Raw genomic sequence first — 260,397 nt, 5'->3', positions numbered from 1 at the left:
ACTCTGTGGTGGTTGAACTCAAATTGAACTGTAAGGTACAAGATCAAGATACTTTCATCGAGGGGCAGAAAGACAAAATGTCTTACAAGAATGATTCTTGTAAGAAGGAAGCTGTGGACACAAGACCATTATAGCGTCCAGACCGCCACAGAAAGTGGCTTCTCAGGCTGGTTAAGGACCAAAATAATGATTTTGCTGCACAGTTAGTCCGAGTCAGCTCCACAGTTGGGTGTCTGTGCAGGTTGAAGGCAGCAGCCAAAATGAGGAGTGTGTCTGTAATGTATGGAACAGAGGAGAGTGCAAGGAGGACAACAAGATCTTATGAAATATCTCCTGAGGTGCTGACAGCTTCTGAGCCATCTGTAACTTGGCAACAGGTGTCGAGGCTAAGAAGGATCAGAGTAAAGGTCAGAGATGTGAAAAGTCAGTGGAAACCTTGATTAGTGACAGTTCGAGCACGGTGGCAGCTGCATTCAAAGCTAAAGAGATTCACTTTGACGCATCTATTTGTCCTTTACTGTTAATATCATTATGTGTCTCAATACAAAATGAAGGTGTGTCATGACAGAAGTAGTTTTGAAGCATGACAGAAGAAAGCAGTTGCAGGTCTGTGATTTAGACCCACAAGACAAGAAGTTTGACGAGATACACGCCTCGAGGCATTAGAGGGAAATCACAGCTTTTTATTTGCTCTGTTGTTATTTCTGAGACTTCATGCCGACTGAATCGCTGTGACAGTTTTGGTGGCTGACTGCATGATTTGAGTGAACCTCTCAAAAACCTTGAGAAGTGGATCGCTTCACTTGTGAGGACTCGGAGTTAACTGTGGTTGTAATTCTTCATCGTTGCATTGAATGACTTGTTTTTGGGCCAGTAGGATTTTAAATTCAGAATCCAAATTTTCTTGTCCAGGGAGGACTCCTCTGTCAGCCTCACAGTGTTCACTTCTGAGAGCGCGTGAGTGAAGAGCTTTCTGACTCCCTCCACTGCCTGGTGGCTTTCTTGCTATGTGCACACACTTTACTGCCACACTTTTGTGTCCGAGGCTTTGGCTCCCACAACACTACTTTTATCTGACTCTTTGTCTTGTTTAATTATCTACAACCCCGATTCCAAAAAAGTAGGGACGCTGCACCTTTCCAGGATGTCCCTTTCATGCCCAATCATGGTACTATCACCTGTTAGCAATGAGCCTGATTACCTGTGGAATGGAACAGGTGTTTTTGGGAGCATTGCCAGTCTTTTGTTGCTCCTTGTTTGAAGCATGTTACTGCCATCAAATTCAGACTAAACAGACATTTACAAAAATCAATGAAGCTGATGAGGACAAACATTAAATATATTGTCTTTGTTTCAATTGGGTATATGTCAAAAGCGATTAGCAACTTATCACATTATGTTTTATTAATCCCAGCTTTTTTGGGATTGGGGTTGTAGTCATCTCCATGTTTGTCTGCATGTTCTCCCCATGCTCACCTGGGGTATCCTCCATAAAAAAAACCCACTGAAAACATGCAAGAAGATCACCACCTGACCAATGGTGACAAAGAGGAACTGGGTCCCCGGGCGCCGCTGTCGGCTGGCAGCCCACCGCTCCTGGTCTGCTGCGGAGGAAGGACTTTCCAGGATGGGTCAAATGTGGAGAAAAATAATTTGACTAAGCATGGCGTGTGGGCGGTCTCCCTCCTGTAGCATGTGTGTGCAGTGATTAATGAAGTATATCTTCTTCTTCTTCTGTTTTATTTGGGTTACTTTTCTGGAAAAAGTAAAAGTTATATGCACTTCTGTGAGGTCAGTACTGTTCACATGTCAGACATGCACAGTGAGGACTGCATGCATTTATTGATATATTTGGTGTGAAATCATTTTGCACTTTGAAGTTGAAACTTTACTCTTGTTTGCTTTACAGAACAGCAGAATTTATTATTGAACTGGCTACAATTGTTTTGTTTTTTTTTCATTAACAGTTTACCAAATGTGACAGTGTGAAAGGAGTCTCTCACGGAGACGAACCTTCAGAGAATCATCACACAAATCTGCTGCTTCCTTCAGCTTTATGGAGCTTTACAGCGAGTTTCAGCTCATTGTTTAGCCGTCCGGTCAGCAGCTTTACTCTCACCATCCTCATAGTGTTGTTTTCAGCCACAGCAGGCGGCCATCAGTGAAAAAAGCAAACAGCAGACAGACACAGTTAGCAACCAGCTGGTGAACATAGTGAAGCATTTAACAGCTAAAGAGCCAGATAATTCCCTCAGGAGTTGGTAGAGACCAAAAACAGAGCGTAAAAGACAGTGAATATTGAAAACATAAGTTTGAATGAATGATAACTGCTGGATGTGGAGATAAGTTATGTTTCCTAACAACATCAAAAAAGTCCTGGCTGACGTCACCCCCCCTCTCCCAAGAGACACCTGAAACAAATTCCAGTTAAACATAAGTGCTTTACCATCAAATTGTCCTGTTTTTGCCATTTACAGAGACCCATGATCTCAGGACAAGGAGCCTATAAAGTTGTGTCTCAATATTTTGCATGTGTGGATCATAGATGGGTTAAATAATCCTTACAAATAATTCACTGTGTGCTTTTAACTTCTGGTGGTAGCAGATTGGTGTAGTTTGACAAAACAAGCTACTGGGCAGCACAAGGTCAATTCAGGACATATGTCATTAATTGACATGTCTGGATATATTAAAGGTCCACTGTGTATGATTTGGGGGGATGTATTAGTGTATAATCACTTGAAAATAAGAATCATTGTGTTTTAGTTACTTTAGAATGAGCTCTGCAGAGTGCCTTTAGTGTTGTTGATGGCCACTGTAGGTTCTCTTACATGCTTGGAAAGGGATGCTTGTGGCATGGGATATCACTTGATTGCAATCTGCATTCTCACTGCTAGATGTCACTAAATCCTACACACTGGTCCTTTAAATGGAATCAACATATTAATTATGTTACTTCCGCTATTAAATCACAAAGTCTGAGCTGACAGGCCAAAGCAGGAGCAGGAGCAGCAGGTGCTCTCGCTCTCTGACAAGCAAACACTGGCCATGCGCTGACTAATCTTTGAACCCTGAGCAAACTGACAGCAGCAGTGTATAACCGAGCCATCCACGCTGTGTGTGTATGTATGTGTGTGTGTGTGTGTGTGTGTGTGTGTGTGTGTGTGTGTGTGTGTGTGTGTGTGTGTGTGTAAAAGCAGACTGGAGCAACCCACCCAGCAAATATTTACCTCAGGTCCAAGTCAGTGCAGAGGGCATCTGGCAAGGAGGGAACAAGTGTGTTTCTCAGTCTCATTCCACTAGACATGATGTACTGCAGGTCTGTGAATGGAAACATACTGTCAGCATGTTAAAGACAGCTAAAGCATTTAACGGTGGCATCACGAAACATCGACAATCATTTCACAAAGAACGTTTTCTGTCTTATCTCTATGCAAATAACTGCTAGCAGATATTCTCTGCTATTTGTGTGTATTTGTGGACCTCAGTGATTGCGTTAGGGGAAGCTGATGGGGATCCAATGAACAAGACAGGAATAAGATCTGAAATGTGGAGAAAAACATCAATAAACATGTATACATAGAGGTCAGGTATGCATACAGGTCATGAGGGGTCAATGGATGGTTTGAGGGGCATGAAAATGAATCCTGTGCCGGAGATGTGATGAAATCTCCTCTTCCATCCTCTTTGATGTAAAACAGGTCTTCACAGTCACCTGATCTCAAACTGGGCTGACAGCGCCCTCAACACCATCATCAAAACACCAAATGAAGAAATATCTTTTGATGTTGAATGATGCTCATCCCTCCAGTACAGTTCAGAGACTTGCAGAGTCTATGTCCAAACATGTGAGTCGTGTTTCCAGATTTAATTAGTCTTTATTGTCCTAGTTAGGAGGAAATAAGAGACACAGACAGTGTGGCGGTAGTATCACACCCATAAACATTTGGATGGAGACGCCCACCTGTACCTTTAATAGCTAACACCTTTGGATGACGCTAGAGATCAAATCTTTATAAATATCTTCCTACATGTTGAACAGGTCTTCAGCTACAGATGAGGTTATATTGAGACCTACTTGCTGCATTTTTGACACCTGTCCCACCGGTGCCGTCACACAGAATGACACAGTGAGTCAAGCTCTCCTGCTGGAGTCGGTCTTGTGGTGCATGAAGGGAGTTTTGAGCTGTAAGCGTAAACTGGATTTGTGTCACATCATGGCACACTTCAGAATGAGCTCAGTCAATAGTCTATCATGCTGGCAGCTGCAGGGACGCACACAGAGAAAATGAGGACAACGGGGAAGGAGACAGAAAAATCCTGACAGCCTGCCAGAACAGAAAGAGGAGAAGTATCATAATCATTCACAGAGCATAAAGGTGACCTGGAAATTGAGTGCCAAAACCAACGTATATGACCGCAGTGGCGACATGCCCTAAATTTCTCTCTCCCTCCTGCTTTAAGTACAAATGATTATTAATGCATTATTCACAAAACAGAGCCTTCGCCCCCAATTTTCTCTACTCATGTGCGTCCTCTCCCTTTGATGATATAACCAAAGTAAGAGGGGAGAAAAGCGAGGGAGTGCAGAAACAGAGGAGTTCAGAGGATGGCTTTCCTCATGGGACACAGAGCCCTCATCCCAAAAGGGATCCTGCACTCTTCTGAAACAGTCTTGCTGTAGATCAGGCTCCAAACAGCAGTATTAACATATCAGTCATAGATCAGAGATCAACCAGACACACCAGTACCAAGATACACACTTGGCCTGCTTGCTCTGGCTGGCTTTTCATCAACCAGGTAAATGTAGGGTATTCCTTCCATGTAGCCTCCTTCTTTATCAATAATATTTTAACTCAAGATTTACATGAAGGCACAAATCTGAAAAATGTTAAAGGCAATCTGAAAAACGACCGGGGAGAATAACCTCAGAATCACCCGGCGACGGCTTTGAACTCAGGGATCCAGATATGGCAGCAGCAACAATTGGATGAGCGAGCTACGGGGAAGATGAAAGACAGTCAAGCTTGTAGTCGTAATAAGTGGGCTGACGCCTTTCATGATTCATACTGAGGCTTCAACTTACCGTTCAGCCAAGCTAGTGATCCCAAATGTTCAATAGGCATATATATATATATATCTAGACTCTTTGTAAAGCTTAGCAGGAGATGATAGACAGACAATTAACTTCCTCCCACTCTTCTGAGAAGGCACATTAGAGTAATTTTTAAAAGGAAAATGATTAAATTATAGGAGTAAGTCAATTTAAACTCTCATTTATGGCAAATTTGTGTTTTACAAATGTTTATTGTTTAAGGGGTAGATTGACAATTTGCTATATTCACTGTCTTGCTGGAATATCTGTGCTTTAAACATGAAGCTACAGCCAGCAGACGTTAGCTTAGCTCGTCATACAGACTGGAAACAGAGGGTCACAGCTGGCCTGGTTCTGTTACTGCGCCCAGCTTAGAAACAGTCCTTGTCGTTTTTACAGTTTTGTCCGAATTAAACAAATGAGATATAATGCGTTCATGAGCTTTTGAGGTATAGGTCAGCGGATTTTGTTAGCTTTGGATAAAGCCAGCCTAGCTGTTCCCCTAGCTAGGTTGAGGTGTTCCCCCTGTTTACTGCTTTTGTACTAAACTAAGCTAAGCTTGGTTATTTCCAAATGTACAAATAAGACAAAATGTAAATATGTTAAGTTGCGGTTTTACAACGGTTATGTGTTGCCTGTTTTTGTGTGCATGAAAAACAAACAGAGATATAATGTGTTAATTACTGAACTTAAGCTAACCTTGGCTAGGTTAGCTTTACCATGGAGACATGAGAGGTAACAATCTAACTCTTGGCAAGGAAGCAAACGAGGTTGTAAAAATGTCAAAGTATAACTTTAATTAAAGGGATATAAAAAAAACTAAGATGAGCACATACACCAATCATGGACCATATTGTGTTTTTTCCCCTATTTCTTTTCTCTTCTCTCTCCAAATCAGATCCATCTTAAGCTACGTGATGGCCTTGCTGCTGTGACGGCTCATGTTTCTCTGGAGTGTGCATATGCCCAGTGACAGGGATGTCAGCAATAAATAGATTAAAGTGTGTAATGGCCCAATAACCACCCCTGTCCTGCTCCACCCTGCACGGGTGATTCACTTTTAAAAAAACAAGAAGGCTGCAGCTGTTGGGGCTGACTTATGTTCAGATTTTTGGTCTAGTAAGAAACTGGAGGTGAGTGTGAGTGTGCACGTGCACATATGTGTGTGTTTGTATACAGTGTATGACTATGGACAGACAAAGAGAGGCAAAGACAGACGGGACAAATAAAAATGCCTGCTCAAATGTAGGCATGACTGTGTGAGTGTGCACGAGTACAAACCTGCGTGCACTATCTGTGTGTGTGTGTTCCAAGGTGTGCATGTGTACCAAGTGTGCATGTGTCTTAATAGGAAGCAGTCACAGGGCTGCTGACGGCTCCATAAAGGAGCCTTTGAATGGCTTGGCTCTGGTAAATTCATAGCAGATGTGAGCGAAAGAATATCCACCCAGGTTGAGTGGCCCTTCACTGCGAAGGCGACAGGAGTCCAATCCAGGGGAGGCAGACGGACGGCAGACAGGAGCCAGGAGAGACACACACACATGCACATACACACATGTTGGGTGAACTCCAATCAGCCAGGAGGGAACTCTGCACGCCACTAAACAGGAGACAGGAGTTTTTCTTTGAGCCACTCTGACTTTTAAGTAGAAAATAATTCTCCCTTTTATTCCTGAAAGAACAACTTTGAGTTCCCGGTGTTGCTCTCTGGGCAGGTTTTCCATTCAAGTGTACAAGTTCAGGCCAGGTGTGTGCTACAGGGATGGCCTCCACACACTGGATCATGCATTCTGGTTCCCTCTGGACCCACGGAGTCTAGAGTGCTCCAAGGCCAGGCTCTATGCCACCTTTCCTGGCTCTGACTGACGCCAGAGGAGGGGTGGGGAGAGACTGGCGCCTCACCGCCAATTAACATCCTCTCACACTGAGGGCACGGCCAGGTAACACATGATAGGCCAGACTCCTTCTCGCAGACAGTCAAGTGGGGTGAGACTCATTAACTTATCCATGCGCTGGACATCTGTCGGTGATACTACCCGAGGCAAGTGTTTTTTTCAGACGGTGACAGCCTGTGGTGGTGTTAGCTTAGCTTAGCCCTGAAACGGGGGGAAAACGGGCAGTCTGGCTCCATCTAAATGTAACAAAATCTGCCCACCAGCATGACTAAAGCTCAGTGACTCAACACATTATATCTCTATAAGTGACAATGACGACAGGAATCCAGGAAGTTGCTGCACCCAGGCATGAAATAACCCAGCACAGACCCCTCTGTGAAACCACCACTTTTCCTTTTTCTCTTTGAGTTTATTATTTACAGACCAAGCCAGGCTGCTTCCCCATGTTTCCAGTCTGTATGCTAAGCTAACTGCTTGCAATATCTTCTTATCTACCATACAAGTATGACAATGGTATCAGCCTTCTCATCTAAATGTCAAGAGAGTAAGGGAGTAAGAGTATTTCCCAAATGTCAAACCACTCCTTTAAGCATCCTGTGTCTTTGGAAAGTGTGGTGACTAATAATTATAATATCTAGAAACTGTGCCAATAAAGTTTAATCTGGACCACACAGAGATCTACATTTGTATTCTTTAACTTGACAAATATGTAAATGTTCCCTCCTCTGTGTCAGCAAAAGCAGCCCCAACTTTAATTAAAAGTAGTCTGGAACATTTATCACGTGGGGGGCCCTGAAGCTCATTCACACACTCTCTGCCTGCTAAAGGCAATTACAACTGATAGATGGAGGGTTTAGCTTTATTACCCATGTTGCCATAAACAAGGTGCATGTACAATGAGCTTTTTTTAGTTTAAAGTGATGAGGGAATCCATGTGCCAGCTCATAAATGAGGCCCCAGCACTTAGTATCCGGAGGCGATTGGTAAACACAACATGAGCTCAGTCTCACTCGTAAACTGCTGCTCCGACTGTGACCACAATGCAAAAGCTGCAGCAGTGTCAGGATTTACTCTGACGAAAAAATCTCTCAACGAAAGTCTGACAATACTCAAAATCGTGGAAACCACACGACAGGATGGATGGATGTTAGGAATTGCCCTCTAGGTTTCCTGGATCTGGGTTGTAAGGGTCCTTAATGTGCTCTAAGCCAGTTGAGGTGATCTTGCATGCAAGGGTGCTTCTGGAAAACCAGACTCTGGAGGGTAAGCAGATTTTTTTCTGTAAGCAATACGCCCTCTTCTCTGTGTGTGGGGGCAACGGGCACTTTGTCTGTAACTGAGGCTGTTCCATCTGACTGCAACTGAAAGCAAACAGTGAGGGAAATTTCACACCCTGAGCACCTCCTGAGCAGATAAATTACTCGATATCTCCTGTGTGAGTCTCTTGTCCGACATGTCTCTGCATTTGTTTGTCCATTATGTTTTTTCTTCTGCCATCTGTCTGTCTCTTCTTCTCTAGTTTTGCTTTTCTGTCTTCATTCCACACTCAGCTGAAACTCAGTGGATAGACACAGCTTGGGGGGGGCGGGGGGGTTAGCCGGCGGGCATCACTTTCACTTTTAATTAAAACTTCACACCCAAATAAATGTAGCTGAGAATCACACCCACTCATATCGCCCTATGAAAAGAGCCCGCCGGGGCCAGATGTTTGCCTAAGCGAGGATAAATATCTAAGTGGCAGCTTTCTCTGTAAGGGAATCTGCTCCCTGTGTCGTTTCGTCGGATTAGCTGGGGTAAGGAAAACATGGGGATCATGTTCCGTGCGTTTCCCACTCTCTGGCTGTTCAGCATAAACACCGTGAGTTCTTGGCCTTCCTCATATCCGTCTCTCCAGCTCCTCGGACACTCTCCTCGGCCCCTGGGGTTCCAAGCGCAGGGTTTGTTTTAGTAGCATAGCCCCAGAAGAGTGTTTGGTTGTGTTGTGTGTCACACTGGGTGAGTGTTTGATTATGTTGAGTGTTACACGGTGCGGGTGAGCATGAGCAGAAAGGCGGGGGACGCTAATCCCTCTCTGCTTTGTCCTCTGCTGCACAGCTTTAGTCTTTGCAGGACACTTCACACTGGAACTGTGGAGGAATTCATGCTGAGAGAGGGGCCTGTGGGATGTGAGGGTCTCATAGTTATGCACACATAAAAAAAAAAAATGAACAAGGAAGGGCTGCTCCCACAACCAGACAGAAAGGATGAACATAGGGCACCTCAGTGTGCTCAGTGTTCAGTCATATTTCTGGCTTGGTTTGCATTTAGTGGCCGTGCTCACGCTATGCAGTGAACCTCCTCTTTGGAGGGATGGGCATTGTGATATAAGTATAGTCTTCCTCTGTCAGTGACCTGACGACCTCACCCTCATGTAATTTTGTCTCCAAATGCTCTTGTATAGTTTCTGTCTTGTATTATTTTCTCATTTTATTTTTATATACCTCAATTATTTATTTGTCTTACTTTCAGCACTTAATTGTACATATTTCTGGTAATCAGTGGAGGTTTATCTCATCTAACAAATGCACTATATACTCCTCTCTGGGCACTGTTTTAGGAATTTAAAAGCATCCTTTTAAAATGAAAGATCTTCTCCTAACAAATGTGTTTTACTTATGTTTATGTGCCATAAAATGTCTATACTGACTTGTACCTGTTCAAAGATTGTCACTGGAGAGGTGTTTCACATTCCTCAACTGATGGGGGAGATTGTCTTTGTTATGTCACAAATTTGAAAGCCAGTTGCTTGTCTAATATGCAAATGCTCCGACTGCCAATGAGCCAGTTCCCAGGCAAACTTGGTCGGCTATCAAGATACACAGATTTTATACGTAATATAAAAATTTTGATGAGACCACTGAGCAGATATTATCGTATGTTTCACAACCACTGACTCAGCCACTGCCAGACAACAAACAACATAAACAAATTAAAAATGCGAATTACACTCATCACTCTGAAACCTCTGCTAGTCACTGATGTTTCCTCTAATGTTACAGCCATCTTGATGCACGTCACTCTTTCACCGGTCAGCCTGCTGCAAACAGCGGTGGTGGGCGTGGAACGAGGCCTGTGATTCATAGATGCAGAATTTCTCAATGAGGGAGAAAGAGCAGATGTGCTTCCCGCCCCTTTTCAGAGCTTTTATTTATTTTTGTATTTTTTTATGTGTGAAAACCACGTGAAAGGAAATATCAATCATTATCAATCATAATGAAGTATTTTATACAGCTTTGTATTATTGGTACATACATTTATAGTATATAAACAACAGACTTGGGACTGAGTATCACAGGCAGGGTAGAGAAGTTGGAAAGTATTGATTGAGATCGACTGACTTTTCATGGGATTTACAGATCATCACAAAAATGTAGAAAATATCCATCCTTAAAATCCAATGTCCAATCTGACAAATCCTCATGGATGATAACATGTGGTGTTTGAGAGTTTGGCGAGACTTAACGATGCACGCTTTTCTAATGAGTAAGCTCGGTTTAACCCTGTTTGGCTGTGTTGTGGAAACCAAGCTGCAGCATGGAGCACCTGGCCCAGTTGGGTTCTGGTTTGGGGCTACACACCGGCCTCACTAATAGGCACTTGAGCACCCCCCACATCCGCAGAGTACCATGTTCCACTTAATGAGGCTCTACACTGGGCTGTAAACAAGCCCAGATGCAACCCCAAAACACACACAGGAAATGTCTCATGACCATAACAACACAAGGATCCTGCCAGCTCATGCATGATGGGGTGTGAACAGGAAGGCTGATCCTTGCAGGTTTTCTCCCTCTCTGCTCCACAAGCAGTTATTATCCTGAGGGAAAGGGCTGCATGTGGTACTGCTGCTCCAGCTCTTGCTCTGCATGCCAAATCCTCACTGGCCGCCAAGATCATCACAGACCGCTGCCTTGCTCCTTTTCCACAGCCTACAGTTACAGTATGTACACAAACCACAGTTTATTCAGCACTGTGTTGGACCTGGCATGTCAGCTTTGACACTCCACAATAGGAACAATGTCTGCTTCTACACAAAGAGTATTTCACATGCAACAAGGTTTTTATTTAACTTGCAGGGGGGCTGAGACCTTGACAAAAGGTCCAGTGTTAGAGTGAGTGTGGCTCCAGCTGGTTCCCTTTACTACACAGACTGGCTAATGTACAGTGATCAGCCTGAGTCAACAGCGCTGGCCGGAAAAAGAGCTTAATTGATGATAGGAAACTTTCTGGCCAAACGTGTTTGAACTGCCCCAAAATGTCCCATTGAATTTTCTGTCATTTTGTGCACAAAATACGAACAGCCCTGGATAATGTCAGCACATACACACTGCAAAGAGAACAAATGTGAGTTAATTAACATGTTCATTCTGAGAAACCACAAACAGAAACCTAGAGTAGTTCCCACTGGTGATACCATGAGGACAACCCCAAACTCCACTCACATACACATACACATACACACACACATACACACTCTCACCAACACCAAACACACACAGCCTCTCCTTAATTAGCCAATTACATCCTTCCATACAAACCTTTGAGCTGGTTCACAAAGGACTTTTATACCTTTAGACAGTCTGGTCGAGGGAAATCACTCCTGTTAGAAACTGCATGAGTCCCGCTCACTCAGTCACTGGTCTACTGTAACAACATAAGAACAAATGTTCATTTTAAAGGAATAATCAGGCATTTTGGGAAGTTTATTTGCTTCTTTTCTGGGAGGTAGATGAAAGATAAAAGTGGAAGCTGTTTCCCCCTTTCTCCAGTTGCTATGCTAGGCTAAGCTAACCAGCTCCTGGCTGTAGCTTCATATTTACTGTACAAACATCAGACTGCTATCAGTCTTTTAACTCTTGACAAGAAAGCAAATAAGCATATTTGCCAAAATGTCCAACTGCATCTTTGAGACTCATCTCATGTGATTATTGGCTTCCTCTGTCTTTGTAAAGAGTGAGTAATTCAATGCAGGTATAGCAGAGGTGATTAAAGGCAGCGTCAGAAGCAGCAGTGCCAAGTTTGCAGAGTGTGCATCATCTGGAAACTTCATGAATCAAGGCACACAGTGTGAAACACAACCAAGTCAAAAACGAGGGGAAAAAAGGCAGACGAGAACAAACTTCAAAACTCCAAATCAAAGAGTGTGAAATGCAACGGAGAATAGCAGATCCTTACCGAGCCTGAGGCCGGGGTGGGAGGGAGGGGATCAGTGCGTGTGCGGGAGGAGGTGGTGGTGGGGGGGGTGTGCCTCCTCTCTCAGAACACAGAGCCGAGGGCTGAGCCTTTGATGGCGGAGCGTGACATGAGCACATTTAGGATGGGGGTGCAGCGGCAGTGTGACAGCAGACACACTTGCCAGACGACCCAGCCCCAAATCTGAGCAGTTCTGATCCAAACCTGTTGACAAACAATGTGTGCCCGAACCCTGACGCACTTCGACTGTTCTGCTTTCACGGAGCCACTCGAGCAACACCACTTCTTTTTACAAGATAAACTCAAGAGTTGAAAGATGTTAAGTTTAAAATATCGTTTTCCAGCATTTGCAAACGTGCACAGATTTGGCTGCTGTGTCTACCCTGCTGCTGTGATTGGTTGATCATCCTTTAGTTGTTCAGTCAATGGCACCAACAAAACCACAGGGGTTTAAAGATGTTCAGGAGGGCCAGAGTGGGTTTCAGGGCCGAGCTTAGGCTCCCACATCCTGTCCTTTTCCACTCCCTCCCTTTGGAGTGTTTCTAAAAGCAGTCCTTGCATGGGTTTGTGTTCTTTGTTGATGCTGTTTTCACATTTTTTTTCGTCCTTTGTAACTCCTGCTCCCTCTCTTTTTCTCTGGGGAGAGACTCTTTGGTACAAGAGATTAGAGCGGGTGCTGCCTAGCAACTGCATAAAAATGGCAGCTACAAAAGGGGCGCTCTCACTCTCCAACGTCTGACCTACATAATCCCAAGCCTCTGATCGTGCAACATAACAACATGATGAAAGGCCTGCTGTGATTTAACCCTCAAACAAATACTTGCCATCAGTGACCCCTTGGCTCAAAGAGCAATCTCGCCTGCTGCAGAGCACCAACGGGTGGCTTCTGAAATCTTGACGGTGCCTAATTAGAAAGGAAGAAGAGGCTGCGAACACTATTGGAAATGAGATGAATGTATTTGAGGAGATGGCAGCAGAGTGGCAAAGGAGATTAACAGTGATCACAGCAATGCTGTTGGCTTCAGAGAGCGAGAGCGAGCGGCGGAACCTCCCTCTGTTCACTGATTCATCTCTCCTTCAGCCAAAGGCAGACGGAGCACAGGAATGAGTACAGAGGGATGAGAAAGCTTTACTTCTCTGTCTTCTGCTTATTGATCAAAGGACATGAAAAAACACTCTGGAAAAAAAGAAGATACAGCAAAAAGCTGGAAACTTTTTCTTGAAACTTTCTCCTCCTGCACTGTGTTCTTAATATAATCTGCCTGGCCTTTACTCTTCCTTGTAGCACAGCTTTCATTTGCATCCATTTTCAACCTGTCTGCACCTTTGACAGATGCTTTTGTCCAAAGTAACTTACAATAAAAGCATACAATCACTGCAGGAGCTAGATGTAGACGTCATCAAAGATCGGAAGTGCACCTTTTTCAAGTAAACAGCTGATAGTACAAGGTGTCGAGATGAAGTTTGAAGGTTTTCAGCCTGTGGGGGAGGATCATGCAATGAAAGATGAAAAAAATGTCGACTTTTTCTTTTGGTTAGCATTTTCTTGAACTTTCTGCTCTTTGTAAAAATCTCTTTTGCAAAATAGCTCTTCATTATCTTTGAACAATTCTGTATGGAGCAACTCACAGTCTTCACAAACTTTTCATTTAATCCACCGTCTTTTAGAGTTGGGTGTTATGGCCCGGGCTGCACGGTGGCACAGCAGGTAGTGTGCGTGCCTCACAGCAAGAAGGTCGCCGGTTGGATTCCCGGGTCGGGCCTTTCTTCCCGTGCAGGCGTGGGTTCTCCCCGGGTACTCCAGCTTCCTCCCACAGACCAAAAACATGCTCATTAGGTTAATTGGTGACTGTAAAATTGCCCCTAGGTGTGAGTGTGAATGGTTGTTTGTGTATATATGTTGCCCTGCGATCGACTGGCGACCGGCCCAGGGTGTACCCCGCCTCCCGCCTGTTGACAGCCGAGATAGGCTCCGGCCCCCCCGCAACCCCGAAAGGAATAAGCGGCATAGAAAATGGATGGATGGATGTATGGCCCTAAAATCAGGGGTGAGGAACCCTTTTCCTATCAAGGCCATTTAAATCTTTTTGACATCCTTCAAGGTCTATATTAAATTGTTGGACACATTTATCACTCAAATGTCTAACGGACTGGAGCTGATTCTCTTTGGCGAGGTGTCTGGTGTCAGATGATAGTGATGATGATGATGATGCTACTCACAGCTGGTTTTCCAGGTGTGGATCAGTCAGTCTTGAGCAGAGCTGCTCACAATAGTTGGTTGTTGCTTTGCAGCTCAATGATTTCAGGTTGTACAGTAGGTTGTCACATCAGCTGGTTCCACATTAAAAATATGTTCAGTTAATTTGCATACTTTCATGACCTGAAACCTCTCACCAAACGCCTGAAGGTGTTTTCACACTCAGCAGCATATTCAGATGTTCTTGCAGAGAAGGAAAATGCAATGTTTCCTCTTTCCAGTTCCTCTCACAGCAGCTTTATTTTTGCTTTAAAAATTTCTCATTTGGAAGCAGAGAGCTGAGAAGCTGGCTGGAGCTTGAGGTTCAGTTCTAAGAGATTCTTGGTAATGTCCACCACAAAGGCCGAATACACTCGCTATCACTGTTTCCACACCAGGTTTTCTCTTTATCTCTGTGAATTATTTCAGACAAACTGCACAAATTCTCCTTCTGAATGAGCTTTTAGCTTCTTATCTATTAGCTCACTCACCGCAGAACTAGCCTGCATAGCACTGTCTCTGTCCGAATGCAGTCTTATGAAAGCTGCTCGTTTGGCATCCAAACTTCGAGTTAACTTTATCCAAGCACATTTGTCCCTGTGGTGTAATGTTGATTGAGATGGGCCTTTTACATCACTGCAAGCGCAGCTACAGACACTAACTTAGACACAATGGCTTTCCTTTTACTTAAAAAAATAATAATTGTCCATTTCTTTGAAAGCGTGACACTCCACGTCCTCTTTTTGGTACTAACTCCTCCACCGAGGAGCCTATAGCAATGTTACTTTTGTTTTCAGCCATGCTTGTTGTTGCAGTGTGTAATATTTCCACTATCATAATATGAACATTTTTTCATCATATTTCAAACTTATACCAATGTTATTGGGAGTGATATGATATGTCACAGTGCTACTTTTTTTTTTTAACCACATGAAATAGTTTATTTCTTTTCTTAGAGTTTGTCCTTATCAAGCATTTCCAGGGTTGAGGGTCTGTAGTTATAAGGAGTGATTTGTGAAAGGGAAACTGCTGTGTTGCAACAGCAATTCACACACAAAACACACATAACCTACACTAAGCTGACCTGAGGTAGGTAAGAAAAACACTATTTGCTATGAAACAACTGTACTAGATAAAAAGTGAAATAGACTAAACCAAATAGATTAGATAAAACTGACTTGATTGGCTCATTTTGTTGGATCTTTTTTTGGGTCCTTCTTTGTGAATGTTTAATTAAGAATTCATTTTTGACTTAAATTGAAAATGACTTTCCTTCCACTGGTATTCACATCCTCACTCTCCTTTAAACCAAGATGAAAAGATGAAGTCTGGAAACTGAAACAGGAAAGTTAGGTCCTTCAGGTCAGATCAAGCACAGTCTCAACTTGGATTTTATCCACACTGCAGAAAATCTCCATGTTAACTGATCAGTCTGTGAATTATTCAGTCTTAATGTCTCAGTCTTTAAGAGAACATTAGCAAAATCTGCTGCTGGGTTGACTTTTTTTTTGCACATACTTCCAAGAAACTATCTTAAATCAAGGGTTATTTTCTCGATACTTGTGCAACAATTTGCCAGTCTTATTTCGAGACAGCAAAACTCATATTTAGAAAATTACAGTTGGCATTATCTCAACCCACAAAGAAAAATAAATCCTGAAAGAATGATCTCAAATGTAAAGAGGGAATATAAGAATGAGCTTCGATTCATCTAAATGTACTTTGAATAGAATAAAAGAAGAAATAAAGGTGTTCGTTCTTCTGCAGTGATTCTGAAATTCCAAGACACTGAACAACACAGCCGATCGTCTGTACTCCAAAACACACTTTTAAACCCTCAGCCTGCGTGCTTTCATTTCATGGACGTGATAGATGCTGCAGAAATATTTCAGCTGCTCTATCTCTTCAGCCACTTCACACGCTTGACACTGAAGCCTCACTTGGGCAAAAAAGTCACCGGAGAGCCAAATTCTCGACCTCGCCTGTGCAAGTTTTTACCTCCCCATGTAAATGTTTATGTCTGCATAACGATATGAGTCAGCATGCGCCTGTGCAATTGTGTGATTTCATGTGTGTTTGTGTCTTGCTCTAACAGGCCAGACGGCAGTGGCATACTGGGTGTCTGATTGGAGTCCGGTTGCGAGGAGTGGTGAGCTGTGTGAACTCTGGTGCTCTCTGACTGCCGCATTTTCATGGAAAGCATCTCTTTGGGGGCCTGCAGGTTTTCAATACGCTCATTTACACATCAAAACAGCACAGGAAAGGGATAGTGCTCAAGGGGGGTGAGGGACTGTAGGAGGAGGGAGGGCAGGGTAATGAAGGATGCTTTATTTTCTCTTTTTTTCTCCCCCTCAGGGCTGGGCAGGGGTTTAAGTCTATGAGGGAGGCGCATTGATGCCATAATGCTCGCCTTTAATCAGACCCATGACCAGATGGAGGGATTTCTCCTCAGCAGACAAAAACATGGTGTCAGCAGCTAAAGCGGGAAGGTGTTTTTACGTCTTTTTATATAAAACAAATTGTACAAATCCTGTGTAAACAGACCTGTTCTGTGTTGCTCTAGAATCAATAAATACGCCGCTGGCCTCAGAGTGGACACAATGAAATATTCCTGAGAAACATATAAGGAAAAGTGCTGCCTTTTCTGGGAGTAGTCTGACTTTTGGCCCAGACAGACTTGCTGCTCAGCGCGACTGACACTATTTAACCTCCTGAGCCAGAAGAGAAGAAAAACAGCGTGGAGACTCAGCCAAACTAAATCTTTCGAGCAAGACCGAGCTTACTTACTCCTGAAATTGGACATTTGTAGAAGATGGGGTGGGGTCTTCTTCAGATTGAACTTGGTGTTGATTGGCTGTTGTTGCTCTAGCACTGCAGACCTCAGGTGTGTGTGTGTTGTGTGTGTGTGTGTGTGTGTGTGTGTTGTGTGTGAAGGGAAGGTGTTCCCGGCAGCCACATCTCTGGCGCCAAAGGAACCACAGCTCAAACAAACTCTGTTTTTGGAATGAACCTTTCTTTCTTGCCTCTATCTGAAGCACAGTGTGCTGTGTGATTCCTTTCCTCTGTGAAAGAGACGAGCTAAAAATAGCTGTCAGTGACCTGGAAATGTAGCGATAGGATTCATATTTGCGGAAAAAGAAACAGAGCAAAGACATCTTGTTGCTGCTGTAACATTTCTGTTGACCTTTGCAATGCTTTCAAACCCGTCTTAGTCATATTCAGCAATACATGGACAATTAAAAAAAAAAAGAAATGCAGAAAGGGCAAGAAAATGAAAAAAGAAATGCTGAGAAGGGGAAAAAAAAGTTTCAACAAAGCACGGCTGCAGAAGACAAACTTGCCCTCTGTACTACCCCCATGTCCTTAACCCTCTGCAGCTACCTCCTCTCTATCTAATCAGTGCAGCTCAGCGCAGGTGGGACAAGCCGGTTTGTGTCTCACACAGCAAGTGTTCGGCCTCTCTGGGTCATGTCACTGGAGTGTAAACTGGGGAGGAAGCACGCGCCCCCCGTTCAGGCGCCCATGAACTGGAACATGTGGCTGAACCACCACCAGCCGAGTCTCTGGCTGCGAGCACGCTCCAAGCAAAACAGCCCTTTTTAATAGTTAAATGTGATCCACACGGTGTCAGAGTCCAGGACTCGCAGCGCTCGCCTGCCAAGCCATGGACAACGTCTACAATGACTGAGTAATGAAAACAAAAAAAAAAAGAGGGGGGTGTTGGTAGTTAACCCACATCTTGTTCTGCAGGAGGAACGAATAAGTAATTGAAGTTAACTCAGGCGTTGCACAGATCCACACAACACTGCGCCGAGTGGAAATGTGGTTAATTTACTACAGGGACATAATGCAGCTTTGATTTAGACTGGTGTGTGTTTAGTAAATGAACACTAACATGTGCATGGAACAAGCTGTAGCACACAAATCTTATTATAACTCTGCTGGAAATGCAAATGGTGGAAAAATGAAAACAAAACAACTTTTAACCTCTGGAGATGTCAGCGAGCACACGCCTGCTTCACACTGCGGAGGTTCCAGTAATGTAATGAAAACAAGCTCCTGGTCATCACATTTTTTCCATGCTATCACTCCCATGTGCTGCTGCTGCTACAGCTACAGCACACAATTACACACACACACACACACACACACACACACACACACACACACACACACACACACACACACACACACACACAGACATAATAATCAATTCCACTGCTGTCAAACACTGTAATTTCCACTGTGTTTTGCTCTGAAATGACTTGCTGTGTGTGGCTGCAGTTTACGTTGGCACTTAAATTGTTAAAAGTCCTGTAATGTAAAAGCTATTTATTTTCACTTTTTTATAGACCATCTGAGAACATGGTGGCTCTTGTGCATAATAAACTGGACTTTATTACTGAAATGTTAGTTGCAAGATCCCAAATTAAGAGTATTTATTTAATAAGAAATAATATTCTGCAGACTTTTTCTCTGCATCAGTGATTATTTCGACCTGATGATGGTTCCTCAAGAATTAATGGCGCATTGTTTCTCCAGCCCGCTGCCTTGCAGTGAATCAAATTCAAACATTTAAACATGGAAATTTGCATCTTTTGCATTGTGGAGTTCCCTCAACGTTAGATATACAGCTTCAAGGAGCCACAAACCACATATAAAGTTAAATTAAAGTTAATAATCATCTACTCAACTGCAATTTTGAGCGCCCGTGCTTAACTTAAATTTGTCAGTGAAACCATGCAGTAATCCACTTCAGATTTGTCCTCTCAGATCAAAGTGCTGAGTGTTTGCACAGGGATCAAATGGAGCAGCAAGAGGGCAACAACAGTGATTCTCTGCAAGGATTAAAAGTGCCATTAATTAAATATATTCCTCTGCGAACTGCTGCTGCATTTTTAAGGCGATGATGCAAACGTGAAGTCTTGCCATGGATTGTCACTCTATTCATCAGCAATTCTCTTTGAAGATTATTGTCTGGGACGCCTCTGGGATGTGTAGCATGCACTTGGAAGACAACATATTTGGCGTGGAGTCCCCTGCTGCTGCAAAAAAAGAAGTGTGAATCCCAGGAGGAGAATGGCGGGAAAATCAGGAAAACAGGACTGAAACGAGCAGTCATTTGTGACTATTAAATCTGAGACTCTTTAAGACTGTTAAAATGATTAAATGTTCATTATGAGCTGCTGTGAGATAGTTACTAAATGACAATAATAATACCAAGAAGCAAAGACGCTGAAGATGAATTCCACAAATTTATTATCCTCCAAAAGGCCAGAACCAGAGTTCTTATAAAAGGCACTTAATTTCCCTTTACCTTTAATAAATGCATCTAAACGACAAATCTGATAAGAGCAAACTTTAAATTAAATATATTTACAATAAATAAAACATTTATACAGATTTACACAGTTAATCATGCCACTTTCAGGAAGGAGAACTGACCAATATTTCCCAAGATGCCTCCCATAACAGTCTTCTTTTTTGTTTTTGCTTTGAAACACTGGGCATGTCTACTGCACAGAACACGATGAAACAGAAAAATATGGGTAACAATACTTAACGTTTCCCTTTATGCATTGAATACTGTTTATAGATTGTTTGTCAGAGTGACACCTGTACCTGTGTGTCCCTTGGCAGCAGCAGAGCAGTTACTGACAGATCAATTCAACCACTCATCTTCTTACAAAGTCTTTAGCAGCTCCTTACTCAGGGCATAGTATGTGTGTGGGTGTATGTGGTTGCATTTGGCAGAGTGTGTGTGTGTGTGTGTGTGTGTATATGTGTGTGTGTCATGCTCCCTCTCAGACATGTGTGGGGTTGTCTGAGTGAAGGTCAGTCTTAGCCATGTGCAGAACCACAGCAGGAGATTTGTAGTGGCAGTGTGTGCTGCCGCAGCTGACACCGCTGCAGGGTTTCCTACTTCTAGTCCTGTCTGTCAGCTTCCTGCTGCAAAGGCCCTGCCAGGTCTGCAGGGTCTTGGAGCTCCACACCCACACCCCGCTGGTGATGCCGACCACCAGCGACATGAAGATCTTCAGCATGAACACAGCCACGGTGGGCACGGACGTCTGCAGCGAGCAGTCGCTGCTGAGCCCGTTGAACGATCCGCATTTCATCTGCAGCCCCCGCAGCTTCCAGTAGTCCATGTTTAGCCTCTCGTAGAAGTAGCAGACTATGACACAGGTGGCCGGCACCGTGTAGAGGATGGAGTAGATGCCGATTTTCACCATGAGCTTCTCCAGCTTCTCTGTGTTGGTGCCTTCCGTCTTCATCACCTTGCGGATGTGGAAGAGAGCCACGAAGCCGGTGAGGATGAAGGAGGTGCCGATGATCAGGTAGCAGGACAGAGGGATGAGGACGAAGCCGGTGAGTGCCCCGGAGTCCATGCTTCCCACGTAGCACAGCCCCGTCAGCTCATCTCCAGCCACCTTCCTCATTGTGAGGATGATGATGGTCTTCAGAGCAGGGATGCCCCAAGCAGCCATGTGGAAGTAGTTGCTGTGGGCCTCAATAGCCTCGTGGCCCCACTTCTTCCCCGCAGCCAGGAACCAGGTGAGGGTGAGGATGACCCACCAGATAGAGGAGGCCATGCCAAAGTAGTAGAGGATGAGGAAGACGATAGTGCAACCCGTGGACTCCAGCCCTTCCTGGATGATGTACAGCTCACCGTTCTCCCGGTCGCAGGCGATGTTCTCAGCCCCCGCCACAGAGCGGATGATGAAGGCCACAGAGTAGACGTTGTAACACATCGAGAGGAAGATGATGGGGCGCTCGGGGTACTGGAAGCGGTGAGGTTCCAGGAGGAAGGTGAGGACGGTGAAGGCGGTTGAGACGAAGCAAAGGATGGACCACACCGTCATCCAAATGAAGGCAAAGTCTTTGTCCTGCCTGGACCAGAACACGTCCACAGCGGAGGAGCAGCGCGGCGCGCACGACTGGCTCTTCTCCACAAACTGGAACTTGTCTGGGTTCTCACAGGAGCCCATGCTGCCCGGAGAGCGGCCGCTGCTGGTGCCCGGCTGCCTGGGGCGAGGGGGCACCGGAAGCATGCCCTCACCTTTCTTGCCCTCCGTCCTGGTTTCGTTCTCGGGAGCCTCCATGCACAGAGCGTTGGGGTCGTTTCTGGTGGGCAGCCTGGAGCAGTCGAGCGAGTCCGGCCAAGTGTAGCTGAACTTCTTCATGATGGGGGCACACCTCTCCCTGGCCTGCTCGCACATGGGTCTGCAGGCGGGGATGGAGGTCGACACTTTGTCCGTGCACATGGGGGCGTAGAGGGAGCAGAGGAAGAAGCGGAGGTGCACATCACAGCCGTAAGCCACCAGAGGGGCAAACTCATTCAGCTTGATGGCAGCCTCCTTCTGGTCGTCGTGGTCCATGAAGTTGGGCATGCGGGTCAGGTTGTAGCCGATCCCCTCGCACATGGGGATCACGATGGGCTCGCACTTGGCTGGTCTGCCTCGCTCCAAGTCGTAGGAGCCTATCTCAAAGCTGGACCCCGAAATCACCAGCAGACACCACAAAAAAATCACCACCTTCAGCGGACAACCATCCATGCTCATTGTTTTAGTCAAAAGCTGAGCCGTGTCTCTTAAAAATGCTCATGAAAAAGTCACAAACACGGGGGTCGGTAGCAGAGAGATCCCCGCTATTTCCCCATGGCGAAGGCTGCTCCAAATGTTGCCTTCACCGTTATCGCTCCGTCCGGGGACAAAACCCCCCAAAAAACAGCCCAACACAGAGAGAAGCAGAGCGCTGACTTATTCAGGCTTGAATTAAAACGATTAATCCCACAGACAGTCGAGGTAAAGGTCCGTAACTAAGACGTGACAGTCGGAAACTTCGACAAACAATGGAGGAAAATCATCAAAATCAAAGACGGAGAGCTGAGTGTAAATCCTCAAAACGACCGTCGGCCGCCGCGGATACAAAGCGGAGATGAAAGCGGACGTTTGCGCTGTTTGTCGCCGGTCCAAAAAGGCTGTTCAACGGCGCGTCCTGTCCGTCTGTCGGCTCTTGCTCTTCGTCCTCCGCGTTCAGGCTCGACACTGAAGTTTGAGAGCCGCTCAGTGGGACTCCAGTGAGGGCAGAGACGGAGAGGAGGAGGAGGGTGGGCGCTCCGTGACGCTCACATTTCAAGCGGCGGCACCACACAAGGAAAATTATCAGACAGATGCTGCAGGATGGTCTAATACCTCTGATATTTCTGCTCTCTGTCCCACTCAGACCCTTTGCTTCAGCAAACTAGCAAAGGCACAATGCAAAATACTCATTTACAGGTCAAAGTAGGCCTCCAGCATTCAGCTTAGATGAAGTAAAAGTACAGGAGTATTATCAGCAAAACGTACCTGAAGTACTCTTTTTCAGTGGTAGGATGTAGCATACGTTCACTGAAGTACTGGAAGTACACGTTTGAGCTCATATTTGATGCTTTTGGTACGTTCTGCTAAGAAATGTATACAAATGAAGGACTTGAGCCTGTGATGGAGTATCTTTAGTGTGGTAATTCCGCTTTTACTCAAGAGAAGGATCTGAATACCTCCTCCGCTGCTGCTCTTTTTGCAGAATGACCCTTGACTTTATTGGATTATTATTACTCGTGCACAGTAGTGGAAGAGGTATTGACATACTTTGCTTCAGTAAAAGTAGAAAAATACCACATTACAGGTCTTGGACTCCAAATTATGCTCCGCTATAAGCAGGGCCGGATTAAGCTTCCAGGGGCCCCGGGGCAAAAAAGAGCTGTGGGCCCCAAGACAACTGCCTCAACTTGGGTTCAACAAATTGATTAAATGCAAAATTATTTTAAGAATCCACCATGTAAACATAATATCAGCTGAAAAACTAATAACTAGTAAAAACCAAAACTTTTCACAAAGTGCAAAGTAAATTTTGCTGGTAACTCGGAAGAAGTGTTTGTGTTAGTGACCACACGGATCCTCTATCATGTACTTTTATCTATGAAAATTAATGCTCTACAAACAGGTCCTCGACAAAACCCTCAATATTAGGTCAAAATACAGGAGCCACTCATTTTAATGTATATTCAATAAAACATAATGAATCTGAAGCCTTTGGGGTCCTGATAGGTCTGTGGGCCACTGGAGCAATATACCTCAAGGATTAATTAGAAATTCCCATGTGCAGCATAATGACCCCCCTTGTCATTGTATTTTCACGATATCGGTGGATTATTATTACTGATGCATAAATGTTGTAGCGGGTCTAGAGGGAACTAATGTGAATGACTTTATAATGTGTTGAGCAGTTTTATGCAAAGAAATACATTATACTTTTAAGCTTATGTTATATACATGTTAAATTTGCAAACTGCAGTTGCTGGATACATGTAGTGGAATAAAAAGTACAGAGTAGCATAAAATTGAAATACTCAAGTAAAATAAAAACACCTTATAATTAACATAGTAGTAGTAGTAATAGTATGTATTATGAGTATGTAGTATGAGTACTGCATATGGTCATTGTAGGGTTTTAAATCTTAATCTGAATTAACTGCAGCTGGGAAATAAAGTGATGAAGTAAAACTATATATTTTGTTGTAAAATGCAGTGGAATAATGTAAAATGTGATATAAAATGGATATACTCAGCACATGAGTAAATGTATTTATTCAGAGCTTACTTTGTATCACTGGTGAGTGAGGCAATTACTAACAATGAGTCAAATTATCAACCACTGAATGGAGTTAAAATTATAATTATCCTTTATTAAGAAAAAAAAGAATGAAAAAATGAAAAAGTTTCTCCTCTGGATCCATAATAAGAAACCTGCTGCTCAGAGTTAAACACTGAGTAGTTGATTTTTCTCCAGTATACTGGTAGAAAAAAGTCCACCTCTCTTGTAAAATGATAGTCCCAGTGGCATTTTACAGTTGCTGACTCATAATTGCTCTGTCACCATTTTCTGCTAATGTTTTCAGTGCAGTATAATGTGAAACTTTATTGAGCCCTGCAGGTCAGTTCTCCTCTGTAAAACAAAGGGTTTCACTGCCTTACTTAAGGACACCTCATCAGTGGTGCTTCAAAGGTGGACCAGTTGAAGAAGGGTCTCTCTAAAAACACAAACAAACATGCACCATTAAGCCATAAATGATCTGAAATGGAAGAGGGAAAAAGACAAAACAGTTCACAGAATCAGGCATAACATGCAACAAATGAATGCAACAGTGATTGTGCAGAGCAGGACTATTGTTTCCATCTAGTGGCTGAATGGGGTGAGCCTGCAGCTCAACAGCTGTTGTGCTGAGCATTTGATCTTTTCTCAAACAGGGGAGGAACTCAAGGATTTTGGCCTCTCGCCCTGCAAGACTGAATTGGTTGTCAACTGCATACTGTCTCTATTAGCCCCTGTGTTAAAACTCTGCTGAAGGCAACTTTGCACTTGTTTGCAGTGAGAATGACTTGTTGTCTGGAGCATTTAGATCAATGCTGGCTCAGAATATAAGCATGACGCTGCGTCCTCTTGCATGCAAACTAAACTGCAGAAAAGCTAAATTTTTTAATGAATAGTTCAATTTGGGAAAAACCCTTATTTGCTTTTTTGTTGGAAGTGAGATGGGAAGTTCTATACCATGTCTCATGTCTGTATGCTAAATTTAAGGGTAAATCCAATAGCTATTGTCATAACTTTGCATAAATAACTGGCTTTCTCTACAGGTGACAAAATCTGCCTAACAACACCTCGTAAACTCACAATTTACATGTTGTTTGTTTAATATTTGAAAAAAAAAAAAAAAAATGCAGCACAAAGTCGTCAATTTACTGTTTACTCGTGCGCTGTTTGTGGGAGCATTTCTTGTCAGTAAACCACAAATTGTAGTTTTTAGTCTTCACTTGTCATACAGATTCAACAAACAAGATATCATTTGTAAATTAGTGACCTTCAAAAGTGCACAGTGGAGGGGCCAGGCAAGACTTTCCCCTCTGTTGCCTGTTTTTCTGCTAACCTAAGCTAAGATAATCAGCTACTGACTCTAGCTTCATATTTAGTGTACAGATGTGAGAGTGGTATGAACTTTTTCATAACTCTATTTCCCACAATATTTTGAACTTGCCTAATGACGTGTGAAAATACTGCTTAAATACTGAACTTTATATTATCAGGCTATAAATTTACTGCTGCCTTATCAAAGGAAATCTACTCTTCTTGCGTTTTCGAGAAGACAAATTGAGCTAGATGAAGGCAGTGTGTGTTGCTTTATCAGATCTGGCGTTAGGTAAAAAAAAAAAAAAGCCTCCAACTTCAAATTAAGTCTGATCGAGCGGGGGAGGAAATACATTCCAGACTATGAGATGATATCTTATTGTACGTCAGCACGGAGGCTTTTGGTGAATCAAATAGAAATGCTTCGACTGAAGTTCCATTACTACTCAGCGGCCTCTCCACTTAAATGTTTTCAGGTTCACACTTCAAAGACGAGGGGTCATTGGAGAGGGCCAGGAGAGGCCTGAGTGTGCCCTTAGAAGGCTTCAGATTATTATCAGACTGATATCTTTCTCCAAGCTAAGCAGCACATATCAGGACGAATTAGTATCCAAGTCATAAAGCCACTTAAGGTGGAAACGTTGGTGGATCAAGGTTTGACCCTCAAAGCAGTTTGGACTGTTGTTAACTGACCCCCACTCTTTATCAGTGAGGGTTGAATTAAGGACAGTGACTCTCATAAGCAATCTGATTTATGGTTTTATTTGCTCAAAACTAGTTTTTGTGTAATTTGAAGGAATATTTTTACATATAGGGCGATGCAATTATTTGCTTTCATTGCTGACAGTCAAACCACTTTCATATCTGCAGGGTATCTTTCAAGATACCACCAGCAGACAGTTAGCTTAGCAACACAACTAAAGTGCTAGTCTGGCTTCAGCTAGCACTTTAGTTGTTTTGTTCATACACTTGGTTGTAACATTACAGATTAAACAAACAAGATATATAATGTGTTAAAAAAGTGAGCTTTAAAAGAGCCATCAGATAGGCTACTGCAGCCAAGCTAGCTGTTTCCACCTTTTTCTGGCTAAGCTAAGCTAACTAGCTGCTGGCTCTAGCCTTACGGTCAAATACAGTACAAGAAATGCATCGCCTCATCTCATTCTTGGCAAGACAGCAAATATGAAATATGGGTATTTCCCAAAACGCAACACTATTTCTCTAAAAAAAATTGGAAACAGATACAGCTAGCCTCTGTGTAACCTTCTAAAGGTAACAAAATATGGCTAGCAGCACCTTTAAAGCTCACTATCAGTATATTATATTTCTATTACTGTGGCAGATCAAGAAAACGTCTGCCACATAACCCCTGTAAATTTAGTAATTTTCATTACTTTTGGACAGAGCTAAGCTAGCTGTTTTCCCCTGTTTCCAGTTGGTAAGGTAAGCTTACTTCTGTTGGCTGTTGCTTCATATTTACTGTACACACGAGAGTGGTATCGATCTTTTCATCTTAACGATTGCAAGAAAAAAAATGGAATAAGCATAGTTTCTAAAACGTCAAACTGTTCCTTTAATCACTGTGACACCATTTACAGACTTGATTTACATTTAAGTAAATCTGTTGAGTACATTGAGTTTTGGGTGGCTGTCGATTCTCTGCTGATCAGCTCAGGAGACACAAGGTCTGACCGCACCACTGCTCTATGTCCTGGGCCCTACAATGGGATACCATTGTGCTTTCTTTGTGTGTTTTTACTTCACCTAATTGTGTTATTTCTTCTTGACCTGAACGGAGAATGGGGAAAGAGTAGGAATAAGTGCAACTGAGTATTTTGATTTGGACAATTGCTGGCTTGCAGCTGATTTGTTTTAAGAAGGTCAATGCTATTTACTTTAGCATTTGGTGGAGGAAATGGATATATGCTATTTATTTCTCCCCCTGCTAACGTTTTCCCGCTCATAATACTGCCGTATGTCAAGTCTGTGTATGTCTTTGTAATAACTAGCCTCCACAAAGAACCCCCCATCTTTTATTTCACACATTCATCAGACGATCCGGTGGAGTGTGGGCCTTGTAATTACTACCTCTTACTTATTGGTTATCATATATCAGGCACAAAGCTATAAACATCCCGTGGAGAACAATGGGAGAGCCTTGCCACAGCCCGGCATGACATTACTATCCTGTCTGAAATTGTTATGGGTGTAATAAGAGACACCTCACACTTAAAGCAATACATCTGGACCAGTGTGCTGCCTTTGACAGGGAGTATAATGGCAAATTGTTGAGGCTTGGATCATGTAATTATCTCTTTGTTCATATTGTGTAGTAATTTATGTAGTGCTAAAGGAATGAGCAGATTCTGGAGACGAGTGAAAGCTAGCAGCAGTTCGTAGTTTTCTTGTTTTCTAATCAAGGCCAGAGAGTTATGATGTCTCTTTAAGTGACATTGTTCACTTCTTTCCAAATCCGCAATTTGAAATTGTTATTTGCTGTAATGAGAGGACAGTGTGCACAAAATGTCTCAGTTTCAGTGTTATGCAATTTTATGTAGTGCTATTAAGTGACTGAGTGAATGGGCCTGATTCATCACCTCAGCCCATCTGTGTTCCTCATCCTCCAGTGTTTTGAAATGAGATAATGTCCTTTACAGCCTGTGGCAGGTAGCAAGAATGACGCTGCTGTCATATCCTTAAAATGTCAGTGTTACTGGAGTTAAACAAGCGGATCACTGAACCATTTCACCATCCCAAAGTTTCCAGATGATCCAAGTTCTCTTGAGATGTGTTGGCATACAGATAACTGATTTCAACCATGAATGTAAACATGTCCAATCCAACTGAGCTACTAAACATTCATTTTTTGGAGGTGTGTCAGTAAGTACACTTAAAAATGTCAGCATGAATGCTATAATCACTTGATTTATGATCGTGCTGTTGATGGTCCCACAGTGCAACATGCAGCAGAAACGAAGGCGCTAGTAACAGCTGGAAAAAAGTGAAATGACTGCGAATGGTGGCGCAATGGCTACAAAAGTTCAAAACACAGAAATGAAAGCAATAAATCAATGCAAAACATTTTTGACAGGTAAGTTTTTTCAATTTTAAATTGGTGGTGGTGTTCCATACAAACATGCCAAATGGTGCATATCTTTTCTTGATCGTAAAACATCAGTTTAGTGAAATAATTCCTATGCTTGTACTGCCAAACAGTGCTGTGTCAACCTACAGTGTATACTTTGTACTGTAAACATGTGTTATAGAATTAGTGCACCTGTTTTGAACCTAACATCCACCCTGCACTGTTCCATTTGTACAGCCAGTGCATATAGTGCATATAAACCAAGCATTGATAGTGGAAACTAGGCTACAGGTCGAATTTAGAAGTTGTCTGTCTTTGCTACCAGCTGGCTACAGGCAACACTTTAACAATGCCAGCTCTCTTTCAAGGACAGTGGCTGCTTACTTGTTGCTAAAAAGGTTTCTACAAGTTGCCAGATGATTGTTCATATAGATATATTTTCTCCAGTCCCCTGTTCAGAGTGAGGGGGGTTGAGCAGTACTCATGAGCACTAAAGCACAGCAGAAGCAGTATGACCATTGAGTATAGGTGTGAAATTAATTGATTGTGTATTGCGATCTAAGATAGAACTTTCCCATCCAGCTGTGGTCCAATCTTAATTATTTTTGCATCTTATTCTGTCATTTGCCATATCTTCCTGCACCTCCACACTCTGTCACTCATTGCACATCAGCAGGTATTTTGGCTTGTCATCGCAAGAGAAGCATAGGTGTTACTAATAACATTAACGACAGCTTCAGTCTATGCAAGTATCCCAGTAAGCCATCACAGTGTGACAGTGAGCCTACAAGCACAATGCCATGAAATACTGTGAAACTAAAGCAGCCAAGTGGAATTCAGCCATCCTTTTTCCTTTCTTTTTTTTTACACCTGTGCTTTTCTGACTGTAAAAATGTTGTGTCATCAGCCTTTCTTGCTGTTCCCATCACATGATCGTCACCTTCCTGCACACCTGTCCTCATTCATCTAATCAGCTACCTACTGGTCCACCTGCAGTTCTGAATTGCCAGATTGTTGTGCTAATTGACCCTCGCAGCCTTGGTTTTGTCTTTCCTTTACATTTGCTTGCTTATGTGCTCCTTTGTTTGTCCTCTTATTTTTTCCTCATGCCAACTTTTTTTTTTATTTATTTATTTTTTTTTATCAATGCCAACTGAACAGTGCTTTTGTGCTTTACCTGATCTGCCTTTTGCATCCTGAGTTTGAGTGCGCAACAACACTCCAGGTTTTATGAAATCAATGAAAACACACATTAGAGAAAACTGGAAATCTCACATGTGAAAAACTGCTACCACTGGTCGTTGCCAAGTTGACGACATTGGATTCTGGTAACAACGTGCCACGTATAACATAAAAAATGAGCCTTGACTGGATGTGCAACAATCTCTGCACCTTCGATATCTCCCTGTGTAACTGGGTTCTGCAGCTGTTTATCTGATTTCCTCATTAATTGTTTACACACAGTACACTTAAAAAGGGATAGTTAATAAATTACTAATAATTTTGACAAGAATTCATCACTATAGATAAATTAGTCTGTTGTAAGAGAATAACAATATTTTGTCTAGAAACGATAGTTAAACAGTTGGTACACAACAGCTGGCCGTACTCTGAACTGTCCCACCCTGACTGTGACATAAGTTCAAAATGGCTCCTGTGGGAAAGTGGTCTATAGGGTTTCAGTCCTGCAGCTGAATCATCAGCTTCAAAAAAACAAACAGGGAAACACAAAAATAGAGGAGCAGATGTTCACAATGCAAGCTTTTATGATGAAGTTTTCTCACAGTGTATGTAAAGTGACCATATTTAATATTCATCAGTACTAATCATAAAAGTATGTCAACTTCAGGATGTTTATCCATACTTTTGAGAGATCATGAAGTCTGAATGTCAACACTCTCTCTGGTCCTGCTGGACTCAGTGTCCACACACACAGTTTGTGTAAATATGTCCTGAATGTGAGGTGCCAACAAGAGCAAAACATTTCTAAAGGGCTTTCTAAAATAAATGGGATCTCTAACTTCCTGTAAGAAGGATTTATGAAATTATCAACAGTGTCTTAAATGTTTGTATAAGTGAAAGAGGTCAAAAGGAGCAGTTTAGTAAATAAGGATTATAATCTTCATTCCTTTAACCATGTTGAAAACAGTGGAATAGACTTATGGTGTACAGTATGTGTGTTTATGTATGTCATGCATGCAACATGTGGGTGTTTGGACTGGAAGACTAACACTGAATGGCTCAATTTGCAACAGTGAAATGTCCCTGCTTTGTTTTTAAAGGCTGAAGTTTCTGGGCACACTCAGGTCCACTCTCAGATGTCCTTGGGGAGCAATGCAGTTGAAAGCAATACTACTGCACGGTCATACAGCCGTAGTGGGGAGGGGCGGGGGTGTTTTGAATGGCTGAGGCTTTGCGCGGAGGGAAAGTGGGCTCAGAGGACTTAGAAATATTTAAAGATAAAATTTTTAGGGGAGAGAAGCCTAAACAATGATATTTTGTCGTTTAAATTGTTTGAATTTCTGTGGGATGATATGAGAAGACACAATGCCTGATTGCCAAGGTTGTATAACTGGAGAAGATGTTATATTCCTCTTTCCCAGAATATGAATTCTCCACAGGCATACTGCACTGCTAAGTGCTGGGATTGATTGTATTTCACTATGCGTCGCAGTGCAGCTAGTGAACGACTTTAGACACTCGGCCAGGCTGGCCTGGAAGGACTAAAAATGGACTGAGGGGGGTGGTGGAGGGAGCAAGGTTAAAGGAACAAGTAGCATATCTGACTTGAAATAACACTTGCAGTTGCCATTTATTTTGTCAAGGCCTGTCAATCAGCTTAGAAACTGCACTTACAGAATGGAAAAACATATAAAGGTTGACTCGAATTTCAAATATGCTCAGTATGTCCTCTGTTTTGAAATCACACTGAGAGAAGGGGGTGTAGTGTTTGCACGTTTGAAATAAGTTTAAATGAAAAATTCAATATTTTTGCTGAGAATTAAATGACAAGTTTCACTCTCATGACTGTATGAGAGTGAACCTCATACAGTATGGAAAATATGAATATGTATGGCAAACATGAAGCTGGAAGCAGCAGCTGGTTAGCTTAGCAACTGAAAAGGTGCTGGAAGGTGTATTTTCATACTTTTGGATTAGAGACTAACTTGTACCAGTTTGACATTTTGGGAGATACCCATATTTTCTATTTGCTTGCTTACTGAGAATGAGATGAGAAAGATTCATACCACTCTCATATTGTCTTTGTTAGGCTAGAGCTAGCAGCTGGTTAGCTTAGCTTAGCTTAGCTTAGCATATCGACTGGAAATGGGGGAACAGCTAGCCTGGCTCCATCCAAAGGTAACTAAATCTGCCTGTCAGCACCCCTACAGCTCACTCTATAACACTTTAGCCGTTTTGAGTTTGTATTATCCACACAAAAATCAAAGCATAAAACCAAAAGGTTCTGGTAGGCATTTTTTGGTTTTGTTTTTATTAGTTTTGGACAGAACCCGGTTAGCTGTTTCCCCATGTTTCCAGTGTTCATGCTAAGCTACATTAACCCTCTCTTGGCTCAAACTTCACATTTTGTATGTAGATAATAGTCAAAACTCTCTGCAAGGAAGTTAATAAGCATAGACCTATTTCCTTAAATTATATCCTGAGTAAGAGTGAGATGAAAAATTGATAGCACTGGTTAGCTAGCATCGCAGAAATAAAGGGAAAAGGGGAAACAGCTAACTTGGCTTTATCCAAAGGTGCAAAGAGTCCATAAGGTTATAAAGGTTACTAAGGTTTAGCTCAGGTGGCTTTTGGCTGTAGTCTCATATTCACTGTAGAAACATGACAGTGGTATCTTCTCATCTAATTCATGAAAGTGAATAAATTTCTACCTATTTCCTAAAATGTCCTTTAATGTTTTAAATCTTTGTACACAAACAGAGAGAGTATGAAAATGTTGTTTAAATAAAATCTGATCACAAATAAATAAATAAATAAATAAATAAATAAATAAATAAATAAATAAATAAATAAATAAATAAATAAAAGAATCACAGGGGAAAATCCAGTCCAATAATCAATAGCTGGTTTGAGAATCTTTCCATTGTAAACAGGGTAAAAAGGTGAATGTTTGATAGCTGCTGGTCTAACTGGTGCACTGGTCTGAAAATCCCTCCATGGTCCACAGGTTAAACTCCTACCCCCCTGCCTGGCCCTCACATCTCTCCCTCCTCTTTTTGCCTTCTCCTCTCCTTCATCTCTGTACTGTCAGAAAACTAATAAAATCCTGAAGGAGGGCAGATTGCTCACTCTTCTTTGAAAAAAAATGAAGGGAGAGGATTAATCCTCACAGCTGTTCAGTCCTGAATCCATATCTAAGGAGCCGCCAGCAGAGAGGTCAGCCCTGTCGCAGTCTCACACTTGCCTTTAAATCAATCACATGTCAAGGCTGTGAATAGCAGGCCAATAAGCTCAATTAACACCAAAATACTCTGAATCCGTGCCCTTCTGCCGCCCGTCACCACCTCCAGGGAGAGGCCTCTCAGATCTCAGGACATGAGAAGACACCGACAGGCCGACCCACCATAGCCGCCCGCCCAGCCGTGGCCTCACAGCCACGTACAGCCCCTATCAAGCTATAGTCACATAACTTAAGCCTGCACTCACACACAAACAGCTTGGTGCCTATTTATACATCACATCCTGGCAACGCACATGGGAAAACAAGAACCCTGCACTATCAGTGTATCCAGTGTTGTCTGCCTCTCACTGTTCTGTCCCCTGTCTCTTGTCGGAGGGGACAGAGACATAAGATAGCTGCTTAGGATAGCTGAAAGATGGCTGCTTTAGATAGCTGGAGATACCAAAACAACTTGATTATGCATTTGGCAGCGGGGAGCAGTTGTTGATATTCCAGACGTTGCATTCCCTGTCGACATTCCTGTGCGTGTAATTGTCTGTAGTCTTGTGTTATCAAATCATTATCAGCATGAGTTAGCTGCAATAAAACAGCAGGACAGTATGATTAAACTGTGCCAGCAGTGCTTTGTGCTGCACTGTGAAACAAAAAGGCACAAATGACTCTGTAACCACTGTGCTTTATTTGGATCTTGATACAACTGATACCTCGATCAGAAAAGACTTCACATCGCAAATAGACAGCACAACGTGATAAACATGTGGTGGGCAAAACAACAGGGCCGCCTCACAGTATATTGCACTCCAATATGCAGTAATGTTTGCAATAAATGTGACCTATGTGAAATTTAAAGCAATAAAAAAATAAACAAATAAAAGCACAAAATCCTGTCAAAAAGACAGATCAGACCTCTGCTGTGATGCCTTTCCTCAACTACCAGGCACCAGCAGCTTTAGACCTTCAGTGAAGGCTGAAAACCTCTTAAGACACCATTAAAATCCTGGGGTGGTGTTGTGTTTCAAAAGGACATCTGTGTAATTTCTTTCTCATGTTTCATTTTCTCATTATTGCCAAATTATTATTCTGTGACAGAAAAAAATGTAATCATTCTACACAATTTTACCTGCTTGAGGTTTAAGATGTTGACCATGTGATTGTGGTTTGAGTCTTTTGTTGTTGTTGTTACAGGTCCGCTCTGTCTCCTAGTTAACAAAGCAAAAGAGGAAATGTTTATTTTATTGTTTTGTTAGCATGTCCTTTACGACTGTACACATCTGTATGGTTGATATGATGCTGGAGCCAGGAGACAGTTAGCTTAGCTTACCATAAAGACTGTAAACAGGGGAAACAGTTAGCCTGGCTTCACCTATAAGTACCTCTAATGCATGTTTCCCCAAAATGTGCAACTTTTACTTTAACTTAAGACCACAGCTTTTTTCCCCCCACACAAGTAAAGACTTTGCTTAAAATTATGACATATAGCGGCACGGTGGCGCAGCAGGTAGTGCGTGTGCCTCACAGCAAGAAGGTCGCCGGTTCGATCCCCGGGTCGGGCCTTTCTGTGTGAAGTTTACATGTTCTTCCCGTGCACCCGTGGGTTCTCTCCGGGTACTCCGGCTTCCTCCCACAGACCAAAAACATGCTCATTAGGTTAATTGGTGACTTTAAATTGCCCCTAGGTGTGAGTGTGAATGGTTATTTGTCTCTATATGTTGCCCTGCGATCAACTGGCGACCGGTCCAGGGTGTACCCCGCCTCTCGCCCGTCGACAGCTGGGATAGGCTCCAGCCCCCCCGCAACCCCGAAAGGGATAGGCGGTATAGAAAATGGATAGATGGATGAAAGTAGTGAAAATGAAGGATTCAAGATTGGCTAAAATACTGTTTCTTAAAGGTGTTGATACTGATAAATCTGTAACTCCTCTGTATATATTCTATATCTCATGTCTAATAAGGTTTGTGGATGATCTGAGTGACACCAAGTGAACCAAACAAACACATTTTATCAGTGTGTTGTGTTCATTGTCAGGACTGACAGCTGGTGATCAGACCCAGGTCCCAGCAGCCCAGCATGATTTCTCCTCCAGTCTTATCTTGATAACAGTTTTTATCTGTGTTGTCTTACCAGAAGAAGCCTCCAGCACGGCACCAGGAAGTTTACTTTAGTGCACTTCAGAGGTGGATCAGCAGAGATCACACAATGTGAGCCAAAAACTATATGCTCACACTTAAGATGGGGTTTAAAATCAATTTGTTGCTCTCCACTCACTTAGACTCTCTATTTAAGAGCTGATTTTCTTTGATCTTGTTAATCTGGATATCCCGTTTCCAGGAACTCTCATTTGGGAAATACCACATGTGCAGGCCAAAGAATGATAATTCATATATTAACACATGTTGACTCATTCTGTGCTGCAGCCAAGTGTGTAGTATGTTCTGGGGGGAGGACGGAGGCTTTGGGGTCCATTATAATTCTAATGATGAAGCAGAAATATCTCCCTGCCATTTGCCATGTGTCTGAGCAGTTCGATTACAAGCTGTCAGCCGAGCTCCAGCTGAAGGGAGAGAGTCTGTAATGATGATGATGAAGCACAAATACCTCTTACCATTTGTCATGTTTTCATGTGTTTGACCATTTCAATTACATGCTGTCAGCTGGAGAGAGAGAGGAAGGGAGAGAGTGCATGAGAGATACAGTGCATGCCAGAGAGAGTGCGAGTGACACATGTTACACAGAGTGAGTGAGGGGAGACACATGGTGGGCAGAGATTGAGACTAAAAGGAAGATAGCGAGGGCAGAGTTGCATGTGAGAGAAAGCTGGCAGCAGAGGGGAAAGCGGGGGGTTGTATAGAGAGCGAGAGCGGTTAGAGGACAAGCACAGGGATATCAACTATCTTTGACCCTCCATCGCCTTCTAAAACACCCCACCCTGCCCCCCACGGCCCACCCTGTAAGCCTCAGCACTGGTACGTCAAATGAGTTCTATTTATAACCTGTGGATGGATGAGGGAATCAGGTGGACTCTTCTCTGGAAACAGTCCACATCTGAAGGGTGCGTGTATGTGTTAATGTGGAAATGCGTGTGTGTGGAGGGGTGGGATGTTAGCATGTGTGCATTTGTGCCCATGAATGTGCGCAGGAATGTGTCCCGAGACTGAAAATGAGACTGTAAATGTGAGAGTAGAGTCTTTTAACTTCGCAATTATTCATTCTTCTTTCTGTTTTGTTTGTTGCAGGAGGGTCCCTCCTGTTTCCCCTCGTGAGGTTTAATTTTAGTGTTTGATAGATGTTTTTTCATCTACCAATTTCTGTCGTCAGTGCCAAGATGTTTTGAGCTGGGATTCAATTATTGTTGGTGCTAGATGCAAAAAGTAAGCAAGTCAACCTCGAGACTAGTAGAGAGCAGATCTCCATCAGGTGTGTCTGGGGGCAAACTGAGGAAGTTATTGGTCACTTGCCACCCTTGGTAAGAGGAGTGAGGAGTCAATAAAATATTTTTTTGTAAAATTGTGAATCACCACAACCATGAGAAGTTCTCGGTGTCCACGGAAAATATTCGGCTGCTGGGTCCAGAGGTCAGTGAGATTAGTTGCCAACAGATTCAGACACGATTCCCTCCAAATACACACAGAACTCCAATCTACATACCTCGGATGATACAAGACAATGCAAATTTAGGGTGCGTTCACACCAGATTTTGCTCCTCACTCACTACGGACCAAGATGGATTCACTTTTATTTGCAAAATGATTGAAATTTAACCTGTGAAGTCGATTGGTGCCAACCAGTCAGAGGCTGGGAGTGGGCACTGACCTCTCATTCAGGATATATGTTGTTTGCCATCCTGTTTATCTAACAGCACGGTGAAATAAAACAATCAGCAGAGTATGCAGAGACTATGATAGAGGTTAATCACAATAAAGTGTTTGATAAGCTACGTAATTTACTGGGAACTCTGTCTGCTTTTTGCCGCAGCACACAAGCAAATTTTGCTCTGTGAAATCTGACCTCACTGCTCTATTCGGGTATAATATCTGCAGATTAGCACAAAGTATTGAAACTATGCCGAAGTTTTACATTGATGTTAATGTTTAAGCAGAAACCAAACTACATTAAAACATAGAGCTTCACTGATAGAGAGACATAGTACAAATATAAAGCTAAACTCAAAGAAACAAAAATGCCACGCTCCACAGAGAGTGACCTGAATAAACATCAGGTGTCAGAGCTTCATATTATAGAACAACAGCTGATACAGGAAAAGTGATCTTTGCATACTTACACTATTAAGAGAAGTCTATATGAGAATAAACAAATGTGTTTTGGTGGACAGACCTTTGTCAGGCATTTCACTTCATTGCACACATACTCAGAAAGCACAACTAATCTTAAGTGTAGACAATGTGCAGGAGCTAATCGGTGCTACCTCTGTTGATTTAAACATTTCTCAAACTCCATCTCATCATCTTATCCTCAGCAGTTCCTCTCTCCTCCCTTTAGTTGCCACAATCAGCGCGTGTGTGTCCCGAGGTCGAGGTGTAAGGCTAAACCTGGACAGCTAATAGGCTCATCCATCATGGAGGAAATGAGACAGCCCCCCCCCGCTCGCTCTCTCCTCTCTCTGCTCAAGCCAAGCCAACTCCTGAGCCCAGACGTACTCACACACTTACAGGCAAAATTACTGCAAAGTTCTCCACCAGGGCATCCTTTCTTTATTATTTTAACTGAACAAGGGGGCCCTTCATAGTCAACGTAATTTACCCAGTGTCTCATTTCGGATAAAAAAGCTAAAAAATGAAGCTAAAGGAGCGAGAAGGTCGTTGTGGTTAGAAACCTCCAAACCTCAGGCCTTCCTGAGCAGCCTGAACATGGAACTGAGGCCAGAGGGTCGTGAGGAGGCCCATTCAGTCCTGGTTCTGTTTTGACACAGACAAAAACACAGATCCATCAGTGGAACCATTTACAAACCCTTGCATTCCTACACTTTGTTCCCTTCTTAATAATTTTCTTTCTGGCCCCTCCTTTCAGAATATTTCATGGCTTTAAGAGGCTACTGCACTATAAACATCTTGATCCTATTTTCTGAACGCAGCATTAAATGAGAGGATGTTTTGAGGATGGCGTCGAATGCTTCGTTGCAACTGATACTAAAATGTTTACTGGGCATCCAGAACTTGTGGTGCGTGAGGAAACAGGGTCTAATAAAACAAAATGTTTACAGGTGAGCCTCATGTAGTACAAATTTAAAAAAAAAAACAGTTTGGGCTGTTAAGCCAAATACAATCAAATGTGTTGATTTAAAGTTTAAATGAAAACTATTTGGGCAAAATTAGAAGAAAGAAGAAATTTCAGTTAGCAGGCAAGTTACGTATTTTGGGACATCACATAGACTTACACTAATTTCCTGGAGACTTACCCTAACCCTAACCTTACCCCAACCCTAATGCGTACCCTAACCTTAACACAAGTCTCCACCCTAAAATGTAATGATTTACATTATGAGGACAAGGAAGGCGAGTCCCTACAGATTTATGCCCCCACAACATGAGTAATACACATCAGCACACACAAACATTTGTTTCCATCACCTGCGGGGACATTACATTGACTTACATTAATTTCTTGGAGACTTATCCCAACCGTAACCTTAACGCAAGTCATCACTCTGAAATTAATGATTTTTGTTATGGGCCCCTGCATTTTGTTCCCCATGAAGTTGTCGGACCCCCTGTGTGTGGACCTCCGCTTGTTGAACCCCACAAATAGAGAAGAACAACACACACACACACACACACACACACACACACACACACACACACACACACACACACACACACACACACACACACACACACACACCTTTTGATGGTAAAAGACGTCTTTGATTTGGTCCCAAGTGCTATACCCAGAAGTCTGTATGTTTTCCCAAAAGCAGGAAAATCATAAAAAGTGCAGGTTCCTAAATTACTGTCACTCAAAGAGTTCCTTTCTCCTTCTCTCTCTCTCCCCGTCTCCATTCACCTCTCCTCCCGCCAGCCCCACAGTCTCCGACCCTTTCCTGCTTCCACCAGCAGCAATGGGGGCTTTCTCTTGTTTCCTGGTGCTGGCGCTGCTGGATAAACACACAACCTCCCCTTCATATAAAGGCTCAATTCTTCTCCATCATGTTTAAATATGGATACAAAGAGAAACTTGTATGATAATTTTTGGCATATGGTGGTGGGGGTCAGCGGGTGGGGTGTGTGTGTATAAGGGTGGGGGGTGGGTGGTGGGTACAGGCTAGACAGAGTTCTGCCTTGTTCTGATACTTGTCTAAGATTTCGAGGTTTTTTGTTTTATGCAAGACCAGACCAATGCCATCTGACAGAGAGTGACTGAGCAGCCGTTTGTGTTTCAGCGTGCCCGAAAATGTGAGGTTTAACAAATGCTTGGCTCCTTCCAGTCGTATGTGCTGATATGATAAGTGCTGGCAGGGTATGCTGCAGCATAAAGCAGCACTGGTATGGAATTTGGGTGGCATGTGGAAACACACTGAGAAGCCAGAGATTAAACAAAGACTTAATTGCAAAGCTCAAATGAAGGAGATCACTTCTCCTCTCTGACGGTGGGCTGTGTGGTCCCCGAGCACGCAGCTATCTTTCATCTTTGATTTTGCGATGGAGTAATGGAAATGGAGACAGAATCTGGCTCCTGGGTTGGAACATGCCAGAGATGACACAGATACCCTGGATGATACTGATGGTCTGCTGATAGCCTGTAGATCACCTTACTGCTCCTGTGCCAACTGCAGTGCAGCGAGTCAAGTACAGGCCCCTGAGGAGAGTGATGTTACCCTCCATGGATGCTTCAGAGGCTACAGCAGCTTCCAGTAATACAGCAAAGTAGCTGCAGTCTTTAAAAATATACAAGAGTTGCTGGTTGTGAACCTTTTATCTCCGAAGGTATAAATGGCATCACTTTCTAATGATGACGACTCTATAAATGGTACATAAGATAAAAGTACTGGCTGCTTTATTTCTAAATATTGATAGATCAGCCATTAAAGCCATTAAATAACAGCTTTTGATTGCCAGGTAGTGAAAACTATATATACCTTTAGCATACTTAGCTGGTTTTTGCTACTAGTTTAAGTAATCTAGATGGCTCACTAACATTTGTAACTTATTGGAAAGTCAGTAAGTTAATTAAGTGTTGTTGTCACTTAGTAGCCATAGATGAAATCAGAGCAGCTTCTGAGCTCACACATCAGCAGATCCATGTCCATTACAACTGAGCAAACTGTGCTTGTGGTTAATTATTTGTCCGTACAATCCAAAATGACCCAATCTGTTTTTCTGGGTGGGTATGAGGTGGATATATTATTTGATGCTTATCAGCAGTGGAAATGAAAGTGAGAGGGAAGGCAGCGACCAAAACCATCAGATAGGAGCCGGCTCCAGGATTCTTTCTGGGACGATTTCTAGTGATAAAACGGGATCAGCCGGGATTTGTGTTGGATTGGAAGTGTGACACTGGGAGTAGGTGGAGTGTGGAGATGGTTGAAAAAGATGGAGGATATGGATTTTCCATGAGAGATAAAATGACTGAGGTGCATGGCAAGAAGGTGGAGGTTACAAAATCCTCTGTGTGTTTAGGAACTTTATTATTCATTGCAGGAATGCTGTATGCACTGCAGAGCATTGCATCAGGACGACAATGAATATATGTGCACACGGAGCTAAATATCTCAGTAAATTCAGGTTGCTTTTGCACGAGCGTGAGGGACACCTATAATGATTGGCAGGCGTGTGCAGAGTTAATAAAGCAGTTCATTCTTCTGTCTGTCAGAACATAGAGCACACATTCACCAGCCGCCAACGGACACAGCCTACTCCAGTTTGCTGAGGAGGACATATAAAAATCCTGTTTCTTTTGTATTCATCCCAAAAGCCTATTTGATATTTTAATCCAATCTCACCTTACCCCCGTCTCTCAAAAATGAAAACTCCAAAGATCCGGAAAAACAACACGTTCAGTTTACATTTGGCGAAACCCCTTTCCATTTTGACTTCTTCCAATGAAATGAATGAATGTTTGTGCTTTTGTGGAATGAGTAAAAAGTCCACATCAAATGGCATATAATTACTTATGCCCATTTCCAGGGAAACTACTGACAATCACAGCTACAGTTGGATCCTGAACTAGATTTCCAACCAGATAAAACTCCAGCAAGTCTTCATTCAACAGAGCAGGCGTTTCCGGGCATTTACTGAGTCAGCACTGTTGATTTTTACATTAAGTATTAGGACTCACTAACTGCCTGTGACCTTGCTTCATTAATCTTTCACAAGACTCAACCCCAAACCCTCCCGCGTTTACCAGAGAAGAAGAAGCCACACTGACAAACAGTAGCAGAAATACCACAGGTGTCTTTATCAGGAGTGAGCAGGTTGTAGCATTTTGAATTCATTCACATTTAATCTGGTTGTAATTATATCAGTGCTACACAGAGAAAGGAGGTTTTCAACTCGTGTGTGTGTGTGTGTGTGTGTGTGTGTGTGTGTGTGTGTGTGTGTGTTGAGTCACCTCATGCCCTCATCTAACACTGCGGCGCGGGGGGAGAGCAGGAGAGGCACTGTAGGGTGGATGATGTGAGATAAAGCGCCCCTATGCCAAACTGTACACCAGAAATCTGATCTCTGAGACAATAAAGATCTAAAACACTGATGTTCAGGTTTCGACTTGGTAACTCTGACTCATAACAACCACCTCAGTGCAGCCGGCATGAAAGAAAAACCTTGACTGATTTTGACATGCGGAGGAGTGAGAGATATGGTCAGTGGAAAAGGCAGGAAGAAAACAGACAAGGCTTTTAGTGTTTCCACTGAGACTGGTCAGGAATTTTATGTTGTCTGTTTTAATGTTGTACACAAATATATACATGACTGTAATCACTGAAGACTATGACAGCTCAAAAAAATCAACATGCTAAATTGCTGCACTCTTTAAACTACAAGTCAGATATTTCTTTGTGTCACTTCTGAGGTTAACAACTAGAACACTGTCACCTGATCGTTGATTTCTGTCATTATTTCTCAGAAGTTACACAGGGATGTAAATGGCAGAGCACCTTCAGAAGTTAGATAAGACATAGATAGTAAACATTGTTTTCTGTGACCTCTGGAACGACATATACGGGCATTTCCTGATCTGATATCATTTGTCTCTACCTTTCAGAGCAGTTACAAATCTGTTTTATGATGTGGTTCAGGCTTGGTGTGGTTTAGGCACAAAACTGCCTTGGTTAGGCTCATTTTACCAGGCTGCTTCAGTCTACAAGTCTGTTGCACAGGTGCATGCTGGGAGGTTCAACCCCATGGGACACTACAGCTCTCCTCCTCTTCTAACAGCTTCGGTTAAACTCACGATTTATCTCCTCGATTTTCTGGCTTTTGATTTTAGGACAAAGTTATTAATTTTCACTAAAACTGGGTTACCTCAGGCCAGAGCAATGAAATATGTGCACTGAGATCTCTCTTAAGCATATGGGTAAATATATTCTGCCGCTCTCTGAACATATGTTGTGTCAGCATGTCAGTACAGTGATATGATTTCAGGAAAGCTGCTGCTGTGTAGGGCATTAATCAGCTGAAGCTTAGCCTGTCAACATTCAATAAAGTACTTTACTGTGTTCTTGATGCTATAAAGCTGCAGCCAGCATTGGAAACTCTCAGCCTCGACAGAGGAATGGAGGATGAGATAAAATATTGATTGCTCTCGCTTCTCTACATAAATCCTGTTAACAAGAATCCTTCATCTATCACAGCTGTTGGATGGAGAGCCTTGTGTCTCCAGGATTGAGAAAAACACTAATATTGGATGTGAATTTCTGACAGACAGACATTTCTACTGAAAGCAACATTTTTCACCGGTCATAACAGACTGAACTAGTGCATATAAGGTATAATGTAACTTTTCAGTTTGGCTCAAGTGTTGCATGCTCAGTCCTCTTCAGATTAAACTCTGTTTCAGTCCAGGTTAAGCAGATGTGAGTTATGATGCGTGTTCGCTGGCAGGAGAGTTTATCTTCCTTGGGTGTCATTGTTCTGGCCTGTTGATTTACAGCACGTGTCTGAACTGTTTGGCCTGCTGATTTACAGCACGTGTCTGAACCGTTCCCCCCGTCCTGAGAGAGCCCCGGCCCATGGCTGGGGGGCTGTAGGCCAATCAGGAGCCGGAGCGTTCTGGTTCACGCAGGGCGACGTGGTTCCACATACTGAAGTCTAATAAAGCTTCAGCGTGTCTGAGAGCAGAGAGGCCCCAGTCCATGGGGGGGACTCAATCTGTCATGGCCCATCAGTGAAGCCCTGAAGCACAGCAATGGCTGTACTCCTAACAGCTCACTGAGGCAGTGTTTGTTACAGAGCAGGTCTGAGCTGCTGCTATCTCCACTGCTGTCTCCCCTCAACAATCCACCCCACAAACACAACATGCAGTAATGACCAATACACCTGTTCTGTAAGGGCTGACATGGCTTAGCCCTAAACTATATGAGACAACTGATGTTGACGGACAAACACTACACTACAGGCGACAACAGAAAGGAGCGCACACAAAAGACCCACTCAACCAGAATAAACTTCAAAAGTAATCTCAGATGGATTTAAATAAAAGTCACATAATGGATGAGGTTGGCAATATTCTGTGTTTTTGTCTCTGTCAACAAATCTCATTAAAAGACTATAAGCAATGTGGCACTCAGCCCCAAGCCCACTGAGTATGGCACTAATCAATACCATACTGTCACTGGACGTGCGGAAGTCAGACGTCTTCAAGTCCCTCCCAGGGTGGCTTTAATCTCAGGGTCCTGAAATAGACTTAATTAATACTCACTGACTAAAACCAACAGCTTTACACACAGCTCGTGGCAGACACACAGTATAACGTGAAGCATCAAAAACATCTTTTGAGGTTAGTCAGGCCTCAAACTCCTCAAAGATTAAGCAGCTTTGTGGCACCTTGACCTTCACATAATTTGCTGTGAACACCAAATTCACAGGCGCTTTAAGCAGCACCTTCAAGGAAGCCCAGCGATGTGTTTCAGTAGTCAGGACCCCTACTGTGGCTACACCTACAAGAGTTTGATGTTCTCAGAGTCCTGCGGCCTTGAGACATGCTTTATTTAAAGGAACACTTGACAGATTTTGGACCTTATTTCCATGTATTAGTCATAGTGGGGGCAGGTCCATATCTTCTACAATACTTGCCAGTGCTCTCTGCAGCCAGCTGAAGCAGCTGAGTTTCTTCTGTCATCTCCTAATGTGTTCTGACATCAATGGATGGTGGAAGAACTACAGAGAGAGCTCAGCTTGGATATGAATTTGCTTTCTCTGCCAGGGCTCTGGGGTCGTCACTACAGCTCAGAGTTGAAAAAGGCATTCTGGTCAGCTAAAGTGACATGGGACATTATGGATTACTTCACATTTTGCTGCACAGTTTCGGGGCATACGTGTGTGGACTGCAGCCAAGCACTAAATCCAGAAGACAGACTCAGGCTGCCACTGCTTTTTCCGGGAGACAGCACCACAGCAGGACGATACGAGCCTCCAGGAGCTGACAGGTAGTGTTTGTGCTCCAGCTGCTCAACAGTGCCAATTCAAACCAAGCCACTCTGCTGCAGCTTCAGAGCGGCCAACAGAAACAAGAGGGCAGTTCAGTGAGTAAGTGTTTCTGTTGACTGACGCTGGATTTCTATATCTGATGCATTTATCTTTAGTTTTGTTTTAATTAACCAAATATGTTTCTAATTTCTCTGTAAAGATTTGTTGTTTCTAAATGTGCTCTACAAATAATTCAGCTTGATTCAATATGTAATTTGGTCTTTTTATGAATGCTAAATGTAGCTACATGGATACATATTTACTGTTTTACCTTCCCCTTCCCAGTCACAGTAAAGGCATTGTTCAGCTATGTGCACATTGTACATGCAATGCCTGTTGTGTTTGAACACCGGTCAGGTGAGCGGAAACACTTTATCGGCAGGTGTGATAAGCGACTTATGCTAACAGTTGGAGAAACAACACATCAAGTTGGACTCATCTGTGAGTTTGCTGCTCCCAGCTTCATACACAGTGACTATTGGTACCTGCAGATGCTGTTTTACAACACTTAATGTTGACTGTTTATTATATATTTATCTAATATTGTCATTTTGTCTCATATTGTTGTTCTACCTCCAAATCAAGGGTCTAATGATCGAGGGTACAGATAATAAAACCCTGTGAGGCAAGTTTGTGATTCTGGGCTGTATGAATAGAATTCACTTGACATCAGTTAATTTATAGTTTTAAAGGACTACGTTACATTACATGTCTGTTTGGACTATATGGAAGACTAGTACAGACTGGATGTTCACATAATCAGCTCAGTGTACTTACATGTGCGTGTCATATACATGCACACATATATTCAGAGACAATTCTCTCCAGCTGCTTTCAGTTTATACCGTTGAACCGACACTAATTTATTTTCAGGACTTCCACCGCAACTGACACTTCCAGGTCAAATTTCACACTTTGACTCACATTTCAACTGCTTTCAGCGCTTAAAGGTCAGCTTCTCTCAGGCCCAGACCTAAACACACACATTTACTTCTTTCACTCCTCTGTTTCAACTTCCACTTCAACTTCTTTCAGTATTTTAGCAATTTCAAATGCTTTAAGCACGTATTTTCTGCAATAAGTGCACGTTCTTTCCTATGCTGTTAAAGTCTGGAAATATCACTTTACATTTGGCCAGTTATTACACACCGGAATTGTAAAAATAAAAAGTTAAAAAATACAAGGTTTGCTCCGAATAGTTTTTGCTTTCAGCTGTGCTTTAAGGTAGACTTTCTCTCCTTTGACGCCAACGGAAAAGGACTGAAACCAAGGAGACTCTCAAGAAAGCTATTTTCATTTTTAAGTGTAGCTGATACTGAGCTGATGGTCACGCCTTTCCTCTCTGCACCTCACCCAACCCCCCCAATACTGTCCACTATGATTTCAATGTACGGAGGAACGCCAGCTCGACTTACCCAGATCTCACAGAGGTCTTCCCCCCGGTCATAAAGGCCACTTTATACAGCTGTACATCTGTGACCCAGCCTGTGGAAATGTCACACCCGGGCTGTTTGCGGCCTCTGTGCTCTTCTTGGCGTGAGGGACACACTCTGTTAAACCCTCTCACCCACAAATGCCAGCCAAGGATGACCGGGCCTCACTAATGCATGCTAATACATTCAAAGTGGAACATGTGCTGCGGACCACAAATTTCTCCGGAGCTTGATTCAAACTGTATGTCGATGCTGATGTTTAAAACATTTGACCTCCCCAATAGTCTTGATATCAGTGCAAAGCTAAATTAGTTAAATCTGGCCTCAGCCGTTGTGTTTGGTCCAGTGATGAAACCTCTGCAGCACATGTGCGCAGCGCCATCACGAAGCGTATTTGCAAGGGATTACCTCGATGATCTGTGATAAAGTGCTCAACTGTTTTCCACACACTGCTCTCGTGGCCCCAAGGGCATTACAGGCGGATAGAAAGGAAGGGAGCGAGAGAAAGAGGGAGGGGGACAGAAATAGTAGGCGAGCAAGATGGACACATAGAGTGGCGAGGGAGACACTGAGAGGTAGAAACAGAGGAAGACAGACGGCCAGGCAGGGGGAGAAATGAGCAGTGGCAGAAGCGACAGACTGTGAGCATGAGATGGCAGAGCGGGAGAGTGAGAGAAAGAGGGAAACAAAGAGCATATTGTCGGTGCTGGGCGCTAATCGTCCCCTCTTAGGCTGCCAGAGACAACAGGTGAGAGCAGTTTGACTCCTGCAGGCTCCATGAGGCTTTCAGAGCTGTGTGTGTGTGTGTGTGTGTGTGTGTGTGTGTGTGTGTGTGTGTGTGTGTGTGTGTGTGTGTGTACAGGGGCCAGGGGACCTCAGGAGAACTCTGCTGATGCCAACTCAAACGGCAAATGAGGAGTGAGGGCTGCACCATCAAAGGATTCTTTTCAGACATGCCAGGGCCTTGGCTGTATATATACTGTATGTGTGTGTGTGTGTGTGTGTGTGTGTGTGTGTGTGTGTGTGTGTGTGTGTGTGTGTGTGTGTGTGTCAGTGTGCGTGCATATGTGTATTGTGCATGTGTGCCCATTTGCATGTGTATTCTGTGAGCAAGGTATACGCACCTTCCACGAAATTCTCCTTCTCTTCACACCAGCAGTAATAATGGGGTGTGTGTTCAAAGCAACAACAGGGGGGACATTGCGTCGACGTCGAAAAGAAAAAGACAGTCTTTGATGTTTACAAGAGTGCGTGGGCTTATTATGCGTTAACAATGTGACAGAGCATGTGACCCAGTGCAGCTGTTTGCAGAACTCTCACCTATAGGCAGCAAGGAAACGGCTGCAGAATTTCAAGCAGGAGAGATTAAGAAAGAAACACGAGGAGCCCCGTAGTTATTGGTGTGATTTTAACAGCAAAAGGAATACCTGAAGAGGTGCAGAAGGAATCTTTGTTTCTCTTCATTATTAATTTAATGCCACGCCAGCTTGACACTGGTGGTGGTGAATATCTGGAGATGATCTGATGAAAACAAAAAAAAAGCTATAATAAGGATTATTATTATCTCCATCGCTCATGCTATCGCTTCTGTTATGATTCAAACAAACAAACAAAGCAGACAATTATGCAGGCGGACAGTTTTGCTGGATTGGCTTCCACTTTGTTTGGAGGACAAACTGAAAGTGAGCCCACCCATACTGTCCAGTAACACTGGAAAACCATGAGTGTGTGCAATTACAGCAGGCATACAGGGTTGTAATTATGCTAATTTTCTCAGCAGTTGTAATCAAGTACAATTTCACCATCATCAGTAGGACCGATGGCTTCAGCTCTGGAAATATAGCCCAGGTTGTACTTTTCCTTTAAGATCTGATGGCAAACCAATGATTGGCTAAAGCCCTTGCACACCTAGTCCACCCCCACAGGTGTTTTCACTTAAGCTGCCTGATAACACTCCTCTCCAGACTTTGTGAGTATGTACAAATTTGGCTTAATTGGCAGCTCCCACCATCTCCTGTTTGCTTTGTTGCACCTTTCAGGGTGAGACAAGTTGTCATTCTTACAACACAGAGTTTTATGGCATCAGGTAAGTCTCAGGAGAGCAGCATCCAAATTCAACCTGACTGGAGTTCAAAGTAGTATTTGAAAGCAAGGTTAGATTTATTGAAGTAAATAGTGAGAACTGAAAGGCGAGTTAACAGAGCAAGAAACATGAAATATGAAGAGAAAAAAATGTAACTTTCACAAAGCTGCATTGGGAGAATAATAAATATCCCCATTCACAGCAGCACGACTGGATGCTCATTTCAGCTGGGACACCTGCTGTGGCATGTCTGAAAATGCAGTCATGAAAATATGTGTTGCTTTGCTGGTGCTTCATGCCAATGTGCAGATGTGTGACAAGCGCAGTGGCATCCTTTGGCAAAGCGTTGGTATTTGTGATTTCAGTCCACCAACTGAAAGAATTATCATTTCTATTTAAACTAGAAAGGAAAAGTCAGTGGTCTCTACCATTTTAGCTGTATAGCTGAATATTTGCGTTGTGTTTCTGTGGTGGTTCAGAAGTGAGTGGAAAAGAGTTCCAGTGGAAAAGTGCAGAGCTCTGTTGTGCAGAGCATGTAGAGTTAACTGTGCATGCAGGGATAAACAAATGCATTGGAGTCACAACAGACCATATCAAGAAACATCTGGGGGCAGCGAGTGTGTGTATTTGTGCTGGCACATATGCATTTGCGTGTGGAAGACCACATCCCCATGACCGTCGCAAGATAAAACCCATTAATCCATCACGGGAGTATAAAACGTCATTCACCAAAGATAAAAATAAGAGCGATAAGGTTACAGTGTGGAGTTTTTAGATTTGAGGCGTGTTACCACTGAAAGTATTCTTAACAGAAGTTGTGTCCGTCGTTACTGGACTGGCAACTTGAGCTCAGCTGGATTTGCTGAGAGACGGCCTGCGCCTGAAGTGGAGCTCTGAGGACGCAGTGTGTTGAAAACTGCACTTTCCATCTTTCCACATTCCACATCAAAACTTATCTATCTGTTTTAAGTTTATTAGGGTAAAATATATTTAGCCCTAGTTCTGGCTCGCATGTCATTGGACTACAGTACTTCATGTTTAATCGACACTGTAAAGCTATGGCGACATCGTCATATGAGCCTGAAAATACATTAACCAGCCATTCCTATATCCACTATGAGAGCAACCACATTGTCATCTTGTTTGTTGGCGTCAATGTGATTCTGACATGTACTTTTATGTACCTGCCGCTTGAAAATACTGGACTCAAGAGTGCCAGCACTTTCACAATTGTTTGACTTATGGTGGCATTTCGTCTGAAGCGCGTGTCATGTCTTTCACAGTGTATTCTGACCCTCAGCTGCGACACCCTGCAGTTGCAGCAGTGGTGGCCAAATCACAGCTAATCTACCCCTGACTCTCCTCTCTGCTCCATTTGCTGAGATACATCCGTTTTTCCCAGAGCAGGCGGGAATGGCAAAGCTGATGCTGCAGGGAAGCCTCTGCAACTGACCTAAACAGGGAAGAGTCACACTTTCCTTTTTGCAGCATTCACATTCAAAACCTGAGGGGAGGTTTGCTCTGTAGCTGCATTTGATGTCTCTTTAGGGACATTACATAGATGGACATTCATTTCCTGGAGACTTAGCCTAACCATAACCACTTCTTGCCTAGCCCCAACCCTAACCTTAACCCAAGTCTTCACCACAAGAAAGAGTCCCCACAATGTGACTCTCAAGGTGAAAATGACACCATCCATGCTTTTGTGAAGAATCCATAGCTGATGTACATTTTGGGCAACAGTTTGCCTACTACCTACTGAGTTTGCAAGTCATTCACTACGTTTACATGCAGTCAATGTTCGGGTTATGGTCAATATTCCGGTTTCTGAAACATTTGGAGTGACCTGTTTACATGCGTGAGCAAACAGGGGTAATCAATTGGGATATCCCGATCAAAACAGCGACGCACAGACAACGTGTCGACGCACGGAGAACATCATCATCAAACCTTTTCAAAAGGGTTATTGGTGTTTACATGGCCGTGCGCAACTGGGTTATTGCTGACATTCCGGTTATGAAAGGGTTACTTGACTGCATGTAAACATAGTGATTGATTTGATTGACTGATTTATTCAAGTGTCCTTTGCCAAATGGTACCCAGCTGTGAGTTCCACAAATTCCAAAGGATTATATTTCATAAGAGAAGTGTCCCGTCTCTGCTGAGTGTTCTCTGTCTTAGCTGCCAAAACCAAAACTCAACATTATCACCAATTATACTTGGTTTTAACCTAAAGGAAACAACGATTTTGCCATCCTTTGTCTCTGTAAACCAACACTAGAAGTTGATACTCTGAGGCTTTTCTCCCCCCTTAGCTCTGCTTACCCATGGCACTGTGAGTTCTACCAGAATTATCTTCTTATCTTCTGCAGACTGCAGCATAGTGTAACAAACTGTGGTGGACAGCGTGAAGGAATTGAAATTTCCTTTGTGGCTCAACTGCTGTTTTAAATGGTGAACCTAACTTTTGGTAAATTTCACCTGCTTCTCACCTTAACAACCCTAACATGGTGTACCTAAACTCCTCCACTTCGTGCAGCTGCTTCTCCCTCACCTGAGCCAATTTATGAAGCCATAAACATGACATCATGTGAAATCAGCAGAGATGCCAGGCTGCTGTCTGTCACCAAAGTGGACACTCTCCAGTCCTCGGCTACAGGCTGACATCCTGCCCATCAGGAATGAAAATGAGGACAAGCTGTATCCTTTTAGGAGTCCAAACCAAAGAATCTGAATACATCTCTTCCTGCTGAGTCGTGGCATGAGGAGAACCTGCAAGGCCATACCACATAGTTTTGGTCTCATTTCAGTGTTATAAAAAAAAACCCCAACCTTTGTCTTTCAGCAAAAAACAACTAGCTCACACACATCCTACACTTCTCTTTATTAAAGAAACAGCTTTGCAGAATTTTGTCCATTCGCAGCTGTGTATCAACACACCCCAGATGTCCAGGGATGGTGTGATATGAGTGAATTTAGTGACACACACACACACACACACACACACACACACACACACACACACAGTGTGATATTGAGAATTTGAGACTACCAGAACTATAAGAGGCAGGTTACAGAGTGGGGGAAGACACACACCAACAGCAGAGACTCGGACTTGGATTCAGTCCAGACCGCCTGCCGCGCCAACTGTCAGTCATATTACACCGCTAACAAAGAATGCAATAAGTACCAGCTAATTAAATCAAACTGGATACACTCTTAGAAACTAATACCAGATCACAGCTTATATTTCTGTTTTTGTGTCACCATCATCCAGCACTGTGGAATCGATTGCCTTTATACCTGCTTGTGATGGGCAGGCAGGGACGTCCACACAAACACAGATGCCAAAACCCGCTTGGCCGCTGACCCAAGAGGCACCGTGGTCTACAGTAATTAAAGTACATTAACACATGCACCACAACTGTTTCTTTCCTTCACAGCTCAGGATGAGGAGTTGTAAAGTGTTTCCCTGATGTTCTGTATCATTATATCCCTCTCCCCTCGTTTGATGTGCTGATCTTCAATCACCCCGCAGTGGAAGGGTGAGGGACATCAGAAAGCTTTGCACTGCGGCAACTCGGGTTTCAGGATGCTGTAACTTTTTGAACTTTAAGCCATTTCCTCAGGATTTTCTACTTGTGGGAGAGAACTTTATTTCTAGTGTCAGGTGACCGGAGAGATGTGGCGGAGGGAGTGCTGATCGCAGAAGTTGGTGAACTTTTAAAGTTAGGAAGTAGAAGGGCAGTTTAAAGAGTCTGACATAGTCGCAGCCTCATAATCAGATCGAAGTGCAACAATTCAGAGGCGACCAGACGAGTTTAGGTCCATCATCTGTACGCTGCAGCTGCCAGGGGGTATGTGGACAGATTGTGGAGTGACTCAGCTGACAAAAAAAGAGAAAGAGTGAAATTATGACTACCCACATATTAAGTATTAACTATGTGTTGAAATGTAGTTAGCAAGTGAGCAGAGAAGAGTAAAAAGATAAAAGCGATAGATAAATGGTTGAAATAGACAAAAACAACTGGTGCTCCTTTGCCGGAATGATATTATAGGAATATGCAGCATGTAAGCACCATATGAAGTGAGATAATTTAAGTGCTAAAACTAGATTTTGACACAGGTTCTCTCTAAAAGACACAAGATGAAGAAATGAAGGAACCGTCTTAGCCGATATTGTTCTTAAATGGTGCAAATTCCTCAGCAAATCTGAAATTAATCAAGTTACGCACAACCAACTGATATGGAGTAAATCTGGGGCCTCTGGGACTCCTGGAGTTTGGAGCCCCTGGGTTGCTGGGTTTATCCCTTGCTGGGTTGGTAATCTAGCCTTGTAGGGGAATTATTTATTCATGTGGTTGATAAAAATGTAATTTTTTCAACAACTTGTAATTTTCTCAGGATGACATGTAAAATCTCCTGCAAAAAAATCCCACTTAGGTGAAGAATTCTGTGCAAAAGGTCAATATTTTTGATTGGTATGCATTGTAGTTACAGTTTTCTAGACAATCCCCAAAATGTGGGGGTATACAGGGAACTGGAGGCACTATTTTGCATGACAGGAAGCTTTTTTTTTTTTTTTTGAAAGAAAAATAAATCTGAACATAAGATTAAAGGACATAGACATGATTTTTGCAATAAAGGGACCAAACATGGTGCAGAGATAGGACAAGGCTCAGGGTGTGTGACTGTTTACATGCGTGCATGTGTTTGTGTGATTAGACTCCATCCATGATGTTGTCCAGCCCCTGGCAGTAGAGGGGTCTGAGGTCTGGGCGCCATGGAAACTGCCCATTGGGCCTCAGTGGGGAAGAACATCATGCACACACACGCTCTGTTTCTGTTGGATCGGCCTGCAGGAATTCACTTATTTGTGGAAATGTTAAGAATTTGAGCAATGACGTTTCGAAAAATTGAACCAAAAACTAAACACTTCCTGAGCGGTCGTGTGATTGCCTTGAGCAGTTCAGTCCAGTGACGCACTGAGTGCTGATCTGGTTCTTGATTCCTTTTATTTTTGTGAAATGAAAAACAGATAAAGCCAAAAAATAAAGACCTTGCGCTAACTGTGAGTACGAGACAGTGAGCAACAGCCCTCTTCCTCCTTCAATCTCTCTCCCACATGGTTGGCTCTCACTTTTCCTCAGCAGACAATGGCCTCTCTGTCTCGACTGTTTAACCACTTTCTCACCTATCCTTAACACTCATGCACACACTGGCAGACACACCCTTGTGCATGTATAGACACAAATCAGTGAAATTTACATCCATGGAAACGCACGCAGACACACACACATATGCATGTACGCACAGACGCACACACACAAGAACATCCAAAGAAGGGAAATAGCAGCAATATCACTGGTGTGATACCATCCTCAGGATGCCAGGGCAGAGCTGAAGTGTGGCACATGCCTTTGATGTGAATCCAGAGCATGGGCATGTAACAAACGCAGATACCAAATTACACCCTGTCCTGCTTTGATCTTGCAAACCCCATGCCTGCTTCTACAGAGGTAATAAGATTGTGTGTGTGTGTGTGTGTGTGTGTGTGTGTGTGTGTGTGTGTGTGTGTGTGTGTGTGTGTGTGTGTGTGTGTGTGTGTACGTGAGTGTGTGTGTCAGAGTGTACATCACAGTGTTTGTTTAGATATGAGTGGGGTTTGTGTACATCTTAGCCTGCATGATCAGTGTTAACACAAGCTTGTGAATATGCATAAGCGTGCATGCATGTATGTGTATCTTCGTGCATGAGTGTAAATACGCAATGATACGTGCAGTGTGTGTGCGTGCGTGTGTGTGTGTGTGTTGCAGAGTGGCCCATGCAGTTTGTGTATTGGAGGGCAGCAGTTACAGCGTCGGCCGTGGGGAACTAAAGACCCTGGCAGAGGCTTGTAGGCGCCTGGTAAAAACATGTTCCTGGAGACCTTCTGCCGAGTTTGTCTTGTCGTCACGTCGTCCACAGTGGACTCCCCACTCTGCCTTCGCAGCCTATGATGATCAGGTTGCATCTTGGATTTCCGTCTGAACCACCCTCTAATCTCATGACAGTTGAGCGTGAATGGAGCCGCTTCTCAGGCCTGTAAGGTCACCCCCTTGCAGGCATTAGCACAACACATGTTTATGTGTTCCTCATTACCTAAATGTGTCTGAGGTTTTGGAGTGATGCACTGAGTGATGGATGATGGACTCTGAATCAAACACTGCAGTGATATAATGTTAGATTTATGAATGTACTATGGTTACTCTAGTGTTTTCAAGAGACAAGCACCTTCCTTCTTCAGACTGACCCCATCTGTTGAGATATATGATGATTGATGATATCTGTGCCTTGAGATGAGCAACAAGAGGATAATCAAAGCAACTTTTACCTCTGACTTTGAACATCATCACAGCGAGGAGTCATTTGTTAACAGAAATCAATGCAGCAGTGCAGCACAGCTTTATTTCACTCAAGCTTATTTTTTCGTCAAATCTCATAAAAATGTTGTCATCAGATTCGAATGTTTAATAAAAAAAAAAGAGCACAAAACGTTGTTGTAAAAAAACAGATGCATGAGGCAGGACAGATATGAGATGTCACATAAAGCTGAGTTGTCATTTTAAAATCGCATCAAAGCCAAGACACTGCAGGTGAACATTTTTAACCAATAGATGTCACCATGAAACTTCCCCAGGTGATTACTTACATTTAGACAATCATTTTTTTGTATTCCAAGTTTTCTGAAATGTTATGTTTAATCATGCAAATGAATCATTATCTGTTTAAATCTGCGCTCACCTGCATACACTTCCAGAACAGAAATCTGAACTAACATAATCACACATCTAAATGTGTATTTCAGTCCATTTTCTTTCCTCTTGTCATGTTACAGAAGCAAAATAGACCAGTGCATGAAAGAAACAATGTTTTTGCCTGCAGTGTTTGGTCTTAAATATTACAAAATATTATTGGCATTGTGATGTGCTGACAAAGCAGCTCTTTATGAAAGATAAAAGTAAAACTAAGACACATGACACAGTTTGTCTTCATTGAAGACTTGAGGACTGGAACAAAGTGAAACAAGTAAAAATTCAAGAAGTCAGAAATAAGACATGTGGGACGTCCTGGTGGCCCAAAGATAAGACTCTAAATATGTAATTACAGTCCGTGGTTTGAGTTCAACCAGGGCCCTTTGTCACATGTTACCCCTCCTCTCTCTTTCCTCATTTCTTCTCTATGCTTGCTAACAAAGGCCAAAAATACCTAAAAGAAAAGTCAGTAAACATTAAAGTAGTGACTGTAATAACGGTCCTCCACCTCCAATTAATCAATACTTATTACCAATAATAAGATGGATGAACATGGACCTTCTACAACCAGAAACTCCACATATGGAAACAGAGCAACCGTGAGTGAAAGCTAAATAGATATTTGTTGTTGCTACGCTGTGAGTAGTTAACCTCTCTCTCTTTCATAGGGTGATTTGGGGGGTAATAAAAGGGGGTTGGTATTGCAGTGTTAAGCCAAAAAATTCAACATTAATGTCTTTTTTTAGTGGAAAAACTATGTGTACGTACGACAATTTGTCTCCCTGCATCCCCTTGTTAAAGCCGAACAAGTCATGCAATGCTTGTAAATACCAGAGCAGCACAGCCAGGATAATGGGGGTGATGATGAGTGCTGCGGGAGGTCGAAGGCGCTTAACGGGTGTCTGGCGGCACTTAGTGGTGAACATGTGCTACTGAGAGACTTCACATCAGTCTGCAGCACTGAGGTCGCATGAAAGACTGACATGAGCAGAAAAAAAAGGCATTCATGGCATTTAGGTGAGACTTCAGTCTGTGTAACAAATGTGGCACATTACTGCAAATACAGACGATAATCCTGCTGCTGCTCAATGACATTCAAGCATTATGTAGCTTGTTTACAAACACGTGTAAACACTTAGGCCTGCCAAAATGGCTGAGTGATGTAATGGAAACTATGAATGCTTTGGGATCTGCTGTCTCACCAGGAATAGAGGACAAAGTATGAAGCAACAGTTGCAGCACATTGTCAGTGTGTGAGTCCATCCGGGCACAATGGTGCGATGAAAACTGTGGTTTCACTTTAACACTGAGACAAATGGCCCATCTGTTTGGGAATAGCATACTAATTGTTAATTATTCTGATGGTCATTTAAGTCATTTTTCAATACCTTAATATTTTTCAGGTTTCGACTGTTGGTTGGACAAAATGAGCATCGTGAAGGTGTCGCTACTGTGATGGCATTTCTCACTATTTCAGAATTTTTACAAACCAAACAACCACTCAATTAATGGAGACGATAATCAGCAGATTAGTCTCATTCAAAATAATTTAAAAAATAAGCTCCACCTCAACCAACTACTACAGTTTTTCTGCATTTAGTACTTTTAGTTTTCGTTCTTTAAGTACATTTTTCTGATTATACTTAGATACTTTTACTTACCTATGATTTTCATTGCAGAGCTTTTACTTCTAAGGAAGTATTTTTATAGTGTGCTATTAGTGCTCTTACTTAAGTAAAGGGTCTGAATACTTCCTCCACCACTGTTAGTAAGAAAATACATTTAGACTAAGCATAAAAATAGGTAGCTGTTTTTTTTTTTAAAAAAGGTACCTGAGGCACTTCATTTATTATCATACCAGGCACTGCAGTAGTGTAAGAGATATTACAGGAAAGGACTTCTGTGTAATTTCAAGTATTCAACAGGAATAATGTGTTGCCCAGTTGCACACACTGAGCAGATAAAATGCTTACAGAATGATGCACATCCTGGATGTCCACACAGTCTCAGCACCGTTCACATTGGGGTTGTTCAGTTCATCAAACACTCCGCTGTCGATCATCTCCGTCTGCCACTTCAAGGAGACGGCGCCTGTGCTGAACTCCTTGAAGAACGCCTCATCCTTGGCATCAAACTTAACGTCCTCATCCTCAGAGGTGTCCCTGAACTTGTCCATGTTCTTGGCATAGACCACATTGGATTTTGGCACCCAGGGGGGCTCCACCAGCCCGGCCTCCAGACGATGGCAATTGATGCTCTTGAAAAACATGTGATTTCGTGGGTCCTCACCACTAGTGTTGGAAAGACACAACTGATGTTCAATCATTGAATGGAGATTAAAAAAAAAAAAAACTTACAAAGGCAGGAGAAATTAATAGCTTCATTATACAGCACTTTTCTTAACAGAGTTGCAGTAAAAAAAGGAACAAAACATCCACTGAAATAAGAGATAAAACAGCAAACAAAATCAACAGATATGCAATATCAATGCAGAATAAAAGTATACAGTATGCATATATTTATATATTATTTGTCTAACTACTCCCTTGTTAGTGTAGTTAGTTCATTTAGGGACCACGTATGTCGTTATTGTCCTTATTAGGTCACTGGTGACCTCATATGACAAACCTCAGCACTGGCTCCGTCTAACTTCAGCAGTAGAAGAAGAAGTAGAGGTCTAAGCAGCCATAGTAAATAAAAACAGACCTGTTTAATTGTGCATGGCTTTGAAAATGTGGAAGTAGATAATATAGTATGTCTATAGTATGGTCTTAAAGGTGCACTGGCCTCAAAAGTTACAAAAAACACAAAGACACTCTCTGGACCCAGTGTTTGGTTTGTCCATCCTGGGTTACTGTAGAAACATGGCAGTCCAACATGGTGGACTCTGTGGAAGAGCTCCCTCTGCAGGTTTAACGTGCTCATTCTGAGGTAACAAAAACAAATCTTATTTTCAGGTGATTATACACTAATGAAAACATAATTATGAATGTTACCTTTATGTCATATTCTGCCCATAGATCACACATCGGTCCTTTAATTCACAGAGTTAAATGTCGTTTTTCTTGTTCTTTTAATCATCTTATGACCCCTTTGACGTGTCCAGACCTCAGAGTTGGGAACCACTTGACTGATTTGGTGCTTTGTTCAATGACACCTACCTACTTTTTTACTTACCGGCTCCCAAGGCGATGCTGCACCTTCTTCCTGAGAAAGCGGCTGATGATATCTTTGGTGGGAGCATCAAAGCGCTTGTGTTCAAACTTGCACTCGTCCTCCAGAGTGCGACGAGTCACCTCCTCATTCTGCACCTTTTCTCTGAAGTCTTTAAAAGGCAAACGTGCAGCCACCATCTCATAGATGCTGCAGCCCAGAGCCCACCAGTCCACAGACATGCTGTAGTTCTCCTGCCTCAGAATCTCAGGAGCCATGTAACCAGTCGTGCCAGCCTGGCAAGAGGAGAGACATGAGTGAAATGAGCCTTAAAAAAGACATGAACTGTATAATAATGATACAGCGCCACCCATTGGTGTGTGGACTGCCATTTTGAAGCTTGAGTTTGGCATTATGGCCGTCACCATCTTGGCTGTTTGGAGCCATAAATGACCATATTTAGATGAGAGGGTGGAGCTGGGGATAATATGCATTGCCACGCCTCTTTGTTGACCGGATCTGACTGAGAATCAAAGGACAAACTGTGATAGTGACCTGTCAATCACAACGTAGCCACACCATAAAGCTTACCCTGGTTTATCATCTATTTTTCTCTAAATGGGATCAAAATTTACAAAATGAACATCATGTTGAAAATAGTAATTGGGACCATAAATTCTTCTTCTCGTGTCTGTGGTGGAACTTTATGCTTCTGCTTCCTGTTTAGCCTGTTGTGACCTGCCAAGGGCTTGCACATGAAAATTGGTAATATGATATAATTGGTAAAATGGTAATATTTCTGTTTAATATTGTACATGGTTGCTTACAAATAAAATAAATATAATAAAAGGCTATATATGTGGTTGCCACTTCAAAAATGGCCTTGACTCTCTTGAAAAAAGATTTTTCAGTTAAATTCAAATGTATGTAGGATTTTTTAAAATGCAAAATAAATATGATGTACCTTTTTCACAAAACAGAATGGATGTTGTCGAAGAGACAGAGATATCTAGTCTGGTACACTTTTAACAGGCAATTTCAGTTATCTCAGACAGACTATCTTGACCAGCTTCCACATGATGGAAAACAAAATCAAATAATGAAACATGGAGACAAAAATAAAGACACAAGAATGTGACAATGAGGAGCAAACAATAAGACACTGTTACAGCAAATAATGCTGCATTAACTGCCCTCCATCAGGCCGGTCAGCTGACAAATGAGACATTATTGTTCACTGTGTGTCCTGTCTGTAGAGTGGAGACCTGCTGTGAATCTCCTGGCTCATCTCCTTGGACAGACATGTGGAGGCCATATCTGGTATCAGTAAAGTAAAGATTAGCCAGCTAATGCTAACAGACTAATTTCTCAACTAGTACAGCATCCAATGGGCATGAGGTCAGGCACCTTTTAATAAGATTAATCTGGGTCACACAGAGTTTTGTTCTCTTGTGGTGTCTGTCCGGGCAGGACTAAGAGCCATCATATCTATTCCTGGTAAGATACTTATGGTGGGTGAACAAATATACTGTGTGATGTTAAAAAGTGAGCAAACATTGACCAATGAGGGTAATAACTAAGCTATTTTCCTCTATGTGAACATACGATTAGGAATACGAAATAAATACAGAGATATTGTGGGGCAGCACAAACCACAGAGTGCATTGTGCTGCAAATGTCTGACAGAGAGCGCTGTAGGTTCATCTAGAGACAGGTCACCAGACTAACCTTCTGGCAGATCATTTTGCCCTTTGGCAGCTCCACAGCCAATCCGAGGTCTGACAGCCGACACTGTCCTTTAGCATCCAGCAGCACGTTCTCAGGCTTCATATCCCGGTACACAATGTCCATAGAGTGCAGGTGGAGTATCCCAGTGGTTATCTGGGCCGTGTAGTAAACAACACGCTCCATACGGATACCCCGCTCCCCAAGCTCATAGATATGGAACCTGAGGTCTCCTCCGTTCATGAGGTCCATCACTAGGCACAGGTGGGTCTTGTTGTCATAAGCGTAAGCCAGGTTTACAATGAAGAGACTGTTGACCTTCTCCAGGATCTGCTTCTCCAGGAGGGCAAACCTCTCACCACCTTTCTTCTTCAAGCGCCTCTTATCCAACTTCTTGCAGGCATACATCTGGCCTGTATATTTCACCTGCACAGCACACACCTGCAAGACGGAGCAACATTACTTTAGGATTTACACCCACTTTATTTATTGCTTGTCATCTTTTTTGCTTTTCCTTGTGTCCTCTTGAACCTGCTGCTACTGTCTGATCCTGAAATATGTTACTTTTAGCTGTTAAAGCAAGACAATGGGGTCGACTGTGTGTTAATACTAGACGTTAAAACATGATGTAACAGAAGTACAAATACAGACTAATTCAATATCAAGCTAAAGTTTGCTAACATTAGCCTCCATAAACTACTGGTTGTTACCAGACCAAGTGAGGTTGTAACATCAAAACCCCTGAGTATACTGAATTGTAACAGTGCTTTCAATTGCTCATGTAATCAGGTAGATAATTGTCAGAGAAAGAAGGTTATTTCTTCATTCAAAATGCACAAAATCTTGCTTGAACTCAAGCATATTATTTGTCAGTCCATCAAGAAATCGGACATTTGCACTTTTATTCAGATGAGGGTATTTCTGGCACCTACCTCGCCAAAGCCACCTTTTCCCAAAGTCCTAAACTCATAAAAGTATTTGTTAGTGATCTTTTGCTTCTCGTACTCCTTCCACTGCAAGAACTTATAAAAAAGGGGGCTCTTCAGATACTCCGAGAAAGGTTTCCCCCTCAGGAAGTCCCTTGTGGCTTCTCTTAACTGGCCCATTGTCGCCTCATCAAAGTTCTTGTCTGATAAATTCCTGCATTTTTCAGCTGCCTCTCCTGTGAGGTAGGAGAGAAAGCTGCTGGACTCAGGTTGACAGAACTTAGCGAGGATGCTCTGTTTGGCCCTCTCTCTGGTTTCATCTTCAGCAAAGCTCCAGTGACTCAGCTCCTCCAGAAACTCAGCAGCAGTCACATACTGTGGGTTAGAGGCCAGGAGAAACTGCTGAAACAACTTCTTCCCAATTGGCTGCCGCTCACACAGTGACTCGTACTTCCTCCCCACTGCCAGCCGGAGAGCAGAGGACTTCTTTGGTTTGGGCAGTGTTAGGGAGACTCTCAGCTTCCTCAGCTCATTGCGGTCTACACGCTGAGCCTTCAGGTAGGCTGTGTTGGCCACCAGGTTCTCCAATCCCACCAGGTCACCCATATCAACTACAGCACTACCGTTCACCCATCTGCGGCTTCCAGGCACGACTGGGCACCTCAGACACCTGCACCCTGAACATCCTCCACCTCTTGTAGCATCAAAAGTACCACAGTCCTCGGGGATTGGTTGTCAGCTAAGTGTCTTTGCATGCTTATTCGCAGACGGTACTCAGGGAAAGCAACTTATGTGGTTTGAACTTAAGAGGCTTTAGGCTTGTCTATTTTTAGACGATGCAAAGTGCTTGTGTGCAGTAATTGGGCTGACAGCATGACATGATGAAGTGGCAGATCCTGACCTTAACAAGTTATGGTTGATTATAGCTTGTTATGAGATAAAGATGGTACTGAAAGAGCAGTGTTCATGTAATATATGAAGTATGCACCAAAGTAAGCACACTTCATTGCTTATTATAGGAGGAAGAATGAAGAATTTACTAAATGAGCCCTAATTAGTTAAATAAGCAGCCTAAGAAATTAATTTGTGGAAAGTGAAGGCTACACACTCAATATTTGAAGATTTCAGCTGCTCAGAACAACAAATCTTACAACCCTGATTCCAAAAGAGTTTAGATGGTGTATAAATCTTAAATAAATCAAAATGTAATAGCTTGCTAATTATTTTTTTTTTACATATATTCAGTTAAAAAAAACTATAAAGACAATATATTTAATGGTTTATCTCACCAGCTTCATTGATTTTTATAAATATCTGCTTATTCTGAATTTGATGCAGCAACATGTTTCAAACACGTTGGGACAGGAACAGCAAAAGACTGGGAAAGATGTCGAATGCTCCAAAAACACCTGTTTGGATCATTCCACAGGTAAACAGGTTCATTGGTAACAGGTGATGGTATCATGGTTGGGTATGAAAGGGGCATCCTCGAAAGGCTCAGTCGTTCACCAGCAAAGATGGAGAGAGGTTCACCACTTTGTGAACACATGATTGTATAAAGGATGTTACTACATGAGCTCGGGAAGACTTTATAAAACCGTTTTCTGTAAACAGTTGATCTGCATCGATTGCATTCTATTTCTATTTTTTTATTTAATTAGTCCAAAGTTTTTTAGAATCAGGGTTGTATATTTGAAAACTACATCTCTGTCTTTATTCACTTAAACACCACCGCTGCTGTTGAACGACCTGAGACAATTACAAAAGATATTCTGTTGACACACATCCACCTAGGAAAGAAGTGGACAAAACAACATGAGCACCTCCATAAATGACCACAGCCCAGCGGTAGATGCTATACTTGCAAAGCTGAAAAGGCTCAATGTCTGCTCAGGTTGTGTCAGAGAAACTATGTTTGAACTCTTCTGTATTTCTTGAGGCCAAATTTTAAAGTGTTGGTGTATAAAAGTACATAACATGTTAATTAATAGGCAACAGTTTTAATGATCAATTGATTGTTTAACTAATTGCTTTTCCTTGTTCTTTAATCATAGCATATTAAATATCTTTGGGTTTTAGGCTGCTGGCAGAACAAAACAAGGTATTTGGTGACATCACTTTAGGCTTTAGGATATGGTGAGGGGTATGTTTAACACCTTTTCATGTTTTACAGACCAAATGATTATAAGATCGTTTTAATCATGACAATAGTTACAATGAAAAGTCACATGAAGTGTCCTGCTAATAAGGCGTGTACTGGATGACACTGATACAGAGAGTGCGTCCTGTTCTCTTCCTCCACATGCGGTCAAGAGGTTTGAAGCAGCGACCTTCCAGTCATTAGCCTCATGTCTAAGTGAATTACCCGATCAGTCCTCGCCACTTACAACATTCCTTGACAAGGAAACTGTGTTCAGCAGTTTTCTTCAGAGCTGTCCTTGAGAGCTGTGGTAAAACATCTTTATCATGTTTATGCATTCTATATATCAAGCCACATTCTCTGTAATTCTTCCACACTTTGCACATTAGTTACACTGGAAACAGTACTCAGATCTTTTACTTCAATAAAAGTAGAAAAACCAAAATAAATAAAAGTCCAACATCTTACCTACTTAAAAACACAAGTATTGGCAGCAAATTGTACTTAAAGGTATCAAAAGTAACAGTGCTTATTGTTCAACATGTCTCAAGTGGTACATTATATACTTATAGTTGTTTTTTTCTTGATTCATTGCTGTCTAAGCAGCATCTGAAGGTTGAGCTAATTTTAACAGCTGTAAACTGTTGGGTAGTTTAATCGGTAACAATGCATATTTCATAAACTGATCATATGTTTAATGCACAAAATCGTCATCTAAAAAATAACCATATTAACTATAGCTGTCAGATAAATATAGTGGAGTAAAAAGTGCAATATTTCCTCCTCAGATGTACTAGAGCAGAAATGTAAAGTAGCATAAAATGGAAATACTTGAGTAAATGTTCTTAGTTACTTTCCACCACTGCTGGTTTGAACAGATTAAGCTTGAGACTGGAAGAAGGCCAAAGGCAGCATACATGTATAACAAGTGCTAGTGGTTAGCATGGCCGCCTTCCAGGTAGATCACTTTGACTGCCAGAGGACTTACGCAGTAAGGTGACTTAAGGATTTTAGACTCCGTTCTTTAACTGGATATTGCACCAGGCCGACTGAAATTACTGGGTAAACAAATGCATGTTTGCAGCTATACAGAATTCTTTATTTTTAAAAAGACAGTCACATATTCAAGATGTGCTGAACACCACCACAGACAATAATGAAAAGCTAACATGTGACCAAACACTGCAACATGGTTTGTCCTTCTCTTAAAGACTCTCAAATCCAGCCACTTCTACCAATTGGTGACCAACGACGTGCTGTCTTAATTTTGTCCACTGTCCTCCCGTGACACCGGGTCTACTGGAACATGCAATCATAAGTAGGAGGGCAGTTGTCGATGTCAAGTGGCTTTGCACAGGAGATTGCAGTGATCACTGTAAAGTCTGTCACCACTTTTGGGTGCATACAGGTGTCGTCTGAGCATCAGACCGCCTGGAGTTGGAGCTTATTTGCCGATTCTCTGAACCACCCAGTCCTGCTGGCAGAGGGGACAGCGGTTGTTCTGCTTCACCCAAAGGGACATGCAGCAGTTATGGAAGGAGTGGTTGCACTCTCCCCATACCACTGAAAGAAGATGAAGACAGGGACACAGGGAAAAAGACAATGAAAGAGTATTAACGGGGTGCAGTTGAGGTTACACAGGATATAAAACTACAACTTTTCTTTTGATGGTGAATAAACCTGATATACCTATAGTTTATCAAAGATTTTTACTAATGGTAAGGTAACATGACATTTAGTGGTTTAGAAGTGCTGACAAATGAAGGTGGATTTGAAATTATAGTGATTATAGTAATTACTCAAAAGAGAAAATCCACATTCAATATATGCATAATAACCTTGAGAGAATCAGTGATTGTGCAGGTATCAAGTTTATCTCCTTTTTATAATATCTCTGTGTGTGTGCTGGGTCATTCACACTGAATATAGAACTTTCACATTAATTTACACTACTTTACTAATGATATGAACTGTTTAACGATTACTTGCTCTGCAGATGGCCGTTAAAAGTTGATAAACCTGTTCGCAGGTCATTTTCATTTACGTTTACATAAGATTATGCTTACTAAGTAATGAGTTGCATCCAAACAACATAATGTCACTAATATTATCCCTGTGTACGAATTCAGGCCATAATAATCCAATTGATTTAGACGAAACGGTTGAGACGAATTAAAAAGTGCTTCCTCTGTGATTAGCTGGCTTGGTCGGTATATTTGACAGCTCTCACTAGCTAGAGCTAATGTTAGCTTGTTGAATTAACTTGCCGAGTGATTTTTTGTGACAACACTGTTAAAACGTGTTTTAGTGCTGACAGTGTCTTACCAACACAGTCCTCTTGTTTGTTTTCCGCCTGGCATCGGAGACAAGCGTCTGTAAATCAAGAAAAATACGTTACAGTGGCATTCTGACAGCGACCTGCTGTATTAGTGGTAATATTAGCCAACTTAGCTACATTAGCCGGTGTCCGAGCTGAGCTAGGTAGCTAGCAGACTAACGCCCTCGGTTCCTCGTACTTACCCATCACTTGTACCCGACAAATGGCACAAGTATCACATTCAACGTCCCAGCTCCACATAGCTACAGCGTTCCACTTCTTTAGGGAAAACATCTTGTCCCCACCCGACTTAGAGCCTGAAGAAGTGTTGTGAGAGAGGACTAAACCCGGCTCGTCACCGTCATCCATCTCTGCTGCACAGTATCTAAGGTAACGTTAGCCAGGCTAGCTAAGCTAAACAAAATGGACGAAACACTTAAGCAATGCTAATGCTAAAGCTAATGCTAATGCTAAAGCTAGCTGCTTTAGCAAGGGTCTTGTCGCCATAGCGACAAAAGAGGGCGCTGTCTTCTAGGATTTGAAGTCTGTCTGTGATGAACATAGCTAAAAAAAAAAACAACACTTGACAAACTATATACAACACCAACACACACAGACAAAATACGATCATACTAAGACAAATAAAATAAAATAAAATAAAATAAAATAAAATGAATAAATAATAATCTACAAAATATTGTATAAAATTGTATTCATTTGGACCATAAATACATGCAAATTCTTTATGTGCCCACTCTACTTAAACTTAATTATTATCCCAGAGGAAATTTGGGTTGCAGTGAAAACTTTTGGATACATAATCGGTTAGCTCATCAACTACTAAAACCTTGAGTCAGCGCCATCATTGATAGAGTAAGTAGTTTTTAGTCAGATTTGTAAATCACTGATAATCTAATATGTCTGCATATATGTCATTAGTCAGCTTTGTAGTAATGTGTAGTATGTCAAGGCTGTCAATCAAAGAATATACATTATATTTCATTCTTTGCGTCATAAAAACGCTATATAGAAGATAAGAAAGTCAATGTCAACAAGAGCCAGTGACCAGTAGAAATATGAAGCAGTGCAGCCTCTAACATGCACTGTATACAACAGACAACAAAGGCAGTGATATGGTCATAAGGTACAGGACTTGTTAACTGGTCAGTATGTAAGCCCTTATCTTACAGTCTTTAAAGGACTATAGGAGCATCTCTGCTGTCTGCCTGGTGTCAGTTCTGCCATCACACAATATTTTCTCTTTAAAAAATTGGTAAGACTGAGCTGAGCAGATGACACTCAACCATAAAAACATCAAAGTCAATTGAGATGGCCATCCACTGTGTCACATTATCTGTGATGCAGTGTGTGCGGATGTTCAATCCTCACTGAATTCACCACCAGAGATCTGGATCGGATCATGCACTGTATGTCAGCATGGTGCAACGAGCTTGACATTCCAGTAAAGTCGTTTGTCTTCCAAAACCAACCTCACAGCAGATAACATGCACATCATTTTCATTACCATACAGATGAAATAAATCCTGTGTGTGTTCATGAGCAGGAGATGCACATGGGTTGTATCTTTCACGAGCATCTGCAGATGTTATTCACCAACTATACAAAACATTTTTTTTTCAATCAGTCAGTGTGCAGCCCTCCGACAGTGACTCTGCATGTCAGACGCAGGATCAGAGTGAGTGCATCAGGGCATGGTTTGCAAGATACTCCTTCAGGGCTTTTTTTTTAAATTAAGTTCTGTATTTTTTGTCTGAATACATATTTTATGTTTCATTGTTGCAGACAATTTTCACAAGGCTGCAAGATGCATATAGTGCCAACAAAGCATCATTTGTACAAAAGAAAGAGACACTAGATTAGAAGAAAAGATGATAATCATATTCAACAGATTGATGCATCAATCCAGACACAAGGAAAGAAGTAATGATGTCAAAGATTTCTCCTCTTTAATGACACTTCCATGAGTTTCGAGCTTGATGTTCGCAGTGCGGGGCCACATCATTACCATAACTGCATCACCGCACACAGTGAGAGTCAGATGTTATCAGACGGACTCAGTTGACTCCTCTTATCGCAGTATGTTAATCTATCAGGCTGCTCCATAAAAATGATTTATAGCACAATAACTCCCCCTGCTTTGAGTTTCTTGTAAGTATGTCCAGCTGGCGCTCAGCATTCGAGTGCCATGCTGATTGGGATTGGGAAGGATGAACTCTTCAAACATCAAAACATATATGCAGGTAGCACATAAAAACAAAAGAACAGTTTAAACAAATTGTACAACAACAACGGTTTGTAGCAATAGTATAACAATAATTGTAACACACACACACACACACACACACACACACACACACACACACACATATACACATATATATATCAACATAGTGATTTTATACGGTTGTCAGATAGTGAGGAAAGTAAGGAAATAAGAAGAGAGATGAAACAAAGGTCGCAAGTGGTTAAGTTATTCGCACAAGAAAAGAAATATCACCCCTCAGGACTTTAGGGACTCCGTAGATTTACACCTAACCGGTCAAATATTTAGAATTTGAATGAACTTGCTATCGTATATCATCTCAGTGTTTTGACAGTGGTAGACTCTCACATTTCCGACTGTCTGTGAATGTAGCAGAGGCTGGAGCGTTCTGCACACAGAGCTGCACTGAAGGAGACCTGCATTCACTCAGTAGATGCCTGTGCTGCTCAGGACGCACTGACAGAAGATTTGTGAGCCTGAACGGGTCCCATTTAAAAAGCTGTCAGAGGGAATTCTCTGTTTAAAAAGTGGATTTATCATGACTGCAAGGATCCAGGGAGCGACGGGCAAGAGCAAACCAGTGCCGAGGAGCGGAGCAACAGGTAATTCATTGAGAGTAAGATGATGATGTGGTTAGGGAGACATGGGATAGTCATGGAGCAGCTGCTTAAATACATGTTTTCATTCATGTATTACTCCTGAATTGATTTCCTTTTCAATCGTCTTTTGGATTTACATTGGCTGGTTCATTGCTCTTTTCACGTGCAGTTGACATTGAAACATATTCACAATATTCATATGTGACAGAACTCTTCTCAACCGGGAACAAAGAATGTCAGGGGTGTAGCTGTCCTTTCAGTGGTAGCGGTGTGTCAGTTCATTGATCCCTCCTTTAAGAATTCTTTGAATGTTTCAACTGACAGAAATGTAATTATGAGACACGTGAATGAGCCTTGATTCATTTTACACACTCTTACTTCATCACAAAATCATCATTTTTATTCATGTCTGCCACTCGGAGTGCTGATTAATTTTGCCATGATGGTGTTAAAACTTAACGGTCACGTTCAGGTCCATGTTCAGGCTTAAAGAAGTTTCTCCTGTCTTCATTTCAATGTGTATTTTTGCTATAGAAATGTAGAAATGTATGCACGTATTAAAGGGTTAAATTGGAGTCGACCCTGTAATATGGCTTATGTATGCCTTTCATTTCAATACTGAGTGAACACTGATGATGCTGCACACTTCACTGCATCTTTTACTGCATCCTTTACAGTATTACTACAATATTTGCAAAATATTCCTTCACCTGCAGCATACTTTATTATTTCCCACTGTAATCATTGCATTTGCACAACAACACTGAAAATAAAGACAGAATTCAAGATATTTTTCTCAGTTTATAATCAAAATCTGTTGAAGTTTTGAGAGTTTCAGCATTGTTAACGCTTTGATGTACATTTTAAATACATGATAAAACAGCTAGAAAATGAAGAGGACTAGGAGAAAATACTGCAGTTCTGACATGTTGTTTGGTTGTTTGCTTGCTTGTTTCCAGATGTATTAAAAATTGGATCGGACAGATTGGATTTTTTTTTTTTTTATCTTACTGCTTCAGCATTCAGAGATAATCATTCATCACATTTGAACTGAACAAGATGGAGACAGTCTGGATTTTTCTTTTTTTTTAAATCAAGTTACATTTAAATTAAATCAGTTTAAACTGGATTAGTTTTGTCGACCTTGATATGAAAGCTGCAGTGAGGGACTTGGTAAACCTCAGTATTTCACAGTTTTTGAATCTGGTGTCAGAGAGGGCTCTCTCTGCAAAGATCATTGACTTTATGTAAAGAAGGATGATATGAAAGCGCCTTAAAAACAAGCCCATCTCGATCGCCCCCTGGTGGCTGGCTGTAGTAGGCCATAAACCCCCCTTGAAAATCAAAGTACACCAAGAAAATGTTTTCCCAGCAATGTATTCTGTCACTTTATGTAGCTCTTATCACGGTGAAGTGTTCATTTTTCTGATAATATGATGATTAATTATTTGATAGCTAAGCTGAACCCATGATTGAGTCAGGCGGTCACTAAAAAGGGATGTCTAACAACCACTCAAAGTACTTTTACGACACAAGTCTGCACTCACACACACAGTTGTACAATGGTGGCCAGGCCACCAGCTCATTACAAGCTTTAATCATTCACACAGCATCGGGAGCAATTTAGGGTTCAGTATCTCGCCCAAGGATACTTCGACACATAGACTGCCGAGGCCAGGGATTGCACCACCAACCTTCTGACACGTAGATGACTGCTCTGCCTCCTGAGCCACAGTCACTACTGCACAGACTCTGGCTCCGTGACATCACTAGCATTAGATGACCGAGGAATTTTTGTACAATGGGAGTCAATGTAGATGTGTGTCCATATTTATTTACACCTAAAGTAACTTTGGTGCTTAAACCTAATTGTTTTAAGAGTGCATCGTCCAGCTGGCGCACTGGCAATGATGCGTTTTAAAACAACTATCGCAGGTTGGTTTGCCAGAGCTGAATCACAGAATTGTAGCACATATAACACGACTGAGGTTTCCTCTCTCCTCTGTGGGTTTGCAGAGATGATTGTGAGATTGAGGAGAGCTCTGTGGCTGGTACTGGGCATGTTCAGTCTGTCCCTGCTGCTGGTGGTGCTGGGAGCCTACACAACCACTCGAACAGAGAGCCTGAACGTGTCTGGCTACACTTCTGGAGTGATTGTAAGTTTTTTATGTGCAAATCCTGCCTATGATTTATTGAGTGAGGTGACAAATTGATGTGACTTTAAAAAGAAAGTGTTGGGTTTGCAGTTATCAGGCAATCTACAGGAATTTCCAAAGCATCCAGACTCTGGCTGCAGTATGTGATATCCATTAAACTGTGATCTTTTAGTGATCTGGTGCTGGCAAGATGTTTTGCTTTACTCATTGTGGTTTTACAATAGTTGGAGACAGACATAATTATAAGTAAGCTGTGAAACTGATGACTGACACTCCTGTGCTTCAGTCAGAGACCCACATTTTGTCAGGCCCTTGGCTAACTTGAAACATATTGTATGCTGTATTAATATTGTACCACATGGGTCGCTTATCATAGCTTTAGGTGCTAATGTCAGCTTTTCCTTGGAATTAAACAAATCATAACAAAGTATGACAGCCCTGAATGAAAATGAATCATATTTCTTTATCTTGGTTAACACTGTGTGTTCAATGAACTGTGTTCTCTGCAGCTGACCCTCGGATCATTCCTGGGACTTTTGGGACTCCGTCTGGAAGAAAACCGCAAACAGCTGGTATATACTCCTGTTCCCCCGCTATTTTTATATCTTACACAGTCACACACATAAATCCTCTGTTGTCCTTCTTCCTCATGTTTCCCCTGTGCACATTCAGCCCCGACGTGTCAAAAGGGAGTGTAATTTAGAGATAGGGCATGTTAGCACAGTGACCAGTTGTGCTGCTCTGCAACACGTAGCAGACAGCCTGTGGTCATCCACTGTGACACCAGAGACTTATAAATTGATCAGTGAGGAAGATGCAATTACAGCTTTTATCCTAGTCTCAGATCTTACTTCACCTCTTTGTCTTCACTTTCAAAATATTTGTGCGAGAGACCACAATGTTAGTCCTGGTTGGCAGTTAAAGGACAGACATACAGCAGGTAAAGTCTCCTCCAAACAGTGATTGTCCAGTTATATCTTAGAAACTCTAACTAGTTAGGTCAGGCCTGTTCAGCTTTGGACTTCTCAACAGCTGTGAAATCACTCCCATGTAGTAAATTTAGATTTACTATTAACTTTCCGGACAGTTGTAGGACCGCATAACAGTAATTTTCACCTCTATAGAATGCAGCTCAGTGCTTTGAGGGGTCGTTCACAGACAGCACTACATAACAGACGCATTCACAGCCACAGAATCCAGACACTGAAATAAATTGTTCGACAGTAAATGTAATGCACTATGTAGTAAATAAGCAGTGAGTTCAAACACAGCCCAAATGTGCTGTACACTTTTAGGAGTGAAGGTGCTAACTAGAACTACATAGGGTTCTTCAGCTTGTAACCACAGGAGAACCATTTGGAACCTGGTACAATCTTTCATATGGGTTTCACCTGGAACCCTTTCACAGAGTGCTATCTAGAACTCAACGTAAAGGGTTATACCAGGAAAATAGGTGAGGAAGGTTATTCTCAGAACCCCCCATGAGAGGTTCCCCCAAGAGCCCCCACTGGTCTGCATCATCGTTTGGCAGGCTGTATAGCTCATTTCTACAAAACACTGGCTGAAATAAGATATTAGCTTTGGTTTACCTCGATTCTGTGACATTTTTGATCTGTCGCTTCAACACAGCCTCTAGCATCAATTCATACACACATTAGACAGGTGGTCATGCAATGTGTGACCAGAGTGAAGGGGTGTGAATAAACTGGAGACATCAAAGTAATCACTGTTGATATGTCACGCTCGTTGTGTTGATCTTAGAAACGCTCTCTGTTGGTGGTCATTGCACGATCTGATGTCGCTGTGTTGGTGTTGTTCCAACAGCATCGTAATTATGGTGCTGCAGGACCTTCATTACAACTGATAAATCACATTGTTATCATCTGCTTCTTAAGATAAATTAAGTGTTTGAAGATCCTCTTGGATTAGCTGGAAAATGAATTGTCACAAAGCTGAAAACAGGCTGTTTTTCTGAGCTCATGAAAAGTTGACTTTTTAGAGATAGGTGGTTCTCACAGGACAGTGACACTACAAACATATGATCTCATAGAACATGGGTGAGGGACCTTTTTCTTATCAAGGGTGATTTAAAATTTTATACCATCATTCAAGGGCCTGATACAATAATTGAACACATATATCACACTAACCTCTGCGATGGGTGGTTTGTCCATTTCTCTTTCATAGTGCAACGCTCTGCATCTACTCTTGTTTTCTTGACAGCCGCCATGATGCAGTGATATGATATAAACCTATAGCCTCCCACTGTCTACCTTTTGTCTATCTCTGTTTGAAATCAGGAAGCTATTGTTTCACACAAAGGAGCCAAAACATGAGAATCTAATATCTGGTTTTCGTTGTAGCCCTACAGTATAGAATATAGTGAGCATTGTGTGTTGTTGCTACGTTTTTTTTTTTTTGTTTTTTTTTAGATATCTGTCCTGTACAATGCTGCTACACTCAATCACTCCAGTAGAAACAAATGGAAAAACATTACCAGATGCTAATCTACTGTCCTTCCGTGCACATGTCTTTCTCTAAGAGACAGCTGTCCATGAGGCAACTTATCCTGGTGTTATTTCAGCCTTCCGGTAATTTGTGAAGCATACTTCTGCCAATCATTCTGCTCAACACTCACAGGAGTGAAAGCACTTCGAAGAGGTAGAAGTACATTAGCAAGAAGTGACTATTGTGTTTGACAGTATGGGAACAGGAAATAGGTCATTTGATCTGTTTTAGAAAGCACCATGTTTGTTGTTGCTGAAGTAAATGTGCACGTCTGAGCATGTTCTTTGGAAACGTGGGCTTGTTTAACTGTCCATTAGCTCTGCCTCCATGTATCAGAGATTGAGATTGAATCAGGTTAGATTTTTCGATTTAATGTGGCTTATTTTGACAATGATCAACAGAAAAAGATTAATGTCAAACTAAAAACAGAATTAATCACAGGTATAAAATACTAAAACGGGGCCTTTCTGTGTGAAGTTTGCATGTTCTTCCCATGCATGCGTGGGTTCTCTCCGGGTACTCCGGCTTCCTCCCACAGACCAAAAACATGCTCATTAGGTTGATTAGTGACTCTAAATTGCCCCTAGGTGTGAGTGTGAGCGTGAATGGTTGTCTATCTTTGCATGTTGCCCAGGTCAGCTGGCGACAGGTTCAGGGTGTACCCCGCCTCTCGCCTGTTGAAGCTGGGATAGGCTCCAGCCCCCCCGCAACCCCAAAAGGGATAGGTGGTATAGAAAATGGATGGATGGATGGTAAATACTAAAAACAGGTTGCATTAGTATTCAAACCCTTTACATCATTCTCATGTGATCGTATCAAACGATGCTGTGAAAACAATCTGGCTTTGTGTCAAAAATGTTAAAAACCGCAGATTGACCTACTCAAGAGGGACATACAAGCACTTGTGGACAGACTTCCACTGCTGGAGTTCTTGAATAGAGCTGGACGTGCCTGGATATGGTATTACTTGTATTACTATTATTTGTCATACTCAATTTATTCCACTGCTGAATTTTTTCCAAGATATGGTAAATTGAGACGGTGATGAATGAAGAGCAGGAAGGAGAGAGAGATGCACCGCACAGTCAGCGGCTATAAGTTACCGAGTGCCAGGCTCACATATTTATCGTGGTTATCGTCTTTGTTCAGCCTCAAGAAGGCAGAAATAATATTATGATTTTGAAGAGTCACGGCTTAAAAACAAATGAGACTATCTTATTTCTGTTCTGAGACCGATATCAGGCTTTCAGAGAAATTCCTTCAGTCTAACCTGCAGCAGACTTTGTCTTCCTTCAGGGCAGATGACAGTTAATCTGCAGTTAGTGGAAAAAGTCTTACACAAATTAAAATATCAGAACAAAGTTATTCATAAAGGTTTGTTTTTTCATATTGTTTTATTTATTTGCACATAAAAATACAACTGTAAAGATATGATATGTACAAAGTGACACTCACATACTGTACAGAGAAAGACATATTTCATTAAAAGTTAACAAAAGCCTCTGCAGGAGCAGGTAAGCAGCTGACACAAAATGAATTATCAGGACAAGACAATTAACAAATATTGTCATTTTTGAAAAACACTTTGATCAAAATTAGAAAAAGCTGCTATTCACATATGTCTTAACAGCACAGGTATCGAACTTAAGATGTGTAAGGTTTAAAACTGTGAAAGAGTTAATAAATGCTTCAGGAAAAGCTCCCTCTTAAAGCTTGTTTTTTGAGCTATCAGACAAATGAATGTGTGGTGTCAAAACAGTCACTGTTCAGAAATGTGATCGGCATGCATCTGTTGGAAAGGAAAAAAACAAAACAAAACACTTTTCTCAGCCGTAATCTGTATTCTGCAAGATTTTATGTGGCAATTCTCTCATCTGCACTTTTTCCTTTGTTCATCCTCCAGCTGACGGCTGCGATTGTATTCCTCAGCTTCGGGATCATCACCTCTTTTCTGTGCCTGATCATTGATGGCGTGTGTATTGTCTTAAACATGGTGAGTTACTGTACCTGCACTTGCATGTGTATAGACATTGTTGTACTGCATGATGAAACCAAATCGGAATAGTAGATCATGAAGCAATAATAAACCGCTGTGGTGGCTGACTTTGATACTCACAGCTCACAGCATGTGCCAACATCACTCCGTTGGCAATATTGACACAATTTTGCCCCTGAAAAGAGTTCCCACAAACTGTAGCTCAGTCTTTACGTTCACCAGCTTGTTGTTTGTGTGTGTCCAGACGTCCAAACCTCCGATGACTTTGGGCTCGTTTGCTGAATGTGATTGTTGTTGCTTTAAAAGCGAGCTGCCTCCTTGAAACTACATTTAACCGGTTAAAAAAAGCACAGCCGGATTTCTGTCGCCAGCCAAGACCAAGATAAAGGCAGATAAGAGAAAGGAAAACATGAGACTGAGTGTGATCAAACCAGTGTGGTGCACACTGCTGATCAGTTCTACTCACTCAGTAATCCCTTTAACCAACATGCACAAGATGCTTTGCTTCTTCTTCGTCTTTTTCATATTTGCAACCTCCATATGCTCATTCTGAATTCAATATCTTCAGCATGTTCCAAAGGGGCATGTTTTGCAATGTATTACATCACCTTTTCTTTTAGCAACACTCTGTATATCATCTTGCCACATATATGACTTGAGCTGTTCAACAGTCCAAGGTCTCTGTGGTTGTATTTTATGCTTCGTAATGCACCACACATTTTCAGTTGAAGACAGGTCTGGATTGCAGGAAGGCCACTCTACAATCTGCACTGTTTTACTGCGAAGCTGCTGAAACATGTGCAGAATGTGGCTTGGTGTTGTCTTGCTGGAAAAAGCGGGGCTGCCTTTAATGGTGCCTTCACAGAGTTAGGCTGTCATGGGCACTAACACAAGCCCCACACCATCACAGATGCTGGCTTTTGAACTTTGTGCTGGTAACAATCTGGATCATCCTTTTCCTCTTTAGCCTGAAGCACATAATTTCCATGATTTCCCAAAACAATGTAAAATGTGGACTTTTCAGACAACAGCACACTTTTCCACTTTGCACGGTGGAGTCTCGACTTGAATTTGTAGATGCGGCCATGAACTGTGTTTACCATCAATGTTTTTCCTTCATTCGATCATGTTGGTTTTATATGCAGGGTTTCCTGAGTGATCAAAGGTCACTGGAATTTAATGTTGGTTTTCGGCCTTGCCCCAGAGATTCCTCTGTGTTCTCTGAATATTTTAATAATGTTACAGATTATATATGGTGAATTCCTGAGATTTCTTACGATTGTGCTTTGAGAAACGTTGATCTCACACAGTTTTTCACAAAGTGGTGAACCTCCTCCATCCTGCTTGTGAACGACTGAGCCTTTGGAGGATGCTCCTTTCATATCCAGTCATGATCCTATCACCTGTTACCACTGAGCCTGTTTACCTGTGGAATGTTCCAAACAGGTGTTTTTGGAGCATTCCACATCTGTCCCAGTCTATAGTTGCTCCTGTCCCATTTAGTTTGAAACATGTTGCTGCATCAAATTCAGAATAAGCAGAGATTAACAAAAATCAATGAAGTTGATGAGGTCAAACATTAAATATACTGTCTTTGTACTGTTTTCAATGAAGGGAGGGGAACCTTATTTTTTTCATTTAAATGAGCTGTAAACAGTATTTTGTTCAAAGTGGACTGAATAAGTTCTGGAAACCGATCACAGACAGACTCTTCATGTGTTCTCATCACTCATCTGGATTACCTTTTGTAATGAATGTCAAGTCATTTTGTTCTTTTTTTTAATTTCTGTTTTATCTTTGATAAATATTGATCAGTGTTACTTTGTGGATGATATTTCTTCATGAATTGACTTTGGCCAGGACATGCGTCCACTGAAAGCAGGGAGGTGCCAGTATTACAGCAGCGGCAACAGCTACATCTATGAGAATTTCTACACATCTGTGAGTAACAAATACAAACTGACATCAATGAGGAAAATATTGACCTGACACTCGTTCAGACTAACGTTCACAATCTGAATTAGAATTAAGGCAAGCTTGGTCAGGTCCAACTAAACTGAGTATCAGCTACAATCCCATTTTCACTTTGAAAGCTTTGAGAGAGTTTTCCATCTCAGCTGCAGCTGTGTTGTGTTGTGTTGTGTTGTGTTGTGTTGTGTTGTGTTGTGTTGTGTTGTGTTGTGTTGTGTTGTGTTGTGTGGGACTTGTCTGTGTTGTATTTGCATGTGACTACATCTTGAACTTGCGTTTCCTTTGTCAGGTGCTGTGCTGGAGTCCACAGGAGACTTGTAACATGACAATACGAAGTGGGACGTGCTACTGCTGCGACCTGTACGACTGCGCCAAGTAAGACAACGCACCACTATCTATATATACTATATGTCATTCATTCATTAATCATCGCTAATAAACAGCTGTTGTTCTGTTCTGCAGTGGAGGCTACCTCAGCAACTACTATGAGTTTCTTGGAGTGCGAAGCTGTGAGGAAGTTTTCACCCTGTACATTTTAATCTGGACGCTCACTGGCCTGAACCTCGTGGCCTTCTTCACAGGCATCCTAACTACAGCAGTGCTGGGCAGCATCAAGGCTGCGGTAAGACACGTGTTCACAGACACAGAATCCAACACGTATTTACAAAGTTGTATATGTTGCCACCAGCAACAGTCATCCACCAGTCAGGAGGTCGGTGGTTCAGTCCCTGGCCTCGGCAGTCCACATGCCGAAGTATCCTTAGGCAAGATACTGAATCCCAAAACTGCCCCTGATGCTGCACCATCGGTGTGTGAATTCATATGTACGTCGCTTTGGATGAAAGCATCTGCCAAATGACTAAGTGTAAATGGACACAATAAATTAGCACTTATACATAAACCCACTTCAAAGAGGCAGCTAACTCCTTTTCCATTGCCCATAGACAAATTTGCCTTTCTGTGTTTTCTCTGTGTGTCACGTTTGATTTTACAAACAGGCCACAGAAAACTGAACAGTCCAGTTAAATTTTAGGTTAGACACATACTGTTAATCTGCAGAGACCCAACCAGTCCCTCATGAGCGATCACTTGGCAACAGTGGTAAGGAAAACTTCCTTTTAACAGACAGGAACCTTGAGCAGAATGATGACAGATAATTTTGTGTTTCTACTTTCGTGCAAACCTCCAGAACATCAAATTACGTCAAAGCACTGTGATGGAAAAGGGGCAAAAACTTTCATATCCACTGGGACTATTTCACTTCCACTATTTTGCAGATAGCTTAGTCCAATTGAACTCTGCACAAGGTGAAGGAAGTGGGATCAAATCACAACCGTTTTTTCAGTTTTTATTAAGAGGAAATTCATTGACATCATTGCCAGCTGGCAGGTCAGATCAGCGTTGGAACAGAGAAGTTTGCCAGAGAAAGATAACCTTAACCTCGTTCTCATTTTTTCAGCATGCACAAGCTGTGCATGGATAAATGGATAAGAAAGCCATGGAATATGAGGTGAGGTATGTGGTAGTAGATAGAGAGTAAAACAGAGGCAAACTGAATGAAATTCAAGCTGTTTCACAGAGATGCTATCGAGTTGGGTGGCATTTTAAAACATATATTTTCTTTCCCTTAATGTGCGGCCTCACATACATTGGTCGTGTCCTGGTTTGTTATCAAATTCAGCATCATGCACATGTGAGACTGATGTCAAGTGTGTAGAGTGTATTAAATGGCTGCAACTGAGTACCAAGGAGTCATAATGTTCAGGTTCAGTTAAATAATTTATGGTGAGAACACAAAGTATTTAATCCACGATGAGGTTTTTAGTTGTAGCTGCATCTAATGTGGTGAAAAATGTGGTGCTCGTTCAGCAGCACGCAAACGTTCAGCCAGATGATCTTGAGACCACATGCTGCATTTGAGGGAAAGAAAATTTGTCTGCTTGATTTAAGCATGGGGGTTTCACATGCTCGCATATTCTCTCAAGTCCACATCTGTCTAAATGCTGTTTTGTTGCAACAAGGCTTTGGTGTACCAGAGCAGGGGTTTGCCTGCATAATAAACTCTCCTGGATCTCTCTTGGTCTCAGCATGAGAAGAAATGGAAACACATAACATTGAAAATATCATTCACAATATTCTGAAGCCTGTATCGCTTTAAATCAACCCATGGCTAATATCCAGTTCAGCACAGACCTTCAATCTTAATCTTTGCAGCAAGATCAAGATAAACTGCTCTAAAAGCTGTCTTCAAAATGCTCACTGAGATCAGTTCATGTGCCTGTCAATGCATGAGCTCAGTTTCTCCCTGCAGAACTCTCTCTCTCTTCTCCACCACCATACACTGATAGGAGGTATCAACAGGACTACATCTGGGTGCCAAGCCCCAGTCCATTAAAGAGGTTTATCAAAAGCATTCCTTCACTCCTCCTCCTGCAGCGGACAGGAGAGTGAAACCATCAAAGACATTGTTCCCCACCAGGAGCCCCCTAAAGACTACAAAATCACTGATATCATATTCTAGTTTTTCAAGTTGAAATATGATTTGCGTGCTCATAATATTACTGTGTCTTTTTCCATCTGAAAGAGATGATAGAGTTGGTTACAGGAGCAAAAACTCCCACTCCCCTAAATATGCGGTGTTTGATGTGAAATAATGGCGCCACGTGTGACCTTTTTGGGGAAAATGATATTTGATAATAGGTATGTCCAAATATAATACTACTACTACTACTACTACTACTACTACTACTACTACTAATAATAATAATAATAATAATTACAAAAAGGATTTGATGATAGAGGTGCATCTCAAGGCTTTGCACTTAGACGAAGGTCACTACATCTAGTCTCCTTCTGATTCAAAATTTGAGGATCAGACTCTCTGAACTTCCCTAAATCTCTCTGTTATCTTTAGATCAGCTGTTAATGTGTGTCTTCGCAAGAATGTGTTCAAACTTAATGTGATTCTTTACTATGAGCGAATTGCAGACTCCTCTGCCTTTGACTTTTTAATGTCCCAGAGCCCCCTGATGTGTCAAATCTGTAGGAGTGGCAAATCATTATCTGGAATCCTCCAGCCCGTATTTGCAGCATACCTATGAGATTATTAATTTCCATGTAAATATGATTACATTAATTATTTTGCAGATGTTTTTCCCCCTTTCTGGCTGCAGTAGATTACACGAAAGACAGGGGAACTAAAATTTATAGGTTTTGCAGCCTGTAATATTTTTTGGATTTAACCTCAAATGTGCTGCAGAGAGACCACCCAAATGGAGAGCAAAACAACACTGAGGCTCAGACTCACCGATGGTCTTTGCAGGAAGGAATGTGTGGTGCATCACTCTAATGACCTGCTGAGAGTGCCCATCACTAACTGTGTGCAAAGTACGCCTGATAGTGCATGCTGCTTCACTCACTCTTCACCATCAGCTGTTTGGCTACCAGCTGACTGATGTCCAGCCATATTCATGCAGGTTTCATACTGTGCTGCCACTATAACCTGACACTTTTTACTATAGCTAGTTTACTGCTATGACTCCTTCCACCACCCCAACCTCCACCTTAAGGGCTAAATATTTGCTGATTTATAGGCTCTGACAGGAGCTTCTTACAATGAGCGACCAAGCCACACATGATTCTGCCACAATTGGAAGAGTTTTTGGTTATCTCACATACATTTGTGTTTTTGTCCTTGTTCTTCTCACTGGTTGGTACTCAGTTTGAAAAAGGTGATGCGACATACTTCTGCCCACCAGTCAGGTTTTACCAACATCTGAACCAAAATGTAACAACAAGAGGTAATTTCAGTTGTGGGCTTTGCTTATGTTGCACCTAAATCTGATCGAATCACACCCACATGGTCCTGATGAAACAGATTGACTGAGTCCTTGTATGCTTTTGGTTCGGTTTGTTTGTCTGACTCTCAGAAGGATTACGGACACGCTGCTGAGCCAGTTTCATGAAATTTGGTCTAACGATGTAGCATGGCCCAAGGTAGAACCCAACATTTTGGAGTGGATGCTAGTAAGGTTCATTGTCAACAAAGCATAGCCAGTTGGAGAAATATGATGACTTCATGTCATAATCCACAGTTACCAGTAATCCTCTGAGTTAGCCGACACATGCAGCTGCTCAAACACCACCCAGAAAGCAGTCGATATGGATCGCTCGGGGCAGTGGTTTTGTTTCATGGGAGAACTGGTGCGAGTGTAACTTCAGCACAATTACAAGGCTTTTTCCTCAAACTAAGATGTGGCCAATGTATGTTAACTATGTGAAACATTTCCAGTTTAGAAGTTGATTAGGCTTCAGCGAGGCACGTCCATATTTTGATGTAATTCTCATAGTTTCATAGTGTTTGTGCTAGATTTACAGTCATAGAGCAGTGGACTTTTGGCCTTGGCTGAGGTCTCTGCTCTCTGGGTGCCTTTCTAGTTGCTGCTTGGATTGCTGTTGGAAGTCCCTCAAACAGCAGAGCCTCTTCTGCCAAAATCTGGAACTGGTTCTGTTTTCAGTCAACCCAACTATAGGATCACATTTAGATTTGGTCGGATTCCAGTCATAAAATAAATTGAGTGCGATGGGCCCCACTGTCCTCATTTGAAATGTCATTAATGTACACTATGCTGACTGTGCTGACTATGATCACAATGCTGTTGAGTTATCCCAGTTGAAAGCATTTCAGACCATCTCAACATCTGTATCACTCATATGTAATGCATATGCATGCGTGCAAATAAAAAAGAGCACATTGCACTTATAATGATATTGTGTGTGTGTGTGTGTGTGTGTGTGTGTGTGTGTGTGTGTGTGTGTATTTGTGTGTGTTTGTGTATGTGTTTCTCTTGGTTTTGTATCAGAAGAGCAGCAGACTTCTGCCCGAGCCCTCTGAGAGCACAGCATCTTCCCCTACAGCTCCTCTGCTGATGGATGCCAACACACACACAGTTCACCAGCTCCACCCAGTCAGTATGCAGTCAACACACACACACACACACACACACACACACACACACACACACACACACACACACACACACACACACACACACACACACACACACACACACACACACCAGCAAAAAATACCATTACAAACATAATGTATGTGTGTAGTCTAGTTCTCGTTTTTTACCTCTCCCTCTTTCTGTCTCTCGCCATCTATCTCCATGAGACTAACCTTTGTACAGTCACGCAAATCCCTCAAACCTCCTCGTCTCCATTCTGCCTCCATCCATTAAACATTCTTTTTGCAAATGCTCACTGTTGATAGATGAAAACCATGCACATCCGGGAAGTAGACCTCTATTCCACCTACATAACAAGTGTGAACATGATAAGAGATACAAGATATCAAGTGGAATTTACCCTTTAAATTACTCCTCACTTGTGTTTGTGGAACCTCTCATGAAAACACAAGGTCTTATCAGTGGTACTTTTGGCATCAGATTTAGCATTTCAGAACCGTTCCTGAAATCAAAGTATTATCTTTTCAGTTTACAGCGTTTAATTCAGCCAGTTCCTTGGTTTATGAGCATGTGGGTGAATAAAGAAACCCATGTGAATATAGTTAAAAGGTTTAGTATGCACCGTCACTACACACTACCTCATTTCTGTGTAGTTTCAGCTTGATTTTACGCATTTTAATGCTAACTGACAGACTTTAAGCAATTTGAATTTTAGATTTAAAGGCAGTTGGAAATATTTGCCTAAACACGAGCAGCTGGATCGGATGTGAACATGACCTACAGTGAATCTCTAACTACTTATCACATTAATTTCTCAAATTAATTTCTCACACTTTTCATAATCACACTCCAAAAAAGAAGGATGTTTTCCTTGTTAACTTGATTTGCATTAAATGAGATACTGATTTATCCAAATCCAAATCGCACTTGTTTGGCCCCAATTCACTGATACCCTCAGCTCTGGTTAGAGGTACCCTGTTGAGTTTTTTAACCCCTGGTTGTGTTGGAGGTTGCAGGACCATGGGCATGACACACATCTATGTCTACTGTCCCTGACCATGTCCCTCAGCTTAACAGTTCATGTGCTATAAAAGGTGCACCATTTAAGAGGAGAGGACAAAGACCACAAGCTGATGTGAGCAATGCTTCAAAACAGTTTTAATAGTTATTATCCTCAATTTTTCTTAAATGAAACCTCATATTTGATACTATTTATGTAATTTTTTCAGCAATAGTCACTCTCCTGAAGCCGTATTATGTATTATTTCTATGAAGCAGCCACAACAAACACAATGTGTCAGTCGGCGGTTAGCGCTGGTCATAATGGTGCATGACTAAAGGTGGTATCTGTAGAAAATTGTCACTTTGTGCAGCATGAATTCAGCACACAGTTGCAATTATTAATGACAGAGTTCTTTATTAAAACGTCATGTTTGCCTGGCTGCGCTGTAAGCAGATACACCGGTTGCTCGTATGTTGTTTTTCTGATAAAGTCGGTGCTCAAGGAAAGCTTCAGCATGTTTGTTGGATCTTAAGGACACAACAGGAAAATGAGTGGAAGGAAAATCTTTTGTTTGTGTTCGTTTAAAGGAAATCTCCATTGGTTGTGATGAATAAAGGAACTCATAAAGAGACGCTGCCCTTATGCTGTCTGCAAAACCAGTCAGAACCAGTTATCCAAGAACACCCCAAGGTCCTCTAATCTTTCTGACTGCACAGTCTGAACCTCTTTTCATACCAAAGATTGCATAAAGTTTGCAGTAAGGTCGGTGGGGAAAGTGAAAGGCAGCACTTGCCCTCCTTCATTACCACCACTGAGGTGCCCAGCAAATGCAGTACATTTCAATTATTTTCTACAACAGGTTGCCTTCAGTTCAGAAAATATCAGCATTTTCCACAACAGAAACAGCGGAAAAAGACTGTAGAAGTCTCCACACTTGACCACCCACATCTGATCAAGTGAGTTCAGTCTTGATCTGTTTAGCACGGGAATGCTGTATTTTCATCAAAGCGGTAAACGAGTTTTTAAAATCCTCTGCAAGGCTCTTTACTGGAATTCTCATCTGGTGAAACGAAACAGCGTTAGAGTGTGAACGTTTATTCTTGATCAAAAACAGCAGTTTGAGAAAAACGTGCAAAGGATACAATATTGGAAACTGTTCAGACATTTGTTATGAGTTCACACAATGATCACAAAATGTTCAGTCCACACAAACGTCATATGACTTGGAGTCTGTGGTCAGCTTCTTGTGGTCAGCTTGGTCTTTGCTTTGTCCTGCTCATCCAGGGAGCCTCCATGTATTTCCCTCCAGCAGACGGGACCGCTGCCTCACAGAGTTTCCCCTTATTGTCGTCTCCTCGCACAGACTTCAAGCCGCTGACCAGCCTGCTGCCTTGCAGAGTTGACGCCCCCTCCGCGTGAGCACCACCAGCAGCCTTTCACCAGAAAATGACTAAAAAACAAAGAACAGAAGGAAAAAACAGATGCATTATTAGTATTATTCTTATTATTATCAATGTTGTTGTGAGAAAGGGAGGAAGGTCAACAGGTACATCTAAAAGAAAGATTTACTTTATGATTTTTGTGACATGGGAAGTTTCATGGAAAGCACTTTCTGCTACTATCAGTTGTATGCAAATATTATATACTGTATTTTGCTTAAAAACATCTTATGTTGTGTTTATAAATCACATGTTTTCTAATATAAATATGGCGTACAGGCTGTAACTCAAAGTTTCACATGAATTAACGTCAACATACATGAAATATGTATCATTCAAAATATCATATAAATAATGGCCTATCTGGAGAAACTTTGATGAATAAAAGATTAACTTGATGAACCTCAGCTGTCTTTAGTTGAATATACATCTTTATTACAACACAAATCTGATATCACACAAACACTGTTCTAAAAAACAATCAGCAGCCTGAAAAAAGGCTATTACCAGTAGGCCAACTGAGACTACAGGACTGAGCCTGCTATGCCTTTGCCATAGCAGGATTTATACATTTGTGACTGGGTATTGTCCAAAACCAGCGACGTCGGTGGAGTGGTCTGTGTTGTGGGAGTGTTGGATCATGTAGCAGTGACCTCCTAAGCACATTCTGACGCCTCTGTTCCTCACTAAAAGAGGACAAAGAGGAATGAAAGAAGAGTAACTGTACATGTATATGTAAAAAGTCCAGTAGCAAGGTTAGCACCAGCACTATTTTGGCCTCATTCATTATTGCACAAAATGCACTTTCCCATGTCAATGCTGCAAAAGCCGTTTCTGAACATCTTCACCTTAAAGAAGCTTTCTAAAAGCTCCACAATCAGTGACCTGATCATATTTGTGTGTTGAGAAAAGGTCCTAATGCACAGAGAAATCTTTAACAATTACAGGGTTTACAGGCATTTCCTCTGTAAACAGTCCTCAGACTGAGGCCCTCCTGATTTCCACTCAAAGATGCTAAGTGATCAAGGATAACTGTCGGATGTATACTGCTGTGCTTGCCAGAAACATACAGAACATCCAAACAACATGATTAACTTTATCCATGTAAGTCTGCAATCAAGATCACCTTAAACTGGATTCAAAAGAGAATACAGATTTGTTTGCATTCTGTTCATTTGCTGCTTTAATGTTTCATCCCTTTAAATTCTGCGTATGAGGATACAGTTCAACGGCAGCATATGGGGTACGGATGCTGAAAGGACATCTGAATGGACAGAAATTGTCATGGACTCTGGTGGAGCCTCTTAGCCCCACCCTCCTGCTCACACCCCTCTGCTTATCCTCCACTCAGCCCTGCCAGCTTTTCCCGCCAGTGCTCAGCCCACACCCTCCTGCACTCCCCCTGCATTGACTGTCAGCCAATCTGTGACCAGCCTGCTCTGCCACCACACACCTGTTTCTCATCTGCTCATTTGCTCCTCAGTCTTTATACCAGTCAGTGTCCCTTTGTTCCCTGCCAGATCGTTGTTTGTGCTCATGCCTGCTTCGTATCCCGCCTGTTTTTCTGTTCTGCCCTTTTGGATTTTCAACCTGTGCCTGTTGCCTGTGTTTTTCCCTGCTGACTGTACCTCTACCTGATCAACCTGCCTTCCGGTTTTGACCCTGGCTGCGAACGGTATTTTGCCCTGCCTAAAGAACCCAGTAAACTTGCTGTTTCTGCCATATATCTGTCTCTGGCTGGTGTCTCTGCGTGTGGATTCTCTCTTACCTCTGACAGAAATAGTTGTTGCTGTCGGCTTTCAGGCTCTGTCTGAGCTGAAACTGAGGAGGCTAGTTTATTAGGAAATGGGATTATGGGGTAGGGAAGATTTTTTTTGTTTTGTTTTAGATTAGTTAGGAGCATTGGGTCTTGTTTTAAAGCCAGTAGCAGGTTGCAAATCAACATTTCGGATACAAACTCTGAAAATTAACAAAAACAAAGAGGAAGGAGAAGAGGGCTTGTTTAAGAGCTCAGAATAATAATAAAGCTGAGACTGATGGTTGATGATGTTTCTCAAATATTTAAATCAACCTAAATTACTTGACAAACCTGGTCCCCATGGCAAGACCCTCACCAATGTTAAAAATACCTGGAATTACTGGATTGAGGCCACAGCGATCAGTACAGGTTAACTGCCGTAGCTGACTATTTATCAAAAATGTACTAAAACTCAAATAAGTAAAGAAAAAGGAGAGGACAAGAAGTTGTTCCATGGCCCAGAAGAAATAACTGCCATTATTATATCTGTGAAAAATAACACAAACTGAAACACACTAAAAGGAATAAAAACTAAGATAAATAAGACTAGAATGCTGTAAAAACCTCTGCTAAAACATCCATCCATCCATTTTCTGCTGCTTATCTGGTGGCTGCAGAATAAACAATTTCCAGCCACTCCTGACGGATCTTGAGGGCTGTACCCTGCTAGAAAAACCAGCATAGACCAGCAAAGCGAGCCACCAGCAAAACCAGCATGTGTTGTGTTTTGATGCTGGTAACCAGCATCTCGTACTGGTTATGCTAGTCCAGCATCCTGTACTGGTTATGCTGGTTCACCAGCATCACTAGCAACAACATGCTGGTTCACCAGCATTATTAGCAACACCATGCTGGTGTACCAACATAGCTATGTTGACTCACCAGCTAAACCAGCATCAATCCAGCATAAACCAGCATAGACCAGCATGGAAATGATGCTGGTCTATGCTGGTTTTTCTAGCAGGGTAATCCATTCAATAATTCAATAATCTGACTATCTGACCCTGCGTTTACACGTAGCAGGGTATTTTGGAAAACAGATATTTTGGCCCCTCATTTTTGAAAAATAACATCGTGCAATGTTGTCTACATGAACCTAGATAAATACGCCGTTAGCGCAGCATAACTATGCCAAACCTATGGGCGCGAGTGTAAACATAGGTCGCTCACATGACGTTTCAAACGCTGTTTAACCCTGTTTACATGGCAACACATAACTGGCATTTTCAGAAATCTCAGAAGTTCTTCAGAAGTTTTCAAAAATGATAATTTTCCATGAAAAAAACTCTGTTTGCGTGTAAATGAGAGGCCAAACTGCATGAAAACATATTTGTTTTCCCTAAGTATAAACGTAGGCTCAGTGTCTCCTACCAGTTGAACATACCTGGAAAATCTCATCCTAATCAGATGAGACAGTCGTTCTCCGTCGCCTCCTTGAACTCCTCCAACAGGTGGATTTTGGGAGTGGGAAGTGGGAAGCTCTAGTCTCTAGTCATGCAGGACCTTTCTGCAGCTTCAGGAGGCCCCTTAGCCAATTAAGCCCAGAGGCCTCCTTCAGTAAAACAATACTAAAATAAACAGAGTACTATGCCAAATTTAGTGCAAGGATGGTAATTTTTTCAAGTAAATGCACTCCTTATGTTCCTCCGTTCACGCTGGCAGTGAGTCATTTCTCTTCAGCCTCTCAACTGACGATGAAAAGGTGAATGACTGCATTTATCTTGAGCTTTTCTAGTCGACCAACCACTCAGAGCACTTTATCGTTATCATAATTATATCGGTGCTGTGCGAGTTACTAAAAATTAGAAGATGTGTAAAACTCAACGATGTTCTCACAGTGGAAAGAAACTTGTTGGATCCGTTTTTCCAAACCCCTGCTACGTGTAAACGTAGCCAGAGTGTAGAGGGTCATATCCAGTGGGTCGGGGGACCAGGCAAGGTGTAGGTGTAGAATCATGGGGACATTTCAGTAGCTGGGAGTTTATTGACATAGTCAAGTAATGGTCTCCAGAGTGAATGAAACTTTTCAGGACGGCCCTTAAGGCTGAATTTGATTTTCTCCAGCTTCAATGGAGATAATAGGTCATGTAGCCAGGATTTGAAGGAAGGTGGCTGGGAGGATTTCCATAAAAGAAGAATTTTTTTACAAGCAATCGTGGACGCAAAAGCTATAACATTGCCCTGCATAGATGTGGTTACAAATTCATCAGGAGGTACCCCAAAAATAGCTAGCTCTGGCAAAGGGCTGACACCTAGGATGTCAGAAATAGATTTAAAACATGATTGCCAATAGTTAGACAATTTAGAGCATGTCCAGAACATGTGCGTCAGATTGCAGGGCGTCTGGGAGCATCTACTACAAGCTTCAGTAGTTCTGTCTGGATAAAGTTTGAAGAGTTTGTCTCTGCTATAGTGCAATCTAAAAAGTACTTCAAATTGAATAACAGAAAGTCTGGCACAGCTAGAGGAACAGCTTCCAACACTTTTTTCCATTGAGCATCAGAGATGTTTATTTGGAGTTCAGTTTCCCAGTTGGCCCTGCTCTTATTTACAACTGAGTCATTTGTTGGTGACAAGAGATTATAGAGATATGAGACATGGCCCTTAGGCAAAGATTTAGTCTGGAGCACCAAGTCTATACCACTGAGGGGTGGAGCCTGGGGGAACTGAAGAGAGTGGGTTCTTGCAAAGTCACGAAGTTGGAAGAAGCGAAAAAAGTCTGTATTGCCTAGTCCGATTGTTCACTATTATTGTCAATAAATTGTTTTCTTTCCAAACTCTTGTCTCCAGTCTGCATTTGGAGTCCAAACCACTATTGTAATTTAAGGCATAGCCAAACAAAACTGAGGAGTCAGGGTACGACAGCAAGGTCACAACATTTCAAATCTTCCACATGTGACATTAAAATTTGGGTTGGCTGCCCACTTCTCGATATAGACCCGACTGGTTGGCTCCAGTACATTCACCTCAGTGCAACTGGCTTCCAGTGAAATATATAAGAGGAAATGACAAAGCTTAGGTCAAATTTCAACAGAGTCCCTCAGATGTTTGGGGAACATTTACTTTGCGGACGGAGTCAGGGGACACTGCCGAGACTCTGCAGACTAACACAGCAGTCCATAAAGAGGTTGACAACTGGTATGAAAGTCAAAATACTGTTTGTCTGTGGTTTTAAGACAGAGATGTTTCCACACCAACAATACTGACAATGCTCAAACATGATTCAGCTGCAGCAGGGGACTCAGGTTCAGATACCTGTCATCTCTGCTTGTATTTGCACATACATAAGGGACCAGATAGAAGAAAAAACATAATTTAAAGGTTTAAAATGAATTAAGATGAGGCACATCTCAAATGGCTGGATGATAGTTTGACCCTATGAGGCACATTACACGGAGGCAATAAACAGGGTTAAATAGGTTTGAAAAGATCCTCCTTTCTTGACAGTCAGCGAGATGTCAGGCAGCATGTGCTGGTGGTGCTGGTGGTATGGAGTAACAAAATGGGATATGAATTCAAGACTCTGAGGACTCTGTGCACTTCACTTCGAGGATGCTCACTTTTTCGACAGGTGGAAATTCCAAATCTTACACGTAGCTTACTAGAAAAGTTTCGCTCAAAATGAAAAGTCTGAGGCCCTGTTGACACGTACATGGATATTTTGAAAAACAGAGATATTTCCCTTCGTTTGTGTGCTTTGTTTACACGCAAACGGAGAATTCGCCTCTGAAAACGATGCATTCTAAAAACTCCGGCCAGAGTGGAGATTTTGGAAAACTTCGGTTGCACGTTTGCATGTAAACTGAGAAAAATGAAGAAAAACTGAGTTTTAGGTAGCGGACGTCACATTACACGCCAGTCTTCAGCTCTCCACATACTGTGGACTGCTGAAGACTGTCACCACATTGTTTCTGCTGCTTAGTGTTATTGTTGGCCAGTTACTAGTGTTGCGAGTGTCAGTGTCTAATCACCTGTGCCTCCAGCACCTCATGCTCTCACCACCTGAGCACTGTGTGCTCCAGCATATCTATGAACTGCTCTCCACCTCAGAACCTCATGCCTCACCTGCTGTTCCCATGACTTCCCAGGTACAAGTTTCCTCGTTGCACATTCAATAAATTCCTATTTTTCCCTGTCTGAGTGTCTGCTATTGAGTCCAAAAGACAAAAAAAGAAAGGACAGTAAAAGAGCTTCCTCCTGTAACTTCAGCGTTATTCTGATTCTAAACTATTGATTTTCAAGCCTTCTGTTATATGTAATGCACCGTACGATGTGTTAGAGTCTCCAAAGTCTGCTAATACATGCCATTCAGTGCTCAGACGTGTTCTGATAAATCTCTGTCTTTCATCTTTGTTATGGTTTATTTATTGCGCAGAGTGACTGCTCTTCCTCCAGCTTTGTAAAAAATCACACTGCTCACCAGATCTCGCAGACATTTAGTGGGATAGATCGACATTTTGGGAGTTTGGCTTGTTCTCTTTCTGGCAGAGCGTTAGGTGAGAAGTTCGATACCACTCTTTCATCTGTGAATATGAAGCGATGGCCAGTTGCTGGTGACTAACATGTTATAGCTTATTTGTTTTAAAATACAAAAACTGAACAGGGGACAGCAGGTCTGGACCTGGAACAAAACTCAGCCCTGGTATCCTCAGCCCAGACCAATGACTTAACCATCCTTGTGGTCCCTTTAAATATTCTGTACTATTCTCCTAAACTGCTCGAAAGCTGAGTCGTAAGCGCTCAGGACAAGCTTACCAGTGCATCACTCACTCTTGACTCCTGACTCCTTGGTGAGGTTTGGAGATCTCCTTGGCTACAAAGACGATGCCAGAGAGGCGATGACGATGCCGGATAGGGTATGCTAGGCTATTTGGCGCTGACTGACTGACTGAGCTCCAGAAGTAGCTGACGGTCTTGCTTTATGATGGCATTACGATTATGTTCTTGTTTACTGAAATAATCATCTTTCATCATGACACTCCCTGCATCGTTCTCCCTGCTTGCTGCCTCAGCTGCACTCTCCTGCTCACTCTGTTCCTCGGCCTCCGTGTCGGACACCTGTTCCTCTGCCTGCCAGTGGCCAGCAACCTTTTCCCTTTTCTAATGGCGGGTACTGACTGTCGCCATAGATACTGAAGCTTTTGGTGGCTTGGCCCCCAGCTTTTCCGCAGCCCCTGCTTTAGTTTTTGCTAATTAATCTTGACAATCGACAAAGACGCCCTCCTTCTTCCACAGATGTTTGGCCCTGAGCCACGGCATCAGAAGACACAGAGGAGACAGAGGAGGAAGGGTGGGGCTGGCCAAGTAACACGTGATTAGGCTATAGACTACCGTCATTGAAAATGAACCAATGCGCCGCTGCCTCTGCTTTATGGACTGGTTGTTACTGTCATCTTGAGATTCAGCTGGGAAACCTTGACAGCTGAACTGGTATCTCTGGCCTCAATGGACTGCTCTCACTCCTCTGCTGCCACTGCCATCAGGCTCACTAGGCTCAGAAAATCATGGCACCATATGAATAATTTGCAACAGCGGCTGCATCACCCTCAGGGGACTTCAGCCTCTTCAGTCTTTGCTTTTCACCTCCTCCTTTACATTTTTCCCCTTTTCGTTTGTCCATCCTGCTCCACTCTACAGAAGCCTGGAACGTCTACACTGCAAGTCATTTTCTTGATGTTGTTATCTTGAAATCTCAAGTTAATTATTTCATTATCTCCAGATAACAAGACTTTTTCTTCTCATGATAATGGGTTAATTTATCTCATTATCCTCAGAAAACAAAAGGCCAATTTCTTAAAGTAACAAGATCATTTATCAGGCCTGTGAATATTCTCATTCATCCAGGTCATTGTAAGCTTCAGGGCATTCAATCGTTCACAACTGGACTTTGTCAGTTTGTCTTGGAAGACGTTTCGCCTCTCATCCGAGCAGGCTTCATCAGTTCATGCGCACCAGACGAGATAGGACAGCTCTAGTCTAATGAAATGCTGTTAGGTTCAAGTATTTATCCTCTGAGTGAGGCCAACCCCCAAAACCAAGGATGGTATCACTCTATTGTGAGGCAAACGATCCCCCATTAAGGCGGGGTAGGGTGCAACCCTTGGGTGTCAACGACAGTCGTCTGCCTCGTTAGTGTCCCTTTCTTGTCATTGGGAAGCTCCTTGAGCCATGTGTGAATGGCTTTGTTGTTTATTTTCAGAGGCTAAATTTTTGAATCTCTCTGGAAGAGATGAAAGGACAGCATTGTATGTGGGAGATAGATGGTGTCTCAGACCTCCCCCTCTGTTCAGAGACGGTTTTTCAACCTTGACATGGATGGCTTCTCTCACTCCTCTTTCAAACCATCTGTCTTCTCTGTCCAGAATATGGACATTTTTATCCTCAAAGGAGTGTGCGTCCTCCTTGAGATGCAAGCAAACAGCTTAGTCTAAACCTGAAGAGTTAGCTCTTCTGTGTTGTGCCATGCGTCTGCTCAGTGGCTGTTTTGTTTCCCCAGTATATAAGTCTGTGCACTGTCACTGCACTGGACTGCATACACTAGATTGTTCTTCTGAGTATGAGCTGTCCGGTCTTTGGGGTGCACCAGCCTTTGTCTGAGAGTGTTCCCAGGTTTGAAATGTACCGGGATGTTGTGTTTGTTAAAGATTCGCCTGAGTTTCTCTGATACACCAGACACATATGGAATGACAATGTTATGCCATCTGTCTCTCTTTTCTTCCTCTGTCACCCTGTCCTTTCTGGAAGTGGCTGAACTTTTCACAAAAGACCAGCTGGGATAACCACAGGTTTTGAGGGCATCCCTCAGGTGTTTGTGTTCCTCGTCTCTGGCCTGTTGGCTGGTTGGAACATTATCAGCTCTGTGTTGGAGAGTTCTGATAACACCCAGTTTGTGTTCCAGTGGGTGATGTGAGTCAAAAAGGAGGTACTGGTCTGTGTGAGTAGGTTTTCTGTAAACCCCAATATGGAGGCTCCTGTTCTCTCCAATGTGGACATCACAGTCCAAAAAAGGCAAACTCATGTCCTTGACATCCTCTTGAGTGAATTTGATGTTCTTGTCCACTGAGTTAATGTGCTCGGTGAAGGCTTGCACTTCTTGGCTTTGGATTTGTTACCCATGTGTCATCCACATATCTGTACCAATGACTTGGTGTTGTTCCTTTGAAAGAGTTCAGAGCCGTTCTTTCCATGTTCTCCATGTGCAGATTAGCCATAATGGGGGATACTGGTGAACCCATTGCACACCCATGTTTTTGCCTGTAAAACCTCTCCCTAAATTGAAAATAGGTGGTTTTTAAGCAGAGTTCCAGTAAATGGCATATTTGCTCCGGGTTAAGGGTAGTTCTGTTCTGCAAAGTGTTGTCTTGTAACAACTGCCGCCTCACTGTTTCCACTGCATCCTGAGTTGGAATGCATGTGAACAACGATGTGACATTGAAGGAAATCATTGTTTCTGATGGGTCTAGTTTTAAGTCCCGGACCTTATATGCATCATTTATCAGAAAACTATTGACCATGACATTTAAATATGTTCTAATCATGTCCGTCCTGTGTAGTCCAGATAGTTTGTCTAACCATAAGCAAAAATGATCTGCTGGGAGAGAGAGGCTGACAGATGTAATACCCAACCACAATGGAGCGACAGTCCACTGGGCCAGTCAGCCAAACGGCACTTTGCTGTCATTTAAGGGGGGGCTAGGGCTGTTTGAAAATATATATACTTTGCATTGCGTTGGTCAAAACTGCCAAACAGCCCACCGGGAAACTCTCAGTGGCGTAATGTTATAACAGTGAACCTCTTTATTCCTACATGGCATTACTCGCTGGTCGCTGTACAGTAGGAGTGTTTTCCTTTGGAGAAGCTGAGTAGAGTGTGGGGTCGACAGTGGGACAGTACCCTGCAGCTTCAAGAGATCCTGCCTGTTGTGCTTATTGACAGGGTGGGTTCTCACCTGGGAGTCTCCCTCAAGGAAGGCAGCTTCATTGTGTTGCACCTAAACAGAGCCACGAAGTTGGAAGAAGCGAAAAAAGTCTGTATTGCCTAGTCCGATTGTTCACTATTATTGTCAATAAATTGTTTTCTTTCCACCTAAACAGAAACATGCATTAAAAGATCAGACTACTAGAGGAGAGTAGACTACAAAATAACCCGAAACAGCATTATGTCAGTATATTGAGGCTACGTTTAAAACGCATATGTTTTCATGCAGTTTGGCCTCTCGTTTACACGTAAACTGAGTTTTTTTTCCCTCAGAAAACGATCATTTTTAAAAACTCCGGCCAAAGTGGAGATTTCTGAAAACGCGGTTATGTGTTGGCGCGTAAACAGGTTTAAACAGCGTTTTAGGCTCCGAAATGTCACAACATGCGACTGAAAATACTTAACCTTATGTGAGCGACCTATGTTTACATTCGCGCCCATAGGTTTGGCATAGTTATGATGGTGCTTGATGGCGTATTTATCCGGGTTCATGTAAACGACAACATTATTGAAAACGATGTTGTGTGCACGATGTTATCTTTGAAAACGGAGGGGCCAAAATATTCGTTTTCCAAAATACCCTGCTACATGTAAATGAAGGCTGAGTGTCTTACCTGCTGCCGACTTTTCCACTCTCACTCCCCCTGCCAGCCACACCCACCTGCCCACTCACCTGATCACACTCCTGAGATTCATTCCCAATCAGCCCAGTTTTTACACTCCTCTCCCACACTCACTCAGGGTCAGGCTGCTCTTTGTTTCCATGCAAGACTCTCCAGCATTTACTATTAGATGCTCTCCTGTTGCTGAGCCTGCCTGTCTTTGACCACGTCTGTTCTGTTCCCTGGTAAATGTCTCAGCCTTTTGTCTCTGACCACGAGTCTTGCTCTCCACTTCCATCTCCATCTTACTTTGAAATGAAATCAAATAAAAACATAGTAAGGGTTGACCCTCTGCACGATGACCTGTCATCTCTGTGGAGTGAGAGGTTTAAATGAACCATCCATCACACTCCATCATAGAGGCCAAACTGCAGGGATCCCACCCTTATGTCAACACTGTGCTGTATTACCTGGGGGTTAGCACCTCTTCTAGCATCAACAAACCTCTAACTGTGTCCTGCTGTAGTGTTAACAGTTACCTTAGGCTATGTTTACACTTAGGGAAAACGCATATGTTTTCATGCGGTTTGGCCTCTCGTTTACACGCAGAGATTTTTTCACAGAAAACGATAATTTTTAAAAACTCCGGCCAAAGTGGAGATTTCTGAAAACAACGGTTATGTGTTAAACAGGGTTAAATGGTGTTTTAGGTTCCGAAACGTCACAACATGCAACTGAAAATACTTAACGTCATGTGAGCGACCTATGTTTACACTCGCGCCCATGGGTTTGGCATAGTTATGATGCCGCTCAACGGCGTATTTATCCGGGTTCATGTAAACGACAACATTTTTGAAAACAATGTTGTGTGCATGATGTTATTTTTGAAAATAGAGGGGCCAAAAAATCCGTCTCCCAAATACCCTGCTACGTGTAAACGTAGGCTTACTCCTTGTCAAAAACCTCTGTCAAGCAGTGAGTACACCTGCTGTGATGCTGCAGACATGCAGCAGCGTTTTAAACTAAATGCTAATACTAGCATGCTAATATGCTCATAATGGTTAATATGCTGCATCTTAGCAAGTATCGTATTATCTTCAGTATTTTGCTCTAATGTGTGTTAACATTTGCTAATTGGCACTAACAAAGTACAGCTGAGACTGCTGGAATGTTCACTGTTGTTCATGAGCCAAAAACACCAAAGTTTTCACTCCATCCTGAGGAGGACATGAACGTGATGACAAATTTCTTGGCAATCCAATCCAAAGTGATGGACTTTGGATGGACTTTGGATGGACTTAGCGTTGCTAAAAAGTGACAAAACTTGCATTTTCAGTTTCTGCTAAGAGAAACCAGACAAATAACACCCCCTCCCCCAGGACCTTCTAATGTATGCTCTCATTGAGTATACACACATTTTCCCTGTTATGTTTAGTTCCTATCCTGTTTTCCATCACAATAGCTCAAAATTCAAGGAATGCTGAAAACCTGCCAGTGTAGGATCAGGCTATATGTATAGTTCCTTGCAAAAGTATTCACGCCCCCTGAGCCAGTACTTTATAGAACCACCTTTTTACAGAAGCCAGGTGATTGACATATATGATATTAGAATTGTTGCCCATTCTTCTTGGCAAAATATCTCAAGCTCCATCAGTGAACAAGAAGTCTCACCACAGATCTTCAATCAGATTGAGGTCTGGGCTTTGACTGGGGCTTTCTAAGACATGAATGCTGCCTTAAATCATTCCAGTGTATCTCTGGCTGTATGCTTAGGGTCACTGTCCTGCTGGAAGGTGAACCTCCACCCCAGTCTCAAGTATCTTGCAGTTTGAAACAGGTTTTCTTCAGGAGTTGCATTGTATGTGGCTCCATTCATCAAAACCTCAGTCCTGAACAGTTTCCTGGTGCCAGCTGATGAAAATCATCTTCACAGCGTGAAGCTGCTGTCTCTGTGTTTCACTGTGGGGATGATGCACCCAGGGTGATAGTGCTGCAGTGCTGGCTGTCTGTCACCATTGGCCTCCTCAGATTAATGCTCTCCTTGTCCAGTCCATCAGTTTGCGTATTCAGATATTCAAAGCCTGGGATATTTTTTTTTATAACCCAGGCTTTGTTTGGTGGGCTTAGTATCTGTGAGTTCATTATCCAAATATATAAGGCTATTTCTTAGCTACCAGGGAAACCTTGCTGATTTGTAGCAAAACATTAGTGCAACTGAACTGCTTTTTGGTACAAGTATAATTAATTCTACACTGAGCTTTAAGGGTTGCAAGATCATGGGCCAATATTTTCATAGCTGGTTATTGAACTTCAATTTCACCTCTATACTGCTGGTATGATTCCTTTATGTTACGTATCACGTGTACATATGCACAGCTTTATGCTTTTAAGTGCAGCACGTTGATTTTAAAGCAGCTCGTGGAAAAGTTAAGAGTCAAAAGGGCTCATTCATTTACACATCATTTTGTCAAACACATTTCCAAACAGGTCGGGGATGCTGTGAATCTATTCATGCTGGGCTGTTTTTGGGTGTGAAGCAGGGAGGAAAGTGGTTTAAGTAAGCAAAAGCACAATGTTATGTCTGGAAGTCACTGTTTCGGAGCAATGACTGAATGCTTTTCTGAACCCCTTTAGTTGTTTCCAAACCACTCGGTTCTTGATAACAAATGCAAACTGTTACAGGGGATAAATGAGCTTTTTTAATTAAAATCACTTGAATCAGCTTTACTCCAACTACTGGCAAAGATAATTCTGACATCCTACTACAGAAGAGAACTAACCAGATTGTGCAGAACAGAAACCATCACACGAAAGCTTTGTGACTTTCTCGAAGCCTCTCACATGACACTTAAAGCTCAAAAAAATGACAAATATTCTGCAGTAACTTCTTGATATTGCATGCAAGCATTGGCAAAGTGTTTATTCTGAACTGTTTCAAATGGACACAGAAAAGATCACGTATGGAAAATAAAATATTTAATGTGTATAAAAAAAAGAACAGACATTGTCCTCAAGCAGTATGGAGACATTCAGAAGTGAGTTACCCTCTGCTGTCTGCTGACTGTGCACTGGACAGGAAGAAGCTTCTAGATTTCAGATAAACATCCTCTGATTCTTTATTGTGCGCCGTGTGCTACGACTCCCACAGAACAGATGGGAGGTCATCAGCAGGATGAAAACATCGTTTGGCAATTTTATGCCTGAAGTTGAAAAGTAATTTATATATTGCTGTCATGCTTTGAGAGTAAACCTGGATTTACAGGCGCTGAAATCAATCTCTGCTCTTGCATGACCCTGGATTTTTTCCTCATTTCTGTAAGTGATAAGAAGTGCTCAGAAACACACATTAGTTATGTGAGCTGGCTATGACCTTGATTGATGTTATGCAGATGTTAGTTCATAGCTCTTCAAGAAGACTGTTGTCTTAATGCACTTAAACAACTACTACCAGGTCCGCGTGCGTCTCATCCACGTCCCGAGGACTGTTTTTATTTTAGTACCGACACATGAAAACAAATGGAGAAAAGTTCCCTTATTAAAAGCAGATAAAAAGCAGAATTCAGTGACCAAGTGAGCGGAAATAAGAAACCCCAAACATGTTCCCCTTCTTATGACAATGAGCACACTACCAGAGGACATCAACTGCATGTTTACTGGCTCTTACCAAAACTATAGCAATGGAGTTGACATGCAAGCTTGTACAGTATATAAAACAATAACTTTAAGCTGTGATTAGTTAAAATTCAGATTCACATGTTGTTGTTGAAACTTGGTCCAGAGTAATTTTTCTCAGCCGAGTCCAACTGAAAACTTTCCACAAGCACAGGCAAAGCTCACCCAACGCTCAGCTTCTTAAAATCATCCGATTCGGCAGTTCATTCACTTCCAGCCTGCATGTGAACGTAGCCAGTGCCAGCTGCAGCTCGTGGGACATCACACACGTTATTCACTTCAGTTAACACTGTGTTAAGCTATCCACAAGTGAAGGTTTGGCAGCAGCTACAACTACACACAGTCAGTAAAGGGAACACTCAGGAACCAAACAAAGGTGGGCAGCCTCAAGGAAGCCTGGCAGATGAAGAACAAGGTACGGTACCGGTATAGCAACACATTTAATCAGTGTTAAAAAAAAAAAAAAAAAAAGTAAAAGAAAAAAAAAAGATAAAAAAAATCATTTTCCTAGAAAAATATATTGTTAAATACACAAGACATGCATGTTAGAAATATATGATGGACCAAAGACAGAACTTCTGCAACAACCACAAGCAAAGAAAAATACACGGTTCACCCTGTATTATCAGCATCAAACGTTCAACTTTTGATGTTAAAATTAAATTCAAGTTTCTTTTGTATCTGTTCAACACTTCATTGTTCAAATGGGCAAATGACGACAAAAAAAAAAGACAAAACCAGGATTGAATCAAAGTCTGATTGTTCATCATTTTCTCCAGCGCAAAGATTATTTTGTTGATTAATCAATAAATCCACTGACAGAAGATTAATCTGTAAAAATGTTAAAAAAAAGTTGCTGGTTAGAGATGAAACCTTTGAGGATTTGGTTGCTTGTATCAGTTTTGTATGACAGCTGACTCTAAAATGAATTTCAAGACATCACGTTGAGCTCTGATGACTTGTGATAAGTCTTTATAAACAGGTTTGAAAGCTTATAGACTACTTCCTATTACTGTATTGATCAGATGCATCTGCAAATATGATTGTTAGGATATGAGTCACACCAAGTGTAATAATATGCATTACCATTATCTTACTTTTTTACTCCCTTATTACACAGACTTTTCTTGACTGTTCAGGCAGTGGAGCGCTGTGACTCACAGCTGAAGTTAAAAACTTAACTTTAAACTTGAAGCCACAGACAAATTCTCTAAAACCTCTAAAGTACAGCAGCTGGAGCTGTGGAGTGCTGATGGGTTGAAAGGGAAAAGCAAAGAAAGAGGACATAATGTGTTTGTGGGTTGATTGTCTGGACTAATCTATGGATGCAATTTGTTTTTCTGATTGATTCCTCTCCATCGTTTATGACATAAGCCACTATAGATATGTTGCAATGCTCTCAACATGACAGCACAGATCTGATGTACACCGTACCGATACGATTCACAATCACAGGGAAATACAACTCTACACCACAATCATGTGCTATCAGGATTCAAAACTGAACGCATGCGGTCTGCTTGCCTTAAGTCGCTAAAACGTAAGGGATATGTTAGCAAAAACATGAACAGAAACCAAATATATATATAGAATTTGTCTCCATTTTTAAAACATTTGTATTCAAAATACATTAATTCCTTTTTTTTTTCAAGTCAAACCTATGAAATTGTCTTTGGTCGAGAAAAATATCTTAAAATCTACTACAGGCTATAAATGTTACTGTACAGGAATGAAACACAAACGTACTCAAGATCATGTAACTGATCAAAATGGGGAAAGCTGATACCAAGTATCCAATCATTTACATTTGGAGTCTTCCAAATAGTTAAAGTGCTTCTGCATTATTCCCTCAGCATTTAATGTGAAAGAAACATCCATCAAAGTAAGGCAGATCGGTTTCATCTACTCAACTGTCCTCTGAAAATATATACACATTTGTTCTGAAGAGCAAGGACACTCGAAGAGTAGAGAAAGAGAAAAGGGGCACAAACAGAGGTCGATCCTCCCGAAAGATGATGATTATCAATCAACTCCAAAGACAGGTGTCAGAGCTAAACCTTAAAAGACTGGGAGAGCATCATCATCACAGCTGTTGATATAAAACTGGGTGAATAAAAAAATTAGCAGCCTATTCACACACCATCTCATGATGCCTTTTCCACACAGCTGTGGATGTAAAAGAGGACATAAATTAAGACAAGGACAACGGTCTCTTTATAAGGGACCCGCAATGCAGAGGAGGAGGGGGGAGGGGTGTGTGAGGCAACGTCCTGCCAAAGAAAACAAGAACACCTAAAGGTCCGTTCATTTCGAGGACCGAGGAGAGATCCTGGGAAAGCTCACAAGCTCGTCCTGGTTCGTGCTCTCAGGCGTCACTGCTGTAGTGGATTCATGACGTCTGGAGATCAGAGTGTATCGTTTGTTCTTCCCCTGGACTCACAGGGGGCGCTCTCACTGGGACCACTCCCCGGGCTCTTTCCAGTTCTCTGTGGTGTACGGATATCTGCTGGTGTGGCAGTTTCAGGCCACACCACGCCGCCCTGGTTAAGAGGTTTTCCCTACTATGGGGTTGTCCCTGAAACAGAGAGGACAACAGATGGGTGCCTGTAACAATACAGTACATATGTCTTATAGTACACGTGTAACATGCAGTAACAGCAGTCCAGACTTACAGGCTCCCATACTGCGCCGTGGTGTCACTCCTGATGTTGTGCTGCCTCTGAAGTTCCTCCATGATGTTTCGGAGCTGTTTGAGTGTCTGAAAGGTCTCTTTGGGTTCCTGAATGGTGAACTTGGAGTACTCCTCCTGGTCCCGCTGAGGGCCCTGGTACACTGCCATACTGGCACATGCATCTACAGAGAGGAAACGCATCATTATACAGTGCAGCTCCAGGGCTGGGTTGTCATGGAGCAGAGCTGCTTTGTGAGACGTGTTGTCTGACCACATTGGAAATCAGAAGAGTCTCTCCGGGAAGGCATTCATCATGTTGTTCATGTGAACAATAATGTGTGTCGAGAATCGTTTTTCATTCCTTACGTGTTTTATGGAGAGCCCCTGTTGTGTAAAGGATGGCGAAAGAGATCTGAGAGAGAGAAGTGAAACCTTGGATCCTTTCTCAAGTGGGTGTGAATGCCAAATTGTCGGTTTCCAAAAGTTACAGAAATGGTTGGACACAGACCGAGCCCTAATCCTTAATCTAACGTGAGAAATTTGTGGGTGGACGGAGTTTCTGAAACTTTTCTACCCTCCTACAGGCACTTCTGACGTATACCGGCTCCTTCTGTGTTAGGATGGTCATACATTTGTGTTGTGTTGCTCCTCTGTATGAGCTGGCACAGGTATGACATTTGTTTTGATTGGCCGAATGCATCAAAATACAAATATTTTCATACACCGTTCCCAGTTTTAGGGGGAAAAATGTGATTGGACATGTTCACATAAGATGGGTCTGTAATGTAACCAACTTCACATCTTGATTGTTTTGCTGACTTTTGCCTTCATGGACTCTGGACATGGAAGCTGTGATAATGCAGCAGCTGATGAGGATCCAAATAAACAAACTTCAGTGAGAGAAACAAGTGCTCAGTTTGATTTAGGACTTTCCTGGTCAAGAAAACTCTATTTTGTGCTAATCTATGTCATGTCTGTTCGTCCTGGGAGACGAGCCCTACTCTGTTGATCTTCTGAGGTTTATTTCCCCATTTATGAAGAATTCATATCAACATCAACAGAGTTGAGGGTCGAAGAACTGAGGCCCCTTAAGGCAAATTTGTGATTTGTGATATCTAGCTATATAAGTAAAATTGACCATATTATTACCCAAAATACACAGATGTGAACACCCTCAAGCAAGCTTACAACTAAAAGTCGGCACTTTTACTGCACACTCATGACTTCATTGGTAATCCATCATGCTGGAGTTCAGTGAAAGCCATAAAACATATGTCACAGATGTGGTAATACATACCCATACTGTGCATAAATCACTATCACAGGTCATGATTTCTGGTGAAGTACTGCTCCAAGAATCAAACAGCGTTCTGGGGCAGTTTTTGTGACATCTGACGACAAGTGGAATTGTCACATGGTGCTTGCGCTAATAAACAGACTCATTACTTCATGAACAAACACTGACCCTCCATGTTTTGGAGCTTGGTATCGTTTGACGAGAGGAGGGAGAAAATTCTCTCAGTTTCCCGGTCACAGTCGATGTCCAGCTGCAGGTTGGCCAGCACGCTGCTGAAATGGGAGACGACAAAAGCGTAAGGAGATCTCATCCAGGTGTGAATAGCAGAGAGAAAGATGTAACATGTTTGTTTGGCTGTTGGATGTTTCTCCCGTGAGCTCCATGTGAACTTGTGAAATGAAAATAATTTCGCAGTCTACAGTTGTTTATCACCTTTTGTGTGCATGTGAGTGAAAAAATCGTATGCACGTATCTGAGTGTGTGACTTTGTAAAATAAAAAATGTAAAAAAAGTTGTACGAATGTGTAATGAAGTTCTGCAGCTGTGTAAATATTTTGTGCACATGTGAAATTATTCCTGCACAAATTTTAATTCCACATCCACAAAATATTTCTACAAAGTCTGAAAGGTGGACACACAAATGTCCTATCTGTTCATGTGACACTGAAGTATACAAGCTACAAGCTACGACTTACAAGCATGAATTCTGACCCTGTTTTAATGCTGATAAGCCAATTAGCATGTTGCTAGGTTGGATGTCTTTAGTAAGAGTTTTACAACAGCTGTTTTAAACACATCTGGGAAAACATCTGTTTGCAGAGATGTATTTAGGATCATAGGACATGATCTGAAACACTGTCAAACACCTGCTTCATAAACATGCTGTAGGAACAGGGTCAACACATGAGGTGGACTTAGTCTTGCAGAGCTCAGTTAATGGTGAATTTTCCCATTATCACATCTGTTACATCTGGCAAGGTTTGTTGAGGTCATCCATGTTGACCTCAGCAATGCTTGCTCTGATTTAGGTTATTTTGTTATTGAATATTTGAATATATTACAGTGAACTGGGGGCCCACTTTTCCTGATATGAATATTCACATCTCCATGAAAGAATTTCTGCATAAACACAGATTAATACCTCAGTGGCGGATACAATGCAATGATGAGCACTGGTAATTCTGCTTTGAATTACCAAGGTCAGTGTAATCAAGTAGAGCTGGAAAAGTAGGTTGAGAAACCCCATCAAAGCCAAACGCTGGTCTCTACAGTAATGAGGGTCTGCTGAGTATTTTCTGATCATTTCATGCTTTAGCACAGAACGGCCATCACACAATAATCCAATAAAGTTTGCTTCCTGCAGAGCTTCCTGGACACGTTCCTACGGTGGAAAAGGGCTATATGTCAAATGTTTAAACCTAAGGAGAAGTTGCTTCAGTGCTGTGCATGTGCATGCATGTTGATGAACACATGAAAAACTGATCAGTTCATGACAACAGACAAAAGTACTTTACAGCTGCTGTAAAACAACCCACATACACGATTTGTATTTTGCCATTTTAGAGAGTTTCAGTCTTTTTCTACACAACACGCCTGTTATCATGACTCACAGCTGTACATGGTTGGTCAGATTTACCGCTAGTGCAGAATTTAAAATCAGCAGTGGGCTATTTAAGTGTTTATTGAGATCTGCAACACATTCCACAAAACAATCATTCCTATAGGATATAATTTGTGTCCTTGTGGTGGTGAGGATGTGGGCAAAGACTCACGTTGTGCAGGGCTTACAGCCCGGTGCATTGTTACTCTGGCTTTTGCAGCACTGCCAGGCTCCACTGGTGTAATTTGATGGATGGAAGGTGGCCAGGCGCCCCTCGTTGCAGCGACTGACCTGGCCCAAGACCTCCATCCACTCACTGGCTTCTACACAGTTTCCTGCTTGCACATACAGAGGCTTCTCAGAGTGGACCACCTGAAACATCTGGCACAGGAGAAACAGAGAGCCAAGGCACAGCAGCATTACAGCTTCTCAATTATCCAGGTCATTTCTACAGTTATAGGTAAAAGACTAACAAACTATGCTTACAATGAGAGCAGCCCTGAGATGTGTGATTCACATAACATTTGACCTGTAACAACTTGGGATTCACTGGGCCTCACGCTGCAACATTTTCTTAGACTTGTCTTATATTTTCCCTTAATTTGCTGTCGGGAGAAAAAATAAGACGAGTGTAAGAAAATAAAATTCTAAGGAAGTGGTTTGACATGAAAACTGAAGCACCCCCCCCCCCCCCCCCAAAAAAAAAAACAAACACATTGTCCAAGCGCTTCATGATGAAAGGACAAGAGGAGGAGGTGGTCTAAAAGCAGTGCTCTCGGCCGGCAATATGAAACAGCTCAGCTGCCATTCGTCTGTCTCGTCCAATAGATCTGTGTAATCTCTAAAAGTGTGTTCCCTGCATAAGCATCAAAGAGCAGCACATGTGCTCTTCAGAGGCTGAATGCATGCAATATCATCCAAAGATTTTTATAGTTTTAATTGGGACCAATAGTATTTAATAAAAAAAAAATAGTCATCTAAAATCAGTAAAATGCATCTTTATTTTCATTATTTTCTGCATTTTTTTTAAACTCGTGTTTTAAAACTCGTGTTGCCTGCGGCTGGACAACCAATTTGTAGACTCTGAGAGTGCTCCCTTAAAATTTTCTCTTACCTAAGAGAAGAGCAAAAATGAGACTATACCTGCTGGCAGGTATTAACAGTTTCAAAGCACTTTGCACAATTCACACTTGGTGGCCCGTGGAGGCAATGCAAGTCGCACCAGCAGGCCAACAGGCGGGATGCAAGTCGCACACTGAGAGCAGCACAGATTGGAAAGACAGACGTTCAGTTTGTACGCGTGGCCCCCAGCCCCCGTGGGCTCGAACTGAAATCATTGGTGAATCCCAGAAATTAATGGGTATGAACGAAATAAAAACAAATCATGGATACGGACAAAAATAAGAGGAAATGTGTTTGTATGTCTGTGTGGTTGTTTATGCGGGAATATGACTTTTTTATTGCCTCTATACAACAATCTGGTTGTTGTATTTCTTTGCATTTCTTTTTCTTTCCTTTGTGCGTGTGTGTTTGTGTGTGTGTATATACATACACACACACGCACACACACATATATATATATATATATTCCTGCATGGGGCCCATTGTGCTTCACATTACAACTTTAGTCCATGCCTGAAAGGCTTCCAGATAATGTGTTTAAGGTTTTCCAGGTGTGACAAACAAGCTCCAAACTGACATCCACACCATAAACACTCATTTAGCAGGGGTTTATCAAATGCTCATGAGATGATCAAATGCAACATGTCTGCATTTGTTAGTTTTAACTCATGGAAATGGCTGGAACAGACGTTTTCATAACAAAGGGGCCAAACAACTGTTGAGTGAGCATCTGTGGGGAATTGACTTACATTTTTGCGGTTAAAGGCACTTTCATCCAGTTTCTCCACCGCCTGGATATTTTTGACATTGATGATGCAGAGGGCCTCTTTCCCTGTAGAGCAGAAGTGTTATGTTAAAAATATGTCAAGAATAATTCACAATGATACTCAGTATACTGATCCCTTATTCAACTTTCGTGGTTGTTGTAGGTCTTGTAGCCGCAGTGACTCACAGGCCTTACAGGTCTGTTTGCAAGTTGAGATATAGTTTGTAATTTCTGCTGCTATGGGTCTCAAACAATAACAAAAGACGGAATTTGATGACATCGTGAAGTAGTGTGGGATCATGGGAGTTTTTGTCTCCATTGTCAAACAACCACCATTGCAGAAGAAAATGAATAATCTTGCTCTATCTGAGTGAGAAATACAAACAATAGTAAACAACAGAGGGGTTAGCTAAATGGTTCGCTAACTTCCTTCCTCATTGTCTGATGTATCATCTGCTGTTTCCTATGTTTTCCCAGAAGTTACAGAAACTAGACGGGGTAAACAGGATATGAGCTCATTGACAGGCGGCAAAATGAAACACAAATCATTAGCTTGAATAAAATTTTGGATTTCTCTGGGTTTTGTTGGAAACATTTGGGATAATGTAAGTACACAGCTCATTGGTCTTGTTGTTTTTAGACATAATAATGCAGAAACGTTACATGTACCAAAGTGTGATGTGTCAGACCCTTTTGCACCACAAAAATGATGTTGACATTGTTGATGTTTATCAAATCTAATCTTGGTTGTGGGTATTTTGTGTATATTGTATATTTAGACTGTATATCTTAAAACAGCATTTCTCTGCATATTTGTATGTATAGTGTACTTCTGTGTTTAACCGACACGTGTATGACCACATGAATTTTCCCCTTGTGGAAAAATACTTTACCTCGACTTTGATGACATGAGTCAATCAGTTGAGATAAGGTAAACACACACTTTATCAACTTGTGACCCCACACTTTCTTGGAATGACACAGTCCATAAATCTATCACGTAGAGAAGAGGTACAAGCTCTGCTCTCATCACAAGTGTTAACTATCTAGATGGTCACTTTGAGGCACGCTGGCTTTCCATTAAATGTTTTTTGATATTTACATACAACATAACATTGTTAACATCTGAACTTTTGGCAAAATGAACCCAACCAAACTGGCACCTCAACTATGAGATGCATCTGGAAAGTCTTGACTTTGGCTCCATCTGGTGGTTATGAAGGATACTGTGATAGAAAGCAGAGCATGTGGCCGTCTCCTGATGAAAACATTGTGTTGTGTGAGTAAGAGATGATAGAAACTGTTCTCACCTTTATGTTTGTGGTAGGAGAGCTCTCTGTTGGTCACTCTGAGCCATCTCTTCTTAAAGTTTCTCTTGCCGAGGCGTCTTCTCCCCTGGCCACGTTTCTGTACCTCCCTATAACACACACAGACAAGACTGAGACTCGATTTTATTTTTAAGTAGCTGAAGCTTTCTTTAGCCTTTGTTTCTGATGTCTGCGACTATCAACTCCCTGAAGCAATAAGGTCCACAGTGCATAAAGATGTCAACATTTTTGTACAGATGAGCGGTAAAAGAAGCAGCAGCCACCCGGTCTGATCCTGGACATGCTCATAATGAACACTCACCCTTCCTTGAGAACCACTGCGTCCTCCAGCCCGCTGGACTCCTTGCTTACATTAGAGGAGATCTCATCAAGAAACTGGAAAGAAGAATTGACAGTGTCACCAGCGCTAACCATTTGAAATGAGAAATAAATGCATAAACGTTGACACTCAATTGGACTTTGGAGTATATTAGAAAAAAAATACCTTTTTAACTTTTTCGATACATTTGTCTTCCTGGAATGATTTGAAGAAGTCATACATGTAGGTTTCTTTGAAACTAGACTGCAAAAGAGAAAAAATAAAGACTTAAATCAACATGAGGCAGATGTTAAAATCCTGCATTTGATAGTGTTTGATGATGGGTAAATGTATTTAACACTATTCTGTATTCTTGATTCAGCCAGAGTATAGTTTCATCAGTCTCATAAATGCCTTCATCAACTGGCTAGACAGACTTTCTCATCTTTACGGTTCATCTTACCAGTTTTTTTGACAAACTACCCCAGCTGCCCAGAGTCTGGATTGTTTTTGAGATCAGTGTGAGTGTGCGGGAAATCTCGGGATCCTAGAATCAAAGACAACATACAATGACAACAGTGTGGGCCACATGTGACTGTGCTCTCCAGAACATTAATTCAATGGTGAGTTGTTGTTCCAGGGCCATGCACTTACAGGATGGTGGGAACGGAGTTGGAAGGAGTGTGGAGAAAGAACAGCGACAGCAAAGAAGCGCAGGAACACGAAACTGCTAACGGCTGAGTATTGAACGTGTGGATCAACTGTAGAGAGAAAGAACAAGCTAACAACTGATTCAAAACAAGCTCATTCAAATAAATTCGGAAGTCTTTTAAAGCAGAAGGAAAAACAACAGGAGATGACATTTAACTATCGCTGTTTCCTGAGCATGAATAAATATAATCCATTCTTTTATGCAGATCTATAGTAAAAGCCTTCCTCAGACCAAGTGACTGAATAAATGCCACGGTAGCCTCTCGTATAGGCTGTAGAATTTACCTGGGAAGCGTTTGCAGGCCAAGTGTCTTAGTGACCTGAAGACGTCGCACATAAGTGGAGGACAGCTGGAACTGGACTGGGTGATGGAGGAAAAGACTTTCTGGACATAACCCTGCAGGTTCTCCTGCAGAGGGAACAAAAAATGACTTTACATCCATTTGATAAAGAGAGAACAACAATATCTTGAGTCCTCCTCCAGCACACCCTACCCCTCACCTCAACCAACAGAGAAATTCCAGTAATTGAAAAACACATCCGATACAAAAAATTTCCTGTTGTGTGAAACGTGTGTGGAAGGACAACTCTGGACAATGTCTGGACATGATTCTCCTCTCATTATCTGGAGTTCATTTGTGAAAATGGCTTAAGATACAATGGAAGAAAATATGGAAGGAAATGTTATTTTATGACATATAATTGTGTATAAATTTACTGTAGCAGCAGAGGATAGCCCCCCCCGTCAGCCTGAGGGAGCCTTCAAAGGAGGTTAGGCTCATGTGTTTATAAGGGTTCATAAGAGATGCGTGTATTTACCTTGTTGACCTCCACGTTGTCACCTTCCTTTAGTTTAATAGGGTCTATCTCACATGTTTTGGTGGATTCACAGATCTATGGAAGATTAAATGGACAGAAAAAAACAAAAAACAATTCGGGTCAGAACTAATGTATGAATAAGGAACTGACAGTGTAAGATAAAGTGTAAGATTTTGTGTTGTGTGTATCATATCATGAATGTGAGCTATTTAGAGGATATTCTTGAAAAAATGGTCGACGCAGAGCCCTTTAAGAACTCCAAACCAACCAATTACATCTGCACATCTGCTTCTTCGCAGCGGAAAGGCAGCTGTTCAAGTTGAGCTTTCCATACTGACCTCAGTGACTCATTGCACGCTCTGCCATCTATTCTGGATGTGTGTGTGTGTGTGTGTGTGTGTGTGTGTGTGTGTGTGTGTGTGCGTGTGTGTGCGTGTGCATGTCTGTCCATGTTACTCATACCTCATCTATTACAGGCTTCAGGGTAACCGCCAGGTAATTCTTTCCCACAATCTTCATCATGTCATCAATGCAGCGTGTTGCCAGTGAGTTGCCACGGAATATAGTGTTAGCCTCCCTGTATGGACAGAGAAATGTTCCACCAACATCAGTCACACATGCTGACCATTTTAACCACGTATTTTGACAAAAAATCATTTCACAGTTATAGTTTTTGTCAATAGTTTGGGATAATTCTTTTGAAAGACCTATTTGTGCTTTGGCAAGAAGGGTTTGACAGCCCAGCCCAGTTTATAAAAGGAAAAAAATCTCTGTTTTTATGATTAAAGTATTATTTTTGTAGTAATGGCGATCATTCCTTCTTCAATTTCAGCATCTGGGTATGACATTTTCTGCATGTTTATGCACCGGCAGACAGCTTTACAAGTTTATCAAAGTGAAAATGAAGGTAACATGTAGATTACCCCGACACCTCCTTCAAATGCAAAAGTGAAATTATATTTCAGAGTTGGTTCCTGTTTCAAATTTAGCTTAAGTTAGATTAAAAAAGGAACTTAAGGCTTTATGGATAGAAGAACTAACAGTATGGGCCATGACATTTATCAGTATGCATGTGTGTACATGTCTACATGTCACTGTGTCCCTGTGCTGTACTGTAGGTATACATGTGTGAGTACTCACTGAGTGTTGTCCAGCTCTAGCGCCGCCACAGCAGAGACAAAAGGCACAAAGCGATTGTGGTGGAGCAGCAGTCGAACCATGGGCAGTACAGCCTCATATCGCTCTCTGTAGATGTCCCCCAAGATGTGTGCTGCTGATGCCGAGATGGGCTGAAGGAGGCAGAGAAAGAGAGAAAAATGTACAATTGTGTAAGCACTTTCAAAGGTTTTCCATCCATCTTACTGTAACCTGAACCTTTGTCTTACCTTCACATCTGGGGACTTGAGCAGCAGGTTGCAGAGTGGTGTGTAGCAGGCAGATGGCAGCACCGTGTCTTCTATGTAGGTCAGCTTCAAACGCAAGGATCCCAAATCATCAGACTTGGACTTGCTGCCGTTCCCTTTGGGCTGGAGGAGATACCTGTGAGACCGCAGGAAGAGAGACACCATCTTTCTGAGCTGTGTGGAAAAACAAATACTCTTCAGTGTTATAATTAACCAGTCTCTTAAGAAATGGAGCATAATATTAAACTAGGTAAAGCAAAGACATACAAAACAGGACACAGTCTAGCTAACATTACACAAGCCGAATAATCAGCCAAATAATTTGAAGTTTACTCCTGCTTAAGAAAACAGAGGCAGATGGCTGGTCCTGCTGTACGCTCAACACCTCAGAAACCAACTGCACCAGTTCTTACAGGCAAAGAAAGACAGCTAAGTGAAAAATGGTGAGTAGTTGTGCATGAGATTTAAGATCCCAAAACCTATTTTGGACCCCCCCAAAAAAGCTATCAGTCAAAATGTTGTTAAATGGAGAACCTTAGTGTGCTTTTACCTCAGCCTTCTGCATTAAATCCTTCCTGTAAACACTTTAAAATCAGACAGCCATCTTTGCTGTTAGCTTCTTATTTTTCCAGCTGCTTTAACAATTCCAGTGAACTGGATAATTTCTGCTTAAAATCAAAGGATATGTCAAATAGCAAACTTTGTTCAAGAGAATGTAGCTCACGGTTCTGGTGCATGCACATCTCTCTAAAAGCCAACAGGTGGAGCAAAACACAAAATGATTAATAGCAGAGTTGAACTGCAATGCTTCAAGAGCTGCAGCTACATACTGAAGGCTTGTCCATAAGCTGCCTGTGTAATCATGGTTCACAGGCAAAGAGACGTTTCTCTGAACAAGTCCACAGATTACCTGTACTGATTTCACAAAGCTGAACAGTTCTTATGTGTGCAACATGGACGACTTCCAGCATAAACACAGGACATGAGGTACTGCCACCATGCAAAAAGCCACCCACGCACTCAACTCACAGCCCTCATGTACTAACAGATTGCTATCTGGCATAATCCCACTTCACCTACACTGACGCAAAGCTAGGAAACACCCACACAATGGAAAAACTGCTGAACAGTGAGAAATCAAGGAAGATTTTTCAAGTCACCGTGTAATGGAAAGGAAAACCTAAGAGCTGAGGTGTCCTGATGAATAAGACGGACGGAGATCCTGAACAGAAAGACTCCAAGAGCAACAAGCTGCCAAGTGTAGAGAACGTATCTGGTAAAGAGGAAGGTGACTCGACCATGACATCAGAGTGACAGTGTCTGTGTCAGTTTAGTTCATTGCCAACAATGTAACACATCTGACACATCTGTCAGGGATAGAAGAAGATTTTTTCTCCATCAGTGCCCCTTTTGTCTCCACAATCCCATAAGATCCACTGAAGAAATAGTATGCTGCAAAGGTCTTCTAGTCTCCCATCTTCCCTGGAAATCTAAAATGGGCCTCTTCATTTTCAGCCATGGCAGTACATGAAAGCCTTGGCCTTGGATATTCAGATTTATACCAGACATAAGCTCAATCTACCCCAGATGCTGTGAGAAAGTGTCCAGAGTGCTTTATTTTTTCTGTTTGTTTTCGACTGTCATTCATACTCCTCATGTTTATGTTACAAGCTAAGATGCTCATAAAATAACAATATTTTAAAACAATGTACAGGACTTAAATAAGATAATAACGAAGCATGATTTGTGCTTTGTAAAGTCTAAATGGAGTCTGAATAAAAGGTGTTTTAACAATTAATGGTCTGGGTGGAAAAGACCAGTGGAAACAGAAATGAAGGTTTGGGAAAATAAAACACTTTCTTTCTGATATCTTAATGGATTTTGTGCCGTTTATCCTCGGTGGACACCAGAGATCCACCACCACAGTAAAGAGTGAGCTCAGCAGATTGTACCACTGTGTGTGTACAATGTCTGTGTTTCGACTTGACTGAGGTATGACTCAGAGAGAAGTGCTCTGACGTTTGTACCAAGTTGTGTAAATCGTGTGTGTGTGTGTGGGGGGGGTGGGGGGGGTGAGAGAAAGCAGAAATATGCTGTTTGTATCAGTTCAGACCATATTATGTGTTCATACCTCAAGAATACATTTGCACTTGTTTACAATTATAGTTGACACTAAATGCCGGTCCTTACCAGGCTTTGTGGATGTGGTTATTTCGCAGGATCTTGAATGGGACCCGCGTCTCCCCAAGAAACACATCCTGAGCCAGATTCTCACTGTTCCACAAATCAACTCTGTAAAGGTAGAGGATGGGAACTGAAACATGTATTTCATCTGTGAATGTAAACCATCAACTACACGTCCATCAAGTGAGACACATTTATTTCTTGCTGTGTGTGTTCGGCACAAACACATGACCACCCAAGTCCAATATGGCAAAAAGAGACTAAATAAATGTCACTACTGAGTGGTGCTTACCTGCTTGGTGCATGAAAGTCAATACAATACCCGTGCAATGACACCACCTCAAATCCAAACCTCAAAACCATGCATGTGTGTTTACCTTTGAATCTGTCTAGTCTTACCCAGTGAGCTATGAGTCCACTGTGATGGAAGCCCCACATATCCTTAACCAGAAACCAAGGCTCTCTATCAGTAGTCAGAACACACCAGATCTAAATTCACTTTTTTTGTCCTCAAGTTGTTGAGAAATTATTTTTCTTCTGTCAAGATGATAGTAGAGGAACGACGCAGAGAGGGAAAGAGGGCGGGAGAGAGAGAGGACTCACAGAAAGTGAAACAAAGGGGCGAGAGAAAAAAACAACAACCTACTTGATCTCAAGTTTTTCAATGTCTTCCTCTTCCACTTGGAAATGAGACTTTTTGGAGTAGCTGCTGGACCGTGTGACCTGAGGATCAACGTGTCAAGGTTGTTATTTACAGGCTTACTTATGCAAGCTGTGGGGTTTTTCTTGGCCATGATGTGGTTAGACAGAAAAACGTGTCAGAATTTACCTCAAAGAAGAAGGTCTCTTCAAAATGAGGGTTGCTGGTTTTCTTCTTTACCTTCGTTTTCTTCTGGTCAGACCTGAGGAGACGCATTACACAAACGCTGATACTTAAAAATTTCTCTACTGATCATCAGCAAAACCACTATTTCCATGACTGTTTATGGCTGCTGTCTCTTTAGATTCTGCCTTTTTTTTTTTAAATTCATATTGAGAAACATTTACAAAATTCTGTCACCTAAAAGCTTGTTACAGCTTTCGTAGGCTTTCCTGAGATTAGATGATTACAGTCATTATAGCACTGTCTTAGCCACAGTTTCCTTCAGTGACTACAGTTTGGTGCAAAGTGGATCAAAGCTATCACGCACTTCTTAGCTGCCCTCCATTTCCTCAGCCTGTTTCAGAACTGATTTCACATTTTATTGTTAAACCTGCAATGACTGTTTTTTGGCCACATGGAGGACATTATTTTGAATTTGATACCAGTCATGTAAACAGCATATTCTGTTTGTATATTCCGAATTAGGCCTTATTAAATGTAGCATTTTTCGACAAAGACGTGGGATATGCCGATATTATTTGGGCTATAGGAGCATTGTTATCACATTCAGAAATGATTTAACTGCTGTTTTCAACACACAGCTTCATGCCTGCTTACAGTCAGCTCTGTGCATTGCCTAGCCAGCAGTATGCAAGGCTGGGGCAGAGATGCATGCACAAAAGAAAAGCCTGCATTTCTAAAGGAGAAACACATCTAGTTTTACACATTGTGAAGACTTGGATGCAAGCCGGTTTTGGATATGCAAAAATCTTGGATCAGAGACCTTTTCAAGAACGTGGTTGACTGAATGAAAGAGGCTGTGTTCGTTAATTAATAACAGCTGTATATTAATGGGAATAATGGTGGAATATTCATTTGCATTAGCCATGTTAACAGCTTAGTGGGAATATTGTCTTTTTTAGAAATTAGAGTACAAACTGGAGTATTTTGTGCATGTAAACATAGTGAATGTCACATTATGTTCACATTGTCATTTCACAAATTTTGCTTACTAAAATATTGATTACAGCCACCCTAATATTCAAGGCACCACACGGTCTGGCCCCTGGTAACATTGCCGAGTTCATCACCCTTTATGTGCCAGGACACCACTTAAGATCCTCAGATGTAGCATTACTAGTAAATAGGTTTAGATTAGTGGCAAAAGGTGAGCAGACATTTACAGCCACAGCTCCAAATACTTGCCATTCACTGAATTATCTGGCAGGAAAAACTGTATGATGTTCATTTGAGGAAATAAAAGGAGTGAACAACAATTCTATGCCTAAAACATGCAAAGAACATCACAACACATTTGTATGTGTGTTTGTTATTAGGACATCCCGGCTCTCTCTGGTGTAAGTGTAGCATTCAGAGTTACCTGGCAGGTCCAACGAGTGACACAGTGGCGTAGGGGTCACAGTTCTGCCCGCTGATCAAAGGCAGTCCCTGGCACTCTATTATTCTAGAGGAGGTTACAACGAAAGAGGAAGGGACACGATTAATACAATCAGTGTACTTTTAGCAGTTGAAGTGCTAATCAGAAATATGTTTTATTTAGTTACAGATCAGCAGCAATCCAGCCATCTAAATGTTACCGTGAAGCTAATCGTCATGAGACAATACTTTCTTTTTCCCGAGCAGTTACAGATAGAGTGACTTAAGAGTCACCCAGACCTTGAGAGGGATTAGCTTTCAACACTGTGTCTTGAGAGCATAAATGGTAAATAATTTCTTGTTGATTCAACAGATGCCTGAGTGGAAATGCAATTGCTATTAACCCTCTATGGTCTGCATTAGTACACAGTATTACAATGTGGAAAAAAAAATGTCTTTCAGATACAACGGATGTTTCCAGACACCTACTTAACAGACGTTTTAGACTTTAAAAAACAAGTTTTGTGTTAATGTGGTGCCTTCAGGTCACATAAATGTATCACTATGGAAAAGGTAACCCATCAGATTGACAGAGGGTGGGCATCAATTTCAACAAGTTTAAAGACAAATTAACTAAAAAAGTCATGCAATAGCTCATTAAAAGATAAGTATATAATTTCATTGCATCATCATTATCGCTTTTCTCTTGCAAAAACATGATTATGCTAGATGTAAACTCTACTTTTATGGTACACAAATTATGAGAGAGCGCAGTACCAAGGCGGCCATCTTGATATAATTAGTACCCTAATCAAAATCAGGCATAACTCATGCATAGATACATAGAAAATAATACTATTAAACACCACTAACGCTGTTGATAAATGTACTTAGTGTATTAAGCTAACATTATACAGTGTAATATATGTGTATTTCGATTTATTGGGTGCTCCCACTGATTTATGGCTTATAGTGTTATATTTTTCTGGTACAAAAAAAAAAAAAAAAAATTGGTCATGATGCCTGGAAGCAACAGAAGGCTGACATATTGCTATGAAATTCTCTACGTTTCATTCTTGTCCAGTTGATCAGTTTTCAGGTTTGCTTAATCTGGCATCAATTGTCGAAATCACTATCTAAAACCGATGCTGCTGCCAAGCCCTCGATTCTCACAGACACCATCATCAGGCTGTCAACAATATAAAACAGCACCATGCACTGATAAACTGCTGCTACAGTCTCCATTTCGAAGTCATGCTTTGCCCTCATGTTTGGCTCGTGTCACAAAGAGACCACTGCTTTTTTCACAGGTGTTTTAGGTGACAACAAACAGACACTGTGGGCACACTAAACAGGATGTGGCTGCTAAGCAGGAGTCACTTGAGAATAAGAATGAATTCAGCCCATTACTAAGTGAAGCCAGAGGGAGAAGCCAAGCAGAGCCAATGTCAGGATGTTTGTGTATCATCTTCCAGGGTGTCATGACATTACTCCCTATAGTCTCCTTTGCATCTCTTACTTAGCCCCATCTCACTCTGCTTGGACCATCTCTGGTAACCAATCATGCTGCAACAGGATACATAGAGGTATGCAAATAACAAGCTTAACATTGTGATTTTAACTTTGCAGCGGAGAAAAAAAAAAAAAAAAAGAGCCTGCAGTGTTCATCATGTATACATATATGGTGAGTGCTGACGGTGAGCAGGTGACAGTTTAAGCAAACAATCCGAGTTGCACAGTGAATGACGGCAGCACAAACCACAGCGGTTGCAGTGTGAGAGGCGCAGGCTTCCTGCTCAGATGCCATCACTTCCACCTGATTACCCTGCTCTCCAAGTATGAATGGGGGATGCAAAACAACATACGTAAACAGCATGAGGCCTAAAATACACACACACACTTGTACGTGCACTTTATGTACTCAACTTGATGCTTCAATGAGCACTTGCTTTTAAGCAGACCCGCCTCACAGGTCATCATTTCTAACAGTTTGTGCTTGCGACAACTTTTTTTTTTGCTAAATATTCTTATTGAACAAACAGTGGGAGAGCACTGACATGTTAAACATATCAACAAATAAGCCTCTTTATCCCATCTCCCCAAGCCCAGCATATACACTGCTGATTGTTGCTGTAGTACAAAACTATATTACATATACATATATTATATATTACAATATTCTCCATGTTCAGTGGTTCAGTGTCCAAACATTGGGCCTCAAGCTTCTGCCTGTGGCTTTGAAGAAATGTCCAAAAGCCGTCACCCTGATGAACAGTGTCACTAACCTTCTGATATCAAAACATCCACTGACTGGACATTTATCATCCATCAATGACATGTACAGTCATCACTCACTGTCACTGTCAACATAAATACCTGCATGTCATCATCATTGTACATATTATTAATTGCTTCCTAGGTTTTGTATATATTGTTTATTATAATTCTTTGCACTACTTTATTTATTGTTCAGTCTATCGCTCTTTCTGTCTTTCTGTCCTCGTTGAGCTGTATGTCCTTTTTTCCTGTGAGAACACTGAATGCAGTGTTTAAACTGGAGTCAGTTCTATGTGTGTGCACACATACTTGGCCAATAAAGCGGATTCTGAAAAGTACTTGCCCAGTAGATAAGACAGATCAGGTCCAAAGCGTCAGTAAAGTCTACTGGAGCACCATGATGTTCCAATGTTTTTAGAGGTTTTATAGACAGTAGTTGAGGATAAACAAGGGTTCAAACAACAGTCCCCGCTCATTTGGTTCAGCGTTTAGAATTCCACCTCAATTCCAGATTCCCTGCCAACATTCTCAGTTCATATGACGACCTCCCGGATCTGACCTCACTTGACTGCCAACATGGGGATCTTGATACTCACCGGACTAGTAAATGTTGACCAACGGAGCTATTCTCTGGGATCACCTCATTCAATCGCATCTCCAAGTGAACCTTACCCTGTTGAACATGAAGAGGAGAGTGTGACCAATGAGAAGTTACAAATTACTCAAGTCACGAGACCTCAGTTTTCCACCAGGGCACAAGTAAAAAGTTTCAAGTTGAAGTTAATATGTGGCTTGTAAAAGAAGACAAATGATAGAGGCTGCAGCATGTGCGTGCATGTTGTGAAAAAATGAACATATCAAATGTGATTACTTCAACCCACCTAGTCACTAACCCTGATTCTATTTATCTAGCTACATACAGTATGTGTAAAAATATTTTCATTGCGTTTTGTATGAAACAAGGTACCCATTTCTCTCACTGTCATTTCTTCAAACAGTGTCTTTTTATTCTCGAGACCTGTGGCCCAGCTCAACCTCATGTTTCATGTCATTTTAGGTTAATGGAGGTAGCATGTGTGACAAGAACCACAGCAGCTGTGAATTTTGTCATCATTCAAAAGGATCTTTACGGGTCGGATGTGGTGAGGGCTTCCGAAGTGTCACAGAGACAGAGAGAGGGAGAGAGTGAGACAGAGACAGAGAGAGAGAGAGGGAGAGAGAGAGAGAGAGAGAGAGATAAACAAAACGCCCACACACTTGCACTCTGTCTCTGCAATTCAGCACTTGGAGATGGTGAGCTGTTTTTTCTGATGCAAGATAGGCCTTTAAGCCAATATAATCCTGACTACTTTGCAAGGTTCCAAATGAGCCAATATCATCTGCAAATTATCACTTGCATTACAACTACCTATCCTCCCTTTTGAGTAATGAATATGGCCGAAAAAATGTGCATTGTTTGTCGTAGCATTGCAATTTTCTTTGTTAGCTGAGCAGGGTCACTGGAATATGAGCTAACAGTGCTCACAGGGTACATACACAACCCTCTGTTTGACTACAAACCAAACCAGAGAGGCAGTGCAATAACACCTCCATCACTCACTGATGTAACTTTGCAGTTGAAAGTGTCTACTTGTGAGTGAATCAGTGTAGCAGCACATACCCAGAATAGTCTGGCGTGGGCTAATGGCAGCTAGAGTCAACATGTTAGCTACAGCAGCACAGAAGTGGTAGTGTGCTGTAGTTTCACCCAACACAACCACACCACAAAAACTGATCTGATCAAATAAATGTACAGTTGAAATGGAACAACCCACAAATGTGACCTAATAGGTGATAGAAACTAGAACTGCATCTTTGAAAAAAAATCAATCAATAAAATACTGAAAGCAAAAAACACATAAGGACCAAAACCGCCTTGTCAGTCAAGACTATAGCTCTAGTACACATCACAGTCATTAGCCAGTGCTATAGCAGCAAGCTAACTAATTTAGCCAGCTGCAAACAATTTTACATTTAAGTCTCTGTCTTCATTTCAACAGCAACAGCTAATTTTCTGTCAAATAATTCATAGAAAACTCATTGGCATGAGATGTCATCAGAATATTTCCTCTTGGTCTTTGGGCAGATTGACATACTGGCTGCATAAAACACTGACTATCTGGATTTAGACAGTATGCAAACCATCTTGAACGCAGTCACGACGACAGACCATTTCCACGTGCATGATAGAAAAGGAGTTGTTGTGTGTGTGAGCTGGTTACAAATACTCACAAATTTTATCCAGACCTTTGAAACACTGTGTCAGAGTGTAGATTCATAGGTCACATTTAAACCTCGCATCGTCACATCAAGTCTGCCAAAAACCCTGCATATGGGATTTCATTCTCCCGCGATCAGACAGCTGTGATACATGCATTCAGCTTTTCGGAGGGGGCTGACTGTGGCAGCCAATTGGTGAACAGAGCTTGTCTCAGGTTTTCAAAATGTAAAAACACACCAGTTTGGACAGAGACTATAAAACCGTACTTTGACACGATAATGATCTTATCTGTATGCAAATTTTAGATTATGTGCAAGTGAGTTTCTTGCTTGTTATGTTGAGGTTCTGCAAGCTGCATGCATTACCTGAAACCTGGAGGGAGCAGTGCAGTGCAGCCTCATTATCAATAAATTCCAAGCATGTGGAATTCAAAGTCAAACCCAAAATCAAACCCTCAGACATGCCCTAAATGAACCAAATTCTAATTATCATATTTGTAAATAATAACCTAAAACACTGAAGGAGAAATTACCTGGACTTCTGAGTTAGGATCAACTGGGTGAAGGCTAAACCAGTGCTCCTTCCCACTGTATTTACACAGGTCATCCTTCCGGATTGACACCTTGCCTGTGAAGACACAAACAAACAAACACACACAAACACACACACACACACACACACACACACACACACACACACACACACACACACACACACACACACACACACACACACACACACACACATATTACACTCCAACTAAGTCACTCAGATGAGAAAATATACTGTGTAAGTGCCTTATTTGATGCATCTTACCAACAGGTAGTTCCCTTTGGAAAACACTCTTGGCATAAACATAGAAGGATAAACACTGAAACGGACGTGGGATCTCAAAGTAGAAGTCCTCTCCATAGAAGGGGCTGTAAATAAAGGCAGGGGTTTAAATTAGCTAACAAGCAAGCTTGCAGCCTTTGGAGAAAAAAAAAAACAGTGTGTGAGAGTGTGTAGTAAGTGGTGATAACCTGTGACCAGATAAGTGGCTATGGCCTGATTTCCTTCTTCAAGCCGTGACACATATACCGGAAGGCTTAATTAATGATTTGTTAAGGTTAACGCCTGATTCTGGACTGTGTGTAATACCAATGTCGCCTGGTTTAAAAGACTACATCTGTAGTTTACAACTCGCCTCTGGAATAAATGCTAGACTGGAAAATAAGAATGAAATCACCATGTTTAGCCTTTTGAGTCCGGAAATCTTATTCACTTAAAACAAGCTGGAGAGAATGGTCAGTTTACGTCACCTGATACCAATACAAATACACTTGTTTCAAGACTTAGGATCAAGTGTTTTTATGTTCACATGAGAATAAGCATCTACACCATGTGCAACAGAATGACCTCAATATCCGAGTTTACCCCTGTGTGTAGTAAACATGCTATACACACAGCTTTAACTTTTTCTTTCCAAGTTGGGCCTTGACTCCTGGCAAAAGGCTACAAGAGCGTGCACTGGGAAAGACCCTCTGAATCACTTGTGGATCCTGGGATGAGATCCTGGACCTTTCATATTCATGTCTGCAGCTCTATGAGTCGATAGTATTTTATCTCTGGATCTAGCTGGTGTATGTGTGCACAAACAACTGGAACAGACCAAGGTAGTGACTTAAAGTAGCTGCTGATTGCAGCTAATAAATGATAAACTAATGTGAGTGATGCAATCAGTATCAAATGGTTGTATATAGTGTTGCAAACAGTTACAGTCTTTATCCATCCATCCATTTTCTATGCCGCTTATCCCTTTCGGGGTCGCGGGGGGGCCGGAGCCTATCTCGGCTGTCAATGGGCGGGAGGTGGGGTACACCCTGGACCGGTCGCCAGCCGATCGCAGGGCACAAGCACACAACCATTCACACTCACACTCACACCTTGGGGCAATTTAGAGTCACCAATCAACCTAATGAGCATGTTTTTGGTCTGTGGGAGGAAGCCGGAGTACCCGGGGAGAACCCACGCCTGCATGGGAAGAACATGCAAACTTCACACAGAAAGGCCCGACCCGGGAATCGAACAGTTACAGTCTTTATATTTTATATATTATATTTGGAATTTCCTTAACTACCTCCACTTGACCTAATTCTTTACTGTGACCTCATGTGAAGACTAAATCAAATTCCTAATGTAATGTCCTGCTGATGTAATCAATCTGATACAAATTTGTGAAAAGTAGACAATAAACTGCTGCAGCAAAAACGTAATAACATTACCGTATTTGAGCATAACAATGACACATGCAGGATTTGTTATTTTACTGGGAAATGAAGCATCTGAGCAGAAGGTGGACAACACAGGGTGCCCTCATGACTCATCAGGGTTGTGGGGAACGTTCTTGCTATGTTGTGTGTCACTCTTGCCATCCACTCGCTCCAAAACTTTTCTTGTCATTCCCTTAATATGCAGTGTAACAGCGCAAAAACCCTGTAACAATTATCTGTGAAGTCTTGGTTGTGTTATATTCCTGGACTCTCACCAGATTAAATGGGAAAATACAAATTATGACAAAAATATGGAAATATCTGGAAAGTAAAAAGAGGGCAGATTCGGGTTTTTAAAGAGCTGAAAAGTGCTGTTCGGGGAACAGGCAGATAATACAGCTAAAAGCCACAGAGGAAACACAATCTACTGAGATAAGTCTTAATTCAAGTGGAAACCTCAAACATTACATTCTCAACCAGGTGAGGAAGATGGATGAAGAGTCCTTCCACTAATAATAATAAACATCCATCCACTATACCATGCTAACAGTGGCATGTATGGACTTCCAGCTGTGTTGTCATTTTACAAATTTCTGTTGTCCAAATGATGATTTGAAGGAAACTATTCATATACATGAACAAAATTAGTTATCAGAACAAGAGTTTTGTCTGATGTAATTCAATGTGGAGCACTGCATGAAACATCAATTTGAATATTGTAGAAATAATTTATGTACAGATTTGCCAATTTAGGATATATATCAGTATTAGAAAATTTTTTTTACCAATACTGTGTTGAGCAATATCATCTAACCCTAGTGAGAGACCGGTGTACCCGGCTGCTGGTCCACTGCACCACTAATACACACAGACAGACAGCAGATTCACACACCCACACCTAGGGGCAAATTTAGAGTTTTCGATCCACCTAACCTGCATGTGTTTTGACTGTGGGAGGAAACCTGAGCTCTGCAAAGAAACCCATTCATTACACAGCATGTGCTTCAATACCGTATAACCTAGCCTAGCATCGACGTGGTTAGGTCTCTCTGTTCAGCACAGGACTGGCTGCCCTATAGGAGCTGGCACAAACACAACGGGGCCAAGCATCTGTGCCACTCGGTCCTGCCAACATAACTACCTCACGACCGAGACAGCGAGCTAGACAGCTTGATCTGACATAGTCAATTGTAGGTTAAGCACTAACTCAATGTATGTGCTGCCTGCAGGTGGACCACCTGTCCCAAGCAGACTCAATTGTACTCAGGCGGTTGTGCTGGATTAACTGTTCATATGTTAAAGTAAAACTGCGATCCCTGCCTTTTACATTTTTCTGACAAGTCATCTTAGGTTGACAAAGTCTGGGGGTCTGTTCACTTGGGGGGATAAATAGAAATGTAGTCAAATAAACAGGCAACTGGCACATAATGGCCAACACATCCGGTGTACATCCACACACCCTGCTCAACATCACATGGAATTATGCACTTGTAGCCCACGTGTTGTGCACACACTCAAACAGACACCCACCCACCCATCCACCCACTACACCACCTATACTACATTCCCCTCTGTTGTCATCCTAGCTCCTAAAATATTGTGAGAATGCTACGTCGAGCCACTTGACCACAACTGTTTGAACATGCCTGCTTTATCCAAGGGATTAGCTGCAATTATAGCTTCCATACAGCCTTTAAACCATTAGAAACAGGAGCCCATACAACAGGCATGAGCCAAGCACCGTCAGATTAAAACAAAAAAACAAGAAAAAAAACCACAGTGGGCCAAATATGAGTGATTATTAAGATGTGCTAAACAGAGGCTAAGGTAGTTGAGAGTGACACAGAGAGAAAGACAGGGGAGAGCGTGGGAGGACACACTTCCTCAGAGACTGTAAAATCCTTTTGAACAGTACCAGAGAGAGAGAGAGAGAGAGCTGTTGTGAAATACTTGGAGCAGGCCAGTATTTACAGTCAGCTGTGCAATGATGTAGATAGAAACCTGAAAGGCTTCTTGGTACCCATCTCCCACACCTTTCTCCGAATCGTTTGTGAACATGTAGCTTTTGGTAAAAGAGCTAATTTCAGTTTGAATAACTGAATGTTTCCCAGTTAAAATGGTAGCCTGTACACAAACAGCTCTGAGTCACATATTAACAGTTTGTAAGATGTAATTAAAATGACTGTTTTTGAAACCGGACAGTTCTCCTGTGATTGTTGGCCTACAGCAAGTATAACTGGTCCACAGTTAAGTAGAACCATGTAGAGATTTTCTCAACAGTGCATCTAGATTTTCTTTCGAGCTTCGATTCGACTTTGATTCTCAAAACAAACTAAATTGTATAAAGAATAACAGCAGCCAACAGTATTGTTCCAAAACTCTCGAGGCAATGCTATCCCCTAGATGTAATGTGAGTACGCTGTGTCTTACATCCAGAAGAATACGCACCCAGTTCACATCCAAAATGTTCAAAAGCTCTCATCAATCTTTGATCTCAGGCATGGATGTACATACTGCATATACATGGCTGTAATTCACCAATCTGTAATATGAAAAGTGGGGCTAATCGATCCCTGTGAGTATAACTTTATCAAAGTTGTTCCTGAAACGGGATGTTGCATATTATCTCTTAAATCATCCTACACTATTCTATATTAATGAGACAAATAATTATTTCCATTATCAATGAATGTATCAATTACTCAGTAAATCGAGCAAAGCAAAGCGCCAACAAAATGACAAATGACCCAGAAAGTTCCAACATATGCCAATGTGTCAAAAACTAAAAAAATCATTCAATGATAGAATATATTTAGAGAATGGCAGCAAACCCTCATATTTGTAAGGCTGTGAAGGTTTGACATTTTTACTTGATGGACTGGATAGTGAGCTATACACTCAATACCTTAAAAAAGGTTCACAAGGCACAAATAAGAGACTAAACCTGAAAACTTCACCTGTGCACAAACAGATAGATGTCTGGATTGCTAGTCTTGCCAGCATTACTTGCTACATATGAGGTGTGCAATGACTAGACATGATAAAACCCAAGACACTGAAATGTCTGTACACAGCTGCAATCATTTCCCCTCAGGAATAAGGTTTCTTCTTCTGAGTCGCTTTAAGTGTCCCACTGTCCCGGAAACTAAACATTGAATACTTTGATACTACTCATAATATTCAAGCGTGTTTTTTTTTGTTTTTGTCTAACTGATGATATGCATCTGTCATTTGTGTGGATTACCATACGCATGTCAACGAACACTTTACACTGTATCACTGGAGGTAAATGCACACTTTCTTCAACCTGTACTATTCTGTATTGCCCAGTGAGATTTAATATTTTGTTTCACTGCTCTACGTTTCTGACAGTACAGTTTGCCAAAATCTATCATCCTAACAAATTTAAGAAAGACTTGAAACGCTCTCTTCAATGACACGTCAATACTTATGTACAATCCAACATGTAAAGAGGCTAAACTAGGAGACAGCTAGTCCGAGCAACATTAAAATAAAAATACAGGTCTGTCCTGAGACTGCAGTCAATTTAGCATTTGGACATTCAACAGCGTTTGAGTCTTAACCATTATGTAGTCCAGTGGCACATCATGTAACTAAAGTATGCATGACTTGTTATTTATGAAATGTAATGAAGTGTAATGTTTGAAATTTGACAGTTCACTGTAATGTCAGCATAACACCTTACTTTACATTAACAGCTGTAAAACTGCAACCCCTAATGGAAATGAGCCAATCAGAAGATGTGGGTTTGGAATGTAATTAATGTGAAAATTTACTCCAGGCATAGAAGAAGTGACTTGCTGCTTACCTGACGCTTTTGTCAAACACCTTGGTGCGGAAAACCTCCTCTTGATCCAGACTTATGGTGCAAAAGGTGCAGAGATCCCTTTGTCGATTTGGACCTGAGACTGGACCTAGGTTCTTAGCTTCACCTGCAGCACCGAGAGAAGAACATCATTACCATCTCGACTGGCATATTAACCTTACACGTGTGCTTGACTGAGAAGTGAATTCAAGTGGCAGTCCTAAAGTTTGACAACTCTGAGAAGTGAGAGCATGCATGTATTTGGATGAGTAAATTCCTTCTGATAATCTTAATGAACATGGAAAATAAAATGTCCTTAAAAGAAATGGTTAATTTCACAGAGGGTGACTCAGGACAAGCTAATCTTAAATCAATATAAGCACATGTGATTGCAATTATACACAGTGCACTTTATAAAATATGCTTTTCTAATCAACATCCTCATGTTCATATGGGGACGCTGGCTCTTGCCAGTTGTCAGGACTAGCTGCAGAGCGGATGTAGCTGAAGATTTGAGGCTCCTATGTGGTTAAAAACATGAAACACTGACTTCCTCAGCATAACCATCGGCCATGGTACAGCGCTGATTCACAAATGACAAACACCTTTGTAACACACACCGCTTGCACATACTTGCATTACATTGCAGGCAGACCCAGATTACATGGCATGGTGTTTTGTGCAACACATGCATAATCAATCACCAAATCAAAGCCAGACAAGTTCAACTTGAATCTCCAAATGTGTAAATGGCAGCTACTCAAACATAGCACGATCAATAACTTTGCAATGAGTCAGATTTAGACCAGTGGATTAGGGGGCAAAGACTGTATTCTAAATTGGGCTTCTAGCTTTGGATAGGTACCCTAAGCCCAGGTGGAGACCTAATTAAGGAAAGCCATTTGTGAGCTCAGCTTTTTAACGGGCTATTAATAATGGTGTATGGCTAATCTTAGGAACAGCCAGTGAAAACAGCCATGTTTTCACTTAGCTTGGACCAGGATAACCTAGTTGGGGTAGCGCACACAAGCACATATGCACACAGACACAAGCACATACTTTGGCCAACCAACCCTACTGCCATCTCTTCAATAACATTTTCACTAAATCAGAACTATGGCACCTTGTGAAAACCATGACCTAAAGGTCAGTGAGAGAGAGAGAGTGAACAATAACTGTGTCAGCTGAACAATGCTTTGTCATTTTAACACCTGGCTTTTGCACAATTTTATTCTGACAAGGAAGCAAACAAGGGCAAATATCAATGCACAGTGGCCATCTAAAAACTGCTAGAGGAATGCATCTTCACAGAATGCCACCTCCATTGATGTAGGCTAAAGGAAAAAGGACAAAGTGTGAACGAGGAAGAATGGAGTTTCGTAAGACTGCAAAGTGAGTTACATGCCATTACAGTTCCTCTATTTTGTTCTGCTTACCGTTTTCTCATTAATTCATAGTAGTGAAACTGTTGTCTTCCTATTGTGTGCCTATGCACACAAGTCTTACATGCTAGTTAGTCTATATTGACCTTACAGTAACTATACTGTATACAGTTAAGACACATTTATAGCTAGTCACAACATGGTGTGCACCCACTTACCATACCATAAATAATGATGTTAATAATGTTTTGTCAAACATATATCTAAAATCTAAAATAATAACAATAATAATCACTAGTATTACTAATGAACAGTACGCTTTAGTGTCAGCATATTATATATAATCTGATTTCTTCCGAAGATTGACCACAGAGAATTCGACTTTCCCCACTGAGCTGAAGCAATGTCACTGGGGCAAATTTAATCCTTACCATAATCAATTACCTCCAACACAAACAGGATGGTGCAGCAATGGCTGTACACTAATGGGTGTGTGTTAAACTGAGAATAATTTAATCGGCTTCATCACAATGTCGGTCATGGAGTAATTCAAGATGTGTACCTAATGATAAAAAAAAACACAACAAAACAAAACAAACAAAAAAAAACCGACATTCAAACAGGTGCACAGCATGTACTGGACCAGCCCAGCCCGAGAGTGAGGATGAGGACTGGCTTGTTTGGCGTTTGACTTTAAAGGCAGTGGTTCCGATTTGGATTCTTCTTGGATGCATGACTATTATAATGTTGTAATAACCACAATGGAGCAATTTGCTTGCAAAATACATTATTCGGCGCTGCAGGCAAGACAACAAATCCATTCCCATGGATGCTTTAATCATTAATGTTGGAGCAACCGATGAGACGTAATAATTGCATTTAAATGTTTCTTGATGAATGCAGGTCAGAGAGCAAAGACTTCAAGATTCAGAGATCAGCTATAGAAAATAGTTTTCAGACAGGACTTGAACCCAAGTCATCAGGTTTGTTACCAATCAATCAACATACTGCTGCGACACAATGTGGATTGATTGGCACTAGTAACACGTTACAGTGTAGCTGCAGATATTTAACGTTAGCTAGGTGTGGGACTGAAACACTTGAGAAGCCAAGATTGAACTGTAATGGGTGAGTGATCATTACTTTACTGCTTGAGACGTTACTTGATATACGCCACGTCTCAGCGTGTGTTGTCGCTGAAATAAATCTTGCTGTAATCAAACATTATCTGAGTTACTGACTGTCAGGAGCGGACAGCGAGTAACGTTATAACTGAACGAGTGAGGGGCGATGGAGTGAATAGGCTGGCAGTAACTTAGCTAGCCTACTTTACCACAAACGTTAACTTAGCTTTCATGGCAGCTCAAGTCCACACAAAACACCCGCACTGACAGCATTTTCATTTCTAACACACATTTCCTTGAGCAGCTTAAGTGACGGTCGTGGAGCCGTACTCGATGAATGAAATCATTCACAACAATCTCGTAGCTGCTCGCTAGCATGCTAGGCTAACTTGACGTGAAGCACCAGCCAACAGACCGACCAGATGAACTGGCTGTGTCTGCCTCCACACTGTCGACTGTTGATAGCACGCCGCGCCCCTCCGGCTTCCCCTCTCACCGCTCGTTTCTATTACCGACCTCATTCCCCCTGTGAGAGACGGAGAACATCGATTCGCCAGTCAAACTTACATATTTTACCCCGCAGGCTCTGTAAAATCCGAACCCTCGCGTCGTCCTCTTCCGCCATGGTCAGAGCTGACTGTTATCACTGCTCCGGTGCATTCAGCGGTGGTTTATCATATCCGTTTATGAATGCAGGCAGAGTGAAAGAAAGCCAGCCCCACTGCCGCGTCACGTCAGGTCCCGTACACACTGATGCCTTAAACGTTTGGAGAAATATCAAGCTCCCTCAAAAGTCGAGCGCCAGTACTTCACTCAGGAGATGGTAGGAGGCTTAAAGAGGCTTGAAGGTCTCCCTGTGGTGTTGCTCATTATACAACAGCGCTGCTCGCGAAGAGCTGATACTTTGACTTATGAAGCTAGCTTAGCAAGCTAATCTTGGCTACCAGTGCTTTAGATTAACCCTGTCTGTGTCCGTGTGTGAGTCAGATGGAAATCTGTCACCGGGTGTGAATGAATTACATCTGCTTTAAAACAAATATCTGAGGCACACAGTTAGTTTTCGATTGGGGGATTGATTGAAACATTTACTTTCACTTTTATCAATCTTGCAAAACAACTAATTCTAACAAAAAAAAAGTACACAAATGGTATTTCGTGTCGAGTGACCTGTTAACACAAATTCACACATCGCAGCTAGCTAGTGCTCTTGAAAAGTTAGCAGGCTAATCTACAGCCAATTCTGATTATAACCAGAATAAGATATTTAACTACCTCTTTAACTTTATATTAAACCCAGCAGTTATCGTGCTACTGGTAAAAGATGTCATTGTCAACTACAGATGTCATTTGGGATATATTTAACAGTAGTTTTCGCCCTTTTCATCAGATGATATAGGACTGTGGTAGTGTTACAGCGCTGGTTAAGGGTGTCAGGGTTACAGCTGTTAGCAGGATAATTCATCAGGAAATTGCTGAACTGATACTCATTATGGCATTTCCTGATCACCTTGAGTGCTTCTTTTTTTGGAATATACTGTACACCTACATAGTAGTTAAAGTAAATAATCAATAAGCAGTTGTGATTTCTAAAAAAAATAATTTATTCCCCTTAATCTGTATTGAAATCGCACTTTGATATAAAACGTGGCTGTTCTCTTCCTCTTACTCTTTCCAGGTGATGTTGCTCTTGGTTGGGTAAAAACATGGATCTGATTCTCATCGCTGATAGTAGCCGAGCCTGAAAGGGCAGTCAGGTACGCTTCCTAACTTTAAACGCCCTTTTCTGTTTCCAATCTCAGTGGGTGTGTTGCACACACTCGTGCACACACCCATGCAATGACCTAATCTACTTCACATAATTTAGATGTTTTATCTCATTGATTTGGCACACACATCAATAATTCAGAGGAAGGTGACCACTTTTAAACTCTACAGTATGTCAAAAGCTGTGTGACATCAGGACTGTTAGCGTAGAATATATTGTGTCTTTGGCCATTTCATGCAAATTTTTATATTTGTGTCTTTCCCTTATTAAAATACACCAAGATGTTGCATCAGTATTTTGTATTTTATTAAAGTACAAAAGTAGCTTTTGTGAAGTATGGTTAGCATGTGCCCTTTTCAGGAGTATGTTGAAGTAATTACAAACATATGTTCCCACTATACTACTAGGATATGAGGATTTTTTAGCATCAGTAGTGTCACCTGAATTGTTGCTGTTATTGTTATTACTGTATAATCACCGTCTATTTAATGACACACTACATCAGGATATGGGAGAAAATGTTGCTGCCATGGCGTCATCAGTGTGTTGAACTACACCTTATACCCCAAATTTGTGATCCATCTGTTACATCCCAAGTCCAGTCTTGGAAAGAAGCAAGAAAACTTTAAAAACATCTGGAAATTGTGTCTAGAGGCCCAGCTCTAAATACAGATGCAGTTTGTGTGGAAGAATGAAGGAATGAACTTCTCAGATGGGCTGCAGGTCCCCGAAGGACCAGAAGGAGCAGATAATGACCATGTGGCTTTATGTTTAGGAAATTGTTTGCTCTGGAACAGGTTTTGTGACTGTTAAAATCTTGCTATTTAAATTTTCCCTCATAAAAATCTCTAAACTTAAACTACACTTTTGGTTTCTGGGTATATTCATTTACCATCTGTATTACATGATCAATAAGTGTGCTTATCAGTCAGTATGGTGTGTTGGTCAGTGGTCATCTCTAAACAGGCTCATGGAGGACAGGATGGAACTGTTTAGAATATCAACAACATTTATTTAAATAGTTTTACATGTTTTATACATAAACACACAAAAGTTGTGACTTTAATCTCAATGATGTCATGTGTTCATTATAAATTAGAATTGTATCAATGGTGCTTAAAATTGAATTATCAAAGTACATAACCAACGGATTAGCATAGTCTAACTATAAAGTGCAACTCACCATGGCCAGTTAACTGAATGGGAGATTCAGAAATGTGACAGAATTCATATTATTTTCCCCACACATATTTTAAAAAGTAAAGATGTGACCAGACTCGACAGCTTTTCAGTCCCTACCCCGTCCCGAAACTGCACACTGTTTGAAGAAAGATAACCAACATTCGTGTACTTTCTTGAGGTTAGTCATGTCACTGAGTCTGCTGTATATGCATAGACAATGGACAAAGTACAGTCTGTGTCATAAGGTCTGATATATTATCCAAAAAATATCTTATACAAAGGTGAAAAATCACTCCGTCATTGAGTTTAGGAAAGAAATTGTTGCCTATATTATATCCTCATATTCAGTGTTGTCCATTCAAGCGATTTTATTAAGCTCAGCTGCAAAGACAACACAACTCTTACATTTCGTAACCAAACTAGTGGTTTGAAGTCAACTTTCAATTTCTCTTTTGCCTATCAGCCACAGTCCTCAAGGATATTTAAAAAAATGGCTCCTCTTTGCATCTCCATTTTTCTGGCTTGTGCACGGAAATGTGGGTACCTTTAGTTTCAGAGTCATTTCTCCTAAACAGTTTACAGGACTTCTCACGGTCATTGTGACTGGTTGTTCTTGGTCCCATCAAAATATCCTTGTTGCTGTCGCTGTCTTTGTCACTTGCTTGCTTTTTTGGGATGAGATGCATAGAATGCTGTGCATTGATCCTTTTCTTTGCCATTTTATGTTTCACCTTCAAGGGTGTCAGGGAAAGCAGTGGGTCAATGCAAGGTGAGAATGGACTTTTAATGTTGGAATATGACACATCTTGGTAGGTAGACATAAAATCAGTTGGATCCTCGGTTTTAGTCTTAATTTTATCGGTGGAAAAATGTCCTCCTTCCAGTCTTTCACTTTTTATGTCAGGACCCCCTTGATTGTCACTGTCTTCTGTTTTGATGGTGTCTTGGTTATTGTCTTCACTCAGGTGTGCTGAGTACTTAGGACATGGTGTCAAGTTGTCATAATTATATCGCTCATCATTTGTCTCCTGGTGTTTTTTCTCATGGCTCCTCTTGGTGGCAAGGTAGAGAAAACGCTGGGGACAGAAAGAGCAGCGATACTTCTTCTCCGGGTTGGGAGTGCGGGGTGTATTATCAAAGCAAGAGCCATTTTCCATACATTTGCTGCAGATGTAATCACCACCGGCAGGTGCCTCACCAGGGGGACCTTGTTTACCACAGGTCCGGCAGAAACATGGGTGGGAACCAATAACATGAGCTCTCAGACCAGTCTCTGTGATAAAAGAACTGTCACAGATGTCACAGTTGTAGGTGGCCCTCGGGCTGGAGTTCTTGCTAAGGCTACGTCTCACCTCTCCACTACCACCTGAGATGCTCCCATCTGTCAACCAACTACTTTTATCGAGATGGGCCTCAGTGGCAGCAGTTCTTTCTACAGATGTTTCAGGATAACGGTGAAACAAAGCTTTTCTGTGCTTTAATCTCAGCTTCTTCCTTTTCTTTTTAGCTTTGTAAGAATAGTAGGGGCGCCAAAGCATATCAGCTGTGTCACAGTCATTGGGATCATCGTACGTCTCTGGCTCTTTGGCGGCAGTGACTTCTTGTCTGAGGCGGAGTCTGGGGCTCTCTGAGTTTTCTCTTGTTGGAGGGCACTGACTCGGGCTCTCATCACTCAGTTTTCTGATTCTCCTTTTCTTTCTGGGGAAGAGCTTCGATCCTTTAATTTGGCGGCGGATGATGGCTTCATTGCCTATTTTGACTGTTATCTGACACAGTGGCATGGATGCACCGCCCGCAGATGGACCCGGGCATGCAGGTTTGGCAATATATGTTTCTGTCTTGGTCCCCACCATTTTATCTTGCACCAGTTTCTCACTGCTTGATTGAAGTATCTCCTTGGTCATATCTTCAACTCTTTTTGCGGAAGCTGATAGCTCACCTAACTTCTTTACAGTGTTCAAAGAGTTAAAGAATGGCACATTATGACTGATGTGCTCTGAGTGACTAAGTACTGGAGGATCATCTTTGTAACCCACTGCAGGAGAATCTGTAGCAGATTGAAAGGAGAAGGTACTGTCATAGTTAATGAAGGGTGAATCTCTGTTCTCACCCTCCTTTCTTGTGTCTCTTTGAATTTCCAAGTCACTGTTCAGACTTTGGTCAATACCTTGGTCGCATGGCTTGTCAAAGCTGATGCGAGGCATGACAGGTGCCACCATCTTTGTTGTTGCCATGAATGTCGGAGGGAATGGACTGGTATCAGGGTGGCTGATCAGACCATTTTCTTCAAATGGAGGGATAAGAGAGTTGCTGTCAACTGGAGCTTGGTCACCTCTTTCAACACTCTCTGAATATGTCTGACTGTATGTCTTGTATTGTCTCTTTCTAAATTTCATTGGCAGAAGCCTATAGAGTTTGATTGGATAAACGCTGGCTTTCAGCCCACCATTCGCAGATTTTTTCTTAACAGCTAGACTGGGATCAATGCCATGAAAAGACTTCTGATGGTTCTTTAAGATATAATATGTCATGAATGTCTCCAGGCAGAAAATACACTGATAGCGGCGTTCACCTGTATGCCAGATTTCATGCTTCGTACGGTACTCTGCCAAGGCAAACACTTTATTACAGTAATGACAGGGATAGGCCCTCTGCCAGGAATGGACATTCTCGTGCCGCTTCAGACTGGAAAGGGTGACATAGACCCGTTTACACACACTGCAGTTGTATCTCCTCTGACTGCCATCTGGCCTCACTGCCCTCTCATCTAGTGGAGGCTCTGATTGGTCCACTTGAAGGGGTTCTGGGGTGTAAAGGGTGGAGAGGTCAGCAGCAGGAAGCTGTGTCACAATGCTCTCAATGTTCGGCATGTCGTCTGAATGGAGATCCACCTCTTTGGTTGATATGTCAGTAACATCTAGTTTAGGCGGGCCTCGAGCAGCTTTGGGGCAGACTTGCTCGTGGTTGCGCAGCCGTTTGAGGTGTATGAACTTTCTGTGACAAAACTTGCAAAACAAGTGACTGACAAAACGCTTTTTGTGTACCTCTGAGTGAATAGTGAGAAGAGCTTTATTTGTGAATATCTCTGGACAGTGCTCACATCCGTAGATTGAAATGCTGTCCTCTGTGTGAGGAGAAAGGGTGGGTGGACCTAACTCCATTTGAACATTGTCAGTGGCTACAGGTAACCCCGTGTCGGTACTTCTTTCTGTTTCTGCCTCTGAAAAAAGTGGAGGTGGTGTCATGACTGCAACAGGTGCTGCAGAAACACCATCGGGTAATGTGGGGTTTATTGCATTTGGTTCATCTGTTTGTGGTTCAGCTGGTGTTGGAAGTATACTTCTACCCAAAGAGACTCTCAGCCTGTGGCGCTTTTTAAGTGGGCCCGCGTTCCTGTAAATGAGCTGCTTTGACTGTGATATTGCTGGCTTACAGACCTTCCTGTTGTCCCACTGACTACTATCTTTGCCTTCAGTAGATTTACTCACTGCATATGAATGCTCTGAGAGGGCTTGGGTCGTCTCATTGTCCCCATTAAGGCATGAGGTTGCGTGGCAACTTGATGGGAGCTGTCCCACATCTGGTGACTGCCTCTCCCCATTGGTTTGAACCAGAGGGGTGAAAAGATTGTTCCCAGGGCACACCTCAGTGATAGAAAAGGCATTGGTAATGCGTGGCCCTTTGGCACTGTCTATCTCTTCAGGCCTGGGAGCTTCCTTCTTTGTTTTTTTAGACAATGGGGCTGTGCTCAAGTCTGTGGATTTAACACATTCGTCCTGCTTCTCCTGTTCTGCAAGCTTCTCTAAGAAAGGAATTCCAAGTCTTTTTCCAGCTGCTACTAGCCCCCCTGTGTCCTCGGAACCAGGCGATGTCACCTTTGAGCAATAGATAAAGTTGAGGATACTGGCGAACACGTCAGACTTCAGATCCATCAGCTCCAGCACTTGGCCAGAGCTCCATGTCTCAGGAGTTGTCAGAGCATTCCTGAAGTACCCGCTGCAGGCTGCCAGGATGTTCTTGTGGGCCCGAAACTTGACATCCTCCACCACAATGGTAACATCACAGAAGAGGCCTTGTGAGCGCTGCTCATTGAGTTTACTCAGCACAGTTTGAGGGTGAGCACTATCCATCAGGTTCTGAGTGCATGGGGACACAACAGTCATCTAACAAAAAAGAAGAGAAAAAAAGATTTAATTAGATTATTACAAAATGGTGATTCTGGCTGTTAAAAAGATCCAGAAGATGTCTGTGAACATTATGTATTTGAAAATATTTTAGCTCTTCAGTATTCTATCACTAGATGGCAGTAATGTCCTGACAGATTACCACACTGTTGGCAATGGAGCTCGGTGCTTCTGGTGAGTCAAGTCAGTGTAATCTCCATCCTGTTTCATTAAAAAAAAAAAAAAATCCCTGCATAAAGTTTAAGCCTTAATGAATGGATCACATACTGATCTTATGACAGACTGGATGCTCATCAAAACACAGTCTATCATTAATTGTGGACGCTTTTAATTGAGCTGATTCAAGATTGTGCCACGACTATCTGAAGTCTCTCCCCTTCTTTTGTTTTCCTTTATCTCATTCTTGTGTAGAAGAGGCCTTTAATCTTGCCTAAAGGCTAACTGAGACATTGTTAAAATCCTCTTTCATTGTAATATGGTAGAGAAGACCTCATTGATGGACTACTGTAATAGACATGCATTTGTTTTTGATGTTTCCATAACAGCGAGCTGATCTGGATCAATGATTGCTTTGAGGAACAGGTTTGTGTTTGAAAAGGGTGTTGTTTCAAATCCCGGCTAACACAAGATATGTGGGAAGGCACGCAGATATAATTGTCAACTACACACTGTGTTAGAAAAACACCCAGGTCAGAGTGTATCACGCAGCTCCTCAGAAATACTGTGGGAATGAATGTTTAGCCAAAGGACAAAGGACACTCAGTGTCCGTCAAACATGTTGCCTCTGGTCAAGAATTGCACTGTGAAGGTTTGAATTCAAAAGGTCTTGAACATAATGACCTGATACATGATCAGAAATACTACCTAACAACAAATTTTTGTCTGCCAAACAATTTATTTTGTTAATTTGCCGATTTTCTCTGCAGATCAGAAATGTTCCTGTCATGTTGGTTATGCACTAATTCGATCACAAGTCATGAGGAGACTCATTTTTCAACAGTAATGCCCTGAATACAAGGGAAGTCTTGGCGTGCACCTGGTAAAATATGCCATTACTGCCACAGACAAACATTTTTTTCTGTTATTAATACTTATTATAATTCAGTATTGGCGGTAATCATTCACCGTGCTCCCACAGCTCTGCACTGGGTCTGGTTCAGTTGTCTTATTCTTCTCAAGGCCTAGGTTAATGTGAAAATGACATGCAGACAGTTACACATGGATGACTCATATGTTCCCTTCTTCGTTCGTCTGTCAATTGGCAGTAGAGAGGCATCCTTTCACTTGCCTCACATACAGATTTTGTCATCTCTAACGACAGGGAACAGTTAATGAATGCCTCATGAGTGAAATGAAGAGAGGGCCGCTGATGTAATGTAGCACAGAAGTAAAATAATCACTGCTTTGAAAAGCAGAAACATTAACATCTGTGACCTATTCGAAGTAGCTGCCATGCTAATGATATTGTAATACTAAATGGTAAATCGACTGCATTTATAAAGCACTTTTCTCATCTAACATCACTCAAAGCGCTTTAAAACACAAGCAGGCATTCTCCCATTCACTCATTCAAAGGAGCTATTCAGGACTCAGTATCTTGCCCAAGGACACTGCTACATGCCGACTGGAGGCGCTGGGGATGGAACCATCGACCTTTTGATTAGTGGACAACCTGCTCTACCTCCTGAGCCATAGGCGTCTTAATTTTAAGGATAAACATCTTAGACTTGGAGTTTTTACACACAGGCACGCACCGCTGCGTTGTTCATGCAGGCAAAACAGATTTCTGGTCAGACAGGGAATGGCAGCTTTTGTGTACTGACAAAGCAGCATTTGTGGATTGTTCTGATTTTAACAGTGAACTACAATGATCTACAGACTACGACTCTGAGAGGAAGTTACAATTTATTCATTCTCACTTTGAAAGAGGAGGTAGCACTCAGCACGGTGTTCTAATTGTGGCCTGCTGGTATCAGAGTCAGCGCGGACTGAGTTTAGACTGAGTCATTTAGCATGTCTCATGTAGCATGATGACTGTGCCTGCTAAGGCACACGCGTGTTCTTTACCTTCTCGTTCTTGTAAGTGATGAATCATCGCACATGCATCATTGTTTTTTAAATATGCAGTTTAAGCTCAGAGAGAAGTTAGCACATCACGTTATTTTTTCACCGTCATTTATGGCTGCAGTGAAAGTCATACAGTCACTGCAGTGAAAGTCATACAGTTACTGTGCGCTTTAGCGTGAGACCATGCTTTTCTTTCCTCTGGACATGCTTTGACTATCTGCTACCCTGGAGGCTACGCATCTATATTTAGTGTCTCCCCGTTGTAAACCTTGTTCTGCATGCTTACTCGGAGGAAAACAGGAGAAGAGGGGTTTAATTTGTCATGTTCCAAATAAGATTTAGTCTGTGAAAATTATACGATAGTCTCAAAATATAGTCGATTAACAGGTAGTTCAATTTGATATCTAACTTTGTTTCGTGTTTTGCTTATTTTTGTCCTGGGCATTACGCATGTTTGAATCTTTGTTTTTTTTATGATATTTTTTGTTTACACAAAAGTGTTCAGGTTGTTTATCAGTGATGTCATTTTATATGTTAGTTTGTTTTTTCCACTCATTTCCGATTATCTGTTGGTGCAACAAATACAATATGGCCGCCGTTCTTTAAAGCCTCTCAGACTCCTGAAAACATAGCCAGCCTCCTGCCTTCTTTCTCAGACAGGCCTCCGTTGTCATAGCAACATGCTATGGCGCAGCACTTATTGGGATTCAGCTGGATGGCATGTGACTGTATTAGCTGTCCGGGTATTCGGTCCCCTCTCTCCCACAAACATCCTGCTTTCTCTGAGAACCTGCAACACACAGCAGTCTACAGAGCAATCAAGGTTTGCCTTTGTCTCCGCTTCAATGTACTTTGTATATCTGTATTAGTCTGTGTGTCTGCAGCAGAAATGCTACCCAAAGGACTTTCTCATCTGATAACAGCAAATGCGGTGCCTCTGCATTTACACTAAAGTCTCAGTTTTGCGCTGTGTACAGAAACATGTTCATCTTTTCTTCTAGGTTGTCATTTTACTTTCATTTTTCACAATTTATACCAATTGTTGCGGTTTATTGCCACCACATGCTGAGCGGAAATTTTGAATTTGTCATCAGGGCTTATGACTTTGCCACACCCAACTTTACCTTCAAAGCTCTTGTGATATCTTTTTGTAAAATAAAAATCCCCACATACTAAACCACAAACCATGAAATGACAGTAGAGCATACAAACAGTCTTGTCATACAAAGAGCGAAATGTCAAAGCAAAAGCCACTTCACGCACGTCTGCAAAGCGTACTTCCGCAAAAAACAGGTCATAAATTGAGGGAAACCATGCAAAACATACCTTAGTAAATCAGAGCAAATGATGCAGGGCGAACAGGAAACAGTGTCATGCAGTATCCCTTTTCTACAGCTCTCAATATACCCAACTATACATGGAAAACAGTTTCGTGAGAGCAAGGCGAAAGTATTTTTTTTTCTATGATGGTCGCTGAACAGTGGTGTTGTCAGAAGCAGAGCTTTTTCTGACGTCTTTCTTCCTCTCCCTCCCTCTCTGTGTGCAGATGACTCCAGCTCCAACGTCCTTCGCCTCTCTCCATGCAGCCCAGGTCCTGGGCTAGATCTGCCCTGCTCTCCTCTGACTGTCCCTCTTCTGTTTTACTACAGCTATAGGAATAACTCACAGCGTGTAGCTAAACCGGAGCATGGTTCTGCCTTTGTGCTAGCTGGGCATCTGAAGCGTTCGTTCTGGAGCCACTGAGCAGGAAACGGCAACTTTTATTAAGCATGGCAGAGGGCTGTAGGGAGAGCGGAGAGATGCTCGGTGCTACATCACACACCAGCTCTGTGCTCGATGCTACAGCCAGAGAAAATGCTCAGCTGCATTGCTGGTGGTAGCGTAGAGCGAGGGGTGCAACAGATGCCGTATTAAATCTCCCACACCAGCCAGATCCTGATGCATCGGTGTTGACCAAAAGGAAAAATGTCTTTTGCTCGAAACAGAATAATCTGTAGCCTTCATAGAAACAACATGCACCTTGAATGCATAACGCTACACCATCTGTTCCATGCTTGTGCACACAGACTCTGTCTGTGCAGCAGTATATTACATCAAAGCCCTTCGTCCGTGCTTACGCAGTCACTGTGGTTAGGTAACGCAGAACCCGAGAGAAGATGGCACTGACTACTGTCCTATTGTGTATCACAGCAATCTCAGGACAGATGTTCATCGATGCTTTTTCTCACAATTGCCATCAGCGTGCACACTGAATGCAACGCTGAGAGGGAAAAGAGAGTCCTGCTATCAGCAGGGACTCTCGGTACACCTATATAGAGGCTGCTGATTGATGCAAAAGCAGCAGATGCGTCAGCACTGCAGACGAGGGGGAGGGGAGGAAGCTGAACCCGACATGGCACTGCGAGCCTCTCGCTAGCCTCTGAGGACGGAAGCAGCTCCTTTATTTACACAACTCAGTGTAGTCATATGACAGTGTAGGTCTTCTCCTCACACTGCCTGAGACCCGCAGTTTAAGCGGCATTTTAAGATTATGCACTGTTGAGTTCAGACAAAGTAGCAGATGCCATAATATTATGCAAGCGCTCACTCATTGCCCTAAAGAAAGGAAATGTGCTATTCAAGGATTGGTCGTGCTTTCGCCTCGACACGCATTTAATGATCATCCTAAAATCTTAGCTGCAATATTATCGTGTCCCCTTTTCTGTATTTGACGTGTCACATTATGTAGGTTTCATGAATACACAATTAACTACAGTTTCAGTCATCTATTTTTGGCACTGACAGCAAGACCTGCTCACTGGAGGACCCCTACAGCAGCCTGAGGGAGCAGCTAGTGTTCAAGCTTGTCAGGTAGTTAAACCTTAAAATGTGTGCCGCGCTGGGCCGTATTGGTATGACACCCAAAATTTAAAAAAAGAGATAACAATTCAAGTGATGAGGCAAATGTGGCTTCAGTCCATACCTTCTGTAATTTGAGCCAGAAAATCTAAATTTGGGAGACTAGAGGGGAGCCTGGCTGGAGTTGAAGTGGGATGAATATGCAGCAAGCACTGGCTGTGATTTCCCCGAGACTTATGTCAGTCAAACAAACTTGAGATTGTAAATTCACAGCAAAGACGCACATTAGAAGAAGTCAAATGAACTAAAGAAACCTTGTGATGGCCCTCTGGCTTTGCCATTGCCCGTCGGGTTGTGTCTTGCCCTTAGCTACTGTTGCTTGTGTTTGTGTCCCCCTTCAGGTCCTGGTAGCAGGGGTTTACATTAGTGCAACTGGGAGCACCTGACCAGTCCATCCAGAATGCATTTACAGATAAGCCATCCCCATTTTTACTCCGTCACTGGCTCTCCCTTATGAACTACATGGTTCCTTTTGTTTGGTTTAGATGTACTTCTCTTTATTTAACACCATACAACACTACACTTTCATAAATCCACTCACTAACACTATCGATTAACCATTTCATGCATTCAGTTTAATGGCGTCTGTTTCCCTTTATGTAAATAAATGTGATTGTTTGTCCTTCCCAGTACAAGTGTCTGCAATTGCAATTATATTTAATAAGAGTTTACTTGGAGTTTTTTTTATTGACTGCACTATATTTGGAGTTTTCTCTGAGCAAGCATCTAAGGCCTTGACCACATGTATACGGATATTTTTTTCCCCCTCCCTTAAAAAAAAATCTGTCCACACGACCTTTCATTCGGAGCATGTGTGGTGAGCTTATTTTTCTTTGGCGGTAATAACCTAAAAACACAGACAATAATAGCTAATTAGTGCAGTGCAAACCAAACATAAACTAACCATTTGTCTGCCGTGCTCTCTTTACATGCACACACAGATACACAGAAACCTATGTTTTGAAAAATAGCACTTTAGAAGGAAAGTCTCTGTTTCAGAGACCTAAAATGCTGTATGGGTGTGAACGAGAGGCCCAAAAGCAGAGGTAAATGTTTTTTTTTTTTTGCAAAATATCCATATGTGTTCAAGGTAAGATCCAAACCAGGCAGTACATCAATGGAATTTAAAGAGAATATATAGTAAACGTTTCATTAGTGTACTCATTTCCACTCTTCTGCACTAACTTCAATGACTTGAAGTGAATGCAGTTTTCGATGGTGGGCAGACTATAAGTTGCTTCTTTGTGCAAACCACTCAAGCTCATAGTCCTGTTTCGGTACTTATAAAATCACTAATTTCTATTTACAGTACATCCTGCATGAGACGCATCCGTGGTAAGCCAATAAAACAAATACTTTTCAATCTTTTTTAACTCCAAAACATTGTCCCGTAGCAGAGCATTGTGACGACTGCACTATTTTTAACTGTCGAGACCATCCTTAATATTTTCCGTTTACAGGGTAGGGAACCGTTATTTATGTTAATTAAAGATCTGGGAAACTGTCTCCCTCAATGTCAGGTTAAATTTGGAATCAAAGCTGCAGATGGAAAATGTACTGCTCGTGCTTAAAGCCTTAGATGTTCCTCTGTATAGTGGATCACGTGAAGTATTTTGTAAGCAGCACCCTGTCACTCATACTTGATATCACAGCCAGAATGTGTTCAGAATCACAGGACAAAGTTTACAGGCCTCTGTGCCTCTGATGCTTCGTAAGCTCAGCTGTGGCCTGTAGAGACGCTGATCAGCAGGGAGGCACAGACTGTAGTAGAAGGCTGAGTAGGCCTCATCCTCATTCCCAAAGCATTCACACTCTTAGCATACAAAGACACTCATCCCTGGTAGCACTTATGTTGCTGCCTGAACAAGCACTCGTACTTTGAGTTGCCTACCAAAATGTGTCTGTGCGGAAGGTCCTGCTGGGCCTGTCTCTGCCGCTCTGGATGTCTCTCTGGTGTTTGTTTAGGAGGAGGAAAGGAGAGTGACTACCCGGCTCCCGTGCTCCCTTTGGCCTAGATTAGGCCTTTACCATCTTTCCTCTTCCCTGCTGTCTGGATGTTGCCCGTGGACTATGGTTCTCTGGCTGAGGTTCCTTGTTCGTGCTGTGTGTAGTTGCCTTCTGGAGGCTGCTGCCACTGCTGCGTCACTCCCGCTGCATCACTGACCCACAAAGAGGAGCTGGGAAGGAGGGGTGGCGTAGTGAATGTGTGGAGGCAAGGGATAAGCAGAAAACAACCGGCACTGCTTTACACTGCTCCGGCAAACAAATGGATGAAGCTTCCGCTCTGCCTCAGTTTGGGGCCTAGTTGCGGCTGTGGTATTCAGGAAGTGGGTCGGGAGACAGATCCTTTATTGTTACGTAATGAATATTTTTCCTCTCAGACCAGACTCAGCTGAGAAGGCGGTATCCAATGTTCAGAGGCTAATAATAGGCCATAGTACCTACCAGTCAGGGCTGTAAGCAGTTATGTCAGATCATTCCAACACCCAGCTATCATTTGAGCAGGGGACTATTTCATATTTGGGGGAAGTTGTCGTTTCTGGAAAATGACCCACATTTTATACTGGCAAACAACACTTTCTTCACACCCTTTAAAACAGGATAATGGAATAACTTCAATTGTGTCGTCCTTTTGTGACAATAGGAACGAGAGCAGTACTTTAGTATGTAGCTGTCTGTTAACATTTATTGTACCATATGTTGTCCCTGATCCACTAAAGTACCTGTGAGAAACAGAAGAAAAACAGTGCATACCTTTGTCTTACGCTACTGTAGCTTGCTTGTGCAGGTTTCAGGTGTGGTTGTACCGGTGTGGCAGATGCCCAGTATTTGTACAAGGTCTCAATCCAAGAATACGCATGTTGTACCCTTTAGGCCTGGATATGGTAACTAGAATTACACTTGTTTTGCACACGTTACCCAAGGGTTTATTTGCTTGATCCTCCTCCCATCATCTGACTCTAGTTTTCATTGCCACGTTGCTCCCTCTGCTGGCTGCACAAATAAACACAGAATAGAGACCATCCACAAACCCAGGTTGACTGAAGGCAGAGACAACATTGTGTGCCAAGGGCAACAGAGGGCGCAAAAGCAGTTTACCTGCAAATGTAAACAGGAAGTAGGTGTTGAAATTGACCATGTACCTTGATATGATGTTAGCAGGACACCAGTTGCTTCATTTTTTTTAAAAAATAAGCCTTTTTGGATCAGGTTTTTCAAATTTATCATTCAAGAAACACAATACAACACTGTATGCTGTATTATACAGCATGGTAATTTAATTTGCCAGAAATATCACAAAATGTAAAGTCATACATACAACGTACATAACTTGCAGGTGATGGCATCTGTCCATTGAATACTAATTATTGCTATTCAGTGTGTAACAAGAAATTAGCAACGCATAAAAATGCTGATTTGTTTTGAAGAATACTTGGCACTTTTAAACCAGTCAAATGTAGACTTTCGAGACAGAGACCGAGAGAAAAATATAAACTACCACACCATTCCTTGGGAGCTGTGTGGGTCTTACTACTTCTCTCTTTTTTTTAGCAAATGTGCGGTCTCTCAAATGATAGATTTCCCTTAAATGCTGAACCCAAGTTAAAAAATTTTTTCAGTGTCACACTATGTGTTCTGCTGCTGTGACATGCAAATGTCCCCCTATGGCCAACTAAACTATCTGTCTAGATGATGAAACCTTACTCTTTAGCACTGTCTGATTCAGGAAGTTGTGATGGGATGTCCTCAGCTCTTTGGGTGCTGCGTCTCTGCCAGGAAATCACAGAGAAATCTTCCATGATCTCCATATTATCTATGCCTTATAAGTTAGATAAAAATAAACAGTGAGGGCAGAGACAAGGTATTATGACTCAGTTTCAGGGAAACACATTGACTATCATGTCAATCCAAAATTTCATTTAGGCTACGTACAATAATATGTGTAGGAACAAATGGCCTGTGGGAACATAATTTTCACCCCCTGCAATATTTATTTTACAAGCCTTTAATTTTTCAGGTCATATAGGTTACTATATAATTTGGCCTTCAATTCACTGTTTACCTTATCCTCAATTCAACATGTTATGTTAAAATCTACAGGATGGGTACAAAAGTCTTTCTTCAACTTGCCAGAAAGTAGCCTACAAGGTATATATTTAAAGCTATTATTTAAAGCTAGCTAGCTAATTTTGTAGGTGAAAATTAAGCTAGCATCAGTTACACCAGTGGTTTTAATCAACACAGCTTTTTACCAAGTCAGAGACTGCTTTATAAGTATAAACATGCAAATACTTGGCCTCATTTTTGGTGATATCAAGTTTAAAAAACTCTAATGAAGGAGGTGGACCCTGACCACTTATTTCGAATAGATGCTCCCCAAACAAGGATGCCATTTTGGACGCAGAACTGTAACCATGACAACTGAAAACACAACTGAAACAATAAAATTAACATGTAATGTTACCTTTTTTTTGGAGGGGGGGGTCACGACCCAGCGGATTGATACTTTGTATCTGTTACAAGCTAATGTTACCAATGACTTAAATGCTACAGTGTTTATCTTTGAAAACCGACAGTTACAGCTCTATATTTTTGTATGAAGACTGCATAGCTAACATATATATTTACAAAGCAATAGATCCAAATCGCAGCAGCCTGTTGACTAAAAACAAGCAGATGCTGAAAGCTAAAATCAGAAGCATCTAGTCCCTGAGCGGATGAATCACGCGGATGTATATTGCAGTTGTAGGCCCCTCAGCTGATGTGAAACTAGCAGGGGTAGAGAGAGAAAAGAGGAGCTGGTGCACTGTCTGTTACAACTACAACACTGGAACAAATAGGTAACAACATTTTACAAAAGGTAGAAATTTTCAGTGACATCTCAGCCAACAGTCTCTTGGACCTTCGAGACTATTTAATGTCGAAATACATCGGAGGAATTATGGTTCAGTGTTGCGAAAATATCTCGAATCCCGCTCCTGCTTTCCTGTTTTTTTGTGTCTAAAAGGTATCAGAGGCCATTTCTTTTTGCTAGCTAGCGTTAACATGCTAGCTGCTAGCTAGACAACATGTAAATTTCAACATAACTTGGTGTAATTGTTGCCAAAAGGCTGAATTCGTGAATTGTTATGAGGCTGTTTATTTGTCTGGTAAATCCCATTACCATCCTGTCGAGCTGGCAAAGCGTTAGCCAGCGACAACAAGGCTAGCTAATATTAATTAGCTAAGGTTAGCCAAGGTTAGCTGGTAATAGCTATAACGCTCTTGTTTGATTTGACAACGCTTAACGTCAGCTACGTACTGCCCCGCAGCAGCTAATTCGGTATTGATAAGGTCAGTGCTTTATTGTCAACCGTACAGCTATCCGAATAGATACCAACTAGTAACAATAGCTCGTCTAGCGAACAGTCAAGTGTTTATTTTTGTCAGCTCACTGTTGGCGAGTGAACGGTCATTGAAGAAACATTCGCTATCTTATTTGGCTAAGCTAGCATTAGCTTGCTAATAATTAGCCCCGATACTTGTCATTCTGGGCAAGATGCTTAGCTAAATAAGATACGTGTAGTTATTTGGTCAGTTTTACCCAGCTTTGAGTAGGAAGCACTTTGTAAACAAGTTGGTCGTTAGTACAGTGGTCAACGTGTTTCTGCCTGGCTAACATTAGCTAAAACGCTAGCCAGTACTCAAGTGAGAGGCAGACATTGGCCTTAAGTCAGCTTGGAAAACATTAGTGATCCTCATAGCTAACGTTAGTTAGCTATACTTGTGTAAGTTGCTCTACATTCGCGTTGACAGTTGCCAAGAGAGTGATACTGAATATACCTGGGTACCTGTCGACTTGACAGTTGTGTTTTTTTATTTGATCATCCCATCAAACCGTATAGTAGGTAAGCTAACTTGCGTGTGAGACATGTATGTTTTCTCTTCAAACTTGATCTTCTGCCAGATACAGACCAGTGTGTCATGGCAGTCAGAATACAAAGTTAGCTTACGTTGGTTTACTGGTAGCCTGCTAGCTATAGTACATTAAACCGCTTTCGAAAGACGGTCTTGCCGATGCTGCCATTTTCGATGTGTAGCTAATCTCAGGTGAACGTAATCATTTTTTGTCACTTAAGAGTTCCGTCTTGGCCATTCTGTAAAAGAAAAAAATCGCCATTGTATATCACAACAAGGTCCAAACAAGGTAGCTGTATGAATTTGGCAGCACGTTTAGTAATGGAGCTAACACTTTAACTGGTTGACACACCGGTACGCCAACTGCGCATTTCCATCGAACCATTGCTACGTTAGCCAACGTAACTTTAACCAGCGAGTCTTTGGTATGTGATTACAAGCCTTTTAGCTTTTTCTCGTCATCATATTCAATATCCAGCGGTTACAAGCTTCGCTTTTGGGATGTGGGAGTTTTTAGTGTGGAGACGGATGCGACTAAGCTACTGTCAAAATGTATGGGTCTTGCTAGGATATGAGTGGCTAAACATGCTAGTCGGTGGTGGTAGAGAACTACGTCAGAAATACAGGCCTCTGTAAATCATGAGTATAAAAATTGAACACTGCCGTGCTTGTTTGGTGGTGTAGTAATAGAAACTTTGTACCGACGAGTTTTTCAAGCTGCTGATCATTTGATGTGCTTAACTAATCACATTATCCGCGAGTGTGGTGCACCGGTTGTCAGAATGGACGAATAAACAAAGACTAGGATGTACTGTCAGTGCAGGCCTAAAATGGCCCTGTGAGCTTGCCAAGTGTGGCGTATTTTTATGATCAATGATATCATGATTTAAACTCTAACTAAATTGGTTAATCAGTAATCTTTCTTTTCTAGATGGATAAAGGGTATTTAGGTTGTGATTCAATAGTCTTTGTGTATCAGTTGATTAAAACCATCCTGCTGTGATGTGTTTAAAATATGTCAATCACTTTTGTTGTCTGTACCCTCATATCATTGACTCATGAGACTTGTATGTAAATTATACTTCCACTTAAAAAAACATTTTCTGTCACATCCTGACTAAAATCATTACTCCCCCAACAACAAGCTCTGTTGGCCAGGTATCTAAATGTTATGGGTTGTTGTGGCCATTTTAAAGATCAAATCAGCAGTAGTTGGTATTCTTTAAAAAAGGTGTGAAACTTTAAAAGTTAATTCTCTTTTTGTGTGGTTTTTTTGACTTACAGTTTGCCCAGTGGTAGGTTCATTCGAGTCATCTATGACCTTGCCTACAATTACTTAAAGGAGTCGGAGGTTGCTAATATTGTTAAATCGTATTCTGTTTATGATTATGGTAATTACCATCATTATTATTATAAATCTTATTCGTGCATTAATTATTGCCAGTTGTCTTTCCTGTCAAATGATAAAAAACCTACAGATGTCCAAAAAATACATATATAAGTCAGGTATACTTGGGATTAGTTGAATACTTGGTGCCAGCGTTATCCTTAGGTCTTCATGATGCAGGATGATAAAATTATTGACCTGCTGTATGAGGTAGTTTCTGTTAAAAAAAAGAGATAGTAAGTAAATATTTAAAAGTCATCTATTGCATTGCTCCCGGTGGTTCATGTAAATGTACATTTTGTTTTGACTTATTGGGAGACTGCAGACAGGAGAAAGTGAGAGAGTGCTGAGAACATCAGCTGAGCTGTGTGGATCTTACTGTTGCTTTTTTCCCAAACAGATGCAAACATTTTACTGACTTCTAGAAAATTTTCAATGAGGAAATGTACTGCAGATACATTTCATTAAATTAAAAAAACAAAACAAAACATGACACAAACAGTTTTTAATAGTATCAAATGTGAGTTGTCTGGTTCCTTGTCCATGATCTTCCTGGCAGCTCATTTTTCCCTCTGAAGAAATAGTAGTGTCAATAATTGGATTGATCTGTTGTTTTTTGGAAGAGTTTGTATCCTGAGGTGTACGGACAAACAATAAGACAGCATGCTAATTTCAAATGGGCTAAAGAGGTGAGCTCAAGCTTTGATGGTACAAAAGCTCAATCAGCTGCCACCTACAGCACAGACATTTATTTTAAACCAAGGATAACCCAGTAGTTTGAGTAGAACATAAATATAAGGCTCATTGTTGCATTCTGTCGGTATTCTTATGTTGTTTCTTTCTCTCTTTTATTGTAGTGAATGGTAGTGTCTAGAAAGGGTATGTCCCTTCAGGAGAGAGGTGCCAATGTCCAACCGGCCTAATTCCAATCCAGGGGGGTCACTGCGCCGTTCACAGAGGAACACTGCTGCGGCCCAGCCACAAGACCATACAGTCGCAGGAAGGTGAGTCTACCTACACAGTTCATGTCACTTCTGTTTGAAATTTCAATAACATCTAAGAGCCAGTAATCATGTTTTATGGAAAAATTAGTTGGAGTTTTCTTGAAGGAAGCAACAAATGAGGGGTGTTTGGTAGAGGGATATTTGTACTTAAGTATTGGTGGTCTTGCTTATTGGTAAATTTAACTCACTGCAGAATGGTTATATTGGCCTCCTTGATCAAAGATGAAGCTTATCTTGTGTTCTTTCATCAGAATCAATGGTGATTAACTCTGTTTAAGCTGTTTTTCTTGCTTCTGCAGAGGTGTTAATGATCACAGGATTTGCAACCGCAGGCAGCCAAAATGATTTGGGGATTGATCAAGTCTCTCTTTTATATGGCTTAATTACAGAAACCCACACTGTCACTTGCTCTTTAATTTTCAACCTTACAGGTTGCAGTCAGAGCAGGTAAAACATAAAGCAAATTCCCCACCTGAAAGTAGAAGACCTAATTCTAAGGCTTCCAAAGCCACAGCCAGCTCAGCCACTGGCCAGTCCAGAGGGCACAGCTCAAGAAGGTACCCCTCCTCTCTACTTGGTGCTTATTTTGTGTGCGTGTGTTTGTGGGTTTGTACTTTATTCAGTAGTGTCAAACTAAGTAAAATTCACAATGAAGAATAACATATAGTATTGTACACCTTTGGGTTTTGTACTAAATCTGAATGAGTACAATGAATGTGGCACTGTAAATGACTTTTTTGAGAAGTTTTCTGAACTGGTATTTTGTTGTCCCTCTTGCTCCCTGGCAGAAGCGGTCTTACTCTGTCCGTGGCTTCATTTGTGTTGCAAGACGAGCCAGAGGCTGCAGGGACATCTGAACAAGAGCGACCAGGCCACCAGTCAAAGAGTGAAGGCACCCGAGGGCTAAAGCGAAGCGAAGCTCCTGACCAAATTAGTACCTTTGGACCGACCCCTGCCAAGAAGTCCAAATCACTCCCACCACCCCGGGACAATACCTCAGAGACCAAGAAAGGCCCAGCTAAGTCCAAGAAGAGATCACTTGCTTCAGAACCACCTGCATCATCAGGTCGAGGCCAAAGCAAGAAGAGCGGGGCCACTGGGGCCTCACCAATCCAGAAACGGAAGAAAGCGGACTCTCTCCCCGGTCTAAGTAGCACCGCTGGGTCCCTCCCCAATCGTACTGAGGGCAGAACTGCAAAACCCACCAAGCTGGCGTCTAAATCGGCCGCCTCAGCCAAAGCTGGGTGTAGCAACGTGACAGACTCCTCCTCCTCCGCCTCCACTTCTTCCTCTTCCTCCACCACAGGCACCAACAGCGCCACCACGCAGGGCGCCCGAGTTAAACAAGGAAAAGATCAGACCAAGGCACGGCGCTCTCGTTCAGCCTCAAGCCCGTCCCCACGCCGTAGTACCCGTGACAAGGAGCAGGCCAAAACTGCCAGCTCTTCGAAATTTGAGTGGGCAGCACGCTTCAACCCCAAAGTCAATCTGCCAAAACCCAAACTGTCCTTGCCCGGATCCTCCAAAACTGAGACCTCCAAACCTGGGCCATCAGGATTACAAGCTAAACTAGCAAGTGAGTCACATTACCTGTGTATGAATCCTCTCAATTCATTCTAGAAACACTTTCTCTTATCCATTGTTGGAGCTGAAACATCCCCCTTTCATGGCTTTTCAGACAGTGTTTCAGTACTCTTAAGCAGTTTTTTAGATACCTTGTGTGTCATACTTGAGTACAAATATCCCTTTTGGTGATAAGAAAGGTTGAGTATGGTGAGGGATGCATCTGCAAGGGTTTGCTTTTTTTGGGGTTTGTAATTGTATGAAATATTGAGACATTTAAACATGTGATGATTGGTTTGTCAACGGTCAGTACAGTATTCTTGTGAGCTTGGATGGAGGTTACACCCCTGAGATTGAGTACAGTCCATTTACACAGGGATAAGATTTCACAGAAACGGTGTCTGAAATCACTCCCTCTAGGGGTTGGTGATATGGCCAAAAACGTCATCAGAAAATTTGAGATGTTATATCACGGTGATGGAATATATCACAATAGAGTAGTTGTTCTGTAAATTCAGTTATGAAGTGGTTTAAAATAACCGTTCTGTGCCATACTTCATCACATTTGATTATTTTCTACTTGTATTTAGAACTTCCATACAAATAAAAATAACTTCCTTACACAAGACAACACTTGATCTTCAAAACAAAAGACTCAAAACAGCTGTTTGTTATATGAACTTAGGACAGTATCTGCACAGTATGGACATCGTCAGACTTACCCTTTCACACGTAGCACTCTGTTTGGTCTACGCTACTTTCTAATAATCAGATAAGTGTAGAGTCCCCCAGTGGCAATGTTCACATCTATAAAATGATGCATTGTTTTGTGTGATTGTCGCCAGAAAGTCGTATACTTGCAACGGACACAACCTTTTCATTCCACTGAGGATTTTTTCGCTCCAAATAAAATGGCGGAGGGTAAAAATAATGCACTATACAGTAAATAGGGAAGAATTTCAGATACAGCCAAAGCCTTTATCAAGACATCTGTGTGACTCATATGACGTATCATGTGTACGTACAGTTGGTGATGCTGATGCATTGCATACAGTGAAAGCGCGTGTCTTGTCTGTGCCATATCTAGTTCACATGTGGTGAGTGCGGGCTTCACTGAGCTGTGGACTGACTCAGATTTCAGACTTGGGCAACAGTAGCCTGATACTGGAGATAGCTAAACATAACATAAATACTGCTGGTTGCTCAATTGTCACTGTGGAGCAAATGTATGACTTCACAGGTATGGTAGACGTGAAGACTTTTTAGCAAAATACCTTTAAAATATCACGTCTTTACGGTAGTATTTGTATATTCCTGTGTCATGCATACCATAAATGCATTGCAATGTTTCTTTTGACTCTGTTATAAAGTGTTGAGGCAGCATTTTGATCAACTCAAGATGTTTTCTGATGTTTTGGGGTTATGGTGGTATCAAGGTTGTTGCATTCAGTTTTGAATGTCTGTGTCAATTTTGCAGCCATTGTTATTAAAGTTTTACACCGATATGTTGGACATAATCTAAAATTGGTCAGATTCTAGTACCAATACCAAAGATACTTTATCAGATATTATAGAATGAAATAAATGCTGTTGGACTAAATAAGTCAAAAGCAAATTTAACACTAATGCATTTGGTAGATTTAATACAAACTGCTGTGCAAGAACTGGAAATAAGCCTAAATAAAGTACAATAGAGGATCAGCTGGACCTTGATTTTAAATAAGCCAACATTTGACCAGAGGAAACAAAAGTAACTTTTGGTACCTGACAGTTAGCAAAATGCTACAGCACCATTTAGTTAGTACTTGAGATGTAATGAGGTTATACTCATCTCTTGTGAGATGAGGTGAAAGACTGCAGGACAGTCGTCTAGACACACAGAGATTGAATGAGAAAAATTAGTTGTGTGTGGTGAAGGGCGTGTAAGCTGTTCAGGTCAGTGTGGGGTCAGGCTGTTCTAGGTAAGTGAAGGGATAGAAACCGAGGTGGGCTCTGTGCCATGGGCCCTAGGCCCAAATGGTGAGACTCCTCCTAAATTGGCTCTGCTTGTTGGCCCACCAGCTGACCAGGGGTATGTTTGAGGGGAGGGAAGGACTCACGAGCTGCTTCTGTCAGAAGAGCAAAGAACTTCATCTCACTCTCAATATCTTCACCTGTTAGCCTCTGATATCTGTTAACAAGCATAGATTTTTCAGCTGAATGGTAAGTAGCATATACAATGCTGTTTGCTTTTGTTTCAGCAATTCTGGCTTGTCATTACACGTTGCCATGTTGAATTGGTAATGTTGAATAAGTTACTACAGCCTAAATAATTGGAAAACATTAGTGCTTGGTGTTGCTTTGAGTGGCTGTAGATAATTCAAGCTTTATTTGAAAACTGAAGTATGTGTGAGAGATTAATATTTGACCTGATATAATTCAAAAGGTCAAATGAAGTACAAAAAGGAAATCATACTTCACATAACATTAAGTCATTTGGTCTAAACTTTTTGAATGTTTATTTTTGTACTACTGAATTATGAGTCACAGATCTAGCATGAAGGTTGTCCTGTCATAGGGCCATGGTTGGGTTACTATTAATACCCATCTAGTCAGTGGTACAGGGCTCTAAACAGGCAACACTAGAGCCTTTACTGTACCGAAACACAACACTCAGCATCAGTCTTTGCTCTAGCAGCAATATTGACCAATATTTTTTTTTACATACTTGTAAGCAATAATCATGATATGGAAGGAAGGATGATTTCTATTGTGATGCCACAGCCAAATGATACATAAAAGTATACTATTGTGTCTTATTAATTCAACCCAAATATTCTCTGAAACTTGTTGTGGAAGCATATGATCACGATAAGACAAATGTTTCATATCTTCTGTCAATCTTCTTCTGTAAATCAACACAAATGTCGCAATGGTTTTGACATACTTTGTATTAAGACTGTATTCCTGTCAAAAGAATTTGATATGATTATTGATGCCTGGTCCACAAATGGGTTACGTGTCATTTATTTTCCCCTTAGGTTTGAGGAAATCTACTAAGAAGCGCAGCGAGTCTCCTCCAGCAGAGCTCCCCAGCTTTCGGCGGAGCACACGCCAGAAGACCACGGGCTCCTGTGCCAGCACCAGGTGAGAATCACATTGACCACTTAGTGTAGACTGTAGCGTAAATAGTCATGCAGTCATTCAGATCTAACCATCACAGTGCCATAAACTTGCTGGCAAGACAACCCCTATGACCCCGACTAATCACAGCACGTCTTATGTCATGCACAAGTTCCCAACTGCCAGTCAAACTGAAAGAAGCGTTATGTGTGATGATGCGATCTTTATTTCCATAGTTATTTATTCTACAAGGAGCAGGCTTGGCTGTGTTGGCCACATCAAATAGGCTAATTTAACGTTAAATCTGATGATGAGCATTGTCAGGCGGTTAGGACCGGGGATAATGGTATAACAGCACAGCCAGCTACTTTCCTGACTGATGACGTGCCTCTGATATTTCTCTCCAACATTTATCTTTTTTGACTCGGTCATGGTACTCCCTCAAGGAAACATCAAATAGGCAGAGGTGCTGTTGCCACAGTTCAACAAATTTTTCATATCTCTCATTGTCCCACCTGACAGCAGCAACCTCCTCCAGGAGTGAGCACCTGATTGGTCAATGCTCAGGAACATGTAGCGGGAGATGTCATGCTAGGCGTGTCAAGACAAAAAAAATTCTCACACACTAGTCTTTGTGTCAGGGTGTTGTGGGGCATCGCAGACACTGCACGACAGGTCATTTAGCATGTAACACTACAGGTCTTGTATAGACACCTGATTGTCCTTCATGATCGGTCACGACGCTGGTAATTCGTCAGCCATGATAAAATTGTCTCAAAATCAGGCTAGATTCATGTAGTCTGATCCAGGCATAGCCAGCTTTTTGTCAGATCCAGACTGCATCCACATTGATTTCAGAAATTCTAGATGGCAAAAGACAACACGAAATGCAATTTTTAAAAATCGGATCCAAGCCACATTCGGAAATGGTTTGAAATTTGATTTCTACAGACGTGTCTCGGTCTGGATGCTCAAATTGGATTTCAAATTGTCTTTTGCATCACTCACAATGCAACACACTATGATGATGTCAAATCCAGAGTGACAGAAGTGCATCAGAGCAGCTGAGCAGAATCAATACTGCTACAAGCAGAATGAAATGGAGGAAAATGCAAAGAACAGTTGTCTGTACCACGGCTTGACAGAGCGATTGTTTGGAGGGCGAGATGGCGGATCTCCATTTCTCATGTTTCCACATCAGAAAGCAGTGTCACCAGCGTATGTCGTTTCTGCTTGGTTACACAAAATCTGATTTGATCACTTGTCTTAAAGATCTGATCTGCCTGCAGTCTAAACAAAGCCTAAATATTAGAAACCCCGACTGGTATAATTTGGTATTCAGCAGCTCCAGCAGCTGTTGTATTATATGACATTAGTTTTAGCTAGGTGTACTTAATGACCTGACATCAGTGTATGTTTTCAAGAGTTTAAACAACATCAAAGTCGTAACTTTAATAAAGCACTTTATATATCACATATAGCATTTTATATTGTCATTACTCCGTTGTCTCTTGTACAGAACATAGTTTTGTATTAACAGAGTTATCCATTGACCCTAATGATGGATATGCCTGGGGATGGCTCAATACTTTTTGAGTCTTTTAAATGGTGACCATCTGTTGATCAGATATTTGAAGAGATACCGAGTATTTGATTGTTGAATAGGGATGTTTTCAATTACTGCTACTTGAAAAGTTGCTGTTAAACTAAGCCACTCTGATAGTACCATGTCAAAATCAAATGAATGTTGAAAGCTGTGTTTCTACCCAAAGTACTCAGAGCTTTAAGTCAAAGGAATTACTTTTAAAAGAACTGAAAGGTTGTTGTCTGTGTTTCCACCATGATCTAATGACCCATGAAGATGAAGCACATTAGGTCACTGACATATGAAAGAGCTTCTGCTGTTTTATGTGTTTTTGTGCTACACAGGACAACAACTGTCAACAACAGTGCATCTGTCCTATGTTTTCTTCTGTAACTCCATGCTGAAGTGTTTAAGCTCAATCAACAAATTATGGGTATAGATTCCAATCCCCAAAGTTCCTGTGCTTTTGTAAATTGTCATTGCCAGAGCAAAGCTTTCTTTTTTTGGGGGGGGGGGACTTTATTTAGACCCTGGCCCCAGCAGTTCCTTAAAGGTTCCTAGTCCCTGCGCAAAGTTCCTGCACTGGAAGCGCACCTTAAACGTGGTAATTTAAGGTGCCCATTGGAGTTTTCCTGTAAACAAACAAAACTTAAGCTAACGTTCAGTGTTACTCACCAAAATGCATTGTTTATCTTGAAGGTTTAAAATCACGTGGGGTGTATGTCTTTCCTTGTAAATTATTTACAAAGGTGTTTTTTCCCCCTTGTCCCCCCCTGCTCTCCATAGCACTACTAGAGGTCAATAACTCCACAGGGAACATTTAAACTTTGCTTAGCCAAACTACATTAGTCTCTTGCTTATGATGACGACAGTGAAAGCCGTGGGACAAAGTGTGCAAAGTTTGCTCTCCATACAAGCAATTTGACCTCAATAACAACAAGTCAGAGCCAGTAAACAGGTTCTGATTGTCACTCACATTTACCTCACCCTTCGTACTCAAAGATCCTGGGGAGAGAAACTTGGGTTGAACCTTGTCTCATGATCATTATGTGTAAAGAACAACCTTGATTCCACTTTTTAAAACGTAAATGAAAACAATGCAGTCATTTGCAACCTGTGTAGACTGTGGTTTACCAACCCTTGCTTGTGAACGACCAGGAGTTTCATGCCCAAATGTGATACTGTCACCTGTTACCAGTGAACCTGTTGACCTGTGGAATGATGTTTTTGGAGCATTCCACAACTTTGTTAAAACAGCAACAAACAGGGTCCCACGGGAGTCTCAACGCCTCTGATGTCACTTATATTGTCAATTTGTTTTTATTCATATCACAGTCGGCGGGGCTCAGGCCTGGGCAAGCGCGGGGCAGCCGACGCTCGCCGACAAGAGAAAATGGCCGACTCTGACAACAACCAGGATGGGGCCAACTCATCAGCCGCTCGCACTGATGAGGCATCACAAGGGGCTTCTGGTACCTATCGTGCCTTGTTTTGTGTCTTAAAAGAATTTTCCTCCAAATTTGTTTAAGAAATAAACCTCTTCAAGGTTTTAGGCTTGAACGACTGATTGCTTTCTTCACTGTTTAACTTTCACTATGAATTTTGATTTGACTGTGAATTTCTGTGTCCAGCTTCAAGCTCAGTTGCTGGAGCAGTGGGTATGACCACCTCTGGAGAGAGTGAGTCTGATGACTCTGAAATGGGGAGGCTTCAAGGTATGTTCTTTCCCTCAGATTCTCACAGATTTTTCAGTCAGTCCCTGCTAAAATTCACCATTTGTAGACTACATTTTAATATTATGGGTCAACAAACTAAATGTACGTACATCCCCTGTTTTTAATGCTTTAGCATCATTAACAACTCTTTCACTTTTACGTTTTTGGTAGTTGCTCTCTAAACCTTGCTGTTTTGATCCCTATAGCGCTACTGGAGGCCAGGGGTCTCCCCCCACATCTTTTTGGGCCCCTGGGACCTCGCATGTCACAGCTGTTTCACAGGACCATTGGCAGTGGAGCCAGTGAGTACAACCTTCTTAACCTTACATTGGTGTTATCATCTTTGCATTTAGAGAGCGGTAAATAACTGAAAGCATTTTCCAGGCTCCAAGGCTCAGCAGCTACTACAGGGCCTGCAGGCCACCGGTGATGAGTCTCAGCAGCTCCAAGCTGCTATTGAGATGTGCCAGCTGCTGGTGATGGGCAATGAGGAGACACTCGGCGGATTCCCTGTCAAGAGTGTGGTGCCTGCTTTGGTTAGTCTTGTTTTGTTTGGCCATTAAACCTCTCCATTATACGTAGCTGTCCTGTATGTTTTGCAGCTGGACCTCACTGCACATTCACCTGCGTTGTCTAATATGAAAGTCTTACAGATGAAACATTGCCTTTGTGACACTTGAGTTACTACTGCTCTTACTCTACATTAATTCTCTCACTTGTCTTCCACAGATTACACTGTTACAAATGGAGCATAACTTTGATATTGTGAGTACGATGAACTTTTGTTGCTGTAAATGTAGTTGTCTTTTGTCTGATTCGTTCATTTTTGTAATGCCACTGCTAATTTTGCATGCCTTCTAATCTTTGCACACAGATGAACCATGCCTCCCGTGCACTCACGTATATGATGGAGGCACTCCCTCGATCCTCTGCTGTGGTGGTCGATGCTATTCCTGTCTTCCTGGAGAAGGTAAGACACTGCTCTCTCTGCATGTCCCTAGTCACTTGTTAGTTTGCAGTGGTGACCTTTTGATGTGCTAATGCCTTTTCCACATTTTTGTGTGCAGCTTCAGGTGATCCAGTTCATTGACGTAGCAGAGCAGGCCCTGACAGCTCTGGAGATGTTGTCAAGGCGACACAGCAAAGCCATTTTGCAGGCTGTAAGTGTTGCCCAGTCTTTTTGTCTTGCTCTTAAATCCCCTTGTCTCTGGTAGCTATAATTATACACCACAATAATATTAGCATCCTTCACAGGGTGGGCTTGCTGACTGCCTCCTCTACCTGGAGTTCTTTAGCATCAATGCTCAGAGGAATGCTTTAGCCATTGCAGCTAACTGTTGCCAGAGCATCACTCCAGATGAGTTCCACTTTGTGGCTGATTCTCTGCCATTGTTGACTCAGAGACTCACACACCAGGTATGTTTTTCCCATGTTAGACAACAGTGAACTATCCATATCATAGTCATACATTTGTGCTTTAAACAGAAACTATTTCAGCAATTTCTTTCAGTGTAGCATATAATAAATCATAATATTCATTTAACTCTCTTTCAGGATAAAAAATCCGTCGAAAGCACTTGTCTCTGTTTCGCCAGACTGGTGGACAACTTTCAACATGAAGAGGTTTGTACCTCAAATACTTCTTAAGACTTCACACCATGTTTGCTGTTTCTGTGTTTGCCCTTTCTCTGTTATTTCCATTTACCATCCAAGTCCCCAGCTAATGTACATGTGTCTGTCAACAGAACCTGCTGCAGGAGGTTGCATCACGGGACCTGTTGACCAACATTCAGCAGCTGCTCGTAGTGACCCCTCCTGTGCTCAGCTCGGGGATGTTTATCATGGTTGTGCGCATGTTTTCCCTTATGTGCTCTAACTGCCCCTGCCTGGCAGTCCAGCTTATGAAACAGAGTGAGTAACCTCACACGCACCCTTGCCAGTCGCTTATTACTTGCACCCTCTGTCATCACTGCTATGCGAATGTATATACAGTCGTACTGCATGTACTCACTACACAGGGTGTTGTTCTGCTGACTAAATGTAATAGTTGATAGTAGATGCAGCTTGATTATTTCATTGGTTTTTTTTATTCTTCAATACTACAATATTCAAAGGATGCCGTTTTTATTCCTTGTCTCAAATCTTGAGTTCAAGTATTTGTCTATTTTTTTGCTACACAGATAGATTCAGGTATCAGGTCTCATACAAAATGTAGCTTGTAGCTGTAGCTGCCTAATAACAGGTATCAGGTCTGTGTATATGTGTTTTAGGTGTACACATGCTATAACTTAGATATGCTATAGCTCATCTCACATTTTCAGTTTGACCAGACATATCTTTGCCTTAAGTGTCACCATCTACACTGAATTCTGTGTCAATCTGCATCAACTGCCATTTCAAAAATGTTCTTTCAGACTTCAAGCAGTAGTGTGGAATTATTGCATGCTGAAGATGCAGCAGGGCATCTAACAAGCAAATTGTCTTTGTTATATTTTCTAAACAGACATAGCAGAAACTCTGCGTTTCCTCTTGTGTGGTGCATCAAATGGCAGCTGCCAGGAGCAGATTGAACTGGTACCTCGGAGCCCCCAGGAGCTCTATGAACTGACCTCCCTCATATGGTAACATCCATTTTTCTGCCTTCTGTTCAGGATCCTATGGGTTAAGATTACACTGGGCAGTACGACAAAAAACAAAACTGGCATTTTGGGAATTTGGGGGTGCTAATCTTGTAAATTATACTGCCATGGGCATACAACAGTGCCACAAATGGTACTCCTGCCTCTCACAGACCTTGAACCACTGATACAATTGTTTGGCCAATGATAGCTGTTATTGGACTGAAACTGTTCACAGAAAAATCATACCAGTTTCTCTGGATGACAGTTCAATGATTTCAGAGTAAACAGAATTTTTTAGTTTTCTAAAAATGCTGTTTCTCTTGCAGTGAGCTGATGCCCTGCCTGCCTAGAGAGGGCATCTTTGCAGTTGATGTAATGCTGAAGAAGGGCAGTGCCCAGACGACAGAGGGAGCAATCTGGCAGTGGAGGGACGACCGGGGACTGTGGCATCCCTATAACCGCATTGACAGCCGCATCATTGAGGTATAAATGCATCAGAGAAGTTACTCCCACATTCTGTGTCTTTGAAACTGACATGCGTGATATGTTGTATCACAGTACAGAATTTATTGTAGCCAGTCATTCTTTACCTGAGCTACATTACAAGATAACCATTTGAAGTATGAATAATGCACTGAATCTCTTAAAATGTGGCTTTGCATTACTTGACAACATTATGTGTGTCAGCATCTCCCAGTGTATTTACACACAAAATTTCGTGGGGCGTATCCATATGTGATACTGATATTGGGAGTGCATTTGATGATTATCTTGCCCTGCAGACGGCTCACCAGAACGGGGAGGATGAGATCAGCTTGTCAACCCTGGGCCGTGTGTACACAATTGACTTCAACTCTATGCAGCAGATCAACGAAGACACAGGAACAGCACGCGGTATCCAGAGGAAACCAAATCCTCTTGCCAACCCCAATACAGGTAATACACATCTCAGTGACGCTGAGACACTGTGTTGTATTTTATATTGAAATAAAAGAGGAGCCATCGCACTGTTGTTGAGTAAATGAACCTGTCTCCAGGGAGTCACCAGGAGGTTCGTCGAGAAGACGCACGAGCCCAGTTGATGAAGGAGGACCCTGAGCTAGCAAAGTGCTTTATCAAAACTCTGTTTGGGGTCTTGTATGAGGTATACAGCTCATCAGCTGGCCCTGCTGTCAGACACAAGTGCCTTAGAGCCATCCTCAGGATCATCTACTTTGCTGATGCAGAGCTGCTGAAGGATGTGCTGAGGAACCATGCTGTGTCCAGGTAACGCTGACATCAAATAGGTTTTGAAGGTTGTCTTAAAGGAGGTTAATAGCTTCTTTGTAATAATAATAATAATAAAAAATGCTTAAATGTCAAAGACTCCAGAGAATTGCTGATGACAGCCCTTGAGTTTAATGTAAATTGACTTTCAGCATTTATTTGTTTATTTCTACAGTCACATTGCCTCCATGCTATCCAGCCAGGACCTGAAGATTGTAGTAGGTTCTCTGCAGATGGCTGAGATCCTCATGCAGAAGCTGCCCGATGTCTTCAGTGTCTATTTCAGAAGAGAAGGTAGCCTATAATCCTATTTTGACAGTAAAATGCGTTGCTGCCAGTGTTTTCCTTTACATTGATCCACAGCCCTCAGCCACATCCAAGTGACTCTTTACTGACTGCCAAGAAGTTGCAGTGTGTTGCTGCTAGATTTTTAAGGCTTAAGACAGTGTGTAATGCCAGCCTTTCTCCTTTCTCTTCCAGGCGTGATGCACCAGGTGAAGAACCTGTCAGAGTCTGAGAGCTTTCTAGTCACTAGTCCCCCGAAGGCTTGCCCGAGTGGTACTGCCAGCTTGTGCACTACTACCATCAGCACTGCATCCACCACATCTGCTAATAATGCAACTCCTGATCTGGGCTCACCCAGCTTCCAACACAGCATGGACGACTCACTGGACCTCAGCCCACAGGGGTGAGTATGTGGCCGTGTGTGGCTTTGGTTTGGCTGTTTAAGTGTTTTAAAAATAAATTTCTTGCACAGGCCCAAATTCAGTGTCGCACTGGAAACTTTAGCTCATAAATGCAAATTGCCCCCTGAAACACCTTAAAACAGCTGGAGCTGATCTTGCTGCCTGCCAACTAAACTCTACAGATTCAGTTTGAAACTGAAAGTCTAAGCCTTAGAGCGTATTTGTGTGTTTACTCAGTAACTCATGTATGTTACTGCTTATCCGTGTGTTTCAATGTATGTATGTTTAGTTATTGCTCATTTTCTCCTCACTAAGGCGATTAAGTGATGTCCTAAAGAGGAAACGGCTACCTAAAAGAGGGCCCAGAAGGCCCAAATACTCTCCCCCAAGAGATGATGATAAAGTAGACAATCAGGGTAAGTTGAAGTGTCAGTATGTGTGATGGTGGAAGAGCCCCAGTTGACACATTGACACATGAATATGCCACTATAGGACCACCTGCTATCCAAAACAAAGGAGTAACATCAGTAAAATATTGCTCTCACTGTTTTCTGTATTTTGTATCACTGAGCGACTGTGTAGATTTCTATTGTCTTGTTGTTACAAGCGGCTAACTCTTGCATGAACAATGAGTGATGAAGCTTTCAATTTTATAACCACGAGATTGGAAGTAATTTGGTAATTTATGGCAGATTGAATTGTTCAGCAGGTTTACTACATTCATTCAGTAATTTCTATAAGCACACCCTAGTGGTCATTGAGGTGAAATGGTATTTTGTCGTCTATATTCTGCATTCCTAATCTCCTTTTTGGGTTCTTTATAGCCAAGAGCCCTACCAGTACTCAGTCACCCAAATCGTCCTTCCTGGCCAGTCTTAATCCCAAGACCTGGGGCAAACTGGGTGCCCAGACCAACAATGCCAACTCAGAGCCCTCACGCACAGCGGGAGTGAGTGGCCTGGCACGGGCACCTCCAAAGGACTCAATTTCAAATAACAGGTACGATGATGACATAAATATGGTTTCCCTGTTTTCCACTCCTGTATTATCCAAATCATCCTCCCTTTCTTGTGATTGACTTAAAGTATTAATGCAGAATGTTCAGTCACTAGCTGCTTGGGTTAGTGGTGTGTGCTGCTGTTGATAATCAATGAATTTAATTTTTAATTTTTTTTTGTATTCTTTTGTAGAGACAAAATAAAGGCATGGATCAAAGAACAGGCAAGTAAGTTTGTGGAGCGATACTTCAACTCCGAAAATGTGGATGGCAGCAACCCTGCATTGAATGTACTCCAGAGACTTTGCACAGCCACCGAGCAGCTTAACCTGCAGGTAAAACATACACTCCCATATTTGCAAGGTTTTTCTTAAAGTTGATAAAGCTGGTAAGTTGCAAACCTTTGTCAGCTCCTGTTAATGCTATATGTACACAGAGTGAAACAGCTAAAATTGACTGGATGAAGTGATCTTTCATGACAGCGCTGAGACATTTGAGTTACATTTGCGTTTCCAGGTGGACGGTGGTTTGGAGTGCCTGGTGGAGATCTCCAGTATTGTATCAGAATCCGATGTGTCGTCTTTCGAGATCCAGCACAGTGGGCTGGTGAAGCAGCTCCTGGTCTACCTGACCTCCAACACCGACAGGGACTTGCTCAGCCGCGATGTGCGGCTCAAGAGGTTCCTCAATGTGTTCGCTGGCTGTCCGGTGAGAGACTAAACATGTTATGTTGTCAAAGAATTTCAGGACTTTGATGAATTGAATTTTAATCTTCTCCTCTCATTTGGTTTACAGGTTCCAGGAATGGAGCCTGTTGGTCGTTTGGACCCATCAGAAAATGGGCCATACCTGGCACTTGTACACAAAATGAACAGCTGCCTGAGCCAAATGGAGCAGTTCCCAGTCAAAGTGCATGATTTCCCCAGCGGCAACGGCAATGGCAGCAGGTGTGTGGGTTTATTATTTATGTTTTAATCAAAATGACTTTATATTTAAACACGTTTACACTGTTTGGTGTACATTTTTAAAAATGTATTTCTAATTTGTCGCTTCAGGGGCTCTCAGGCACTGAAGTTCTTTAACACACATCAGCTCAAGTGTCACCTGCAGAGACATCCAGATTGCACTAATGTCAAACAGTGGAAAGGCGGTCCTGTGAAGATAGACCCCCTGGCCCTGGTGCAAGCCATTGAGAGATATCTTGTTGTTAGAGGTGAGTGACTTCAGCAAGATTTTTGTAGAGGGTTATTTCGGGTTTTTTTCAGTGGGGTTAATAACTTGCAATCTTGTCTGTACAGGGTACGGCCGAATCCGAGAAGAGGATGAAGACAGTGATGATGACGGTTCAGATGATGAAATCGATGAATCACTTGTATGTGATGCTGTTCATGCCAAATGAGGCTCATCTTTTAATCTTTACACACTTAATCCTGTGTTGATGGGTGTTTAGAGCTAGTCCTGCCATCACTTCAGCAGTATGGATGAAACGTATATGTAATACCAGTATGTCATTTATTTGTTACATAGGCGGCACAGTTCCTGAATTCTGGCAGTGTACGTCACAGACTACAGTTCTACATTGGTGACCACCTGCTACCATACAACATGACAGTATACCAGGCCGTGAGGCAGTACAGTCTTCAGGCAGAGGAAGAAAGAGAGTCAACGGACGATGAGGCAAACCCGTTAGGGCGAGCAGGAATCTGGACCAAAACGCACACAATATGGTAAAAACCATTTTTAAAAAAAACATCTGAACTGGTTCTTTATGGATGCAGAAGGTTTTTTTTTTTTTTCTTCACCTTCCTTACAGAAGAGGTCCTCCAAGTAATTTTTGTATTATTTGTGTTTGTGGTGTTATAAATATAAAGAGTTGAAAGGAGGCAGTTTCTGGTGTAACAGCAGATGTGCATACCCAGCAAAGCATCCAGAGACAAACTGTGGAGTCTTGTTTCCTGACAGGTATAAGCCTGTGAGAGAAGACGAGGACGGCAGCAAAGACGCTGTGGGTGGAAAGAGGGGCCGAGCCCAGACTGCTCCCACCAAAACCTCACCTCGCAACGCCAAGAAGCAAGATGAGCTGTGGCATGGTGAGAATCTTAAGTCTCGTGGTCCAGTGCAGATTTGCATGTGTATGTAGATCAGTGTTAAAATCACACAGTCTGAATATGTGTAGTCAACCTTGTGACCACTGTTAATTCCATCACTTGCAGATGGTGTGTGTCCCAGTGTCATCAATCCTTTAGAGACATACCTCACTTCGGAGCCACCAGAGACCATAACCTTTGATGACCCCTCTTTAGAGGTCAACCTGCTGCTGAGGGTCCTGCACTCCATCAGTCGATACTGGTTCTACTTGTATGATGTAAGTCTCTCCTAAAGCATTACAAGAAGAAAGCAGCACCTTGTTTTTGTCCAAGTCACTTTGAAGAATTAGAGATGGAGTATCGTTGTGAAAATTGGACCAGGCTCCTGAGTTACTTGAATAATTAACATGATTTAACGCTTGCATCAGTTTCTAAATGTGTGAAAGTTAGCTATAGTCGTTGAATTATACACAATACAGATGCATTTTGATATTGCTTCAGTAACCAAATGAAATATTGTCCTGATTGGATGGATGAATTTCTCCAAATGTATTTTTCTCAGGCCTACATGCAGTCAGTATTGTTCATAGGTTCATGACATGAAATCTAACAGTTGTTTGGTCGTTTTGCAGAATGCTGTGTGTAAGGAGATCATCCCCACCAGTGAGTTCATAAACAGTAAGCTGACAGCCAAAGCTAACCGTCAGCTACAAGACCCGCTGGTCATCATGACGGGAAACATACCTACTTGGCTCATTGAGCTTGGAAAGACCTGGTAAATGTTTCACACTTTTCACCCAAAGCAGGGGTTGGCATGTTTGGCTGGTAGGATTTGGTTCTCACTTACATTATTCTCTCTCTCTCTGCAGCCCGTTCTTCTTTCCCTTTGACACCCGGCAGATGTTATTCTATGTAACTGCCTTTGATCGTGACAGAGCCATGCAACGCCTACTAGACACAAACCCTGAGATCAACCAATCAGATTCTCAGGACAGCAGAGTTGCACCACGTCTTGACAGAAAGAAGGTACAATATATTAAACTATTAATCCCATGTATCTTTGCATGTGATGCAGTCCACCATCAGTGTCTGTTGTATCTGAATGGAATTTGAATTGTGTTGTGGCTTTTTTGTCTTTTGAAGTATTTTGTTTCTGAATTTTTTTCCACTTCTCAAAGATATCTTTCAGTTTTTTTTCCGACCTGACTTGAACCTCTTGTGTTTTCAGAGGACGATAAACCGCGATGAGCTGCTAAAACAGGCCGAGTCTGTGATGCAGGACCTTGGCAGCTCAAGGGCAATGTTGGAGATTCAGTATGAGAATGAGGTACCTGTAGTATCTGTTTTGTTAATACTGAATCTTCACTTCCAAGTAAAATGTTTTTCATTTAGTTTTTGGACAAGCGAGTCTCATCCCTATGTTCTGTCAGGTTGGCACGGGGCTTGGCCCCACTCTGGAGTTCTACGCTCTGGTGTCTCAGGAGCTCCAGCGGGCTGATCTCGGCCTGTGGAGGGGTGAAGAGGTCACGCTGGCCAATCCTAAAGGTACCATGATTAGATCTCCAACTGTAAACCCTCAGACACATGCAGGATATGATGAAACGCATTTCATGTTGTGATCAGTGTGGGACACATTCGTACATGTTTGAGGATGTTGTGTGCTTATTGGTCAGACATTCATAAAATTACTTTACAGACAAAAATGCATTTTAGGGATGTCGTAACAGATGAGCCCATGATTAGAATGCTCTTTCTGAATACAGTTGAACTGAATGTAGATATAAATGCTTGTGCAGTGGTATATGAAGCACTGTTCTCTGACATACTCTGACAATATGTGTGTCTTTGCCCCAACAGGAAGCCAAGAAGGAACTAAGTACATGTTCAGCACCAGAGGACTGTTTGCTGTTCCCTTCGGCAGGACGACCAAACCAGCACACATAGCCAAAATCAAAATGAAGTTCCGTTTCTTAGGAAAGCTAATGGCCAAAGCCATTATGGACTTCAGACTGGTAACATCTGTTTTCTGTTCGTAGTTAATAGTGTATTTTCAACTGAGCATAGGCATTTAGGACTGCTCTTCTGCCAGTGATAAAATATAATATATAAAATCATATATAAACATGCTGTATGCGGCAGAAAACCCAAAGTATATCATACACTAGTATACCGTAGTGCATGTCAGTCAGGTACATTTACATATGGCAGCCACAGATGCTCTTTTTTTTTTAATGCTGAAACTTTTATCACAGTAATGGTGGTATTGCAAAATCTATGTTGTGGCAGAACACGACACCAATGACAAAACCAGTATACCGCCCACCCTACGTATAATCACATACCTTTTTATGTATGTGTTTTGTTAAATGTTCTTTTATTTGAACTCATCCCTCCCGGTCCTTTCCCCAGCTGGATCTTCCCCTGGGACTGCCATTTTATAAGTGGATGCTGCGGCATGAGATGTCCATAAGCTCCCACGACCTGGTGAACATTGATCCCAGTGTAGCCAAGTCTATCCAGCACTTGGAGGATATTATCCGCCAGAAGAAGAGGCTGGAACAGGACCGATCACAGGTAAAGCACCGCACAGAGGACTGCTGTGGTCTCCGAGTGGTGTCCCAGGTTTCATGAAAGTCTATTTTTAAAAGTCCATCATCAGTCTCCGTTATATTCCTGTAAATTACTCCTCAAAAAACACTGTGACTTCACTGTTCCTCCATCTTGCTCTCTGTTAACCTGTGTTTGTCTGTATTCATGTGCAACAGACGAGGGAGACCCTTCAGCAGGCACTGGAGAGCCTGAACATGAACGGCTGCTCAGTGGAGGACCTGGGCTTGGATTTCACCCTTCCAGGATTCCCAAACATTGAGCTGAAAAAGGGCGGCAAAGACGTCCCAGTTACAATCTACAACCTGGAGGAGTACCTCAGAGTATGGCACACAGTTTTACTTGCAGCTCTCACTCTGTTTCATACTTAATGATAATGTTCCTCTGAAGGTTAATCTGAATCTTTTTTTTTTGCAACTTCTCTCCCCCTGCAGTTGGTGGTGTACTGGACTCTAAATGAAGGAGTGTCCAGACAGTTCGAGTCATTCAGGGAAGGGTTTGAGTCAGTCTTCCCCTTGCATCACCTGCAGTATTTCTATCCAGAGGAGGTAAGCACACTTTCACTCTTCTCAGTCAGTCACGGCAATTAACAGTATGATGCAGTCAGTGAAACATTTCCATGAAATTGACTGATTGGCAGAGGCGGTAACTCCAGTTGTCGACGTTTCTCTTTATTAATGTAATCTATATTATTAGCGTCCCTTCTTTCTCTAAAATTGTTCATTGTCCCTCTTCACCTGGTGCAGCTTGACCAGTTGCTGTGTGGCAGTAAATCAGAGACGTGGGATGTCAAGACACTGATGGAGTGCTGTCGACCGGATCACGGCTACACACATGACAGGTGAAGACCCTCAAACCTATGACACCTCTGAAAAACTGGACAAGAAAGATCTTCCCAAGTCACAACAACAAGCGTTATCCAACCATCAAAAACTAGATTTTATTTGATGCAGTGCTCCGTAAATTATGGGTCCAGGCTACTCTTTTGTAAACCATAAATTGCACACCGTCGGTATAATTTCATTTGTGTGTTTCTTCTGTGTTTTTGCAGTCGTGCCGTACGGTTCCTGTTTGAGGTGCTGAGCAGCTTCGACGCCGAGCAGCAGAGACTTTTCCTGCAGTTTGTCACAGGGAGCCCCAGACTGCCCGTTGGAGGTGAGTCCTATGACACAAACACAAACTCAGCAAATGCTTCAATATGAGTAACAGTGTCTTAACATATTAGCATTAGCCAAAGCGATCTGTTGTTTGAGCTGAAGTGAACATGTAACGTTGTCTCCACTCTGTCCGTGCCTGACGCCTGCTCTTCCTCTTGTGTCTCAGGTTTCCGGAGCCTGAATCCCCCTCTGACGATCGTGAGGAAGACGTTCGAGTCGACAGAGAACCCGGACGACTTCCTCCCCTCGGTCATGACCTGTGTCAACTACCTGAAGCTGCCTGACTACTCCAGCATAGAGACCATGCGAGAGAAACTGTTGATTGCGGCTCGCGAGGGCCAGCAGTCTTTCCACCTTTCCTGATCTCTCCACATCTCACATTCAGATGCCTTCTACAGCGACTGATAAAATCACGACTTCCTCCTTAGTTTTTTTGTAATCACGTACATTAAGGCTACGTGTACAGCCTTCCTGTTAGAGAAAGCAGCTTGCAGAAAAATTAAGACTTTAAATATATATTTGCTGCCCCTGTCTCTCAAAAAAATCTAAAAAATAAAAAAATGGAAAGGTGTTCCATGACTCACAGAACTTAAAATATAAAAAAAGAGAGAGTCAAACTTATATAAGTAGTTGAGTAATGTTAAAAAAAAAAAAAAGATGAAAACATCTGGGTGACATTTTAAATTGCATCGCTATGTGATATTTAAAAAAGGGATGTCTCCTCTCCGGAGTGGTGGACAAACGTCACTGGGTGTCGGGGAGGAAGGGGAGGGGGGGTGGGGGGTTGGGGTCCATCAAGCAAGCTAGGTTTACTTTAGCTCCAAAGATCATTTGTACAGACAAATTTGCAGACTTTGCTCATTCTACACATTTGATAGAATAGCTCTTTGTTCTCATGTCTCTTCCCCTCAGTTTGTCTGTTCGCATTTTGTTCTGTATTATATTGGCCCCAGTTTGTGTGTTGCGTTTTGGTTCGGCTTTCCCCCCCTCCGTGTGTCTTTGCTTCAAGTTGTGGAAATGAGAGTTGCAGTTGGTTGAATGCGGGTAGTGATGAGCGCATATTATCTTCTTCTTTTTTTTTTTTTTTTTCCTTCTCCTTCTACCCAAGTTGAGATTGTTTTCTGGCCTCCTTTATTAGAGAGCTTCAGCTCAAATGAAGAGTTGTAACCAATGTGTTGATCAAATTTGTTTTGCTCTTATTTTGATAGAGTTAGTGTCTTTCTGTTGGGCCCTACCTGATGTGTAGGGTTATCTTGGTAGACCAAGCTCTGAGCAACCCTCAACACAAAATGTAGCTGGGCACAAAATTTTGGCTGGTCGCATTTTATTGTTTCATGGCCAGATAGCATTTCAAGTTCATTTAAGAAATAAAGTTTATATGCAGTTTCACACCCTGTTTGAGGTGGGAATGTCTGCTTTACCTTTTTTTTAATTTTCTATATTGTCTTTATTTCTTGCTGTAGTTGATTATTATTTTTTTTTCTTTGCACTGCTGGCTTGGAACAAACTGTGGTGTGCACCTGCAGTCTGTGGCCAGGGGAGGGCGCCACTGTATGTTCTCCTGGCCCAATCGTTCATGTGCTGGTTTCTAAGATCTGCAATAATTTACTGCATCAGGTTCATGTTTTTACCTGAACATAAATAAAGTAACTGTTTGACTCATCTTGGTTAGTTTTATTTATCCATCCTTCCATTGCTTTGCCATGTTGCTCCAGTGAATCCTTCACAGCAGGTTCATCATTTTACACGTTGACCAGTTTTTTGTGGGGCCTCCTGAAGTTCATTCTTTTGGGACAAATCTTTGCGCACTCTGGTCCTCCGTGAGACATGTTTAGATGAGCTGCCACGGCGGCAAACGTGATGTGACTCACCTGAATGTTGCTCTTCAGATCTCAGCAGGGTTTGACGACACTCTCAGCCTCTAAGCTCTTATCAAACTCTTACTAACGAGAGGAAGGCTTATCCGTGGATTTAACCGTAATAAGATGCTTATAGGTGTTGAAATAACTATCACCACACAATGACTGACCCATTTTCTCTGGAACGATGTTAACTTCACTGAAAACTTCTCTCGGAGTCTGTTCCTTTTCATTGTACACAAGCAAAATTGTTTTCAGCCTCTCCTGCAGAGTCTCGTTGGTCTACATGCTGCGTGTCGCTCATTAGCACAACCAGCAACCGGCTCAGAGTTTGCTGTCTGGTACCTGTGTTCACTGAGCTGACTGCAGCGGTGTGAGGTGACAGATTCATTGCACCACGGGAGGATTCATTATGGAAATGCGTTGAGGCCTGAGTGTAAGGCCGATGTCTCATTAAAAAGCAGCAGAGTTTTGGGTTGAAACTACTGAAACTAAAAGTGAGGATGGAAAGATCGCAGTAAACCTTGAGATTCTGACAGAAGACGAGGTCAAGGACGGCTGAAACCTCTTCACGTTGGAAAGAAGGTATTTTGTGTCCTATCACTTTTGACATGTTTGCTCAGTCTTAGTTCTTCATACAGTCGGGGCTGAAAATGTTGGCACCCTTGCACATTTAATTCTATGTTTTGCTGCTTACAGTATGCAAACATGTTTTTAATTTAGCTTGTATAATTTTTTCCTCATTGCTTGTCATTTGGTAAAGCTTATCAGAGAGCTCAAACCTTAGGGTGCCCAAACTTCTGTATGGTGCTCATTTTTCCCCTTCTATAACCATACAAATCGAAAGTAATGCACTAACCCTGCTTAAAATGTTCAAAAGAATGTTTCATCTTTACCTTTTGGAGATCTTAAAGTCTTTAAACAATATTCATATACACATTGACACAGTTTTCCCCTGGTGTCAGCTTCAATTCCTCCTGCCCATACTGGCCACTAAAAAGCATTAATACAGTATATCCCAAGCTAATAGGAGGCTTTAACAGTTAATTAAATCAAGCCAGTATCTTCCAAACTTAGTGTTTCTAGTACAAATTTCCATCCCTCCACTGCAGCTCAGCAGAGACACAGTGAAACACAGAGAGGGACTTTTGTCCTCCACCTCTAACAGTGGAAGCATGTTAAGAAAAGATCCTTTAATGTCCAGCATGAACAGGAGGGACGATTACAGCTAAAACTGTCTTAATGTTCATATGGGCACCCATTTCTTAAAGACTATTGCGAAACTATCCTTTGAATATAGCCTCAGAATTGCTCTCATAATGCAGCACTATATGACCTATTATAAAACCCTCCATCCCTGCATTGTAAATGCTCAAACTCACTTGAGCACGAGTACCGCTGACTGGTAACATGGTGCCCCTTTTAAAGCTAAGTGTCCTTGAAAAAACATTGATCTACAAAAGGTTATTCAGTCAAATAAAAGACTCTGTGACCACCCACTGCACGACTGCTAACAAAGAAGCGTTGCATCAGATTAGGGACTTAGTGTACTCGAGGGAAAATCCACCCCAAAACAGAATTCATAATGATTCATGTTTGTGAACATAACCGTCTCTTGCAAATGTGCCACAGACCACAGAAACTCGTCCTGGCAGTGACTGACCACACAGGTAATTATAATTGCATGTAACTCTCAGAAAGCTGCAAACCAACAGCCCTAAACAAGTCTCTTTGTCCTTTTGTGCCAATAATAAGTCAGCTAACCTGCTTTTGTGATGCAGGAGACTGGACTGGTCACCTTGGTTATCACATGATAAGCGTCCGGTGATTGTATCTCTCACCTCTTCGACCCTGTTTTCTGAATAATTTCAGACAAAAGTTTTTGTTGACTCCCTCCATCAGCATGAGTCTGCTGTTTCAGGACTGCGCAGAGCATCATCTCCCTTGTGGTAATGCTGCCTCTTATCACTGGAAAGCAGCTAATCTTATGGTGAAGCTGAGGATTTTCTCCACCACCACCACCACCGCCACCGCCACCCCTCCTTCTGCCCCTCTTCTTCCTCCGTCTTCCCCGACTACAGCCTCCTCCCTCTCTCCCTCCTTGAAAGCCGGGCTTCAAGGAGAGGTTATGGATGATGAGACTCTAAATGAGGAGGGTGCAGAGCTTCTCCTGCTACTCCACTCAGTGTGTATGTGAGAGATGCCAGGAGACAGAGAGGGAGTGTGTATGAAGGTGGTGGTGGGGGTGTGTAGGGGCGGTGTGTGTCGTCAGCTATCATCGTCACTGTGACTCAGAGACAAATAAGAACGGAGAGCCCTCCCCTTCTCCTCCCGCATCCCTACCTTCTCTGCGTCCACACCATCAGCCAGTCTGCTCTCAGTCATTCTGCCTGCATACGGCTCAGGCTCAACATCCTAACAGTCTCCTCCTCCTCCTCCTCCTCCTCTCTCTCTCACACACACACACACCTCAGTTACTGCTGAGCTCGGCCGGCACTAACAGCAGCAGCTTGAGCTCTGACAAAAGGGGACAAAGACACACACACAACAACAACAACAACAACCAAAGAAAAGAGAAGAAACCAGAGGAAGAGGATCAGGATGAGGATGAGTGTGTGCAGTGTGCCGGCAGTTCCCTGCTGCCGTCCCACACAGATTGCACGGAGCTTCACGCCCCCCCTGCTTCTCCTCCTCTTGCTCCTGAGCAGCAGCTGCAGCAGCAGCAGCATCGGGGCCGTCCCCTCGTCCTTCCAGCTGGCCCCGGACACCCCGGCCCCCGCCGAGCCCACCCCGACCCAGGCCACACCTCGTCCGGACCCCTGCGAAGGCCGACCCTGCCTCAACGGGGGCTTCTGCCTGGCCCTGCCGTCCGCAGGCAGGCCAGAGGACACCTGGGAGTACACCTGTACGTGCAGCCAAGGCTTCACCGGACGCAACTGTGAGGTATGAGCACGTTTAGTTTTTAGTGCTGTTGACCTGAACACAGGACTGACACTGAGCAGTCTGCGTCTGAGGATCAGATACTGAGTGAGCACGGAGTAGAGGACTAAGAAGTGGTAGATCTGGGGGATGCTTCTTTGTTTTTTAGGCTTCTTTAAACACAACTGCATCATCCAGAGAGCACTTTATACAGCATGTGTTAATTATTTGTCTTTGGATAGGGATTTCTTATTATTTCTTTATTTTCTTTTTGTTTCTGCATCCATTGTCATTTTTTTTTAATCTTGTGTGACATATCAACTACTACGACTCATCATCCCCCTGCTGAAGCCAATCAGGGCTCACCTTGGATGACGAGTGTGATCAGACAGCATCTGTGTGTTTATGCATGTCTCTCCGTACAGTACAGATGATGGTATGTGTGAGTGCGTTATCGCTCCCTGCTGTTGGACTTTTTTTTTTTTTTTTTTTTTGGTCAAGGGAGCATGTGCAGTCAATGAGACATGGAGATGAGTGCTGCGTTGCTGTGGCAACAGGAGGAAAGAGCGGCAGCAGCGAGATGCGAGTAAAGACTGTAGAATTGTGTGTGTGTGTGTGTGTGTGAGTGTGTGTGTGTGTGTGTGTGTGTGAGAGAGAGAGAGTATGTCCGTGTACTGTGCGAGTTGTTGCATATTGTGGACATTGTGGTGCTTATTTGTTCATTTTGTTTTTGCCAAACCAAAAGTAGCGCAAAGTTCCCACAGCTCCTTTAGCAATGTTGAATGCATTTCTGTGCTGTGCTCTAATTTGCATGTGTACTGAGCTCAAGTATGGGTGAAGCTATTAACATCTGGGACACTGATGATCAGGCCAATCTCCACTCGGCATTCATTAGCTGGAACATCTGGACAGCCGTGAATAAGATGAGTGCCGTTCTGTTGCAGATCCCACCACATCTCTTAAAGTTATTTATGTCCATCTGGATGACGCTGGCACCATTGCAATGCTACCTGTCTCTGTGAATACGATTTGCATGATAGGATCACTGGAATATCAGTTTTTACTCCTCCTTATGCATCAGATACTGAACCAAACACAAAATAGATCTGAGCATCCAAGGTCCACTCAGTTGCTTGTTTTGAGCTTTCAGCTGCCTCTCATGACCTTCCTCCCCTCATCATCTTTAGACTTGGTCAGCAGCACAGTTTCTTTTGATTGAAGTTTGCAAAATGTTGTTTCACACCTGTTCTTCAGGTGTGTATTGTGGCAGATCAGGAGACCCAGAGCTTCAGGAAATGATTGACATTGAAATAGGATTGTTTCAGTTGTATAACATTGCTGGATTTCATTTGTATTCCATTAGAAGATGATGAGTTTGGGTTCTAGAAAGGACAAAAAGGATGATGTCTAATAGAGATAAACCATCTCCATGCAGGCATTATTGTACATATCCCTGAAGCTGACCTGTTCATGTACTTTATTGTTTCTCCTCTTACCTGTTCAAGGACATTCAAAGTTCTGAAGCAGCCCTCTTTTATTTCAACAGCACTTTGCTGATCTCCACCTAAACCTGCTCTTCTGCTGCATTGCAAAAAAATCATTTGAGCTCTACAACAAATGTAGTGTGTCTAAGCCTCAGTGGCTCAATAGGCAGCCGGGCCTGTGAGTCAGACTGGGGTGAAAGAACATCCGCCAGCAGCAGAGAGGATAAATGAGTCTGCTGCAGCACCTCGGCGGGGAAATGGCAAGGTGACTGGGTGAGTTTTAGCAGAATCGCCAACAGGTGGCAGCCACATCCCCCCTTGTGTTTACATGTGAGTGTGCAAGCAGTGCGTTGACATATCTGGTGTATGCGTGCCGGTATGCATGACGGTAGAAGGGATGCACAGGTGAGCATGCTGGTGGCGTGCAGTCAGGACTGAAGCCTGTTAGTGGAGCAATCCGCCAGGGACCAGATCGTAGTCTCCTTGGCTGTCCTGGTTTCAAGCCCCAGAATAGAAAGCAGCTGCAGTTTGTTACCTCTGCGGCCTGCTCCACGGCGCTCTGGTGTTGTCACACAGCCTGAGCTGAGGCTGGACAATACATGCAGGGGAGGTGGGGGTGGGGGGGTTCATATCTTTCATGCTAAGAGGGAAAAAAAATGTCCTTTATCATGGTGCCCACAGTTTTCTTCTGCTGTGAAATCCTGAAACAACAACATTCACTCAAGCTTTATCCTTCTTACGCACCAGATCTCAGGTCCAGCACGGGCCCCAAGCCGGGCCCCGAGGGGAAATCATTGATTTTTGCCTGCGTCCTCTCCCGCTGGTTGTTTCTTCTCCATGGAAACTGGAGCAGCAGTCAATTGAGATTTGGTAAATGACCTGATTGGCTGGGCTCTGTGCTGGTTTGCGTCCCCTGTCCTCCACATGCGTCACAACACAGATGGTCCAGTGAGAAAGGAGAGGGAGGAGAGATCGAAGAAAGATAGGGGCAAAGAAGGAGGAGAAATGAGCTGGGAAGGAAGGATTAAAGAGAGAGAAAGGGGGTGAGGGGAAGAAAGCGAGAGGAGAGTGAGGGAAGCTATGGATCTCTTCTTTTTGGAGCTTAGTGAAGAAATAATGTTGTAAATGGCTGTCGTGTACTCACTCTCTTCTCTTTTACTCTCCTTTTTTTAATCTCTATTCTGTGTCAAACCTGGGGTGCTGTCCACAAAGCAGGATTAGAGCAGAAACTAAGCAGAATCTATAAAATTAAACTCCAATAGTAGGTTTAGGATTAACACATGGTCACGCCTGTTGGTTTCAGGATACTTTGCAGCATTTTTTAAATTATCTGGCTAAGTTGCTAATCCTGCTTTGTGACTTAGCCCCCCTCCTCGGCTGTGTTTTACACAGCAGGAATCAAAGCGGCCAAATGCAAGCCACAGCGACAGCCACCAGAGGAAAACAAACCCACTGTACTTGTTAAACTCGCTGAGTTTTAATATCAGCCTGCACCTTCTCTGGATGGCAGCCTGTAAGCTGTCCTGTTGGAAGTCACTGCCACCAGCCTTTCTGAGAGTTATTAGCCTCTCAGTCTTGAGCTTATTCATTATTGAAAGGCCTGTTGTGTTGCCCTGATGGATTTGGTAACTTGCTCTACAACACAATAGGACTGTGGCAGCGCAAAACAGCCGTCTGTCATGAAGCAAGTCCAGGGAGCTCTTGCTGGGTTGCTCAGCGATTCAGCTATATGAAAGCAGTGGATCATAGCAGAATCTGTGGACTGAAGTGAAGTTTACAGCCCCGGCATTATGAACGCAGGGTGTAATTTTTATTTTGAGGTTATTTGGAGAGGGGAAGCGGGACTGAAGGTGGTGAAAGAGGCGATATCTCTGAGGAGCCACTGAAGTAATTTAGCTGTTTCTGCGGCAGATAGTTCTGCCTTAACTCAATAAGCTCGCACAGAGCGTGTCAGAGCGGTGATGGATCGGAGCCTTTCTGATCCTTGCGATGATGAATTTTAGATCTCAGGTGAGACTTTTGCCCATGGCTGTTCCTTCTCTCAACATGTAATGCTGGTTCCTCTCTCACATGGTGCTCTGTTTCACAGTTTTATTAGCATATATTACATCTTCAGGCTTCTCACTGTGATTTTCAGATACCACCAGTGACTCTGACTTTTTTGGAAATACGATTAATCATGTTATTGCCAAGAGTTACATGAGAAGACTGATACTCTCATCTCTGTATGCTTAATATGAATCAGTCAGCGTTTATCTTATCTTAGCATAAAGACTGGAAACATGGGGGAAGAGCTATCCCGGCTCTGTCCAAAGCTAACAAAATCTGCCTACAAGCACCTCTAAAACTCACTAATTAACAAGTTAAATCTTATTTGTTTGATCTGCACAGAAACTGATGTGTAAAATCGACATAATCGCTCGGTTTTTGAGGGGTTATGTGTGGGATTATTTCTTGGCCAGGAGCAGCTATATCCTGAAAATGGTCTCCAGTGGGTGCCTTTCAATCTCACAGTCATGACAAGACTTAAGGAAGTCACTGCCAGTTGTAGTCACTTCCTCAAGTAAAACAATATAGTGATGCTTCTTTTTTTGTATGGATTTCACAACCCAGATAAAACATGTTAATTAGTGAGCTGGAGAGGATTTTGTCACCATTGGACAGAGCCAGGCTCACTTTGTCCCCTGTTTCCAGTCTTAATGCTAAAATGTCAACATATGTCAACGTATGATTTACTGGCCCAGTATCAAAGAGCTCGATGCACTTCAGCCATATTCTTGAAATTAGTTGATTTGCATTGGAAATAAGTTAAATGATCTCGCACTTGGCAGATATCTTGTTTTCACACACACAGATGTTAACTGGATGTTAAGATGGAAATGCAAGCGAGAATCGTGACATTTACACCCCAAATTCTTTCAATTTTAATCCAGCTAAAATCTGTCAAGTAGAAAGTGTCATTCGGTAAAGACATAACACATATTTTCTCTTCCAGTGAGGCTGGATGTGACCTGCACACAAGCTGTTGCATTAAATAAAATCCACTTCCTGACAGTGAACAGTAAACAAAGCCGAGTCCTCAAGCCGTCATTGTAATTGCGAGAAAAGGAGTTTTTGTGTGTTTGTGTGTGGTGGTCAGCTTTTGTCTCCTAGGGCCATTCGCTCGGCTGTTACAGATACAGCCTGAGCTGCATCCAATTAAGCAGAGCTCAGAGCTCATCACCAGCCTTTGGTCTCTTTGATATCCCTGCCTTGTTAGTCCGAGGGGAGATAGCAGCCACGAGGAATTTTATATATACACACACACACATACACACACACACACATATATATATATCAATGGGTTCTATTATCCTCTTTCTTCAGAGGGAATTATTTTTAGCGCTCTATTTACTGAAGCACTTTTGTTAACCTCACCTCAGTGAATGGTGTTGTTCAGATAATCATCCCTATGGCCTGAGCTGGTGTTCCCCCAAAAATTCCAGTTCCTCCCACACTGATTCATCGCATTCAAAGATATTCAATTTAATTCAGTGTAAGACAGAGCAAAGCAGCAAATCCTCACACTTGACACATGGGAACCAGACACAGTTTTGCTTGATAAGCGCTGCCGATCGATCGACAAACTGAGTGCATCGCATCGAATCGAGTGTGATTGGTTTGAAGATGTACAAACAAGCCAGAGCGTTTTCCCCCCAGAATGATAAAGGCTTCAGTCAGCTGAAACGAAGTGTGGAGAAAGACTTACACCATATCATCACTGTGAAAACAGAGCGTCCTCTTATAGAATCTATAATTACTGTAATATAGTAAGTGTAATAATAAATGTCATTCTCCTTTATGTCTCCTTACTACATTTTCTTTTCTTCTCTTCCTCTCATTGCTACATTCAAAGTACCTCAGTATTGTTATCCAAGTCACTGTTAATGATACTGAAATCTACCTAAAGCCACACTAGCACCCCCTAGAGGCATTGCCCAATACATGCCCAATACATGCCCAATACATGCCACGATATAAATTAGAATATGAACATGTACCTTTAGCAGTGCATCTGAAGTGTGATGGAAAACGTGTCTTATAGATTGTGAGGCATCTTGTGAGCATGTACATAAGTTGGAGCAGTTTTCAACTTGGAAAGCAGACAGTAAACAGCATCAAACTGTTGCATCGTTTGCCGAGGAAAAGGTGTGCATCCTCATGTAATCACTTATTGACGGTTTGATGAAAGCACGGATGTTACTTTGGTAACAGGCTGCTTATAACCCTGCCAGTACCTTTGATATGGCAGCTTCCCATCGGCAAAAGAGAGACTCCTTTGAGCTATTATCACTGAGCTATCACTGCTATTCATGTTGATGTCCTCAGATGTTACCAGGCGGACCGCGCTGCCTTTGAACAGGAGGGCTCGTAGCCAATCACCTTGGTCATTTCCATATCACACATCACCTGGTCTTTAGATCTGTGGGATGCAGGTGAGGAGGTGGTCGTGTGATAGATTAGTGAGGTCTGATTCATATGGATGATACAGATGAGCAGCGCAACACTGAGTGCTCATGCTCTACATATCGGTTGCTGCAGTCATCCATGGGTCCATTATGGCAGCTGAAAGTCATGTATTAGATTTAGTTTCACTGCAGCTTTTCCTCTATCGCCACGTCAAGTCAAAAATGTCACTTTGTCCTTTAGTTCATGATCAAATACCTGAAAATAGTTTCAGTTGTACTTCGTGTTCATCAATGTGCTAAGACGCTAACTAAGATGGTGAACATGGTAAACATTTTACCTGGCAGCATGCTAGCATTGTCACTGTGAACATGTCAGCAAGTAAGAATTCAGCTCATGACACTTGGTTACAGCACATAATTCATTCTGTGGGTAACGGGTACACACAACTCTGCCAGCCGCTGTGTAAACATTATAAATCTGACTACAGCCATGAATCATCTCTGCTTCTTCATTCCTGCTTCCTTAACTACAGTCTAATCAGTTGCTGCATTTTTCAGGCACTCCTGACTGCTCGCATATCTGCAGCCCATATTTCTTATTTTATTGCCACCACTCATCATGAAGAGGGCTCTTATCTCCGTGTCATTGGCTCTTTAATTTTCCTCGAGTCTGGCGGTGAAACTTCCCTCTCTGTCCCGGATAGAAAAGAAGTCATTACATTTATCCCTGTGGTTCAGTTTAGGTGCTTTTTTATTGCTTTTTGTCTGCCCTTGTTGCTATTTATATCTTAATGGAGCGGCAAGTTGTGCCACCATCCACAGTGTAATGTCAAAAAGGGCAGAAGAGCTCTTACTCAGCAGCAATTCACCCCCATAATAACCCTCTGCTCTGACACCATCATTGTACTCGCTTCAGATGACTTGTCTTGTTGTTGTTGCTGATGTAATGAATTTATGTGGCAGCATATGTGTGTTTATGTGTGTGTGTGTGTGAGGTAGAATTCATGAATGATTCAGCTAATTTGAGTCACTTCATTCAGCTAAGTGCAAAGATTCATAGTCACTGACTGTGTGTTTCATAACTTTTTCCCTTAGCTAAGCATCACCGTTCATATTCACTTCAGTATGTGCACCGGTCAGCGAACGTGTCACCACTCATATGGCCCGACGGTCAGCACAGATTCGGTTTTAAACTTGTGAACTCCTCTGTTCAGTGTGTGTGTTTTGGTGTACACACGCAGTGAGCGATTTACTGGATAGGGCACAAGCTTTGAACACAATATTGGGTTCTGTCAGTACATCATGACCTCCTTCTCAGACTTGAACATGAATGCTTCATGTTAATGGGAAAAAAAGAAATTCAGGGGAAGAGGAGTCTCAAATCCACCAGACTTCGACACAACACAGACCTGATCCATACGAGTGTGTTTTAGTGTGTGGTGAAGCGGCTGACAACAGAGTTGCTGTGTGTATCAGCCTCTGCTCTGTTGGCCTTCTTCCTACCAAAAGATAGTGACTCAGTAACAGATGCACAAGTGACTCCTGCTGTCTCCCCCTCAGACACACACAACTTAGTTGTCAGTTGAGTTGATCTGACAATATGTTATTTAATGAAGCCAACTGGGAGACAAGCCAGAATGCTGCCCGCGCGCGCGTGTGTGTACTGGTGTGTGTCGTGAACGTCCTCTGTTAGCTGCAGACAATAAATGCCAGCTTAACCCCCCTCTCCCAAAAAAAATCCCTTCAGGACCAGCAGAGCACCTCCGACAGAGAGGAGCGAGGCGCACACCAGCCTCAGGCGTTAGACACAGAGATTAGCTGGTATTAACAGCTGGGCCTGTCTGCCAGTTGATAGGAGCGGCGCTGTGGAAAATTTGTCTGTCTGCTGGGGATTGAGCAGGAAATGTATTCATCAAAAAGTAAATAATGAACAAATTCACCTCAAATTGGATTTTTCTAAAAAAGCAATATTAATTGTAGTTGGATAAAGGCGCCAACAGGAACATGCACGCCAAAGTCAAAATGTTCAAATACAACAAAATATGCTCATGCTGGTCGTCCATTTAACAGACCGAAAACACATCTTTGCTTGTATTAAAGACCACGGTCTGCTTTTTAATAAATCCAATTAAAACAGCTTCAGACCTGCTACAGCTGTTTCTTCCATGTTCAGGTATTTAACTACATTTGAGTTTCAAAACTTTTCATGCACTTCTTTATAATCAGGTTGTGTTTTTATTCAGATCAATATAGCTGGTCCTTTAAAATTTTAGCCTTTCTTTCACAATTTTGTCTCTCACACTGATGAAACATTTGGCCCACTGTTGTCCCAATAATGTTGTAAAAGGAGGCATTTAAGGAATTACATGAGCTCAGCTTCTCTTCAGCTTCTATCCAAACGTGACTTCATAAAAGTTCTCAGCGTTTGTGATGATTTTTAATGTTAATATCCAACGTGAGCTGTGATGTGCGTTAAACTCCAGTTTGAGCTGTGGGGGAGAGTCGATCTCTCAGGCAGGAGGAATCGATCCTGTCTGGAGCTTCGTCTCCTGCTGATTCATCCGCCCCCAACTGCTCCACTCTGATCACATCAGTCCTCATTGATCAGCAGCATCGATCGCTGCTTGTCAGTGGGGGCTATGCACATTTATGAGATGGCCCTCTTTTGGCTCTTCAGACGTTCACAACAGTTCATTAAAACTTTGAAACTTTTCAAAAATAAGCTGTAATTCAAGACTGCTTGTTTATTTTTGACAAATATGGAGCTCAAATAAGTGAAATGACTAATGACAACAGATCTGAAGAAGCATTTTGACTCATTTTAACATGAGTTGTGCCTTGAAGTGTTTTTAACAACATTTTTGTATTATAATAATAAGCAGAGCTTAGGAGTCAGTACTAAAAACACACATTTATCAATAAAAACAAAAGTTTTCTTCTGTTTTCTCTAAATGTCCCACTGCCAAAGGTCCTCCTTTTGGGTTTTTGTTTTCTTTTTTTTGAATTTGGGGGCTGCTATTAAGAGCTCGAAACACTCCATGAACACAGCAACAACAAGGCTGCTCATCATAAAAATGCTTAAAAGCTCTCAATCAAGTAAGTTGAGTAATTCATGAGCTAAATGCAAAAATATCATTAATGATGGATCTGGTCCTTCATTACCATGCAGTTTATTTTGAGTCATCGTACACATACACCATCCCGCTGCTGGAAGTACTGAGAGCAGCAAATGTGTATTAATCTGCAGCTGAAAATAGTCCCCACTCAAATACTCTCAAATGAGTCATTTCTGTTAAAAACTTCAGTGCCCAGCTGATTCAGGAAACTATTTAGCCTTTTCATTATATGAAAATGATATATTTGTAGCCTGTTTCTGAAGATTAAAATCTTCAGAAGAAGCCGGTGGGCATTGGGTCTGAGTGGCGGGCCGTCCTCACCCGAAAAATGGTCATATAGGCCAACTGTGCAAGTAGGTTATTATAACCCATAATTTACTTGATTGTTAGGTGGTAACCTCTCATACTGTGATGAAGAGAGGTCAGGTGATGAAGAAAGTCTACCTTGACCCATTTTAACCTTTAACATGCTGCAGTTACATTATTGCATTTAAGTACTAATTTTGACCCATGATCCTAATTATAATATAGATTTCTTTGTCCCCTTCACTTCCTATAGAAATTCCCCCCGGATCATATTTTGATGTTGTCAGTTTACATCATCCCTCCTGCCATCTCTCTCTCCCCCCTTGCCATCGTTTGAATGTGTTCTGTGGGTGGTGCTGCAGATCACAGTCAGATGGTCTGGAGCTCCTCAGACTGAATGAAACGCTGCGTCTTCGCCATTGTGGCTTCTAAAAGCATTTTCCTCCACTTCGGGGAAAAAGCCGGTGGGAGGACAGCGATGATACATATCCGGTGTAGCCTCCTACTATGAGGCCCAATTTCATTGCTCTGCCCCCATTTTTCTTCCAGGGTCTCCATGGCAACAGAGCAATGACGGGGGAGCTAAAAGATCAACAGGTGGAAAGTGCGTAACACAGAACAGACAATGTCAGAGCTACTTCCTTTGTGCCTTGTTGAGGACTTTGTTTCTGTGCACATGGGGAGAAGAACAAATAACGTGGCCCACATTAAACACACTGAGTAGTCAGTAGGAGGTGTGACATGTTTTCTATATTGCTCCTTTGTACGATCCAGTTATTCCTGTGCATTGTAGTCTTCCTGCTATTACTGACTGCATGAGAGGCAGGTAAAAAATGGTGATAATTCACGTCAGATTTTTTTGGTGACAATGGGAACAGGATGTTCCACTTCCAACGTTCCAGCGACTAATTCCCTGTGGGACCAGCTCCAGACCCATTTTTAGCCTGACATGAGGCAATGAGGGATTTTGGTTATTTTAATATCTGCCACATAACTATTTAAAACAATCAAATGTGACCTGGAAATCATTCTGTTTTTCAAAAACACCGAAGGCCTTGAGACACTCCAAGTCTTTGATTTAGTTCCAGAAACTGTTTTTCTTTCATGCCAGCGGCCGTTTAATCATGTCAGCAGTAGGTGTCACCTTCTTTTCATACAGTGGATATCTTGTTTTGCAAGGAACCTTCTGTGTATGTAGGTCAGAGCGAACAGGGAACACAGAATGACATCCAGCTCCACCAGCTGTGGCCTGAGAGAAACACTTTTATATTGCATTATAATGTTTTTCTCCTGCAGAAAGGCGTTTCTTTATACTGCACAACCCAGATTCCAAAAAAATTGGGACACCGTGTAAATCACAAATGTAACAGTGTGATATATTTGTTATCCCTTTTGACATATACTCAAATGAAATATATAGATATAAAATAGATATTCTAAATTTGATGCAGCAACACATTTCAAACACGTTGGGACAGGAGCAGCTAAAGACTGGGAAAGATGTGGAATGCTCCAAAAACACCTGTTTGGAACATTCCACAGGTAAACAGGTTGATTGGTAACAGGTGATAGTATCATGATTGGATATGAATCATGCTACACGGGCTCGCAAACACCTCATAAAATCATAAAAGCATCCAGACTTTTTTGGTTGTTATTCACCTTTTGGACACACACCACAAGCAGTATCTGTATCTAAACACTGAATTTACTATAACGTATAATAACTAATGTTCCTGCTCGTCTGTAAGTCAGATCACAGTGGGCAGTAACTTTTTATGCAGAACGTAATGATGAAACTGCATGTCATACCGAGAGACAGCTTAAAAGCCAGGAGGAGGGCTTCCATCCAAATCATTAAGTCTTCTGTGCAGCACAGCAGAGTCTGCATCTGATTTAATGGTTTAGAGAAGGCGGCAGAGGGAAAATACAGTAAAACACAGCTGCAGAAGCAGTGGTGCTCGTGCTGTAATGTCCTGAATGTGTAATGAACGAGTGATATATGTTCACTGTCAGACCACAGCTGTGAAAGACAGATGTAATTCTGCCCATTTTTCATATGGCAGTGCAGGTGATAAACCATCACCTTGACCATGACTCTATACTCTCATTATGAATGGATGGTAATTTATGGTCCACCAATCTAATCCTAAAGCTTTTATTTGTCATCATTGCCAACCTTCCCTCCTCCTGTCAATGCAGCTGTGAATCCCTTCGAGGACAGAAGGGACAGTTGGTTGAGTGTGGTGTCAAATATGGAGTTGTGAACAAATGCCAGTATCCTCACTCCAGATGGAGGTGTGGTTGCTGTTGTTTGTGCCCGATGGAGGGACTCGAGTGAGGGGAGGAAACGTGATGTGAAAACTATGAAAAAAAGACCAATACTGTCTTAGTGTAACGGACTGAGGGACACGTTGAACATTAAGGTCATGTCATACTTGTTACTGCTGAGATTTCCAGGCTGGCAGTAAACATGTTGTCAGTTACTCCACTCACCTGTGACAGTGATTTTTGTGAGAGGTTTTGCTGGTTTGGTGCTAGCAGTGCAGTTAACTGTCTTTGTTGTTTTGTCTATGGCTCATCTGGCTGGTTATGTACTAATAAGAAATGATGCAACATGAGCAGCCACAGAGATTAATCATAGGAGCCACTACCCATGAACAGAAAGCCACTGTTACAAACTGGAAACAAGGAATTTAAAGGGGTCAAATGATAGACACTACAGAGTGGCATTATAGGTAGTGTGTGGCATGTCCAGACGTCTTTGGCTGGGGCGGCCCAGGGGCCACATGACGTACATGCATGTATGTGCACACGCTGGAATAGCATTCATTTTCCATTTCTCAGATCTAATTACTAACATTACTGTGTCTTTATTACTGTTACTTACATTCCTGTGCTTATTTTTTTTATACATTCAATTAGCTGACACATCCTACCAATCACCACACCACAGCGTGGCACCATACAAATGTAATATACAGCTTCCATACTTTATTCTTTAAGTCCTTGAAATTAAACTGAACCTACAAACAAACACTTTTTCAAACTAAGGTCCCACCTCTGACTCAGAGAGCCACTAATAATTTAGGATAGCCCAGTGGCACTTACAGTGGCAAATCAGATTTCAGGTGCAGCCAATATTTGCAACCTTGATTCTGCTCAGGACGATTACCATGGCTGTCACATTAGTGTTGGGAGATACTTCTGTTGGTATTTTCACATTGAAATTGAAATTTTACATTGCTGGTGCTTCGGACATGCACTGTGTCCTGCACTCCCTGTTCCCCACCCACATGCCTCCAGACACACCTGGCAGAGATCTGTACTCTACGGAGTGCAAGTTTTTACTTTAACACACAACATACTTAAGAACAGTTGAATTAATAATTGCAGCTATGCATACAAGCACAGTCGATCGCATGACTTAAAGACATTAACATTATCATTTGTTTGATTTAAATTAAGCCATTTTGCCAGAGTAAATATGTTTGTTTGATTTTGTTTGTAGTATGTCATCCTGCTAGCTTTGTATGAAAACCATACATAAAACCATAAAACCATGCATACTTTTTCCGAAGCCGATGCCACAAAACAACTAAAACATATTTACTCAAAATGAATAAGCAGTTAGCAAGAGCAACTATATGTCTTTGTTAAGTGCTGTTCATGACCCAAAATATTTAATTTTGCATACTGCATGTCCAGTACAGCAGAGGAATAGTCTAAATACAGAAATATTTCACTCTGCGCAATAGTGGCTATTATTTCAAGTGGCATAGTTTGTTCTAGTACATCAGTGTCTCAACACAGATGCAGGACTGGTATTAAAGCCACAGCTGATCAAGAATGACTGCTTTGCTGTGAAGTGTCCTCACTAGAGAAATTATCTATCAAGCAGACAGACTTGCTGTCGCTGTAATGTAAGAGAGCTGCGTACGGAAGATGTAATTCCAAACAAAAACACCCTCTATCTGTCAGTGCATCTGCTACAAGAGCAGCTTCTGATACATTCACAAAGAGCCTGAAAGCTCCTAATCCATTTTAGTCCCTGTCTGATAGAATAAGAAGACAGACAACCATGTCCCAGCCCTCAAGAAGAGACGCCTGAGTCCCCTCTACTTGGATAGGTATAAATAGAGCCTTGCAACACCTCCTCTCTTTAATCATTCTCCCCTCACTCCTTACTCCTCCTCCCACTCTTCTTGGTTTCGTTTTCTTGCATCAATCCGCCTCCATCTAATTGTCTATTTTGCCATTTGGCGGAGTTGCGAGGTAATTGTCTTTTGAGGGACGGTGTTGGGCAATCACGGGGGGTTATTTAATGTCATTCGCTTGATGGGGCCCTTGTGGATCAGAGTAAGTGTCCTCCTGCTGCCTATTGGCTTTTGAATGACAGATTGTGTGCAAAAACAATGAAGCACCAATAAAAAGAGAGAAGATGCAGAGATCGAGCACAGCAATGCAAAATATATTATTTGGATATAAAATTATGAGCATGAAGGGCAGTTTCACCTCATTAGCATGTTTTTTCCCTCCATCTTTCCTCTGCTCCTCCATTTACATCTATTTATGCATCAAGGAGAGATTGAAATTTATCAAGGTGCTCGGCCATGTTTGTGTAGGCTTCATAGATCCACGTTTTAAAAGAGGAGTTGCTCTTTGAAGCCACTGGCCCAGGAAGTGATGAGGAAGTTTGCGAGAGAGGGAGGGATGGCAGCCGCTTTGAAGTGCAAAAATAGATAACATTAAAGGCTCACAGACAAAAAGACACTTTCTGGCCACAACACAAGCGTTGTCTTGTGTTACTGGATGGTACAACAACTTGGATGAATGTGAAGCAGATGGCTACAGATTGAGGTGTCTGTGTCCCAAAATGATTTGGGATATGATTTTGGAAAATGTAGGCTTGCAGAGCATAAGAGAACAATACGATTCCAGGAGCCAGTGATTTTTTAGAACAATTATTCATCCTTTTTTCGGAATGACCCCCTGCATGGTTTCACATTTAATAGATGATAGTAAACAAGCATTGAGTCTTTGCATGATTTCTGTCTCTCTTGTTGCTGGAGGGATGGCAACTCATCAATAAGATTTATCACATGACTCGGTCTAATAAAGAAATTCAATGTTATTTCTGCCTCTAGATGAACTTTAAGTCCAGTTTCATCTGGACTTAAAGTTGCTTTGATGGCTGTTTTAGCAGACAGCACATTCAGCAGACACAGAGCAACATGAGCATTCATTTGGAGTCAAAAATGAACCAAAAAGGGGTAAAAGATGATGATTTGACACCTTGAGGAACCCCTTTCACATACAAGTAGTCATTATATCCATTGTGAATATGAGAGATTCAGACTGTAGCAGCTTTAACTTCTGGATGCATTCTCTGAGATCACCATCTCTTCCTGCTTTAGCTCTGTCTCAGACTCGTCAATCACTGTGCAGATATCAGGACTGACAGCTGACACTCTTCGTTCCATTGTTGCTTCAAACACAGAACGGCTTACAAGATAAAATGTGATCAAATGCGCGTTTTAAACAAGTTGGTGAAGCCCGCAGCTTCTTGGAACCGCATACAAGTGAAGATAACTGAGTAAAGACTGACTTCTCTTGGTTATATAAGAAAAGAAAAGTCACAGTTTGCGAAAGAGCACAGCTGGATTTTCACAGGATCTGCTGCTGCTGTTGCTCCTGCTGGGCCAGAATATCTGAGTACTCGTTCTACTGTGCACGAAAAACCAGAAAACATCTTGGCATGTGGATCGTTCCTCTTTTCAATTGCTCTTGTACCATTTTTATTTTGCAATATTGCAAATTGTACAAAAACTTCATTTTCTTTTTCTATTCCCAATTCCCAAATGGGGAAATTAAAGCTTGTACAGATCTTTTTTGAGTGTCTGTAAAAAAAGTCTGTGTTCTTTTACTCAAGTTTCTTTCTTTTTTTGTTGCTTTATTTATTTATGAATCTACTTTGTTGTGTCTAGATGTAGTTTGCATTTTTTTCGTTTTTAATCTGAACAGCCTTGTTGGCACCTCAGCCCTCATATCACTCGACAGCTGTCACTCTCTTCTCAGCTGATGATTTGATCCATGTCTGTCTGTCTGTCTGTCTGCTTTTCACCAAACAGCCAAAGGCCTGAGGAGTGTTTTTTTAACACTGCCGTGGTTCTTAAACTAGTAGCTAAATTGGGTCACAGCATTAATGTATTTTAAGGAATTCTTCTGATACAGATGACGACATCTGTTCAGTTTCTCTTTGTCCAACAAAACTCTCTGAAAGACTGTGATAGAAAAAGGCTGAAAGCACCCTGCACATTTTAAAGGAAGGTAAAGGTGACAAAAGAAGGTGCAAGAAAAGACAGGCACTTCCTATTTAGTCAGTTTTCTAACACAAGTCCATCCCACCAATCACCTGCTCGTCCATTCATGACCATGACGGAAATGAGAAAAAGTCTCCAGCTGAGTATCTAAAACGGCTTCTTCGAGTTGTGTCTGTGCTGACAGCAGATGTGATGAAGCTGGATCATGAGGGGTTTCATGCTGGGTGGTTTCCTGACTGACGGGTTTAATAAATCATAACAACAATAATGTCTGCCTGGGATACTGACGGGATATTGCTTAAATGCTAAAGCAGGAGCTCAAAACGCTGCATTAGCCTGTCTTTGAATATTATTGAGCTGATATGGTCGACGGAGTAAGACAACAGTGCGACAGGTGAATTCCTTTTTATTTAAAAAAAAAAAAAAAAAAAAAGTGTCATGGCTTTCAGCTCTTCCTACAGAAGCCAAGCAATGTCAACCATTTACTTTCTTCATCCACTTTTCCTGCTCAGAGGGCCGTACCAGAGCCTATCGCTGCAAAAATACATCCATGACAGGTTGACAGTCCGTCACCGCAGAGCTAATGTAGACAGACAAACTTATTTAACAGTCACATTCACACCGACAGAATATTTAGAGTCTCTCAGATGACTGTCTTTGCCTTGTGGGAAGAAAACAGCCCATTTTGAGAAAGATAAATAATGAAATGTAATTAATGCAATGCAATTAATGACTTAGTTAATTCCAAAATTAGGTGAATTTTATAACAACGGCCCAGTTTTTATTGCACAGTTTCCAAATACACATGAGCAAATCTTTGGCCATTAGGCAGCAGAAAGCATCCAATCATTCCGTCAGAATAACAGCCACCTCTCTCCTGAGCTCAGCTGTTCTCTCTGATGAGTTGACGAGTTAATGAGTTGACACACAGCAACGTTTGCATGCAGTTGGGATTGTGTTTGCAGCCAAATGGCAAATGTAAGTCCAGTATTCACTCTTCATTTAGCGCTGGTTTGGTCCATTTGGATCTTTAGTTTTAGCAGGACCTTCTTCACAAGCTAATCACTTACTTCGTCTGCTGCCTGGTGCTAAGAGCATTTCTTCGTGTCCTGAAAACTGTAGGCTTCGATGAATGGGATATTGGGACTTCTGATGTTTAACTGCATTTATTGTAAAAATGCAGCTTGGATTGAATAAACCTTACTAGCAGCCATCTTGGAGATGAGATGGTGGTGAACTCCGTTTTCAGGTTTTCAGGCGCAGCGCTATTGCTGCATTTTAAGAGAGTTTGTTTCAAGACACTAAATGTCAAATGTCTTCTGAGCTGAAGTGAAATGAAGCCTTGTAGTACAGGGCAGACAACAATACCCTCCTTTCATTTTAACTACTAAATAGCACACAAAACATGCAGGATTGATCTATATCGAGTATTTCTTTTTCAATAGTAAAAGCTTCAAAACTAAGCCAAGGTGTTATTCAAAGGGTGTGAAATTTAAAACAAAAAAAAAAAATGCTACAAAACATTGTATTCACAGTGGCAGTGACTCATCAAGTCTTTGAGTTTTATTCAACATTTATGGAGTTACACAGCTTGTTTCCCATCAGTCTATTGTATTAGGAAGAGGGGCAGAGATTAGACTCGCTTGCAAAAACATTTATCCTCTGCCTGCGAACAAAGCCGTCACTTTCTTGCGAGGATAGAAATGTTTGACACAGTCTTGCATCATTATGTGAGAATTACATAAAAAGCCTAAGACTGGGCTTATTCCTTTGACAAGCTTGTAGTCACTTTACAGTTGGAGACATTTTGAGTACAGGAGCAAATCCATATAAAACAGCTCCATAATGTCCCTGTTTCTTTCTCTTCTGTATATATTTGAAGGTATTCCTTGTTCGTAGTTTTCACAGAGCTCTGTATGTGTCATAATTTGCTCAAGGTAAACAAAAGTACAGCATCCGTCTTTGGCGCAGACTGTTTGGTATCCAGAAATATATTCACTCGAAAGCTCTTGTGTCCTTATCAACTGCTGTCTGAACCACGTCTCTGCTGTGTTGATGCCTTTCTCTTTGGTTTATTTGCCTTGTTTTATGCTTCATTCGGCCCACTTCTTCCTGCTCGGCTGCATTTCAATCTCTGAGTCACTCTGCTCATAAAGGAGGGATGCATTGTGGGAAAGTGCATCATTTTCCTGGGACTTCATCTCTGGACACAAAGATACGAACTCAAAAAAAGTTGTGGGCTGTGCTTCAACACATTCCTGTGGGTATATAAAAACATATATTTCCACCAAAGAACATTTTTCTCTCGATTAGTAGTTAACAGTAAATTACGTACCAGTGGCGATTTTCACGGTTTTCTGAATGTATTGACTCATTTCTGGATCTTTCTTGGGTTTTCTTTATATAATCAGATCACATCCCGGGGCTCAAACCTCATGAGAGGATACTGCAGGGGGAAAAAGGCTCTATTGAGGGATGATTTTCAAGTATTATTTTGTCACTGTCATGAATTAAATATTTTGTTTTAGCTGGATTGCGGGGGCTCATTACGCACCGCACATTTGAGATAAAAATTACTGCTGGCTATATGAAAGTTTAATTTGGTTCATCCAGCTAATTGCTGTGTGATTGATTATATAATTACAGATTATTTGTTCCCTGGCTGTAGTTCTGCTTGTAATTCCCTAACCACCGTGGTGATGCAGTGTGTTTCACAGCTGTCAGTCTGTGGAGAGTAATGTAGTTATAGCTGTGTGTGTGCTGTAAGGTACACGGCCTGTGTGTTACAAGGTTGTACTTTCTCTCCAGCCTTATATTTCCTGATATTTGTTCTGCGTCTCTGACATAACGCAATGCAGAGGTGCTCCAGTTTCTCTCAGCAGCCTTGAATTCAGCAAACAGCAAATGCTTGACGAGCATACGCTCAGTCTTAAAAAGAAGATGGATCTAGATCAGATGCATCAATTTTTAACTACATCTCTCATTAGTAAAACATGAAAAATAAGACCCTTGTAGACATGTGAAGTTTCTGCTCACAGTGAGACTGCCGTGAGAGCAGCGTACCATCGTAATCTGAAACGCTGTTACTGAAACATTATGATCCTCCTGCTTTTTTTCTTGCCTAATAGATTTTCAGTTGACTCACTACCCTATTTCACAGCCATTGCATTCAAATGTCTGAATGTTTTCTAGTTTTTCGACTTACTAATTCAAAATGACATCAAGTGAAGCATTAAGGTGCTGAGATTTGGATTTTTGTGAAGATTTCCTCGTGCAATCAGACAGCTGTGGCTGAAACGCACCACAAACCACAAGTCAAAGTGCTCAACGGCCTCTGGATTTCACTTGAATTTCAAACAGCATTATTATGTTTCGGATCAGACTGTGTTGGCTTAGCAGCATTGCAACAGCACAACGCAGAAGAAACAAGGACAGAGCTCTAGTTACCGAGCTGCAAGTCAATGTGGCAACGTTGCACACCAGCAGCCAACGGTCAGGCTAGCAGTTTGGACCTCAAAGGGGAAGAAGGGACTAGACTGATAAATTTGCAGAATATATTTATTCACTGCTCTTATGACTATATACTCCAAACTCTAGTAACACTCCCATCAGCCTCAGCTCGACTTCGTATTTAGTGTTAATTACCAGATGTTAGCGTGCCACCATGCTAAACTAAGAAGGTGAACATGCCAAGCTTTATACCTTTATACCTTCTTAACCTCTTCAATACAATCCGTCTCCAAAAATAGAGTATATCTTCACAACTACAAGGGCTGTGAGCGAAGACCTGTGAGGTTACTACAGAAGTGTCAGAATCAAGATATGTGTTACTGTGTCAGAGTAAATTCATCTTGAACATAGCAGAATTTTTTTTATTTTTATCTCTGCCTACAAAGCAGCGTTTTTTTTCAAGCTGGAACATAACTTTTGACCACAAAACAGCAAAGGTAAGACATACTTTATGAAAGTATTTTTCTGCTACTCTTTGCCTGCTAGCTCGCCAACTTTTCGTCGTACAGTGAGGAGGCAGACATCTTCATGATCAGCAGACTCTCTGCTTTCATATAATACCAGGTTACCAGGAAGTGGTGATATCAGCAGACGCTCTATAGTGGATGTTCGCTATTTTCGTCGTTTTTTTACGTGCCCATATAAGTTCTTGGGGTATGAATTATGTTTCGTTTGGGTGGCAATGCTTGGTAGTGGCTTTTAGCTGTTTCTCCCCATCATTCTGGTATGCTACGAGTAGGATTGGTGCTTCCTAGCGTGAGCATTAATCATCTGAATTCTGCACGCATCTCACGCTGCCCCCTGTACAGGGAGCGCTCGTATTTGAAGAGGTTTTAACCATGATAGCACTGCCACTGTGAGCATGTTACCATGCAGAAGTTAGCATTTAGCTTGTAGCACTGCCCTGCCAGTGCAGCATCACAGAGCTGCGAGCATGGCTGTAGACCTTTAGCCTTGTTTGGTAGCTCCTGGATAACTCTGAATTGTGAAATGCACATATAGTTGACAATGATAAGTTAACTGCAAGTTGAAGCATGTAACGATTAGTTCTTGCTGTATCTGTGAATCGACACCCTCACCTCATTTTCTCCTGTCTTACATTGGAAACAGTGACAGCTGATGCATTGACTCGCAGTCTGCAATTATTCAAGTGAAAATGTCTGCATATAAAGTGAAAATTAGAAAGCCAGCCTCATTACACCTCTACACAGAAAACCTCTTCTTGTGTCGATCTTTCTGCCAGTTGACATTAGTAACTGTAAACTATTCCCCATCAGACTCTAAAGTCAGCTTTATAAGAGATAAGATGTTTTTTTACAAGAATGAGATACAATCTGCCCTCATCATTGTCAAGAGATGTGGTCATTTTCTCATAAAGTATGCATGTGTGGTTAGAGAAAGAGGACAAAACACAGAATGCGATGCAAAAAACACACTGTAATAATTCTGTTTACAGTTTGTTTGCTCATTTTCAGCTCAGATACAAACATAAGGAAGAAGGAAGTGGCTGAAGATGTTGTGCAGTTGGGGTTCAAACTTCACCGACAGACACAGCAGATACACTGTGGCGTCAGTGAATTACAGTACATGTACTCGTCCAGATCATGACCCAGGCCATGTCCCCTCATCTCTGGAGGAACTGTTTATGAGACAAATTTGTCCTCTCTGAGCTCCTGCAGAGATATTTTCCTTACTAGTGAGGAAGTGTTTTCATGAGAGAGTGATTAAGCAAATACTGTCTGTATCTATTGTCCCTCCACAGTGGGGGGTGCTATCAGCCTGACTGAGGGAGGCAAAGTGGTGATAAACAGCCCAGATGAGGAAATAAGTGGATTATAAGATGGATGGTCTCTCTGCAGCATGATGGGACTCTTTGGGCAAATATTGATACTGTGTGTGCAGAGAACAGATGCGGTGGGGGAGTGAAAACACACACGCGTGCACACACACACACACACACACACACACACACACACACACACACACACACACACACACACACACACTCTCTCTCTCTCTGTATAGGACTGTGTGCTAATTGCTCTCACGTTACCTAGCTACTGTAGCCATGGCAACACAGCTTGATCGTTACAAAGGAACTGCAGAACAAGTTCAGCAAACTGCTGAGTGTCCACATCAGCCCCTCACAGCGTCACATGCTCACCTTTTCCTGTGATTGTGTGTTGTGTCTTGTGCATACCTCTGGGAGAATGCTCCTCTTCCTCTGTTTTGCGATTGTGTATGTTTTGCATTCAAAATGGTGAAAAGCCTGTTATAAATGATCTGCTAGGCCAGTGCTCCCCAACCACCGAACAGAGAGACTGAACAAAAAATGTTTTATTGATCATCAGAGTCTGAAAGAAGTTTTATTTTGAAAATAAGGTGCATCCATCAGTGCATCTGTACACATGTCAGACACACACACACTAATAGTAATAGCAGTTGCAGGAAGTCAGTGCAGAGCAGCTAAAACTAGACTAATGTCTAGTCACACATTCATTAATGGTAATAATAATAATATCAGCAACCCGGGCCGGATCTTACCCAGAAATTTCCCGGGACATTGCCGGGACCGACCTGGAACTTACCTGGGACTGACAAGGAAATTTCCCAGGTAAGTTCTGGGGCCGATCCGGGAGAGTTCCGGGTCCGTCCCGGCAATGTCCAGCAAAATTACCTGGGACTTACCCAGGATCTGACGTTGGATCCGACCCGGGACTTACCCAGGTCCAACCCGGCACTAGACCCAGGATCCGACCCTGGACACGCACACACTAATAATAATAATAATAACAACCTCGGCCGGGATCTTACCCGGGACACACATACACTAATGATGATAACACTACCACTACTTATACTACTACTACTACTACTACTACAAAGAAAACACTGATAAAGCTGTGGAGGGACTTTTTTTTTATTAAAATGAAATGAAATATAACATTCAGCCCTTCTTCCATCATTTTCCTGCATTCCCTCAGCTTGAAACTATGCTGTTTTCTTCACGTGTATCTTTCAGCTGTATTTTCTTGTGCAGTTGTACACTGTAAGAAAAGATACACCATATCTACTCAGTAAAAATGAGGCAACAGATTACAAGCAATATTATTAATTAAATTTCAATGTGTTTAATATTGCGTAAATATTAATTAAATGAGGACCTTAATAGTTAATCATTTAATATGAGTAGATTTGAATAGAAAACAATAAACAATTAAAACCTAAACAAAAATATTGAGTTGATTTGAAAAAGATAAACTTCTCAATGTGTAAATAGTACTAATAAAAGTTTATTTAATTCTACATATCAGTGATATATAATTGGGTAATAATCATCTACTTTAATCAGTGCATTGAATTTAATCTATACAATGAATTTAATCAAAATATTTTTCTTTCTTAGGAATAACTGGTCTATGACCCGGAAAGTGCAGAATTCACTTTTTTGCTTTCTACACATTGTATAGCATAACATTGTACACTGCAACCACAGTCGCATTTCAACCAGAACTCTGAAAAGGACAGAATGCTGACTTCAAATGTTTTGTAAAAGGTGACACAGGAGACAAAGGTATCACATCAGTCCTTAGCCACTTAGTAAAAGTATTTTTACGCACCTTAAAACCAGTCTGGAGGGGATCTTTGATCAAGTCAATTTGCCAAAATTATTTGGAAGCAATCCCTTAACGGGTTGTCGTTTGGACATTTTCATTTCTTATCTCTTAACAGGAATTTCAAATTACAACTCACTTGAGAGGGGTCAAACAGGGCAGGCCAGCGGTCCTTAATGGCTGAACACTTGGACACTGATTGATGATTTCATGTCATCTGAGGGCAAATGTTTTGCTCATTTTGTCCTTGGTTATCTTTTCGTTGTTCTTCTTCTTTGACTCGGTGACCAGCTCTTCCCTTGCTTTCTCCAAGCTCTGCTCATTTTCATCAGCCAACAATCTCCCAACAATTAAACTAAACAGCGCCAATCAAATATGAAGCAATTTTTTTGTTACTGCATTTCCCATTTCTTGCCTAAAATGTTTCCAGGCAGCTGCCATGCTAGCCTTCCTCCACACTTGCTAACTGCTAACCGCTGCTAGTGGGGGATTAACACACTTAAATTAATAGATTTATGCATGAAAAGAAATAAACGTGCAGCTCTAAAACATAACACTGTTAATACACTGACTTCACATGTGTTTTAGATAAGTTACCTTCACATTGCAAGTCGCAACAAAACAGTGAAACTACAGAAAGGTTACATTACCTGCCCGGCGGGAAGATGAGCTCCAGTCCACACAAAGGAAGTAAGACAAGTAAATGGAAGTGAGGCAGGTGCAGTTCAAAAAGTAAGATGCTCGTTATATGAGCAGCGATAACACCTAATATTTCGCTTTTGGAAAGGTGTCTATCCGTAACATTAAAACCAATGTACTTATTTACGCAATTTCATAAGAACATAGTGAGGAGGATATATCAACAACATGCAAGGGACATAGGAAACATGATAGCGGAAATGCTAAATAAAAGATAGACTGCCACAAAATCAAAGACACAATTATATTGAATATATTTTACGTAGTACATTAATTAAAATCTACATGACCACAGAATCATTTCTTGCAGTGTAGTCATCACTGCCCTTCAAACTAATTTTGTGTGTGTGATTAGCTGAACGATCTGGCTATTAAAGTGAACCCCTGCAGCATTATGGCCCACCGCTCAAATGAGTCACCCATAAACATAAGTGGCTGATAAACTGGTGAAATGGAGCGCTCAGTTAACTGCTGTTATGAAAGAGCCGATGGCTCCAGCTCCATCAGGGTTGTAGGTTCACTGGACCTTGTTGAACTTAGCTGTTGATCTGAGAGAACCCTCTTTAGCAAAATAAAGATCTCTCATTTAAGGAAAAGCAGTGACTGAAACAAAGAGGAGACCCAAACATTATAGCATTCTCTAAGAATTGGGTAGATTTTGTTCAGCAAAGAAATGTCCACACACTGAAATTACAAACTCCTGAATTAGTTAAACCTGCAGTAACTGCTCTTTTGTGTTTGTTTCTAGCCACTCAGGGACACGACACTGACATATCATCACCTTTTAAGTTCATATTGTTAGCAAACAGTTGATTATTAAGACAGTCAGCAGGTATGGAGAAACATTATCATTGAATAGGTTTCATGCTTGTGTCCACCTGGTGAATCTAAGACCAGTGTAAATTCTCTTTTAGCTCCGCTTTTGGTTTTCAGCAGCTCCGGAGGGAAATATCTGGCTTTGTAGCTGCTAAATGCTTCACTATGTTCACCAGCTGGTTGCTTACTGCGTCTGTCTGATGTTGCTGCTGAGCAGGTAGTATGTGGTTGGTTTGTAGAGCACTTTCTCTGAAAACAACAGCTGAAGATCTGTTAAACTGAGGGGAGCAGCAGATTAAGGTGATAATTCTCTGTTGGTTCATCACTACAAGTGACCCCTTTCACATTCTCACACTTCATTTGAAGGTGCCTTCCTCCACTTGTACCCAACTGGACTTGGACATCTACACAATACACCTTCTTTGCAAGATTTACTCCCATCCAGCCACAGTCAGTGTTTCAGTTTATCCCAAAGGTGTTGGATGGGGCTGAGGTCAGAGTTCAGAGCAGGTAAGTTAGTCTTCAATGGCAACAGTTACCTAAAGCATCAATGTATGTTGCCGCATTGTAATATTCCTCAATATTCCCAGGCCAGAAGTACATAAAACATGTTGTGTTCATTGAAATGATGACGATAGGCAAACATTCACCATGCAGCCCGCACCAAATAACTGACCAGCAAAACACAGCGTTGGTGCTGTGTTTGCACATACAGCATTGTAGCATTTTTTTCTGAGCTGATTCAGACCACAGACACTGGAAAACTCTCATGAATCCAGCAGCTGGAGTTCTCTAGTTTTACTTGAAGGATCACATACTGCTCAGTCATATGGCTACAAACAACACTGAGTCCTTAAAAAGTTGTTTGCACATATTTTTATACATGTAGTCCACCCACTCTATTCTGATTTTTGCTTCCCAGACCTCTCATGGCATACCCCTTAACATCTGATAACCCCTTTACATGGGAGGTGAATTGATGAGGGTCTGCTGAAATGTCCTAAAAAATTAGGATGAGTCGATTAGTAACTTATGAATTTAGGACACATGACTCTGACAAGGGTGTGGAGAGACCCACTTAGCTTATTGTATAGCTCTACCGTTAATGTGAGCTTAAAACTTATTAAACAGCTGCGATAAAAGAACCAGCTGGTATTTGCTGTGCGTTTGTTAACTGAAATACATAAAATCAATGAACAACATGTAAACACATAGTAGCAGGGTAATACATACAGCAGCAGGTTGTAGAATCCCTCGCTGCTGGCAAATCATTCTGCTGCTTTGTTTTCCTCACTTTTTCTCATAATGCCCTCTGCTTAACACCACCCGCTGATTTTGTGATGTCAGTTTACCACATTTCTGCGGACTGCAATATAACTCAGCTCACCGCCTGGATAAAGTGATATAATGACGCTAGCGGGCAGTTTTGTAACATTTATAAATCCGTGTGGAGAAATCCTCTTTTTACTCTCTCGGAGGTCAGAGGGCAGCTTCCGATCTGTTGAGCTAGATTCACTGTAATGGCTGGCTCAAGGACACCTCTGCCAATCCTCCTGCTTATTAAGGTTTGTTTCATTTATCAACAACTCTGCAGCCCAGCTCTATGAGGCGTTAAACACCATGATGATTGTAGTGATTGTAGATTAAACATGCTTCATTTTATGGGCTCATGATTTCTTAATCAAATAAATATTTCCAGGAAAAATGGAGATAAATGCTTAATTCAGACCCAAAGAAATATTAATGCGTTAATAATTAACAGTTCACTTGTATTTAGTTGTATTTCCTGCAGGAAACTTCTGAGGACCACTTGCAAAATTAAAATATTGATTCTTGAGGGTGTTTTATATGCCATGAGAAGGCACCAAGGAACAGAATTTCAGCCATAAACCTTAAGATTTCCAGCATTTATGAATATCTTAGCTTGCTGCTGTGCTAAACAAACCTGAAGTCAAACTACATACACTCTCTTGCCTTCCTCATTTCTAAGAGACATGCCACATCAAATCAACTGGATGCATCTGCATCAGCCTATAAAGATTTCCTTTCCTGTCAAGATGCCTCAATCCTCAATAAAAACGTGACACCACATCACCATAACATCTTTGTTAACTGTCAGAGGAGGTCAGGTTGTCAGGTGGGCCGACAAATAGCCTCCTGCAAAAGCATTGTACAGTTTGCTTGCTTGATCTTGCATGCTCAGTATTTTAGGAGCAGCTGAACTCAACGCAATTACTGTATGAAATGAAGGCATTTCACTCGAACCATGTGTAGGTGCGTTCTCACCAGGCTTAGTCAGCCATTTGTCTGTGTCTAACTTCCATTATTAATATGTTACCAGTGTGGGGACTGAGATGCAATATAGTGGTCACATGTTCACTTTGCTCTGCTAAATTAATCTATCCATTTGCTGAGTTTCATGTTTAAGTTATGATGTTCCAACTGGATAAAGCCACAGCCAAGATCCTGTTTCCTTTTACGATTTTATGCTGTTTGTCTGTTTCCCTCCCTTCACCTGCTTAAATCCAGTCCAATTAAAACACAATGTGCAGGAATGAATGTGCTCACATGCATAAATGTATCGTCCTACACAGTTTGTGTGTGTGTGTGTGTGTGTGTGTGTGTGTGTGTGTGTGTGTGTGTGTGTGTGTGTGTGTGTGTGTGTGTGTGTCATCCAGCCTCTCCAACTGGTTAGATTTATGATGTCAACAGCTAAAGCTGCAGTTGGCAGCAATTAAACATACACAATGCAAAAACCCTCCGCTTGTCTGTCTGTCTGTCTGTCTGTCTGTCTGTCTGTCTGTCTGTCTGTCTGTCTGTCTGTCTGTCTGTCTGTCTGTCTGTCTGTCTGTCTGTCTGTCTGTCTGTCTGCCTCAGATCACTCCACTGAGCCCCCTCCCACTGAACCCACAAGTTCAAATGGCAGCAGAAGGAGTTGGTTACCCTCCAAACCTCAGGCCTCACAGGGCCCGCTCTCCACGCCATGAGAGTAGACCACAATCACTCTCGCCACAGCTCATCTCCTCAAAGACGCCCCCCACCGCTGCATGGCTCAGGGCAGAGCGCCCCAGGCCTCAGAGGCAGCTGCGATGCTGTCTAACAACGAGACGAGCAGCTAATACACCGCACAGACGCACACACACACCACTGTCCCCCCTTAAAAGTTATTCCCCACTGTTTGTCATCACGCTTCTTCGCCACTCTTTGATACGAGTGCCATGGCATCAAACATATTGAGCCTGAAGCTCTGTGTGGGACGTGTTCACGCGTGTTTTTGGACTATACACTATCACAGGCGAAGGAGGTATTGGAAATTTATCACAAGCTGCAGGATTTTCTCCTGGATTTTCCACCATTTAATCAGAGTCTCACTTTCATTTTCTCCAGCGCTGGCACAGGGCTAAAATGAAGTGTGGAGACAGGTGGCGTCTGAAGGGATGTGCATCTGCATCTGCGTTTTCAGAACAGCCAATATGAACAGGCTAGATTTTCTAAAGACTGAAAACAGAGCCAAGAAGAGATAGAGAAGTTTGGCTTTCTCCCAGACCGCTTGAATGACAGTATGCTGAAAGGTTATCATGGAATTTTTGGGCAATGGTGCCAACAATGAAGTGCCGACCACAGCTTTAAGTAGCACTTCTGTTTCCCCCCATGCTGCTGTATTGATCCCCCCTCTTCAGGGTGGCCATCCCAAATTAGAAAGTGGATCACATCACCTTCTGAAGCGATTAATTAGGGCTCGGAGGATTTCTTCGTTCTGTTTGTTGGTCCATGTGGGAATATAGATAAAGGGAATAATGTGGGTTATTATCAGCTGCTTAGAAGAAATTGATTCACATGGTTTGCTAGAGCCCAGGGCGTATGAGCTGTTTGGTGCTGGAGAATAACAAGCAACATCTTGCATGAAGATAGACCTTAATGCATGAATACTAATGCCACTGGGTGCAATAGAAAATACCATAAACACCGAATAGTGATGCCACCACATTATAAGTTATGACTGGGCGACAAGGCACATTTTTAAAGGATCAGGGCAAAGTTGATAAAAGTGTAAGTTATCATGCCTTAACAGATGCAGCTAGAGAGTAAGGGAACTGTTAATTAGTTGTCCTGAAAAGAGGCCTAATGAGGAAAATAAGTGTAGCCGCCTGTGTAGGGAGATGATGGGTGTGTAAGGCCTTTGAAATTAGTAACACTGTGAATCTTTTACTGACCTAAATGACACTTTTAATTGCTAAATCATCTAAATTAATATAACTGATTTGAGTGAAGCCACAACAATCACAGACATTGAACCAACCAGTTAGCCCAAAGTCCAGAATCAAGGGCTGCAACAATACATAATTCTCACTAACAGTTAATGTTACGATGTTTCTATTGAATTAATCAGTTAATCCTGCAGTTTATAACATGTCAGAAAACTGTCTTTGAGTTGAGAGGTGACATCTTGAAGTTAATTGCCCAGAACCTTAAATAATTCTCTTCTAATTCTCAGTGATAACACAGAGAAAAACAGCAAAACTTCACAGTTGAAGTGATGGGTTTTTTCATTGATTGATTTTGAGTAATGACTTAAAAAAGCTAAAAAAAACCAAAAAAAAACCAAAAAAACATTGTAAATTAATTGTCGTTTCAGTACGACCAGTCTAATCATCTAATCTATTATAATCTAATATGATCCAGTCCAGCTAACAGCTCAGCCATAAATCATGCTTTTACAAAGATAATAATGTTAAGCTTTGATTTGTCAGAGAGCAATTACTTTAGCAACATTTTTATTATTGAGGTTGTAGTCAGACAGTTGAATTAATACTTCCTAGAAACAAAAACTTTGTGATGTTAGCATGGCAGAGCTGTTGGACTGGATTGCATTAGATTGTCTGGGTGTACCTAATAAAGTGACCCGGGGCTGTAAAAATAGTAATAATTAAAAAATAAATCATCTGCTTTTTTGATTTTTTCCCCCCACAAATGTTAAATGTACTGTTACTGGGATAAATGTGCCAGTGTTTTTGTTGTGCCCAGGATTTTACATCATATTGTTCTGCTCTTGCATTAGTCCTGTGTGTGTGTGTGTGTGTGTGTGTGTGTGTGTGTGTGTGTGTGTGTGTGTGTGTGTGTGTGTGTGTGTGTGTGTGTGTGTGTGTGTGGGCGGGTGCTTTGTTAGAGCACACTCTTCCACTGTTAGAGTGGAAGGGAAACCAGGAGTGACAGGTGAAAAAGGTCATGAGCTGGACTCCAATGCTTCCTCTAACCCAGACAAGCCAACATGGCTGTTCACCAAAGTTGATGAGCTCAATCGCTGGCGCCGTTTGAGCGGAGATATGAGCCGCAGACTGTGTACGGTGGCTTGCTGGGACCGTTGGGACGACTGTGCTTCAGAGCGAGAGAAAGTTTGATAGAGGCATCGCGAGTAAAAACCTGAGAGAGATTAGCATTAATGAGCTGTGACTCGGTCGTGCAGAGAGCGGACTGCTAATGATGCTGTTGTTCTGCCTCTCACTGCTTCTGTCTCGCAGACACACATATATATGTTCATGCGCCTATATGCGGCGAGGGATTTGGTCTGAGCATCATTACCATCCTTGTGTTCACCCTCTCTCCAGCCTGGCTTTTTGTTTTTCTCTGGGTTTTTATTAAAAATCTTATCTGAACATATTTAAATCGGACAGCTGGAGCTGCAGATACCTGAGGTTGTTTCAGTGAATTTGCCAAAAAAATAAGAGCCTGCAGGATTATAGACGATCTTAAGCCTAAGAAGGCTCTGAAAGCCGAGCAAAAGGCAACACGGTGTCAGGCAGTAAGCTTTGAACGCTTGGCTTTGTCCTCTTTCACCTTCAGCATCTATACCGGAATGTTTTCCTCCAAATATGATCAATTATTGATGGAGGAAATCAGCATGAAGGAGGCTGTCAGGGTGCATTTCTTTCATTGCTGCATGACGAGAGACACCTTGTTTGGGCACAAAATACAAGTGTGTATGTGTGTGCAGGTATGCATACATTCATACTGTAGTGGAAAATGCAAGAGCAAGAAAAGGAGCCATGCAGTCCTGCAGCAGTTTATTAAGAGTCAAACTGTAATAAAAGAAAAGAGCAGAAGGTGTCAAGAAGGAAGCTGAGTGTGAGAGCCATAAAAGAAGTAGCCGAGGAGCATAAAAGAGGAAAATGTTCACTGAGGGTTTGAACTACTTGCAGTCTACACTTTCTTGTTCACCACAGTGGTTTAAGGACCCTCTTCTTGAGCCCATTTACAATCAGGCTCTATCCCATGCTGCCATTTTGGGCTTTCATTGTGAAAAAGTGGCAGAAAAGGTGCTCAGACAGGTGCAGAGGACAGCAGTGAGAAACACAGCCAGATAATAATGTTTTTGTTCCTTTTCTCTTTCGAACTCTTCCTGTTTTTATTTATTTTCTCTGTCATTCCAGTTTTTCACAGACCCATGTGCCAGCAGCCCCTGTCTCCATGGAAACTGCAGCCGGAGCGACAGCGGGGAGGAGGGGGAGCCGGCCTACACCTGTGATTGCGCTGAAGGCTACGAGGGGGAGAGGTGTGATCAGATCCTGTTGGATCTGCCTGCTGCCGACTGGGACCCCGCCACCCCCTCCGCTCCTGAGCTGGCTACCCCGGTCGCATCCACCACCACGGCCGCCACTCAGCCGCCACAGCCAACCACCATCCCCTCCACCACAACGCCGGCACCTCCCACCCTGCAGCCATGGCAACCCAAACCTGGGCAGAGGCTGCTGGTGGTGCCGTGGGAGGCTGACAGGGTAAGATAACTTCCACGCTAAATTTGAGCTCCCGTGGGTTTATCTTTTAAATGTATGAAGAACTAACACGTGTGTGTGTGTGTGTGTGTGTGTGTGTGTGTGTGCACGTGTGTGTTTAAGGTGACAGAGGGTCTGCACTGTGTCAGTCCTGAGCTGTGTGAGCTGACATCAGGAACTTTGACTCTCTCTCTGGAGGTGCCTGAAGAGACAGCTGTAAAGTAAGAGTAACATTAAGTACTTTCTTTGACTGACTGTTGTCCCCTTAAAGCAGGGCCACATTAACAAGCCAGAGGACAAACTTCAGCCATCAGCCCCTGTTTATGCCCGCTTCCTCTTGCATTGTACAGTATCTACGCTGTTGCCATTAAAGGTCCAGGGGAATCTATAGGGGGATCTTTGGGGGATCTATTGGGAAAAGGGTAATATAATATTCACAGTTATGCTTTGTGTTTTGGTTACCTCAGAATGAGCTCTTCATATCTACAGAGGGAGTCTGTTGCATGTTTCTACAGTAGCCCAGAATGGACAAACCAAACACTGGCTCTACAGAGGGCCTTTTGCGACCACAGAGAAGGATAAGGCAAGGGGTGATCATTTGTTTGCAATCTGCAACCTCTCTGCCTGATGCCATGAACTCCTACACACTGGACCTTTAACTGCCCGTCAGATGTGGTTTGCACAGCAGACTACAGATGGCAGCTTCATTATATTTTGGCCAGGGACCCTAAAACTAACCAGTGCTACTGATGCTGAATGCTTACTACATATTGGTTACTTTCCTGAGTCAGATTAATTATTCAAAATTAGATGTTTTCAGGAGCCCCTAATTGGACCACATCTCAGGCCGGCATGGTGTTGATGGACATCTCTGTGACTCTTCTACTATTATGTGGAATAACTCCATCCTGAGCGGAGGTGTAATCCGCCAGAATAAGTGAAAATGCCTGTGAGGGTGTGCAGGTCCTTTAAAAGATATTCTTAGCGTTCTTTTAAAAAGCATTATGAACAACAAATGAAAGTCTTATTTGTTGACCTCCAGTGGATTACGTTCTTACCTTTTGATAGATGTTGACGCTTCTGTAGCTCTTTTCGAAAAGTAGGCGATGTCTTAGCTGTCAGAAACTCTGACTCAGAATAGCAGCTGCTTTTGCACCTCGGCTGCTCATAATTATAGTCTGACCCATAAAAGGTGAATACAGCAGCGATGTAAAATGAGCACAGGATGTGTTCACAGGTGACAGGAGTGGTCACAGGCGCAGCAGACATAAAACTCTGAACCAGAAACGATCAGTGACGAAGTAGTTTTCAGCTTGGTGTTAAATAAGGACACAAACTTGCAGAATCTAACCTAAAAACTACATTAATTAATAAAATTCAGCCTGTTTTTTGGATCCCAATCAACAAGAATAACAACAAAGCATGCTGCACAATATACTCTCTGCATAATGACCAGAAAGAAAAGAATCTACTCTGCACAGCAGTTTATCTGAATATTTTCCATGCAGCAACTTTTGCTGGCACCCTTACACAGCTTGTAGCTTTTGTAACTAATAACCTTGCGTTTGAATCTCCTCGTGACCCACCTCTTGTACCTGAGACACTGATTACACCACTCCAGGTGTAATCAGTGTCTCAGAGCATGTTTTCTCATAAACAGTAATACAGTGGCTCAATAAATGAGGGTCGCTGAATAATGCAGAGAAGCATTGGTCAAGATGAACGTTGCGTGTCCTTGATGTTGCCCCTCATTATAGACGGTAGGCACGACTCCGGACCCTGACCACAAGCTGTGAGTTAATCAACTGATGCTGCTTGTATAATTACAAAACAACACCTGAATGCACACTCAGACGCGGGCAGGGAAGGACACTTACATTACCAACACACATGCAGCACATGGAAATGAAGCAGTGATCCAAAAGTGTCATCGATTTGCAGAGGCTGATAATAATGTAATAAAGCTCTTGAGTCTCAAAAGGGCTGGAGACAGAGAGAGGGTGTCGATGCATATATACTCTGTGTGTGTGCAATCATGTATAGATACAAGCATTATATGCAGCAACATCAACGCCCTCAATGCTGAGTGTTACTCGTGAGAATATTAAGTGCTTTAAATGATAGTCTCGTCAATGTAATCTGTATTGACGGGCCTCTAAATCAACTTAAACACTACAAAATTAAATGGAGCCTTTTACCTTTCAAACACATATAAAACACAGAGCTTCCTTTTAAATAACTATCCTTCAGTATATCAAACGCCCAGCGGCTCATTGCAGCCTGAAGAATTTTCCCCAGATATCTGAGCTCCTCATATCGTCCCTTGGGGCTGAGCCCAGACACCCTGCAAAGGAAAACTCATTTTAACTGCTAAGTCGCCTGTACACCATCTTATTATTTCGGCCAGCGCTCGTAGCCTCACCTTCGGGCTCTGCTCCCTCTTCGCTTCATCATTTTGGGACAGCTGTCGTGCCGATCCACCTGCGACGCTCCAACTTGCCCTCGACGTAAAATATATTCTTTTATGTCCTGAGCTGTGCCCTGCAGGCTTTTTCTGAAGGTCTGAAGTTGGCTCATGTGAGGAGCAATGTCAGGTTTTCTCTTTTATGCCTCTAAATTGTCACTTTTTAAAGGCATCTTAAGGGCTGGCTTTTGGTTAAGCTTAATTGATCACTATTTTCTCCTCATCTCTTTTATACAGGTGTACAGGGCAAGTTTGGTATTTCATTTTCCAACAACAATTCAAACAGCTTGTGGCAAACACTCAGGAGTTCCCACACATAATGCACCAGTTTAATCTTTTTCTTGTTTGTTTGAAAAGTACTGTTGAGGCAATAATCATCATTATTGTTCTCGTTAGTTATGCAAGCAGTTGTTGAAATAGATGCACAAAGGCAAAGACTGAGAGGATAACCACTGACTGGTTTTTTGTTTTTGTTAATGTGAGAATGATTGTTTCATGTGTGGGAGTGAGGGTAGAGGGCCACTTCGAAGCATTTAACCTGTGTGCAGCCTCATTGAAACAGTGCTCTTCTACCCAACTGTTTATCTTTCATAAGGACTTGTCTCATTGAGGTTACTCAGCTCGGCTCCAGTGTTTGCCGTCTCCTCAGCAGGATGGCTCAGATGCAGTTATGAACCTCCTCAACATCATCCTTTCATGCCTCCTCAGTTTAACATTAGATTCAACAATCATCTCTTTACTTAGATGTATCCAGTATTAGCCATTTTAGAGGTATTACATCCGAATGTTACGCTAAGGTAAGTTCCCTTTGATACCTGGAGGATTGGTGCTAGCAGAGAGCTCATGTAGTGCCCAGAACAGAAAGGGTTCATCCCACGAGGAGCATGAATGTGATCGGTACATTTCATGGCTCTCTGCCCATTTCAGTTTAATGTCTGATTGCTTCTCCATGGCAGTGTAAGAGCATTGCTTTGCAACAGCATTAAAATGAATATTTTGCAACAGGTACAGTATCAATACAAAATGAGTTACATTGAGTTGTTGTGAACTCTCTTGTTTGTTTCTCTTCGATTTGAATCTGCTTCTTTCTCTCTGGGTTTTCACTGTTTTTTTTTTTGTTTTTTTTTTACAAATTGTCTGAGGTCCTGATGAGAGATAGCCCCCAACTCCACTGGCTGTATTTCACAACTCTGTTCAACATCACCCCCACTGAGTCAGACCACTGGCAGCCATTACTCACACCAGACTGTGTTCGAGTAAGGAACAGGGAGACTGTCCTTAAGTCATCTGTCCTGGGTTCAAACATGGGATAAAGTGTCTGTCAGACCACTATGATTGGAAGGTGGAGGGTGGAGGGTGGTGTTTCATTAAACTTCTTAATTTGACTGAAATAAGAATGAAAGCAAGTACAGAAAATATAGAGGATTCGTCCATTTACCTTTCATGCTGGTTTTGTTGACAGTTTAAAACTGTTTTAAAACTGTTTAAGCTGGATCAAGTGTTTGCTGCATGTACTAAATAATGAGGGTGCTGAATGTGGATTGAGTTTCTAATATTTTGTGAATTCAGTATATCTTTCCTGGCACCATCCATGATTAACACTGTGAATATTGCAAAGCTGCAGTACAAAGCAGCAGAGAGTTGTCACCAATTAAAAAGGGATCATGGCAGCCGGTGGAAACTTGTGGTTTGGGCCCACAATAATCAGATTCTCTTTCTGATTCTCCTCCCTTTGTCTCCTCACCCTCTATCCTTCCCCTCTCTACTCTGCCTCTCCAACTAGGGTGGTGGTCAATGCCAGTGGAGCTCCAGTGCTGTGGCGTGTGAATGAAGAGGGTTTCCTCCGTTCATCCATTTTGAACGGTACTACGATGTGGTTCCTGCAGGCCCCTGATGGACTGGTGGTACCCGACCACTCCCTGCCCCTGGGACAGAACTACTTCCTCAGTAAGAGCATATGGAACCATTTGCACCAACTATATTCACACCGGTCTACTTTATTATATTGAAGTAAAACATTTTTGATGACCAGAATGAACTAAATCTCTGCAAAAGGAAAGTTTTATTTGAGTAAATCTGCCAGTGTTTGGCAGCATCATGCAGCAGTTGAAACTCAATGACCAAACAACAGCTGAGCATGCCTAACACACTGCGCAGGTAATGAAAATTGTGTTAATTAAAGGTGTAAAAAATACCACGGGTAGACATATGGGCCAGTGCACAGATTAAACACTATATACTCACTGTGCAAACACAGAATGATAAATTGTTGATAAATTGAGATGTTTATTCAATCAAGCCTGTTTTAATCCAACCATTAACGTCTTTATCAGATCAAAATCAAATTTACAGAGAAGAGAAAATCTGTAATTTCAAATTCAATTCAATTATTATACTTTAATTATCTCTGTTTTTATCATTTCATTTGGATGATCATCCGTTCAACGACCACAGAGAAGCTAAATAGGAAACATTTTGAAATACCTCCAAATAGCTCATTTACAACTGAGCCAAAAACATCTGAGGATTAATGAATTTAAATAAGTTGTCTTTGCAGCGTTTATTCCAAACATGTCATTGGGGAGAATCGCATAATATTTGCATATATGAGTCTCAATATTGTATTTGCATATTTTTTTAAAAAAAGGACGATATTCCATCTGTATTTTGATGCTTAGCTTCACACACACACACACACACACACACACACACACACACACACACACACACACACACACACACACACACACACACACACACACACACACACACACACACAGAGTAGTCACACATTGTGCCAAAGCATGGTGTGAGCTGCACTGGGTGCTGGAGGGGGGTAATTGCAGTCTCACTCTTTGACTGAAGGGCTGGCTGACCTCTGTGTGTGTTCAACATACCTGATGCTGTTTCGCTACGCTGCCTGTCTGTTGACCTTGATGTGTCTGCTAACTCTGCTTCGCCTGAGAGAGAAAGAGAGAGGGGGGGAGGAGAGACAGAGGGGGAGAGGGAGACGAGGCAGGTGACATTGGGGAGTTAAATCAGAGGGGAGGAAGGATAATGGAGGGTGGGAGAGAGTCAGATAAGGGGGGAGAAAGAAGGGAAGGAAGAGATGGCAAGGGATTAGAGGAAAGGGCAGAGGATGCAGAAGGAGGAAGAGTGAAGGTCAAAATGCAAGAGGAAGAGGAAGATGATGCAGAGCATCAGTAAGGAGGGAGGAGCGATGACATTGCATTTCCCTCTTCACACGTCACTGTTTCTGAATGTTGCCAATGTGCTTTCACATTGTGAAGGAGCGGTGACTCTGCAGGTCCAACATCCAATGTCATTGGGCTGACAGTCATCTGGGGGTGAGGCTCAAGTTGTTTAATCGGCCCTCTCATTGGCTGAGGAGCTTGTGTCGTGGATGTCTCGTCATGGGTGGACTCACAGCTCATTGGCTGAGATCGGGCTCTGAAAAATGGCAGTTAATATTCACTATGAAGCTATTTTTATCCGAGGGCCTGGGTAGCTGTCAGCATTGATTGAAGATATAATAAGAGATGTTCTGAACTTATAGACCCAATGAGACAAGACGGAGAGGCACACACTCTATTTTAGTCACAATGAAAAGCTGCTCGCATCAGTTCCTTTCTGTAGCCTCGCTGGAGTTTATTGGGTTTCTTTGGCAGCAAGGTGTACTTTACAGGCATGACATCATTTAAAATCTGTCCTAACAAACCTGAGAGTCTACAGCAATGCTAGCAGCACTATGCTTACTCTGACATTAGCTAAAGGCCAACATGGTCACAATAACAATGCTAACATGCTGAAGTAAGTATAATGTTTGCCATGTTCGCCATCTTATTTTAGCATGTTAACATTTGCTAATTAGCACTAACCAGTACAGCTAATGGGAACGTCATTAGTTTATCAGGTATGTAGTCATAAGCCAAACCAATGGACAAACTCAGTGATGGCACGTGTGATCACCAAATTTATGAGTCATCATGAGAGGGACATGAACAATCCAGACTTATTGCCACTTCTTTCAATAGTTGTGAAGACATGTCACTCTGGTCCTCTGGGGACCATGAATGTCTCACGGCAATCTTTTCAGTAATTGTTGAGATATTTCTGGAGTTAAGTGATGAACTGACCAACAGACTGTCAAAACAAAGCACATCTTAAAATGCGGTCTGGTGGAAAATCATTCTAATAACCTTCTTTGGCATTAAGTCAAATCTTCTCTGCAAAGTCATGGGGATCATGTATTTAATGACATCTGCAAATGCAGTGCACATTATTGTAATATACTGAATGAATGAACTACATGAATAGTTTATGAGACCCTCAACTCTTCTGCGGTAGGTGTGTTGCGCGTGGGTGCCCCCACAGCCCCGGAGGTCACCCTGCGTCTCAACCTGACAGTGAAGGCCAGCAGTTGTGTCGAGCCCGGCAGCAGCTTCAGTGACCCTCAGTGCTCTGGGAAAGGAAAATGTATCACACAGCCCTCTGAGGTGAGAAATAGGAGATATGGATCATCGAAGCACAGGGTGTACCTTCTTATCCAAACATTTGAGCTTTAGTGTGAATGAAACAAGTGCACTGGAGGAAAATCCTGCAGTATTATTATACACATGAGTAAGAAATCTATCCTGGAGGCCAAGAGACCTCACATAGAAACTTGGTTGTGAGGCAACACATCTGAATGGAAACTGAAGCATCCAGATATTCGCAGTGATATAATATATAAGCTTTGTTTTTGTAAGCATAGTTGCAGCAATTACACACTTCTCATCAACAATAATGCAACTGCAAAATAAGTAAAAGTAAAGTTTCCATATTGTTATAATATATCAGCATTATCAGTGCAGCTGCATCATGGCATCTCGTGCAACGAGTGTCTTTTGATCATTATTCAGAAATGTATTGTGGACAAAAAAGCCTCTCCCTGGGTTTCACTGAGCAGAGAGCACAAGACAAAACAAAGGAACACAAGCCTGAACAGTACAGGACAACGTAATGCAATATCACAAATAATAGCAATACAACGTTATCAAAAGCTATTCTTTATTTTCTGTTAATCCATTATCGGTCGCTGATAGTCAAAATACAAGATAAAGGTATAGCAACACCCTGGAAGACAGAGTTGGAACTCTCTATGTCCATATGTTTAACTAGGGTGTCATGGAGACATTGTCATGTCTTTCCTTTTTAAACTCACTCTCCCATGATCATCCCAGCTGTCGATTTCTGAAAACCAAATGCTTTCACTGCTGCTTGTTATTGCATTATGTCACTAATTTATTTTAAAAGTGGCAGTGTTTCACCTTTGAGGCTCATTGATTTGACGTGTTTTCACAGAGCACCTTCTTTTGCGAGTGTGAGGACAGCTACACCGGCATCTTCTGTGAGGAGTTCGACGCCTGTCACCACAGACCTTGTCGCAACAACGGCACCTGCAGCGACATGAGACAGGGGGGCGAAGGACGCAACTTCACATGCACCTGCCCTCCAGGTGTGTCCATGTGTGCATTCTTTCTGCATGTTCATAGATGGGTTTGTTTCAGGTTGGTTGGTGTTGTACTGTTTTACGTGTGTATAAGGCTTCATGAAGAGCCAGTGGAGTGTGTGCAGTCAGTTTTGCATTAGGACACAGGAACAGGGAGTGTGCTGAACCTTTGATCTTGTCAGATTTATTTTAGGACAGGGATTTGAAGCGGGCTGCACGGTGGAGCAGCAGGTAGTGCGCGTGCCTCACAGCAAGAAGGTCACAGGTTCAATTCCCGGGTCGGGCCTTTCCGTGTGAAGTTTGCATGTTCTTCCCGTGCATGCGTGGGTTCTCTCCGGGTACCCCGGCTTCCTCCCACAGACCAAAAACATGCTCATTAGGTTGATTGGTGACTGTAAAATTGCCCCTAGGTGTGAGTGTGAATGGTGTGTGTATGTGCCCTGTGATCGGCTGGTGACCGGTTCAGGGTGTACCCCGCCTCTCGTCCGTTGACAGCCGAGATAGGCTCCGGCCCCCCCGCGACCCCGAAAGGGATAAGCGGCATAGAAAATGGATGGATGGATGGATTTGAAGCGGGGGACCTCTGGTAGGAAGGTAAATGTCAGAAGTGACCACTGATTGGCTGTCACTTCCCATTATGGGATTGTGCTAACAAGCCCTGTGTGTGCAGCTGATGAGAAGCAGCATTTTCAAATTTAGTTTCAGTACATGTCTCAAATCGCTGCATTTGCTAACACCAATGACTTACTTAAATTTGATTTCTGTATTGCTTTATTATGATCCCTGTTAGCTACTACTATGGCTGCGGCTACTCTCCCTCAGATTCACAAAAATTTAAATTACAGACAAACATTTACACACAAATTGATAAAACAGAATCTTTCATAACTCATAATTTCAAGTAAAGATTTTAAAAGCAACTACTTGAAACTTAAACACATAGATTTTAGTTGCATTTGACCAAGTGTCATGAAGTAAATCACATAGTTTGATTATAAACTGTGTGTTTCTCAGGTTATGAAGGGGAGCGCTGCCAGTTGCTGGTTGACCACTGCGTCTCTCAGCCCTGCAAGAATGGAGCCACTTGTTTCAGCAGCCTGGCGGGGCCCAGGTGCTACTGTCCTGAAGGTAAGAAACCAATCACTGCATGCTGGAACCAATCTGTGTGTGTGAATTTTGATGTGTGTTTGCTGTAAGTGAGTCAGGAGGAATGCGTGAGAGTGCCAGAAATACACAGTTTGTGTGCCTATATTAAGAATGGCTGCACAGTAAATTTCATGTTTATGAAAAAGAAAGCAAAAGAGAGACTTCCGATAAATAGATGTGTGTATTCTTCAGCTGTTTGAATACAGTTGTTAAATACTGTGCGTGTCCGCTGCATGTTTAGAAGTATCTGTGCCACTGAGATGCTTAATTTAAACCGTCCTCCTCTAGTTCCTCTAGTCTAATTAGTCTTCATAGCCTCAGTGACCTGCATCAGCCTCTCTGGGGAAATCTGTAACCGCAAAACTTCTGCCGAAACAGCACTTCTCACCAAGGGCAATCTAGTGTGTGATTAACAAATACCATGTACTGACGACAGTGTATACAGAGAGTGTATGCACACACACACACACACACACACACACACACACACACACACACACACACACACACACACAAAACATTAAGTAACAATGGACTCCACCACATAAATAAAGAAACAGCAGATGGATGTAAGACCTGGCAGAAAGGCTGTTTCACTGTTCCAGGTACAGCTCCCAGCGGTCAGTTCATTCTCGAGCTGGAGGAGGCCTGACTCACACTGCAACACCTGACTGTATTGTTAATCTGCAGCTGCTGAAAAACAAGGTCTCCAATGCGGAAAAGGATTCATAATCCACTGCTTGTGCATTTATTTTCATACAATGAGGGAAACAGCGGTGAGAGCGGCGGAGAGAACCGTGCCAGCACCTCTTAATTAGTGCGAGGAGATTTTGTCGAGGGAGCGCTTTTAAAAAAATTCATGGGCTTATTAGATAATTCTGAGGGAACGCTGAAGCTCAGACAACTTCTCTGTGTGTTTATTTACAGGTAGCAGCAGGTTCAATCCACCTGTAACACTTCATTGGATCCATTTTTCTGTTCAATCAATTGCTGGTTAGTTTATTAGCTAATAGAGCATTTTAAAAAACTTTGCAATATTAAAAATTGTTTAACCATAGGCTTTATTCAGAGAGGGCATTTTGATATGTCACAGGTGTAAATGATAAATTGAATGATGGCTGAATTCCATGTAGCTACGTCAGTTTTAGGGTTCTGGTTCTGTGCATGCTGGCTTCCTGGGACAATTGAAAAGAACATAGCTGCTCCAGCTTTGAATATTTCGCTTGAAATGAACAAAAAAAACCCCCTGAAAACTTCAAAATCCAAAGAAAAGGACATGTTAGGACAGGACATGCTATTGAACAAATGATCAATCAATAACTGAATCAGAATGCGGGACAATCACACACTCCTACAGGGAAACACACACTGCATAAACAGACAGAAACATAAGCCATCTAAATGTCCTCATAAGTGAATTTTGCATGTGTGTGTGTGTGTGTGTGTGTGTGTGTGTGTGTGTGTGTGTGTGTGTGTGTGTGTATGTTAGAGAGGCACATAGAGATGTGCGTCCATGCTGATGAACACATCAGAGGAGGATTATTTAAATGTGTTTGAATACAGAGCCTCTGGGCAAATAATCAAAAGCAAAATAAATGTTCTCATATGCAGAATGACTATTTTTAACATGGAAAATATAAGGAAGATATTTTATAGTAATATGAAGTTTCCAAGTATAAGAGATGTCATCTTGTATCAAAGGGGATTTCGTTAACCCGTCAGAGAATGCTTTACATATCCTGTGTGGAAAACCCTTCAATGTATACAGCTGGGAACAAGAGGAAAGAGAAAGGAGGATAAAAGGTTTGTAAATTGTCTGATCTGGTGATTTTCACTTCCCTCAGGAGCAAGTCCTCGTCTCTTGGTTTGGAGCAGGAGTCACAAGTTCAGTGTTTTTGTTCTTGTTTCTCAAGGACAGGAAAGACTAGAATGCTTCACAGTTCATTAAGTGATATTTAGGACTTCATTTGCTCAGCAGTGACTCCACAGGTAAAGACATTTAAGCACACTCACACCCAAATGAACACACACAGGCACATCCTGCTTAGTGCTTCTCAAGGTTCTGCATCCCACCCCCATAAATCACCCCCAAGTTTTGCAATGCTCCTAAACAGTCACAAGCAAACAAATAAAATGATGGATGACATGACAACTGTAGCAGCTGTCATCAGAGAGGTATCAACCCTGTGATTACCAGGCCAGCCATGAGAGCACATCCTCAGGGAGGCACAGGTATTTGAATAGACTCACCCTGCAGGGATAGAAGGTGGTATTTTCAATCCTTTTTGTCTCCCTGTCAGCAGCATATCTCAAAACATCAGCAGATTTCCAGAGAGAACTTGAGTAACAGCTGAATGGACCAGTGTGGTGTTTGGGATGTCTAAAGAAATCTTCACTTGACTTTACCTTAATAAGAGCTTACTGTTTACATGTTTACTGTTAAGGCTAGCAACTGAAGCCAAGTGCAAGGAGCAGAGCTGCGGCCAAGCCAAGCGGAGAGACCAAGGAGTGGGTAGCAGTGTGGAAACTGGGGAGCTGCTCGGCTGAACTGGGGTCCGAGTCATGAGACAAAGGGCCAGGAGACAAGGGCCAGAGCAGAGCAGACAGACCTGCAGGGAGAGGAGAAATAGGATTAGTCTCAGGCAACAAACAAATGTTAACTAGAAAGAGGCTGGAAATGCAGACTGACAGGAACTATGTGATCTGGCAAGGTGGATGTGGCAGAGCTGAGTGGTTGGGATGCTGCCGGTGGTGCTCTGCTCTGCCTTCAGCACCCATGTCTCCATTCACACACAGATACACAGAGGTAGAAAGAGAGGGGAGAGGGACTGCAGGCTAGGCAGAGGTGGATGGTTTGACAGCTCTCAATTAGCGTAGACATGTAGATTTAAATGATACAAATCCGTTCGTTTTTACTCTCAGTCCAAGGTAAAATGATGAAGAAGACAAATCCATTTGAATGCCATGAGTAATAGGGATTTCAGGGATGTGCTCAAGTAAATTTTGCACAGCGACTCCTCAGAGACTGCCACACTGATATCACTTTATCTTCCTCTCCCTCTCTCTCCCTCTCTCTCACACACACAGTTACACACACTGACAGAAGAGAGAGTGTGAGCGTCAGTACTGCGACTGCCTCCAGTCAGAATTAGCGGGGCGAAGGAGCTAAATTTAAACCGTTAACTGCTTCTAATGTTGGCAGGTTCGAATACCAGCAGCGGGAATGAACAGACTCCTCTATGTCGGCTCGGTCTCACAGTGTGTACGTGTATACAAGAAGAAAGTAGAGAAAGACAAAGAGAAACTGAGCTCAAGATGTAGAAATCATCTGTGTAAGTTTTGTGCGGAGTAGAGCTAAACACAGAGGAAGGGAGTGGAGCTTGTGTAAGAGTGTGCATCTACGAGAGCTTTGGGTGATATTTTTCCCTGACTGCTGCAGATTACTCCTGTCTCTCTGCCGCTGAATGATAAATGTCCTCCTCACACAGTGAAATAAAGTCTTGCAGATCAATGGATGCTCGAGAGGGATCTCTTCATTAGCTCAATGGAGTGTGCGCTCCAGTTCAGTCAGCACAGGCATTTACTGAGGTGTTGGTGTAAATCAGACGACCCACACACTGTGTCACAGGAAGGTATGTGCACGTACACGGTGGAGTCTTTCTCTGCTCTGCAGTACAATGGCAGTTCTCATGGGAGGTGAAGGCAGAGGAGGAGAAAGAGGGAGGAAGTTATTTTTAGATGGGGAGGATAGGTGAAAGTAGCAGAGGCTCACAAGCTAATGAGAGGTGGTGAAGAAGAAACTAGTGGTTTCAACGCACAGCCAGTCACCCACGAAGAGAAATGGAGCGCACGGCTCTGCACAGAACAGACCCCCACATGTAGACGGGCATTGTTGCATACTGAAAGCGTGACAGAAACACAGCCACGCTTCTTCAGAGATACTGCTACGACACAATAGTTACACATTTCCGTCACCAGCAAGAATTCATTCTCTGTTAAGCTGCTTTAATCTGTAACAAGGAGGAGGAAAGGCGAAAAGAAAGAACATTCAAATTGCTCCAGGTGGTGATTTTGGGTGGTAGATGGTGACAGAACCAAACCACATGCTGTCTTTTTCTCGGTATATTGTCTTTGATCAGTGCTATCACTCCCCCCACATCCGCTTCTACAAAACTGGGCAGTCATGAGGCTTAAAGGAATAGTTTGACATATTCACTTTTTCCCCAAGAGTTAGATGAGACGATCTATACCACTCTCATGCCCGTCCGTTCAAAGATCACTCTACGGCCAGCAGGATGTTAGCTTAGCTTAGCTGCGTCTTCTAAACTTTACGCTGTTTAAGCTAAGCTAATTGCCTCCAGGCTCTCAATTCATACTAACCTGACAGACATAAGAGTTGTATCAATATTCTGATCCAACTTTCAGAAAGAATGCACATGAATGTTTTTCCCCAAATGTCAAACTACTCCTTTAATGCCTTGATGGACATTCCTTTTATCGTAAATCTTAAACTGTGCCTGAGGACTGACACCAAGTCAGGCTGTGTGTCAAAGCACACTGACATGCAGAACTTAGAAAGTTGTTCATTGCTTGCATTATGCAAGCTTGTTAATTGCACTTATAATTACTCTGTATACATTACATCCAGAGAAAATAGTTTTTCTGTTGCTTTGAGAAAAACATCTCCTTTCATCCTATGGTTGCTCTCTACATTTTAAATGAGCTGTGCTACATTGAATGTATGTGGAATAAACTACTGCACCGGCTGGACAGCAGGAAATTTTATGTCAGACGTTTATATACGTGTTTGTGGTCCGTGGGTCTGTGTCATAAGATTTATTTAAGGCAACCCCACTGAAAGAAGCACGTGTAATTGTGTAGCAGTCTCTAAATGTACAGCATAGCACTTAAATTAGTGACTACAAATGGAACAAACGTGTTTTCCGCTGCCCTCGGATGGTTGCACAGATTAATACTCTCACAAAGAAGACTCTCAAACATATTACCATTGTGGGCAGAGTCTACCTTAAAGGCATGGAAATCATATTTTGATGTGTTTTAAATGTTTGTGTAAAGCCTTTCTAGATCAAAGTAAAACTCACCATACATTTATGCCTCAGCGGTCTTTGTCTGCACCAACACGACTAAACCCACAAAACGTTCTATGTGAGCTTATTTGCAATAAGAGTTGGTCTTAGTGGGAAGAAGAGTGGGTGCAATTTCATGCCAAAATGGATGTCACATATCGTACCGAACCGCCTGATTTGCATAAACACAACCCCCCCGCTGTGTTGCACTTTCCACCTTGTTGCAAGCAGGTTCATTTGAAGCCTTGAAATGACCAAAGTTAAGACCAAATTGACTTTCGCCTGCAGAATTGGCATTCTGCCTGCACTTGCACCTCCGCTTTCTGCACTAAGCGTTGTTTGATGTTTTCCAGTAGGTAAGCACACTTGTACATAATGAGATTTTGAGAAATAGTTGTAAATAATATTAAGTGTGTTGGCAGCTTTTCTTTCTTTCTGGCATATGAGGACTAGTGGCCACAGAAATGATATCTGTGTTGGTCTTTCATCATTTTCTTCCTCTCTTTCTCTCTCTCTCTCTCTCTCTCTCTCTCTCTCTCTAACCATTTCCCACCCTCGTCTCTGCCTTACTGCTCTTTCAGGATACCAGGGTGCTACATGTGAGCAGAAGGTGGACCCGTGCGCCTCCAGCCCCTGTCACAATAATGGGACATGCTACGCCCAGGGCCCCGGCCCCCTGGGGTTCGGCTGCAGTTGCACAGCAGGCTTCACCGGCCCTACATGTGCCCAGCTGGTGGACTTCTGTGCCCTAAACCCCTGTGCCCACGGGGTCTGCCGCAGCGTGGGCAACAGCTACAGGTGCCTGTGTGTCCCAGGTGAGTGGCGCTGTGGCTGGTGCTCTTAAATATTTTTTAATCTCATCTTCTGTGTTTGTGCTGCAAGTGAAATATTGAAATATTATAGGAATACTACAGGCAGCAGTGTGTCTCTGTGATCCTCTTGCTCTTCTCCAACTGCATGATGCTATTTGTCTCTTTGATCATGAAGGTGGCACTACTCTATATAGGCTACCGTATAGTATATAATTGAGTATTTGTAGTTTATAGTTGAGAGAATATTCTAGGTCCAAGATGAAACTAACAGAAGGGCAGGATGGAGAGCAAACCTCACAAATACCAATATCTGCTAACTTCAGCACCACGGACAGCACCATGGATTCATCAATACAGCACAGTTAGGCTGCCGATACTTCGTGGTCCGAGCCGTAGATTCTAACATGCACAAACCTCAGTCAGATAAAGGATCGATGAGTCAGACAGACTATCTATCATATTAAAGTAAACACCCCCTCTGCCCCTGCACTCCCTCTGCTACTAGGGGATGGGGGGGTGGCAGGTTAACAAGGGGGGGGGGGTGCATTTTGTTCATGCTTGAGATGAGATGCTGTCATAATCTTTCCCAAAGCTTCCTGCCACAGCTGATCCACCCTGACATTCAAATATTAGACAGTACAAAATACTAACCATCAAAGGACCCCTCTGGTGCATTTTTGATTTTTTTCACGCAGAGCTTTTCTGCTCAATTAATTAATACATTTGATTAAGTAAACAAACAATTATAAAAAAATCATACTGGATATTGGATGATAGTAGTATTAAAGGACCAGTCGCCAAAAAAAAAAACAAAAAACCATGATTAACATATCTCAACTTTTGATTCAGCTCTTTCCAACAAGAAATGCTAATATAAATCACTTCAGACAGAAGATATTGCTTTGGGTCTGTGCCCGACACATCAATACAGAAATCCACCAATGGCCAGAAGATATCTTCTGAATCTTCTTCCAAATCTATCACCACTTTAAATCAGGCTTTACAACCAGCACATAACACGTAGTGGTAAGACACAGAGCAGCAATGATGAGTTATTTTTAGACAGATGATCGCAGCGCAGGCACCGACGCCTCTGTGATCAACTCAATTGAGTGGAATGATGACTTATCATTATCCATTGTTTTGCAATTATCGTACTGGGATGGTGAGATAGATGACTTTCCCAGTGACCCATAAACATAAGTTGACACTTTGCTCCTTCTGCTCTGTGTTTATACCATCTGTCAGTCAAATATACAAGCCGTTCATCATCTCGATCTCTTATTTGATGCTCCCATTCATTCTCCTGCATCAGCAGCCTCCAAAGTGCCTTCTTTTGCATTACGGCTGTAACCAGGAAAATCTTCAGAACTGAAATAGTTTTTGATTGCTTGTGTTATCGACATCTCTTGATGGTTTCCTCTCGGCAGGACATGGGTGAATTGCTACTCAGCTGTTCTTTCATTGACTTGATTTGGATTTGGCATGCTGTATTTCCACTGAGCTTTGAGATTGTGCAGCTCTTGTAGCATCTGTAGAGAAAACTGTTTCCTAAATATTTGAACTATAAGAGTTGTAGCTTGAGCTGATAATCCTCCCATGTCAGTTTTTCATGTTTATTGAAATGCTTTCACCCTTGCTGTGTCCTTGCGTGCAGAGCGGGCGTCTGTTGCTTTCAAAGTATTCAGATTCAGAACAGTTTCTTCCCCACAGCCTCACTCTTATTTTTCTCTTCTGCATGTCTTTCATATTTTTTTCTTATGCTTCTCTCTTTGTCTTTCCTCATCGTTATCTTCCTGTCGTTAACCTCACCTCGCTTCCCTCTCATCCTCTGTTGTCTGGTTGCCATGGTGAAACAGTTGCCGCAAAACTGTGTATGTGGCTCTCAATCTATTGTCTGTCTGTGACTATGGTGGTTAAGCAGATGCTGCCAGCCAATCAAATGTCTCTACTCAGACGGCCCTGTCTAATGGGATTGGTGAAATTGGTGATTTGCAATTAGCATCCCAGACATTACAGTGAACACACACGCGCGCGCGCACACACACACACACACACATAATGTTTCGGACCAAAATTGACCTTTTCTCCAACTCATCAGACTGCCAGCTGGTGTCTGAGGTGTGTGTGTGTGTGTGTGTGTGTGTGTGTGTGTGTGTGTGTGTGTGTGTGTGTGTGTGTGTGTGTGTGTGCATGTTCATGTGCGTGTGTGTGTCTGCCTGTGTGTGACTGTGTGCCGGGGTTGAGTAAATGCCTGCTGGCTGTCTGAAAGAAGGCTGCTGGGTAGCTGATATGTAGAAGTATACCTCCTCCAGTTTCCTGTAATCCAGCTCACATGAGAGGCTGCCAGCCCACCAGCCAGCTCACAGAAAGCAGACAGAGTCTTGGAAAGGCACTTGACATTTCACTGGCATTTCACAGAGAGGACCCTGGAGCCTCTAACTGGGCTCCTCATTAATTCCCCCCTCACTCCTTCTGCAAACACACGTTAGCGGTGGCCCAGGGAGGGTTTGTTGAAACTTCTGTCAGTACCGGGACCCAACTGAGAAATTTAGCGAGTCAAAGTAGAGGCGTAGCTAATGGAAACAGATTGCTACATGAGTCATGCAAGGACTCAAGAGACACTGGTCCTCTGGTGATTCGGGGTCTGAATCGTAGATGGCGGAACATTTTCATAAAGTGCAGCAGTTCATTTTGAAATATTATTGGAGAATCAGAGGACGAATTGATGTCTGCAGCTGATGCACTGACCATGTTTTCAGATGTTTCAGGCTTATTCTGCCTCAGTACACAGCTGCCATCCCATGGAAAACACAGTGCACTGCATGTGTTTTGACCTTATGCCCAATCCCATTGAAACTCAGTGGAAAAATATTGGCTTTACAATATATTCACACACTAATTGAATGATATTCGTTAACTGGTGTTGTATTTGCATCAAGGATCAAATGATGTGCTGTTGCATTGTTCGCTGTTGAGTATTGGAAAAGAAGTACATCGGAACTGGATTTAGGAGCTCCATGATGATATCATATGTTTATGTGCTATACAGCAACTATGAGCAGGAGCTATGGATGAAGAGGGCACTGTACTTTCTGCTCTCACCAGCTGTGTTTTCACTTGGAGGCTCCCTGATGTGAAACTGTTAAGTGGTATGAAAGAGGACTGATCAAAGAAATATGTGATAAGCTCTAAACAGCTTTGAGGATAGCCAGCTTGGATGCTTGGAGGGGAAATCCAGATCAGGCGGTGGCTGAAGTGCTTATACAAGGAGCTCCTGTTCAGTTCTAACCACCTTCAACTGCTAACCCAGTATTAATAATAAATCTTGGCGATAGAATGATAAATACACACATATGCACACCTTTCCAGATAAACCACACTACATACACATGCACAGAGAAAGAGAAATTCAGTTTTAACCAATCTCAGTTTTCATGATGTTTCAGTAAAACCCTCTCCTGGACAAATAAAAGTTTCATTTTCATGCATTTCAGTGCATCAGCAAAGCAGCAAAATGACATGCTCAAGTCTTCAATGGCTCTAATATTGATACTGTATATATGTTTGTGTCCCATTCAGGCTACCATGGCTTGTACTGTGAAGAGGAGTACAATGAGTGTCTGTCTGCCCCCTGCCAGAACTACGCCACCTGCAGGGATCTTATCAATGCCTATGAGTGTGTCTGCACACCACAGTTTGAAGGTATGTATGCGTGTATATGATTGACTGTGTGACTCTTTTTAAATGCAGGCACACGTCTGTAAATCGTTCTGTTTGTGTGTGTGCAGGCAGACACTGTGAAATCTACAAGGATCCATGCCTGAAGATGCACTGCCAGAATGGAGGCCACTGTGAGAGCACAGGACTCAACGTCTCCTGCGTCTGCTCACCTGGATACCTGGGTGAGCGCTGGTCCCATGATGGAGCAGTAGACTACCTGCCTATTAGCGTGATTCACAGGATATGATTATAAAGCTGAATGCAAGTACTGTATATGGTTCATGATGCTTTTAATAGACTGCATTAAAAAGACCTCATTCAAGGTTAATAAAGGATAAGATGAGAGTTGCACTTTCTGCTGTCAGCTTTGTTGCTCTAGCTGTTCTTGAATGCAACCTTACATGTCCACATAGGGGAGAAGTGTGAGGTCGACATCAACGAGTGCAAGAGCAACCCTTGTTACCATGGAGGCACCTGCATCGACCAGTCAAATGGCTTTACCTGTCACTGTCAACCTGGGTGGGTTGGGCCCAGCTGTGAGATCCGTAAGTCAGCCTGTCCGAAAACTCCTGTTCAGCTATTAATTTAAAATCTGACATGTGGAACGCTGCATGCTTCTGTGTGTGTGTGTGTGTGTGTGTGTGTGTGTGTGTGTGTGTGTGTGTGTGTGTGTGTGTGTGTGTGTGTGGGCAGGAATGACTCACTTCCATATGGGGACAAAATGCAAGTCCCCATAAAGTAAATCATTAAATTTTAGGGTGTAGACTTGGACTAAGGTTAGGTTAAGTTCAGGTAAAAACGTGACATCCTGTTGGAGGTCACAATGGGCACTGGCTCAGGGGAAACAAAAGGGGGAAAGACATAGTCTTGTTAAAAAGCCGTTTATAATAAAATCAAAAGATAGTTAAAAGAGGGTCCTCCCAGAAAAAGCCTAAAGGAGGTTCATGAACCTTCCGTTGAGTAAAAGAATAAAATAAGTAAGATAAAATAAAATCCAATAAAATAAGGTAAAATAACCGATAAAACATAAGGTAGGACTGCTGTATTTATTCAAGGGGCAGTCCAAGGTGCAGGTGGGTCAGCAGGAATATAGCATGACTGAATTAAAACTCTTTTTCCTTAAGGTCAGGGTCAGGGTCAGTGTTAGGCAAGTGATGGTTATGGGTTGGGTAAATCTCCAGGAAATGATTGGAAGTCAATGTAATGTCCCCAAAATTGATGGAAGCCCAACTATGTGTGTGTCAGACCTGCAGTGGAAGCCAGCACACACTGAGGACACCCTGACCAACATGCCCCGCCACTCCCTCTATATCATCATCGGAGCACTGTGCGTGGCCTTCGTCCTCATGCTCATCATCCTCATCGTGGGCATCTGTCGTATCAGCCGCATCGAGTACCAGGGCTCATCGCGCCACGCCTACCAGGAGTTCTACAACTGCCGCAGCATCGACAGCGAGTTCAGCAATGCCATCGCCTCCATCCGCCACGCCAGGTCAGTGACAGAGATTTGTATGAACTGACTGATTGACAACAAAGCGTTGCACAGGAGGAGTGTTACAGAAGTGTTATGCAGTCTTATTCCTCAGACTCAGACTTATTTAGTGACAGTCACTAAACAGCTTTATGTAAGCATTAATGTGTTTTTGCCGTATTCAATGAGGTGATGTTTTACATTGACGCACCACTGCCTGGGAAGTAGTTTGTCATTTTTAAAGGGGAAAAATTTTCCAGATGAACAGCGATAAACCAGTTGATGGAACAATCTCATCTCGAGGTCCACTTATAGCCTTTTCTGGAGCTTGTAGACCACGTCATACTCCAGAACAAGATAAGATAAGAGAGACTTTAATGTCATCCATCTGTACACAGAGGGATGAAATTGTGTTCCTCCTGGTCTCTGGTGCAGAACAAAAGAATGAATGATGAAGCAGTCAAGCGAGTAAGTCAATTACTGCATTCAAGGTCAAGGATAATCTGTCAAGCTCAACTTAGCTGTGATGCTCTGGAAGGAGCGTTTTATCTTTTATCACCATCCATCTTTTATCACATCTGAGAAAATGTATTTCTTCTTTTTCTGGGAAAGTTCACATTTATAACAGACAGGTTCATTTACAAACTGTGGGTGTTGACTTGAACAGGCAGGATATGCCTGACATAAGACATTATTGCTTTGCATTGTGGGAAGTGTAGGATCCAGCAGTTTTAAAATAAAAGGCAGGATACATCAGGCTCTGCTGCATAAATTATCATATTGTCATTCATTCTTATTCTTACTTAATTGCTTTCTGTCTTTTGTGTGTCCCCTTAACTTAATAGAAGTTCAACACTGAATCACTGAGGTTCCCCTTTTAATAAAAGTTACTGTTTACTTTTGATTTGTCCCCATATCACTAGCCCAGTACTAACAAAGGATGGACTATGTTGCTAAATTTGATGATACAGTATTGATGCACTGTTGGTGTTGACACTCTTTTATTAGATTTGGCAAGAAGTCCAGGCCTGCCATGTATGATGCCACTCCCATCGCCTATGAGGACTACAGCCCCGATGACAAGCCTTTGGTGACCCTCATCAAGACAAAGGATTTGTAAAACACAACCATCCCAGCCCATCACAAGCTGTACACATCACAATTGCACATGTACACATGTGCACTCACATACACACATACAGAAAGTCAGCATAAATCTTAAAGTATTTCTTAAGAAAAAAAAATAACTGCTAAACAAAATTGAATGTAAAGTGGAGGGAAAAAACATCCAGAACATACTCTGTAGTTATAAAAGAACAAATCTGGAATTTGATACATCTATTTTCCTGTCAAAGTCCACGATAAGGCTTTATTGTAGCATAAGAGCATACTTTGCATTACTTAAGTTATTAATAATGGGCAACACTGCCAGGAACCTCTGCTGTACAAGAGTGATGACTTTAGTCTGCACCAGACTGTCTGTCTGTCGGCGTGGGCCAGCAACCCCAGAGCCTAAATTTCTAAATGTAAACTCAGCAAACAGAGCTGACAGCAGTCCGTACAGGTGTTGTAGAAATAGGCGCACTCCTCTTGGTGCATACACTGTATCTTTTTCTATATCTGAAAAAAACAAACAGAAAAAAAACACTGCAGTAGGTTGCCTTACTTCATGCATGGTTAGATTTGATGTTCTCTGCATTGTTTCAAGATCCTTTGTACTCGGTTGTGGTCGTTATTTTTCTCATTGCAGTTGTATTTCTCTCTGTCAAGAGTGTGCCAAATATTTTCTTTGGGGTAATTTGTGGTCACTAGATAAAATACATACATGTATAAAATGCTAGTCACAGAATTTATCTTTTTAAAATACATATTGTCCTGTTCTTTACATGCAAGTTTCTCAATGGTGTATGAGTAGTGAAGAAAGTGGGTTAACTGGAGTTCTGTGACCCTACCATCCTACTGTATGTATTTCAGTGATATTTAGGAGAGTAGGTAGGTATATTTCTCACTGCACAGAAAAAGTGTTGGTTTTACTCAGTGTACCTGTTTACGCCAGTGTACAAATTCACCTCTAGTATTGACAGTGTTGAATAGTTTCTGGATGAGAGTTCCTTTGCTAGAGCGGCCTCTGACTAGCTTTAGGGTGGAGCAGAGGGAGAAGGCGGAGGCTGAGAGGGGTGATATCTACTCCAGAATATATGTGCTTCTGTGTCCTGCCAATCGGAAAACTCTCTGTGTGTGCAGCTGTGTTGTTCCTCTCAAGGTCAAGCGATGTTTTACCGATAGGCTCAGCTAATCCTCCGATTTTTTTCTCTCATTTTAAACACAGCAACCACATGATTACCTATTATCTATGTTGAATGATGTAAACAATAAAGATTCAAGTGAACATAATCTACAGTACTGAGCCGGTGTCTCATGTGAATTCATTTTGTCTGAACACAGGCAGCCATACAAGAAGTTTGCCAAATAAAAATGGTCTGAAAATGGTCTACCCCAGGTTGTAGCTGGCTCCCAGGGCCCTAGACAGGATAGGCTGACATTATTCTTTGACAGTAGCCAGCTAACATTAGATTAATAACGTTAAGTTAGCCACTGTGTGAGGTTATCAGAGCGTTACATTAAAACTCAAATTGCTTGATGCTTTGTTAGGTATAACCCTTTCTCTAAAGGCACTGGTTATACTTAAGGAGGCATCAGCTAATTTGACCCAGTGGTCACTGATGGTCCTTTAAATTTGCACAGGCATATGTATAAAACTGCAGGTCTGGAACTGCTGCACTCAAATCAGCAGGGACTCTCCAGCTCTGCAGCGTAATGTGTCTCAGCTTCCTTGAGAACCGCTCATCCAAACCACTTCACACTTGACACTGCACTTCCTTGGGTCCTCAGCAGCACACCCATCGAGTGTGAAGTCAATTGGATGAACACTTGTCAAGACATGGAAGGACAGAGATTCCTCACATTTTAGTGAGATGGCCATTCGAGGCAGCTACTTTCTGACTCAGAGACAAGACGTTATATCATTTCATGTAAAAATTATGTTTATTTGGAAAGCTGTAGTAGCTTCACACAGGTTGCCCCAATATATGTTTTATTGTTAGAAATATGTCAGATTGAAAGAAACCATCATTTTCCTTAAACTCACAAGCCACAATTATCTGAAACAATAATATGCAGCATTAAGCTTTGGGTGTGATTTAATTGTTCTGAAATCGTGGGTCCTGGTCTTTTAAAAAATGTGTAAACAAAAACCAGGTTAAGAAAAGCCAATTCTTTACAGCGTCTGTTTTTCTGCAGTGTCCCAAGGTCATATCCAGCAGGCTGAACCGTAAGCCGTGGGAAAGACCTTTTATGGAGTGTTGGTAATGTGAACACCCTCAGTGACCTCAGGCTTTATCCAGATGTTCCCCATGTAAACATCTATAAATACAGACTGCGACTGCGGAGTCATGTCGCTCAACACACCTACATATATCATGTGTGTGTGCAAACGCACATACGCACACATTGCAGGAGCACCAGATGTCACCGATGACTCTCACCTTTGCTTATGGTCTGCTTTGGAAGCCTTGTGCTTGGCCTTTGCCCCCTGAAAGCCCTGGAGGGTCAGAGTATTCACTGTTTGGTTTGACACATGTCCCAAAACACATTGTTTATTATAGAGATTCTCAGTCTCTTTCAATGCCTCCACCTCCAACTGGGCAAAAACGCACTTGTGTGGTTTCATTACAAAACTCAGTGGTTAAAATATGTGCTAAAGTTGACAGCAGTAAGATTAATTCAGTATTTTCCACAAGATAATGGATGACGCTTCAGTGGATTCCCTGACTTCACGTTTAGAATAACAAGGTCAGACCAGACCCATCTTAATTCAAACAAACTCTGAGAAGGACAGAATGTTTTTTTGTTTTCAGCTTGTTTTTGAGAAGCTTAAGCAGATCAGAATGTGTGGGCACGACTGCAGCAGCTCACCATAGACTTTGTCCTTAGATGACTTTGGAATTATGAGAATAGAGGACTTTAAACTAACCAAGTTTTTATTGCCACTACCCTCTGAAATAATGCCATGCCATTTATGTTTGGTTTTTATACAATCATTTCCATTTTAACTGCATTCCTGCACACACTGGCCACTCTGGTCTGGATGAGGCTTTGAAGTCCTCCCATAATGATGCTAAATATCACTGCTGCGGGTGCCTTTAATTAGCCAGTTTATGTTGATTTTACATTAAATGAATATGAAAACTGGGTACTTGCAAATGTTTTTATCTGAAATTATCAATAGCAGACTTAGCTAGTGAATCGTTTTAGCAGCTCATTTTCAGCCATTGTAGCCAGAGTTGTCAGGTTCTTAAAAATATGTCAGGATGGATCCTGTAAAAGGAATATGAAAGCAGTAATTAACATCAGCATTCATCTGAACTCTACACTGTGATGGGATGCATGGGATCTGTTTCAGGGCAGAAAGCAAATCCAGTATTCACTCTCACTTCACTGTCCTCTCCAATGACTCCACCAACAAGTTGCTAATGTGTGTTTCATTTGGTGTTGGCCAGTTTGTTTTTACAGAGCATTTTGCCAGAAATAGCTGCCTGCTGCTGAAAACAGTGTTGATGAGAGCAATGAGAGTGAATTATTACAGCTGCAGGCCATAAAACCAAAACAATTGGTTGAAAGATGCTGAATGGACTCTATCACATCATATATAGAAATTTAGCCATTGTTAATGAAAGAAGATTGATTAGTGCAGCTTTAAGATGAGTCATTTCATGATTAAAGTACCAGTGTGTAGGATTTAGTGGCATTGAACGATGAGGCTGCAGATTGTAACCAACTAGATATCAAGGGGGGTATCCCCCTCCAAGCATGAAGCACTTGTGGCGACTGCTAAAATGCAAAAGGCCCTCTTTAGACCCAGTATTTGGTTAGTCCAAGCCCTTGTAGAAACATGGCAAAACAACATGGTGGACTCCATGGAAGAGGACCTGCTCCCTCTGCAGAAATAAAGACCTCATTCTCTCTCATTCAGGTGACTCTAAGTTGAAAATATAATTCTGAACACTATATTACATTTCTGCCAACAGATCCCCTTAAGTCCTTCACATTGGACCTTTAAATAATAACTTGTGTGATATGGTCCAGCTTAAGTCGTCCACCCTGTCATGATGCTGAAACTTTAAATAAAACAGTTTTAGAATTCCCCACAGTATCTAAACAATATCCCATTAGCATAGTTACACAAACAACTTTCTGTCTGGACCTTAAAACCACGTTGTCAGTCTGGGTGAAACATCGATTTCCTAAAGCTCCTGAACGCAGCATGAGAAGCCGAGCAGCCACAGAGCGCAGGTACCTCCACCTGCTGGCCAGTCCGACAACTACAGCCAGGCGGAGCAACACATCCTTCATTACCGAGCAGTCCGGACTGAAGGAGGGCAGAGAGGCAAGCCGTGAAAGCGAACAGATGTGAGCCGGACCACGAAAAGAGAACAAGCTGTAGTAAAGACGGAGAACGGTTCATTCTGCTAATATGTGGCAACCCGCGTCGGAGCGACTGCAGGTAAGATGCGGGTGTGTGTGAGGCGCTTCTCGTCGACAGGGCGGCGGTAAATAAACGCTTGAGCCGTGTGAACGGTCGCTGGAGCCCGCCGTGCTGTGCATGGCTCCAGCCTGGAGCGACTTGCTACGGTTTCTGAGCAGCTACAGATGTTTTGTGAGCACCGTCTTTCTCTCGGATGCTGGCCGTCGTCTTTGAAATGTTACCAGCTAGTTCTGGGCATCCAAACCATCTTTTTTCCAGCTAATGCCTCTGTGTCTAAACGGGTCCCTGTTGGTGATGCGTTTAAACGCACCTATTCACGTTACGCAAGCCGGGAGGACAGAGCAACACACTGTACCTCCGCTGCATTCCTGCGTTCATGCACCGCTGGATATTTTCGTAAAAAGGCAAAGACACGCATGTCCCAGCTGCGCTTAAAATGGCTATTTTGGCCCACAGGCCTCTCTCACCCAACAATGTCTTCACACTAACCTACTGACTGCAACTGCAGGCCTCCCCTCCTGTTGTCACTCTTATTTTCCCTTCATGTTGTCACATCAGGATGCTTTCCCTCTCCATTATTGTGTGAAATCGCTTACACAAATCAGCAGACTCTGGTTCGCAACCTGCCGCCTGTGACCTGTTAAAAAGTGAAAAAAAAAGCCTCCCTGTTAATGACACGTAGTTTGATATCCAGGGGCAAGCCGCGCACCGAGCCTGGCTTCGCGTCTCCTGCAGACGTAATGCTCTCCAGATGTCGGCCTGCAGACTGCCTGCCAAGTGAACTTGCACAATCCCCTCTTCTGCCCAGGCGTCAAGAAGATGGAATCACGAATTATTAAAACCGAGAGTTCCGGTGTTTAGATGTGGGGTTAGGGGCCGTTGTAAAATGATCCAATAAACACGCATCCGCACGACCCCAACACCAACCCCCCCACCCCCACCCCGACCCTTCGCTTCTTTTAAACACCCAAGCTGTGCGTGGTGGTGCCCGCTCACGTGTCGCCTGGCACATGGAGCTGAGTCCGATGGAGGTGAATTGAGTAGTGCCATGTGATTTTTGCATGAACTCAGAGTGTCAGGCTCAACAATTGTCTCAGAGCCACCGCATGTCTCACTTTGAGGACATTTGGATAGCGCGTGTGAGGAAGGACATTAAGGAAAAATGGCCACATGAGCAGCTCTGTAGTGCAAGGTTGTCCTCTCTCCATCACAGCAGTTTCTCAGAGTGAATGGGTTTACTTCACTAGTTTTACTGAATGTGTCTTGAGTTGAAACCTGAATTCTTCAGTCCAGCACTCCCACACCGATGGTGGAGTGAGATCTGGGATGTCATGTTCGCAAATGTCAACTTATCCACCCCTTCACCAGCGCTGTGCTGATTCCTCTGACATCCTCTTTCTGTGAACAAACAGATATGATTTTGCTGCTGTTACAAATGGGAAACATTTGGATTCAAATCAGAAACTTATGCATGTATAAAAGTGGGCAAAGCTCTAAAGGGGCACGCCACTGACTGGACATTTCACGGTCAGGTTGCAACTCACGGGGAGTGCGGCTGTCGTCCCTGAAGGGAGCTTTCTAACCTCTGAGATCAGGGTTGTCTCAGCTTGGCTTTGGAGACTGTCCTACTGGAAGCCTGCTTTACAAACTGGGGCCATGGCGCTCGAAAGACGAGTTAATGTCATGTTGAAGCTATCGTAATTACAAGATTCCGACTTGCAAATAGTGTTCACGTCAACATCCAAGCAGTAATTATGAGGTGGTATACTCAGACTTTTCTGAAAACTCCGATATGTCCAATTAGGAGCTTCTCAGTAAGAAAGTCTTGAGTTGTGATGGAAATGGTCACACGCTGTGAGCCCCTGAAGCGCTCCCGTCCAGACAACATGACATGAACTCAGCATTACCAGGCAGGCTATTGTGCTGCATTGTGGGAGATGTAGGATATGGAAGTGCCACACTTACTGGAAGGAAAAAAGGTAGATTTGAAGGAATCTGATAAGCGTCTCTTGGCTCACAGCAGCTTACCTCCTGGACTCCAGCTGTGGCCCAGAGTTGATAAGGAGTTTTACATGTTTCTGCTGTCCACCTCTAAACTCTGACACGCAACATTTAAGGTGAATGATTGTGGAGGAGAGATTGGATCATCAAAGTCCGCCTGGGTTGCAGAAACCCTTATGAATAACTATCTGGACCGTGGCCACATGGACTGCCAGGATTGTTTGAATCGGTAAATAAAAGGTTATAGTTTGAAGTAACAGTGAGCGGCAGCCATATTTAGACCGGTGACCTTCACCTCCTCTGAGCCGAGCATAATGGGACGCCAGGTATCTTATCTAGAATGTACTCGTGGTTATTATCTTCGTTTTTTTTTTTTGTTGTTTTCATTCACGGTGGCATCCGTCCATGTTATTCTCGCTTGTGCTGTCTTCTGTTGCCATAGCAACACCTGATGTCTTGCTGCATTTTTGTCTCACGCTCGGGCAGGAAGAGGAGGGAGAGAAAGAGATAGACGGAGGTGGAGGAGATGCAGGTCGCCTCACCAGTGGCGAGCTGCTTTTTCTGATGGCAATCAGAAGTGTTTTGGAACCAAAGTGCGTGTGTGTGTGTGTGTGTGTGTGTGTGTGTGTGTGTTGGTGCTGCATTCATGCCTCTCTGTTTTTCTCTCCCTCCGTCTGTCTTTCTCTCTCCGTCCGTTTCCCCATCCCTCCTAGCTCTCGCTGACCACATGCCTCCAACAGTTTCGGGGGCCCTTCCTCCCCCAGGCGAGGGCCATGTTAGTTCAACGACAGCTTGCACAATATGCAGTGGTCTGGGTTCAAATGCACACACACACACACACACACACACACACACACACACACACACACACACACACACACACACACACACACACACACACACGCATATGCAAGTTGGCAGGCAGGTTAAGCACGCATATACACAAGCAATAACATGCTTCCTTTTTGAGTGTCCGTAGGGCGACCAAACATGTTTTTTTCCTCTGTCAGCAGCTCTTTCTTTGGCCATGGTTTCCACTTTTGACACTTTAATGTGTGTGACACTGACAAACAGGGCTGGGCACGTAAAAAGATGTGGACATGAGCGTGCGGAAATAGCTGACTGAGGTCAAACACGGTGAGAACCAGCCACTGCCTGTGCATCTCTTCTTCTTACCATGGCCATCTCTGCCTGCCTTTATTTGTTTCTACGTCTGTCTCCTGGTCTGTCTGTCTGTCTCTTTGTCTGGCTGAGGTTGCCTTGTGGCCACAGCTATGTAGTTGAGACTGTGGTTTCGGTGGCAAAAAGAATCCACGAGCAGACTGGCACAATATTCCCATGGTTCCCTTTTTTTTTTTTCCCTCTTTTTTTGTGCTTCTTGTGAACAAATGGCATTGGGCTGCCTAGTTTGGCGCTTCATATTTGATGAATGGGCATAATCTCCTCCTTGCGGAAGTTATCATTTTTCAAGGATTTGCATGTGACGGAGAGTCTTATCCTTCCCATTGGTTGAAATGGATCCGTCTCGGCTTCGTCGTTTAGGTTTTTGTTCCTAGCTTTCCGTATGGAGACGGGGAGGAGATTGATTCTCAGAGGCATCTTGATTCTCCCTTGAAAGATCGATGCAGAATTGTCAATAATCAGAATTTTCAAACCCTTCTCAACATAATGATCACCTGTAACAGTTTTATGGGACCAGCCTAAAGCTCTTGGATGGTGAAAGATACGGGATGCAAACGTATTTCTAAGCTGGGCCACTTCGTGAGTTTTGGTCAGGCTGGTTGCAAAAGCTCACATCTTTCAAATTTCAAGGAAAGTGTCATTTGGACCTGAACATTAAACAAGCTGATTGATTGATGGTTTATCCAGCTCGTGTTAGATTGCGGGTTTATAAGAAAATCATCATACTCAGAAACCCTGCACATATTTGAACAAATGTGTCTGTTAGACTTGGACAATTTGTGAATACTTTCGAAGAATAATCTGCTCACATTGTCTGAGGTGCAGCATGAATGGACCCACATGCAATTTAAGGTTCTGAATTGGCCGCAGGACTTGCCAAAAGCCGGTTAGTGCTGTCTGAGGTGGCCTGTGACGGATGAAGGCCTGACAGATCATTAAACCCTCAGTGAAATTGTAGGAAATGAAAGTAGGCTCCTTTACCTAATGATGAGTGCAGACTTTGGACATCCTCCTCACTGTCTTGTACCTGGCAGTAGGTGGATAATGGAACACATTTAAGTTCCTCTCGGTGGGTCGTGTGCTTTTTGTCATGAGCAGGTCTTCTCCCTTCACCCCGGCTCTGTTTAGACTGTTTCAGATGTCGCTGTGGGTTCATTGTTTACGTCAAAGAGTTGTTGATGTTTTTACTGTCAGCCAGAGATTGCCACCCCCAGTCTCTGAGGTTTGGGTACTTTAATTCCCACTTCCTCCTGCAGAACTAACCCACCAATCAGAACATCTGATCACTGGCCTTCTCACTCCTACATGCCCCGGTGCTCCAATCATGGTTGAGAAAAACAGGGTTTCCTCTGCCTAAGGACCTCCCACAGTCCACTCTGGGTTGAGCCCATTCAGACATATTTCCTCTCGTAAACTGTCCCAGGATCAGAGGGGGAGGCTGTAAACACATAGAGGAACAGCTTTGGAAATCTGCCTGATCCTTACCATGCAAGGAACTGGAGGGGTGCATCCTACTTGGGCTGGAGGAAGTGACTGCCATGGCATGCTGGGTGCACCTCCTCCTCCTCCTCCTCCTCCTCCTCCTCCTCCTCCACCTGCAGACACCAGCGTATTCCTTCAGCGAGCTGACAGAGGGAAGGATGTGTTCAAGGGCTGCTCTCCATCCCAGACTGATGTAAGGTTTGTCAATCTTCAAAGTGAAGACATTGTTTGGAAAGAGAAGGTTTGCTGGTTGAGCTGGCCATGTTTTGAGGAGCAAACTCACCAGCAGCTCATTTGATGTGTAACTGGAGCCGGCGTGCTGTTTACTCGCTGGCAAATGTCCCGACAGAAGAGCAGAATGATTCTACTTAGCCGTTCACAAACCATCTCTCTGTGGGATGTGGTGACGTCGGTTTGATGTCTGTTGTTTTGGAAGCAAAATGTTCAGCTCCCGCTTTAAAAGCTCGCTGTGGAGTTTTAGGCCACTTGCAGCGCAATTGGACAACGTTCTTATGACCGTGGGCCCGTTTGGTTGCTGTCCAGTGCAGGGACACACGAGCAGATGGGTGACCGGATGCATGTGTCTGCCAGTGTTTTCCGGTTAATCCGCTGATCAACAGGTGGTCGAGAAACGTGGCGATGCGCCAGTAAAAGGCGCTGACTGCTGGAAAGCATCCTTCATTGGCTTTGCAGATGTTTTCTGTACGCATAGTTCACGTTGATGAATAGTACTAAAAGTAAGCCGAACGTTTCCCTCCAGAGACAGTTTGTCCCATCTCAACTTCGAGACAGATCAAGAGATTCTGGCCTCTCTTCAAGCTCTGCTCCACACTAACCGCCACGGCTGCCGTCCTGATCATGCAGACCAACCATGCTGTGGTGGTCGGGGCGGCACTGATTGCAGGTGTCACCAGTTGTATTTACACCCCCCTAACGATGCCGTTCTGACCTAGTCTTCTCTGAATGCTGCTGACTCTTCTTCCTCTGAAGCTGAGAAGACGAGATGCAGAACAGATGACCTGATAACAGACAGCGATGTCGCCCTGTCTCGCTCTCTGCCGCCCAGCCGCCAACAGACCGACAGCATCTGCTACAGAACTCTACACACTCTTTCATCTCGGAGACGGATGCATGTGTGTCAGGGGTTGGTGTATGCAGATGTGTGTGAGGCAGGCTAATGCTGACAAACTGCTGAGGTCTGTGTTAAGCTCTTAACCATATTTTACATGACGAACCATGTTTTGAGGATGATCCAGCAGCGATTTGTGAATCCTAGGTGTATTTATTTGATTTTTTTTCCAGATCATCGTGCCTTTTAGACATCATCTATCCGTTTTGCTTCTGCTGGTTTTTTAAAATTATTTCCAGCTGCTTTCTGCTGTTTTCTCATGATCACAAGCCTATAACCTATATTTGTGCGTGTCAGTAGGGGTGGCAGAGCTCTGTTTTTACCCTGTTAGGCAGCGTCTTAACCATGAGATTGACCTGAGAGCCTCTTTCCTGTCAGAATGCTCCCTGAGGGGGCCAGAAGTTTAAAACTTACCATCTGTGACCTGTTAAGATCATCACTGCAGGAGGCAAACTGCACCAAGACGCTCTCTCCAAAGCCTGTCTGCTTGATTTCTGGTCGACGTGATTGTTCAAGTATTTTCTGACATTTACATATTTTTAAATGTAGAATTCATTATTTAATGGTAGAGGCTCTTGGAAAAATGGCCATATTGATGAAACTTCTAGTAGTAACCAGAGACATACTTGGACAGCACGGGGCCTGTGTGACCTTGATTGTCCACCGTGTTTTAAATATTAGTTCTTCTCTCAGAAAAAAATGTAGGTCTGTATAAAATATTGTGGGATTAAGTTTATGTCCTGATTTTATATATATATTATATGGGCCTTGAGATCCATAAAATATAAATGGCTGAATTGTGGTGAAAATCCCAGGGAGCAGGAGTTCTGCTAATGTTCAGCCAAGTTCCTTTTTATTGTAACTTCTTTGCACTATAAATACATGTTAATCACACGGGTACGGGCGGCAGTGAGTCAGTGTTGATGCTTTTAGCTTCACAGTCATACTGCTAAGTATGTAGACTTTAAATGTTTTGACAGTGAGTGTCATAACTGACTTACAAATGATCAAATAGTCTGATTGGATTTATAGCAAGTCTAAATACACAAGGAGAGGTAGTAATAAAACTTAGGATAGCTTCATCATCATCAGAATGATAGAAAGGTGCTGTTGAAGAAGTCTCATGGTCATATAATCAAAATAATCATTGGATGTAAGAAATGCATGGACTCCTTTTCTCTTTACATGAGCTTAACATGTTTTTTCAGTGTAGCCGAGCCTCTTCATCATGCAGCGTGTCTTGGCTGTGACTGTACAGTAATGTATGAATACTCTGCAGAGCGGAGATGCTCAGCTCCCTTTGCTCAGGGGCCACTTTTGTGTGATGCGTTATAGCCATGATTCATAAACATGGAACCCATGATTTCCAAAAACGATCTGAAGCGCGGACTCGTCGGACCGCAGCACACTTCTCCACTTTGAGTCAGTCCGTCTCAGATGAGCTCAGGTCCTGAGACGTCGGCAGCCTTTCTGGATGTTGTTGATATGCGGCTTTCGCTTTGCACGGTGGAGTCTGAACTTCCATTATTCCATGCAGTAATATCCTTTATGCAATCATGTCAGTGCTGCCTGAGGGATCAAAGGTTGTTGGCATGCATGTTGGTTTTCGGACTTGTCCCTTATGAGCGGAGATTTGTCCGGATTTTCAGAAGCTTTTCATGATATTATGGATTAATGATGGTGAAATCTCCAAATTATGCATTGAGAAACGTTGATCTTGAACTGTTGGGCTATTTGCCCTCACAGTTTTTGGTGAACCTCGCCTCAGTTAACCTGTTTACCTGTGGAATGTTCCAAACAGGTGTTTCTGGAGCATTCCACATCTTTCCCAGTCTTTTGTCGCTCCTGTCCCAGCTTGTTTGAAACATGCTGCTGCATCAAATTCAGCATAAACATATTTACAAAAATCAATGAAGCTGATGAAGTCAAACGTTAAATATATTGTCTGTGTGCTGTTTTCAATTGAGTGTATGTCAAAAAGGATTCACACATTATCACGTTCTGTTTTATTTATGTTTCACTCAGTGTCCTAACTTTGTTGTAAACTGTTCCAGGCACAGAATGAATAGCACATTTGAGCTCTTTTAGTATGAAATACACATTTGTGGGATCAGATTTATCCACACTTCTGGGTCACTCTTCAGTTATAGTTTTTCCCTGCATAGCTCACCGTCTGATCCTGCTGCACAGCCTGAAAGGCCATCAGCGCACAGATCAGCCTTCTCTCCGTTACTAACAGCCTAATTTATCCCATCATACAGAATGATCAGCCAGGACAAATTGGTATAAATAAACCAAAAAATTCCCATTCTGAATCAAGCAGGCCGCCCAGCGCCCTGCGGCAGGCCAGATTTGGCCCGTGGGCCAAAGGATGAGTATCACTGCTGTAGCTGTTCAGCCTCTGTAAGGGAATAATTAGCAGCTGCACTGAGGAAAATTCACCTCAGTGATGTTTTTGAAATGTTCCTCCTGAATCCATCAAAACAGGAGGAGCTTGGTTTGGAGAAGTCACGCGCTTCATGACTCGGGTATAAAAGAAATCGACACTGACAAGGAAATTCTAGGCAGTTACAGTAAATGTGGGTTACCTTCCAGAAACATGCCACAGTGGAGCTATTAAATTCATCCGAGGATGCAGATAGGACGCAGAGAGCACAGGGGTATGGTGTCGAGGACTTGCTATGACACTGAATACTTGAGTTACAGCTACGCTGAAAGCAGAGCATTTTTGTCTGATATCTAAATTCATTCGAGAGGGTGAATCAGATATAAATATTCAAGAGTCTTCACTAAAATATATTGGTTTTAACTAAAATCCAACATTTACATGATATTTCTGGAGATCAGGGCCCTGACGAATTGCCCAAGTGTCAATGTTTAAACAAGGTTGTTTTTCAGAGTCCTGAAAGAGGACCATTATTTGGAGATTTGAGGTTTTCCTCTGACGGCAGCCATTGTTTAGCATTTAGATCTGAAGTGTAGACAAGAGCCTTGTATGAAACCAGCTGAAAACCCACCAAATCCACACTGCCCTGACGGTGGAGACAGAAAACCTGCCCGGGTCCGAGCTAAAGTCAGAAATAGAATCAGCAACAGTCGCTTGATGAGGAGACTGTTGGGACCTGAGAAATAAAAAACAGCAAAATGCAGTGAAAATATTATGAATAGAATTCCAGCATTACTCCACAAGCGGCCCCTTCGCTCAGGCCTTTTGCTCCTGGTGGGGGGTGGAGGAGTCGGGGAGTCCACCGCGGGGCCCCCCCCCCAGCCCCCCTCCCTTCCCCGTCTGTCCGTACCGGGGCCAACCGCAGGAATGCGAGCCGCTGTCAGGAAGCTGTAAAGTGCTGACGCGGAGGTCAGCGAGCGTTTACACACATGTGGCTTTACTTTCACAACTCCACGCTTTTTCTCCTTTTCTCCTTCATCTGCTCTCTCCTTCTTGACTTATCTTCTGTCTCCCTGACAGCCCCCCTCCCCTTCTTTTTTTTTTTATTCTTCTCTCAACATGAAGGTTCACGTGCGGCTCCATCGGTCCTGTTTTTGCTCCAGAGGCGTCATCGTAGTATTAGACCTGTTAGCTGGAGGGCGCTAAGTTCAGCCACACGCTATGTATCATGCCATTTGTGCATCCACAATTTCACAAATCTTATGAACTTTTCACAAACAGAACCTCGAAATCGAATTTAAGCTGTATGTGAGGACAGAGATGATCAGGATACAATTTGAAAACATTATGAGCATAACTCATAGTATTATTGTTAATGGGCAGTGGTGATATAAGAGCCAAGTGACAGATTGATGTAATTGTGTCTCAGGCCCTGACGAGGCAAACCACAAATCACCAGTGCTGGGAAATCCATAATACAGTTATGAAAATGTTAAATTGAATATGTGTGATGCGTTTATGTAACATATTAGATGCAGCGGTGTTGAATTTAGAAACTGGACACCAAACCTCTGTCTAGAAGTTGACTGAGGATTTTGCTTCACCAAAGAGACCAACACTGAAGATTGATGAGAGCCTGTGTTGGCAGGATTGACTGTTTTCATCGCCTGTAAATGTTGACCATCTGTTGCATAAAAAACGGAACATTGTGCAGGTCCAACATGGAAAACGGCTTTGAAGTGCCAAAGAGAGACGGAGAGAGAAATAGTGAATGGAGGCATTTGTAAAAGTAATCCAGCCATAACAGAACAGCAGTCATACAAAGACATATCATGAGACTTACAGCATGTGGTATTACCATTTCTTTATCTGAGTAAAAAATAGTGAGTAATGAGAAATAAAGGGAGTCACATGCACATCCGAACAACAGTCTGCAGCCATGCTAGCAGCTCTGTGAGGCTTTGAGCTAATTGCTAACATCTGCATGCTAACATGCAATGACAATGCTAACATGCTGACTCTCAGCAGGTATAATATTTAGCATGTTCACCACCTTAGGGCTGCACGGTGGCGCAGCAGGTAGTGCGCGTGCCTCACAGCAAGAAGGTTGCAGGTTCGATTCCCGGATTGGGCCTTTCTCTGTGAAGTGTGCATGCGTGGGTTCTCTCCGGGCACTCCGGCTTCCTCTCACAGACCAAAAACATGCTCATTAGGTTTATTGGTGACTCTAAATTGCCCCTAGGTGTGAGTGTGAGTGTGTGTATGTACCCTGCGATCGGCTGGCGACCGGTCCAGGGAGTACCCCGCCTCCTGCCCGTTGACAGCTGAGATAGGCTCCGGCCCCCCCGTGACCCCGAAAGGGATAAGCGGCATAGAAAATGGATGGATGGATGTTCACCACCTTAGTTTAGCTTGTTAATAGCACTAAAAACAAAGCGCAGCAGAGGCTGGTGACAGTTTTGCAGATGTTTCATCCAAAGTATTTGACAGATGAAAATACTGACGACCAGTGATTCATCCTTCGGTGAACATGGACATGTGTAGCAAAGTTCAAGGCAGTCCATCCAATGGTTTTTGAGACATTTCATCACCAAAGCCATCAAGATTCATCCTCTGGGGAGCATGAACATCTGTACAAAAGTTCACACCAGTCCAGATAACTGTGGTTGAGATATTTTAATGTGGCGGATTGACAGACCAATCAACAGGCTGACTGATTGACAGACAGAATCAAAGCAGTTCTCTAAGGCTACGTTCCCACCAAACGCCTCAAATCGCGCCTCAAATGAAATCGCGTCGCGCCAGATGCTCCAGTTTTGACGCTGGTACAAAAACCCCTTGTGGCCTCATCGCGTCGCGCGACAAGCCCGCCCAACAACAACATTTCTTCCGCCATTTCATTCTCTCGTCGACCACGTCCGTACGTCAGCACGTCGATGACGATCTCAATGCTGATAGGCTGTCGCGGCGCGTCTTCACGCGAATCCGCCGCAAAAGTTCAATAGTTTCAACTCGAGCGATGGCGCGATGGGGCGACGCGATGAGAGCGATTTTCGCCGCCAACACATCCATCGCGCCGCGCAATCACGGCCATCGCGTCGCCCGGCAAAATGACGCTTCACATCGCGTCTTTGCATTGACTTTGTATGTAATCTTGCGGCGCGATCTTGTTTCATTTCGTTTGGTGGGAACGTAGCCTAAAACAGCATCATTTCTAGCCTCCTGAGTCACCAGTGACTAGTTAAACATCAGCCACAGACGTACAGAACCTTATACAGAAACAGACGAGCACCACATTGATATTGAAAATATGTGATTGAAAACACCTGCAGATGCAGTATTTTCATCACAAAGGTTCTCGCCCATGTAGAAGAAATGATTTTCACCGGCTGCCAGGGTCATATGATATTTAATGGAGGGCGGCTGCAGACACGCAGCCAAGCAAACATGCCGTTTCACAAGCTGCCCAGTTTTATCTTGATTGTGTCGAGGAAGCCCAGAAATTCCACAGGGCCAGATCCACCATGTGGTTCTGCTCGGCCTCAGGAAGCACTGGCCGTGGACTGTAGTATGAGAGCAGGCGGCTCTCCTCCTTGTTTTGACGGAGGCGGCGAGGGCAGAGCTCCTTCATCTGCTCCTCACATTCCACTTTAAGCAGAATAAACCTCTCACACCATCTCGCTTCCAGTCTTCATATCCAGTTTTCAACACTGAGCTTTGTTTTCTGTGTGTGTGTGTGTGTGTGTGTGTGTGTGTGTGTGTGTGTGTGTGTGTGTGTGTGTGTGTGTGTGTGTGTGTGTGTGTGTGTGTGTGTGTGTGTGTGGAAATCTGGAATAGCGCCTTGAACGTCAAACTGCCATGCTTTGGGCTGGATACCCAATTTCAATACTTTAATGGAACCGGCTGACTTCCGTCGATACCTAAGGAGTAAATCTCATCAGCAGGCCAACAAACATACAGCATGCTTGTACCATCATCAATAATGCTGGTGATTGACTGTTTAACATCAGTATAATTTGTACTGCTTGTTAGCTATCCAGTGCATCTAACCTGTATCTGCTTGTCAATGAGTCCGTTCACCACATTGTCCACCGGCACGTCCTCTCTTGTCACTGCGGAGATGGACGGAGGCGGTGCTGCTTACAGACCAGTGTGTGAAAGGAGAGAAATGTCCTGAAGTTGACTCTGTGGGTGGTTGTCAGACCCAGACTAGCTGCTCTTTAGCACTGAAAACATAAGAGGTCTCACTGCCACTATTTCACAATACCACAAACGTCATGTTGGATCAGGCGGGCGAGATGCTGCAGTGACGTACTGCTCATGAAAGCGTTGCAGAGCACCAAGCACCAATTTCCTTAACCATCACATTTACACAAATATATCTCATATGTTTCTGGACTCGGAAAACAGTCAAAGAACACTGAAAAGCTGATGTTGTGGAGCTTGCACTTTTTCGAGTCTCCAGCGGTGTCAACAAGGGAAGTGCAAATGTTAATCCATAGGCATGTGGTCGCCCGGTGCTGATTGCAAGTTTGCCTAAAGCACAGTGTGTGTTTCTCTCTTTTCTCCATCAGCACTTCCAGACCATGCTGAAAACCAAGCTGAATGTGCTGACGCTGAGGAAGGAGCCTTTGCCCACGGTGATCTTTCACGAGCCCGAGGCCATCGAGCTCTGCTCCACAACACCGCTCACAAAGAGCAGGACCCACGCCGGATACAAGGTAGAGTCACATGAACCTGATAATCCCTAAAGCCACCACTGTTCCTGAGTAATTCTTTAATAGCATTAATAGAACCATAATCCGACTGTTTTTCCTTTTCTCTGCGGACACACTCATTTCATTCATTTCAGGTTTTGTGCTGCAATCACAACCCCGAATAATTCATGTTAAACGTGTGTATGCAGGCACCTGTGTGTGTGTGTGTGTGTGTGTGTGTGTGTGTGTGTGTGTGCGCATGTGCTCTGGAACGTGTGCGTTTGTCTTCCTGCTCTCCCTGTCTCTGCTCAGTGTCAGACGTAGAGTTTCATCCAATGAGCTGTTTGACCTGCAGTCCATTCTCTTTTCTCTGTCCTCTAAGCAGAAAACAAACAGGAGGGCAGCAGATCAAAATAGCAGCCACGCTCTGTTATTACACACAACACTTCCAACCAAGTAACAGAGTGCGTCTGTGAGTACGCGCCTACTCCGTGCCACGCCGTCGCAGGCGTAGCAAATAAAGTGAGGTGACTGCGGGCGCATGTGAGACAACTGCCAAGCGGCTGTTTGGGTGTGAGGATTTTTGTTTTGTACGTTAAATGTTGTTTTTGGTCAGTCGCGCTGTGCCGTGAACGAGCGTATCAGGAACTGAAGAAAAGGAACTGAAGCTTCTCCAACTCGACCTAACTCAAATAAATATTTCATATTGAGGAAAAGTGAGTCCCCCTCGAAATTGTTGCCAAGAAACACACATGTGGAGCACACAGTCCCCATGCTTGTTGTTGATATGTGTGTGTTGGATCGCTGTACAGAAGAGCTAACAGGAACACACACTGTCCTGCACAAGCAGTCACACACACACATGCACGCTGTATATATGCATGTGCATCTTGAAAAACTTTCCCAAGGCAGCTAAGAGGCCAAAAGTGCTGATTCCTCATCAGCACTTCCCAAAAGCTCCCGAAGTTCAAATGTGAACATGAAGTGAAAGTCCGTAAGACGACCGTTACTGGCAGAGCAGAGAAGTTTGATCTGGCTGGCACGCACACACACACACACACACACACACACACACACACACACACACACACACACACACACACACACACACACACAGAGTATTTTGCGTATGAATTTCCCAGATTGCACAACGGAAACCAGCGAGCCTTTAGTTTTAGTGTCCTGACTGGAAATAAAGCCAGTGCTCTTCCTCTTTATCATACTTGTCCATAATATGTGCCAATATGAAAGATGACCGACCAAAATAGAGTTAAAAAAGGCCCTTCTATGCATTTTTCATTTTGCTCTGTCTTTGAGACATCCATACTAAACTCATGCCTAGTCCACATATACACAGGTATCTTTTTAACACAGCTTTTCTGTGAGTTTTGGCTTCCCGTCCACACACAAACTACAGTTTCGGTCTCTGAAAAATCAGACCTGAAAACACATTTTGGAAAACTCCCTCCAGGGTGAACGACAGAGTGTGCGCCGTTATCTCCTATGAGGCGATTTAGTGGCGGACGTAGCCAAAATAGTGCCGGTGCTAACCTTGCTAACAAGGCTTTTTATGAGTTTACACATAAGAGACACACAGAGGTCACCATGAATCCAGCGCTCCCACGTCGCTGTTTTGGCAGAGCCCTGGTCAGTTGCAGGTAGTCTGCTGGGAGTATATTTTTTTCAGGCTTCTGATTGGCCAACATGGCTTCAGGGTTCAGATTATATCCCCACCTGTTTTTTTTTTTTTTTGAGAATGAAGAAGGAAAAAACCCCGCTTTCAAAAACACCAGTGTACGTGTGGACTAGGCCTCCGTGAGGTAACCTTGTGTCACAGGTTGCTGACTCATCAGCGTCCCAGCATTCAGTGCGTCACACCTAACTGTTTTTAATCACCAGTCATGCACTGGCAGCCTTTTGTGACACGACCCCCCAGCTTGGAAAAGGTTTTAATTTTCAGATGGTAATAAGAAGCTTCCAGATCTGACCAGCTGTTTATCAAAACTATGCACAGCTTTTCAGTGGGAGCAGAATCAGGCAGCCTCTCGTCTCATCCCGTGGGCCCTCACTGCCACGATGGAAGATAAATATTGATATCTCGCCTAGGTGCATGCTGCACGGAGCTGGACTCGGTATCCCTCTCCATCCAGTGTGAATCCCAACATCTGCTCGCTGCCCCGCTCCTCTTCTGCACTCGCTGCTCTTTCCAGCGCTCCGGAGAATGCCAAAAACCACGTTGCCATGGAGACCACTACAGCTATTCAGCAGAATACCAGCCGCACAAAAAAATTCATTTCCCTCATCTGTCTGCGACCTCCTTATTTGCAAGTCTGTCTGCCTCGCCGCCTGCATCTGTTGGCTTGTGTAACTTCCTGTCTGAGTCACTACCTGCCTGTCTGCGTATCTGTCTGCCCACCTGCTTCAGCACCTCTGCTTTCAGACCTCAAAGAGACATTATTTTCCTTTCAAGCCAGAAAACACTCCTCTTTCTGCCCGCCTTGCCGGCTTCACTGCTTGGCTTTCACACACTACAATACAACACCATTTATGATCCTCATGGAATGTCCTGTATTCGCTGTCTTTCATTTCTCACCCCTTCCTCCTTCACTCCTTTCTTTCCCAGCCCCCAGTTGTGCTCCCAGCTTACAGGCATGCAGGAAGGCTGGCTGAGGGCTGCTGCCCCCGTGCCAAAGCTAACAGCTAGCAGGGATGAAAGGCCACCACTCATTGCCCCGCCGGCCTGCTGCTGTCAAAGCAGTCCACTTCACATCCATTGAGAAAATGTTTTCAGTGCACTTCACAGCCATGTCAGCTGCACGGTTATACTCCTTGACAATGGTGAAATTACTCTGGAGTCTGCTCAAAACACACAGCTCAGCTCCTTCCTTGTGATCTGCTCTCTGCTTTCCAGGGGTATGAAGTCGACCTCTCTTTGACGAAGGAATACGCAGTTGATTCTGAGTCATATTTTTATGGCCCTGCCCAGCCGAATGATCTTTTAAACATGCGTGCTTTTTCATGCAGCCCTTTGGCTATGCACCTTGTGTAGAGTTAATGAGCACACAAGTGTCTGATTCACAACCGCCTTACACTTGTAGCAGCCCAGCGGTGAGACAGTGTGTAGACTGTAGTGCTGCCATGGATTGTGCGTGGACGCTAAAAACATCATTCCCACAAAGCTGCACGGCCAAAATGTTAATAAGAGATCATACTTGCTACTGCTATTATTACATCCACTGTCACTGTTACTGTGATTGCATGTCTGTCTGTCTCTCTGTCTCTCTCTCTCTCTGACTGCATTTCTGTCTGTCTGTCTGTCTCACTCTCCCTCTCTTGCTCTTCCTCTCTCACCCAACCGGTCGAGGCAGATGGCCGCCCACCCAGAGTCTGGTTCTGCTCGAGGTTTCTGCCTGTTAAAAGGAAGTTTTTCCTCGCCACTGTCGCCAAGTGCTTGCTCATGGGGGAATTGTTGGTTTCTTTGTAGATAAAAGAGCTTGGTCTGTACCAGCTCTATATGGAAAGTGTCCTGAGACAACTTCTGTTGTGATTTGGCGCTATACAAATAAATAAAATTGAATTGAATTGAATATTGGTGTTTACGTTTTTAAGAGTAGAGCTGCCACAATGACTCAATTACCAATATTTTTCATTGTTAATTAAGCTCTAATTAATCTTTGTTGCTTTTCTTTGTCCAGTGTTTTTGCTCTGATGCAATTTTGCGTAACCACTGTCTTGCCGAAAACTAGATGAGAAGATTGAAGCCACTCTCACATCCTGTCTGAGAAATATAAGGCTACAGCCAGCAGCCGGTTAGCTTAGGTTAACACAAAGACCTGAAGCAGGGGGAAACAGCCAGCCCGGCTCTGTCCGAAGCCCGTTTCAGGGTCTGGGTATCGTGCATGCTGATTAAGAGCACTGGGTCTGCTGCCTCTGCCAGGCATAATTTCAGTCTTCACACTACATAGTGAAACCAAACCAGTGACAGTGTGTGATTCTCCCACACTGATGTCATTCACAGGAGCAGTCCAGGGCATGCTGGTCCTACCGGGTCTTTATCTAATCAGTCAGGCAGAGGGGCTTTTTGTCTCTCAGCACTTGGTATTCTGATGTCAGTCAGTGTGCTGAACGTACCATCACTTCTCCTCCAGTGAACAGAGAACAGAACGCACAGTGATGGCATTTAGATGAAGAACAACCTCTGGGGTGAGATGACCGGTGCTCCCAGTTCCCTGCTCAATGTGTGCGTGTCTGTGTTTTTGTCTAATGGAGCCTTTGTATCAGTGTTTTGGCCTGTGTGTGTGTGTGTGTTTATAGATTAGGAAGGTCAGAATGGTTTACATTCTAGATATGGGCATTGGCTTGCTTAGTCGTCTGTGATAATGTACAAGCATCACTGTCTTCCCTGCGTAACGGGGATTTTACTCATCAAAGTCTTCTTCCAGGTCTCGAGCATTATTTGAAACAGTTGAATTAAGCCTTTCGTGGGTCCAGAGGGAGCTGTGCAGTCTGAGAAATGGCCTGAAGTGATGCGTTTGAAGACCACAAGTTTGAAAATGAAAAAAATCAAGGGTTTACGGGGTCAGAAAGAAGCGCTTTCAACACCTCTGCAGCCCGTTCCTCAACACTGCTTGAGACCAGCAGCTTAAGGCTGCATTAGCTGGACAAATGGAGTGCAAGATTAGTTAATAAACTACCTGCATGGTACTGCTCAGTGTGGTTGGGTGCTGTCATCGTATTTGGAGAAATCACTGCAGAACTTGAAACATGCTCTGTTCATGTTGACTATTTTTATGCACTGTAAGCATAATTTAAAGTATTGATACTTGTTTGTTTGTATGGAAACTGGAGGTGAGAGGTGTTGAAAGGCACCAGGTTTCTGGTTTGGGTTAACTCGCGTGTTGTCTCCGCTGGCACTGTTTCTCTAGACTGGGCAGCAGTTCAGGGCTTTCCTCAGATCCACTGATTTACTCAGGCTGCTCCCACATAACAGACAGTAATGTCTGGATAGTGAGTGCTGTCTCAACTTTGGTCTTCATGTCTTGTCTCTGTTTCACTTTCAGTGTTGCACTTGTTATCTGTATGGTGGGAGTCAACAATAGGAGCAGTATATTCATACATCTTGTCTTTCCTGTCTATCACCCAGCGGGTGCAGACGATGAATGATATGAGACTATGATGATATGAGAATATCATGTCACATTTTGGTTCTTTAGATGAACCTCAGTGTTGGTCCTGGTGCCAAAGGGCTGTGTTACAATCAGCTGAGACACATTTGAAACCTTACTTTAAGGTTCTAGCTGAGGGAAAACAGAGCCTCTACCTGTTTGGTTTTTATATTCATAAAACGAATGACTTCCGCAGTCTGTTGTCGTCATCACGATCAATGCCGGTTAGGAACTTGACTTTAATCAAATCAACCTGGCTGCTCTTTATCTCACTGAAAAACTGAAGTTTACTTCAAACAAAGTCTGACACGGCTCCAGCCTGCAACCATTTTTCATGCGTATGCGAGTCAAAATCTGCCTCAGTGCCACTGAAATATTCTCTGTTTACTCTGGTGTGACTCAAACCACGATGGCCTCATAAACATATGATGTCTCTGCTGTGACTGTGCGCTCTGCCTACTATAACATCTTTATGGTGTCGCACAAAACGGTCTGTGTGCAGAAATGTGGACTTGATGAGCCACAAAGTGCTCTGCAGTCTGATCCTGATGGACCCGCTGTGGCACTCATGTTCAGAAGCTACAGTGCCTGTATGTGCCTTGACTGTAAAGCATGTGTTGGTAAGGAAAAAAGGGCCGTTAATACAATTTTTTCATTTGCATTGCAGATTTGTGTTGGTGAGACCATATTTTGTGGCCAAGAATAGAAAAAAGTAACTGGCATCAGTGTGCAGCCCAGCTTAGATGAGTTTTATGACCATCAGTAGAGTATGGAGAGTCCTGCCCTATAGTCGGCTGTATGGATGGACTTGGGAATTTGAAAGCGTCTTTCATATACACTGAGGTGCTCCTGTCTTGACTGACATTACAAACACTCACTCACATACACTCACACACACAAGCAAGCAAATACACACAGCACCTTCTAAAAAAACCTCATCCATCTTTGCATGCCGTGGCAAGCGGGGCCAGCTGCACTGTGCTGATTCATTAAGTTTACAGGAATGTTAACAACCTCCTCAGGAATGCTGCGTTCTCAAGCCGTGGATTTCCAGCCATGTTGGGGGATCCAGGCGCAGGGGCCGACTGAAGGAGGACACCAGGATAACCTCTCTCTGACTGGGGCCAGTTGTTTATAAGCTATAGAGCATGAAGCATCAGTTTTATACTGGATTTTCATTTTCTTACACAGACAACACATAAATCCATAAAACTGCTGAATTCACTGAAAAATGTAGTTTGTGCTAACCCTGTCTGAAATGAAGGGGACCAGCTTCAGTGGAAAAGGAAAGTAGGGATGGGTCATGGTTATTGAATTTTCAAATCAGAATATAAAAGATCAAATAGTTTGTGCAGCTGTAGTCTTGTCTTTGATATTTTTCACTTGTTTAGACCAGCACCTGGTAGTAGTGGAGTTGTATTTTTGCTTGAAATGCTCATCCCTCGCTCATCCCTCGCTCATCCCTCGTGGAAACGTGGTGGTAGACCCCCATAAAATGGTGACTTGTCCTTTTTATGCATTTGTTGTTGTTGCAGATCTGTTGTCAGTTTTCTTACCTTTGGCAAACAGCATCAGCTCACTGCCAGGTACAAATCTGCTAAGTTTCCAAATATTCAGCCAAAAAAGACCCAACCTTTTTCTGCTTTGAATAACATGTGACCATGGGGGGCAAAATGGAAACCAGGCACAGACTGAGATGGTGTGTTTTGTCTGCACCTTGTCCATGGACCAGCGTCTGGGTAAGGATGCACCGCTGACATGACGCTGACTGTACCTTCATATCAGCTCTGTTCCCAGACCCGACCCATGTGGACCAAACTGCTGTCCTCAACAAGTGCGTCCTTGTCCTGCTCACAGCTCCTCTTCCTGTCGTCCCAGCCTCTCTGTGGGGACAGGTATCTCTGCGCTGACTCTGACGTGTCTCTTCCTCCTCCTCCTCCCTTTCCCATACCTCCTCCTCTTCCCGTCTTATCCCCTCCATCCCTTTCTGCTGATAGCCGAAGCAGCTGTGGCTCCAGCGGCAGCAGCTGCCCTCGCTCTACACCTCTCATGCACACATGCATGCCTGTGTGCTTACACACTAATACAGACTCACGCACAGACAGCGCGTGCTGTGTGCGTGTGCAGAAGGACGTTCCTGTCTTCTCTTCCCACCGGCTCGCTCGCTGGGCTGCGGATGTTTTTCCTGTCTCCCTCTGTGCATCCCTCACTTTCTTCCGTCTTTCTTTGCATTCATTTACTTTCTCCCAGCCTCTCTCTCCATCTGTTAACAACAAGTCCCTCTCTCTGTCTGACCCTCCTTGCATGCCTGTCTGTTTCCCCTTTGTCGTTCCATAATTGTGGTTCTTCTGGCATTGCTTGGTTTGCGTCCAGTGATTCGTCACAAAATGTTAAATGTTAAAATCTGTTCGTCCCTTTCATCATTAAACACAGAAGGCATTGTTACTGGCATGTACTTAAAAACAGCAGCAGCAGAGTGACTGTGTTGGCATTCATGTGCTGCATTATACCTTACGGAGTCTTTTGCAGTGTTGTAAACAACTGAACCCCTGGTTTTGTTACCCTTGGATCGAGCCACACTAGCCGTTTTCCTCGTTTCCGCTCTTTGTGTGAACCTAAGTTAGCCAGCTGCTGGCGGTAGCTTCATACTTGGCCGACAGACATCCAAATGGTATCGATCTTCTCATCTAGCTCTTGGCAACAAATCGAAGAAGCATATTTCCTAAAATGTGAACTTTTCTTTTAACTTATCGCCACATAAGTAGACAGCAAAGCAAAGCAGCCCGCCGTCTCTGTTGGTCAGGTGACCTTTGCCTTGCAGGTCCATCAGGAGTCTCCCAGTGTAGGAGAGGGAGAGAACAGTATAGGACAGTATGCTCCATAAGAGTCCGTAATGGCGGCCACATGTCTCACCACACATGCAAATGTTTAACCATCCTCCCCCCTTTTTCTGTGTCACACTTACACACCATTTGCTTGTTTTTGTCTCTCTCAGGTATCCATACTGTACACATTCCGCAGTTTAGCTCTGCTGCAGCCATCCAGTGGATAGTTTACATTTCAGCTTTCTTGCCTCAGCCCGTCTGTCTGTTGTCAGTCAATGTTTGCTCCATTTCTCTTTGTAGCATTCCTTCTTTGCAGCCCCCCAGGCCTTGGTTCCCGTGGCTGACCTTTATTTCTGTCTTGGTATCGCTTCATATGGCATCAATATTTTCAGTTTGACCGTATAGAACTGCTCGCTGCAGAAGGAGTGCAGAACAGAAGAGGGGATGTGAGGATAGAGGAGAGGTGAAGGGGGGAGAAAAATACATGATGGGAGAAAGAAAGAGAGGGGGAGAGAGCGGAGGGAAGAAGAGACAACAGAATTTCGGAGTGGAGGAGAAACACATGGAAAGTTGAAACAAAGGGGAGGACTCTGGAATGATTTAAGCCGCCTGACTTGCCAGCGCTGAGACGACTGGCGAGCAGACTGCCAGAGCAGAGGACAGCAGATGTGCTCTGGTCTGGGATGGATGGACGGATTGATGTATCAATTTTACCCAGAGCTTGATGCGTAGAGAGCTGGAGCTGGAGCGGTTTTCTTCACGTACTGCACAAACACTTACTCATGCAGGCGTCTGCAGTTTGGCTTGGAGATGCTCGCAGCAGCTCGTTCCTGCACTGTCAGTGAGTCCAACCTGAATCCCGTCTCCTCTCCTGCTGCAGGATTTACGATCATTTGAGTTAGTGTGTCTCTTCATTGTTCCGATCACAACCCATGATTTGTAGCTTTGGAAACTGTCCCGACGCGCTCACGCACTTTGACACACACACACACACACACACACTGTAGCTGTCACCCACTAACTTGTCTGAGGTCCACCTCTGCAGCCTCCAGATGCACAGATTGTGCACAGAGCCGCTCGTGCTTCTGTTAGCATTTCAGCGCTGCTGCTTTGAGGCTTCATGCTTAATTCGGCTGGTGGCAGACGTGAGATATAAATTTGTGCTTTTGATTTTAATATGATTATCTGCGTCCCGCCCTGGCTTCTTTCTGCCTGAAAAGTATAATTTTCCATAACATTTGCCCACAGACCAAAACAGGATTCAGGTACTGCACAGCTGAGGCTGTAATCATGTTTTTTTCCAGTGTTATTCTATCAAAGGGTTTAAAGAAAGGAAGGAAGTATCAGAAAAACTTCTCCACTTTAAAACAATTCCTTACTATGTGTTATTTCTCCTGGCCAGTAGTCCTGTCGTTGTCTGCCAGATTATGTGCCTTTTTTATTTGTTCTGGTTTGTGGCTCAGCCTGAGAGGAGTTTGTTCTTTGGAGGTAACAGAGAGGCTTTACTGTTTCCATGTGGATTCCCTGCAAACTCAAAATAGCTGCTTTTAAACAAAGTTGGCAAGTATTTCATGTAATCAAGGTAAAAAAAACAAACAAAATAAAAATCTCTCTGCATTGTTGTACAGACTACAAACCAGGAATCAATTTCAAAGTGATTGAGTCTAATAAACAGAAACTGGATTGTGTCTTTGGTGAATTATTTGGGGACAATCAAATGCATCATGTCTGGAGGGGCAGACCTGACAGTGACACTCACAGCAGTTTAGGAGACAGCGCTGCTTGTTCTTTCGAGTGCATTAAAATGTTCCTGACATGCATCCAGCTCCATCGACTTTGATATTGCAACAAACAGCTTTGGTTAATTACTGCAAAGCTAACCTACGATGCGTAGCACCAGCCAGTCCATCACTGATATTTACTGAGTCCACAGAGGTCCCTGAGGTTAAACTGCATGAAAATATAGTCATTTCCGATGATGTTAGTGGAAGCCAGTTCAGCAGGACGCACCGCCTTTGCAATAAACGGCCGCAAGAACACTTGTGTGTGTTTACAAGGTTTACTGTACTTGTGTGTGGTCTGACTGGCTGTGCGATGTCAGTAGTACTGGGGACAACTTCATTGCAGCGTCAGTCATCCTGTGACGGCCCCGCTGGTCTACTGTCTGTGTGTGTTCCCGAGAAGGAGGCAGCGTCTCAACAGAACAACCAGGAGAGGTGTACAGCGTGCAGATCTTATCATCTGTTATCTAACTTGTAGGCAACATATTAGTGGTTAGAAATGTGTGTATTTCAACTGTACCTGTCAGTTTTTTCCAGCTCTGTCTCTCATCACTGCTGCCTCAACATTAAGTGTCTCGTTGTGTGTCTGTTTTTGTGCCTCCGGTGATGATGATTCTGCCTCATGGCCAAATAGCGTCTCACAGATTTGATTTAAGCTTTGCCTTCAAAATGTTTTGCAGCAAAAACGCCACATTAATGACACAACAGCCACGAGCCCCAGCTGGTATCACATCAGTATCAGAATTTAAACATGACAATCATAAATTTGATGATGGTGATGGTAATAAGCAAAACTCTACCTGTCTGCTCTAACCAAATGATCTAAAAGTTGATTGTGGTTGAAGTCAGTAATTCAAGTACTGCAACCCCCCCCCCAAAAAAAAAAAAAAGTCCAGAATTCATCTTTCTACTCCAGCAATGTAGCAGTTTCCTCTTCGGCTGCAGCTAACTCTACTGTCTGCTCAGTCTGGTGACCTCCTCACCTCACACACACCACCACAAACACACACACACCTGCACGTTTTAAGCTAATTATTTTGCTGTCATGCTTGTCTGCAAAGTGAACACTCAGCCAAGACCATTCAAAATGTCCAAATTTGCCAACTTTTTTTTCTAGGTTACCTCTGATTGCAATGATTCTTGCCCCCTTTTTTTTTTTGCCCCTTCCCACCATCTTTCCCTCTTTTCCTCCTTTCTTGACCTCTCTTCTGTTCCAGCTTCTGCCCCATTTTCTCCTTCCTTAACACATCCTACTGGTGATCAGAGGAAGCTTTTTACCTCTCTGTGATTATTGTAACTGTAGCGGATACGCCAGTCACTCATGATTGGTCTGGGAAAAATCACATCTTTTCCTTGGGCAAAAGAAGGCAACATCAGACTGAATGGTTCATTCCTGTTATTCAGTCTGAATATCCAGCAGCTGCAACTCTTCACCACCACCCCTTTGCTGGCTCTTTATCCCAAGTTGTGAACATTATTTAATCAGCACACTAACCAGATCACTTCCTAGCTTTCTAACATCAGAGACAGTAGAGCAGACATAAGCCGATCAAGAGAAAACATGAGCTGCCTTTCTTATGCTTTTGGCCAACCCCCAGTTGCTGTCAGAGAAGTAAACCTGGCAAAGCAGTCAACCTTCATTCAACAAGGAAGCAAGCAATCAGTAGAAACAATCGCAGTTTAAACAAGTAACTTGATATCAAAACAGGAGGGACAGAGCGAAGAAGTCCACAAAGAGTCTTTATTGCTGTTTGACATACAAACAGCACATTGTGGATGGTTGATGTATCTTGGCACAGTCTTTGGATTTGTTGGCTGGCTGAGTGACTGACCGCCTTTTGGCTGTGAGAGGGTGTCAGTGTGGTTGACTAGCAAACCGCCCTGCCTCCAGGCTGCTCCTGCAGACCTGTGGCACTCAGCTGAATGATGGATCGGGTGCAAAGGCTGCATGTCCCACCCCGCGGTCACCGCTAATGAAAACCAGGCATGAGGAGGCAGCTGCTTTCACTGCCTGGACCTCTTACCGTTGCCTGTAGGAAACTGGGAATCAGTGTCTTGTCGCACCGCAATCAGGGTATTTTAGGGCCTAATCCACCATAGTGGTAGCATGGTTATAGCATGTAGCTACCCCTGAAGCCACAAGTAGTCATTTTTTAAATTTCCATTTGTGTAAGGATTTAACAAACAAGATGTAATGGATTAATAAGTGTTTTAATCTTTGGACAGCCAGGCTTGCTATTCCCTCCATCTTCCAGGCTTTATGCTAAGCTAGGCTAACCACCTCTTACCTCCAGCTGCATACTTAATGCACAGACATGACTTTGAATTGGCGTGTTTTCTAAAATATTGAACTGTTCACTCCCAGTGAGGAAGAATGAAATGCTTGATTGTAATACATTTTCCAAGGAGACGTTTCTGTTGTTTTATGTTTCTCACTAGCTTCCTCTTTCTGTACCCTTCTGCTGGAGCTAAATTTCTCCATCACTTTCATTTCCTACTTTTTGATCTGATTATTTCATCTACGTCTTTGTAATTGAGCAAAATTTTTGTGGGCTCCACAGCTTGTAAAACTACATTTTACTCCTAGATATTTGTGCCAGCATCACTTTTTGCACTTTTGTAGCTTTGTGGTAAATGCTACTGGCTGTCTAACCGAGGGGTTGGTGGACTCGAGGACTGAGTGACTGGCTGACTGTTCTACATGCTTACTCTGAAAGATCCCATTCAGTCAAAATCATAGCAGAAAATGAGGGCAAGTAGACTTGACGGCTGCAGAATAAACAAGACTTGTGAAAGCAGAGGATCAGTCAGATCAAGTGATGAATGAAACAGGACCCCAGCCCCTGCTTTGTGTCCTTCCCTGTTGCACTACAGTGTGTCAGTCTGGCATGGGTATCTGTTGATCAGCTGGACAGACCTCTGGTGTTGCCAGGTAGAAAAACATAAGAAGTGAAAAGACTTAACTAATAGTTTACTTACATTTCTTAAGGGAATGATGTTCCAGAGACTGGCTTGACATTGGGCAGATTGAGCCATGAATGCAGGCCACATCTTTTATATATGAGTGTTATATGATACACAGCTTTCCTTTAGTATTCACATTTATCATTGCACTCATGTGCAGCCATGTGTCAAATGTGTGCTGCATGTAAGCCAGCTGTAATGAACTCTTGAGAGAGAGTAGTATTCCCCTGCCCCAGTATAAACACAGACAGGAGTGAAAACTCCTTGAGAGTTTGACTCATAGCAGGCTCCTCCTCTGTGTATTTTTATAAAGCTATGAAGAACGCCGTGTAGAGAAAGCGCACAAGTCAGCCATTATTCCTGGACCGCTCTCGAATTGGCTGCGTTCCCCATAGAAAACTTCAGCTTTGTTCACTTCTTAACTCTGTCTCTCCCCTCTTATCCCTCTCCATTTCCTCAGTCTATCGCTCTCCTGGTATGCAGTGTCATTACTATGGTATTCTATGGTCCTCGTTGCAGCCACAGCTCAACATAGTGTTATTTTGCTCTTTGGGAAGTGGCACACGCACAGCCTTCAGCGTGTCAGCACAGTTACCACAGAAAATTAGAAAAGCCTCTCATCACCGCTACGGAGAGACTTAAACGACCCAGTTTTTGAGGTTAATTAACCTAAGGATGGACACTGAACGTGGAATTAAAACTTTATTTCTCCATTTGCTGCACATTGATGAGGTCCCAGCACAGTAATATTTTTAATATTGAAAACTGCCTGAGAAGATTGGAAATGGAAATGTGTTCACTCTTGTTTTTCATAGTTTAAGACCTGTTTGGCAGATTTGGAGCATCCTTGACCCTGATAACAGCTGCCACATACCATAGCAGTGACTCAGCATCTTTAGGATCTTGATTTAAAAGCTGAACATGCAGATGGTTGGAAGGATGCTCCTCTACTAAAACTTGGTGGCAGGTCACCACCAATCTTTCACCTGAATATTCTTTTACACTGCTCATTGTGGTGTTCCTCAAGGGTCCAGTCTTGGCACATTATTGTTTTCAGTTTACATGTGTCCGCTCAGTCAGTCGATACAAACCATGATGTCTTCTTTATGTTGCTGTGACAGCTATTTGTTCCACTGCAACCTGAAAATGATAATGACCTAGGAATGAAATTAATTGCTGGATATCCCCAAATTACTGAAGATGTACTGATGATAAATCTGAGCATTTTTTACAAACAAAAAATGTCCAAAAATTATGAAGCAGACTGCCTGAAATGTCAGTTTTATTTTTGCTTGAATTATAATTGGTGCCACGAGATAAATACACTTTACTCCCATCCTGAACAAATTACACTGGCTCCTTTTAGTTTCTGTTTTGATCTTTAAACTTTGACTGCAGACTCTTTTAATGCAGGCATTAAGTGGCCTTGCGCCAAACTGTCTCACTGATTTGCTGACTCCTCACATGCCTCTGAGTCCCCTTAGATTAACTGGGCTCTGCTGGTTATCCCTGAGTCTTGGCTGGTGACACTAAAGTCCCCGGACATAGGAACACTCTGCTCATTGAGATTAGACAAGCTGTGGACACGTCTCTAACATCTTTGAAAGTGTTCTTTTATGAGAAAGCCTGGGTGAATATTTAATGTTTCATCTGGTTTTATCTCTGCACTTTTGCCGTTTTAGATTTTTATCTACTTTTTAACAGTATTTTACTGTCCATGTGTCTTATGGTTGCATTTCTTGCTTTCACCTGCTTGCTTTTATTGCTTTTCTTATCATACTGAGCTGGGTAATGTAGGCGCTACATGCATTTGAGAAGTAGTCATTCGGCTAAAACCTGTCTGTGACACCTTAAAGTTCAACTTTATCTGAGGAGTGGCCTTCTATTTTTCCAGCCACTCAATGTATTTATATGCAAATATATGGCCTTTCCACATTTTAAGGTGTTTTGGATCAAATCCCAGTTATTTTTCTGTTAGCAGCTGTGGTTCTGGACATCTGCTGAAACCTGCAGTTGAAAGCATTGCGGTGTTTGTAGCCACCTGCAGATTTACTTCTGTTATACGCTGCATCAGAAAGACAAGTCTAATAATATCTCTGTGTCTCTCCTTTCCTACAGGTGGCCTACCTGGGTAAGGTGACTATCTCTGGGACCCAGTTCCTGTCGGGCTGCACAGAGTCGGCGGTGGTGGGTCTTGTGGAGCGTCGTGCCCTCGCCCAGCAACAGGGCCTCATCCCCACAGGCAACTCACTGCTGGAGATTCGGCCCTTCCAGGTGCGTCTCCACCACCTGGACGAGCACGGCGAGGCCTCAGTGACCATGGACACCTACCAGGTGGCGCGGATTGCCTACTGCACAGCCGACCACAGCGTCAGACCCAATGTATTTGCCTGGATCTACCGGGAGATCAACGACGACCTGTCCTTCCAGATGGACTGCCACGCCGTGGAGTGCGAGAGCAAGCTGGAGGCCAAGAAGCTGGCGCATTCGATGATGGAGGCTTTCCGCAAGACTTTCCACAGCATGCGCAGCGACGGCCGCATCCACAAGAGTGGCTCATCAGACGACTTTGCTGAGGACTCGTCCACCCCTGAAGACTCGACCCCAGACGACGGTTGAACTCAAACTCACCTAAATTCCTGATCCCCATCCGAACAAAGCGAGGGGTGACTGGAAGGATGAACAGATTACCTGCTCTCTCTCATTCTCCCCTTCTATCACTTTCTCTTATCAATTTGGAACAAAATTAACTGACCCTGTGAACCGACACACCCAGGATAATGAAGTAGCTTTTAAATACCGTCTCGGGAAGGTAGATAAAAAAGGAGTTACAGAAGATCTACATTTACATACAGGGATAGCAAAGTGCTGCCACTTTGAATAAATGGCCCTCAAAGACCCACAGGGGCCTTTCAGGCACCTCTGTAAACGCCCTCAAGAGATTGACTCAGCATTTCCATTTCCATTTTCAACCGCTGTCACTCCTGCACCCAGTAGAGACACTGTTTGTGGTTCTTAAGCTTTTTCATCTTGGAAACAACAAACTTAAGTCCCCGCTCTTTTGACCCCAGCTCATGACAACCTATTGCTACTCTTGCCATGTAGGGATCCAGCAGAATAGGCCTGTGACCTATTTCTGGTCCCAACCCAGAGTTTATGAGACTGTTGGAGCACATAAATTCTTTAAATGTTTAATTATGTGGATCTCTGTTTCTATGCCTTCGACCTTGGTAATAGCAAATGAGGATGTGAAAGAAAAGCTAAGCCTTTAAGCACTATTCATATCATCACAATGGTACCTTAGTCCAGCCCCAAAATTATTCGCCGGTATGGCTGTTGCTCATGTGGACGACGGAGCCTGAGCTTCTCCGTTTAATAGGTACTTCAAGATTCGGAGTATGTGTAACGCGCCTGGGAGAATATAGGTGCTACGTAGATGTTACGTTTTAGAAGTTCTCACTGGGCTGAAAGCCTGGACCTGTCTGTGGCACCTTAATTGCCCACATCTGACTTCTGTTTTGAGTATACCAAAATTCAGGCTACATTTTGCCTGTCAGATTATGTGCCTCACTTTCCTCTCACATTAGTTTGGTCTCTTACCCAGGTCCCAGTGTGTATGTGTGGCCAGGAGTGGGCGTGTCGACCTTTGTTTGTTTTTCCGTGTGTGTAGGTGTAATTGCTTACTCCTGTACTTTGTGTATATGAATGTACACGTGAGTGCTTGCATCTCTGTGTGTGAAAGAGAAAAGAGGAGGGAGATTAAGGAGCGGCGTTGTACGATCAGCTGGAAGCAAAGACTTCTCATTGGCCCGCTCTTAATGAGGTGTTTTAAAATCAGACATGGTACTGTGACCATTTGCCACGTTTTCTTACTTTCATCTCGTACTGGAATGAGGCCATGAGTGTGAGAGTCCGAATGTGCCAGTCACTGAGGTTGTAGGACCCTAAAACACAGCCGTCCAAGATAACGACTGACACCTCCTGGCCTCCGCTTGAATGTATGACGGGTCTAACATGCTGTGTGCACCTCGTGCCATCTCCAGTCACCTCAGTCTCCCGTAATCTCCTCATGCTATCACAGACAGCTGTAAGACAGTTGGCAACCAGCTTCACTCTGCTCTGCCGCCCTGCGTCGCCTGTCCGAACGACCGTGGCGCCGTCGTGAGGTGAAAGCTCATCAGAGCTCCAGGCCACTGTCTTCTTTTCTAACTGGACTGTACTGAACAGACTGAACACTGTCAGTGGACATTGGTCAGTGATGCAAACAGAATCAGGTGGCTCTGGTCAACACACACACACTCAAATATTGCATACCTACATACAATTATACATATGTACCACATACATTGTATTTGAATCTTGCTCAATAAGCTTATGTAAATACAAATGTATCACTTTTCAGATATTACAGCATAAATGTTGATAGCTATTTTAAATAATAAAAAAAATGTTGAGAACCATCATACGATACAGAAACAGTGTTATAAAGCCTACTGTGAATAATAAGAGGAGGGTCTGATAGCGGTGGCTGAGCGCGTGAGTGTGTGCGCGTGTGTGCGTTTGGAAGGGATTGTATGTGGTGGGAAGTGTGGTGAGGGGTGTGTATGGACAGGCCAGAGGGGGGAGAATGTTTATAAAGCTGTAGAGTACTGTGTCATGTCTGTCTGAAAGCTCAGACGCGCTTTAAATGTTTGACAAATGTTACCTTAAGTGTTTTCTATACAGTGTTTGCAAAGATCAAGAAACAATTGCATATAAAGTATTTACCAAGACCAAGCGTGTGATGGCGTGGTCTGTTTTGTCTCGAATCCACATCTCGTGTCTCCGTCACCCCTCCGCTGTCACCAGACCCCGGCTAAAAGAAGTTTTTATGCTTTAGACTCTGTTTCATTTTAACTCGCTGGGTTCCCTGCTGCGGCTGCGTGTGGGAGGATAAAACAAAGCATGTTCAGTTTCAGGACAAACAGAACGGCTAACCAGATGATGCTGTGACAGACTGCCAGGACACGTGTAAAGCATAACCTCGCAGTTGCTTCGTCCACCATATACACATGTTGCATACTGGAATGTGATTTTCCTGAAAGTATCCAAGGTACAAAATCTGCTTTGGTGTGTCGTGTGTGTGCTCTGAGAAATGTTTGGACTGGACTTAAAGCCCCATTCTAACACAAAAGCCACTCATTGTCTGTTTTCATGGGGATCATAAATGCCAAGTGAAGGTGGGGGTTGAAATATTTGACTTTCAGGCTGAATGGTGAGCGGGTTTGAGCACCTCACACTTCCAGTACAATCCCTCCTCTGCTGCGTGTGGTCAGGCAAACGTGCCTCAGCAAACTCATAAACATAACTTTATGGTATTTCCAAGCATGTTTCAGGTTTAAGTGTGACACCGCCTTTGTCTGTCTGAAGGAGGTTTTCACTCTCCCATTCTTAACATTCCTCTGACTTCTCAGAAGTTTCTTTTATTGTGTTGTTGGGCTCCGGCCTCCTGTCTGCCAGAATGTGGCAGCTCTTTTCTCTTCAAAGTGCCCACATCAATAACAAGATAACTAGCTGCTCTCTGCTTCTGTGGCTGGCGATCATTTTGCAGCTTAGGAGCTGCAGAGAATTGGAGGCAAAATGGATGCTGTGAAGAATGTTAATGTGCGCTGAATGAGAACACTGCCTCCCTCTGGCAAGATGAGCTACAGCCTCTTGCTTTGAACATTTTTTCAAAGAGGCCTTTATGTTGTCATACCTAGTCAGGCTCCACATGATGGTAA

The 260,397-nt window shown here is 42.6% G+C and overlaps 9 protein-coding genes across 16 annotated transcripts; 4 read left to right on the top strand and 5 right to left on the bottom strand.

Moving 5' to 3' along the window:
- Window positions 1-19,704: 19,704 nt before the first annotated feature.
- On the bottom strand, window positions 19,705-22,499 carry fzd9b (frizzled class receptor 9b). The gene has a single exon (XM_070971216.1). The coding sequence runs from the start codon at window positions 22,015-22,017 to the stop codon at window positions 20,260-20,262; it is 1,758 nt and encodes a 585-aa protein (XP_070827317.1). The 5' UTR covers window positions 22,018-22,499; the 3' UTR covers window positions 19,705-20,259.
- A 34,170-nt stretch (window positions 22,500-56,669) lies between these two features.
- grk7b (G protein-coupled receptor kinase 7b) lies at window positions 56,670-61,341 on the bottom strand. Its single transcript, XM_070970519.1, has 4 exons — window positions 60,664-61,341; window positions 59,735-60,172; window positions 58,031-58,302; window positions 56,670-57,144 (listed from the first exon to the last, which is right to left on the bottom strand). The coding sequence occupies exons 1-4, from the start codon at window positions 61,261-61,263 to the stop codon at window positions 56,823-56,825; spliced, it is 1,632 nt and encodes a 543-aa protein (XP_070826620.1). The 5' UTR covers window positions 61,264-61,341; the 3' UTR covers window positions 56,670-56,822.
- Window positions 61,342-63,874: 2,533 nt separating this feature from the next.
- rnf7 (ring finger protein 7) lies at window positions 63,875-65,510 on the bottom strand. Its single transcript, XM_070970416.1, has 3 exons — window positions 65,318-65,510; window positions 65,123-65,170; window positions 63,875-64,360 (listed from the first exon to the last, which is right to left on the bottom strand). The coding sequence occupies exons 1-3, from the start codon at window positions 65,481-65,483 to the stop codon at window positions 64,242-64,244; spliced, it is 333 nt and encodes a 110-aa protein (XP_070826517.1). The 5' UTR covers window positions 65,484-65,510; the 3' UTR covers window positions 63,875-64,241.
- A 2,280-nt stretch (window positions 65,511-67,790) lies between these two features.
- Window positions 67,791-84,440, top strand: LOC139336743 (transmembrane protein 255B). Its single transcript, XM_070970951.1, has 9 exons — window positions 67,791-68,000; window positions 70,014-70,153; window positions 70,663-70,725; window positions 74,565-74,654; window positions 76,518-76,598; window positions 76,918-77,003; window positions 77,091-77,250; window positions 81,491-81,595; window positions 83,886-84,440. Exons 1-9 carry the CDS (start codon window positions 67,937-67,939, stop codon window positions 84,018-84,020), a joined length of 924 nt encoding a protein of 307 aa, XP_070827052.1. The 5' UTR covers window positions 67,791-67,936; the 3' UTR covers window positions 84,021-84,440.
- Window positions 84,441-97,014: 12,574 nt separating this feature from the next.
- Window positions 97,015-128,527, bottom strand: rasa2 (RAS p21 protein activator 2). 2 transcript variants are annotated; one of them, XM_070969638.1, is made up of 24 exons: window positions 128,217-128,527; window positions 125,147-125,270; window positions 119,882-119,985; window positions 119,598-119,692; window positions 117,402-117,478; window positions 114,533-114,616; window positions 113,119-113,191; window positions 112,936-113,012; window positions 112,296-112,397; window positions 110,088-110,241; window positions 109,843-109,991; window positions 109,165-109,279; window positions 108,703-108,777; window positions 108,169-108,292; window positions 107,827-107,933; window positions 107,636-107,719; window positions 107,359-107,436; window positions 107,176-107,249; window positions 106,857-106,963; window positions 105,530-105,612; window positions 103,831-104,039; window positions 102,227-102,330; window positions 100,763-100,943; window positions 97,015-100,665 (listed from the first exon to the last, which is right to left on the bottom strand). In XM_070969638.1, the coding sequence occupies exons 1-24, from the start codon at window positions 128,272-128,274 to the stop codon at window positions 100,635-100,637; spliced, it is 2,469 nt and encodes an 822-aa protein (XP_070825739.1). In that variant the 5' UTR covers window positions 128,275-128,527; the 3' UTR covers window positions 97,015-100,634. The 2 variants fall into 2 exon arrangements, with proteins under 2 accessions (XP_070825739.1, XP_070825740.1); XM_070969639.1 differs by having other exon boundaries at window positions 97,097-100,665; window positions 102,227-102,327.
- A 1,872-nt stretch (window positions 128,528-130,399) lies between these two features.
- zbtb38 (zinc finger and BTB domain containing 38) lies at window positions 130,400-142,554 on the bottom strand. 3 transcript variants are annotated; one of them, XM_070969635.1, is made up of 2 exons: window positions 138,174-138,975; window positions 130,400-134,759 (listed from the first exon to the last, which is right to left on the bottom strand). In XM_070969635.1, exon 2 carries the CDS (start codon window positions 134,757-134,759, stop codon window positions 131,079-131,081), a length of 3,681 nt encoding a protein of 1,226 aa, XP_070825736.1. In that variant the 5' UTR covers window positions 138,174-138,975; the 3' UTR covers window positions 130,400-131,078. The 3 variants fall into 3 exon arrangements, with proteins under 3 accessions (XP_070825736.1, XP_070825737.1, XP_070825738.1); XM_070969636.1 differs by lacking the exon at window positions 138,174-138,975 and adding an exon at window positions 142,500-142,554 and having other exon boundaries at window positions 130,406-134,759; XM_070969637.1 differs by lacking the exon at window positions 138,174-138,975 and adding an exon at window positions 141,637-142,074 and having other exon boundaries at window positions 130,406-134,759.
- A 1,937-nt stretch (window positions 142,555-144,491) lies between these two features.
- trip12 (thyroid hormone receptor interactor 12) lies at window positions 144,492-169,082 on the top strand. Of its 5 annotated transcripts, none has more exons than XM_070969798.1 (42): window positions 144,492-144,586; window positions 147,888-148,034; window positions 148,466-148,591; window positions 148,823-149,610; window positions 152,618-152,723; window positions 155,620-155,756; window positions 155,916-155,999; window positions 156,206-156,301; window positions 156,384-156,535; window positions 156,729-156,764; window positions 156,874-156,969; window positions 157,067-157,159; window positions 157,254-157,415; window positions 157,554-157,622; window positions 157,745-157,910; window positions 158,503-158,620; window positions 158,947-159,103; window positions 159,403-159,556; window positions 159,658-159,886; window positions 160,062-160,180; window positions 160,367-160,574; window positions 160,888-160,988; window positions 161,397-161,571; window positions 161,763-161,904; window positions 162,086-162,277; window positions 162,365-162,516; window positions 162,625-162,782; window positions 162,868-162,941; window positions 163,097-163,296; window positions 163,532-163,659; window positions 163,783-163,934; window positions 164,289-164,431; window positions 164,526-164,682; window positions 164,885-164,983; window positions 165,087-165,201; window positions 165,514-165,668; window positions 166,066-166,230; window positions 166,422-166,586; window positions 166,698-166,811; window positions 167,010-167,104; window positions 167,315-167,418; window positions 167,587-169,082. In XM_070969798.1, the coding sequence occupies exons 2-42, from the start codon at window positions 147,937-147,939 to the stop codon at window positions 167,781-167,783; spliced, it is 6,177 nt and encodes a 2,058-aa protein (XP_070825899.1). In that variant the 5' UTR covers window positions 144,492-144,586; window positions 147,888-147,936; the 3' UTR covers window positions 167,784-169,082. The 5 variants fall into 5 exon arrangements, with proteins under 5 accessions (XP_070825899.1, XP_070825903.1, XP_070825900.1 ...); XM_070969799.1 differs by lacking the exon at window positions 144,492-144,586 and adding an exon at window positions 144,620-144,753; XM_070969800.1 differs by lacking the exon at window positions 144,492-144,586 and adding an exon at window positions 145,035-145,079.
- A 2,528-nt stretch (window positions 169,083-171,610) lies between these two features.
- Window positions 171,611-225,885, top strand: dner (delta/notch-like EGF repeat containing). Its single transcript, XM_070970633.1, has 13 exons — window positions 171,611-172,222; window positions 202,943-203,287; window positions 203,408-203,505; window positions 207,532-207,695; window positions 210,096-210,244; window positions 211,092-211,245; window positions 212,254-212,367; window positions 218,054-218,287; window positions 221,867-221,989; window positions 222,076-222,189; window positions 222,421-222,552; window positions 223,253-223,499; window positions 224,487-225,885. The coding sequence occupies exons 1-13, from the start codon at window positions 171,881-171,883 to the stop codon at window positions 224,596-224,598; spliced, it is 2,328 nt and encodes a 775-aa protein (XP_070826734.1). The 5' UTR covers window positions 171,611-171,880; the 3' UTR covers window positions 224,599-225,885.
- Window positions 225,886-228,849: 2,964 nt separating this feature from the next.
- On the top strand, window positions 228,850-259,407 carry pid1 (phosphotyrosine interaction domain containing 1). Its single transcript, XM_070970884.1, has 3 exons — window positions 228,850-229,041; window positions 241,778-241,924; window positions 256,754-259,407. The coding sequence occupies exons 1-3, from the start codon at window positions 229,012-229,014 to the stop codon at window positions 257,252-257,254; spliced, it is 678 nt and encodes a 225-aa protein (XP_070826985.1). The 5' UTR covers window positions 228,850-229,011; the 3' UTR covers window positions 257,255-259,407.
- Window positions 259,408-260,397: the final 990 nt, after the last annotated feature.

This window comes from Chaetodon trifascialis, chromosome 9, assembly GCF_039877785.1.
Source record: "Chaetodon trifascialis isolate fChaTrf1 chromosome 9, fChaTrf1.hap1, whole genome shotgun sequence".
Taxonomy (NCBI): domain Eukaryota; kingdom Metazoa; phylum Chordata; class Actinopteri; order Chaetodontiformes; family Chaetodontidae; genus Chaetodon; species Chaetodon trifascialis.
This window is presented reverse-complemented; position numbering and strand designations above follow the sequence as displayed.

Coding starts and splice junctions, on each gene's coding strand:
- fzd9b (XM_070971216.1), bottom strand. CDS start 22,017: ATGAGCATGGATGGTTGTCCGCTGAAGGTGGTGATTTTTTTGTGGTGT.
- rnf7 (XM_070970416.1), bottom strand. CDS start 65,483: ATGGATGACGGTGACGAGCCGGGTTTAGTCCTCTCTCACAACACTTCT. Junction 65,171..65,317: donor TTGTCGGGTACAAGTGATGG/GTAAGTACGAGG, acceptor CTTGATTTACAG/ACGCTTGTCTCCGATGCCAG. Junction 64,361..65,122: donor CAAACAAGAGGACTGTGTTG/GTAAGACACTGT, acceptor ATCTTCTTTCAG/TGGTATGGGGAGAGTGCAAC.
- trip12 (XM_070969798.1), top strand. CDS start 147,937: ATGTCCAACCGGCCTAATTCCAATCCAGGGGGGTCACTGCGCCGTTCA. Junction 165,669..166,065: donor CCATTATGGACTTCAGACTG/GTAACATCTGTT, acceptor TCCTTTCCCCAG/CTGGATCTTCCCCTGGGACT. Junction 166,587..166,697: donor ACCTGGAGGAGTACCTCAGA/GTATGGCACACA, acceptor CTCCCCCTGCAG/TTGGTGGTGTACTGGACTCT.
- zbtb38 (XM_070969636.1), bottom strand. CDS start 134,759: ATGACTGTTGTGTCCCCATGCACTCAGAACCTGATGGATAGTGCTCAC.
- dner (XM_070970633.1), top strand. CDS start 171,881: ATGAGGATGAGTGTGTGCAGTGTGCCGGCAGTTCCCTGCTGCCGTCCC. Junction 210,245..211,091: donor GTATCACACAGCCCTCTGAG/GTGAGAAATAGG, acceptor GTGTTTTCACAG/AGCACCTTCTTTTGCGAGTG. Junction 223,500..224,486: donor GCCTCCATCCGCCACGCCAG/GTCAGTGACAGA, acceptor CTCTTTTATTAG/ATTTGGCAAGAAGTCCAGGC.
- rasa2 (XM_070969638.1), bottom strand. CDS start 128,274: ATGGCGGAAGAGGACGACGCGAGGGTTCGGATTTTACAGAGCCTGCGG. Junction 109,992..110,087: donor TCAAGTCCCCAGATGTGAAG/GTAAGACAAAGG, acceptor TGCCTCCTTCAG/CCCATCTCGGCATCAGCAGC. Junction 107,720..107,826: donor AACTCCGTTCCCACCATCCT/GTAAGTGCATGG, acceptor CTTTGATTCTAG/GATCCCGAGATTTCCCGCAC.
- LOC139336743 (XM_070970951.1), top strand. CDS start 67,937: ATGACTGCAAGGATCCAGGGAGCGACGGGCAAGAGCAAACCAGTGCCG. Junction 76,599..76,917: donor ATGAGAATTTCTACACATCT/GTGAGTAACAAA, acceptor TTCCTTTGTCAG/GTGCTGTGCTGGAGTCCACA. Junction 77,251..81,490: donor TGGGCAGCATCAAGGCTGCG/GTAAGACACGTG, acceptor GTTTTGTATCAG/AAGAGCAGCAGACTTCTGCC.
- grk7b (XM_070970519.1), bottom strand. CDS start 61,263: ATGGGTGACCTGGTGGGATTGGAGAACCTGGTGGCCAACACAGCCTAC. Junction 60,173..60,663: donor GAAAAGGTGGCTTTGGCGAG/GTAGGTGCCAGA, acceptor TCCGTCTTGCAG/GTGTGTGCTGTGCAGGTGAA. Junction 57,145..58,030: donor CAGCATCGCCTTGGGAGCCG/GTAAGTAAAAAA, acceptor TTCCAACACTAG/TGGTGAGGACCCACGAAATC.
- pid1 (XM_070970884.1), top strand. CDS start 229,012: ATGTGGCAACCCGCGTCGGAGCGACTGCAG. Junction 229,042..241,777: donor CCGCGTCGGAGCGACTGCAG/GTAAGATGCGGG, acceptor TTTCTCCATCAG/CACTTCCAGACCATGCTGAA. Junction 241,925..256,753: donor GGACCCACGCCGGATACAAG/GTAGAGTCACAT, acceptor CCTTTCCTACAG/GTGGCCTACCTGGGTAAGGT.